Raw genomic sequence first — 237642 nt, 5'->3', positions numbered from 1 at the left:
ACTGCTTTTTGTGACCCTGGGCAAGTTACTTAATCCCCCCATTGTCCCAGGTACATTAGATAGACAGACCTGAATAAATTCATGTTAATCATTCTGAGCTCCCCTAGGATCTCAGACAAACTCATCAACTTGGCCATAACGATGAGTTCCTGACAAAAACATCCTCTATAATAAAACCCTAAGCGTGCATGCACGATATGATAGAGGTCAATAAAATTCGGAGTGGAGTGGGGTGGATTGGGTAAATGCAAATTGTTTACTCTTTCAAAACTTTACAAAGAATAAGGGACGCTCCATGAAGTTACACAGTAACACATTTAAAACAAACAGGAGGGAAAATCTTTTCACTCAAACACATAGTTAAGCTCTGCAACTCGTTGCCAGAATATGTGGTAAAAGCAGTTAGTCTTGCTGTGTATTAAAAAAAAGGGTTTGGACAAATTCCTGGAACAACAGTCAGTAAACTGCTTATCCCTGGAGTCAGTGGAATGAGCCTTGCTACACTTTGGGATCCTGCCAGGGGATTGGCCAAGGTTGGAAAGAGGGTATTGGGCTCGATGGAGCCTTGCTCTGACCCAGGATGCCAACATGTTCTTACCAGCAATTCTAATACAGTGCAAAGGTTTTAATTACACAATTAAGTGGTGGGAGGTGTGTTCTGCTATGTGACAACACGCCCTATGAATGTAGCATGAAGGGTAACCTACATAGCAGAGAACGGCAGAGGGAGGCCAGTCGGCCCCACAAAGTCTGGTTTGGTAAAGTTATACTCGTATCCCTGGTTATCCAAGATAGTGGAAGACACACTACCCAACTGAAGGGAGGGGGAGGGTGGTAGAGAGATGATCTACTACACTTCAAAAATAGCCCCAGGAAAAGGGAGAAAAACAATAACCACTCCTTTATTGACTCAAACAGAAGAGCTTCATTGCCTAATGTCATGAGCTCTTAATGCAAATAGCAGGGAAATGTCAAGTCACGCCCACATTTTGTTTTTTTATCTTCACTACTTACTACATGACCTTGAGTAAGCCATGCAACTCCCTTCTGCTCGCAGTTCCCCACGCCATACTTACGTGACGTGGGATTCAAGTCATAAAACTGTTCTGGATTAACTAGGAAAGAATCTGCAGCAGGGTCGTAAGATTACGGAATACTAAGGGGAAAAAATTGACCACTCCTTAAGACTAATGAGATCACAATGTACAGTGCAAATATTTTGCCCTACAAGAGTAATTGCAGCGCAAGGTGAATCATAGCATCTGCACCGCCATTTCAAGGTCAGTGGAGTTTACACAGCAATCCCTTGGGTTTTGCCAAACTCATCAGCTTGCTTTCACCTCTGTGTGTGTGTGTCAGAGAAAGGATGGACATGTTCCCTAATGTGTACTTGCTTATTTAGTGTTCTTTCCTTGTTTATGTGGAATAAACGAAAACCAAATAATTGATACAAGGCATTTAAGGGAGGTTTAGAATTTATATTCTAGCCTTGTATTATTCATCAGTCAAGCCTACCATTGAATTTATTAACCAAGAACATACTGGGACAGACCGTAGGTCCATGAAGCCCAGAATCCTGTTTCCAACAGTGGCCAACCTGGGTCCCAAGTACCTGCAGAAACCCAAAGAGTAGCAACATTCCAGAGCTGAGATTGTGATGTCATAATGCCTCATTTCACCAATGGCTAAGAGCTAACCTCAGCAGTGATGTCACAATGGCTTGATGGAGCTTTATTTCGCTCACAGAACAACATAAGAGCTGCCATACCAGGACAGACCGCAGGTCCATGAAGCCTAGTATCCTGTTTCCAACAGTGGCCAACCTGGGTCACAAGTACCTGACAGAATCCCCCCCCCCCAAAAACAGATTTATGCTGAATTTTCTCAAGTCCATCTTAATAATAGCTTATGGATTTTTTTTTTTTTTAAACGAAATTGTCATTTAAAAAATATGGTAAAGGTCTGGCGTCTCTATCTTGAACATGTCATAGAGACGTCAGAGCGTTACCATTTTTTCTAAATGAATCAATCAATAGTGTGCAAGATCAGGAACAGTCTTCCAACAATTATCAACACAGAACACAACTACCCCAGATTTTGAAGAAGTGGAAGACTTTCCATTTTGAGAACCTAAACTCCATTGATTCTTAACAAGTATGTTCTTCCACAGCAACCTACACAGCATTTCACCCTTCCAGAAACCACAAGAGCTCCCTCCCCCAACTCTATATAACATAATCGCATCAGTCTACTTGTATCGAACTCAACCACATTCTACTTCAAATTGCTGTACTGTAATTCTAATGAAGGCCCAATGTTCCCCTCTATTAAATGATGACTACATCTGCTATCTCTGGGAACTACCTCCTTGTATACTGCTTACTTTATATTTAATTGTTGTAACTCCTAAATTTAATATAAACTTCTCGATTTGTAAGTTGCCTGGAACCTAGATAAGCCTAGAGCGACCCAGAAATTGAAGATTAGATTATACTAGATTAGTTTTATGAGACGCTGTTACCACTCAACTCTTTGAAGCAAGACGCTGGCGTTATGTCGAAACATGGACCGTGTCGAGTCAAATTAATTACAGTAAACTCAGCCTTGTCCCTATTTTTCAGGCTCTTTGTTCAGTTTAGTTTTGCACTTTTGCAATCCCTTTTTGCGTTTGGACAGTATCCTTTCCCTATCCTCATTGTTTTCTTTCCTATCACATTATCAGTGGCTGATGAATCGCAGTGTGAGTCAAATCTCTTTCATTTGAAAGGAAGCTCTGGAATGAGAGGGCACAGGATGAAATGAAGAGGTGATAGGCTCAGGAGTAATCTAAGGAAATACTTATTTACAGAAAGAGTAGTAGATGCATGGAACAGTCTCCCGGAATAAGTGGTGGAGACAGAGACTGTGTCTGAATTCAAGAAAGCCTGGGATAGGCACATGGGATCTCTTAGAGAGAGGAAGAGATAATGGTTACTGCAGATGGTCAGACTGGATGGGCCATTTGGCCTTTATCTCCATCATGTTACTATGTTTCTATATAACCTCAATCTTCTAGGGAGATAATTAATTGTAATTTGTGATGATTTAATCAAATCGCAATCTCTATATCTCAATGAGTTTGCTGAAGAACATAAGAATAGCTTTAACAGATCAGACCAATGGTCCATCAAGCCCAGTAGCCCATTCTCATGGTGGCCAATCCAGGTCACTAATACCTGGCCAGAAACCAAGGAGTAGCTACATTCCAGAATCTCAAAGATTAGCAAGATTCCGGAACCCCAAATAGGAGCAACATTCCTTGCAGAATCCCCAAAGAGTAGCAAGATTCCGGAATCCCCAGAGTAGCAACATTCCATGCTACCGATCCAGGGCAAGCAGTGGCTTCCCCCATGTCCAAAGAGCAGATCACAGCAGGGAAACGAAAAGATTTATTTTATTAAAGTAATCCAACATGGAAAGCTGAATCAGGGGCAGTGAACTCAAGGGGAATTGCAAACCACCCTTCCCCCTTTGTAAAGCCAGAATGCTGGCAAACAGCCACAGCACTCCTTCCCAGGGAGTGCCCTGGCTGTTTTCCAGCATCCTTGCTTTTTTGCTTTGGGGAGGTGTGGTTTTCAATCCCTCCTTTTTTGTGCTAGGAGGAAATACAGGTTTCAGTCTCTCCTTTTGCTCGATGCCCCTATAGTAGTCTCCATAGGCAAAATGTAACCACATTGGACTATTTCATCAAAGCCCTCCTGTGATCTACACGTTACAGATACACAATGAAAAGTCTGGGGATAACTGTAGTGATGATGCTGAATATTCCTCTCTAAACTGGCTACTTTGTTGAACCTTAGCCAGCCTTCTGGCTAAGTAACTGCTTAAAGAAAAAACTGTGATCCTAACTTTGACCCCCTTTTCTCAAATGCTCCAATGTTGATTCCATTCCTTTGAGTGCCGAAGCATTTATCTCAATGGCAAGCGCTAAAACGCTCTATCATGGCTTGATAAAAGGGGACCTTCATATTGGAAAATTAACCAGGCACCGATTGGAATATCAGCCAGTGCACTATTAACTTCCAAGTCGGCGGTCAAACACAGATATTCAATGCCAGGAGCTGCGTATTAGAGAATGACACAGGAACTTTTCCCCATCCCCATGGGAACTTATTTTCCTGTCCCGTCCCTGCGAGTTCTTTTCCTGTCCCTCCCCCATTCCTGCAAGCTCCGTCCTCATCTGCACAAGCCTCAAACACTTTAAAATCATAAGTGTTCGAGCGGCTTGTGCGGTTATGGCAGAGCTTATAGGAATGGTGCAGGACATTGACAGGACGGGAAATTGAGTTCTTGCAGGGAAAGGAACAAATTTGTCCCCGAATCATTCTCTACACTGCACCAAAATGTAGTAAAAGCAAGCCAAGAGTAGGACAATCAAGCCACTGTGACATCACTGATGAGGTTGGTTCTTATTGGTGGAATGAGGCATTATGATGTCACAATACCAGCTCTGCTTATCAGAGGCTGAAACTTTTCACACTATTAATTTATTAAATTTTCTATACTGTTCTCCTAAGTAGAGAATGACATGGAGACATATTTTTCCCCGTTCCCATGGGAACTAATTTTCCTGTCCCATCCCCTGAGTCCTTTTCCTGTCCCTGCACCATTCCTGCAAGCTCTGTCCTCATCTGCAATAGCCTCAAACACTTTGAAATCATAAGTGTTCTAGACTTGTGTGGTTAAGGCAGATATTACAGGTCAGGGACTGCAACAAAACTCACGGGGACAAATTCTCTACTGCGTATACCCTGGGGTTAATTCCATCCATGGCTGGAAGCGACTTGCCAGCCACGCACGGCAATGGGCTGAAAATTGACAAAAAAGAAAAAGTATTTTGAGGGGAGGGCGTGGGATAGAACTATTACTCTATATTAAGGTGAAAATGATGCAATGCACATGGTTAATGTTTTAAGTACTGTATCTGTGTCTGTGAATGCTCAATACAAATATTTGATTTCACAATTGTCACCTCTTTTGTTGATCTATGACCTGCTCAAGTTTTAACTTTTAATGGCTTGAACACATCCAAAACTTTACTGTCCATTTCCTAGCTTGTAACCAAAACTGGTGATCACTTAATATGATTCACATTTCTATCTCTCCCTAGAAAAAGTCACAGATTGTTCATCTCCTTTATAATCCAATAAAAAAATAGCACAATTAGCCTTCAAAATCTTCCGGTGAAATTGAAATGACAAATGCATATTAATTGGGCCATTCTCTTTCAGTTTCATTACTTAAAACTTGTGTTTTCCAAACCTTATCAAACCAATTATACACTGCATGACACTAGGACTCTGCTCCAGAAATCATCCGTTAAAAAAAATAAATAAATAAAAAGAAGCAACAACTGCAAAAGTCCTGACCTGTAGAGGTCAGTGTGAGCCAGAAATCTTTTAACCCTGCATTGCTGTCCATAGCCAAGAAAAAAAAAAGCAAGTTGATTAGTTTGCTCAATAGTATTTTGTCCACTTAACCCTGGGAGGTGGTAGGAATTTTCCCTGGCCAAAAAAAGATGAATCAGGCTAGGGTTACCATATGACCCCAGAAAAAGGAGGATGGATTGAGACATCCGGCTCTTCAGCTTGGAAAAGAGATGGCTGAGGGGAGATATGAGTGAAGTCTACAAAATCCTGAGTAGAGTAGAATGGGTACAAGTGGATCGATTTTTAAAATGTTTATTTTATTTTTATTTTTCCTCTAACTCTATTTTTCACTTCACTATTACCCTCCAGGTACTTTAGTTAGATTGTGAGCCTTCGGGACAGTAAGGGAATTTTCCAAGTACCTTTCTTATTTCTAATCTTAATGTATATTTTCTGTAAACCGCTTAGAACCTAACGGATGTAGCAGTATATAAGAAATAAATTACATTACATTACATTACATTACATTTTCACTCCGTCAAACATTACAAAGACTAGGGGACACTCGATGAAGTTACACGGAAATACATTTAAAACCAATAGGAGGAAATTTTTTTTCACTCAGAGAATACTTAAGCTCTGGAACACGTTGCCAGAGGATGTGGTAAGAGTGGATAGCGTAGCTGGTTTTAAGAAATGTTTGGACAAGTTCATGGAGGAAAAGTCCATAGTCTGCTATTGAGAAAAACATGGGGGAAGCCACTGCTTACTCTGGATTAGTAGCATGGAATATTACTACTCCTTGGGTTTTGGCCAGGTACTAGTGACCTGGATTGGCTACTGGACTTGATGGACCATGGGTCTGACCCAGCAAGGCTATTCTTATGTTCTTAAGTAAGGAGGACAGATAGAGACATCTGGGCTTTACTTCTATTGAAAGCAATGGAAGTAAAACCCGGATGTCTCAATGTGTCCTCCTTTTTCTGGAGCCATATGGTAATCCTAAGTCAGCCACACAATGGTACTGCCATCTAAGGGAGCCATGATGAACAAATTTGCTTTTCCAGAGCTGGGGTGGGGAGGAAGAACCTTTTAAAAAGTTCTTTATTTTTAAAAATTATAGCCCCCAGGTTTATTTGTGTATTTATGTTCAAACCATTTTTATTGATGACAACCGAAAAGAGAGAGATGATGACATCAAAAGATTCAAGATAGGTTGTCACATTTTCATTGTATCCTGGAGCCATGCAAAGGCATTAGAATCGGTATCTTCTGGAGATCAAAATTACTCTGAGCCTAGTCCAGCAGATAGCTCCATCTCCCCCAGCAATGCTATCAGTGGCTGATGAATCGAGTCGAATCTCTTTCATTTGAAAGGAAGCTCTGGAATGAGAGGGCACAGGATGAAATGAAGAGGTGATAGGCTCAGGAATAATCTAAGGAAATACTTTTTTACAGAAAGGGTAGTAGATGCGTGGAACAGTCTCCCGGAAGAAGTGGTGGAGACAGAGACTGTGTCTGAATTCAAGAAAGCCTGGGTTAGGCACATGGGAATCCAGGACAAGGAAAAGGGACATAAGAGCATACAAAGAGACCCAAACCAGAATACATAGTCACCCCGAGAGTCTCTGTAGAAGTAACTATTCTACTAGTTAGCATTCATAAAAATATGATGGCAGATAAAGGCCAAATGGCCCATCCAGTCTGCCCGTCCGCAGCATCCACTATCTCCTCCTCTCCCTATTGGCTAAGGCTCTTAACATTTGCATCTCCTCTTCCTATAGGCTAAGGTTCTTTACACCTGCATTGTGAGGTCATAGAGCTTTATGGTTAGAGAAACATGATGGCAGATAAAGGCCAAATGGCCCATCCGCAGCATCCACTATCTCCTCCTCTCCCTATTGGCTAAGCGTCTTAACATTTGCATCTCCTCTTCCTATAGGCTAAGGCTCTTTACACCTGCATTGTGAGGTCATAGAGCTTTATGGCTATAGAAACATGATGGCAGATAAAGGCCAAATGGCCCATCCAGAGCATCTACTCTCTCCTCCTCTCCCTATTGGCTGAGGCTCTTAACATTTGCATCTCCTCTTCCTATAGGCTAAGGCTCTTTACACCTGCATTGTGAGGTCATAGAGCTTTATGGTTATAGAAACATGACGGCAGATAAAGGCCAAATGGCCCATCCGCAGCATCCACTATCTCCTTCTCTCCCTATTGGCTAAGGCTCTTAACATTTGCATCTCCTCTTCCTATAGGCTAAGGCTCTTTACACCTGCATTGTGAGGTCATAGAGCTTTATGGTTAGAGAAACATGATGGTAGATAAAGGCCAAATGGCCCATCCGCAGCATCCACTGTCTCCTCTCCCTATTGGCTAAGGCTCTTAACATTTGCATCTCCTCTTCCTATAGGCTAAGGCTCTTTACACCTGCATTGTGAGGTCATAGAGCTTTATGGTTATAGAAACAGAGAAATATGAAGGCAAATAAAGGCCAAATGGCCAATCCAGTCTGCCCATCCACAGCATCCACTATCTCTTTCTCTCTCTGAGATCCTGCCCCAGGCCCTCTTGAATTCAGACACAGTCTCTGTCTCCACACCTCTTCCAGGAGACTGTTCCATGCATCTACTACCCTTTCTGTAAAAATGTATTTCTTTAGATTACTCCTGAGCCTCTCACCTCTAAACTTCATCCTATGCCCTCTCATTCCAGAGCTTCCTTTCAAATGAAAGAGACTCGACTCATGCAAATTTACATTACGTAGGTATTTAAACGTCTCTATCATATCTCCCCTCTCCCGCCTTTCCTCCAAAGTGAGTATTCATCACTCACCTTTAAATGCCAAACCAGAATCTCATAAAACATCAGAAAGAAACAGACAGAATACACCTCCCCTAACGAGAAGCCTTCCCCAATCTATTCAAAACCTGACTACGAGCTCTCGGAGTAAGAATTTGCAGATAAGGCTCCCAAATAGAGAGGAATAGTTTCTTTCTCTTATAGCTTGATTTAGCATCTTGGGCCTCCCAAATTACTACGTGTGAGATGTGTGCCTTCCAAGACCAATAAGAAGGTGGTTGTGAAGTGGTCCAAACCTGCAATATTGTTTTATGCTTCCTAATCCAAAAGAGTGTCCCCCCTGTTCTAGCTTGAGCCGGTGCAGTAAATGCTCTGACCCTCAAAGAATTTCTATGAGGGTCAGAACACTTAACCTCACTGGCCCGCACTTGAACCCTCTAGTGCAGCTTGATATATTTAGAAACCATCAGGTGATTTACCCCGGCGCCCTCTCCACCACCGTATCATCTCTTCCTTCAACTACTATGTCATTCCCTCCTCCCATCTCATGTCCTGTTAAGGCAGGGATCTCAAAGTCCCTCCTCGAGGGCCGCAATCCAGTTGGGTTTTCAGGATTTCCCCAATGAATATGCATGAGATCTATTTGCACGCACTGGTTTCATTGTATGCTAATAGATCTCATGCATATTCATTGGGGAAATCCTGAAAACCCGACTGGATTGCGGCCCTCAAGGAGGGACTTTGAGATCCCTGTGTCAAGGTATGCCAAACCCCAGCCTTGTCTGACCTTTAACATCCACTACCTGCACTGCTGTGTCCAATCTGCCGAATGTCTTTGGCTTAAATCCCGCACACATGCTGACTTCATACACTTCAAAGTCCTGCTGACATCTTCCCAGTCTGCCCTCTCACTTGCCAAACAAGAATACTACGCCCATATAACTAAATCCCTCGCCATCTCTTTGCTACACTAAACTCTCTCTTCTCAAAGTGCCCTCAACTCCAGTCCACCTTTCACTTTTCCCCCAGACCAGGGATAGGCAATTCCGGTCCTTGAGAGCCACAGCAGGTCAGGTTTTCAGGATATCCACAATAAATATGTATGAGATAGATTTGCATTTCAAGGAGGCAGTACATGCAAATCCATCTCATGCATAGTCATTGTGGATATCCTGAAACCTTGACCTGCTGTGGCTCTCGAGGACTGGAATTGCCTACCCCTGCCCCAGACGATGGCAGAGTGCATTAATTAAAAAAAAAAAAAAAAAAAAAACCAACCCAACAACTGATATTTTAAAAAGTCTTGGTCAACCCAGAACCTTTTCTATAATATGAATAGCACTAGAAATGAAAACGTAAATATACCAGAAGAAACCATTTAATCAAAGCAAGTATTCAAAAACAGAGCGTCATTGTTCATGCCACTCGCATGCAAAAGTGGCAGATTAGTTGGTATTGTCAGATCACTAGGAACAGCTGGGGGTACACATAATTGCCCCTCAAGTTCTTATCCTAAACCCAGCCTGAAATGAAAAGTCAGCTGACAGGAGTACACAAATATTTTGATACAGCAGTGTCTGCAATTATAGTTCAATCACTTATACTTTCTTTGATGGATTATTGTAATATAGTACTGGGATGTGCAAAGAGGTTGTTGAAGAGACTAGACGGCAAAGAGTAGTGTTGTTAAGGTGATGTTTTCGATGTCTAAATATGACAGAATTACCTCATACAGTATATTATTAAATTACATTGGTTGCCAAGACACGCAAGGATAAATTTGAAGATTTGTGTAACAGTTTTTCATATTTTAAACGGTCAAGGACCATCGTATCTCTTTATCTGACGTTCGAATGTACTCGCTCTGCAACGCCTCAGTATCTCTCCTATTACTCCCCCGGAACTCCGTTCAGAAGACAAATCCCTCCTGTTGGTACCCTTCTCTTCTACTGCCAACTCGCGTCTCAGTTCCTTCTACCTAGCTGCGCAGCATGCCTGGAACAACCTACTACTACTAGTTATCACTTATATAGTGCTCAAAGGCGTATGCAGCGCTGTTCATTTGAACATTTATAGACAGTCCCTGCTTGGAAGAGCTTACAATGTAACTTGGACAGGCAGACATGACATAAAGGGTTGGGGATGGGTGAATTGAGAGGAGTTAGGAGTTGAAAGCACTCTTGAAGAGGTGGGCTTTTAACTGGGTCTTGAACACTGCCAGAGGTGGAGTTTGTCCCAAGCATATGGTGCAACAAGGCAGAAGAGACGGAAACGGAAGTTGGCAGTTGAAAAGAAGGGCACAGATAGGAGGAACTTAGCAGCTGAGTGTGTCATAGGGGGAAATAAGTGAAGAGAGATAGTGAGGGGCGGCTGAGTAGGTCAGTAAGAGGAGTTTGAATTGTTGTCAGGCTCCGTCTCTGGCGGTATTCAAATCCAGAATGACGCCCACTTATTTGAAGCTGCATTGAAATCCTAACCCTACCAACATATCTGTCTTTTATCTCCTCAGTGGTCCTCCTACCACCTCTCCAGCCCCTTCTAATTCCCTACAAGAACACCTATTCTGACTCTCCTTTTGTCATAATTAGATTGTAAGCTCTTCTGAGCATGGACCGTCTCTTGCGTGCACCTGGTTGTTGGACATGCTTTAAGGAAGCAGTTTTACCTTCAATTTCTGTCCCCAAAGCAAATTAGGTCACTTATGCAACGGAATGCGTCTTTTTATTATCAAGCACCTCTGATCTGGAATTATTTATTGCTTTTAATTAGATCAGAAGCTCATTATTTAAAAAAATTCAGCCTTGAAATTGATTCTGATCTATGTTCTTATGTATTTCAAGAAATTTGGTAGTATACTAGGTTGAATTCATTGGGATCCACCATGACTCATTTGGGTTGAAGCTGGGATAAATACTGACAGGGATGGACTTGTATTGCCAGTCTAAGATCGGGAACAAACACGTCCTTTGCAGGTTTGCCAAACCACACCCAGAATACACCTTTCCTCAGCACACAACACATGTTTAAGTAGCTTCTTTTCTAAAATTGTTCCACCTGATATTTCACTGCATCCATTAGGGCTCCTTTTACAAAGGCGAGCTAGCGGGGTTAACTTTTCATCACGCGCTGGCCAAAAACTACCTCCCGCTCAAGAGGAGGCGGTAGTGGCTATCACGTCCGGCGGTTTAGCGCATTAAACCGTTAGCGCGCCTTTGTAAAAGGAACCCTTAGAATAACATTGGAAGTTCAGCACCAATACTGATATTGGCCAGGACTGAATATCTGGTTTCCACTACTCCTACCATTTAGTATTTCTGCCACATCTTCACATCATTGCGTATTAAGCACACTAGAGATGGTCCCTGCTCAAAGTGCTTTCACTTAGTGGCTGCTGACCACAATAGCTAATCAGCTTATCTAACCAGATAACCTCTGGCTCCACTCAAGATCCGTCCATGGACCACCCGAGCATTTTCCGGATAATAAGAAAGCACGTCCATTGGAAATGTAGCACCTGCTTCCAGAAGCAATTCAAAATTACACTTTTTAATTCAATGGCTGCCACTAACAGGAAAACAACAGCCACCATAGTTTCAATCCCAGACATGTGTAACAGGAAGGATGATTTCATAACTGGCCACATAAATGGATACACGGTAGATAATATATATAGAAAAAAACAATCATTTTATACTTCCTCGTTAATTCAGTTTTCTCAACCGTTCTCACAAGGGAGCTCAGAATGCTTTACATGAATTTATTCAGGTACCTGTCTGTCCCGACGGGCTCACAATCTGCCTGGGGCAGTGGGGGGATTAAGTGACTTGCCCAGGGTCACAAGGAGCAGCGTGAATTTGAACCCACAACCTCAGGGTGCTTTAACCGCTGCACCACACTCTCCCCTTTCTGTTGTGTAAACTCACCACTCATATGTTTTTTGTTTCTAATGTAACCTAACTCTTTAATCACACATCAAACTACTTTAGACTAATAAATAATATAATTCCCACAGCAGAAAGTGCCATAGTGTTTAGTGATGGAACCATCATTGCACTCGCTGTCCCAACAGCCAACAAAGAATTCCTCTGTCTAACTGTTCAATGAACACAGGGAACTACAGAGTTGATGTACCTTGAAGCAGGTGCTTTCTTTAGCTGAACATGTCATGTAAAACCACATATGTAGTAGAAGACTCAAGTTCACATATGTTTAGAGTGAATCAAATCCACATTTACTTTGTCGAATAAGGGCCCAACATGGTCCATGTTTCGATTAAAAAATCTTCCTCAGGGGTTCTAAGGATTTCAGAGTACATACATATTTATTTATTTTAGAAATTTCTACACCGCATAAAACCTAAGCGGTTTACAAAGAGAACATACATAATCATGTAAACACATATAATCAAGACAACATAATACATTGACTCATTACAATTATCTGACATCCTAACTTCAGTAAAGTAGGGTATCAAAAACAGACCTCCAGTAAAATAGGCTCTTGAAGTCTAACCTAGTAAAAAGCATATGAAATGTGTGGATGAACCAGATACCCGTATTTATGGTAAACTGGTCCTCCTTCGACCATGTGGATTTGATTTGCTCTAAACTAAACTAAACTAAACCTTAGGTTTGTATACCGCATCATCTCCGCAAGCGCAGAGCTCGGCATGGTTTACAGAGGTTAGGAGGAAAGGAACTACAAAGATGGATATAGGAGAGGGAATAAGAAGATAGGGAGGGAACAGGGTACTAGAGAACGAATAAACATATGTGAACTTGAATCTTCTACTACACTGCGATTTTACGTTGAGAATTCTTTCTGCGATTAGCTTCTCCACACTGTCTAAGTTTGGTTCATCACATCTTGGATCCCTGAGGAAGGTGTGTTCAGCCAAAACATGGCCTGTGTTGGGTCCTATTTAGATATATGTAGATCAAGTTTCTACTGCTTTTATTAAGAATATTCTGAATAAACTACAACCAATGTCCGAGAACATTGTGTTTCCACAGTCTCGTTTGTTTGGAGTTGCTCTTCTTTCTCTATGGAAACTGGGGTCTTCTTGTTTTTCCTGTTCAACTAAATAAAGCACCTGCATCAAGGTACATCAACTCTGCAGTTCCCCTTGTTCCTTGACTGCTTCAATACTCAGTACAGAACTGTCGGATTCTCTTTTGCATTTTGACTTTCGTCTAACTATTCAATCACATTGGAAAATTATAACTTATCTAAGTATCCAGTGGTAGCTCTGCTTCATCGGCACACCCTTGTGAAGATTAAAGTGATTATTGTTTCTAATGAAAATATGTAAAAGTTAAACTCCATCTAGCCCCACTCCTAGAAACACCCTCTTTATTGACATACGAGGGGATGCTGAAAAGTTCTCAGAAGGGAATGACGTGGAGCCATGAAACTTACAGTACATGTTATTCCACATATTCACCTCTAAGTTCAACACACTTGGTACATCGTGTCAAAAACACTCTGATGTCTGGTCATTGAAATACTGCTACACTTCTGCAATCACCTTCGAATCACTCAAAAATTGTTGCCCTTTCAATCTCTTTTTTACGGTTTGGCAACAGATCTGGTGAATAGGATGGGAAGATTGTTGTTCCAAGTCATAAGGATAGGAAGGATTCAGTTTCTCAGCTCTCTGGGAGTCTGGATGTGAATGACATAAGAACACAAGAATTGCCGCTGCTGGGTCAGACCAGTGGTCCATCGTGCCCAGCAGTCTTCTCACGCGGCAGCCCTTAGGTCATAGACCAATGCCCTAACTGAGACTAGCCTTACCTGCGTACGTTCTGGTTCAGCAGGAACTTGTCTAACTTTGTCTTGAATCCCTGGAGAGTGTTTTCCCCTATAACAGCCTCCGGAAGAGCGTTCCAGTTTTCCACCACTCTCTGGGTGAAGAAGAACTTCCTTACATTCGTAAGGAATTGATCCCCTTTTACCTTTAGAGAGTGCCCTCTCGTTCTCTCTACCTTGGAGAGGGTGAACAACCTGTCTTTATCTACTAAGTCTGTCCCCTTCAGTACCTTGAATGTTTTGATCATGTCCCCTCTCAATCTCCTCTGTTCGAGGGAGAAGAGGCCCAGTTTCTCTAATCTCTCACCTAGCTCTGGGAAAATAAATTGGTTTTCAATTATCGAAAACTAGAAATTGTTAACACTACAGAGAGGAACTGCACAGGCCTTTATTTGCTATCATTTACTAAGGTAATTCACTGTGAATTTTATTGGTCCATATTTACCTTTACTATGACAAATTAATATTTCATACAAATTTAAAGATTTCATACAAACTTAAAGAAATAATTAGATATCAGACAACATATTATGATTTGGTCCCATCTTTTTCTGAAAATGAGTGTCCCTAGCAGAGAAAGCAGTAGTGAAGTTTTTTTAAAGAAGTTTCTATATAAGAACCTTAAAATATGGAAATATTTATAGGATAATGAGTAGACAATACATTTGTCATTAACACATGTCATGGGTTTTGGCCAGGTACTAGTGACCTGGATTGGCCACCGTGAGAACAGGCTACGGGGCTTGATGGACCATTGGTCTGACCCAGTAAGGCTATTCTTATGTTCTTATGAGTGGCCAGGTTTTGTGAAATTGGGATGGAGTGTTATTGTGCAGTTGTGAGATACACCCGATCTCTTCCAAAGTGAGAGTATGGGATGAGTTGGGCTGCATTAGTAACTGTTTAAATTAATTTAAATGAACATGGTTTGAGACAAGGGAAATGTTGCCTCACCAGTCTACTGCATTTCTTGAAGGGGTGAATGAACTTGTGGATAAAGATGAACCGGTTGATATTGTGTATTTGGATTTTCAAAAGGCATTTGACAAAGTACCTCATGAAAGACTTCTGAGGAAATTAGAAAGCCATGGGACAGTAGGTAATGTCCTTTTATGGACTGAGAACTGGTTGAAAGACAGAAAACAGAGAGTGAGTTTAAATGGTCAATATTCTCAATGGAGAAGGGTAAAGAGTGGGGTGCCCCAGGGGTCTGTGCTGGGACCGCTGCTTTTTAACATATTTATCAATGATCTTAAGATAGGAATAACTAATGAGATAATTAAATTTCCTGATGACACAAAGTTGTTAATTTGCAAGAGGATGTCTGGAAGTCAAAATGGCAGATGACGTTTAATGTGAGGAAGTGCAAAGTGATGCATATAGGAAAGAGGAACCCAAACTATACCTATGTGATGCTGTGTTAGGAATCACTGACCAGGAAAAGGATCTAGGTGTCATTGTTGAGGATACGTTGAAACCCTCAGCTCAATGTGTGGTGACGGCTAAGAAAGCAAATAGAATGTTATGAATTATCAGGAAAGGAATGGAAAACAAAGATGAAAAAATTTTATAATGCCCTTGTATCACTCTATGGTATGGCTGCAACTTGAAACTGTGCAGTTCTGGTCACCATATCTCAAAAAAGATATAGCGGAACTAGAAAAGGTACAGAGAAGGGTGACAAAAATGATAAAAGGTTTGAATGACTTCCCTATGAGGAAAGGCATAAGTGGCCAGGGATCTTCAGCTTGGAGAAGAGATGGATCAGGGGTGATATGATAGAGGTCTATAAAACACTGAGTGGAGTGGAAAGGGTAGATGTGACATGCTCGTTCACTGTTTCCAAAAATACTAGGACTAGGGGGCATGCAACGGAGCTACTAAGTAGTAGATGTAAAACAAACTAGAGAAAAGATTTCTTCACATGACGTGTAATTAAACTCTGGAATGTGGTGAAATCAATTAGCTTAGCAGGGTTTAAAAAAGGCTTGGGGAAATCCACTGCTTGTTCCTATGATAAGCAGCATAAAATCTGCTTTACTACTTGGGACCTGGGTTGGCCACTATTGGAAACAGGATACTGGGCTTGATGGACCTTCGGTCTGTCCCAGTACGTCAACTCTTATGTTCTTACATTTTGCTTTACTGATGTATTTTACCTTATATAATATGATTACAGGTAGTATTTAACCTTCCCTCCCTAAAAACAGAACAGAATAAGCACACAGTATTTTCACTCTGGGAATTGTGACAGATGAAAGCAGAAGTGGTTTCAAAGTACCGTAGTTATTTTTCCAAAGCATTTGAAGTACAGTTGACACCTTTTCATACGAGTCAAGAACACTAAAACTTTTGCTCTGCTATATAGTATAGTTAATTTCCCGTTTTAAGCAGGAAGCTGGCCACAAGGAAATTCTTCATTCCAACAGCCATCGAAGAGAATGAGTCCGCAAGTGACAATTTGACGTATGCTAAGTCTCGAGGATAAAACTGTTTTAACACCATGAAGCATTGATCCTATGAGAATTCCCGTAGCGCCAATTAGAGAAGTACATATGGAACATTAAAACCACAGCTCACGTTCAACAACATACGACATCTGATTGCTTAGCAAATACATCAGCACAGCAAGGCACATCCTGCTCCTGTCTTTTTAAAGGAACTAGAATGAGTTTGGAATGAAGAAAATTCAGAAAACGTGGAACCTTTTCAACCAACATGATCTCGGAAAAACCTACCATTCTTTCATGCAGAATCTGAATAGGATTTTCCATCTGTTTATTGACTGATTTCACAGTACAGGATATGTCCACTGCCCAAAAATAAACTCTTAAGAGCATTGCCAATTATTTTAAACAGGGAAAAGAAAAGAGAACTCATTTGTTTCTTATATATTTTTAGCCTTTCTGACTGTCCGCCTGATTCTGGAAATGGTGCCTGCAAAATGGGCCAATCTCCAGTAGGCTTCCCCTTACAGCTCTACCGAATAACGTATTTTACTGTTTACCCTAATACGAATAATGAAAAATATATTATCAGCCGAATAATATGCGCATAACAAAAAAGCATTATGAAACCAAAGATCAATTGTTTATTCAGTAGGATTTGGCACAGTACAGCCCTAATTATTATTTTGTGCGAAGTTACAAGTATGGAAGAAAGCATCAAAAGCATTTTTATACATCTATTGTTATATCACTTCTAACGTATATATACAAGGGGCTGCTGAAAAGTTCTCAGCCCACCCAAGAAGAGAATGATGTGGAGTCATGAAACTTATTCTCTTCTTGGGTGGGCTGAGAACGTTTCAGCAGCCCCTTAACTGTGTTTAGCAGCATCTGAAATGAGGAAGGCACACAAGTATGATTCCAAACTTTCATGAAAATGCACATAATCCTTCAGAATTCCTTATTTCCACGTTGAAAAAGGTGCTTTATATTTCATATGAGAGAAGCATTAAGGAATTGGACTGCTTTGGAGCATTTGATTACAGTGTAAGTGGAGAGCAATCCAAAACTGGCTATTTATAGATTACTAATCCCTCAAAATGTGGGCAGTGACAGAGTTTTATGTAATATGTGGTCAGATGATTTGGGTTCCTTTATCTCTCCCTCTTATATGGAAAAAAATCTGGATGAATATAACAACAGTATCATATGGCATGAGGATGCAAGTCATGCAATACAGAATTACACAAAATCAAACGAAGAAATTCTTTGAATTCCTGGAGAAGTGGCAGCCACAGTGGGATCTCAGATTATTTAGTTTGCGACAAATTTAAGGCTATCCCTGACCTGGGATTGCATACAACTCAATCTATTTTTTAGCACCTTTTAGATGGTTATCTCAAACCCTTAGCAAATACTGAATTGCTGGGATGTCTGTTCCCTGCATACAAATGCAGGTAAAGAACGAGTTACGTTTTGAAAGCTTGTTCTTAAGCCAGATTTGTGTGTAACTCAGACTTGTCGATTTGCTGCTTAATTCTGGCTCCCAGCTGACAAAAGGACCAAGTGTTCCCTCTAAGGTACAGCATGCACAACCACACATGTTCTTAATGTGAACCCATTGCAAGAGAAGTGAAGGAGTCTATGCCGCGGGAAATAGTGCTCAGTGAAATCAAATGAAGCCCGGCGACCGTGTTCTTAAGTACGAGTCGTACTTATGTCGGGTGGTGTTTGTAACTTGGGGGCTGCCTGTACTGAAATGTAGAATGCCATCGTCCCATCGTTCAATAACTAACTAAATGTAACTAATTACTATACTTAGGTAAAGGTTTTGATACTTTTACTTGTAAAGAAGTACATGGATAACATTTGTTATGTTTTACTTTTACTGATGTATTAATTTTTATCTACTTACATTTCATGCTTGCAGTTAAAAATAAAAATGAAACAGCAGCTGTTGGAAACTTTGTGAGGCAAACAGTAGATCATTTCACCTTTAGTGATGCTGTTCAGCCTATAAGAACAGTGGAGTTGCCCTGTGTTTTGAGTTCGCTCACGTCACCATCGCCTTACAGTTCAAGCTCCTATTGCTGACCCCTCAATCTCTCTCCATATACACCTCCCGGAGAACGCCGTTCCTCAGATAAGTCACTCTTAAAGTTATCCTTCTCCTCCACTGCCAATTCCAGACTTCGTTCCTTTCATCTAGCTGCCCCCTATGCCTGGAATAAATGACACGAGTTTGTCCGTCAAGCCCCTTCCCTTGTTTAAAAGCAGACTGAAAACCCACCTTTTTGATACAGCCTTCAATCCTTAACCCTACTCCTCTGCCCTCCAACCCAGCCAGCAGATTAACTGTATCCTGTTTGTCTTTTTAGATTGTAAGCTCTTTTGAGCAGGGACTGTTTTCTTATCCTTTGTGACTCTATCCAGTGCTGTGTGCGTCTGGTAGCGCTTTAGAAATAATTAATACTAGTAGTAGTAGTTTGAACTGGTTAGATGAGTTGGGTCACTTTAAAGTGGAGATGAATCTGAAGTTGGTAGCAATTCTTGATGGACAAGCATTGTTGTGGTACTTTTACTCTTTACTCAAAAGTATTATTTTAGGCACCTAGGGCCTGATTCTGTATATGGCCTAAGCCTAAGTTGGTTTTGAGAATCGCACACGGGCATCCTATATAGGATCACTGCTAACCCCTTAAAACCACCCCGATTCTCTAACCATTGTCCATTTCACAGGCACCGGTTAGAGAATCGTGTTGCCGCTGAGCTAATCAATCAGTTTAGTGGCTGCAGCAAGGAACCCATCCCCTCCCCCCCCCCCGTGAAGTCGACCAGCAGGAGGGAACCCCTGAAGCCCTCCCAACTGTCCTTGGCAGGAGTGCCCAATTCCTCCTGCCGCAACGGCGAACCCTCCCACCACTGTCCAAGGCAGGAGGGATGCTCGTCTCTTTCAGTTTTAGTTCAAAGCGAGTTACATTAAAAGCTTACAATCCAAGGGGTCATTCTACTAAGCTGCGATAAAAATAGACCTTAGCGTGCCCTTATCATGGCCGTCAACCCCGCACTGAGTAGGCAGTAAGGGTTCCTGTGCTATCCATGTTCTAACTGGTTAGTGTAGGAAAGCCCATGAAAAACTACTGCTTTTATTAAGGCACATTTTTCTTTGACCTAAATAAGGATGGAATCATTTTAACGTATACTTAGACATGGATTGGATTCTTTTAAATTTATACCCTCTTCCTTTTGTGATTTACCTTTCTTCTCTTTTATTTATTTAAAATTTATATACTGTATAGCAACGAGCATAAAATGTTAAACAAACATATAGACCGGTAATTCAGTTGTTAATAAAACAACACTCTTTAAAATGGTCGGTAAACATCAGAAATCTTCAAATCCAGTTTGAATAGAAAATTTCATCTCAAAAAAGCCTTCACAAACAGTTGAGTTTTTAACATTTTCTTAAAATTCATTCTACCATTGCACACAAACGCAGAATTGTATTTCTTTCCCATGCTCCATCTTGTTGTCTTTTTGGCAACCCTTTTAAAATTATATTTATTTTTTTGTAAACCGCTCAGACATTTAAATAAACTTGGTCATGCAGTAGACCTTTTGGGTCTCTAAGATTGTACCTGAGGCAGGAACTTGAACTGAAAAGAAGGACAGGTGATGGCAGACCGGTATTTATGCATCATTAAATGGTTAGGTACTATCCTGCCCTAGGTTGCTCAGTTTGCTGTATTCCTACATGGGTTTTCCCCCCATGGTACCGCTCTAAGTGGGTGCCTGCAGTAATGAGAAGTGACTTGACAAAGAGTGTTGGTGGCAAAAGCAGGATTTGATCTCAAGCCGCTGCTCTTATCACTAGGCCACTTCCTTTCTCACTGATATGTAGAACTAGCAGTTGGTGCTTCCCCAGCCCAATGAAGCAGACTGAGAATAGGAGACCACAAGGTTCATTATTTCGACAAACAGAATTAGTCCTTTTTGCTTCACAGCTGTAAAGTGTACTTTTAACCATATCTGCAAACTGAAGTAATACACAGCATTCTGCTTAACTTCTTTTGGGACAGGGATATTTTTTTCCTACCAAGAATACAGAAATAGGTTGCTTAAATGGTTTTGAACTGTGGGAAAGTGTTTTCTTTTTTTCTTCTTGTCTTTAGTTGGAAACACAGATGGTTTCACCACCCATTTCCAGGTCAGTGACTAATACATATCATTTGTTTTGTAATGAAGCAATTCAGATAAGCGGGGAGAGAGGTAGGCTGGTAGAAAACAACCAGGCGCCTTCAGTTATCCAGAAATACACATAGGAGCTCTTAACGCCATGTTAGTGCGTGGTAACAGGTAACTACACAAACACGCCAAAGTGTTTTCTGGTAATTTGGCACTTACTGCACATAATTCTTTTCACAATTTTTGTCTGAGCGGTTGGGGCTCAGGCAGTGGGAGTGTTGGCCAGCTAGCATATTTTACCTAGCATGTGTTAACGGGCCAACAAAGTTAACACAGCAAAAAAGAAGTGCATCCTAAATAGGAGCGTCACTAGCATACACCCTGCAAATCAGTAGGAAAACCCTCAAAATGGGATTTGTCAAATCTCGCATTAAACCTCGTTAACTGCAAATTCTAGCACACTTTAGCAAAAAGGGCCCCATAATCTTTTAACACAGATTTCTCAAAGTTCTGGCCCTCAAAGTGGCCCTTTTACTAAAGCTTAGTGTGTGCAAACAGAATTAACATGCACTAAATCTTATATACTTTTTTACAGAAAGAGTGGTAGATGCGTGGAACAGTTTCCCGGAAGAGGTGGTGGAGACAGAGACTATGTCTGAATTCAAGAGGGCCTGGGATAGGCACATGGGATCTCTCGGAGAGAGAGAGATAATGGTTACTGCGAATGGGCAGACTAGACGGGCCATTTAATAATAATAATAATTTATTGTTTATATACCGCCAAAGTCAAGGTAGTTCGAGGCGGTTTACAATAAAGAAGAGCTGGACATACAGCGAAAAGAAATAATGAAGTCTTTGAGTATATAGCTGTTTGTATAGACCTTTATCTGCCGTCATATTTCTATATAGTAGCCATGGCACTGAGTGCACACTGACCATTTGCACAGGCCTCTTAGTGAATAGAATTAATTCACCTACAGTATAATTCAGTTTGATAGGGCAGAATTTGCTGAATATGAACTATTAGCTCATTGCTCCAAGGCAATACATAGCTTACACATTTCAAGTTATTAAACCCACACAGTGGCCACAATAAAACCAACTCTTGTGACATGTGATTTACCTCTGAAATGTCCACCCCAGTGGCTGTGGGTTATCATTGGGACAAGCAGTACAGTGGTGTGCAAAAATATGGATAAAAGCAAATCTTAATGCCTGTCTTGAAGCTTGTGTGAATCATACATTTTCTGTTTTAGTGTTCACTCCTATTTCAAATGCTTATCTAATATATAAAATTAATTGCATTCAAATTGTCTACTGCTTAGCAAATAGTAACATTAAGCAGAATTGGATTCTGCAGTAAAAAATGGATCCACTTCAATCACATTTACATAATTTTGACTGAAAGCTCACCTCTCTTCAGCTACTCAGGCAGTGGATTGACAACTGTGGAGTGTCGAGTTTCTTCATCTATGATGGGTAGAAGATGCCTGGAAGGTGGATTGAGGGGATATAAAGTCGTTGTTGACAGAGAAAGTACAGAAGAATCAAGTGAGCAAACAGACCTCGAAATGTGGGAATATTCTTTTCAGTGACAAAAGCACTTTCTACTTCGTTGGAGACTAGGCCCTTACATATGTAAGATAATTTCCAGGTGAAGAATGCGAGAGTGATTGAATGTATTTGTCAAACATCCGTTGAAGATCATGGCTTGAAAGCAAGTAGTCTACAAATCGTCAATGACAGGGAATGCCAAGCAATACACTGAGACACTGCATAAGTACATGCACCATTCCATCAGTGAAAATTTTTTTCCAGGTGACTGTATTCCAGGATGACAATACTCTGTGTCCTTGAACACAAGCAGTTATTGACTGGAAGGAATCCAAGATCTCTACCCTTAAATTAGTTAATCCAATCACCAGACTTGAATCTGAGCAAGGACTTGTCGCATGAAATAGCACTGAAAATATCGAAGCAGCATTCTGCATCAAAGGGAGCTCAGGAAGGGGGGAAGGGTGGCGGCACTCACTGTAGTCGGGAAAGTAGTCACAAGTCACCATCTTCTAAAGCTGTTCTATTCAATGCCAGGATAAAGCAAGGTCATCTGAAAGTGTAAAGGTTGACCTAATACCCATCACTAATACATATCCAAATACCCATTTTCTTACATTAAAAAATAAGTATCTTTATTTGAATTGAATAATGTCAGGGACACAATATCCAAACAGCAGCAGAGCCACACTAAAATTGCATGTACAGATCTGTACCTGTGTTTTTCAGTTAAAAACTTAGAAACATGACCGCAGATAAAGGCCGAATGGCCCACCCACAACATTCTCTATCTCCTCCTCTCCCTAAGAGTTCCCACATGCCTGCCCCTGTGCCACCTTAACTCAGATACAATCTTCACCTCCAAAACCTCCTTTGGGAGACTATTCCACACATCTACCACCCTTTCTGGTTTGGGTATAGCTTTGGAGCTCTTGCAGACGAGCAAATGTTTATCTAGAGCCCCTCTTACTGAACCTGTACAATATCTGGGACAGATTCAAATTTTGTTCCTGTTAAAACAATTACCTTATAAGTTATTTGGCAAGCAGTGAATCAAATAGAAGTTTCAATGCAAACTAAAGTGACTGAATACGAATCTAGATTTTTAATTAAAAACAGACTTGATAAATTAGATTCTTCTGCCTCTACTTTGCATCAGCAGTTTCAGATATTAAAGATAGTAGATCACTACATGTCCAATTAGAAAAAATGAAAAATCTTTTGAGAGCTAGGAACCTTAGGTCTCTCAATTTCCATTATTTCGCTCCTTTGGAGATTTGAAAATGTGATTGAGAGACAATTCTTCAATATTCTCAGGCAGATAGTTGATCTCCTATTAATTATTTATCATGTTTCTAGGAGCTCCAAACAGAAGAGCGAAAGAGAGGGGTCTGGATCAATTAGTAACTCCTGATAGTTTCTATCTCTTTCAATGTTTTAATCCTCTATATAGCTAAGTGTGCTACTTTGTTGGCTACTTTTCAATACGAGAAGAAAACTATTTTTGAAATTGGATTTTGCCAACAAACAGGCTTTGTTCTGTGTCCAACGATTATACATCATTTCCGGATATAGTCAGACAGACACAATTTCATAGAAAGCAGATCCTGCAACTCAGGTCTAAGACTTTGGCCTTTGGGAGTTTTCCTTTTTTCGGAGATTATCCCTGTAAATGTCTGGTTTAATATAGAAATATTAAATATATCTCCTTTTTATAAAGCCATGTTAGGCTTATCGCCGGCCAAGGCAGTAAAATTCCTATAAGTGCCGGAGTTAATACTGCTGCGGCCAGCGATAAAAAAAACCTAATGTGGCTGATGAACCACATCTGTAAGAGAACTTACAGAGGAACGCAACATAACTTAGGAGTCCTTTTACTAACGCGCGCTAACCGTTTTAGCGCATGTTAAATGCTATAATGGACGCATTGCCAAAGAATTACCATGATGCAGCAGGAGAAACACTGACAGCGTGGCAGCGTTCTACAGTATAAGCGCATTCCTTTCAACAAAAAGCTTACGACAGAGAAGTAATTTAACTGTCATAAAACTTGAAAGTTGCTAGTTGATATATTTATGACCTGCTGAGATTATCAGAAATAAGTCTTTTGGAAATTGATTGCATGAATTTGAACTGATTGCAAGATGAAAAGCACTCTCTTCTGATTTTTATACATCAATGTGAATTCATAGGAAATTGGAGTACAACATAATTTAGTAAAATAAGTAATATATATATATATATATAAAAAGATAAAAATAAGAAATCTATTTATTTAATAGGAAGGGGGTTTTTGGCCTATGATCTGATTGGGAGTGAGTGAATTCTTCACATTTGAAACCCAGCTGGGTTAATTGCTCCATATTCTGAAGCTTTATAATAATGTTTAGATTTTCCAAATAAATGGTAGCAATAGAATATCTATTTATTTGATTACTAGGAAGGTTTGTTGTTTTTTGCCTATGATCTAATTAGGAGCGAGTGAATTCTTCACAATTGAAACCAGCTGGGTTAATTGCTCCATATTCTGAGGCTTTTTCACCCCATTATATTCACATTCATAATAATGTTTAGATTTTCCAAATAAATGGTAGCAATAGAATAAAAAAGTAATCTCAGCAGTACATAACTCCACGGTGGGTGTTTTTTCTATTTTCTAGTATTCATAAAAGGGGGGCCATATTTTGGGGGGGAATCTACACATTTGGAGCAATTTCTGTTCATCAGATGGCTGCAGTTGATAAAGCACAATGGTTGATGACAATGTGATATTCTTTTTGCTGATATAGTACTAATACTAGGTGGAAATTATTTCTGTATATTTTATTTCTGTAATCCCATAAGGCACGAGACAGTCTCAATAAAATGGGTAGAATTATGACTTTTTAAAATATACTTTTTTCCCCTAGATTTATAATGTTTTGTGGTTTTCTGGTTGTTATTTTAACATATAAAAAAAACCATTGGTTAAAAAATAGTTATGCACATAGGTTTTGGAGCATTTGTACATATAGCGGAAAAGGATAGGGCAGAGAAAGACAATATGCAGGAACGTATGTTCAGAGTCAGACCTCATCCTACTGGTTAAGCCGCTTGCCTTCTCTTAGGCTTGCCTCTCGTGAAAAGTAGTGATCAGAATCAGTGCAAAGGCAGTGAGGCTCTAATAGTGAGAACCTTCAAATGAGTGAAAAAGCATCTCTGGAAAAGGGCCGAGATCAGTTAATACACTGGTGTTCATTTACATATGGAACATACACAGTGGGAACTGCTGTGATTCTGTTTTATAAAGGCAACATAGGTGCTTGTATGGCAACAAATTCTCAGATCTAGACCCAATAGCAAGTACCGGTAAATGCCAATGCACAAATGTTTACCTGCTTCAAAGATACAAAGGTATGTAGGTACTGTGCACACATGCATCTATTTTATCATATTCCATTTTGACCAATGAGAACAGTTAACATACTGAAAAGCCTGCCACCTAGAGATACAATGGGAGTTAGAAGGACCCACAAAATCACATGAGCATCAATCTTTGAGCCTAGATGAGAAGATACCTCCTCAAAAAGTTAATGAGTAGCTCTCCAGTCATCTTGGCTGCAATAGCCCTGTCCAATGACATCTGGTGCAGGAAGCATAAGAGGGGGGGGGGGGGGGGGGGGCAATCGGAGAGTCCCAAAAGTTTAGGTTACAAGCATAAGGCAGCAGACAAGGCTGATGGCTTTGGGAGAAGCGATTTCCTCTTCCCCTTTGGAGGCTACTGAAGCTGGAACTTCAGGTTTGTCAATTCCCCAATTTGTGCTTACTATCTGGGAAACATTTTATGACCTAGGTCAGGAGTGTCAAAGTCCCTCCTCGAGGGCCATAATCCAGTCGGGTTTTCAGGATTTCCCCAATGAATATGCATGAGATCAATTTGCATGCACTGCTTTCATTGTATGCTAATAGATGTCATGCATATTCATTGGGGAAATCCTGAAAACCCAACTGGATTGCAGCCCTCAAGGAGGGACTTTGACACCCCTGACCTAGGTTAAGCTTTAATCTCCCAGGTTAATCTACTATCTCAGAATTTTCATGCCATGGAAACAAATTGGTAAAAATGCTTCTGACATTGCTCAAGTTTCTGTCCATATCGATGATAGAAAAAGAGTTGGAGAGGGCTCAGATGTTACAAGCTGCTTTTCTTATGTGTGCTTAAGCTGAGCAAACAAAAATCAAAATTCCTCTGAATGTTTTGCAATACAGTACTAAATTTTCCATGTGTATTCACAATCCCATCTCAAAATATGCTATAGGGTAACAAGTTAATAACACCTTGCAAGAAATGATGTTCTAGAGATGTTTCTGCATTATCAGTGTGTTTTGGCTTGGGCTTGGTACATTAATGGTCACTTTGGCATTGAATTCAGAGAGATCATTTCTCTCAACTTTTGAAAAATATCCAAAGAAGCCAATTTTATAACTTAAAATATGTAGAATATTCCTGGTGATCTCTAAAGAAACTTAAATAATGTATTCTGCTTTCCCTTAAGTTCCATTGTAAATGTATCATGTAATTTCATTCTACTAAATATGCTTATATTATTATCTGGCTTGTCTTGCATCAGCTTTTCTAGTCAATTGTTTTTCTTAATTTGATAATTATATCTAGAAATAAAAATATGTGTACTCTAACCTCTACTTTTGCCAACCTACACCTTAGAAACACATGCATATATCACATAAAAGTAGGTATTTGCTTTTATAAAAGCCTTTTTCTTCATGTAAAAAGAGGATGTACTTCCTATGCTTATCTACCCAAAATACTAAAAAAGAGAGAATCACTGCTGGACAGATGGATTGCCACTGCAATTTCTTCTCATCCCAGTGGACCTCGTAGTTACTCTCTGCCACATTTTTGATCATTTTTATTTATTTAACAAATTTCTCAATCGCCTATTACAAGGCAGCTTACAAGTAGCAACATTCATAAAATAACTAAAAACATAAAAAATTTATACAATCAATAATCACTTTGGGGGTCCTTTTACTAAAGCTTAGTGTGCGCACTCTAAGATTTAAGCCTTCTTTTACGAAACTGCGATAGCCACACTGAATGGCCCAAGCTGTTCCCGAAGCTCATTGACTTCCTATGAGCACGGGCCATTCAGAGTGGCTCCCTGCGCTAGAAACTGCTATCGGTTTCGTAAAAGAGGGGGTTAGTAAAAGAGCCCCAAAGTGACTTACGTGAGCCTTGGTATGTTACCATTCTTGTCCCTCCTTGCTGCTAATTAAGATAAGTGCTTACTGGCATAATACTAATCTTAATAAAATGCATGATTAAATCTAACCGGTGAGGAGGCTCACTACAGAATACTCAAATTGTACATGAAATAGATAATTCGAGTAGCCCTGAGGTCAATTGAAGAATAGAAAACTATGAGAAATCTTTAAGATGAGAATGAATAACGAAGTTATTTATTGAATGTTAAAAAAAAAAAAATTTTTGAAAAAAATTGAATACTACGGTTTTGATTTCTATTTTAAGAATGTTGCATTTTTGGAGAACTATATTTGTCATGGCATTCTAGGAAGGATAAGGCTAGTTTAAGGCATGTGTTAGCCGAGAAAATAGCTAAGGGCTCCAAAAGCCCATCTACCTCTTCAAGTCACAGAATTATATTCCTTTGCTCTCACAAAAGTTAGCTCATAGCATCATAATTCCTTGTACCAGTCCTGGGTAAAATATCCTATAAATTATAAAATTATTATATTGCCCAATGTGTGGCAGCAGCCAAAAAAGCAAACGATGCTAGAAATTATTAAAAAAGGGATGGTTAACAAGACTAAGAATGTTATAATGCCTCTGTATCGCTTCATGGTGCGACCTCACCTGGAGTATTGCATTCAATTCTGGTCTCCTTATTGCAAGAAAGATATAGCAGCACTAGAAAAGGTTAAAAAAAAAAAGTGACCAAGATGATAAAAGAGGAATAAGGAAAGACTCGTATAAGGAAAGACTAAAAAGGTTAGGGCTCTTCAGCTTGGAAAAGAGATTGCTGAGGGGGAGATATGATTGAAGTCTACAAAATTCTGAGTGGAGTAGAATGGGTACAAGTGGATCGATTTTTTCACTCCATCAAAAACTCACAAAGAAGTTACAGGGAAATACTTAAAACCAATAGGAGGAAATTTTTTTTCCAGAGAATAGTTAAGGTCTGAAACGCATTGCCAGAGGTTGTGGTAAGAGCGAATAGCATAGCTGGTTTTAAAAAAGGTTTGGACAATTTCCTGGAGGAAAAGTTCATAGTCTGTTATTGAGATAGACATGGGGGAAGACATTAATTGCCCTGGATCAATAGCATGGAATGTTGCTCTTTGGGTTTTGATCATGTACTAGTGACCTGGATTGGCCACCGTGAGGATAGGCTACTGGGCTAGATGGACTATTGGTCTGACTCAGTACGGTTATTCTTATGTTCATGTGGTTAAGAAGGGCCAGTATGATTAAATCTGACACTTGGAAGAGGAAGAGTAAACAGTAGAGATGTGGAGGACTAAGACTTAAGTTCTGCAACACAAGACAACCATATAGACCTTGATATAGGAGTCTGTGAGAAGTAAGGCAGGGGGAGGAGGTAGTGAAGAATATGGATGTGTGCTGCTGGAAGGAGGGATGAAGTTGAGAGCTGTGCAATAAACCTGGTAAGGGCTGCAAAGGTATAGCAGACAAGAACATAAGACCTGTCTGGCAAAGGAACTGGCTTCTAAAACAGGGAGTCTATGGCTATTGGGAGATGGACTAAGGAGAGTCCAATTAACTATATAGAAGGGGGGTAAGTGGGTGAAAAATAGGAACTCATGATTGATGCAGGTAATCTCTTAATTGTCTGTCTCTTCCTCTATGTGATAGATCCCTTCCCCTTTGTTTCATTGATGTGATTCAGTTTTCCTTCTGTTTCCTTTCTTTCCTTATATAGATTTATTCCATTCTAAATTGCTTGGGTGTATTACTATTTGAAATGTGAAATACTATTATTATCATTTGGGTAGACTCATTATTTCAGGCCAGTATGGCATGCTCGCTAACAGCCAATGGGTTAGAGGGAAAAGGAGACTATGAATAGAGTTGTTCAAAGTCCAGTGGACAAAGGGTAGCTCTGCAGGATAGAGGACATGAAAATTGCCACCAATGAGGGGGTACTGAAAAGTTCTCAACCCAACTAACTTCCTAAATTCTAAATGCTATTTTGCCACTCTAGCTGAAGAGTGTTATTTTATTTTGTAAAGTGTCAAGTTGCAGAATTGTAATGTTTCAGATCATTGATTGAACCATGTCAATGAAAAGTGTGGAACTCCGAGCCATAATGAAGTTCCTATTCATGCAGGAGAAAACTCCAAAGGAAATCCATGAATATATGATGCAAACACTAAGTGACAAATGCGCATCATACTCCACACTGAAGAGGTGGTATGCAAACTTTCAGCATGAAGATTCAGCAAGGTCTGGGAGGCCACAAGTGTTAACTCTTGACATTGTTGACCATGTCCATTACCTGATTTTGGCAGATCAGTGAATATCAGCTGAAACAATTGCTGAGACACTACAGATATCCAGGGAATGTGTTGGGTGCATAATCCACGAGCAGCTGGGTATGCAAAAGTTGTCAGCCGAGTGCCCAAATATTTGAATACTGATGAGCAATGACATCAAGTGGACACTTACTTCCAAGTTGATTTTGCAGTATTTTCAGTAATCTGGTGTCAACTTTTTGGAATAACTAGTTAATGTTGATGAAACATGGTTACACCACTATGATCCTGAGACAAAAAACAACCAATCCATGCAACGGAGGCACTCAGGGTCTCCAAGGTAAAGGAAATCCCCAAGTCAGCAAAAAAGTAACTATGGCACATTGTAACCTGTTACCCATCCTGAGCTCTTTGGGGAGGATGGAATAGAAAACAAATTAAATAAATAACAAAGATGCTCACAGTGGTTTGGGATCAGGAAGGTGTTGTAATGAAAAAGCGAGAGGAAATCTGCAGAAAGGAGCAAAAGAATGCACCTGCTCACAAGGCTGGCAAATCAGTGCAGTTGGGGTTTCAGTGCATAGACCCTCCACCCTACTCACCAGATATTGCTCCATCTATTTTCTGTTTCCAAACCTTAAAAAGAATTTGAAATTAATTTTCCTATGACTCATTTGATATCTCCTGAGATTTTATTACAAATATATTTGAAAGAGATATTAGGTTTAACAAATGCAGAAACCTTTTCTATACAAAATTGTTATTATATACCACAGAAGAAAAAAGTAACAGCTCACCAGGGAACAGATCTTTTAGTTTCTACTGAGTTTGATTTAACTCATTTCCTTGAAGATTCCTAAGAAGTTATTAAAACTAGGGCTACTCTTTTGATTACTTGTTTAAAAGTGAATTAGATAAAAATTGACTTATTAAATTATATTTTAATAACAAAACAACCAAATTCTGTGGTGAAAATGTATTGATATTGCTAGAGCTACCCAAATGCAAAGGAAGGAATTTCTTCAGTTAAAACCTAGGGTTTGAGCTTTAGCAGCTACTGTTTTTCTAAAAATTTCCCTGTAAGTGTATAATCAAAATTCAAGAGAAGGAATTTATTTTTTGGGATCCCACACAGCTTCAGCAATTTTTAAGTTTTAATGAACAGGGGAAAAATAATGTAAAATAGCTTTGAGCTGATCTTTGAAAGGAATCCAAGAATAATAAGAGAAGCACTAGAATGATGTAACTTGGGAGAAGATTTTTATTTTCAGTTTGATAATTTCTATTTTCATATATAACTGAATCTTCTATCAAGTTTAATATTTAATTTCCTTTAGTTGTATTTGAACTTATGGTGACTCCCCTAAATTAATGTGGGCTAGAAAGATTTGTATTTGATATTCTTTATATCTTTTTGTTGTTTTTCCGATGTATATCTTTATCCTTTACAGTTCTAACAATTGTATGAAAAAAATTGATAAATAAGAGTGATTCAGAGGTGACTGCAGGAACAGAACTAAATTTCAGTGACCAGAGTATTTTTTTGGAAGGGTTACAGACACTTGCCAAGTGTGTTGAACTTAGGGGTGAATATGCCAAATATGTTTCATGGCTCCACGTCATTTCCTTCTTGGTTGGGCTGAGAACTTTTCAGCACCCCCTCATAGTGCTTACTATTCAAAATGGAAGAATCATGTAGGTTTATTCAGGTGCCCTTTGTACTTCTTTTTTTTTTCATATTGACTAGCAACTACCAGGGCCTAAACAGAGTGCAAACTTATAAAGCACGAGCTGTAAATGTGTCTGTTTACTGGCAAAATGTCAGCAATATCTAATATAGGCCTTTTTTATAAAGCCGTTTAGCATGGACTGCTGCAGTAAGTGCTCCGAAGCCCACAGGATGCTAAATTGTATGAGTGTTGGAGCATTTAGAGCTCCAGGCTGCAGTAGAAACCTCTTACCATGGCTCAGTAAAGGGGAAGGGGGTAATATTAGGCACAGCAAAAATACACAAATTCCACTTTATTTTTTCATCCTTCATGATCCCTTCTGAAAAACTCTGCTCGCCGCTAAGGTGGCTTTAAAGACTAGTAATCTTTTGATAGGGTAAATAATCACCTGCTGATTTAAGATTCAGACAAAAGAAGAGCAACGCATTTCGATATAAAAACAGTTGTTTCTATTTTGATCAAAGTTAAAAGTAGTTTAGAAAGCAAGGGCAGCACGCCAGATTAAAAAAATGAAGTCTGTTTGCCATAAGCCATTGCTTTTGGCACTTGGTCATTACTAGTAACAAAAATAAATTCAACTCACATTTTGAAACCTATAGAAATAACTTTAGTCCATCAAGAACATGGGAGAAACAAAACAAAACATAAATAAGCTTTAAAAGAAAAACCACCCAATTTTTTTTTTCCTGACTAAAAAATAAATCAGCAACAAGAAACTGGTGAAATTAGTGAGGTCCTTGAGAAAGCCTGCATTTCTTAAAAGTATAGGAACAAACACAAAAGAATCATCACATAATTTATTTCCTATATTGTTTTGTGTAAATGAAATGTTGCTACTGTCTGGGTTTCTGCCAAGTCCTTGTTAGCCACCGTTGGAAGCAGGCGACTGGGCTAGATGGACCTTTGGACTGACCCAGTACGGCAGCTCTCATGTTCTTGTGCATGTCTCTATTTTCTGTTGCAGCAGCCTTGCTCATGTTTTTCTCAGCCTCTTTTCTGTACATCTGGCATAAGGCCAGCTGTGGCACAGATTCTCGTAAACAGGGCCTCGCTCACACTAGCCTTTTTTGGACATGATCTATGCAACCTTTGTTAAAAATAAATAAAGTCTATTCAGTTAAAGTGTTATCTCATTTTAGGCAAAACACACAAACCCTTAGCAACAGAGTCCTATAAATGATTTATCATTTGAAATGAATCAGTCGGACTCTTTCTTCACTGCAACAGAAAACTGAACCATTTATGGATGTTTTGAGATAAGATATAAAGCCCTGTTCCAAGAATGATTGAAATAGACATCCATTCTCTCTGTCCCTCCACTGATTAAGGCTATTGTTTAAAAACCTGGGGCCCACCTCATTTAAATTAACAGAAACCATACATTTCTGAGATCACACGTTATAAATACCAAAAAAAAACCTTCTACCTCGATGTAGTTATATTTTTTTTTTCAAAAATTCTGAAATTAAGGCGTGATGTGGTGTGGTAGCCATGTTACCTTGTTTTATTGGTCTAACAAGCTTTTCAAGGCAGCACCTTCTTCAGATCAGAAATGAGCCAACATAGATAACCATCAGCTATAGTCTAATATTGGCTCATTTGTCATCTGAAGGCGTTGCCGTCAAACCCTCATCAAAAATCATCTCATTTTTTTTTTTTTTTTTGCTTTCCTAGGTTTTTAAGCCATTATTCTGAATTCCCAAAGTTATATTATTCCTATTGTGTTCGAGAGCTTTCACCCCTCAGCTGAATTCCTGGACAATAAGCGCCCACATGCTGTAAAGTGCAAAGTTTTTGCAAGCTTTTTTTTTTTTTTAATTGCATCATCTTTGGCAATTTCAGCGTCAAGTCTGCATTCATTATCCATTGCAACCACGGTACCATCACAACCTGTTGACATTTCCACACAGCTTGTTAAAAATGGTTTTGAAGCATCTCAAATGTCGCCTATCAAGGGCGCCTTATGAACAAAGAAACCAAACGGATTTTTTCAAGGCGTTGGTTAACACAATTCCACCAACGCCATTTCACTCTAACAATAGACCGAGAGTGAAAAAAGCCATCACGTCTTTTTAATCAAGTGTGATTATCACGGCCCTTATCGCCTTTTTCTTGTTGCCACGTCTGTATTGGGTGGATTTTTTAAAAAAAATTTATTTATTTTGCGACGATCAGGGCAGCGGCTGAAGCAATCCGCGCCCATCGCCTCGCGAGCTCCTTTCCCGGGCAGCGGCGCGCATGCGGAGTCGGGGCCAAGAGCAGCACCTCGGCCGCGCGCCCCCGCAGCTCCTGCACAAAATGGCGTCGCGAAGCCCAGCGAACATTCCAGACGCCACAAAATGGCGCCCACGGGGACGATGGGGGTGGGGACCGCCGAGGAGCAGCGGCTTTCAGACCTTTTCTTCCCCTTTAACGCATCCTTCGCGGTTACCTTTTTCGCTCTCTTCCCGTCTCATTCCTTACACTACCAAAGGCCCGGTTTTACAGCGCAATCCATCGTGCTTTTATTACATTATGGGTTGTCTGGTTTTTTTTAATCCTCCAGCGCGGATTTCCATGTACGGGTGGGGGGTTAATGGAAAACGGCCAAAAAACCAAGGAAGCCACCGATTGAAAGGAAATTCCAGCCAGGACCAAAATGCCTTAAGTCAAACCAGAAGGATCCTTAAAAGCCAGGAAGAAGCTCTTAAAATTTGACTTTCCCCTTCCTCGTGAATCTGTCTAAACCCAGAGAGTCCGTGTTTATGATTAGTTTTGCGTGTTTGTCCTGAGTGAGCACCGACTCCTCTCCTAGGCTGCGGCGCGTCCAGAAGTTTCTACATCAAACAAAAGTGCAAACTCTTCCCCCCGCCGCCGCCGCCGTCATCTCGCTCCCTCCGCCTTCCACCCCGCGCATGCGCCTCGGCCAAACGCATCGACCCGCCTCCCGTCCGCGCAGCCCCGCCCGCCGGCGACCGTCCTGCGCAGGCGTGCTGAGCTCTCCTTTTACTCCTTTTAGTGGAGGATGGAATGTTAAGACTAGACACATACAACATAGGTTTGAAAGGGCTAGATGCACAAACCATGGCAGCTAAGAACCTGCAAGTCACATCAATGTTCCAAGTTTGCATGCAAATGATTTGCACAGAGGTTTGCTGAAATTCTATCCAATCGGTCGCTATAAGAGCCACTTTGATAGGGCCAGATTCACCAACCTGCCCGATCAGGCCCAATCCGGTCAGGTCCAACCAATTCAGAAAAGAAAAATAAGCAGATGGGGGCAATCGGAGGAACACCCCCCATCTGCCGGCAGGGATCGTTTTTCTGCAATCCCCACGCATGTGCAGACCATCTGTAGATGGTTTGTGCATGCCCGTTGGAGCCGCAATCTTTTTTTTCCCTTTTTTTAACTTTTACCTTGCGAGCCTGTGCTTTAAACCCGCTGGTTAAAACCATGGGCTTGCAGTGCAGGGAAGGTCAGGCAGGAGAGATGGGGAAGAGCAGGGCGGCAATCGAGGCAAAGCAGGGCGGCAGGCAGGAGACAGATCAGGGCAGAGCAGGGCTTCTATGGAGCTGGAGAGTCGGAAAGATGTTTTCGACTGGTCTCCAGCAGTCGCTTCTTGGGTTGATCAGCCAGCCCAGTCGATTTTAAAATTTTGGTTGGTGAATCATGTGGATTCGAAGCGGATCGCAGGAGAGGTAAGTGAATTAGGCCGGAGGGAAATTTGCTCGTTAAGGGGTCGCAAACCAATCGGTACACGATCAGTTTGCTTTGTAAATCTAGCCCTTTGACACGTTCTTTTGATACACACACAGAGCTGGTTTGACAAAGTCCCAAAGTAATCTAATGCCACTCAGCTGCTGGGGCTTTTTTTATCTTGTTCAACATGCAAAAGTGCGGAAGGTCTCAAAACATTTTCAAAATAAACAGTAGCTTGTATCTCACGGACCTCAGTGGTACCGTCTGCATGCCACTAAACTTTTAGAACATGCAGAATCAATGGCACCCCTAATCGTCATTGGTCCCTTATATTTTTTAACATTTTTAAAGATAATTTTGTTTTAAATTTATATTTCAAAAACTATTACTTATCTTTAGCTACGCGGGTGGAGGTACGCACTCCGACGTAGACTACGTTTCGCCCCTCAGGGCTGTATCAAGGAATCCCCCTGCAAAGTAGTAAAATATATTATATATATTGTATATAATAGTGTCAATTCACTATAATAGTTTTAACATAATTCTGAACAGTATATAGTTAATTAGGTTACCTCAAATATACCAGCTCATGCTCCCCGCGTCAGGTTTAAAGACAGGAAACATGGCCGCGGCGTTCACACATTTAAATACCCTAAATCCTTTTAAAAACGTGATGACATCAGTCTTAGCGTAAAACAACGCCCCCTTTTTTTCTTTTTGGCCTCATAGTAAAGTAGTCCATAGTAGTAGGGCTTTTTTTATGGCATATATGTGTGTTATGAACAATATCTGCCCCATTAAAAAAAAAATTTTTTTGAGCGCCCCTCCTCCCTTGATGATGGGACTGCTCCCGCTGACCCCCAGAACCAAAATAGAGGTAGAAGAGATGCCGTGGACTATTCAGGACGCGCATTATTGATAGTAGCACTATTGTTATTGTGCAGTATTTATTATATTATGTGATCTTGTATGGTTTTATTTGTATGGTTTAATAGACTTTTGGTAAGGGCATTATTGCCGAAACACTGTCAGTGTCAAGTCTATATAGTGCTGCTATCGATGGGTGCGTCCTGAGTGGTCCACGGCTGATTGATTGACATCTTTTCCTCACGACTCCTTGAGCTGGCTTGTTGTTTTCATCATAAAGGCCTTTCGGGCTCTATCTCCACTGTGATCACAATGCGCCACAATAATCTAATCTAAGCACTGATAAAAGAAAACATCGATGAACATTTTGAAAGAAACGAACTTCTGATAACCAGCCAACATGGTTTCTGCAAAGGGAGATCGTGCCTAACGAACTTATTGCATTTCTTCGAAGGAATTAACAAACGAATGGACAAAGGAGACCCCATAGACATCATATATCTAGATTTCCAAAAAGCCTTTGACAAGGTGCCCCATGAGCGCCTACTCCAGAAACTGAAGAGCCATGGGGTGGAAGGAGACGTACATAGATGGATCAGAAACTGGTTGGCAGGTAGGAAACAGAGGGTAGGAGTGAAGGGCCACTACTCGGACTGGAGGAGGGTCACGAGTGGGATCCCGCAGGGCTCGGTGCGCTGCTATTTAATATATTCACAAATGATCTAGAAACAGGGACAAAGTGTGAGATAATAAAATTTGCGGACGACACTAAACTATTTAGTGGAGCTCGGACTAAAGAGGACTGCGAAGAATTGCAAAGGGACTTGAACAAACTAGGGGAATGGGCGACGAGATGGCAGATGAAGTTCAACGTTGAGAAATGTAAAGTATTACATGTGGGAAACAGAAACCCGAGGTACTATACAATGAGAGGGATGTTATTGAATGAGAGTACCCAGGAAAGGGACTTGGGGGTAATGGTGGACATGACAATGAAGCCAACGTCACAGTGCGCAGCGGCCGCTAAGAAGGCAAATAGAATGCTAGGCATAATCAAGAAGGGTATTACAACCAGAACAAAAGAAGTTATCCTGCCGTTGTATCGGGTGATGGTGCGTCCGCATTTGGAGTACTGCGTCCAATATTGGTCGCCGTACCTTAAGAAGGATATGGCGATACTCGAGAGAGTTCAGAGGAGAGCGACACGTCTGATAAAAGGTTTGGAAAACCTTTCATACGCTGAGAGATTGGAAAAACTGTGACTCTTTTCCCTTGAGAAGAGACTTAGAGGGGATATGATAGAGAGTTACAAGATCATGAAGGGCATAGAGAGAGTAGAGAGGGACAGATTCTTCAAACTTTCAAAAAAAAAAAAAAAAAAAAGAACAAGAGGGCATTTGGAAAAGTTGAAAGGGGACAGATTCAAAACAAATGCTTGTAAGTTCTTCTTTACCCGTGTGGTGGACACCTGGAATGCGCTTCCAGAGGGCGTAATAGGGCAGAGTACAGTACTGGGGTTCAAGAAAGGATTGGACAATTTCCTGCTGGAAAAGGGGATATAGGGGTTTAGATAGAGGATACTACACAGGTCCTGGACCTGTTGGGCCGCCGCATGAGCAGACTGCTGGGCACGATGGACCCCAGGTCTGACCCAGCAGAGGCATTGCTTATGTTGTTATGTAGATCCTCTGTGCTCATCCCACGCTTCTTTGAATTCAGTCACAGTTTTCCTGTCCACCGCCTCTCTCAGGAGCGCATTCCAGGCATCCACCACCCTCTCCGTAAAGTAGATTTTCCTAACATTGCCTTTGAATCTACCACCCCTCAACCTCAAATTATGTCCTCTGGTTTTATCATTTTCCTTTCTCTGGAAAAGATTTTGTTCTATGTTAATACCCTTCAAGTATTTGAACGTCTGACTCCTATCTCCCCTGTCCCTCCTTTCCTAGGGTATACATATTCAGAGCTTCCAGTCTCTCCTCATATGTCTTCTGGCGCAAGCCTCCTATCATTTTCGTTGCCCTCCTCTGGAGCGTTTCAAGTCTTCTTACGTCCTTCCCCAGATACGGTATCCAAAACAATACTCCAAGTGGGGCCTTACCAATGACCTGTCCAGGGGCATCAACATCTTCTTCCTTCTACTGGCTACGCCTCTATACAGCCCAGCATCCCAACGAGATGGTTGGATAGGCTGGAGTTAGCGATGAGGGAAACTCCAGAAGTTGGGACCCAAGGACAGTACCAGGCGAAGAAATAAAGGGCAATTTAATTATGCATTTATAATGTGTGTCAGTGTTGGGCAGAATGGATGGGCCCTTCAGACGTTGTTAAAGATGAAGAGAGTTTGGAGGGGATGCCTCAGTCCCATGAGTGGGGAGGGAGAAGGCTACTCCTTCCCTCCTGTCCATGGCTACTAGAGAGAAAACGGGAATGGAACAACGCAAGACAGGCCAGGGACCTACGCCCAAGCACACTCACTTCTGCGCCTGCGTGCGCCCTTTTCGCCGGCCTGCCCAGGTCACGCGGAGGGGACAGGCGAGAGTGTTGGGCTAACGCACACAGTGGAGGCTCGAGAGAGCGCGAACGACGCATGCGCACCGCCCCTACCCTGCGTCTTGCCAATTTACACACACACGCTCCCCCCCCTTTTTTTTTTTTTTGTTTTTTACCACCCCTCCCCCACCCGCCCACAGCTTGGCACTGGAGTCCCTCCTGCAGGCCGAGTTTTCCGCGCGTGCGCAGAAGCTGCGGCGCGAGAGGGGTCGGTTTGTGTGTGTGTGTGTGTGACTGAGCGAGCGAGCGAGTGAGTGAGAGAGAGAGAGGGAGCGCGCGCGAGCTGAGGAGTTCCGAGTCCTGCGTACGTATGTGTGCGAGAGAGAGAAGAGAGACTGCGCAGCCGAGACAGCAGGAGCGTCCGTCCCTCCGGCAGACCACGGGCAGGAAGAAAAAGAAAGAGCGAGCAGTGCAAGCGCCGCCGCCCGAGGGATTACAGAGCGCCGCGGCCCGGGCCATGGTGGCAGCGCGTCGCCTTCGGCTCTAGCCCGCAGGATTCCGTCTCCTCAACGTCTCAGGCTTCGCACGCGCGCACGCTCTTTCGGCCGCGGTCGGTCGCCCGCGCGCGTGCGCGCCACGGGGGGAGGGGGGCGGCGGGGGGAGGAGGAGGAGGAGGAGGAGGAGGAAGAAGAAGAGGAGCCGGGACATCAGCCCAGCATGGTCCGGGAAACCAGGCACCTCTGGGTGGGCAACTTACCTGAGAACGTGCGGGAGGAAAAAATCATCGAGCATTTTAAACGGTGAGTGGCCCCCGGGGGGGGAAGGGGGGAGGGGATAACGAATCTCAGCCAAAAGTATCCGAGGGAAAAAAAGAAAGAGGCTGCCAGAAATGACAGGGAGGGGGGGGGGGCTGAGGAGTTCCCCCAGGGCAGAAAAAGGCAAAAGCCAGAGGCCCCAGTGACATTTGTCTGGACCCCCCCGGACATTTGATCTTGAGCGATGGCGATAAAGAATCCTTTCCTTTCACTGGCGTGATTTGCTCTGGCTGCTATTTCGAGAGAAAATGACGGAGCATCGTTAACAGTGAGTCACGGGCTCCTTTGCTTAAAAGAAATGCAGCAAAATAGGGTTTCAAAAATGACCGATTCCCTCCATTTCTTAAAAAAGTTCAGCTCGTGCATATGCTTTTTAATAGCTCTACCAGGGAGTCCTTTAAAAGAGTGACTCTGCACAATCGTGAACATTCCTCGCTCGTGCAAAGGGCGAGCCCGGGGAGCGCTGCAAATGTAAAATAGCAGCTCATTTCCCTGCATCTTGCCAAATGCGCGCAAAACCCCGATTTAAGCCCCTTTAAGAGAGAAGTGACAGAATAGGAGCAAATGGATTTACAGATAAAGATCGGCTGGGGGAAATTTACATGCACACACGTGGATTGCGGTGTGTGGCGTGGAGAAGAAATGCTCTGCAAAAAGCTGCCCCAGTCCTGCCTGCCAGGGCTGCAATGTGCGGCTCTGGTGCAACGGCGCTGGCTGCTATGAATGGCATTTCTAAAATGGCGGCTAGGATGGTGTGTGGGAAACACTAGGCGCTTCGGATCCTGTTCAAGCAGGTGACTTCTGAAAGGCACATTGGCTGCTCTAAGGACTTGGCTTGCTCCTTTGGGGGCTTCGTGATTAAAATCAACCTTGGGGATTTTCTTCCACCACAAATGCACTTGAAACGGGTAGACTGCAAAATAAAAGCAGAAAATAAAGGGCCTTTCCGTGCTTCAGAAAAAACTAGCTTGACAGACGAAATTGTAGGTTTGGGAGGATACTGTCAAACAAATCTTGCTTAAAACGTACATTTATTTTACAATTGCCTTAAAATGCTGCTGATCTCAAGGGTTCTTTCGTTTTAAACGAAACGATGATTTCCCCCTTTTGTACAGTTCATAAAATGTTGCATGCTAAGTTGCTATGGTAGTGTTGCTTAGAGATGCTGAAGGCAGGGTTGGAAAATGCCAAAGTCCCTATCGTTAATGACCTTTTTCAATCTGAGCATTGTTTTTAGATTGAAAGCCAACAAGTGTGAGCTAGCTAGCCTCTGATTAGCCTAACTTTATAGCTTTGAATTATTTGTAGAGTGTTGGAAGATGCCGATTTATTTCCCCAGTACTTTTGCTTACACGATGGTCTTCAGTCAGGTTTACTGCTTGTGCTGTACTTTGAATACTTGTATTAAAGGAGAACTCCTTTGGTGTTCATAGGATGTCTTGTTTATATGTATGGGAGAAGTGTGTGCACAGCTAAATCAGGTAGTTAGCAATAGATTGTTCATCTCATAATTTATTACTGGTTAGGCTACATGATTTGCTTAAGCTCATTAAATGTCTGTTCAAAGACCTGTATCAAGATGTGTAGCTTTATAGTGTTTTTTCTTTTTCCGCTATGTTGCTAAATTGGAACAATATTTATAACATAGTGCTCATTGAATAGCCTTGTGCTTGTATATGTAATTATGCAGGTTATGTGAGCTAAGCCTTAACTGAAAAGAAGATTTGAGTGCTTTTGTTTAGAGTGAAGCTGGATAAATCAAATTATCAGGTTCCCACCCATCCCCCCAGTGTGACTAGAGTAAAGGATATGCAAAGCAGCTGAGCAGGCAGAATTGCTTGTGACTTCCAGAATAGAGAGTTTGTCAAAATGTGCTCTTAAATAATAGAAGTTTGGATACTCTGGGCAGTTGATCTTATCTGAAATTCCGACATAATTTTAATATTTAATTATGCACTTTCATGGTAGGATCCATTAAGGTCTCCTGTTTAAATTTCAACACATTCTTAAGCTCATATATTTTTTTTAGCTTGCTATCCCTAAATAACTTCCAAAATAACTTTTATTTCATGTCTTCTCCATGCAAAATATTCTGAACTGGGTATTTTTGGTGTGAGTATGTGAGTACAGTTTTCAGACAGTAGGCTTCATTAGTTATTTGTGTAACAGCTGGTTACTGTTAAAAAAAATTAATTTTTTGCATTGTTTGAGGCTGAATTGAAGCGATAAACAGCCTTTGTGGACAGGAAAATACCTATTGTATTTGGATGTACTGCAACTTGTTTTTAGGTACAACTGAAAAAGCTGTGAGTTAAATCCAAAAATCTCTTCCATTGTAGTGTAGATTTCAGGTGTTTGGTTAGAGTGAAGGAGTAGCCCGGTATATCATAAATGAATACACTTGAAAACTTGGGTTAGTGCAGCAGCCTGAGAACCTGGGGAAAGTGGTTGGATTCCCACTTCAGCTCCTTGTGACTCTGGCCAAGTCACTTAACCCTCCATTGCCCCGGGTATAAAATAAGTACCTGTATATAATATGTAAACCGCTTTGATTGTAACTGCAGAAAGGAGAGTATATCAAGTCCCATTCCCTTTTAACCCTCCATTGCCCCGGGTATAAAATAAGTACCTGTATATAATATGTAAACCGCTTTGATTGTAACTGCAGAAAGGAGAGTATATCAAGTCCCATTCCCTTTCCCTATATTGGGATGTGTTGAGGTTTGCAGAGAGAGGTTCAGTATGGCAATGGAATTTGATATACTGCCTTTCTGTGGTTACAATCAGTTTACACATTATTTACAGGTACAGTAAACTCTGATAACCGGAACTCAAGCAACCAGCAAAAAAAAAAAAAAAAGAAAATATAAGAAATACTGTAATACTTTAAATAAAAATAAAATCAATTTCTGGTGAGAATTTAAGTGTAAACTTGGCATGCCACACCAGAGTATATGCACGCTTTGCCTATCACATGTCCGATAGTTTATTTGGAACAGTTTATGGTCTGTAAGTCTGTCTGTCTAACCCATTATTTAAAATTTTAAACGATATGTTTAAATACATGTTTAAAAAAAAATCTTATTAATGTTGTATCTCGCTTAGTAAAACTAAATAAGCAATTCATCAAACTAAAATAAAACTTGAAACTACGGAGTATAATATTAGTTAGGCCTGTTTTTTAACAGTTGCTCTCAAGCAACCAGAAAATACATTTTTCCAGCATCTATCAATGCCCTAGGGTGCTGATTAACTGAGTCTTCTGTACTTATTTGTCCTGAGGTAGTGGAGAGTTAAGTGACTTGGCCAGAGTCACAAGAAGCTGCAGTAGGAATCGAACCCAGTTCCTTGGAGAAGTAACATAATGGTATGATGATAGCAATTCATAACATTGTGCACAAAAATTTCAGGGGCTTTTGTTTTAAAATCACTTGTTTAGAAGAAAAATAACTGACTCTTGGCACTGGTTGGTAGGAAACAGAATAAGATTGTTCAGCTGCAACTTTAAATATGCCCCATTATATAGGTTTTTGAATAATTGTCCTCAGATCTTTGTGTTATACATGCAAATTTAGCTGAGATTTTCACAGATTCTATGCTACTGCAAGGCGATCAACCAGAAAATTAGCAGCTTAAATTGTTGTTGTTCTGTACCATAACTCTCCTATATAAATGGGAACAAATATTTGTGCTTCCTGACAGAAATACTACAGCTTCGGTAGTAGACTTCTATGGTCTGTGCTCTGATCGTGGTCAGATAGGCCAGTGCCAGCAGGTTTCTATGGTTTGTGGATGGAGAGATTTGGAGGGCTGGAGTGGGGCTTCAATGATATCTTCAGTAGCTGGAGAACAAGGCTAGAGCTGGGCAGACTTCTACAGTCTGTGCTCTGAAAATGGCAAGGACATATCAAGATCAAGTATGCACGTGTTCACATCATACCTTATGTTATGAGATTGTCTTGTTGGGCAGACTAGATGGACCGTACAGGTCTTTTATCTGCTATGTTATTATGTATGCTACTAGAAAGTTCAGATAAGAAGCCATAAATGAGTTTTTATAATGATAATATAGCTTATTGAAACCTTTGTTGACAAATCTGTTTATAATAAGAGCACTATGTGGGTATTATTTCATTTTCTTGCTTCCTGTATTCAGTTGTAGAATGTAAAATATCTGATGATGAAAATCCTGATATAGTCATGAAATTAATTATGTAAACACTTCAGGCTTGTTTGTCTTTTTGGGAAGAATATTTTTCCTCTCAAATTTTAATACAATTATTTATAAGAATAAACATGTTTTTAAAAGCATAATATTTATATTTCTTTTGTTGCCAGTGGAAGAAAATATAATAAAATTGATTAAATTTAAAGGACATGTCCTCTGCAAAACAGCAATGGAAAAACCTTTCCACTTTTTTTTTTTTTTTTTTTTAAATTTGTGGATTGGAATGATTGCCTTTCTTACAGAAAGGCTAGCTTGTGTTAAGAACATAAGAATAGCCTTATTGGTTTAGACCAATGATCCATCAGGCCCAGTAGCCCATCCTTACGGTAGCCAATCCAGGTCATTAGTACCTGGCCCAAAACCCCAAAGAGTAGCAACATTCCATGTGTTGCATAAAATGGAGAGAGTATTATCCTATAAATGAACTGATGATATTGAAATATTTTTAACTTGCCCTCTCATCAATAAAAATATTTTATAAACAAAACTGATTTTTAAAGACTAAGGAGCCCTTATACTAAAGTGCTTTAATGTGCAATTTCTGTGCTGTATGACAGCATGTGCTAATTTTAATTTGCATGTAAATGCATGCTGTGTTAGGAGGCAGGTTATGGGCAAATAATGAATGTGGACTACATGCTAAAGCTAGCATATGGTACTTAATGCAGACTGTCAATTCTGCAGTTAATGTGGGTGCACTGTGTCCTCATGAGGAAGCATTATAGTAAATTAATCTGTACTAACTGCAAATAGACTAATGCCTTAGCTGCAGAGGACATACTGGGCACACCTTAAGTCATTGCATAACCTTTGCACTTAACTGTGCTTGTTACGATTCAATAGGTGCAAGAACGTAACTGCACTTTAATGAAAGGGTCCCAAAATAATGCATTTAGACTGAGAAAGCACCTCTGAAAACTGATGATGTAAAGTTTGCTGTGAGAATTTTCACTTGCTGGCTTGTTTTAAGGATTATCATTTCCCTTATTCCTCCTAGAGTTTTTCCACCATCATACAACTATGTAGCTGACTGGTTTATTTTGCAGCTTGGATATATATAACTTAGAAGACTGCAGTTGAACAATTCAAAGTTGTTCTTTTTTTTTCTCTCCAGTACTGATAGATATCTGTACAGCTCTGCAACTAAGAGATTGGTCCCTTTATAAGTGGCAGATCTAATGTATGCTATTTATTGCTGATTCTTTGCTCAAGCACTGGGCTAGTTGCTTCCCTAATAAAAAAAAAACCAAAAAAAACCTACCCAAAACATTAAGAATGGTATAATTTGTGGCACTAAAAATCAGATGCATTGTGATATAAAGAGGTGATTCCATATGTTTCTGCATCCTAAAATATTTTGTAAGCACTGAGGGCTTGATTTATGATATCCTTTTCTCCCCTTTTGGGGTTAATTTGCTAAAGCATTTTCACATATAATCATGCTTTACATGCAAAAAAGGGTCATTATAAAATTATGTGACTGAATAAATTTTGAAGCACACCTATACAATGGAATGTACATAAATTAATGTGGATGTTTTCTGGCAGTAAACTTTGGGCAGGGTTGTAATGTGCATGCTATATTTTATAAAGTAGCTGATAATCTGAGTAGAGTATAAACACACATTTACCTTCCATGTGTCTGTGGGAGAAGGCTTTGTAAGTCAGACCCTACATAACGGAGATAAAAAAAACAAACAGTTGACTAAAATACGTCATTCTGTTAATCTCATTGGGGGGGGGGGGTAGAAAGGAATAAAATAGTCTGTGGTAAAAAAAAAAGATTTAATCCTGTCTCCATGTTTCTTAGTTGTGAACTCTTAATTCCTGAGTGATGTTTGTTTGCAAGCATGTAATGAAACACAGTGACTCTAATTAGAAAATGAATGATAACAATGGAAGAACTATGGCTGGTACTGGTCAGATTTGCACAGTCTGTGTGCCATATATAGAAATACAGTTTAGGCTGTGGAGGGCTTAGATATGAACTCCAGTAATTTGGAACAAGGGGATGCTGCTGGGCAGATTTTAGGGTATCTTATAAATGATAGGCTACAGCAATGTTCTTCAACCTTTTTACACCTATGGACCAGCGGAAATAAAATAATTATTTTGTGGACCGGCACCGGTCCTTGGACCGGCGGTTGAAGAACACTGATATAATCTCATTAGCAACACATAATTAACCACAAAATTAAACTACACAAAGCACACTGTATGCTTCTCAACTTTCATTCCTACCAGAACACAGATAATCCCTATGCAAATACAGGACCAAAAACTAAAAGTACTAATGTATACAAACGAAACCCTAAGATTCAAGACTGTATGCTGTACAACCCCAGAGAAAAGAAACAAATGCATTTCTTCCTGAACAGTGCAAAATATAGACAGTAGATGTAAATTCTCAAAGTTGACACAATTCAATCACTAAATTGAAAATAAAATCATTCCCCCTACCTATGTTGTCTCCCTACCCTCCATGCTGTGCCTTAATTAGGTGCCTCCCTTTGGCAAATGTCTTACCTTATGGCCTGCTTCTGCCTGGCCGCTTTATGCTGCCCGTGGTGTGCAGGGCCGGCACGTACCTTGGGCCTGAGGAGATCAGGGGGGGCCCGATGAGCTGGGTACCCCTGTGTCTCCCTCCTGTGCAATCAATGCAGTGTTTTCATTGCTGCCCTCGTTGTTATCTTTTGGCTGGCTTCCTCTTCCTCACTGCCACAGTGCACAAAGCTGAAGGGGGTATCCTGCGTCTGAACCGAAAGCCTTCTCTTTGATGTCGCAACATCAGAGGGAAGGGTTTTGGATGAGGCGCGGGACGTGCGAGGAGCTGCCACCTGCGGCTTTGTGCACAATGCGGCAGTGAGGAAGAGGGAGCTAGATAGAAGATAACTGGGGGCGGCAATGAAAACGCCACATTGATTGCACAGGAGGAAGACACATGGGTACCCAGTTCATCGGGCCCTCCTGATCTCCTCAGGCTTGAGGCACGGACCGGCACTGGTCTGCGGACTGGCGTTTGAAGAACACTGGGCTAGAGTGAGCTTTGACAGCAACTTCAATAGTTGAAACTTTGAAAGGACAGTCCTGTGCAAACTTCTACAGTCTATGGCAAAGAAATACAAAAGAAAAGAGACAATTCAATTTAATCATGAATTTATAATGAGTGTAACTATTGGGCAGATAGGATGGACCCTTCAGATCTTTATCTGCTGTCATTTACTACCGTGTTTCCCCAAAAATAAGACACTCATATTAATTTGGGGACCACTAGGTCTTATTTTCAGGGTAGGTCTTATTTTTCTCATGTACAATGATCATCTCTCCCTTCCTCTCCTCCACTCCCAATTCTTCCTATTTCCTTTCTCTTCCCCACATGTGCAGCATCTCTTTTCCCCTCTCACCCATCCCCTTGTGCAATATCTTTCTATTATTCCCTCCCATCCCTTGTGCAGCAGAACCCTTGCAGCTTCTGTCTCTCCCTCCCTCCCATCCCTTGTGCAGCAGAACCCTTGCAGTTTCTGTCTCTCTCACTCTCTCCCATCTCTTGTGCAGCAGAACCCTTGCAGCTTCTGTCACTCCCTCCCATCTCTTGTGCAGTAGAACCCTTGCAGCTTCTATCCCCCCGCTGCGCACCCCCCCCACTCCGCTGACCTTTCCATCTCTTCTCCGCCACTGCAAGACCGAAATACCTTGTAACAAACGGCAATGTCGGCAGCATTCTAGACAGGCTGCATCGGGCCTTCTGCCTGGGCGTTCCTCTGCCGCATCACTGTTGTCATTAGCAACGCAGCACAAGGAACCCCTGGCGAGAGAAGACCTGAAGCAGCCTGTCTAGATTGCTGCCGACGTCATTTGTTACAAGGTATTTCGGTCTCGCGATTGGTGGGGGAGAGATGAAAGGGTCAGCGGCGGGCAGGAAAAGGGGAAGCTCTGCTGCCGGTGACTAGGGCTTATTTTCGGGGAAACACGGCATGTATGCCCTGGTGTGAATGCTGGGTGGAGGAAGTGTGGAACAAGGCTCAGCAAGAGGAAAAGGGGAGACTGCTCAAAACGGGGAGAGAAACAGTGGGAGTGCAGGTGGAAGGGGTGAAGGTTGTATCTGGTGAATTTGCAAGGCTCTCGGCAAGAAAACTAGTTGTTTGCTGTCTGCTAGAGAAGGGGGAAAGGAAAGGAGATGGGATTTGATATACCACCATTTTGTGGTTACAATCAAATCAGTTTACATGGAGGACATTAGAATCAGTGTGAGCTTGGAAGATGTTCCAAAACCAGAGTCTACATGCAAGAGGAGAAAAACTAAGCAGTATTAGGAGGAAATTAAAAGAGATAACGCCACATTCCTCTATGAAATTTATGAATACATTTGGAATTTGATAAGATTCCACTTCACAGGCTAGCTTGTTTTTTTTTTTTTTTTTTTCAAAGGTATTTGGTATTACAGTTGTAAGAATCAATACATTTTAGTGTTTGCATAAGCAGTTGATTTTAATATCTTGAATTTGTCCTGCTGTTTGAACTTGAAGATTCAACTTCAAATAAAATAGCCAGAAATCTGCTGGAGTAACTTTAATAAGTAGTAACATTTATTTATTTGAGCTTTAGTAGCTCACAGCTTTTATTTTTGTATCTCTTAAGTTCTTAAAACTCCAGCGTGGAGATACTGATAAAAGGTTTATGCAGTCTTAAGACTTTTCACTATATCTTAACTGTTCCAAGTTTTACTTCTGTGTGAAATATGATTATTAGGATGAGTAGTCGAATATGGTGAAATAATCTTGATATGTTAAACTCGCACCTTTCTGGGTCATAGCAAATGGTTGTTACTGTTAAGGTTCTTTATAATTTTTTTTGTTTGTGTATTATGATCCTTATAGTCAGTTCAAAGTCTAAAGTACAGCACAATTGAAATGATTTCAGAATTTGTTGCCATCCTTTTTTTTTTCTTTTTATAATTTAGCTTGGAAATTTTCAGTACTGGAGTAGTTTAAGGTGAATTATATTGGGGTAAGGGGATTTCCTGATCGCCCTTGCCAAACTTTTCCAAATAGAAACATGATGGTAGATAAAGGGCAAACGGTCCATCCAGTCTGCCTATTTGCAGCATCCATTATCTTCTTTCCCTGAGAGATCCCACATGCCTGTCCTACGTTTTCTTGAACACACACATTCTCACACGTTGGCTGGCTGGCGAAATGTGTAAGTTTGTGTGAGCTGCCTGTTTGCAGCCTTTTAACTACTTGGATTTTTTGTGATTTCATATTGTTGGCACTTTATGATGCATGTTGGATTTCCCATGTGCAGAAACAAGCATTGCTTCAGCAACTCTATTTTTCAAAACATCATTCCAGTGTTCTTCTGCAAAGCTTCGAGACGATTACCACTTGACAATATACAGTAATCATATATACTTGTTGCAGGCTCTTTCAACCGAAACACGGACTGTATTGGTCTGTTTTAATCAATATATTTGGAAGAACTCCTTCAGCATTGAGACTTAATTCTGTGAAGTAATTCCTGGTTGATTTGTATTGTTCCATCCTCACTTTTCTGGATCTTGTCCATTTATTGTGGGTTTTGTTTCCTTGCTTTATTTGTGGCATTTACCACAGAACACCTGTGTGTGTGCCTTTTATGCTGTGTTAAGCTTTAGCTTATGTAGGCACATTACATCAAAAATCTCATGTAAGGTCTCGGGTTATGATTGAACAACTGGTCAAAGAAGAATGATGTCAGTGTAGCTATACAAATATAACCCTAACCTATCTAGGGAATTACCAGGTTATTTGAGGTAATTGAATTCTGAGGTCTTTTCTACTCTGCTGTATAAGTGTCTTGTACTCTGAATAGTATTTTCTTTGTGCTTTATACAAGGGTCATTTCATAAATAATGCATACTATTTTTAAAAATTTACATGTTTTAATTTTTTTTTTCAAGTATTTCTTTACAGTCCTTCACTATAGTCTCCCTGCTTTGCAATGACCGAGTCCCAACGTCCGGGAAGCTTCATTATTCCATCCAAGAAAAAAATCTTCCAGAGATGTAAAACGATGTCCACGCATAGGTTGTTTCAACTTTGGAAAAAGATTGAAGTCTGGTGGAATCATGTCTGGACTGTAGGGAGCATGAGGTAACACCTCCTAGACGTATTTGCATAGTTTTTCAATGATGACATTCCCTATGTGTGGGCAAGCATTGTCATGAAGAATGAGTGGCCCAGCCAAGAGCAACTGAGTTCGGGTTTTGTGCATTTTTCGCAAAATAAATTCATAATACATTGCTGTGACACTTCTTCCACATGTGACTGTCTGTAATGATGATGCCTTCATGATCATAAGCAAAAATCATCATTTGTTTGCTTTTTGATTGAACTCGTCAACATTTTTTTGGCCGTGGAGAAGATGGAGCGCTCCACTTATCATTGAAAAACTATACAAATACAGCTGGGAGGTGTTACCTCATGCTCCCTACAGTCAAGATATGAGTCCACCAGACTTCGACCTTTTTCCAAAGTTGAAACAACCTATGCGTGGACATCATTTTGCATCTCTAAAAGAGCTATTTTCCATCGATATCCGAGCCATTTGGCAACTGAGCAAAAACGATGTCTTGGATGGAATAATGAAGCTTCCTGGAGGATGGGACTCGGTCATTGCAAAGCAGGGAGACTAAAAAATGTAAACTAAAAAAAAAAATAGTATACATTATTTTTGAAATGACACTCATAGTTCACTAAACTTTAAGGGCTCCTTTTACTAAGGAATAGCGTGTGCTACATTGCCCCGCGCGCTAGATCTTAACGCCAGCATTGAGCTTGCGTTAGTTCTAGAAGCGTAGCGTGTGGTAATTTCCTGTGTGTGCTAAAAATGCTAGTGCACCTTAGAAAAAGGAGCCCTAAATCTAAAAAAGAAGTTTGTAAATAGATATGAAGATTGATTTTTAGGTGTTCCTTTCTTTAAATTTATTTACAGCTTTCTAGTGTTGATACAATAATAACCTAATTTTTAAGTATTTAATGTGTTTTTCTCCATAGTCAGTGGCTTTATTTCTGTGTATGTGACAATATACTGACAAGATTTTTCACTGCAGACATACTTTAGGTCTTTAATGTCTTACCTACAGAATTCATACATCTTGTATGGAATAGTTTAGGGGCATAAGCTATTTGTGAGTCCTCTTCCTGTACTGTTGCCAAATCTTCTACTTATTTTCCAAAAGAAAATTGTTGAAAGCTGACTTGAAGGCTACTGTTCCAGGGGGAGTTGTGTGCTTTGTCTTACTGACATGTTGGCCTGTATCAGTCAAATATCTGATGAATGGCACTCATTGTTTGTGATAAGGAAGAAAAACAGCATTGAAAAAATGCTAAAAAAATAAAAAGCAGGCTGGAAAAATCACAGCTGCCAATTTACAGGTTGAGTAAAACCAATAATGGAGAGCTTCTAATTCATCTTCACTTGGAATAAACGCAGGATTAGACTAGTTGTCAGCTAGTACAATGACTCTTGTATCAAGTAAAAAGACTCATAGATTTATGTTTATAGATTCTTCTTTGTGGGGGTGGAGGAGGGAATTGATATTTTTTTAGTGGGTTAATAGTATGCTGTCAGTACATTACATAAGATTAGTAAGATAATTACAGGCAAGAGGACTGTAGGGCTTTTTACTTTTTTCTGCGATAGTAAATTTTTTTCCATTTTTGCATATGGAATATTGTGAAGCAAATTATTGAGCAGAATTTAGCTGTGCAGCATTTTTGGTAAAATATTTTAAGGCTATTTACATATAGTTGAAAGGATGCGAGCCAAATCACAGTGATTTTAGAATTGTGCGTTTCTTTGTGAAACCTTTGATACAAACCAATCCATTTTTCAACTGTTACTGGCTAGAACATCAACCTACCAGTTTACAGTAGCTTGCTATCATTTTTGTATTGGTGTGTGTAAAAAAAAATAAAATAATAATAATATCTATCTATCTATCTATCTATAAGAACCATTGCTGCTCCTGCTCATTTTATTAATGTATTCTACTGCAGTAATCCTGTCTTGTGATGCAGCACTGCAGATACCCTTTTCTTCCTCCTCCCAGAGCTAGAAAAACATGGGAGTGAATGAAGTGCAATTCCCTGGCAGCTGCCAAGCCTGGAATGCAGAGAGTAGCCAAAGGGTGTGGCTCAGATCAATAGACAGATCTCCACTGTGTACAAGAAGCATAGTCATTGCAGAAGTTGAAACAGTTGGACAGTTATGCTATTATTGTGGAAATAAGTTATGCTTATTGAAAATGATACAGGATTAGAGTTCGGATTTTAGAAGAAAGCTGTAAATTTTTAAAAAATTATTTCCATGAGGAATTTAGAGATACAACCTTAGATTACATGGGCATTCTATTCAGGATATCTGAATAACTAATTCAAATTTAAATTCTCCTAATGGTTTGCATTTTCAAGGAAAGACTTTTTTTTTTTTAAAAAGATGGCTTTGAACTAGAAACGAGAAACAGATCTGGGACTTAGGGCTCCTTTTACAAAGCCACGCTAGCGGGGTTAACGCGCGCGACTTTTCATCACATGCTAACCCCTGCGCTGGACAAAAACTACCGCCTGCTCAAGAGGAGGCAGTAGTGGCTAGCGCATCCGATGGTTAAGCGCGCGCTATTACTTGGTATCCTATTTCAGCCTAGACCACCCATCCAAACTCACACGTAGAACCCACCTGTTTAGCTATCCTACCCTAAAGGCCTGCCATTACAAAAGATATCTAAATAGAACTCTTGCTTTCCAAGCAGGTCAGCTCAATGACTGGCTGGCCCACATCATCTCACGCACTTCATCCTACTTAAACTTCAGGAAATTACTAAAAACTAATCTTTTCACCCGAATCACACCCTAACCCCCTATGCCATTCCCTGGCCTCTTCTATCTCACCATGTCCTTTACACAGATCGTCTTGATCTTCTTCCCTGTACCATTTATTACCCTGATTGCATCTATCCTCGCTGATTGTACCATTCTTCGCCGATTGTACCACCGTTCGCTGATTGTTCTATTTTTATCTGTTTGTACCATTGTACCAATTTCGCTGATTGTCCAGCCCTTCTTCGTTGTAAACCGCCTCGAACTACTATGGCTTTGGCGGTATATAAGAAATAAAATTATTATTATTATTATTAAACTGCTAGCGCTCCTTTGTAAAAGGAGCCTTTAGATTTTCCTCTGTCAGTGACTTTTAGTTAATGTCATAATTGTGGAATCCAATTAAAACAGTTTTTTCAACTTAATTGATTTATTTAATTTCTTAATACCACCTACAACAACCCAAAAAGCTATCACTGGTGAATATTCAAGTACAGTAGGTATATTTCTCTCTCTGGAGAGCTCATAATCTGAGATTGTACCAGAAGCAGTGGAGGATTATATAAGTAACTTTTCTAAGATCACAAAGAGCAGCAGTGGGACTTTAACTGAGATTCTATTCCATTTCCTTTTCATCCTGCTAGACCAGCTCAAATGAAAGGGTTTTGTCCCCCAAACAGCAGATGGAAGTAGAAAACCTGCACTCTTCCAGTGACATCATCAATATATGCAGTTTGAAACTCTTCTCTACATCCAGCAGATGGTGTATATTGGCTTGATGCAGCAGGTTTCTTTTGCTAGGTCTGACTCCAGTCCTTGGCCTGTGTCCCTTGCAGTTGAGCCAGATTGCTCCTGAGGTTTGGGCCACAGTCCTTTAGCTTGAAGGAGTCTGATACCAGAGCCCTGAGATTTAGCTGATAGATTTGCGCTTGGAGAGGTAGATTGGCAAAGATCCTTATGAGACCTCTACCTGTGCGAGTGTTGTGTGAAGTCTCCTCCTGCCACCCAGGGTGCCCCCATAGATCATTAAAAAAAAAAAAATATCTTGATTTGGATGATGTTATTTCCCTAGCTGTTTTCTAGGGAATGAGTTACTTTAAAATAAAAAAGAGAGAAGAAACTACCTGTAGTGAGGTGAATCTTGGGGTTGGAGCCTACTAATCAGCAGTGGCAACCAGAACCTTGTGGATGACCACCATACTCCAAGGCAAGAGATGCATGGCCTGCAGGGATTGGAGTCAGAGCAGTGCCATATGTTCCTTTTGATTTTCATGTGATGGGGCAGCTGTTGTTTGATCCCTGAGGAAACCTAGGGACCTGTTAAGAGAAGTGCAATGATGCCACATCTCCTTTGAGTCCCCCAGTGCCAGACATGGGTTTCCTTTCTTTGTCAGAAATGGCAGCCATTTTAATTCTGGTCCACCAAAATGTAAGCATAAGAACATAAGAATTTGCTGCTGCTGGGTCAGACCAGTGATCCATTGAGCCCAGCAGTCCGCTTCTGCGGTGGCCCCCAGGTCAAAGACAAGTGCCCTGAGATAAGCCCTACCTGCTTACGTACTGGTTTACTGGAAAGCTGAACACCTACAGCCCTACTACATAAAACTACTCTGGCTGCCCATAGTCGCCAGAATTAAGTTTAAATTAAGCATTATGGCCTTCAAGATCTTATCTAACTAAATTGTACACCCTACTTTAGGGTGCTTCAAATAGATAGTCTACTTGAAACCTGATGCAACTCAAATTCCCATCATACAAAAGTGTCAAGTTCACAAGGAAATGTATGTTGTCCATCCAATACCAACTAACAAAGTGCTGGAACCTCCTGATCACGTTATATTCCTGAGATTCAGAAAACTTCTAAAAGCCCATTTGTATTAAGATGGAAAACCAACCACGAACACACTATAGTTATTAACAGGACTGACCCAACACTCACCAACTAATGAAATTCCCTGAGAATGATGCTGTACCTACCTTAAAGTTAATGTAATGATATCTATAGCCACTTTTGTACATTGTAACCTTGTATATTATAGCCTTCTGGGTGACTTGTAACTGTATCTATAATTATTATGCATATTGTAACCTCCTAGATATCATGACCTAGCTTTTTAATACTGTAACGAATAGGTAATGGTGGAATAGAAAACAGTTGTCGGCACGCGCCTTTGTCTTCCGCGGTTTTGACCTGACACCGAAACTGGGCCTCTTCTCCTTTGAAAAGAGAAGACTGAAAGGGGACATGATCGAAACATTCAAGATATTGAAGGGAATTGACATAGTAGAGAAAGAGAGATTGTTCACTCTCTCCAAGGTGAAGAGAACGAGAAGGCACTCGCTAAAGTTAAAAGGGAATAGATTCCGTATAAACGTAAGGAAGTTCTTCTTCACCCAGAGATTGGTAGAAATCTGGAACGCTCTTCCAGAGGCTGTTATAGGGGAAAGTTCCTGCTGGAACAAAACATATGCAGGTAAAGCCAGACTCAAATAGGGCACTGGTCTTTGACCTAAGGGCCGCTGCATGAGCAGACTGTTGGGCGCGATGGACCACAGGTCTGACCCAGCAGCGGCAAATCTTATGTTATGTCATTTGTTCACCCTCTCCAAGGTAAAGAGAAGATAGGGCACTCTCTGAAGTTAAAAGGGGATAGATTCCGTACCAACGTAAGGAAGTTCTTCATCCAGAGAGTGTTGGAGAACTGGAATGCTCTCCTGGAGTCTATTATAAGGGAAAAACATGCTCCAGGGATTCAAGACAAGGTTGGACAAGTTCCTGCTGAACATGAACGAACGCAGGTAGGGCTGGTCTCAGTTAGGGCACAGGTTTCGACCTGGAGGCTGCTGCGTGAGTGGACTGCTGGGCGCGATGGACCACTGGTCTGACCCAGCAGCAGCAAATTCTTATGTTCTTATGCTTACATTTTGGTGGACCAGAATTAAAATGGCTGCCATTTCTGACAAAGAAAGGAAACCCATGTCTGGCACTGGGGGACTCAAAGGAGATGTGGCATCATTGCACTTCTCTTAACAGGTCCCTAGGTTTCCTCAGGGATCAAACAACAGCTGCCCCATCACATGAAAATCAAAAGGAACATATGGCACTGCTCTGACTCCAATCCCAGCGGCAATTCTTATGTTCTTATGTTATCAGATTTTCTGAATCTGGGGAATTCCTCAAATCACATCTCCCAGCAATCAAAAATTTCATCGCTTCTGTTCCAGACTATACTTTCCTCATTGTCTGGAGATGGATGCTTTTTTCCTTCGTCGGGCAAACAAATTTCTCCTATGCATTCCCTCCAATTCCTCTAATAGGGAAGACTTTGTTCAAACTGCGACAAGAACCTGCCACCATGATCCTCATAGCTTCAAGGTTGCCGAGACAACTCTGGTTTTCCCTTTTCCTTTGGCTCAGTGTAATTGAACCCATTCCGCTGAAAATGTTTCCAACTTTGCTGACTCAGAACGAAGGGTCCCTTCTCCATCCCAATCTCCATTCTTTTAACATTCACAGCCTGATACTTCTCTCCCAATGGATAGATGAATTCACTCTCTGCTCCAGTATCAGCTATAATAGATGCTTCCAGGAAACAGTCCACATAGCGCTGTTACTGTTTCAAGTGGACTTGTTAAATCCTTTGGTGTAACCAGCAAGCAAGCATTTATTTATTTTTAAAATTTTTATACCGTTTTTATCCAAAATGGTTTACAAGGAGTTACATACATAAAATGTTAAGTCTATGCAAAATAAGAAGATAAAATAGACATGTTCAGTCTAGCATAAAACCAATTGCACAGAAAAATGCATCAGCAAATAGTTGAGTCTTCAACATTTTCCTAAAAGAATTCCTCTCTCTACATTTTCGAATCTGACCAACAAGGCCATTCCATAGCTTGACTCCTGCACATGTAAAAGTCATGGCATTCATATCTACATGTTTAAGGTTGGCCTTTGTTTTCAGCAATGTAGCACCTGCAGAATGCAGGGATCTATGTGGTTGATAACGAGACATCATATTCTTAAAAATTTCGGGCATCGTACCGTTCGTAATGCAACTGGCAACCAATGCAGTTGTCGAAGATATAGGGTAATATGCTCATATCTTGATGATCCAGTTATCAATCTGGATGCGGCATTCTGGACCACCTGCAATGCCCTACACCTGGTCTTAGTTATTCCCAGGTACAGGACATTGCTGTAATCTAGCCGTAACAAGACCATTGCTTGTACAACAGCACGGAAGTCAGATGATGACAACATTGGTTTCACACAGTACAGTAAATGTATCTGTGCAAAACATATTTGCACTGTTTTTACAACTTGACAATTCAAAGTAAGCCATGGGTCCAATTTTACTCCCAGGACTGTCATGGACTCTCTCACCAATAGTACCTTATCCATTACTTTTAATGTTTTTGGCCAGTTATCGTGGTCCGGTTTCCCCACAAGCATTATTACCTCAGTCTTGTCTACATTCAATCTTAAACCCTGCTTCTCTATTCATCCTGTAATTTCACTCATAATTACTCAGCAACTTTTCTAACCCATCTCCCCATACACACACTGGGAAGAAAAAAATGATATCATCCGCATATATGCAGTATTTGACTCCTAAAGATTGAAACAACTGACCAATGGTAGACATATAGATATTAAATAGCAGTGCTGAAAGTGCCAAACCTTGAACTCCACTCCTCACCTGAAAATTACTCAATCTTAGTCCCATTCCTTACTTGAAAAGTACGGTTTATCAAGTACTTCTTTAGCATTTAAAGACAGTACCACACATCCCAAGATCTTCCAATCTCTGCAATAATTTCTGAAGCTCTATAGAATCAAAGGCTCCTGATATGTCCAAGGATATCAAGCAGAAGGTTACATGTTGGTCCAACCCTATGCGCAAAATATCTAATAATGATATCAATAAGAGCTCTACACTATGGGCTTTTCTGAAATCAAATTGGTTATAGTCCAAGTAGTCAGTTTCTTTCACAAAATCATCCAACTGAGTCAAGACAGTCTTCTCCAGGACTTTACCAATAAAAGGTACTATAGAAATTGGTCTAAAATTTTTCATAACAGTATCCAGGCCTTTCCGTTTCAAAGCTGGTCTTACAGTTGATTGTTTGCAGTCCTTGGGAAAAACTCCCTCTCTCAGTGATTTATTAACTATTTTTGTTATCTCAGGAGACACCTGGATAGCACGCGTAGGTGTACAACTGCGAATTGCATTACACACCTCCTTCTCACCTACATTATCAAATTCTATCCATCTTCCTGGCTTATTATCTATTTCCTTATCCAAACTATCATCCAGTGAGTGAGGTTGATTTCCTACCATTTTACCATCTTAGAATTGTGCATATTTCTCTTCATCAAGATCATAACATGCTACAGCACCATCATACCCATCAACCAAATACTTGACTGTAGCAAATAGTTCTTGCGGTCGATTTAAAACACTTACAACTCGTTGTTTATAAGAATGATTCTTTTCATTTTCACATAGGCTTAGATATTCCGTCAAAACGTAACTTAAAATTCATGATCATCTACAGCTTTAGTCCTATGCCATAAACGTTCTGCTCTTCTCACCTCACTCCTTACCTGAAATATTGCCTAATCTGCATGGACAAGATTTATGTTTACCTCAAGACATGTCCTGTCATCCATTCTGGATTATCTTTTACATCTCTCCAACTCTGGTCTAAAGATAACTTCAGTAAGGGTGTATCTCTGTGCTATCAGTGCCTTTCATATACCTCTGAACAATAAACCTTTGGCTACACACCTGTTGGTTTCCAGATTCATGAAATGTTTTTCATTTCAAACCTCCAATCCACCAGTTTCTTGGAGCCTCAATGTTGTACTCTTCACTTTGATGAAGCCTCCATTTGAACCTCTTGTGACTTCATCTCTTAAGCACCTTACTTGGAAAACTTTTTCTTTATCTGCATCACTCCCTTATTGCAGAGTCAGTGAACTTCAAGCACTTTTCTTAGATCTACCTTATACAGCATTCTATCATGACAGTGTGGTCCTTGGCACACGCCTCAGATTCCTACCTAAGGTAGTCTCAAGACTTTCATGTCAACCAGTCTATAGATCTGCCTTTCCTCTTCCCAAGGCCGCACTCCCACCCTGGTGAAGTTACACTGCACACATTGTACTGTAAACATGCTTTGGCTTACTACCTGGATCATACCAAGCCTCATAGAACTTCCACTCAATTATTCTTGTCATTTGATCCTAACAGATTGGGAGCTCCTGTGACCTAAAGAACAATCTATACATGGTTCGTGGATTGTACCGAACGTCCCCATCTCTGTATGTGAAGTGTGATTCTGACTGCCCGTATTACAGACCTCCATCTTTGGATGTAGAGCTCAACTTCTAGATGTGGCACATGGCTCCACCTAGCAGTCCAGCTTGACCCTATCCCTGGCTGTGGCGCATGGCTGCACCCAGCAGTATAGCTTCCATCTCTGAATATAGAGTGTTGCATCACCTGTTTGGCATGACTTTCTCTAAATGTAGAAAACAGCTCTACCTTGCAGTACTGCATGTCTCTTTCTCTAGATGTGTAGAACATGGTTTTACCTGGCTGTTTAGTATAGCTCTGTCTATATATAGAACATGACCCTGCCTGGCTATTTCATATGGATTTCATATGGTTCCTCCTGACTGTTCAGTGTGAATCCTTATCTAGGGATGGAACGCAGCACTACGTAGCTGTTAAGCATGGTTCCCTCTCTGTATGTTGGACACAGCTCCTCTTGCCTGTTCAGCATGGCTCCATCTCTGGATGTAGAGCATGGCCCCCAGCTGCTTGTTTGGCATGGCTCCATTTCTGGATGTAGAGTGTGGCTCCCATCGGGCTGGTCATAGAAACATAGAAGATGACGGCAGAAAAGGGCTACAGCCCATCAAGTCTGCCCACTCTGCTTACCCACCCCCTGTCTATGCCCTAATGACCCAATTTCCTTATCTTGACCCTCGTAGGGATCCCACATGGGTATCCCATTTATTCTTAAAGTCTGGCACGCTGTCTGCCTCGATCACCTGCACTGGAAGCTTGTTCCAATGATCAACCACTCTCTCTGTGAAGAAATACTTTCTGGTGTCGCCATGAAATTTTCCGCCCCTGAGTTTAAGCGGGTGCCCTCTTGTGGCCGAGGGTCCCTTGAGAAAGAAAATATCATCTTCCACTTCGACACGTCCCGTGAGGTACTTAAATTTTTCGATCATGTCTCCCCTCTTCCTACGTTCCTCAAGAGTGTAGAGCTGCAATTTGTTTAGTCTCTCTTCGTATGAGAGATCCTTGAGCCCCGAGATCATCCGTGGTCAGCGTGGCTTCATCGGGCTGGACAGTACAGCTCCATCCCTGGATGTGGAGTGTGGCTCCCATTTCTGGATGTGGAGCGTGGATCCATTTGGCAGTGGCTCCATTGCTGCAAGCTGTGCGCTATTTCATAGCTATATGTTGCACACTGATCCATCACTTGAGACCGTGTGCGGCTCCATCATAGAGCACAACTTGGTTGCTTACTGTTGAGTGTAGACCTATTTCGGACTGCTGTGCACAGCTCCATTTCTGGTGTCTAGCGCAATTCCTTGTCTGGCTGTTGGGCACAGCAAGATACCTTCCTTGGTTGTTGAGTGTATCCTTGGCGCTGCTCCATCCTTAGAGGGGGGGGGGCGTGCACATCTTCATCCTTGATGTGTGCCTAGACTTTAGACTTTGGACACTTATTCATCCTTTGTGCCATGGAGTTTGCATCCTTCTCTCCTCTGGGTGCACTGGCAGTTCAGATTCGTTTTGTTTGACACTGAATTTTGGCAGGTTTGTCCTAGCGGTTTAGTTCTTTGCATTGAGTGGAACAGGTCTCTCTCTTTGGAGGCCTGATGTTTGTGATCATTCCTTTGGTGGAGTAGCGCTTCTTTGGTTTTGGTGGTCCTTATGTTGTTTCTTGGAGATGGTGGTTCTACTTTTGTTCATCCTTCAATTCCTAGGGGGATGGTGGACTGCTCGGCAGGGTATTTTCTCCTTTTTATGTTCTGTTCGCTGTCCCGCCCTACTGAAGCCTGCTTTGCTACATCCCAGTCTCTGGATTCATCTGCTACTCATGACAAAGAAAGAAAATTTTTGTCTTATCTGATTATTTACTTTCCTTTAAAAATCATATTATTAGCCAGGCCCACACATGAAAAATTAAAAACACTCTTCTGTAGCTCACGCCATCTTTATCTTCTTATTGATAATCTGGACAAGAAAAACAAGCTTTCTCGCTTTATTGGGTCCCAAACAATTTCTCAGTTTGGAATTAATGAGTTCAAACGAAGAGAATATTCTTTCTTTGCCAGCAGAAGAGGCTATTAGTGTTAAAAGTGAAATCATTATTTTAACAGTCTCTAAATCCAAGTGCGTAATAAGTGAACTCTTAGTTCACTTGTGTGACTTTGTTAAAACATCTTTGGCAAACATATATTTCTTGAATAGAGCTAGATACACTAAAAAGAGTCATTAAGACCGTGCGGGTTGTTGTAGGTTTTTTGTGTGTTTTTTTTTGGTCGATTTCTAAACGGCAGTTGATGTTCAAATGGCTTCCCATGCAAATGAGTTTTGCGGAGGTCTTCTGTAATCCCATCTGATTAGTCATTTAGAAATTGGCGCTCTCACATGTGCAGAGAAGGTTTGGGGAAGCCCAAATAGCTGAGCGGCAGGGGAAACCCTAAAGCAGTTTCCTGCCACTCAGCTGTTTGGGCCTTTTTTCATTTTTTTTAATGGCACAGATGTTGTGCATGTGTTACATATGTACAATATCTGCCCCATAGAAAAAAGCGAGTCGATTCCCCCCCCCAACAACCCACAGAAGAAAAATAGAGAAGCAGGAGGGATGCCACTCCATCTTGCCACCGCGACCATCCCTGCTGATCCGACTACTCCATGCCAGGACCCCCTTCCCCGTCCTTAGAAAAAAATTGGCAGGAGGGATGCCCTCTCCCTCCTGCCGCCGCTATGACCCTCCCCTCCCACTGAACTGACAACCCCTTGCCAGGAACCCCTCCCCTTCCCCACTCCCCGTCCTTAGAAAAAAATTGGCAGGAGGGATGCCCACTCTAGAGATTGACATGGGGACAAATTTGTCACCGTCCCCACAGGAACTTAATTTCCCCGTCTCAACCCCATGAGCTTTGTCCCTGCCCTATTCCTGTAAGTTCTGCCCTAACTGCACAAGCCTCGGGGACAAATTTGTCACCGTCCCTGCAGGAACTCGATTTACCCGTCCCAACCCAACGAGTTTTGTCCATGTCCCTGTCCCATTCCTGTAAGTTCTGCCCTAACTGCACAAGCCTCGAACACTTATGATTTTAAAGTGTTTGATGCTTGTGCAGATGAGGCATGGAATGGAGCAGGGACAGAAAAAGAACTTGCAGGGATGGGATGGAAAAATGAGTTCCTGTGGGCATGGGGAAAAATTTGTCCCTGTGTCATTCTCTAGCCAACTCCCTCCAGCCTCAGCCCTCCTGGCTCTTACTACACCCCCTGAATCCCACCCCCTGGTACCTCTAAAGAGGTACAAGGAGGATATGCACAACTTCACATCTTATTTAGATTAAAACTGATGCTCCTGCCTGTGGATTTTCGCTCTATCGTTCAAGCCTTATTATTATCTTGAATTGATTACTGCAATCTTTTGTATCGGATTGTCAAAGAAAACATGCAAACCTGTCCAACTTTTAATGACTTCAACAGTTAGATTGATAATGGGCATTCCTAGGGTTGCCCATATTATTCAAATCTTAAAAGCTCTCCACTGGTTACCTGTTCAGATAATTTGCTGTAAAGCTCTGTCTGTCATTCATAAAATAATGTACTCCTCCTCTTCTACTTTTTTTCAAAGCTTGTGGGAAATTTATCAACCTGCAAGATGTTTGAGATCTGAGGGAGAAATGTTGATCATCAGTTTTAAAAGAAAATGGAATTCGTTATGTTAAATCTAGAATATCGATTTTCTCACTTGCCAGTAAGAATCTTTGGAATTTAATTCCAGGTATAATAAGATTATACAAAGATCGTGTGTCTTAAGAAAATGTTATACTGTTTAAACTCGACAGTGATCTTAACCATCTGTGATAGTAAACACCTAATATCATTCAGCTTTTTGGAACCTCAGGCCACCACTCAGAGCTCAAACTCGTTCATTGCTCTAAGCTTTATGTGGAAGCTCCTCATTGGATCCTTTTATGTTTTCTAACCTCTTTTTTGCTTTTGTAATAAATTTTTTTGTTATTTCTTAAACAGTTTCATATAAACTAAGAGCTTAAAATATTAAGCACTACTTAGCTTGATCTTGTGGTCTTTGGCTACGGGGAATTTCACACCAACATGTTTCGCTGGATAGCTTTATCAAGGTTTTACCCCTTTCAAATTTTCCGCCAAAACTTGTGACCACTTCTCCACTTCTCTTTTTTGTGGAGAAGTGGTCACAAGTTTTGGCGGAAAATTTGAAAGGGGTAAAACCTTGATAAAGCTATCCAGCGAAACATGTTGGTGTGAAATTCCCCGTAGCCAAAGACCACAAGATCAAGCTAAGTAGTGCTTAATATTTTAAGCTCTTAGTTTATATGAAACTGTTTAAGAAATAACAAAAAAATTTATTACAAAAGCAAAAAAGAGGTTAGAAAACATAAAAGGATCCAATGAGGAGCTTCCACATAAAGCTTAGAGCAATGAACGAGTTTGAGCTCTGAGTGGTGGCCTGAGGTTCCAAAAAGCTGAATGATATTAGGTGTTTACTATCACAGATGGTTAAGATCACTGTCGAGTTTAAACAGTATAATTATTGAAAAAACCACCTAAATAAATCAATAATAATTGTGCATTGTAAGCTTATTTAAGAAAATGTTAAACACAATTATTTGTGACCGCCTTTCTTTAACTCTGTGGTTATTTGTTTTAGATTTAAAGAATTCTGTATTAAGGAAATTTGTGAGGAATACTTATTTGTTTACTGCATTTTACAATGTTTGTGCTTGAAATGGTTCATAGTCGCGCGCTGACAATCGAGAACTGACAATTCAGCACAAGAAAGAAACGCGCCGCGGGAAAACTTAGTTTTAAAGAGCTCAGAAGCGGGATGTGAGTGGGGAATTTGAAGCAGTAATGAACAATTTATACAAGTATACAAACTACGCACTCAGGAAACCACACTCTAGAGAGCAGTAAATGCTCAGAAATTGAACAACAAGTGCATAAAGTAAAGGCGCACTAATCATGAAGACTCCCTCGGCAGACTGGCAGGAGGTTTTTTTTTAGCCGCATCAAGAGGACTCGCACATGTTTTTGTGTGTGAATCCTCCCTTGGGAGTGGAATAAGTTTGAGTAGTTTTAAGAAAATGTTGAAGAAACATCTCTTCTGTAAGATGAAATATGGGGTTTGATCTATAGTTTTTTGATGTGAGGTGCTGGTAGCCTCTTTGTAATTTTAGGAGGCTTTATAATTATCATTATTATGTTTTATTGATGTTCTGTTTGTTGTAATGTATGTGATTCTGTTTGTGTATGTGTACTCTATTGGGACCCACCTTGGGAAAGGCGCGATATAAATAAATCCAAGTGAGTCAAATAAGTGCCAGCCATTCTATGTGAAAACCTTGAGGGCGGCAGGATAGAGCTACATAAAGCGTTTTCAGTTGTAGAGGCCCGTGCAGACTGGATTAACCCTTCCGCTATTTCAACAGTTCCACTGAATAATTTTGAATATGCGTACAGTGGCACCCTCAAAGCAGAGTGAATCTTTCTTTGCTTTATATATTTTCAATAATGCTGCTTTATAGGCATAGTTGTGAATTTTAGCAATTACAATATGCAGACGTTGCCAATTCTCTAGTTTTTTACCCAAGCGGTGCACTCTTTCGAGACTCACCGGTCCAACAGAGTCAAGGAGAGGCAGTTCCGTCCATAACCAGTGCTCTAAAGTTGGTAGTAGCTGTGCATCCAAGATGGTTTCGGGCAGGCGGATGAAGCGCAGATTGTCCTTGCAGGAGTGATCTTCCAGTTTAAGTTCCTCAACCTGTAATTGTAGCTGTTCTTACAGGGTGGATAACTCCGTCGATGTTGTGCCCGCTACTTCCTCGACCGTTGCTATGCGAAATTCCAATTCTCTGGTTTGCCATGTTTCAGCAAGACACTTATGTGGGTCTTGGCTGAATATCGGCTGGGATCTATTTTCTCTCTAAACGGAGCACCTGCGCTATCAATCATATATTCTTGGAGTGTTGCTCACAAAAATACTTGCAAATCTGGAAAATTGTTGGGTTTTAGAACTTGTTTATAAAAATTTTTTTTAGAGCTTGTCACTCACACAAAAAATTTGCACGCACCTGGCCAATCCTTAGAGGGAACATTGATTGGGACCCACATAAGATTTTCTGCCCATGTCCCAATCTTCCCCTTTCTGATCTTCTGAACCCAAGAGCAGTATATGCGTCCCTTAACAATCTCCCTCCCACCCTTTGGACTTTCTGATCCTCCCTCCTCTCCCACTCCCATATGCTCCCTCCTGGGACTACCTTTGCTGGTCCCTTGTGGTCTGGGGGAAATGGGCAGGAGTGATGTCCATTTGCTTCTGCCTGGCATTCGCTGCTCTTGAAAAATGGCTGCTATGACCTCTAGCACCAGACTTGTATTTTAAGTACTGTGGTACCTCAAAATACCATGAGGCTGCCACTAGGGGCCACAACAGCCATTTTCAAGAGCAGCCAGGACAGGAGCGGATGAATATTGCTCCTGCTCATTTTCCCCTAAATCACCGCAGCCCAAGGGGGAGTGAGGATGTTAAGAAGGGGATGTGTTTCTTCTGAGTGGGAGGTGGGTACACGCAGGAACAAATGTGCTGTTAATTGGTTGTTAACCTGCCACCAGCCAATATTTAAGACTAATACCTGGGTAACCTCACTGCATAGTTGTCCTATCTTTATTCTCTTATCTAGCTGGTTAGCAGATTGAATATTGCAGCTAACTGGCTAGATCCTCACTCCATCCTAACCAGACCCTAACCTTGCCAGTTAGGTAAAGACCATTTAGAGAGGATATTCAGTAGCAATAATATCCCCAGATAGCTCCAAACAAGTTATTTAAACGGCCAGGAGCTTTTCCTGGCTGTTTAAATTGCTTTCAATATTGGACATATTTTATTACTCTACTGAACATACTGCTTGCTGTACTATATGTTCCTTCCTCGAAAAGCTTATAATCTAAACGGGTATCTGATATAGTGGTGACTAGAAACTTGTCTAAGGCCATAAGATGTTGCAGTAGCAGAAGTGGGATATGAACGCTGGCTTTTCCGTTTTTCATCCCATTGCTCTAACCACTAGGCCACTTACTTCCTTCTTCCTCCCATCCTCAAAACTCTTCATTTCATTTTTGTTATCCTTCCCCTTTTTCTATAAACCTTTTTCCTCAACCCTCTTATGTCCTACCAATTGCTCTTTCTTTTCCCCTCTCATATGATGTTCAGCCAGTATATTAATCTTTCCTTTATAGTTTATCTCTCTTCCATCTTCTGTTACCTCTATTTCAGGATCTCTCTTTATCTTCTTATTCTCACTGTTTTGTAAGTCTATAGAAGGGAGACCTGATGTACAGCTGCTTTTTCTCCTTCCCAGCTGCAGGGAAAGAAAGTTCCTATATGCAGTGAAGCAGTATCATTGGAAAAAGGAATGGGATTTGATATACTTCCTATCTGTGGTTACAATCAAAGTGGTTTAAATATTATATAGAGATACTTATTTTGTACCTGGGGTAATGGAGTGTTAAGTGCCTTGCCCAGTCACAAGGAGCTGCAATGAGAATCGAACCCATTTCCTCAGATTCTCAGGCTGCTCCACTAACCACTGGGCTACTCCTTCGCTTCTTACTCTCACTGTTTTGTAAGCCTAGAGAAGGGAGACCTGATGTGCAGCTGCTTTTTCCCTTTCCCAGTTGCAGGGGAAGAAAATTCCCATATGCAGTGAAGTAGTCTGTCATTGGCCTTTGAAGGAAAGGCTTCATTAGTTCCACGGCTGCTATTTGGATAGACTTCTCAGGCTGTATAAACTCTAGGCACAGCATTGCCAAGTCTGTGTTCCTTCGGCTCAGTCTGCTGGCAGCAAAATTGCATTGTATTATGAGTAGATGATGATAAAACTAGGGAAAAAGTTGCCACTATTTTTGCATACATATTGGGATGAATTAGGGACTATCTTGGAAACCGCAAGCATATTGGGCGTGGCCTCTGATCGAAGATGAGACATATGCAACCACTTTTTGTTTTTTAATTCTTGTAGGTTTCAATTCAGTTTTTCCTATTTTGGGGGGGAGTGCTTTCTTTGGACTTGTACATCAGTATACAATACACTAATCTTGTTAAATTAGCACAGTAAATTAGAATGAATAAATAAAGAGAGAGATGTAGTTTAGTAGAAAATTAGATTTTTATCATTTTGTATGTCTGCATTTGTCCTTTTAAACTGTGTTGACCTTGTGCTAACCAATGTGAAATTGAAATGTTTACATTTGTAACTTGTTGGAAATTAATTTTTTGTAATTGACATTTAACAGACATTTTATCTGTAGTAATCTGCTTTTTATTAATGCTAATATTTTTCTTTTGTTCTTTGCATTCTCCCTCTTAGGTATGGACGTGTTGAAAGTGTCAAAATTCTGCCCAAACGGGGGTCAGAAGGTGGTGTGGCGGCCTTTGTGGATTTTGTGGACATCAAAAGTGCACAGAAGGCTCACAACTCTGTCAACAAAATGGGAGATAGGGACCTACGGACGGATTACAATGAACCAGGCACCATTCCGAGTGCTGCTCGGGGCTTGGATGATACAGTTTCCATAGCTTCTCGTAGTAGAGAGGTTTCTGGGTTCAGAGGAGGTGGTGGGGGGCCCACTTATGGCCCCCCACCATCACTTCATGCACGGGAAGGACGCTATGAGCGGAGACTTGATGGGTAAGTTCCAAGATTTCTTTAGGCAGGTATGTTGTATTTGATATGATGAGGAACAGAACCTCATATTTAGGGCCCCCAGATGGATGCGAAATTTTGGGAATTCTATTATTTCTTCTTTTGGGTTGGAAATGGAAGCAATTTCAGTCCCAGTGGCTGGTGTCTTGTGGAGCCATAGAAGATATTTCGTGCAGCTGATTGGATATCTTCTCTTGAAATAAGGTGATGATTTAAAGTTGGAAGCGTTTGTGGCAGTGGTAATTATGGAGTTATTCTACTTCCTTTATTTTGGATAACATTAAGGCCTTCTTGGATCTATTCCTTCTGCCTCATGGAGTTATTGTGCTGTACCATGGATTGACGTTCTCTGTGGAGTATCCAAGGAATACTAATGTTCCAGTTCTTTGGGCAAGTTTGAAGCATGGTTATCAGGTTTTTTTTGTTGTTGTTTTTTTCTAAATCTTGCAGCCTAATTGGATTGTCATCCTGAAAAACGTATTCTCAAGGATTTCTTGCTGTGCAACATCTTTGGATTCTACAGCCAACATTTAGCCATGGAATGTCATTAGATTATGAAGACTGAAGGCAGTTTACTGGATGGTTCCATAATGGTTCTACTTGGATTTCATTTTGGAATTGATTTCCTTGATGATATTGGCTCACCGTACCCTTTTGAGATGAAGAACAGTTTTGGGAATGTACAACTATTTGTTTTCAAAATGTTGGAATAAGGACCACAAGTATGAATTATTGAGTACCTCTGAAGGAAAATTGGATTATTATTGTATAAAAATTTTATGGAATTTTTCTAAGAATCATACTATTAAAGGACTTTTTGCTAATAATCTTGTGGATACATCAATCAAAAATTCACTGGATGGTTATATAACTGGACCCACAAGATTACTTGTGTTGATCAGTTGAGGAGGATGATCCTTTTAACGTTCTTGTTACCAACTGCTTGAGTCACAGTTAGGGCCAAAAACATCCCATAATGGCTGCAGTATAAAGGTGTCTCCTGGCCCAAAGAAGTCGTCTGGGGTGTGAAAATTCTTTGTCAGTCTGAAACTACTGTATCCAGTGGAATTTTTTTCGTGTTTTTTTTATGGTCTTACTGAGAATATTTTTCTTGTTGGCTCATCTAAAATACCATTTTACACCCTTGCCCATTAAGAAGGTGGATTATCCCTGTAAGAGAGGCCAAAATTGGGGAAGTTATGTTCACAATTCTCTCCCTAGATTAATTGGGATAATAGGTCGTGTTCCACACTTTGAAAAGGTTGGTATGTCCTGCCCTGTGTATATAGCTCCTCTTCTAACCCAAATCAAACTCTCTTTCCACTAACTCTAGTAGCATCTAGTATTAATAAATAATTATGTAACAGATAAGACATAGCAGCTCTGCTAGTTTGCTAGTTCTTGTTTTTCTCTTCTGCATCCTTTTTAACCTATTAGGACCTTCTTATTTTCATATCTGATTTTAGAAGTAATGTTTCCTCTGATTTAATGATTTAAGTTGGCCTGGAAATTGCTGTCACAAAATGTATGTTTTGTTTTACACTCATAAAATGACCCAAATCAAAACAGAAAGACTTAATATGGTTGCTATACTTATGTGCCTCCTTAATAGTTCACTTTTACATACTGGACATAGGGAGGAGGAGCAACAGAGAGAGGTCACTGACCTGAAACAATTCAAAATTTAAAAAATATTTTTGTCTGGTTTGGCATTTAGCTTGGAAGACCCACTGAAAACTGTTTCTTTATCCTGCTAGACTAGTCTAAACCAACAGGAAACTACATAATTTGGATATCCATAGGAATATAATTCTGCACTTGGAGGTCTCCAATCTCTCTCGAGTTTTTTTTGGTTTGGATTGGTCTAGTATGGCTCAAGGAAAAGTAACTAACAAGTATGAATAAATTCCACCATTAAACCATGCCTCTTAAGTCTTGTTTAAAATCAAATGAAGTGTTATAGCTGGAGAAGGATTATGGCATAAACTATGTTCTTAAGATCTGAACACTGATTTTCAAGGAAAAATGTGAAAGAAAGCAGAGGGTAAATTCAAATATGCTTTCTTTAAGATAAGTGGTGACCAAATTTTGAAACGTTTGGCATATTAACTGTACACTTCTCCCTCTGTATTCGCTGTGATAGGGGATTGACAGACCCGCAAATAAAGAAAACCCGCAAATAACTGTCATATCTTATTCGCTGTTTTCTATTAAAAACCATTGTGAATATGGTGAAACCGTGAATAACATGGTGGGAGACCTGGCCTGTTCCTGAAGGAGAGGCAAAGCATGGTGAAGAAAGTGCTGGGAATCAGCGATTTTCTCTGTAAATGCTTGGAATCAGCGATTTCTCTATGCAAGTTGATGTAATTTGGGGGGAGGAGCCAGCAAGCTAAAAACCGCAAATACGAAAGGAGAAGTGTATTTCTCTACAAAGACCCTTTGGAGAATATCAGAAAATCTCTTATTCTTAAAAATTTGTTTAACAGATTTGTTAGGAAAAAACAGACCTGGCCAAATTGCCCAAACTTTTTACTAACAAGATTAACCATTAAAGAGTATTATATCCCTTTGTTTCTTTTTTATTCTTAGTAGCCTGCACACTACAATATAAAATCCTGTTTATTCATTGATTCATTGGTTAAGCATAAAACAACTAAGGGTTGTTTTGGCTTTCTCAAAAAAGTTTTTGGGTAGAGCAATGTTATGTTTTGAGCTCAATAAGAATTGCTGTCTGTTGAGGATGTGGCACAATGGGCCTTGATTTGCAGCTCTGTGGCGATCCCCCCTGCTCCCCGCCCCACACTCTTTCCACTTTTCACTCTAATCCAATAGTCCTCTCTGAGAAAGGTGGACCATTGCATCCTTTGGAACTTGGAACAAGTATAGCCTGAGCCATTTCTCTAAAGGAGGGGGGTGGTATTTGTTATGGTGCATTATGGTAATTACACACTATTTACCTCTTTGTATGCATTAAACAGTAATAACTTTTGTTATAATACAGCTAGTGGTGGATAATTTGGGTTGCTGATCGTTGCAGTAGTCTACCTCTTGCTGTTTCTGAGTAAGGGGAACAGATGTTTCAGCCACCATAAGAACACAAGCATTGCCATACTGGGGCAGACCTAAGGGTAGACCTAAGCTCAGTATCCTGTTTCCAACAGTAGGCAATCCAGGTCAGAACTACCTGGCCACATCCCAAAAGAGTAAAACAGATTTTATGCTACTTACCCTAGAAATAGACTTGGGGAAATCCATTGCTTATCTTAATAATGGCTTCTGGACTTTTAGGAAATTATCCAAACCATTTTTAAACCCTACTAAGCTAAGTGCTTTTACTACATTCTCTGGCAGTGAATTCCAGAGTTTAATTACTTGTTGAGTGAAGAAGCTTTGCATTTTTGAAGGAGGTAAACAAGTGATTCATGTCTATTCATTCCACTTAAATCAGTATTTTATAGACTTCTGTCATATCTCCCCTGAGCTGCCTCTTCTCTTAAGCTTGAATATCTCTAGCCGCTTTAGCCTTTCCTCATAGGGAAGTCATCCCTTCCCTTTTATCATTTTCATCACCCTACTCTACATTTTATTTTATTTTTTAGATGCAGTGACCAGGATTGCACACAGTACTCAAGGTGTAGTTCCATTGATGGAGCAATGCAAAGTCATTATAACATTCTCATCTTTGTTTTTCATTTCTTTCCTAATAATTCCTAACATTCTGTTTGCTTTCTTAGCTACTGCTGTGCACTGATCAGAGTTTCAACGTATCTCGACAATGCCACCTAGGTCTATTTCCTAGGTGGTTGACTCCTAGTGTGGAACCTTGCATCATGTAGCAATGTTTTAGATTTCTCTTTCCTACATGCATTGCTTTGCACTTGTTCACTTTAAATGTCATCTGAAAACTGGATGCACTGTTTCTTAAGGTCCTCCTGTAGATATCATAGCATACCCTGAAGAAAACCACTTCATGATTCATGAAACACTGGTCTCACTTACTTAGATGTAGCAAGACCTGAACAGTAGCAACAGTGATCATGCCAGCTGCGGAAGCCTAAAAGAGCACCTCAAGCTGTGTTTGTTCCTAATAAAATAATGCTAGCTAGAAGATGGCATTATTTGTCTTGCCTGGGAATATTGGACTGCTACAGTAACCTGCAGCCCATTGCTCCTAGATCACTTAATAAAGGAACCAACCCCCTTCCCCTGCCGTCAAGACAGATATGGCAACCTGAATTGCACACAGTATTCAAGATGTGGCCATAGAGTGATACTAGGCATTATAACATTTTCATCTTTGTTTTCCATTACTTTCCTGATAATTCCTAACATTCTATTTGTTTTCTTAGCCACCACAGCATATCCCACGCATGTCAAACAAGGCCTTCCTGGCCGTTTTATGTGGCCTGTGGTGACTATGCTGCATCCAAGCACCTGACCGCGCAGCCCCAGTCCCAGCAGCGCTCCAAACCCCTCACCACCCATTTTCAGGCAGAAGGACCCAGTCTCAGTGTAAAAGCTAGGGTGCTCCACACAAGTACTTGACTGTGCTTGTTGTTATTTTCAGAACATGATTAATGCATGAGGATGATGTGTGATATGGTGTCTCAGGGCGAGAAAGGATCTATACTTCTATTAAGACTAAGTATCTTAATAAAAAATTTGGCCCACGACTTAGCCTGTGTTTAAGATTTTGGCCCCTTATGCGATTGAGTTTGACACCCCTGGCGCATCCTCAACAATGACACCTATATCCTTTTCCTGGGCAGTGACTCCTAACGTGGAACCCTGAACCAAGTAGCTATAGTTTGGGTTCCTCTTTGCACTTGCTCACATTAAACATATTTTGCCAGGAAGCTGATGTGGTTCAATGGTTAAAGGCATGTCTTCCACATTCCCAAGATCATGAGTTCAAATCAAAGTTTATTTAAAATTTGGTTACACGCCTATCCTAATTCTAGTTGAGAATACAATAGTAATAAAAATAGTACAAATTTAAAACAAATACAGACTGGCTACATAGACCAAAACAGACCAGAATGATTACACGAAGGAAGAGGGAGGAACTACAAATAAGTTGAGAAAAGAAAACATTGATGGAAAGTACGAATAGGAATGGGAAGACAGCTATTATGCTTCTGCATTTCATTTGAACAAAGAGAATAGAAAATAGAAGGAAACATCTGCCATTTTGATGACTAGTCTCACAAGGTCCTCTTGCGACTTAACATCTTTGAACAACTTTGTTTCGACGGCAAATTTAATTATTTCACTAGTTATTCCCATCTTTAGATCATTGATAAAAATGTTAAAAAGCAGTGGTCCCATCACAGACCCCTGGGGAACCCCACTATTTACCCTTCTCCTGACCATTTGAACCTACTGTTTTCTGTCTTTCAACCAGTTCTTAATCCATAATAGGACATTACCTTCTATTCCATGACTTTCTAATTTCCTTAGAAGTCTATCATGAGGTACTTTGTCAAATGCCTTTTGAAAATCTAAATACACAATATCAGCCTTTATCCACATGTTCATTCACCCCTTCAAAGAAATGCAGTAGATTGGTGAGGCAAGCAAATCCATGTTGACTTTCTCTTATTAATCCATGCTTATGTATATGTTCCATCATTTTGTTCTTTATAATAGTCATGTTTTGCCCAGCACCAACTTCAGACTCTCTGGTCTATAATTTCCAGGGTCACTTCTAGAACCCTTTTTAAAAATTAGCATTACATTGGCCACCTTCCAATCTTCTGGATTTTAAAGAAAAATTACAAATTACTAAGAATAGCTCTGCAAGTTCATTTTTCAATTCTATCAGCACTTTGGGATGTACACCATCTGGTCCAGGCAATTTGCTACTGTTCAGTTTGTCAAATTGACCCATTATACTGGCATTGGTAATTCCCCCACATCTTCCTTGGTGAAGACTGAAGCAAAGAATTCATTTAATCTCTCCGCTGTGGTCTTGTCTTCCCTGAGAGTCCCTTTTACTCTTTGGTTGTCTAGCAGTCCAGATGATTCTCTCCCAGCTTCTTGCTTTTAATATACTTAAAGGTTTTACTATATGTTTTGTTTCCAGTGCAGTCTTCTTTTCAAGGTCTCTCTCTGTCTTCCTTATTAGCACCTTGCATTTGACTTGCCATTCCTTGTGCTGGTTTCAGTTATTTTCAGTTGAATTCTTCATCCACTTTCTGAAGGATTCTCTTTTAGCTCTATAGCTTCCTTCATCTCACTTGTTAACCATGCTGGCTGCTGTTTGGTTTTCCTTCCTCCTTTTTTAATACATGGAATATATCTAGTCTGGGCTTCCAGGATGGTATTTTTTAATAACATCCACCACACCTGATGTAAATTTTTGACCTTTTCAGCTGCCCCTCTCTCTCTCTCTCTTTTTTTTTTTTTTTGGTATCATTCTCCTTACTCATGTTATCATAAAGTTAAATACTATTGTATTAGATTTCCAGTGTGAACTTATCCAGGAATTATATCAAATCTGATCATGTTATGATCACTGTTATCAAGCGGACCTCCCGTGCCAATTTATGCGCTCCACTAAGAGCTAGGTCTAGAATTGCTTTGCCTCTTGTCATTTCCTGAACCTGCTGCTCCATGATCCATAAAGTAGTCCTTGATTTCATCAAGGAATTTTCTCTCTCTAGAATGTCCTAGTGCCATCAGGGTCAGGAGCTACTGAGCATCATTACTATTTCAGAACCCCTAGTTACCAGGGATTCCAACAGGTAGGCCCAGAATGGTGAAGACATCTTTTGAAGAAAGGGTCTCTTTTGAGGGTGATAAGGGAGTCTTTTGGATAGGGTGTGTGATGGCAAGGGTCCTTGAGGAGGAGGGGTATGGTGTGTTTGGGTGGGGGAATCTTTGGAAGGAGAAACTGTATTCAAGCAAGGGGATTGCTTTGGGGCAGGGGAAGAGATCAATCTTTTCATGGCCAGTCCTTTAAAGATGCAGCCCAGGAGGATCATGCCATGGGTTAGTTGTCTATTGCTCCCAGGCAGTATGGATAGCACAACTTGCAAGGTTAGTCTCAAACAGCAGCATTCATTTGGTCCTGAGATAATGCAGCTTGATGGCTCCCACAGTAAACTAAGGTGCAATTAATAAAAACTTTTATGACATCTTAATAACTACCCTTCCTTATTTTGGGAATCAGTCTCAGGTTTTTCCTCAGATAATGTACAGTCAATGCTAAGCTGTTATCTTAAATTTTTCCCTTTAATACTATTAAAAACATATTTGTCCTTACTGAATTATCTTGGTCTGGAACTCTGTTCTATGGGACTTTGAACATTTCTTACTTGAAATTTTAAAATGGCTCTTAAAACTTGTATTTTTAAATAAGTTTTTAAAATCAGGTTTGAGGTAAATTTTAAAGCTGAATTGATAACAAAGTGGGAATGTCCTTTTCACTTTGTATCCTGATATTTATTTACCAGTTATGTTATTATGCAATTTCACTCCCGTGATGGTGTGTTTAATTTGTTATACATATTTATAATTCTATTTTCTACACTGTTTTCATATTGACTTTTGAAAGATGGTATAACAAATGAGCCTAAATAAATAAATCTTTTGATCTTGTCACATTTCAAATCTCTCTCTAACACTTGGGCCAAGAGACCTGAATCATTAAAGTTTTTTTGTTTCCTATATGCACATAGTAAAGCCTTCGAGTTGGAACCATGCCTATAGTAAAGGGGGGGGGGTAAAGTAAGGTTAAATATTTTTCTGGGCTTTATGTTGTTAAAATAATCCTTGCTGGAAGACATTACATGAAATAAATTCCTTATCCCTTACTGCACTTTTTACCCCTTACCAAATATATAGCCTACAAAATCTTGACTGAAGATTTTGTTAGAAACCTTATTAAACATGGAATTAAGTAGGTGTCTTATTAGGAACAGAGAAGTACAACACTGGACTGAGTTCTCAGTCCCAGTCCTGAATTTTAGAATGTTGGCAATGACTGTTCATTATACAGAATATGCTTGCTTACAGTCAATTCAAGAATCAGGCTAATTAACTTATATTGGTTACTAGGATAAGCAGACCTGTTTGTGGACTCTGAGGACAGTATTCAAGTGGTTGCTATGGACTGTATGTACTTCAGCTTCCAGTCTTGGACTGAAGAAATAGCTGATAAGACAGATATATATAAAGAGATGGCTTTTTTATTCTAGTGTTTAATTTGCTTCAAAATGTAGCAGTTTAAAGTATTGCATTGAGAGGCTTTTCATATGAGCACTCGAGACAGCTTGTAAATTATTTTCTCTAGTTGGTAGTCTGTTAGAAACATATTATCTGTATCACTATGGAGTAGATACGTAGATTAAATTGCACAGAGCACTACAAAAGATAACATCAATAAAATGACAAATTCTGAATAGAAAATTTTCACAAAATGTATTAATAACTTGAATATGATAAAAATATAAAATCAGGCTCACTTGCCCAGGTCTTGTAGCTAAGACAGGGAAAAATGCTTGAGTACCTGAATAAATTCATGTAAACCGTTCTGAGCTCCCCTGGGAGAACGATATAGAAAATTGAATGAATCAATAAATAAACCCCATTTGCAGCAACAGTTAAGCTTTTTGTTAAAAGTCTTTTATAAAAGGGAGAATTTTCTCTGGATTTTATTTGTTGGGCCATTTCAGCATTTGATGTAATTTTTTTATAGGTGCCTCCAAATTACTTGTTGGAGTAGTAATACCAGCACCATTTAAAGAGAAAGGCAAGAAAGTTGCTGGTTTTAAATAATTGTGTAGATAATATTGATGTCTACAGTTTGGTAAGGAATCCACAGATGTTTGTAACTATGCAAAGTAATGTTTTTTAACTTCTCTGGCTTTAATATAAGAAACTTTATAATGGCATGAAGAAAATGCATTTCTTTTTTTTATGGTATGTGTACATTGGCCATGAAAACCCAGTCTGTGATTATTAAAATAAAAGTTTATTTACTAATTAAGGGGTCTTTTTACTAAGGCGCGTTAGCCGTTTTAGTGTGCGCTAAAAGAGCTAGCATGCCTTAGTAAAAGGACCCGTAAGTGGTATTGTGGAATGTTATACTCCCATTATGATTCCTGAAAGAATTGGTTTGGTCTATTAGTCAGACGTAATCTGCCCTTGAACTGTTTAAGTACCGGTACTAGTTCAACATAACAAAACTTTAGGGTGCAGTAAATTTTCATTGCCAATGTGTTTCTGAAGCTTTGCTGATTGTTGAGGTTATAGGCTTAAACAACGCATAGAGAAAATTTGCGCAAATTAAATGTACATTTGCTTTGTTTGCTACTAGTTCTCATGCAAATATTTTTTTCTTTCTAATATACAGGGCTTCAGATAACAGGGAGCGTACTTATGAACATAGTGCCTATGGACACCATGAACGGGGGACTGGAGCATTTGATCGGACAAGACATTATGATCAGGATTACTATAGAGACCCCCGAGAGCGGAATTTACAGCACGGGCTGTATTATACTTCTCGGAGTCGAAGTCCAAACCGCTTTGAAGCTCATGACCCTCGTTATGAACCTAGGGCTCGAGAGCAGTTTACGTTATCCAGTGTGGTACACAGGGATATCTACAGGGATGATATTACACGGGAGGTACGAGGCAGAAGGCCAGATCGGAATTACCAGCACAGCAGGAGTCGTTCACCACATTCATCCCAGTCCAGAACCCAGTCTCCTCAGAGACTGGCTAGCCAAGCATCTAGACCCACACGGTCTCCTAGTGGCAGTGACTCTAGGAGTAGATCCTCAAGTAGTGATTCAATCAGCAGCAGCAGTAGTACCAGTAGTGACAGGTAGGTTTCAACAGTTGTACAGTATGGAAGCAGAACTGTTAGAATGAAATCCAAGTACACCAAACCCTCTCTTTAAGATTTCCCTAAAGCAGTCATATGTATTATTATATTATGTTGCTGAAGTGATTGCAAGTTGCATATATAAGTATGTTGGTAGTGATGATGCATTAATACAATTCTGCTCAAATTGGTTATTGGGCTTCTCATTGCCAGTCCAGTTTTAAGGAAATCTCTAATGAATGCGTATGTGAAAGATTTTTACATGTACTGTCTTCAGTGTATATGGATACATTTCATGCATATATCCTGAAAACTGATTCAAAAACTGGTATGAGCACTAGTGCATTAATATATTGGGGTTCAGTATTTCCTTTTTCATTTCTAATTGATCTGGAAAAATCTACTACTACTACTACAGACAAAGAGGACAAATAAGGTATTAAGGAACTGCTTATGGTGGGAATGATTAAACAAAAAATAATAATGAAAAATAATAATTTTGTTTCTAGTGTGACAGGACACTCCATTCCTGAACGTGTGGGTAGTCGATCCTGTCTCATGAGAATTCTTGTAGTGCGCTTCATTGTTCCGCCTCCCATCCTTCTGGGCTGTCCTCCAATTCCTCAGTTATCTCTCTACTAACGAGATGGTAGGAGCTTGTCTTTTCTACTCGTGTTTCTTTTCATTTAAATTCAGTCTTCTTTAGCAACTCTCCAGACCGGCCCAGTTCACTGATGGGTAATAGCTCACCTGGACCAGTAGGTGGAGACTGAAACAAAACCTTTTGGCTGTAATACAAGTAGCTGTGCTTTCCCCTAATATATTCAGTCTGTTCTCAGTCTACAAGCAGGTGTGGTAAGCTGTTGTCAGTCTTCCTTGGGTTAGTGTAGGCCTATTGGAAGTTGTTTAGTGGCCTTCTTGTACCTATCTGGTGCTGGACTGAGCTTGGGAGGACCCTATTGGGGGGTCTGTCCAACCTTGGGGGGTGTCACATCAATGGGTCATGAGTTGAGTCCCCCCATTTCTTCCACCTCCCCAAAATTTTGTAGAGGTGCCTCAGCTGTAAGCCTTGCCACCGAAACCGGCAAGGCATATCACTTAGAGAGCTAGTGGAGTCTGTTCGGACAAAAAAAAAATCCTGAGGCAGTGCCGGTCTGAAGGAAAACCTTCAGTTGACTGTATAATGGAACATTGGTTTGCGAGCATAATTCGTTCCAGAAGCATGCTCGTAAAGTAAAGTGCTCGTATCAAAGCAACTTTCCCCATTGTACCAAACTACAAAATTTCAGACTCCTAGGTAGTTTCCTTCTGCCGCAGTGCTTAAGCAAAGTTGGCATTTTAGGTCACACGAGGCATGGGAATGGATCGATTGCTTTTGTTCAACCACCCCTAGCTCCTGACCAAATTGAGATAGATCCAAAAATTTTTGCAGTTTCATTTGAGACCCTAGACAACACCCCTGTGAGATTTGGTTGGATTTCAAGGGGGGGGTCGAGTGTGGGCTCCTGGTCCACTTGACATGGAATAACCACTACGTCAATTGTCAGTGGGGAACCAGGAGTCGTCTGGTGGAGCAGGAGGCTGCTCTGCTCATGGTTTGGGCAAAGACTCATTTTCTGGACATCTCGACTTTCCACATAGCTGGAGTGGAGAATGTCCAAGCAGACTATCGCTTCCACATATCTTCTTCAAAAGAAACCTGTTCTGGAATTTCTCAAGGCTCTTTCCACTCAGGGTCAGGCAGCTTCTTGGGCCAAGTCTTCGCTTGTACCTCCAGTGGATATCTGTACAGCTGCAGTTTGGTCTTCTCTGCGATCCTTTTTCGACAGTACTGTGTGGACATTCAGGTGCATCGGGACGCGGTGTTCGGTGAGCATGTTCTGGTGGCGTCCCTCCGGGGTTCCCACCCACGATGGGTACTGCTTTGGTACATCCTATCAGTGAACTGGGCCAGTCTGGAGAATTGCTAAAGAAGGAGAAATTAGGTTCTTATCTGCTAATTTTCTTTTTTTTTTTTTTTTATGACTCTCCAGACCGGCCCAGTCCCCATCCTGTCTTTCTGTCTGTCGTTCTTTCGGGATTCACGTGAAGTGTGTGTTTTTTTTCTGCGGGTTCTAGTAATTTTCTAGGATCAGGGAAATTAAAAAGAACAGCACTTTGGCTCAGCTGGTGTAGCTGGTGAGCTGTGGGGACATTTGATGAAGGGGCTTTTTCTATGCAATTTCCAACAGTATTGTTCTATATTAGTTGTTACTCTTGTTCGGAGTGTTGTTACTGTTATACTTAGTATTTCTTAGTTCTGTTTGGCTATTCAGCAGACTGAATATATTAGGGGGAAGTACATCTACTTGTATTACAGCCAAAAGGTTTTGTCTCAGTCTCCACCTGCTGGTCATGGTGAGCTATTACCCATCAGTGAACTGGTCCGGTCTGGAGTTTAAAACAAAGAAAATTAGCAGGTAAGAACCTAATTTCTCCTTCGCTAACCATTTGCGTGGCTTTTCAGTGCTGCAGAGGACCCCTCTTGTGCGACAGCTCTGGCTGCAAGAGAGCGCAGACTCTGAGAACATAAGAATAGTCTTACTGGGTCAGACCAATGGTCTATCAAGCCCAGTAGTCCATTCTCACAGTGGCCAATCCAGGTACCTTGCCAAAACCCAAAGAGTAGCAACATTCCATGCTACCGATCCAGGCCAAGCAGAGGCTTCCCCCATGTCTTAAAAACAGACTATGGACTTTACCTCCAGGAATTTGTCCAAACCTTTCTTAAAACCAGCTATGCTATCTGCTTCCAGAGCTTAACAATTCTCTGAGCAAAAAAATATTTCCTTCTATTGGGTTTAAAAGTATTTCCCTGCAGTTTCATCGAGTGTCATCTAGTCTTTGTAATTTTTGACGGAGTGAAAAATCGATCCACGTGTACCTGTTCTATTCCACTCAGGATTTTGTAGACATCAATCATATCTCCCCTCAGCCTTCTCTTTTCCAAGCTGAAGCGCCCTAACTTTTTTAGTCTTTCCTCATACAAGAGGTCAAGAGTCTGCTTCCAAGGGGCAGACTGCTTTGCAGTGCACCCATTTGGACAGCCTGCACTAACAGTTTGGGAGCTCAGAGACTGTTCCCTTGGGAGCAAGGCATGCCCCAGATTTGTCCGCAGTGGCCTTGAGTGCAGGCTGAGTGGCTTCATGGTGGTTTTTCCAGTATCGGGGCTGACTGCTTTCCTCCCTGTTTGTGTGTGCATGATCCGGTATGGATTGGGATCTTCAGCTGGTTTGTATGAGCACTAGTGCATTAACATATCAGAGATCAGTATTTCATTTTTCATTTATAATTAACTTGGAAAAATGTACTACTACTACTACAGACAAACAGGACAAATAAGGTTCTAGGGAATTGCTTATGGTGGGAATGATTAAACAAAATAATCATATGAAAAATAATTTTGTTTCTGCTACTGATGTACCGTATTTTTTTGCTCCATAAGACGCACCTGACCATAAGACACACCCTAAATTTAGAGAAGGAAAACAAAAAAAATTCTGAACCAAATTCTCCCTGCCAGGCTCTGCACCCAACCCTACATTCCTTGCCAGGTTCTGTACCCTGTCCCGCTGTACTGCCCTGTCCTGTAACCTGCCGCTCAGTACCTTTTTTTAATCCCCCCTCCCTTTTTTATGGTACAACATTTTTTATTGGTTTCCAAAATAAATTACAAATGGGGCATAGCCCAAAACAGAAACAAGTCCCAAACAAAACTGGAACAATAATCAAGAATATCAGCATGAACCCCCACCCCCTCCTAGAGCAGGGAGCAACCTCCAGTATGCAGAACACTGAAACAAAAATTAAAAACAACCTTTTTTAACCCCTGTCCCTTTTTAAAACACCCCTGTCCAATCCTGGAGCGAAGATATACATTTTTAATATCCTTCCCATTGAATTTTCTGATTATTTTCTTCATTCTTTTATTTAATTGTTTTTCTTTCAAATTATTTAAATATTCTCTTTTCCGTTTTTGCGGCCTTCGGACCTCTTTTGGCCTCTTCACAGGCTGGCTGCATCAACTGGTTTTCAGACTCCGAATTACTTGACCTCCAGTAAAATTGAGTCCTTCGACCTCACTGTGGCTAATTTTACCATCAATGTCCAAGCCTTCTAGCAGGTTTAAAAAGTGTACTATGTGCAACAGGGCCTTTCCATCACTGACTCACACAGCTGGTGCTTTCAATGTCTTGGTCCTGAGCACCGGGTCGATTCTTGTCTGCGCTCTCTGAAGGCTGAGCTTCTGCAGCAGGAGAAGCTTTTCACATCCCCTTCAACATCGACCATGTCTTAGCCACCGAAGCCTAAAAATCATTCCACAGAGGCATCGACACTAGCACCATGCTCAGTGTTTACTCTTGACGGTACCATTGACTTCTTTAAAAATGCTAAGAAGCATTCTTATACTTCACCTTCCACTCATACATCGGCGTCTTCTCAAGCATCGTATAAGTCGATGCATGCCAAATGCTGATGCAAGATGTCGAGGTCTCCTTTTCTGCAGTTAGTGTCTTGGAGGCATGCATTGTCATCGAGGTCACCAATGCCTTGATGAACTGCAGCACCGGTGGCATCGATTGAACTGACAACATCTGCGGTACTGGTGCATTCTTTACAGGAGCAAATCAGAGAGCTACTTCAGAGGGAGTTGGCACTTATATTGCAAGCACAACCAGCCCCTGTACCTCCCTAGGCTCCATCGGTACTGTCCCAGCCCAAGCATCTCTCCACCAGGGACTCCGGTACCAAATCTTTTAATACCTCACATTTTCTTAGTTGAGTCCACCCTAAAAAAAAAAATCATCCAGTATTAGGACATATGGCAGTGCTCCATGTGGGAGAGAGGGCCAAATCCTGGACAAATTCACCAACTCTACCAAATACCATGTTAACAAGTCGTATCCTTAGCTACAATTTTTATATGATTTTTTACTTAAAAACGATTAGAGCAATAGTGCTTAGTTATGAACAATACATTCCTGGTGATTTACTAGAGCAATTTCAAGATATTACACATAATTTGCTTGAAACTAGAAAATTCATGACCAGATCAGTGTTTGATGCATTTGATGTCATCTCTAGGGCTTCAGCACTGTCATATCACCATGCATCACAAAGCCTGGTTGCAAATTTCTGATCTTGACCCTAATGTACAAAACCGGCGATGAGCTATTTGGAGACAAAATCGAAGAAGCCATGCAAAAAATGGCAACTCTCTCCACTGCAAAATCTTTGAAATTTCAAGCTTCTAAGAAATGCAGCAACCTTAGATATCAGCCATCATTTTACAAGCAGCATTATACTCAACCAACTTTTACTTCCAGGGCTCCTACACAAAAGCGCCCCAGGCAACAACAATCTCGAAAACCTTAGTCTCGGAATCATCAAAAATCCACTCAGTCTTTTTGACATTCTCATCTAGAGCCTAGCCACTGTTCTGCTGTCTCAACCTCCTCCTCATCCTATTGGAGGTCATTTAACCCATTGCCACCATCATTAGATTCATCACAACAGACAACTGGGTATTACAAGTGATAAAGGAGGGATACGCTCTGCATCTTTGTGAAGAGCCTCCAAACAAACCTCCAAGAGAGTACTCTTTCAACTCACAGCATACCTACTTTCTTCAACAAGAATTCTTGGCCCTCCTGCAGCTGAATTCCATCAAACCAGTTCTTCCTTCAGCAGAGGGGCCTGGGGGTTCTACTCAAAATATTTCCTCATACTAAAGAAGACAACGGGCCTGTGCCTGATTCTCGATATTCAAGCCCTCAACAATTATTTAGTCAAAGAAAAGTTTTGCATGCTATCCCTAGGCACTCTATCCCCTCTTAGAGAAGGATAACTGGCTTTGCTCTCTGGATCTCAAAGAAGCATACAAGAATATCCCCATTCTTCCAGCCTACAGAAAATACCTTCACTTTCAAATAGAACCTCATCATCTCCAGTACAGGGTGCTACCCTTTGGCTTAGCATCAGCACCCAGAATATTCATAAAGTGTTTGGTTGTAGTAGCTGCATCACTTTGCTCTTATGACTTTCATGTATTTCCTTATCTAGATAACTGGTTGATAAAGGCATCCTCACCTCAAGCTGCTCAGATAGCAATGAACTTAACCATCCATCTCTTGGAGCTTTTGGGATTTGCGGTCAACTACCTGAAAACCGAACCTCCAACCAACACAGACCCTGGAATTCGTAGGAGTGTTCAAGTTTCAAGTTTTATTTAAAATTCGATTAAATCGCTTATTCGATTTCTAATCAATATACAATAATTAAAATAGGTACAGAGAATAATACTTACAGACATATTAAAAAAATACAATATATGAATACGAACAAACAGACTGAGAATTACAGTAGTGATAGGGAAAGGTGAAAAAGGAGAAATACAGTGGTGATAGGAAAGCACACATTAGGGTAAAAATATCAGGGTAGAGGAAGATAAAGATGTAGATGTCCAAAGTAGTAAAGGCAAAAAAGATGGATATGGCAGGTAAGAACCTAATTACCAGATGTTATACATTAAATGCATCTTTAAATAAAAAGCTTTTCAAGTTTCTTCTGAACACGACTCACTTGTACCTACCTCCTTCAGCAGAAACTTGACACTTTATTTCTCCTTTACAACCAAGTCTCTACTTACTAAACCATCATAGCAAGCCAAATTACGAATCTGTTGGGTCGCTGGATCATCTGTTGTTCTATTGTCCTTTGATACTTAACTTTTGGAGGTCAATATGGGGTAGAATTAATAACATTTTGGAATCATCAATTCCACTAATGTATGAAGTGGTCATTTGTGGAACATTATTACATGTTAAGTCCCCTATGGATCAATATAAAGGCTGTCTTTTCCTTATAATGACTGGGATAGCCATCCAGATGATAACCCGAAACTGGAAGAATTATGATCGTTTAAATTTTTCTTTCTGGTGGGCAAATCTTTGCTCCAGTTTGTCATAATTTGATTTTTAAATATTTACACTTGGGATGGGTGGGAGGATGGAAGGATATGGCTAATATGTTAAGGTTATTGGGGAAATCTATGTTTTTGTGTTTTATTAAATTATTATTAGGTGGGAGGGTAGGGGGAGAAATTGGGTTATGTTTATTTGAAAGATAAATGTGCTTATATTGACTATTAAGATTGTAAAATCAATAAAGATTAAAAAAAAAAAAAAAAAGCAGCATCTGTTGGGTCACATGGCATCCACAATACATTTTACCCAATTTACCCATCTACATCTCAGGGATCCTCAGTGGACACTTGCCTCGTAATGGTCTCAGGCCACAGATTCCATCTCCCATTAACTTGAAGTCACCTCACTTCTCTGTCAATCCCTGCAGTAGTGGCTCATCTCATCCAATTTCTCCCTATGTGGGGAACTACAATTTAAAAGTAAAGAAAACATAATGAGGAAGCAGGAGAATGAAGATTACTTGGCTATTTCTAAGTCTATTCAGCAGTTGTAAGCATCTCGGAAGAGGTAGCTCTTTAGATTTCCCTTAAATTTGTCTAAATTTTTTACCGCCCTAATATGAAGTGGCAAGGAATTCCATATTGTAGAAGCCGTACTTGACCTTCCCAAAGAGCCAGCTTCCATTTTATTTCTCAATGTAAAAATATTTGTACAAGATCCCTGAAAGGAAATATTAAGTTCATTAAGAAGGTTAAAGATGTCTGCCATATATGTAAGCTTAGCCATCCATTCCTCATTAAACAAAGGTTCTGTTAAATTAGATTTTTCCTCTCGTAGAAACTTCTTTACCTCCTCCTCTCTTAATTCGAAAAGGCATGCAAGAACTCTTCCTCTTCCTGCTCTTCCCCTCCAGCAGGAAGTAGGGAATTACAGACCGGTAAGTCTGACTTCTGTGGTAAGCAAATTAATGGAAATGCTTTTAAAACAGAGAATAGTCAAGTTTCTGGAATCCTGTGGATTACAGGACTGGAGGCAACATGGATTCACTAGAAGTAGGTATTGTCAGACAAATCTGATCAATTTCTTTGACTGGGTGACCAGAGAATTGGATAGAGGATGTGTGCTAGATGTGGTGTATTTAGATTTTAACAAAACCTTTGACAGTGTTCCACACAGACGTCTAATAAATAAACTGAGTGCCCTCGGGATGGGTCCCAAAGTGACGGGCTGGGTCAGGAACTGGTTGAGTGGAAGGCGACAGAGAGTAGTGATCAATGGAGATCGCTCTGAGGAAAGGGATGTTACCAGTGGTGTGCCTCAAGGTTCTGTTCTTGGGCCTGTTCTTTTTAACATCTTTATAAATGATATTGCTGAAGGGTTATCGGGTAAGATTTGCCTCTTTGCAGATGATAACCAAAATCTGAAATAGAGTAGACAAGCTAAATGGTGTGAATAACATGAAGAAAGACCTGGCGAAGCTTGAAGAATGGTCTGAAATTGTGGCAGCTAAAATTTAATGCTAAGAAATGCAAGGTCATGCATTTGGGCTGCAAAAACCCAAGGGAACGGTACAATTAGGGGATGAAGAACTTATGTGCACGACAGAAGAGCAGGACTTGGGTGTGATTGTATGTGATGATCTTAAGGTGGCCAAACAGGTTGAATAGGTTACGGCGAAAGCTAGAAGGATGCTAGGTTGCATAGGGAAAGGTATGGCTAGTAGGAAAAAGGAGGTATTGATGCCCCTGTATAAGACTTTGGTGAGACCTCATTTAGAATATTGTGTACAATTCTGGAGTCGCACCTTCAAAAAGATATAAAAAGGATGGAGTCAGTCCAGAGGAAGGCTACTAAAATGGTATGTGGTTTTCATCATAAGACATATGGGGACAGACTTAAAGATCTCAATCTGTATACTTTGGAGGAAAGGTGGGAGAGGGGAGATATAATAGAGACATTTAAATACCTATGTAATGTAAATACACGTGAGTTGAGTTCTCTTTCATTTGAAAGGAAACTCTGCAATGAGAGGGCATAGGATGAAGTTAAGAGGTGATAGGCTCCGGAGTAATCTAAGGAAATACTTTTTTTTACAGAAATGGTGGTAGATGCATGGAACAGTCTCCCAGAAGAGGTGGTGGAGACAGAGATTGTGTCTGAATTCATAGACAGAGATAGGGATAGAGAGAGAAAGAGATAATGGTTACTGTGGATGGGCAGACTAGATGGGCCATTTGACCTTTATCTGCCATCATGTTTCTATGTTCCAGGGTGTCTCTCCATGTGCTGATAGGAAGGGATAACACCTAACCTTGTAGAACAATGTGACTGACTAAAGAAAAGAAAATTATCAGGTAGAACATAATTTCCCCTTCTCTGTTATTGATGCTGGTTTTTATCATTTAGATGGGTTCAAGTTTATTTGTAATTTGATATACCGACCATCACAAGTATCTGGTCGGTTTACAATAATAAAAATGTAAAAAAATATTTAAGATATTTAAAATTGCATAAAAAGATAAGAAAAAAAGAGAATGGGGAAAGTTGATGACATGACAAGGATATAATTGAGACGGGTGGGTGACGAGAGGAGGGAAGGGGAAAGGAAGGTTTTTAATTACATTATGTAAATAAATAAAAAGTTAGGAAAAAAAGGGAAGGATAAAACGGAAGAGAAAGGGGAGTGTCGCTTCTTAAAAGCATTTCTCTGTTTATCAGTTTTTGCTTCCCCTTTTTTTTCGGTTTCTCAATTGAAGTTTAGATAGGCGTCTTTGAAAAGAAATTTTTTTAAAAACTAATTCTTTTATACATTTGTTACAATTTAAATAACAAACATAAAGGTACATCCATTTCATATCAGCATAAAATGCTTATAAAATAAAGTGCAAAGAAAATTATAACAATGATCTAGTTCACATCATTTAGCCCGCTAGTGCTGCCGCTAGGAAACAAATTAATTAAACCAAATATATAACATATGGCACACAAATAAACATGTGGCATATTTTACTTGTCAACTAAACATTCTCCCAGACTTGTAAGAGTAAATTATCTCGGTTTTTTGAGTCATCTAAAGATACAATAAGAAAACATGCTACTTTGTTGGTAGTGTTCAAATCAGAACTAGAGAATCAGGTGATTTTATGAGGAAACAAATTCTGTTTTGTGTCCAAGTTTCTATTTTTCTGATGTATCTAAACAGACTCAGTTAAAGAGGCAGCAATTCCTACTGCTTAAACCTAGGGTTTTAGTGTTGGGTGCAACCTTTTTTTTTTTTTTTTTCAAATTTCCATATATCATAAGCAAGTGATAGATATGTGTTTCTAGACCCAGTCTAGTTGGAAGATTTTCTTAAGGATAAACCGATGCAGCCAATTTAGAAAATTTTCAGAATGGAGGTGAGGTGGCATTGTATTCCAGAGCGAGGGCACAACAGTGGAAAATATAGTGTTTCTAGTATAGTATAAGTCCTTGATTGAGGGGACTGTAAGTAAGTTCTGATTAATAAATCTAAGGGCCCTAGCAGGAGTATGTAGAGGATCACACTAATTCCTTGTTCTACTTAAAATTTCAAGTCATGAGCACAACTCCAAATTTGTAATGATTTATTAGATAATCGGATGTATTTGTGTGTGTGAAACGCATGGACAGATTTCAACCAAACTTGGTAAACATATCAAGTTTCCAAGTTTATTATATAGTTTGATTAATCGCCTATTCAACATTCTAGGCGATGTACAAATAGTTAAAAATATAAAAAAATGGGTAACATAATACACAGACATACAATTTTTTATATTAAGTTTTTAATACATAGCTTAAAACATTTAAATTAAATAATTTATAAATACAGTATCGAAACACCAGGGAAATTATTTAAAGGTTACAATCAATATAAATTTCATATCACTTACTATCTGGGGAAAAATACTGTGGGGGTGGGAAGGGGTGACATAAAAATTATCGAAAATGACAGATAATTGGGATAAATAAATATCCGGGCAATGCCGGGTAATTATCTAGTTCTAAATAAATATGGGAAAAGAATAAGAGCAGCAGTACTGTAAAGTATAGTTGTGTAGTAATGTCTGAGTAAGCAGAATAAGTTCCCAGAGTTGAAACGATTTCAACTGCAACCTAATTTGTGTTTCCTGAGCCTTGTAAAACTGAGCACTCCAGTATGTATGCTTTAATTAATAAGTATTAAATCAGATTAACAAGTAAATAAAAACTTTGAAGCTAATTGAATCTGATAGGATTTTAAAACTGGTATTTTCTTAAATAATTTCACACATTGTTTGATCTAATCAGCTTTACTGTATATCTCCAGAACCATAAAGAGATTGTCAGTATGAAAAATTCTATGTCCTGTAGCCTTGGGCTAGTTATTGTATTTGCTAGACATATTAAAAATCATCAGCTACTTTTATGTGGAGAAAGGGAATAGTTGTTTTTGTAGTAATAAAAGAGCAGATACTAAGCAATGTGGGACATTGGATTGGATTTATTATTCTTGATTAACCTCTGTTGACATTGGTATTAAGCGGTGTAAATTAAAAAATATCCATATACAAAGTACTGTACATCCTTATACAGCATATTACAATTATATCTACATACAATATTACTGCAGTAGCAATCTTCAGAATAAATCATCAAATCAAAGCTCCTTTTAGTGGTCTATGTCATAATTCCTTCTTCAACATCTGTAGTACCATAATATTGCTGAAACAAAACTCTTCAATAACTTCCTAAAAGCTAGATAGGAAATACCATAAAAAACTTGCCAAACAAGGAATTCCACAAGGCAGGGCCAACAGGAAAAAAACTCAACTTCTCGTTGAAGCAAGTTTGACCTGACAAAGACTTTCCTTTTGAGAGGAACATAGAGATCTCTGTGGACAATATCTACATTACTTATTTGACAAATACACTGGAAACTTTACATGCCATGCTTTAAATAATAATAATAATTTATTTTTATATACCGCATACCTGAAAATTCTAGGCGGTTTACAACAGTCAAACACAGTACATACAAATCAATTATTAATTCCTTATTCTCTAAATAGAACATTGAGATCCAATGAACAGAATTTACTAACAATTCCATCTCTTAAGGTTATTAACACAAGACGGCAATTTATTTTCTCTGTTACCGCACCTCAAACTTGGAACGCCCTTCCCACTTACTTAAGGGAAGAGCGTAATCTGGAGAAATTCAAAAGTAATTTAAAAACATTTCTCTTTAGAGATGCCTTTGGTAATTAACCAAACAGTTCGTAGGTCAAATTATTTTTATTGTATCATATTATAGCTTTTATTTGTTTCCCTTTTTGTACTTTTCCCTTTTTGTTCTACTTTTCTATACTGATTTTGTATTTCACCTCCCTTCTTTCCTTGTGTTTATGAGTCTGTTAAGTTAAACTTTTAATCCCTTATGTCGTTATACATAGTTTTGTATTGTATTGTCTCCCAGTTATTGTAATTTTAAATTGTTCATCGCTTAGAAATACGATTAAGCGATTAATCAAAAAAACCATTAAACTTGAAACTTGAATATAAGCAATACAAATGCATACATCGGATTAAAAACTTCTAAAAGTTCTTCATAATAAAGTATTAATTATATTGAGAAGTACAAACAGTTTATTTTTTTTTTTTTAAATTCTTTATTCATTTTATAAATCTTACAACAAGTGAATTATACATAAGAAAACAATTTTCTTCAAACACTTGTAAATAAATACCTTCAAACATATCTAAAAATGAATTAAATACCCCCTTATTCATCAAGAAACCTAATTCATATAATACTTATTCCCTCCCTCACTCCCCCCTACCCATTCCATCTATATATTACCGATGTGCTAAGATCTCTGATCATTAGAAAAACTAGTCAATGGCTCCCAAATTTTTTTAAAATTATGTATATTCCCTTGTTGTAACGATATCATCTTTTCCATCTTATATATGTGGCATACTGAATTCCACCAAAATGTATAATTTAATTTAGTATAATCTTTCCAATTTTGAGTAATTTGTTGCATGGCGACCCCTGTCAATATTAATAATAATTTATTATTATTTGCCGAAATCTGACTCTTCGTTTTCATTGCAGTACCAAATAATATAGTATCATATGAGAGTCCTACATGATTTTCTAATAGCTTATTAATTTGGGGCCAAATTAGTTTCCAAAAAGCATTTATACAGGGACAAAAAAAAATCAAATGATCTAACGTCCCCACTTCTAATCTACAATGCCAGCATCTATTGGATCTAGTGCTATCTAATTTTTGTAAACGTGTAGGGGGTCCATAAAACTCTATGCAACAAAAACATCCACGTTTGACTCATAGATGCTGATTTTGTAGATCTTAACCTCCAGGACCAAAATCTTTGCCATTGAGATGCAGACATCTCCTGTCCAATCTCAATACTCCAAATATCCTTAAGTCCAGTTTTCTTTTTTTTATTTAAAATTCCAAATAAAATTTTATACCATTTTGCAGCTTGGTGTCCCAAAAAATCCGCCTGAAAGCAGAGGACCTACAGACTATATTGAGAATTAAGACCCTTCCATTCAGGGAACCCTACCTGAATAGCCTGCTTCAATTGCATCCATTTAAAATATTGTGATTTATTTAATCCAAATTTATGTTGCAATTGTGAAAAACTAAGCAGCGATCCATCTGAAATAACATCATTCAATGTCCGTATGCCTGCTATTATCCACTGCTTCCAAACTATTTTGAATCCACCAATTTTGATCCTGGGGTTAACCCAAATAGATTGACTTCATGATTTTACAATTGGATCTGGTGACAAGTTACTAACAAATCTTAAAGTCTTCCAGGTATCAAGTAATATCCTATTATCTTTGTATTTCCTAGGTAATTTTATGCTCACTACATGTTCTAAATGTAATGGGAACAGGAGTCGCCATTCCAAGTATAACCAATCAGGTACATTCTCCATGAGATCTGGGAGGATCCAATACATACCCTGTCTTAGAATATAGGCTTGATGGTACCTATAAAAATTTGGAAAATTTACCCCACCCTCCATAATCATTCTTTGTAATGATGCTAAAGCAATTCTGGGTCTTTTCCCAAACCAAACAAATTTTGTAAGAATCTTGTTTAACTTTTTATAAAATGACCCCTGAAAAAATATTGGTATCATACTCATTTGATAACAAACCACAGGCAATATCATCATTTTAATTGTTTGAACTCTTCCCCACCCAGAGAGATGTAAAGGATTCCATTGCTCACACATTTCTGTAATCTTTCTTAATAAAAGTTTTTCATTTTCTTTCACTGTGTCATCAATTGTATTTTTTATAATAATACCTAAGTATTTTAAACCTTCCTCTTTCTATATGAATGAATATGAATCAAATAATCCTTTGGTACAATGAACATTAATTGGAAGAACTTCAGATTTACTCCAATTAATTTTATATCCAGAAAATTTCCCAAACTTTTCTAGAAGATTAAGTAAACATGGAATGGTAGTCCCCGGTTCTCTTAAATACAATAATATATCATCTGCATATGCAGAAAATTTAAATTCCCAGTTAGAGTATGGGACTCCCTTTATCCCCTTAGTTTGATTAATTGCAATTAATAAGGGTTCAAGAACAACATCAAAAAGTAAAGGGGACAAAGGACAACCTTGTCTAACTCCCCTTAGCAAGTTAAATCTATCTGATAAATTATTATTTATATACTTGCCCCAGGAGAGCTATACAATGTCTGAACCATTTTAATAAAACCGGGGCCTATACCAAACCATTCCAAAGCTTGGTACATGAAACACCATTCCACTCTATCAAATGCTTTTTCTGCATCCAAAGACACTAGAAAAGCTGGATCTTTAATATCTTTTGCTAAATTTAAAGAATGAAATGCTAACCTAATATTATTTGATGAATGCCATTTAGCAATGAATCCTGTTTGGTGAACATCAATAATAAAAGGAAGAGCTTTTGCCAATCTTAATGCTAAAACTTTAGCAACCAATTTGCCATCTACATTTATCAAAGAAATAGGCCTGTAGTTTGAAATCAAAAGTAGGATCCCTGTTTGGTTTTGGCAAGACTATAACCACAGAATCAGCCATAGTACCAGATATCTTTCCATTATTCATTTGATACTGATATAAATTTAATAAATATGGTATAATAATACTTTGAAATGATTTATAAAATTCAACAGTATATCCATCACTACCTGGAGCAGATCCAACTCTAAGAGATTTCAATGCTGATTCTAGTTCTTGATATAGGTTCTTCTAAACTTCTTTTTATATGATCCGGAACATTTGGCCCATTAAATGACTTTAAAAAAATCGAACCCATCCTTTTCTTTGTTATCATAAGAATCAGAAGAATAAAGATCCCTATAAAAATCAAGAAACTGCTTCAAAATATCCTTAGTGCTAGTGTGTGTATTGCCATGCACATCCTTAATAGCAATAATTTTAGATTTCCTTTTTTTTGCCTTCAAAAAATTTGCTAATAAACTTCCAGCCTTATTTGAATTACCATAATACTGAACTTGCCGAGAGAACATATCTGTCATCACAAATTGAGAAGAAATCTCATTATACTTAGCTTTTACTTTTAATAATTTTTGTAATATCTCATATTCCCATTTCTCAATTAATTTATTTTCTAAAACTTTTATTTCTTTTTCCAAATCAATAAATTGTTTTTTAGTTTGTTTTTTAATAAATGCTGAATATGAAATAATATTTCCTCTCATTGTTGCTTTAAAAGCATCCCATAATATCTCAATATTTATATTATCCGAATTGTTAATTTGAAAAAATTCATTCATCTTTGCTTTAAGATCTTCTAGAAAGTTCGAGTCCGCAAGTAAGGCATTATCAAATCTCCAAATTGATTTTGAATATTCTAAATCATTATACTGAAAGTCAATCCACACACCAGCATGATCTGACATTACTATAGGATCAATAACAGCTTTCATCACCCTCTGTGCTATCTTATTAGAAACAAAAATATAATCAATACGTGAAAAAGACTTATGGACCTGAGAACAAAAAGAAAATTCCTGATCATTAAATGAAGAATACGCCATATATCTACTAAATCACAAGATTGTACCAAATTATCTAAACCTAACGATTTCATTATTCTACTTGGTCTCTTATCCAAAATCGGATCCATTACCGCATTGAAATCTCCTGCTACCACTAAATTAGAGGCAGCCAGTGGTAACAATATTTTTTGAATTTGTTTAAAAAACTCCATTTGATTCGAATTAGGAGCATACAAATTAAATAAATCCAGAGTTGTATTCCCCAGAACCATTATGACATGTACCCATCTTCCTAAAGGATCAAAATTTACTAATTTGAAATCAGCAGAACATTTTCTATTTATAAGAATAGCTACCCCAGCTTTTTTCCCTATAGCAGGTGCAAATAAACATTTAGATACCCAACCTCCTGATAGCTTCTTAGATTCCAAACCTGAGAGATGCGTCTCTTGAATGAAATATACATCTGCATTCTGTTTATGAAGAAAAGCTAACATTTTTTTTCCTTTTAATTGGGTGATTTAGACCATTAACATTAATAGAAAAGATTTTAATACCCATCTAATTCCTTAATTAATTTTTGACATATATCCTTATAATAAATTTTTTGATCAGACATCAGCACATCTTTGACAAATAACCATTTTCCCCCTAGTATTTTACCATTCAAATCCTTAAAATCCCCTTCCCCTCCCCCACTCCCCCACCCACCCCCTTTATATATTAATTGTGTAAACTTGGCAACACACATATTAGATCAAGCCATAAAGCGCTCCAGAAAGATCATTGAAACATCAATCTAATTATGAGTCACACAAATAATTATAATACCCTCTTATCTCATTTATATTAAAGAAGTATATTTAATCCTAATTCCCTTTAATCACCTTTCCCTTTGACATCCTCTTCCCATATTATGCTAGAATATATAACAAATGTTTCATCTGCAATCTTAGTTTTAATATAACATGAATTAAAATCAAACCCATATATATGATTTTTATTCCTATCCATATCTCTTCCTAAGAATCAATTAATTCTCAAACTCCAATGAATTTTTTTTTTTTAAATCATCAATCTTTTATAATATTGCCCTATAAAATCTCCTTACAATAACATTTATTGTATAACTAGATATCCAAAGCATATAAAATTGTCTTATCCTGAAAAATGGAATATTTTCCCTTCTGAATTACAATGTACTCTATTTTCAAACCAACTTCCATTTAAATGTTCAATATAACAATTGTTCACCTTTATAAGCCAATTCCCTTTACTCATAGTCCATATAATCAAATGATCCTTCCTACATTCCAAACCTCTTCTCCCGATGGTATTTGAACACACATTCATTTTCATAGACCAGTCCTCTTCACCCGATGGCATTCGACCAAATGTTTAATTTCACAGTCTAATCCTCTTCACCTGATGGCCATATATTCAGCACTTCACTTTTATATCCTTTTCTCTTCACCCGATGGCCTTATGAACCAATATTCATTTTTACAGTCCATTCCTCTTCACCCGATGGCCCTATATTCAGCAGTTCACTTTTATTTCCCACTCCTCTTCACCTGATGGCCATATGAACCAATGCTCAAATTTATAATCCATTCCTCTTCACCCGATGGCAAATGTATCCAATTTCACATTTATAAGTCAAATCTTTTCATCAAATGCCAATTGATCAAACCTTCAGCGCTGTTCAGCAAACAAAATCTTATCCTTCAGATCCATAATCCCGCACTCCTCTTCATTCTATTGCATGTTTGAACTAAATACACGCCATTTCCTTACCATGGCAACCAGCTCGTTTCTCGGAACTACGTAGTGTTCAGTTTTGTCAGTTCTTGTTCAAGATACTTCTGTGAAAACGAGTCTCCACTCCTTCACTGTCCTTTATTGCCACAGTTCTTACTTTTAATATTTCCAAACTTCACATCGATCTTATCATCAGTGCAATTCTCTTCTTTTTTTTTAACCAAATCAACCCAACTTACTGAAGATCCAAACTCCATCTCATATCGTGAACATCAGTGGCTTCTACTTTGGAATGTTTACTCTCATTTTCTCATCTGATTATCAGGACCGTTGAAAATGAATATTTTGAATAACTTTCAAAAATGTTCCATCTCGCTATCATGCAAGTCCATAAACATACTTCCTTTGCATTCATACCTATATTGCTTCAGCTATCAAAAATAACAAATTACTTCTTTTCACCATACCTCACTCTTACATACTCCAACCAAAATTATGATGACATTGGCTGTTCTTGATCATTTATGAATTTTTTAAATTCATCTGGCTCATTAAAATTGAAAGATTTGTTAACCATAGTAACTTTCATTATCGAAGGGTAAACCAACCCATATTTAGCGCCCATTTCTCTCAATTGGGGCCTTAGTTCCAGAAACCTTTTCCTTTTTAGTGCAGTGTTTCTTGCAAAATCTGGGACCAGATGTATATACACATCTTGATATTTTAAGCTTTTATTTTGTTTCGCCAAATTCAATACTTCAATAACCTTTTGATGCCTTAACAATTTAAAAATTAAAGGTCTAGGACCCCTCTGTTTTTCTAATCTTCTCGTTGGGACTCTATGTGCTCTTTCTACTTCAACCGGAAACTTTGATTTCAACGGAAGTAGTTTAGGCAATAAATTTTCTATAAAGGATACCGCATCTCCTTTTTCCACCCCTTCCGGTAGCCCTAGCAAACGTAAATTACTCCTTCTCTGGCGATTAGCACAATCTTCCAGTTCTTTTGTAAGTAAATCAATTTTCTTCCTATCCGATTTTCCAAGACTAACTTCAGCTTCAACCTCAATCATTCTCTCTTCTATGTTATTTGTCTTTATTTCCAGCATTTCCATTTTTTTATTTAATGTCGAAACCTCCTCAGTCAATTTGTTAACCACTTTTTCCGTATTCAAAACAATCTCCTTTATCTCCTTCAATTCCCTCATTACCTCGCTATCGCCATTCTTAGCAATCGCCTCTTGATCCGTCTTCCCGGTAATTGATTACTACTTCCCGGTAATGTAAAATCATTTTTATTTTGTTTTCCGGTTGCCATCTCTTCTTCTTAATACTTTTCCGCAAATAATTTTCAAATTTAGCAATTTTGTGTGACTTTTAAATCTTTCAATAATCTTTCACCACGGAGCTCCTCTACTACCCGACCTTCCTCATGCGTGTCCAAGCCACGCCCCAGTACAAACAGTTTAAAAGATAAAAGATGGATTAAAAAACAAGATTAAGATTCTAAATTTACAGCAATTTGAATGTATGAATATGTTGATCCACAGACAACCAGTGCAGTTTGTACAGCACTGGGGTAATATGGTCTGTCCATCAAGAGTCTGTCAGCAGTACCGTATTTGCCGGCGTATAAGACGACTGGGCGTATAAGACGACCCCCCAACTTTTACAGTTAAAATATAGAGTTTGTTATATACTCGCCGTATAAGACTACCCCTTCTTCCGCACACCTTCTGCACAACCTTCTGCCTGCCTGTCCCCCCCTTGAAGGCCTGCACCCCCCGAAGGCCTGCACCCCCCCGAAGGCCTGTCCCCCCCTTGTAGGCCTGTCCCCCCCTTATAGGCCTGTCTCCCCCTTGAAGGCCTGCCTGCCTGCCTTTCCCCCCTTGAAGGCCTGCCTGCCTGTCACCCCCTCCCCCTTGAAAGCCTGCCTGCCTGCCCGCCCGCCCCACCCTGAAGGCCTGATGCCCCGACCCACCCCGAAGGACCGCTCGCCCCCCTGGCCTCCCCGCACCACCTATGAAGCAGCCGCAGCAGGATCGCGAAGTCAGCGTCAGCGATCCCTGCGCTGCTTCCCGCGCCATGGTCCCTTCCCTCCTCTGATGTCAGAGGAGGGGCGGGATCGCGGCGCAGGAAGCAGCGCAGGGATCGCTGACGCTGACTTCGCGATCCTGCTGCGGGCTGCTTCACAGGTGGTGCAGGAAGGTCAGTGGGGCGAGCGGTCCTTCGGGGGTGGGGGGGGGACTGAACGGCAAGGCCGGGAGCACCCCCTTAGGGCTGGCACCCGGGGCGCACCTCCCCCTCCGCCCCCCCCCTTGGTACGCCACTGCCTGTAAACAGTACCCGGCGTATAAGACAACCCCCGACTTTGGGGAGGATTTTAAGGTACTGAAAAGTCGTCTTATACGCCGGCAAATACGGTAGTTTGAATTAACTGCAGACATTGTACAATTGGCTTTACTTATGACAAGATGACTGAGAGTATCATTTAAGAACAGTGGATCTGAACAGTGGTCCATACTATTTCCAGCAGTGGCCAATTCAGTTCACAAGTCCCTGGCAGAAACCCAGATAGTAGTAACATTCCATGCTACCAATCCCAGTGCAAGCAGTGGCTTCCCCCATGCCTGTCTCAATAGCAGACTGGATGTTTCCTGCAGCACAGGCAGCATATTCTCACATATGGGTGATGTCATCCACAGAGCCCTGGTATGGACAGCTGCAAAAGTGCATCGGCACTTTAAGAACTTTAGAAAGTTCATGACTGACCACACCGCGTGAGTTTCTTCCCGCCTGACGTAGGGTGACGCGTCTCCTCAATTCTAAGTTTTCTGTGGTGCTAAGAAGTCATGTTTTCAAACATTCCTTCGTTTTTGTCTTTTGCCTCCCCGTTCACGTATATTTTATTTTAATTTAATTTTTTTAATCTACTTTTGTTTTTCCTTTTGTTTGTTAAAAAAAGAAAAAAAAAGTTTTTCTTTTATTGCCTCACTTTTTTCCCTTGCAGGCGTTTGGTTGGCAGGGCCTCTTTGCTTGCCTCAGCCTTGGATTTAATTTTGTTTGAGATGGTCTCCCCATCGATATCATGCCCGGTCACAGGATTTTTGATAAGTGCAACAGGTGCCTTGGCCAGTTTTTCAATCAGTCGTCGATAAGACATTGACTTCATCGACATCAAAGATGTCTACATTGGCAATGGTCTCGCAGGTCATTATGTCATCAAGTCCATTCATGTCAACCTTACAATGACCATTCTTGTGGCTCATCTGGAGTTCAATGGTGTCGCAGGTCATTAAGGCATCGAGTCCATTTATGCCGACCTTACACCGATCTTTCATTGAGTGTCGCATCTTAACACCCTCTTCAAGGTGAGCCATGACACCGAAGGTACCGACAGAGTACTACCGGTGTCTGTTTTTTTTGGGGTTTTTTTAACAAGCCACCAGCTTTTCACTAGCGTCTCCTGCCTTCTTCACTAAGAGTTGCATCAATCACTCTCTTTGGAATGGGCTGCGATGGTACCGACGAAATAGCTAATAGTACTGGTGTTTTTTCTATTCAGGAACACCTTGAGCTTTTTTTTCCTGACACCAACTACTTAGGTACTGAGCCAGTCTGAACACCATGTGGCTTTCTGGTACCATCAATGCTTCATTGATGCACCATCATGGTTCCCGTACTGGTCATCTTTACTATTCAGTCGTGCATCGAAGCACCATTCCTTCTGAAGCTGTTCCAGTTCTTCGAAGCAGTACTCTTCTTCTTCAGTATACTCTAGCATCTCAAAGCATGTTTCTTCTTCATGTCCTGAGAAAAGCAAGAACACTACAGTAGTTTGGCCTTTGTCATCGGGCCGACACCATTCCAAAATGGGTTCTTCATCAATCCTTGACTTTTACCCTTTGATTGGATTCAAATGTGGACATGTCTCATTCTATTTGAGGCTTCTGGCTCCTGAGGCGCAATCTGCTTAGAAGACTCCTCATAGAGAGACCTGTTCTACAGAAAGTTTTTCTTTTGGCTATATGGACACAGCCTCTTCTGTCAACCTTGCAGTTTTGTTCCTGCTGTTTATGCACTGATTTTTTTTACAGTCTTTAGCTTCAGCTCAGCCTTCTCTGCAGCTCTTCAGACTTCACCTAACTGGTCTCCTTCAAGAGATTCTTTACTTGGGAGACTCTCTTCTTATCCTTCTGGACAATTAGACCTTATAGTTTCTATCCAAGGTCTATACTTCAGTTCTGACAGAGGAGAGGGGCATACTATGAACAGATTTGACCACTGCCTCTATCACTATCTACTATTGGCAAATAGGGTCATCAGTTGCTCCTCTTTTTACTCCAGTTTATCCTGTACCTTGCTGCTATCATGTTGTAAATGCAGCACTATAACCATTGGGACTGGTCTTTACCAAAATTCCATCTTGGCAAGTGGAGTACTGTCTTCCCAGTTATCTATTTTTTTGCTGTGAAGCCTCTTGTCTGGAGGGGACTCTAACATTGGTGTAGAGCCTGTAAAGTTAGATTTCTCCATATATTTTTCACGACAGATTTTCAGTACACAGCTTTCACAGTATTATAGTGTTTTTGTGTGAACATTCAGAACTTGTTCTATGTCTGTGACCATGAGGTGACTAGCTATAACCTCCCCCCCAAAAAAAAACCCAACAACCCAGAAAGAGAAAATAACCCAATCCATTCATCCCATGATTGGTGTTTTTGGTGTCTTGGTCCGGATTCTTGCGTCAAGTCCTGACAATGCAAGTTTCCTTCCACAGGACAACTTCAGCGCATTTACTATTCATCACTCTTTGTGATAACATAAGAATTGCCGCTGCTGGGTCAGACCAGCGGTCCATCGTGCCCAGCAATCCGCTCACGTGGTGGCCCCTAGGTCAAAGACCAGTGCCCTAACTGAGACTAGCCCTGGGGTATCAAGCCTGTAAGGTGGCTGTTTTTCCTGTTGCTTTGCTACCATTCTGTCATGCTATGTATGGCAGGAACTAAGAGGGGTGTAGAGCCTGTAAGTTAGTTTTCCCGCCGCTGCAGACCCTTCCTCTGCTTTTTCTACAATGCAGGATCAACTGGGTGGTTTTTCTTCAAATATACCTTCCACTGTACCATCAATGTTAGATAGTACCTTGCAGACAAAAACAGATCTTCCCTGCCCCAGAAGTAGAAAGGGTGGGGGGAAGAGAGCTCCAACAACTCTGTCTAACAATAATAATAATAATAATGATGGTTAAGGGAAGCCCTCAGTCACACAGCTTGCTATGGGGAAACACCCCAAGAGCACCAGCTGTCACAAGTATAACCCATTCACGGGTAATAACTGTGAAACATCCCCGGGCTAACCCTGTGTGCAATAAATATGTGAACTAGTGCACAAACCAGTGTGCTAAAGGGGCAGGGGAGATCTCTTTTTGCCTGCAATATTTTTTCTCCCTTTGTTGCGGGTTCTTTCTGAATCGTTTCTAGATAGTACCTTGCAACAGGCATCATTGCCCTGAAGTGTTTTCTCCTACACCCCTTCTGTTTTCACATGCCAGAGGTTTGGGAGTGGCTGTAGGGGAGGAGGAAGTCACTGCATCCTTTTTAGGATGTGTTTTTCCCCTGTTCTTTCAATTGGACATTAAGGGCTCACACCCCCCCTTTTTTTTTTGTCCACTGATAGCTTATATGTTACCCTACGTAACTGTTTTCTTTCCTTTTTGATCGCAACATCTGCTTATGCGATTTAATGAAAGTTTTTTCTCTTTGACTTCTGGTGCATAGAACATTATTCAGATTTCTATTTACGTGGCATCATCACGTCTTTTGTTCAACTTTGTCTTCCCTTTTCAGGGTATCAAGGGCCTGCTTGTCATACCTCTCTAACCAATTGGCTATTTAACGCTTCTTCCTCGCAAGAGGTGAGCACTAGCGGTTTCAGTAAATGCTCGGGCCGATGCTATTTAATATATTCATAAATGATCTAGAAACGGGGACGAAGTGTGAGATAATAAAATTTGCAGATGACACTAAACTATTTAATGGAGCTCGGACAAAGGAGGACTGCGAGTTATTGCAAAGGGACTTGGATAAACTAGAGGAATGGGCGACGAGATGGCAGATGAAGTTCAACGTTGAGAAGTGTAAAGTATTGCATGTAGGAAACAGAAACCCGAGGTTCAATTACACGATGGGAGGGATGTTATTGAATGAGAGTACCCAAGAAAGGGACTTGGGGGTAATGGTGGACATGACAATGAAGCCGACGGCACAGTGCGCAGCGGCTGCTAAGAGAGCGAATAGAATGCTAGGTATAATCAAGAAGGGTATTACAACCAGGACGAAAGAAGTCATCCTGCCATTCCTGTAACTATACCTTGGATCCATTCCCCGCCTACCTATACAAGAACACTCCCCCTCAGGCCATCTCATCTCTTACCATTCTCATAAATTCCGCCCTTCATTCGGGTCTATTCTCCCCAGAAATGGGCCATATCTCCTTAACCCCACTACTGAAAAAACCTGATCTAGACCCCTCCACACCATCCAGCTACCATCCAATAGCAAACATTCCTCTCCTTACCAAGATGCTAGAATCCATCATATCCACTCAACTATCTTCCTACCTTGAAAAATTCACCATTCTTCTACCCTACCAATACGGCTTCCGTCCCAACTTCAGCACCGAATCCCTTCTGACCTCCTTAATCTCAAAAGTTCAACATCTCCATTCTCGCAACAAGTTCGCCGTCCTTCTTCAATTCGACCTCTCTGCAGCTTTTGATGTCGTCCATCATGATATCCTAATTTACCAACTCACCAAGATAGGTATTAACTCCACAGTCCTTGACTGGTTCTCGAAGTTCTTACGCTCCCGCTCCTACACAGTCAACATGAAGGGCACTTCTTCCTCCCCCTGGAACCCGATATGTGGAGTCCCACAAGGCTCACCTCTCTCTCCTATCCTCTTCAACATTTACATGTCCTCCCTTAAACTCCTCCATCTCTTCCCACTTGAAACACTTTACACTTACGCAGATGACATCTTTGTTTCCTCGAGACTGACCGGAACCTCACCAACCTCTCTGCGAACATATCCTCATGTATATTGAACCTTCAATCCTGGTCCCACACTGTGCAGATGAAACTGAACGAATCCAAAACAAAACTTCTCTGGCTCGGCCCAAAATTGGACCAACTGCCCACCTCCATCCCACTGTCCTCTGGCCCCACCCTGCATCTTGAATACTCAAGTAAAATTCTGGGAGTCATCATTGACTCTACACTTTCCTTCAACGTTCACCTCAACTCCCTAATAAAAAAATGTTTCTTCAGCCTTCACATGCTAAGGAAAGTGAGAACCTGTTTCCATCAAAAACACTTTGCCGTCCTTGTCCAATCCACCATCTTTTCCAGACTGGACTATTGCAACTCTATCTACCTAAGCCTAACAAAGAAAAACCTTCAAAGACTCCAGCGGATTCAAAATGCCGCTGCTAAGCTTATCTTTGCAAAAAGCAAATTCGACCACGTCTCACCACTTTTGTCCAAGCTCCACTGGCTCCCGATAATCTCCAGAGTCCACTTCAAATGTGCCTGCCTTACTTTCAAGATCCTACACGGCATTCTCCCCCCTTTATTCCTCTTTCTTGGAATTCCTCTAACCCCAGTTCCACCAGATGTGATGTAATGTAATGTAATTTATTTCTTATATACCGCTACATCCGTTAGGTTCTAAGCGGTTTGAAGAAAATATACATTAAGATTATAAATGAGAAGTAAGAAGGTACTTAAAAAATTCCCTTACAGATCTACCCAAAAACTGAAACTTTCCTTTCCCTCTCGAAAAGGCATTTCCCTTATAGGAAAAGTAGGTTCCTCCCTCCCTTTCAGAATCACTGAGCTCTGGAACATCTTACCTCCCCTCTTAGGAATCTGAGCTCCCTCCAAATCTTCCGAAAACATCTGAAAACCTGGTTATTTTCAAAAATGTAACTCTTCCTCTCTCTGGTTACTCTGTCCTAAATTTTCTCTTCATTTTGTCTTTTCCTTTCACTGGAGTTCCTTTCTACCCTAACCCTTGTTAACCGTGTCGAGCTTTGCGAATGTAGAGATGATGCGATATACAAACCCAAGATTTAGTTTAGTTTAGTTAGTTTAGATCCTCAGAGGCCTGGAAAAAAGAAAAGAAAAGGAAGGAAGAAGAAGAAAAAGATAGGAATAAGCAACAAGTAAGTAAGAAAGAAAGAAGGAGATAAGAGATGCAGTGAGAGTGATAAATTACAGAGAGTTCAAGTACAAACACTGCCCATTTGGTAAGAATTTTGGTAGATAGAGTAGAAATCAACATTTCATGTTTGTGCTGGAGGAGTACTGATTGAAACCAAAAATGAACTGAGAGAGTGTCAAATGATTTCCAGTTAGAAAGTATAAGTTGTAAAGCTATGATAAAAAGTGTATCAAATAGCGAATGTTGAAGAAGAGGGATATTAACTGTCGGTGCTTCTGATTTGAGTAAGATAATCGAAGGAGAAAGATCCAAGTTAAGATGAAAAATCGAACCAAAAATAGACCAGACGCCTAACCAAAAGTGCTGCAGCGACGGACATTCGAAAATCATATGAAGGAAGGTGCCAGGGAGGATCTTACAATTTCAACATTTATTAGTGGGGAGTAGACCAGCTGTATGAAGCTTTTGGGGTGTCCAAGTCGTCCTATGATGGAAGAGGAACATTGATTGTATCGAATTTGCAGAGGAAATGGTTCTAATACTTTTAGACCAGAAAGTTGACCATTGTCTGTCACGGATAGGGTGTCCCACATCAAGTTCCCAGGGAAGGTTCTAATAAATACCCTGTTTTGGAACAATGTATGCTTTTTCAGCAGTTTTGTTGAGGTCAGAGGGCTCACCAGCTGCTTGTGCAAGTAAAGCTCATGCACTTGATAGAATCTGAGAATATTTACATTTTTTGTATAATACAACTTCTGATCTTTTTGTTCATCTTAACACTATGTAAGTTTCCTACCTTCCTTTTTTATGCAGCAGTGATTCAAGCAGTAGTTCAAGTGATGAATCTCCAGCCCGGTCTGTACCATCCACAGCAGTCCCAGCACCGCCTTCCCAACCACCTCCTTCTCTGGAGACAGATGAGCCCCGCAAAAGTTTTGGCATCAAGGTTCAGAATCTTCCAGTACGCTCTACAGGTAAAATTTGGGTATTAAAAGTTCTTTCAGCATTTATTTATTTAAAAATGTATATACCGTATATTAACTATACGGTTTACAAAGATGGTGGTTAAGCACCACATATGAACACAATTGCAGAACAACACTTTGTTTTGTTGGGGCGAGGGGAAAGGTTCACTCCAGTTATATCTTATTGGTCCTAAACAAATTAATGAGTCATCATTTAGATTGTGAGCTGACCAGGGATAGAAAAAGTACCTGCATATAGTATATGTAAACTGCTTTCATTGTACCTACAGAAATCCTGACCCTTTATCCTTCTGCAGTCTCAAGTTCAAGTTTTATTTATTCTTGATATACTGCGTTTCAAGGGAAATATCAGTGTGTTTTACAATGGTAATAAACATAATAAAATAGAGGAGATAATATAAGAGAAGAAGATAAAATGTAAAAATAGTGAAACTACAAAATATTGTAGGAAAACAACAACAACAAAAATATAGAAGTTATATTTGTGTCCTATATCCAAAGTCTCTGTCATTAAGAAATATAAAGAATAAAATTCAAGTGTCAGAGAAGGCGTTTTGAATTTGTAATAAAACTGTTGGATGTAAGACTCTCTAAGGACAAGCAGGTCATCAGTTGCAAAACTGGGTGGGTGTCATCTTCACGGTGCTGATCATGGCCTTAACTTCCAGAGCTTTCTTGCTCCCATTCAGCTACATGCCTGATTTAGCCTACTGAGCTTTTCTTTGTGTTTCCACTTTTTCAAGTGTGCCTTTGTTTTTTCTTTATCATTCTAGTTTCTCTCATGTTTTCATTTCTTAGACATGACGTAGCACCCCCCCCTCCCCCAAAGCCTTCTTGTGGACCTTTGAGACTAAGCCACCTCCCTTTTTATTCTCTTGGCTGTTTTTCTTATCTTGATTTTGTGTTGATGCTTTTCTTTCATCATAGCTGAGAGGATGACCAGTGGATTCAAAAAGAGGCCAGGTTGTGGTCACGTACCTTCATATTGCCACCATGCGCTACATCTGTGCAAGGATGTCACCAAAAACACAAGAACATAAAAATAGCCTTACTGGGTCAGACCAATGGTCCATCAAGCCAAGTATCCCATTCTCACGCTGGCCAATGCAGGTCACAAGTACCTGGCCAAAACCCAAGGAGTAGCAATATTCCATGCTACTGATCCAGGGCAAGCAGTGGCTTTCCCCCATGTCTTTCTCAGTAAAAGACTATGGACTTTTCCTCAAGGAACTTGTCCAAACCTTTCTTAAAACCAATTATGCTATCCACTCTTAGCATCAAATCCTGCAGAGAGAGGTTTGAAACTTATCTTACACAAAAGAATAAATCCAGCTTTACTAAAATGGTATTCAGGCTGCACCTTAGTGTGAAACTGACCAGTGGAAGTAAGAAGCAGCCAAAAAATGCCTAATTTCCTATGGTGCCAAAGCCTATTGCTAGGTCATAAGAATGAGTTTAGTAATTTTTCAACTCATTCTGTCCTGAAGGTTTTTCAGAAGCTTATGTAGTACGGAGCTCAGGTGATCCAACATTGTAGAGCCATCAAAGACTAGGACTGTGTTTTAATTATGTATGTTGTACTATAATCCACTTTGAATGAAAGCAGAATATAAATAATAAACTAAGCTTCAGGCCTTCTTCACTCCAGTTTTCAAAACAACCTCTTCTTTTAGGAGGTAACAGAGTCATTAACACAGGAAGCATTTCTACTAGAAGAGAAAATAATCCCAGTATTTGACTTGCTTCCATTGGAAGTATAACGTTTGACTTGCCAACATGGAGTTCTAAAGTAAACCTCAGACTGCTAACCAGCCAAAAACCAAAATGGATTTTTCAATTTTGATTTACTCCAGAAAGTGTAACTGTAGTGTCAATGCAGAATGCCAAGTCTCAATGCTGAATCAGCCTAGGAAGGAGATGGCTTATATGGGAATTAATTATTTGACTCATCAGTAACCTAGGGAGGAGCCTCATATTGGTCCAGGTGTCTACTGAGAGAGAATCGGAGTCAGAGGTAGAAGTAATATCATAGTGTGACCAGAATTCCACTGGATTTATCAAGCCTCTGGTGGCTATCATTTTCCTATTGCTTTTTGCCTCCTTGGGCTTGGTTGGGGAATGACTGGCTTGCCAGCTTAGTTGGAAGTTGCATAATCGGTGGTCCGATCATAAAAATCAGTCCAGGTGGGTTGGTGCCAGAGTATTTTAGGATGGGCTAGTTCTTTGGAAGAAAAGGTTACTAGGTCTAGTTGGTGTCCTTTTTTGGTGGGTCCTTTCTGGGGGTGGCATAAGGAAGTCTAGGGAAGTAATGAAGGTTAGTAGTTTTTTGGTCGCTCTGCTCTGCCTGTTCAAGGTGGATGTTCAGATCACCTGTCAGTAGGTTGTAGGGACCTGCAATTGAGTTAGTAAGGAGGAATTCAAAGAAGGTGTCCTTAGCAGTGGACCATTTCCTGGGGGGAATGTAGAAAGCGTGATAATTAAGCCATCTTCTAATTAGTCTGACCAGAGTTTACAGGAGAGGATTTCGAGATCCGTTGAGGAGTTTGAAGCTAAGGTGGTGGGTTCAAATGAGTCTCTAACAGTGAGGGCTAATCCTTCCCCTCTTCCCTTGCTTCTGGGCTGAGAGATGATTTTGAACCCAGGTGGAAGGCACTTACGTATAATGATGTTATTATCGGGGATCAACCATGTTTCATTTAAGAAAACAAAATCTGGGTTGGTCTCCTCAAGCCAGTCTTTAACCAACTGCGATTTATTCCTGATAGATCTAATATTTAGGTAGTAGCCTTGAACCTTTTGGTAGTGGGGGGAGTCAGTTGTTAATGCACAGGTAATTTTCCTTAACCTCCGTTGGCTTTTACAGAAAGGTTTGTTAGGTTTGCGTGAGGTGGGTAGGACCGGGATTTGAAAAGGGCCCCCTTCGGAGCAGTCTTTTATAAAACGGTGGGCAGGACTGTGGGGTTCCGGGTTGGCAGGACGGGGTCTTATGAGGATTGGGATTGATGTAGAATAAAGAGCATTGGCTAACCAGCTTTTGTAACAGGACCAGTAAAATATGAGGAACAGTATTAAATAATGATTTACAGAAGCCATCTTGTTAGAGAATTTGCAACAGAAAGTAAGGTAGCTTTAACTGGAAAAGGTAATTGGCTAAACATGCAATACTTATCAGTTTATCCAGTCAGAGGGTCTGTGGGGAGATCTTCCAAGCCAAGAGATGAGATCCCTTGGGGTTGGCACCAGATGTAGAAGAGAGAGTGTGAAGGTACAGGAGAAAATTCTTCCCGTTGGCTATCCCAGTGCTGATAGGAAGGTGGAGGCGATGGGAGTGGAGCAGTTATGCGGCTGTAGAGTAGGAGTGGAGCGGTTATGGTGCTGTAATGTAGGGAAGGTGTTTCAGTTCTGCTCGGTCGCTTCGCAAAGGCGCGCGGTTTTGCCATGCGCCTTAGCTGGCGTGCTGAAAGGCAGTGTGCCGTTCCCTCGGTTGCTTTTAAAGTTCCTGCAGGTCGAGAGGGGCGGAGCAGGATCACACACCCGGCTGGAGGCGGCCTGGGAACGAGGCTCCGTGCAGGAGCAGGCCTGGTGGACGGTGGACGCTGCCGATTGCAGGGTTGGTGAGGGAAAGCTCCTTCGATTGCTTTTAAAGTTCCCGCAGGTCGGGAGAGGTGGAGCAGGCTCGCACACGTGGCTGGAGGCAGATGAAGTTTAATGTAGAGAAATGTAAAGTCTTTCATGTAGGAAACAGAAACCCGAAGTACAGCTATACGATGGGAGGGCTGGTAATGGGAGAAAGTACCCAAGAAAAGGACTTGGGGGGTAATAGTGGACAACACAATGAAGCCGTTGGCACAGTGTGCAGCGGCCTCTGAGAAAGCGAATAGAATGCTGGGTACTATCAAGAAAGGTATTACAACCAGAACGAAAGAAGTTATCCTGCCGTTGTATCGGGCGATGGTGCGCCCGCATCTGGCGTACTGCGTCCAATACTGGTTGCTGTACCTTAAGAAGGATATGGCAATACTCGAGAGGGTTCAGAAAGAGCGACACGATTGATAAAAGGTATGGAAAACCTTTCATATGCTGAAAGATTGGAGAAACTGGGGCTCTTTTTCCTAGAAAAGCGGAGACTTAGAGGGGACATGATAGAGACTGATCATGAAGGGCATGGAGAAAGTGGAGAGGGACAGATTCTTCAAACGTTCGAAAACTTCAAGAACGAGAGGACATTTGGAAAAAATTAAGAGGGTACAGATTCAGAACCAGGAAGTTCTTCACCCAAAGGGTGGTGGACACCTGGAATGCGCTTCTAGAGGGTGTGATAGGACAGAGTACGGTTTTGGGGTTCAAGAAGGGATTGGATGATTTTCTGAAGGAAAAGGGGATAGAAGGGTATAGATAGAGGATTACTGCACAGGTCCTGGACCTGATGGGCCGCTCTGTGAGTGGACTGCTGGGCATGATGGACCCTTGGTCTGACCCAGCAGAGGCACTGCTTATGTTCTTGGTGGCAGTTGTTTTGGACAGAAAAGCATCAGAATATCAGGCTCTGTCTTGTAGGGATCTTTGTCTTTTCAGAGTTCTCTGTGTTGCTCCAAACTGTTCCCTTATCTCTTCTAAAGATGCCTCCTTTCCTTGTGGATCAGAGGGCTGACTTGAGGGATAAGTCTTCACAGCTAGATGTGCACAGAATTGGTCTGACCCAGTAAGGCTATTCTTATAAATTCTACTTTATTTGCTGAAAATGAATGCCGTTTTTGATCATTTGTTTGTTCTGTTCCATAGCTCTTTTAAGGCACAATGGAGTAAGGCAGCCATAGATGCCACCTATCCTTACAGGAACAAACAAATGCCATCCGTCCATTGAGCACACTCAGCTTGGGCTCCGGCAGTGTCTCGGGCAGATGTCCCAGCAGTTTCATCTGAGGATGTCTGCAGAACAGTGACCTGATTGTTGCTCCATTCTTTTGTGAAGCATTATAGACTGGATATGTTGGCCAGAGTCCGATTGGACTTTGGCAGAGTCAGTGGATCTTGTCTTCCCCTGCCTAGTAAATTTCTGCTTAGGTATATCCCAATCATATAGGATAGATGAAACTTAGTCATAGCTGTTAATTTCCTTTCCTTAGCAACAGCAGCAAATGAATCCAGAGACTAGAGGGATAGCACACATCTACCAGCAGGTGGAGATAGAGAAACTGATTAACAGGTGGTCCCATTGGCTGGCACTCCTCCTTTATCTTCAGTATGCTCTATCTCCCAGCAGGTTATAGTCGCTATTCAACTAGCTCCTGAATTCTGGCTGTGACTGGGCAATTATTTTCTCCTGTTGAGGTTTTCTCTTCAGTGAGACAGGGGTGTCTGGCTGAACAGTGCCAGCTTTAGGGGTTACACCTGGGCCCCCCCAGGTCCCTGCCTCGCCCTTCCTTCAGTGATAGAGGGTCTGCCTTGGTCTCTAATTTTCTTCTTTCCCTTAATTGTTTTTTAAAAAATAAAAGAGACCACAGTTATTAAATAACATTTCTGCCCTGCTAGTGCTGAGCAACCGGCATTTACTGGCATCTACTGGCCCTGACAACGAAGTTGTGAGTATCTGATTTCTAATGTTGTTGGAATTGTACAATTCCGGGTTTTGTCTTTTAGTGGTGTTGAACGGCGAGTTTTATAGTTTATTTTATAAAACGCTGAACTTGGTAACGCGATAGCAATGTTTTATTAAAATTTATTAAGGAATGTGCGAGAAATATTTCATGGAAGGGCTCCAGGTATATAATTGAAATACCATTTAAGGATCTGATACCTTCCCGCACGCGAGAGGCATGCACTAATTTTCCTGCTAATACTATATCTCCACGAGGTTGCTTTTACTGAATGTATGTAGTGGCTGTGTCAAACTACTTGGTGGTTGGTTCTGGGCATGTTTTTCCAACACAGTTAAATGGGGCCAGCACATTTATCTGCGAAACAGGCACGCGCTTGTTATCATGCGCTGCCGGGATCACCACAGCGTTCTCAACAAAGCCGACTTTGGTCAGCGTTTGCCGCAGCTGTGTTTAAATTATCCAGTGGGTATGTTATTTTAACAGTATGCTAGGAGCCGGTGTCTTACAGCAAGCAAAAGGCCTGCGCTGGTAGGAGTGCTCAGCGTTCAGTGAGTTTCTTTTCCAGCTGAATTTTATTAGCAACTGCAACGGCTTCTATGCCTTCGGGGTTAGACGCGTCGGAAGTTTATAGTAGTTTTATGCTTTGATGAGATGTTAGAGCTCGGTGTGTGCAGGTCTCCCAAGTTGATTAATTTGCTGCGATAGCATTATCTCATTTGGGAGTCTCTACAGGCACTTGGGAGAGAGAATCTATTCTATGCTTGACCGCCCAGTCTCGGCTTACCTCCTTACTGGGTTGGCAAAAGGCAAATCGCTGTACAAGTTATGTCAGCGACATGAGAGCATGCCTTGTATCTCTCGAGGTCCCCAAAGGTGAGACTATGTAGGTTTGGATGTTCCCTTAATATTGATGCCTTTGTTCAGCGCTGTGTGTCTGGTAGCGCTATAGAAATAATTACTGAACGAATGGAGCAGTCTCCAGGGACATAATGGCTATTTGCAATTTCCTGCAAACAAGACTGTCTTTCTCTATTTCTAGTGTAGCAGGGCCTACAGGTTTTAGAGCCTATTGCGCAGGATTTTCAAGTTGCCATTTTCTAGTGGTATGTGCTAGGCACCCCCTAATTTGCTAAGAAGAGCTATACTGATACTTCTATCCATGGGTAAGTTTCATATTCCTCCAAGCCCACAGTGTGGCATCTGCTAGGTGGTTGTTGGACTCGTCTCTGAAGTTCTCTTTTGGGATGGAAGCCTTGTCTTATAGCCATCAAGGTGCGGATTGTTTCCCATGGGGGCGATGATTGCAGCCATGGAATCAAGGGTGAAATACTCACGTGGATTAAAAACTGGCTGGAGCATAGGAATTTCCTATCCCAGTGCATAGATCCAGTGGTCTCTTCCTCCTCATTCATAGTCCTGATGCAGCTCTGAAGTCTTTGAACTTATATGTATATGACAGTGGCACTCAGAGATTTGAAAACATGTTTGAGGTTCTGAGGTGCACTTTCATGGGCTTTCCTAATCTTAGAATGGCAATACACACATATTCTGAAAAACTTCCCTAGTTGGGAATTACATCTGTTTCAAGTTGCTCTTAACTGTTTGGGCTTGAGAAGAGAGCTTCTGAGTAGGGATCTATATATACTCCTCAGATGTTCAAAACCTCAACATGTAAAAAGTTTATATTTCATATCTTAGTTCTTTAATCCGTTCCCTGTAGACATAGTTTTATAAAATCCTCCACTTAAGCATATAGAATTTAATTTTTATAAATGTATTTTCACACACATGTTAGTATATGAGCATAAAATGCTACTTATAAAATTATCCCACATGTACAAATACATGCAATAAAAAGAATGCATGTATTTATGTATGAGACTTTAGCAGTTGTGTTCAGGACTGAATTATGGGTTGAACCGGAAGCCTTTCCTCTGTTGTTAGAGGGAAGGCTTCCAGGTCAGCAAGTGTGGCTGCCTGGATTATGACGAAGGAAGGAGGAGGCAGTACTTAGACATCTTGGAGCAGGCCTGGAGGCAGGTACACAAGAGGTACTTTCATCTCCTCAGGATCCCTGTGTCCCCGGGGGAATCCCCATGGGTTTCCTGCATATATAGGGGGGAACCCCGCAGATTCCACAGGATTCCTGTTGGCTCTGTTCTCATGCAGCTCTCTAGTTGGGAGGACTTAGGAGTTGTGGAGAATCTGTGATTCAAACTGAAGAGCACAGTATAAAATCAGCAACAGATGTTTATATAAGGCAGATTAACAAGAATAAGAAAAAAAGGAAACCAATATGGTTCACCCAAAAAGTTACTGACTAAATGAAAAGCAAAGGATGTGGCATTCATGAAATATAAAGTAATGCAAGATGAGGAACATAGAAGAGATTACCAGATAAAACTGAAAGAAGCATGGAGAAAAATAAGGCTGGCGAAGGCTCAGGTCAAAGAACAAATGGCCAGAAACATTAAAAAGGATGACAAGACTTTTTTCAGGTATATTAGTGAAAGGAGAAAGGCTAGAAATGGAATTGTGAGACTGAAACATATTATGAACTGCTATGTGAACAGCAATGATGAAAAATCAAATACTTCAGTTCTGTCTTCACAAAGGAAAATCTGGGAGTAGAACTTTTGTCAGCTGTGAAAGTTGCAACTGAAATTGAAGTTGATACTACACCAAAACTGAAAATGGACAAAGCCATTGTGCTGGGGCCGGATGGGATCCATCCCAGAATCTTGAGAGAGCTCAGAGAAGTTATGGCGGGTCCTCTTAAAGATTTGTATAATAAATTCTTAGAAATGAGGGAAGTTTTGCGGGATTGGAGATTAGCGGATGTGTGTTCCTCTTCACAAACACCCCTTTATATGTTGTTGGTGAGGTCCCATTTGGAGGTACTGTGTCTAGTTTTGGAGGCTATATTTCTACAAGAATGTTAAGACTTGAGGCTGTTCAGAGGAAGGTGACGAAAATGGCACAGGGCTTGTGCCATAAGAAGTATGAGAAGAGACTGTAGGACTTGAATATGTATATACTGGAAAAAAAGAAGAGAGATGATATGATGCAGACCTTTAAGCACTTGAAAGGTATTAATATTTAAACAAACCTCTTTCAGATACATAGAGGCTATAGGACTAGAGGACATGAATGATGGTTGTAGGTCGGTAGAGTCAAGCGTAATGTCAGGAAATACTTTGTTTAATTCTTTAAAATGTTTCTTTTCTATGTTACTTGTTCAAGAGTAATCTTGTAGAATTGTATAAGAACATAAGTAAGCCTCTGCTGGGTCAGACCAGAGGTCCATCTTGCCCAGCAGTCTGCTCACGCGGCGGCCCATCAGGTCCAGGACCTGTATAGTAATCCTTTATCTATACCCTTTTATCTCCTTTTCCTTCAGGAAATCATCCAATCCCTTCTTGAACCCCAAAACCGTACTCTGTCCTATCACGCCTTCTGGAAGTAAATAAAAAGTAAAAAAAACTAACTTCAAGTCTCTGCCTCCACTTGCTGATAGAAGTTCATAATCTATAGTTATGGACTAATCTAGCAGTCCTCAAGGCAAATAAATTAACAAAAACACATTTCACCATATTTGGTTTTTGGGTGTTATTGCAGTGAGAAATAACACAGAAATAAAATTTTAACTTTTTTGTCTACCTTTGCTTGTTTGTTTGTTTTTTTAATGGGAATCTAGATACAAGCCTTAAAGATGGTCTATTCCATGAGTTTAAGAAATATGGGAAAGTAACATCTGTGCAGATTCATGGAGCTTCTGAAGAACGATATGGCCTGGTATTCTTTCGACAGCAGGAAGACCAAGAAAAAGCCCTTAATGCCTCCAAGGGGAAACTCTTCTTTGGCATGCAGATTGAGGTGACTGCATGGATAGGCCCAGGTAAGAATGGCTTAAGCCCAGATCATTTTGCTTCCTTTCTCACTGATGCCTTGTACAATTTACTTTGTACCTTGGTGAAGTCTGGGGGGGGGGGGGGGGGGAGTGGCTTCCAGGAGAGCCTTATGAATTTGGGACTGGATAGCAGATGCAGCCTGCAAATTGAAGCTCAGCAGATTTCCTTTTAATGGTAAGATCTCTTTTGGCGAGGAATTGGACAACTTGGTGAAGAGTCTAGGAGAATCACAATGCAGCTTAGGGAAAGGAATTTCTGCAAGTTTGGTAAACGATTTGTGTGCTTACTTTGGTCACAATTACTTACACTACACCATACAATGTGGAATTGCTTATAATGTGTTCAAGGTTGTTCATGGAGGTTATGCACAATTGCATACTCTCTATAGACTAAAATTGATGCTTCTACCATATGATTTTCAATCTGTGGTTCAAACATTGATATTAACAAGACTGGATTATTGTAACATGCTTTATCTTGGTTTGCCTAAGATTAAATGTAAACCCTGCAACAATTGATGAATTCTGCTGTGAGGTTGATTGTTGGTATACTTAGAACAGCTGTTTTGAAACAACTGCACTGGCTCCCTTTGCAACAGGGAATCTATTATAAAGTGCTCTCGATTGTCCACCAAGTTTTGTACTCATCTGTCCCTTTGTGTTTCCAAAATCTCTGGGAATTATTTCAACCCAATAGAAGACTGAGGTCGGAGGGAGCCATAAAATTAATTTTTGACAAGGAAGAACAAGTTCATTATGTTAGTTTTCCATAGCTGATGTAAAATTATGGAATTCCCTTCTAAGGAACATTGAGATTATGCACAGATGTTTGAAAACTCAAGTTATTTTGGATGCCTTCTTGTGATATATGAAGAGGAATATTGTTATCGATAAGGCAATTTTGTAACAAAAAGTCCACAAGATCTGTTAAGAATGGGAGAACTTGTTTTTTTAATACAAACCTGACATTATTGAGTTTGAGAACTACTGAGATTTCATGTTGCTTTTTTGAGTTATGTTGCTTGTTTTAATATTATGCATGTTTTAGTGTAAACGGCTTAGATCAGTGTCCCACAAACTTTTGGCACTGGGGCACACTAAATCTAGTGCCGTGGCTGGAAGGCACCCGGATATGCACGGACGTTGACGTCTGCACACGCGCGGAGGCCCTCCGGCTGGACCCTAAACTTGTCCCTTTACCAGTGGGGGAGAAGGAGAAGCGAGTCATCGGTGCCAACTGACAGCTTATAGAACGTGCCTCTCGCCATGAGAGGCACGTCCTGTAAGCAGTGAGTCAATGCCTCTCTTCCTTGCCAACATCTTGTGGCACATTTGGAATCTGCTGTGGCACACAGTTTTGCCATACACTGGCTTAGATTTAAGCGGTCTAAATTTTAGAAATGAAATAAATAAAAACTCTTTTTTGTTTTGTTAGTACATAGTAGACTGTAGACCTTGTAATAGAGAATGACAGGGTGGCAGGTAGCTTTGGGTAACCTGCCAAAATGGTGGGGGGGGGAGTGCTCACTGCGGGCACGGGGTCAAGGCCATTCACCGCCTCATGGAGCGGTGAATGGCCTTGTCCCTGCAGTTAAGGGAGGGAAGGCGTGCAGTCACCGATTTCGCGCGGCCCCCTTCCCTCCCTACCTACCTACAGCCAAATCTATCTCTCCCCCTCTTACCTTCGCGGCGTTTCAGTAAAGAAACTTACTGAAGCCGGCGAAGCCTGCCTGCCTGCAGTCGCATGTGTGTGGGAGGAAGCTTCTTCTCTGACGCAACTTCCGGTTGTGTCAGAGGAGAAGCTTCTGCCCACACACATGTGACTGCAGGCCCAGGCATGCTCTCTCCGCCGGCTTCAGTAAGTTTCTTTACTAATGCGCCGTGAAGGTAAGGGGGGAGGGAGGGAGATTCTTTGGCCGCTGAAGGGTGATGAGGTGGAGAGAGGGAAGGGTGGGTGCTGTGGGGACGGGGCGGTGAAAGGGACGGGGACGGGGCAGTGAAGGGGATGGTGGTCCAGTGACGGGGACAGATTTTTTTCTCTGTGTCATTCTCTACCTTGTAACACAGATTCACTTATAATGTGGTCAATTATCTTGAACCTCAAATACTAATATTACATGGGGTCTAGGTTGTACTTCTCTCTAACATTGAGAATAGGTCAATATTTTATTCAAGATATATCAAGGATAAGTCTTTAAATCACGCCATAGGAAAACCAGCTCAGAGCTGACTTTTCTCCCCAGATAGCAAGTAGTGCTGCTTTCTGTACTTCATTATTTCTCTGGCTATGCAGGTGGTGTAGACCAGTGTTCTTCAACCTTTTTACACCTATGGACTGGTGGAAATAAAAGAATTATTTTGTGGACCAGCAAACTACTAAGACTGAAATAAAAACCCCCGTCTCTTCCCCATCCCTGCAGCTTGGTCCCCGTCCCCGTGAACTCAGTCCCTGTCTCCATCCCATGTACAGGGAGTGGGGAAAAAGAGAGAGAGAGATACATGGTGTAGCTCTCCCACTCCCTCTACTGCCATATCCAACATTTTCCTCTCTCTCATTCCCCGGATCATGTGCAGCATTTTTCACTATTACTCACCAGCTCCATGCCCAACATTTCTCTTATCACCCCTCTCCAGCAACATGCCACACCTCTCCCCCTATCACTATGTCCAACATTCCTCCCCCTTGCATCCCTTTCAATCTGTCCCTCTGTTCCCTCTCCACCACCATATCCAACATTTCTCCCTCTCATCCTTCTCTTCTCCATATATCTTTACCTCACTCCTCTCTCTCTATGCCCCCAAATTTTCCTCTCACTCACACTCATCCCCAACAATTCTCCCTTTCTATCCCCTTCTTTGTGTCCCAAGTTCATGCCTCCTCCCTGCCTTCTGTGTTCGAAGTTCGTGTTTCCTTCCTTGCCTTCCGAACTTTGTCCCAAAGTCATGCCCCTCCCATGTCCCAACGCGCTCCCTCCCTCCTTCTCCCTTTCTCCCACATTATCCCTTCTCTCCCTTACTTGTTCAGGGCCGTCCAACTGGGCATGCCCCATCTGCCGAAGCCGCATCAGTGTCCCCTGCAAACACGTGTCCATCTTCCTTCTGGCTTGGCTGCTCCTTATCTTCAACGCCAGCTGCACTTATTTGCCAGGACAGCGTGCCGTGGCTCTGCAGCGGCACACTGCATGTGGCTGACCCGGTTCCAGGTCAGACATGTGCAGCATGCAAGAGCCACTGTGCGCTGTCCCGGCAAACAACTTAGATGGAGTCGGTCCAGAGGAAGGCTACTAAAATGGTATGTGGTCTTCATCATAAGGTGTATGGGGACAGACTTAAAGATCTCAATCTGTATACTTTGGAGGAAAGGTGGGTGAGGGGAGATATGATAGAGACGTTTAAATACCTACGTGTATGAGTCGAGTCTTTCATTTGAAAGGAAGTTCTGCAATGAGAGGGCATAGAATGAAGTTAAGAGGTGATATAAGGAAATACATTTTTACGGAAAGGATGGCAGATGCAAGGAACAGTCTCCTGGAAGAGGTGGTGGAGACAGAGACTGTGTCTGAATTCAAGAGGGCCTGGGACAGGCACGTGGGATATCTCAGAGAGAGAAAGAGATAATGGTTACTGTGGATGAGCAGACTAGATGGGCCATTTGGCCTTTATCCGCTGTCATGTTTCTATGTTTAAATGATTATTTGTAGTAGTAACTTTGTGTCACCAAGTCTTTGTAATTTGAGCAGCAATCCTTTCCGGAACACGCTAACCATTCTACTATACTTGTTTTGCCAAAATCCAGCTTTACTGGAACCATATAGGCCAATTTCCTTGATAAATTTCTTCTTTGGATTCTCTCTGCATAATATCTCAGAGTAGGGTGTTGAAAGAATAGTGCCAGTGACTGAATTAACAAACAACAACAGATGTATTTCAAAATCACAAAATGAAACCCAGAAGTTGTAGGAGCCATCAGATATTATAAATTCATACCAGATTTACAAACTGTGGTAGTACTTCAAATAGTCCATCAAATTTTACCTAGAAATTAAGGTATATGTTCAAATATCTTTTCTATAGAAACAGAAAGCGAAAATGAATTTCGGCCTTTGGATGAAAGGATAGATGAATTTCACCCTAAAGCAACAAGGACTCTCTTCATTGGTAACCTGGAAAAAACAACCACCTACCATGACCTACGCAACATCTTTCAGCGCTTTGGAGAGATAGTGGTATGTGGTGGTTCTTGGAATGTGAGTTACTTTAGACCCATGATTTAGGATAGATTAATGGCAGGGGTTCACATTCCAGTCCTTGGGGCACACTTAGCTAGTCAGGTTTTCCAGATATCCACACTAAATATACTTGAGACAAATTTGCGTGCAATGCAGGTAGCACATGCAAATCTATTTCATGCATATTCATTGCAGATATTCTCAAAACTGGACTGGCTAGGTGCATCCCAATGACTGAGTTGACCCCTGGGTAAATGTACTGATAAGTTTTAATCTGAACTGTCCTGTCTTTAATGTGTATCATGGTTATGCTAATATAACATAGTAAATGATGGCAGAAAAAAAACTGAATGGTCCATCCAGTCTGCCCATTAGTTGTTCTCATTAAAAATACGTGATTAAATTAACTTGTCTCTTCTTTGATTTTTCTGGGCCATAGACTAAAGTCCACCTGATATTGTTCTAGATTCCAACTATTGAAGTTGCCATCTAAGCTCACTCCAGCCTATCCAACCATCCCGTTATTTTCAGGATATTTGATGTAAAGTCTGGCCAGTAACGTCCTCATGTTCCAAGTTAGTGGAGCTCCCATGGTTGCCCTTCCCAGCCCATCCTACACCAAATCACCATGTGTGGGACATAAACTACAAGTTTGTCCAGTACCAACCTTAGTTCTCAAGGAGGCAGTACATGGAAATCTATCTCATACATATTCATTGTGGATTCCCTGAAAACCTGACCTGGCTTCGGCTCTCGAGGACCGGAATTGCCTACTCCTGCTCTTTAGTATACATGTTTAGGTCTTTCAGTCTCTTCTCGTACTTCTTTTGGTTCAAACCCCTTACCATTTTTGTCACCTTCCTTTTGACCTCTTCAAGTCTTTTTATATCCTTCACCAGATATGGCCTCCAAAACTGAAAACAATACTCCAAGTGTGGCCTCACCAATGACCTATATAGGGGCATCAACACCTCATTTCTTCTGCTGGTTATTCCTCTTTCTATACAGCCTAGCATCCTTCTGGCTACAGCCACCACCTTATCACACTGTTTAGATGCCTTTAGGTCCTCAGACACAATCACCACAAGGTCCCTCTCTCCGTCTGTGCTTATCAGCTTCTCAGTTTCCATGGATTTCTACCTCCCAAATACATCATTCTGCACTTCGCATTGAATTTTAGCTGCCAGACGTTAGACCAACTTCTAACTTTTGCAGATCCTTCTTCATGTTTTCCATTCTCTCCGGAGCATCCATTCTGTTACAAATCTTGGTATCATCTGCAAAAAGGCTAACCTTACCTTCTAACCCTTCAGCAATGTCACTCACAAACATATTGAACAGAATAGGTCCCAGCACCGATCCTTGAGGCACTCCACTACTCGCCTTTCCCTCCTCTGAGCGAATTCCATTAACTACCACCCTCTGGCGTCTGTCCATCAACTAATTTCTAATCCAGTTCACACTTTGGGCCCTATCTTCAGCCCATGGAGTTCATTCAAGAGCCTCCTATGAGGAACCATGTCAAAGGCTTTGCTGACATCTAAGTAAATTATATCTATCGAACGTCCTTGATCCAATCCTCCCAGTCAAAGAATTCTATCAGATTCGTTTTTCTCGGATCTTGTAATCCATTACTTTCTAAGAATCTCACTATCCTTTCCTTCAGCAACCTTTCCATTATTTTTCCAATAACCGAAGTGAGGCTTATCGGCTTGTAGTTTCCCACTTCATCTCTGCGACCACTTTTGTAAAAAGGAACCACATCCGCTCTTCTCCAGTCCCATAGAATCTCTCCCATCTCTAAAGATTTATTGAACAACTCTTTAAGAGGACCCACTAGAACCTCTCAGAGCTTCCTCAATATCCTGGGATGGATCCCCTCTGGACCCATAGCTTTGTCCACCTTCAATTTTTCAAGTTGTTTATAAATACTTTCTTCTGTGAATGGTGCGATATCCGTTCCATTTTCAGGTATAACTTTTCTAACCAATCGCAACTGGCTTCACTAAGCTTGTTTTTAGTAGTTCTGCAGAATAGGAAAGGATTTTGGAAGCCTGCTTCAGTGTTTGCTTTCACATTGATTGTCAGGAGACTGTTTTGTTCCCTCTTCCTATATTTAGGAATCATTTAAGAAAACATGACATTTGACACTGATCAATTCATGAAACAAGTTGAAACTTCAGTGTGAACCATTTCTAAAGTATAGCTATAATTGTTATGGTGCAAAATTCTCAAAATATTTTTATGGTGGCACAAACAGGTAGGTACAATATCTTTTTTGTTTAAAACAATTTTTTGTTTTTTAAAAAAAATTATTTATTTACCTGTATTTAACATCAAATGAAAATTCTTTGATAAAGAAACATAACAAAATCCAATAGGAAATAAAACATTAATTGCATATACAATACCATGATAGTAGCCCACAACTAAGGAGAGAGAATCAAGCACAAATCAAGGGTAGTTGATTTTCAAGGAAATATATCACAAGTACAGAGCACATCGGGTGTATCTTTACTATACAGTCTGGACGGTGACTTCAGTGGGCATCTGAGAGGTTACAGAAGCTGCTTTGCTCTCCAGAAAAAATTGTAATTGATCGGGTTCATAAAAGACATATCTATTTGTTTGATAATTGATATAACATTTACATGGAAAGCGCAGCTGAACGGTAGCTGCTAAACTCAATACAGATTGACGTAACATTAGAAATTTTTTACGACGCAATTGCGTCCATTTAGAAACATCAGGAAATATTACTATTTTTGGACCATAAAATTCAACATTCTCAGTACTAAAGAATAGACGAAGAACTGCCTCTTTGTCTTGTAAAAAAACAAAGGTCACTAGCAAAGTAGCCCTTACAGAAGTTTCAGGTTGTGAGGACTCAAGAATATCTGTTATATCTAATTCAGTCAATTGATTTTCCAAGTCCTGATTCGTCGCCTTGGGAATGTTTAAATAATTTAATTTCTGTAAAGGAGGTATTGATGTCTCTGGATACTTTAAGATCGTAGTTAGAAACTGATGAAAAAGTTCCTTGGGTGATTGTAATCTGATGACTGGAAAATTAATTAATCTTAAATTTAAGTTCCTATTTGCATTCTCCAGATTTTCAATCTTCCTAGACAACATTGCTTTATCTTTAGCTTGAAGATTAGAAGAATTCTGTAAATCAGAGACCTGTTTTTCAATTTTGTCTAATCTCTGGTCTTGATATTGAATTTTCCCTTCAATATTTTTCAACTGTAATGAGGAAGTTTGCGAAGCTGAAATAGAATAGGAGCATATTTTATGAAGGCTTTCAATAGCCTTCCAAGTCTATCACCGGTGGTTTCTTCAGCGGGCTCAGGAGGGAAGCAGGAAACATCGAAGAAGGTAGAGTCATTAAGTCAGGGTTTAAAGTTCCACTTTCCGAGCCACCCTGATCTCCAAGCCCCCCAGTTGCTGGCGATTGATGTAAAGAATCCAGCAAGACTGGAACTGCCTCCGGGGTCAAGGGTAGGCTGAACAGCGCAGGCGGGATTGTTGACATCCCCGCCACTTCCTGCAACGCTGTTGGCGTCCCTGACAGTCTCCCTGGGCGTGGGGGCACTCCTAGACCAGCTGGGCTAAGCGAGACTTTGCTTTCCGAAGTCGAGATCGACCCCTCTTGACGAGCCAGAGCGCCCTGAACAACCGGGACAGCAAACAATGTTATTGCTGTCTGACGCGTTAGCGAGGTGGCAGAGGAGGCAGGAAGATCACCCCTCTGTTTCCCTGAGCAAAAAGAAAGGTAATATAAACGGATTAAATTTGCCAGTGCAGAGAGAGCCTCCAGCTAAGCGACTATCTCTGTCGCCATCTTGAAAACCTTAAAACAGTTTTTTATTGATGAAACAGCAAATAACAAATGGTATACACCATCAAGAAATGCAGATACTAAAGGAATCACAGGAAAAAGCAACAAACAATGTCATCAATCTTTTTGCAGTAGAACCGTATTTATCTCCCCATCCCTCACTAAGCCCATCCTTTCTCCCCCCCCCTTCCATTTCACCCCCCTACACCTCAAGAATAATCCATAAGAGTGCGGGTGGGCACCATGAAACAAAGGTGCCAAAAATGGAGCTAGAGGGTCTATACTCTTATGGCCCTGCCAAGCAGAACAAACTTTCCACCCACCTATCCCCTAGAGATACATGCACATCCACTGAGATAACACTCAGTCCAAACAACATTATCACTCTAATGCATTTAATAGTAAGCTACGTCCCCTTGGAGGCAAGGCCTACAGATAAACATTCCAGATAAGCAAAAATTTTTTCCAGTGCCCTGGATGTCCTTCCACCCACTGTGTCTCCCAGGCCACCAAGGCATGCTATTGATTTCGCCATTTCCAAAAGGAAGGAGGCTCAGAAGAAGTCCATGATTGCAAAATACATTTCCGTGCAAGGAGACACACTTTACGACATAAGAGGTAGGCCCTCTTAAGCAAACCCGCAAATGCTTTCAGCAAATCCAAGACTATCTGTTCCACTGTTCCCTGAATAGGTTTCCTCAACAGGGATTGTAAATATTTTTGAATTGCTGCCCAAAATCTCCAGACACACCAACAATCCCCAAAAGGAGTGAAAGAAGGTATTAGGTTCCCTATGACATTTGATACATAAAGGGGACTCAATGCCAACTATTTTGTGTAACTGCAGCTGGGTAAAGTAGGCTCTATAAAGCACCCATATATAACACATTCAATATTGCCCCTGTAATCAAACGTGGTAGGCCTCTGACAGTATTTAAAAGTTCTCAATGATCCAAAGATATCCCAAGTTCCCCTTCCCATGCAGACTTAATAAACCGAACATCCCTCTGAGTCTTAAGGGGAACCAGTGCTCTATGCAGAGGACACAGATGTATTGTTAAGTGCCATACCCAGAAAACAGTGTCAAAGATTTTGCCCCACAGCTTGACCCAACTTCTCTGCTGAGAGAGACATATAATGTTTAATTTGGCAATAAGCATAGGTGTATCCCCAACCATCGCCTAACCGAGGTGTGAGGGCCTCCAAGGTGCACAATTTACTGCTATCATTCAATAAGTGTGCTATTAAAGTTATGCCCTATCGGTCCCATATGGAAAAAATAAAGTTATCCATTCCAGGTTCAAAGGAAGGGTTGCCGCGCAGATTTGTGGCGGTCTGATGACCCAGGCTTGTTTCCGGTGGTATTAGCGAGTTCTTGACCATGAGTCCACTGACTGGTCCTTAGTAGTTTAGGAAGTGGCTAAGATTGAACTAGTCGCTTCTTATTTCTCTGATGCCATGTATGATCTTTTGCGTGATTCGACTAAGTCCATGGCTCTTGGAGTAGCTACTTGATGTACTCTGTGGCTTCAGAGTTGGTCAGCGTATGCAGCATCTAAAGCTAAGCTCAGTAAGTTCCCCTTTCAGAGTTCCTTTCTTTCTGAGGAGGAGTTAGATAAGCTGGTTCAGGCTTTGAGTGACACTAAAGCAGGGGTGTCCAACCTTTTGGCTTCCCTGGGCCGTATTGGCCCAAAAACAAATTTTCTGGGGCTGCACAAACACGCAAATGCTGCAGCAAAACAGAAGAGGGAGCTGGCAAGACGGTAAACACCCGGGGGCAACAGAGGAAAACACTGCATCGCCCTCGATCGGAGCCACACAAAATACTTCACAGGGCTGCAGGTTGGACACCCCTGCTCTAAAGTGTCTCGGTTACCGGAGGACCGACCTCGTCAGCCTTCACGAGGTGGTTCTACCTGGGGGCGTTGCATGACTTTTGGAGGTACTGCCCTGGTCAGGTTTCAACCTCTTTTCTTTACAGAGGATGTTTCTTTCAATGCATGCAGTCCTTTCGGGGGACCCGCTGGGGGGGGGGGTCGCGACTCTTCCGGGGGCTCCTTGTCCAGCCCACTGACTCATTTGTAGGTACTTCCCCCGGTTCCAGTCGGAGCCCGGCTTTGGGAGGTTTACCGGGGGTCGGCTGAGATCACCACAGATCAGTGGGTCCTAGAAGTGATTCGGGATGGTTATGCTTTGGAGTTTTCACAACCTTTACCAGAGCGTTTCCTCTCCTTGTGAGGCAACTTGGAAGAAGAGGAATTTTCGCCAGACACTGCTCAGGTTGTTGGACCTCAAAGCGATAGTCCCAGTGCCTTCTCAGGAGATGTGCGCTGGCAGGTACTCCTTTTACTTCATGGTGGCCAAGAAAGAGGGGCCTTTTTGACCCATTTTGGATATCAAATGTGTCAACAGGGTTCCCCAGGTTCCCTCTTTTCATATGGAAATCCTAAAATCTGTAATTCTGGCGGTCCAGCCTGGGGAATTTCTGACTTCTTTCGACCTGACGGAGGCATATACATGTTCCGATTCGGGCCTCCCAGCATTATCAGTTTTGTGTGCTTCCCTTTGGTCTGGCCACGGTCCTTCACCGAGATTATTGTTGTGGCAGCAGTGGCCTTGCGCAAGGAGGGCATTCTGGTACACCCCTATCTGGATGACTAGTTGATTCGTACAAAGTCGTTTCAGGAGAGCTCTTGGGTTATGACTCAGACTGGGTGGTCAATCTGTCCAAGAGACGTTTGACTCAGTGCTTGGAGTATCTCGGCGTTCTGTTTGACACCAGTTTAGGGAGAGTGAGCAAATTACAGTCACAGGTTTGCTCCTTGATGGTTTGTCGCTGCCCTCAGATGCTGGACTTTTTGCAGGTCTTGGGGTCAGTGGCGGCCTCCCTGAAAGTGGTCAGATGGGCTTGGGCTCACATGTGCCCTCTTCAGTATTCGCTTCTTCAGTGGTGGTTGCCACAGATTCACAATCTGGATTCTCCTATTCCTCTTTGGGGGTTAGTTCATCGCAACCTGCGCTGGTGGCTGCAGTCTTCCAATCTGATTTAGGGATTGATATACCACATTTCTTAACAATTGTAGTCAAAGCAAGGCGGTTAACAAACAATGGGTACAAAGCAATTAAAAACAATAGGTTCAAGATTAGAGAAAATAAAAAACCAGATGGTAAAAACCGATACTGTAAACAAATTGGAACAAAAGGATATTTAGAGAAGAAATGAGTTACAATATTTATAAGGGAAAGGAAAAACACAAGAGGTTAAGGAGATAAAGTTGGTTTGGTTTTGTTTATTCCAGGATAGGAAGCATCTGTAGGGATTTACATTCAAAAGCCTTTTTGAAATAATAAGCCTTCAGCTGTGACAATGACTTTTTTTCCAATCTCAGATAAAGACTTTTTTCCGATCTCAGATAAAGTGGTAACGAGTTCCAAAGGCTCGGGGCCATCATTGAGAAACTTGACTCGCGGTTAGCATCCAGGACTATTTGTCGAAATGATGGTACAGTTAACAAATGCTGAGGAGAGGAACGAAGCGGACAGTGCTTCTTATAGACGCCAGTCTCCTCAGTTGGGGGCTCAATGTCTTAGTCGCTCGGTTCAGGGCAGCTGGTCGCCAGTGGAGGTATCCCGGTCGATCAATGTTCTGGAGGCCAGAGCTATTCGGCTAGCATTGGTGGAATTCCAGTCCTTGCTGGAGGGCAAATTAATTTAAGTTCTCTCAGACAATGCCACAGTGGTGGCCTATGTCAATCGTAAGGGGGGCACCAAGAGTCATCTAATGGTGCTGGAGACCTTCCTCCTCATGGAATGGGCGGAGGCTCATCTTCTGGACCTCTCGGCCTCCCACACTGTCAGAGTGGACAATGTCCAGACGGATTTTTTCAGTAGTCATGCTCTGGATCCCAGCGAGTGGTGTCTTGGCTGGGGACCAACCACTTTTTACGCCGTCGGTTCCTGCCTGGGACCTAAATCTGGTTCTCTCTGTGCTCGTTCATCCTCCATTTGAGCCTCTCAGTTCCTGTACATTGAAGGACTTTACTTTAAGGGGGTCTTCCTGTGGTGGCCATTGCTTCCACAAGATGTGTGTCTGAACTACAGGCTTTCTCTTGTAGGCTGCCTTTTCTGGAGTTTCCTTGGGAGCGGATTGTACTGCGACCGGTTCCGTCCTTTCTGACGAAGGTGGTTTCGCCTTTTCATGTCAGTCTGTGGTCCTCCCGGTCTTGGGTAGTCAGGAGAGTTCTTTGGAGCAGAGACAGTTGCACAAGCTGGATGTCCATAGGGTCCTTTGCTCTTATGTTCAGAGGACCCAGGAGTTCCAGAAATCGGATCATCTTTTTGTCCTCTTAGCGGGTCCTTGTAAGGGGGACGGTGCTTCCAAGGCTACCATTGCATGATGGATCAAGGAGACTTTCGCTTCAGCATACCTTCTTAAAAGAAATCGGTTCTGAAATTTCTCAAAGCTCATTCCACTCGGAGTCAGGCAGCTTCTTGGGGCAGAGTCTTCTCTTGTACCTCCAGTGGAGATCTGTAAAGCTGTAGTTTGGTCCACTCTCCATTCATTTGTGCGGTACTACCATATGGATGTTCAGGCGTGTCGAGACGCGGTGTTCGGTGAGCGCATTCTAGTGGCAGCCCTTTGGGGGTCCCAATCACGATGGGTACTGCTTTGGTACGTCCCATCCGTTTGTGTGCCGGTCTGGAGGGACAATAAAGAAGGAGAAATTAGGTCCTTGCTGCTAAGCTAATTTTCTTTCTTTTAGTCCCTCCAGACTGGCACAGAACCCCTCCCTGTCATGTTATTCTGTGTTTTCACGAAGAGTACATTTTTTTCTGCGAGTGTTGGTTGTTGTTGGGGGAGTTACAAAAGAAGCGGTATATGGTTTGGCTGGTTTAGTTGGCGAACTGTGGGACGTTTGGAGAAGGTTCTTGTTCTAATCAGTATCCAACAGTGTTTTCCTGGGCTGCTTGGGCTAGACTTAGGTTTTATCTCCATTTGAGTGTGAAGTCGTATGTTCTGAATCAGCCTAGTTGATTTCTGCTTGGCTATTCATAAAGACTGATGTAAGATGGACTGCACAGCTCACTTGTACTGATGCCAAAAGTCAGTGTCTCAGTCTCCACCTGCTGGCAAAGGAGTGTAAACCCATCTGTTTCTGTGCCTGCCTGGAGGGACTAAAAGAAAGAAAATTAGCAGGTAAGGACCTAATTTCTCCATAACCACTTCTATGAGTTACATAAAACTGTGATTTATTACTAATACTGCTACTGTATTTGTTATTTATAAAGCGCTACCAGAATCTGGCAGCCTCTTTATCAGTTGGAAATTTTCCCAAGATGCAAAGTACACTGTTAGATAACTATATATAATTCCTAATGTGTAATAAAAGCTGACCGTTCTGTTATAATAGCTTCTATTAACTGTGAGGGATGTGTGTGAAGTAGAACATGAAATATATTTTCTGACTGTGGAAGCTGAAAAGACACAATAGAAGAACAAAATCCATCACAACCAAACAGTGATGGATATGGACAAACTGGATAGCAAAAATCAAATTCAACTGTTTATTTTAATTTGTTTTGTTCATTGTTTTTATAATTTTCCATTTTTATAGACTCCTGATACAGGCCTAGGGGCCGAAACACGAATCGTGTCATCCATTGATTTCCACAATAAAGGCAGTTGAATTTGATTCTTGCCATCCAGTTTGTCTGTCTCCATCGCTGTTTCCTTGTTTAGAAGCTGAAAAACATATTCTAAATGTAAAGCTGTATGTATTGCAGACAAGGTAAACCTATCTTTAGACTGCCTCAGTCTTAACATTTATTCACCTGGCAAAAATACTATTTAGGTTAATATTCAAATAGATGCTTTTTAAACAGTCAGTTCATATCTTTACACAGTGCTGCCTAGGTCTTTAGAAATGATAATAGTTAATATTAAATATAGTCTTCTGTAAATTCTGATACAAAAGGAGGCTTAACAATCTCATTAGTAGATAAAATAGGGTAATCCTAACAGAAGAGGTTCAAATTTTGAGAGCTGTGCCTCCTGGATAGACATTAACCTTTCCATTCTTAGTGATGGTATAAAAGTAATTATCCAGTAGATCAATCTCAAACTGTATAAAAATGGAGTCTTTGCTCCCTAGAAAATTGTAACAAAAGGAAAATTGACCTTCCAAAAATTGACCAAAATCTGGAGCATATTTTGAAGTGATTTCTTTTTTTAGATAGGGCTTTCAATATCCTTAAACATCTTAAGGAGTCCTGTCCAAAGTCTGGTAGTCACTAAGAAATTGAGAGTATTTTATTCCAGCCATGCTTTTGTCTGCACTTGCATCATTGGCCATCTTGGACTATTGAGTCACCTCACGGCCTACGAATACTTGCAGTTTCTCAGTGACTGAAAAGATTAAGCATTGCTTCCTGTGTTGAATGCTTATAGGAGTTTTTTAAAGATCCATTTAGCACTGGTTCACACAACTAAAGCTAACAATGTGTTGAGCACTACTGATTGCTTTCATTTCAGGATATTGACATTAAGAAAGTGAATGGAGTTCCTCAGTATGCATTCCTACAGTACTGTGATATTGCTAGTGTCTGCAAAGCTATTAAGAAGATGGATGGAGAATACCTTGGAAATAACCGACTGAAGGTAAAGCTTTGATTGGTTATGTTGTAAGTTAACTAATCATTTGATATGTAATAGAGAATGACACGTGGACAAATTTGTCCCCATCCCCATGGGATCTATCTCCATTCCTGTCCTGTCCCATCCCTGCAAGCTCTGTCCTCATCTGTACAGACCTCGAATACTTATGGTTTTAAAGTGTCCTACACTTGTACAGATGAGTACAGAGCTTGCAGGGATGGGACAGAACTTGTGGGGGATGGGATGGGATGGGAATGGAGATAGATCCCGTGGGGACAGGGACAAATTTGTCCCCATGTCATTCTCTAAGTAACATTTGTGCCATAAAACAATGTACATTTTATTTCAAGAGTAAAGAATAATGGTATAGAACCAAACTAGTATGATTTTAAGGCTGTAAAATGTGTATTGAAAGATGAACTAATATTTATGAAATTCACATTATTATACTCCATAACTGCTCCCAAAACACATAACCTGATATTCAGTGCTATTTAGATGGCTAGGAACAGCTTCTGGCTGTCTAAACAGCACATAGCTGGCTATCCACCAATATTCAGCAGGGGATAGCTGGCTATCTGATGCCGAAAATCCTGATGTTCGGGTTGGCTGGTGACTGGCTATGTTGCACAATCGGCTGTGTTTGGCCATTGAAATAGAGCTAGATATCTGTTGAATATTGGCATTTATCCCAGGACAAGCAGGCAGCATATTCTTGACTGATGGGTGACGGCACCGACGGAGCCCCGGTACGGACAATTTTAGAGTGATTGCACTCTAAGAACTTGGAAAGTTCTAGTAGGTCGCACCGCGCACGCGCGAGTGCCTTCCCGCCCGACAGAGGCGCGCGGTCCCCAGTTTCTTAGTTTCCGCGGAGCTAAGAAGACGCGTTTTCTTCAACGGCTGTTGAAGACTTTTTTCATATCGCCTTCCCGCTCGCGTAAACCCTTAAGGAAATATTATTTCCTTCATTTTCTTTTATTTTCTTTTCTTTAAAAAAAAAAAAACTTTTTTTTTTTTTTCACTTCTTCAATTTCGCCCCGGCGGGGCCTGTTGCCACCATCGAGGCTTCGGCCTTCGATTTGGCAGAAGCCGTTTTTACCTTCATGCCCCCTCAACCCGGGTTTAAGAAGTGCCAGCGGTGTGCACGACCAATTTCACTCACTGACCCACACAACTGGTGTCTACAGTGTCTTGGTCCTGACCATCGAGCGTCTACCTGCACCCGCTGTGCGACTTTAAAAAAGAGAACTCTGAAAAATCGGCAGATCCAGCAGCAATTATTGTTTGGTGCCGAGATGTCTGACTCTGCGGCACCGGCACCGGCCCCGTCTCAGTCGGCACCCACCTCGTCGACACCGCACGATACCGCGTCGGCGTCGCATCCCTCAGGTAAGCCGGCTAAGAAACCTTCCCCGTTGGAGCGTCCTCTGGTCTCAGTAGCAGCGAGCCCAGTCCTGCCGACCTCGAGGCGTCCACGGAAGCGCTCCGCCCCAATAGAGGTGAGCCCCTCGACCTCGGGTTCCTCATCCTCGGGGCGTAGAGCGGCACCGCAGGTACCGCAGAAGAAAAAGGCGGTACCGATGCCTTCGCTGGACGAGCGGATCGCCGCTGTCCTGCAGGTGCAGCTTAAGGAACAGTTGCAACAACTCCTTCCTGCACTTTTGGCACCGAGCCTTCCGGTCCCGGTCCGGTCTGAGCCACCGGTACCGACAGTGGTGCAGCCCCTTCTTTCGGCATCCACTTTGTCGGTACCGCTACATTCTGCTTCCTCGGTCTCCATGCCAGTCCTCGCACCGGAACCGAGAGCTCAACACCAGGCTGTTCAGACTTCGGCACCGATGCAGCCCTTAATGTCTCCCGGTACCGTGTCTATGAGGTCAGGTAAGTCGGCACGCAAATCCCGACACCTGGAACCCTCCACACCGGAATCTCGAGACCGCAGTTTTCAGGTTCGGGATCCTGATCTGTGGGGTGACTCAGAGGACCCTCTTCTCTCTGAAGGGGAATGTTCATCTGGTGATGAGGATCCTTTTGCTTTAAACCCATCCTCTAGACCAGATGTAACCTCTTTCTCATCTTTTTTAAAAGAGATGTGTGACTCTCTCTCTATTCCCTTGGAGGCTGAGTCAAAGAAATCCAAAGCTTTTCTTGATGCACTGGATTTTGACCAACCTCCAAGGGAATATCTCAAATTACCTCTCCATGACATCTTGAGAGAGACTTTTTACAAGAATTTAGAGACACCTTTGACCATACCTGGAGCCCCTCGCAAGTTAGACTCCTTATATAAAGTCATCCCGATTCCTGGGTTTGACAAACCACAGCTCCCACATGAGTCTCTATTAGTGGAATCCACTCTAAAGAAATCCACGGGAGCTAGTGTATACGCCTCAGTCCCTCCTGGCAGAAAAGGTAAAGCCATGGACAAATTTGGCAAGAGGTTGTACCAGAATGCGATGTTAGCCAACAGGTCAGGGAATTACGCTTTTCACTTCTCATTCTATCTCAAGCATCTCATACAAAATCTGACTGCTTTTGAGAAGTACCTCCCTGACCGTAAAAAATCTGCCTTTCGCCAAACTTCTTCATCGCTCTTACAACTTTGAAAGTTCATGGTCAGGTCGATCTATGACACCTTTGAGCTGACCTCTCGGGCCACAGCTATGTCGGTGGCCATGCGCCGACTGGCATGGCTCAGAGTGTCAGAACTTGATGTCAATCATCAGGATCGACTGGCTAATGCACCTTGCCTGGGGGATGAGCTGTTTGGAGAATCCATGGACTCCACTACTCAAAAGCTTTCGGCTCATGAAACTAGGTGGGATACTCTCCTCAAAACAAAAAAGAAGACCTCACCTACCAGGCCTTTTCGTCAGCAATCGGCCTACCAGCGTCGATTTGTGGCTTGTCCTTTGCCACCGGCAGCTCAACAACCCAGGCGTCAGAGGCAACAACAAAGACAAAACACTAGACCTGCACAGCAGCAACAACAGGTGAAGCCTCCTCCTCCACAAAAACCTTCACAACCCTTTTGACTTGGTTCTCCAGGGCATAGCCAGTATCCCTCCATCTGCCCATCTTCCGCTACCTATAGGAGGACGCCTTACTCATTTCATAAGCCGTTGGGAAACCATCACCTCGGACCAGTGGGTCCTCAACATCATCCACCACGGCTACACTCTCAACTTTCAGACTCTTCCTGCCCAAGGTCTACCAAAAGAGTCTGCTTTGAACACTCCTCAGTCTTCCCTCCTTCTTCAAGAGGTTCAATCCCTCCTCCTTCTGAACGCCATAGAGGAAGTTCCTCTAGATCAAAAGGGACAAGGATTCTACTCCCGTTATTTTCTAGTTCCCAAAAAGACAGGAGATCTCAGACCCATCCTAGATCTTCGCGATCTAAACAAATGCTTGGTCAAAGAGAAATTCAGAATGCTTTCTCTGGCCACTCTTTACCCTCTTCTCAATCAAGACGACTGGCTATGTTCCCTCGATCTCAAAGAAGCATACACTCATATACCGGTCAATCTGGCCTCCAGACAGTACCTACGCTTCATGATCAATCGTTGTCATTACCAATACAAGGTGCTGCCCTTCGGTCTTGCCTCCTCTCCAAGAGTGTTCACCAAATGTCTGATTGTGGTGGCTGCCTTTCTACGCTCTCACCACCTTCAGGCCTTTCCTTACCTGGACGACTGGTTAATCAAGGCCAATTCATCTCAGACTGTTCTCCTGGCCACCAACCAAACCATCCTGTTTCTTCAACTTCTGGGGTTCGAGATCAATCTACCCAAATCTCATCTCATCCCCACTCAGAGACTTCAATTCATCGGAGCTGTCTTGGACACAGTCCTCATGAGAGCGTTCCTGCCATCCAACCGTCTTCAAACGCTTCAATCTCTATGTCAGCAGGTGCTTCCACAACATTCCATCTCTGCCAAGCAAATGATGATACTCTTGGGTCACATGGCCTCCACAGTTCATGTCACACCCTTCGCATGTCTTCACCTGTGCACTCCTCAATGGACCCTAGCTACCCAGTGGTCCCAAGAGATGGATCCTTGCTCACGTCACATATCTGTGACATCATTTCTTCGTCAGTCTCTACAATGGTGGTTGATATCCTCAAATCTCTCCAGAGGTCTTCTCTTCCATCTACCTCCTCATCAACTTATCATCACCACCGATGCCTCCCCTTACGCCTGGGGAGCTCATTTGAACGAGTTCTAAACAGCTCAGGAAATGAAGCATCACATCAATTTTCTGGAACTCAGAGCGATGTTTTATGCCCTCAAGGCCTTCCAACATCTTCTCTTTCCTCAAGTCCTCCTGCTGTGCACAGACAATCAAGTTGCGATGTACTACATCAACAAACAGGGTGGGGACAGGCTCTCGCCTCTTGTGCCAGGAAGCCCAGAAGATCTGGACTTGGGCCATAAATCACCATCTATTCCTGAAAGCTATCTACATTCAGGGAGAAAAGAATTCCTTAGCGGACAAGCTCAGCAGAATTCTCCAGCCTCACGAGTGGACACTCGATCCTTTCACTCTACAGTCCATCTTCGCTCAATGGGGCACTCCTCAGATAGACCTCTTTGCAGCTCCTCACAATCACCAGCTGCCCCTATTCTGCTCCAGACTCTACTCTCCTCACCGTCTGGCAGCGGATGCATTTCTCCTCGTCTGGTCCAATCTGTTCCTGTATGCTTTCCCTCCTCTGCCTCTCATGTTGAGAACCTTGTTCAAGCTCAAGAGGGAACGAGCCACCATGATTCTGATTGCTCCGAGGTGGCCAAGGCAACATTGGTTCTCCCTTCTACTTCAACTCAGTTCCAGGGAACCTTTTCTTCTTCCACTGTTTCCTTCTCTGCTTACACAGCATCAGGAGACCCTTCTACATCCCAACCTCCAGTCTCTGCACCTGACAGCTTGGTATCTCTCGGGCTGACTTCTCATGATACTCTTTTATCTCAGCCCGTTCGTTCCATTCTAGATGCCTCCAGGAAACCAGCTACTCTGCAATGTTACCATCAGAAGTGGACACGATTTTCTTCCTGGTGTCTTCTTCATCATCTTGATCCCACTTCCCTGGCAGTGGAGACATTGTTGGATTATCTGCTTTCTTTGTCTGACTCTGGCCTTAAGTCTACTTCCATCAGAGTCCACCTCAGTGCCATTGCTGCTTTTCATGAGCCGGTTCATGGAAAACTTCTCTCAGCTCATCCCCTGGTGTCCAGGTTCATGCGGGGTCTTTTCAATGTGAAACCACCTCTTAAAGCCCCTCCTGTTATCTGGGATCTCAATGTGGTTCTTTCCGCCTTAATGAAGCCTCCATTTGAACCTTTGGCTACCACTCCTTTCAAGTTTCTCACTTGGAAAGTACTTTTCCTTATTGCTCTTACCTCTGCCAGGAGGGTCAGTGAGCTACATGCACTAGTTGCAGATCTACCTTTTACGGTCTTTCATCATGACAAGGTGGTTCTGCGTACACTTCCAAAGTTTCTCCCTAAGGTTGTCTCTGAATTCCATCTCAACCAATCCATTGTTCTGCCTGTCTTCTTTCCGAAACCTCACTCTCATTCTGGGGAACAGGCTCTGCATACTTTGGATTGTAAGAGGGCTCTAGCTTACTATCTAGAGCGTACGAAACCCCACAGATCAGTTCCCCAACTCTTTCTGTCCTTTGATCCGAATAAATTGGGATGTCCTGTTTCTAAACGTACGTTGTCTAATTGGCTGGCAGCGTGCATTTCATTCTGTTATGCTCAGACTGGACTGACACTGGAAGGTTCTGTCAAGGCCCATAGAATCCGAGCGATGGCAGCATCTGTAGCTTTCCTCCGTTCCACTCCTATTGAGGAAATTTGCAAGGCTGCTACTTGGTCCTCAGTTCATACTTTTACATCTCATTATTGTCTGGATGCATTCTCCAGATGGGATGGACACTTCGGCCAATCTGTTTTGCAAAATTTGTTTTCCTAATGGCCAACCTTCCCTCCATCCCTCTTTTTGTTAGCTTGGAGGTCACCCATCAGTCAAGAATATGCTGCCTGCTTGTCCTGGGATAAAGCACAGTTACTTACCGTAACAGGTGTTATCCAGGGACAGCAGGCAGATATTCTTGCGTCCCACCCACCTCCCCGGGTTGGCTTCTTAGCTGGCTTATCCTAACTGGGGACCGCACGCCTCTGTCGGGCGGGAAGGCACTCGCGCGTGCGCGGTGCGGCCTACTAGAACTTTCCAAGTTCTTAGAGTGCAATCACTCTAAAATTGTCCGTACCGGGGCTCCGTCGGTGCCGTCACCCATCAGTCAAGAATATCTGCCTGCTGTCCCTGGATAACACCTGTTACGGTAAGTAACTGTGCTATCCGGTTGTGTCTTAGCTGGCCAAGAATAGACTGGAAATTTAATGTAGGTGACTGAGAATGATGACGGCATTGAATTTTTGATATCGCCGCAGACCAAAGGAGATTGCTGGTGATTTCCCACATTCTAAATATGACAGAATCTAAACTGCAGCATAAGAAACTTTTCAGTATAAGTTGCCTGTGTGCCACTGATAAATTTACATATGATGTCAGGGAGATGTTTGATGAGAATGATGGGATGGGTAGTGATAGACAAGGTTGAATATGTCACAGACTGCAAAATATTAAAGACTTCAAGATGTATGCAAGAAGGAAGGAGAAGAAAAGAACAAAAACAATAGATATTGAAGAACTAAAATTGAAAAATTTATACAGTTGTGCTCATAGGTTTATATAGCCCTGGTGGAATTCATCTCAGATGTATAAGCTAACACAATAACCATCCCACAAGGGGTGAAAACACCACTAAGAATGAAAGAAAAAGCTCCAGGACAGTGATGAGCAATTTATACCCTACCAACCTCCAACCACATCATCAGCATAAAAACTTTCATCAATGGTGTATCAAACATACCATTTGCAAAAATCAAAACACGATATTACCCACTGTAAAAGATACTAATGTTCTTGTAGTTAAGTGGGTCATAAGATCATCTTAAGTAAGTCAGCCAAACTAATAACGGTAAGTCTAGGTTGATTGGTTTTACTTCTATTAGTCATTTTTTTCCTCTGCTACTAGTTTTGTGAGTGACGTGTGCTTGAACATTGCTGCGGCTTGCCTGATGAGTTGTGAGTGTAAGCATGCTACTGCCTAAGTCTGTGTTGAAGAGGCAGGGGATTGGCTATAGTCATGTATAAATTACGTTGAAGCTGCCATACGTCACAGACCTGGATAAACAGATGGAAGTCATGCTGCAGTGAGTGCTTGAGTTTTTTAAAACTTAAATTTAAGGCGTTTTACACTAGTCGGAAAATTTGAACAGCACATGTTGTTTTGTAGAACTATACTACTATCGGTGAAGTCTTCTTTGCCCTGAGGAAGTGGTGGAAGAACTAGCTGTGAAACGTTGACTAGACTTACCATTATTTGTTTGGCTGACTTACTTAGATAATCTTCTGACCCACTTAACTACAAGAGCATTAGAATTTATGTACAATAGGCAATTGTGTTTTGATTTTTAAATTTTGGCAAATGGTATGTTTGATACACCATTGAATGAAAATTTTTTATGCCAATGATGTGGTTGGAGGTTGGTAGGGCATAAATTGCTCACCAGTGTCCTGAGGTTATTTCAGTCTTAGTGGTGTTTTCAGCCCTTGTGGTCTCATTGTGGGTTGGTTATTGTGTTAGTATAATATCCCCTACTTCATTTGTTTTTTGGTACCATTTGTGGAAAACATGAATGATCAGACAAACACATTTCTTTTATTTTCAGTGTTTCAAATTAAGCTATTATGCATCACAGAATAGCACAATCATTAAACAAACCATAGAAATAAAAGAAGTATTAAAATGGTTCTATTCAGAAGCTTGCATACCCTTAGTTTTTAATATCATGTATTGCCCCCTTTTTGCATTAATGATAGCTTGCAGTCTTTTGTGATAGTTGTGAATAAGGCTCTTTATTTTCTCATGTAGAAAAGCTGCCCGTTCTTAAAAAGCCTCCAGATCCTGTAAATTCTTTGGTTGTCTAGTGTAAGGTTCTGGCCCTACAATGCACCAGAGGTCCTGGGTTCAATACCCTCAGAATATCAGTGGGGAGTGAAATCAATGGCAATGATAGCCAAGTGGTTGCATAAAAAGGTGTGTGTAGGGTATGTATGTGTGTGTGTATATATATAGTGGAACCTTGGTGTACGAGCATAATTCATTCCAGAAGCATGCTCGTAAATCAAGTTACTCGTATATCAAAGCGAGTTTCCCCATTGGAATGAATGGAAACTCGCTTTGATTCGTTCCACCAACCCCCCCCCACCCGAGGCTACTGGCGCTGCTCCATCACCCCCTCCCACCCGCTCTAACCGGCATCGCACCCCCCTAACCGACATCGCAACCCCCCACGAGAACCGCATTGCACCCCGTGCTGAAAGCGGCATCCGCCCGCCCTTCCTCTCAAACACGCTCCTTACCCCGTCTGCTGGTTGTGAGAGTGAAAGCAAGCTCCCGCCTCTTGCCTGGGCCATGCCTTGAGCATCTGCGCATACTCAAGACCTTCTGGCTCTCGAGAGAACGAATTAATGGGTCTAAAAACAGAAGAGAGGGACAGAGATGGTGGACAATGGGATTTAGGCGAGTTTTCGATTCTTGGTGTGCGGCTCAGGGTCTGTCGCCCTTTCAGGCTTCTCTCTCTACCATTCTTTCTTTTCTTCAAGAAGGGGTAACCAAGGGATTGGCCTGTAATTCTCTCAAGGTTCAAGTGGCCGCTATTGCTTGCTATAGGGGCCGGATGTCTAGTTCTTCCCTAGCATCCCAACCGGATATCGTTCGCTTTCTCAAAGGGGTGCAGCATATTCGGCCTCCTGTTACGAAGATCTGTCTGGAGTGGAGTCTGAAGGTGGTCCTTGGGGAGTTGCAAAAGTCGCCGTTTGAGCCTTTGGCAAGTGCTACTCTAAAAGATGTCACGTTGAAAGCGGTTTTTCTGGTTGCTCTGGCTTCAGCCAGGCTGGTGTCTGAGTTGCAGGCGTTATCTTGCAGTGATCCTTTTATGAGAATTTCGAGTTCCGGTGTGTCGGTCAAAACTGTTCCTTCGTTTCTTCCTAAGGTTGTCCCCCCCTTTCATGTGAACCAGTCTCTCTTCCTTCCAGCTTTCCGGAAGGAGGACTGAGTAGAGCGTTTCTCTTCTCTGCATTTGCTGGATGTATATAGGATTCTCTTGCATTATCTCCAGATTACTAATGATTTTTGTCATTCCGATCACCTCTTTGTGTTGTTCACAGGCCGCAACAAGGGTATGGCGGCATCCAAGGCTTTTATTGCTCGTTGGGTCCGGGAAGCCATTGCGTCTGCTTACTTGACATCAAGTAAACAGTTGCCAGACAAACTTCATGCTCATTCCACTAGGGCGATATCTACTTCTTGGGCAGAGTCCAGGAGTTTTTCTTTGGAGGAGATTTGTCGTGCGGCTACTTGGTCTTCTCGGAGTATGTTTTCGAAACATTACCGGTTGGATGTGGCGGTTCGTGCGGAATCTGCTTTTGGGGCTTCGGTTATTGCGGAGGCGGCGTTCGCTTCCCACCCAGATTGAGGATTGCTTTGCTACGTCCCACTAGTCTCTGGATTCATCTGCTGCTGTTGAAAAGGAAGGAAAAATTATGTTCTTACCTGTTAATTTTCTTTCCTTTAGTCGCAGCAGATGAATCCAGAGCCCCACCCTTGCTGGTTCTTTGCTCACTGTGTGTTCGTTGCGGGTTTCCGCAGTTTGTTTGAGTTGGTAGTTGTGTTCTCTATTCCTGTTTGTGCTCTTTGTTGTGGGAAAGAAGTTTTTTACATATGGACCATGTTTATGGTTCCGGATGCTTAGACAAGGAGCAATACTGGAGGTACGGAGAGTGTGCCAACCAATGGGACTGCCTGTTATTCAGTTCTCTATCTCCACCTGCTGGTAGATGTGTATTATCCCACTAGTCTCTGGATTCATCTGCTGCGTCTAAAGGAAAGAAAATTAACAGGTAAGAACATAATTTTTCCTTCCTCCATGTATTTCTACACTAGGGCCCTCCTCCGAAGGCCTGCACCCCCCCCCCCCCCCAAGGCTTGACCTCCTGAAGACCTGCATGTTCCCACCTGGCCTCCTGTTCTTACTGCCACTGAAATACAGCACTGGAGCAGCCTCACAGAGGATCGCCAGTGCTTTAGCGATCCTTGCAGGTTGCTGTCATCTTTAGGAGCACGTTCACTCTGCTGCAATGCTGCCCATGATGTCAGAAGAGGGGTGGGATTGCGGCAGAGTGAACATGCTCCTAAAGATGACGGCAGCCTGCAAGGATCTCTAAAGCACTGGCGATCCTCTGTGCATGCTGTTCCGGTGCTGTAATTCAGTGAAGGTAAGAGCGGGAGGCTGGGGGGGGGGGAAGCCGGAGGACGCCAGCAGTTCCTGACTGACCCTCCCCCTCGCCCCTTAAAGCAGGAGTGGCAGTGGAAGTGGACAGCCAGCAAGAGGCAGCGCTGATGCTCCTGCTGTAGGAGACTGAAGTCACGAGAAGGAGGGTTGGGGGCACGGGGAGGAGGGTTGGGTCCTGAATCAACGAGGCTGATTTTTTTTCTAAATACAAATCACTAATTGGTTTAACGCCCTCTACAGTCTTTCCTTCTGTATGCATATCTGCAGCTATGTGTTTTCTACTTTCCCCATTTTATTGTTTTAAATTTCGTCTCCTTTGCGAGTATTTTCACATTTGAAGCAAATTTGGAGTTCTGCCTGCTTGAAAATTCACAGGCTGATTTCTTGGGTACCTGTTAGCCTGTCTACATAGTTTTCCTTGGAGCTCAGAGCCATCCCTGAAGTAGTCTCACCTTCTGTTAAGCAGGGGTCAAGTGCAGTCTGGTATGCATAGGGGGCTTAGCAGTGTTCTGCAGCGTGCCGGCTTTATTTTCGCGCCTCCGCCCGTCCTGGTGCGCATCTGGTGGTCCGCTGGGGTGGAGGCATAAGTCAATGGAGTCTGACCGGCAACCCAAAGATCAGCTTTGTGAGAGCATTCCCAGTATTGTAGCAGTGAATTCTTATACAGTTACTGAGTAAGAGCTCTTATCAAGTGAATTACAGTGTATCAGGTCAAAGTGAGTGCAAAGAGCAGATAGCTTGTAAACGATGTCGGGGAAAGTTTAAAAAGTGGGGTTTTCTGAGTTTCTGCATGTTCCCATGTGTTCCCCCTCCTGAAAAATCATAAAATTGCTGTTTTTGGACTTTGGGAAGTGTGAGAAATATTGTATTTTTGGCACAGATTTGATGCCGGTGGCCATCTTTGATTTTTAGCGATCTTTTATTCTCCCTGCTTCTTCAAAACTGTGATTTTTTTTTGCTTGGAAAACTGCTGGGATGGGGTCCTTGTGGTCTCCTCATGTGAATTCATGCCTGGATTGCGCATTTTTAGCATCTTTAGAGTGTCCTTGCGCCACGCGCTGTGTGGCTCAGCTTGGTTGGGGGGGGGGGGGGGTTGCTGTAATGAATGGCTTAGTTTTCCCCCCACAGAAGCAGGTGATCAGACAGCCAGCCCAGTGGGGTGGCCTCCATTACTTTCAGGGCTCGGCATAGCTGATTCTTCGGTTAACCTGACTGCGGACACTCCGCAGTCTAAGACATGCAAATTTAAGCCATCTAAGGTTGATTCCATGCCCCAGGAGCCGAATACCTTCTCTAAAAATCATAAGGATTTGCACTCAGAGTTAAAAAAAACCCCAAGAAAAACATGTTCTTCTCCTGAGCAGTCTCCTTTCCCTCCCAGGGCATTTTTGGGTGCTGTGGTGCCTTCGAGTGTGTCCTCGCCTCAAGTTTATTGAGGCTTGATATACCACTTTAATTATCAAAGCAGTTAACATTATACAAAATTTAAGTAAAAACGGGGAAATGAAAATACAAACTACAAGATACTACTGACGAGACTGGTACAAAAGGGAAATGGGTGGGATTACATTACTTGAAAATAAAAAGAAAGGGGAATGGCTCGAAAGGGAGAAGGGGAATGTCTGGAATATGTCCTTTGTCTGAGTCTCATATGCATTGAACCCTAAGTCTAAATCTCGTGGGCATCTTTAAAGAGAGGCTTTGAGGCTGGACTTCAAGTTATTGGAGTTAGTTTCCTGTCTCAGGGCTATGGGGCGAACGTTCCATAATGCGGGTGCAACTACTGAATAGATAGTCTTGCATGTTGTATCGTACAATAGTTATCGAACAGAGAGGACTGTTAGAAGATGTTGTGGAGAACAAACTGATCGTGAAGTTTTGTACGAGATCAAAAGCCTATCAGTAAACAAAGGGGTGTGATTAGGTTGATCTTTGAATGTAAGAAGAAGAATTTTAAATGTGTAACTATGGGTGACAGGTAACCAGTGGTCCTTTTTCAAGAGTGGAGTAACATGGTCAAACTTCTTTGCAAGGGTCCCACGGCAACCAGGGGGCACCCGTGGAAAATCAGGGGAGGGAAACTGCACGGTGACACCAGGAAATTCTTTTTCACTGAAAGAGTGGTTGACCGCTGGAATAGTCTTCCACTTCAGGTCACTGAGGCCATCAGCGTGCCTGATTTTAAGGCCAAATGGGATAGACACGTGGGATCTATTCACTGAGTTAGATGGGGGAGGGTCATTGCGGTGGGCAGACTAGATGGGCCATTTATTTCTATGTTTCTATGTAAAGATCATTTTTATGGCTTTGTTTTGGATAAGTTGTAATCTTCTGATCTCCTTTTGAGTAATACCCTGATAGAGAGAATTACAATAGCCTAATTTGGAAATTACCAATGAATGAATAAGAATGTTAAGAGATTTTGAGTCTATAAGTGAGGAAAGAAACCTTGTCTTGAGTTTGAAAAAACACTAGCTTATTTGTGCATTAGAGGAGAGTGTGTTGTAAAGAATCACTCCTAGGAGTTTGATAGTCTATACTAGTTGAATTGGGGTTGTAGAAATGCATAATGGAGATGTGAGAGTTTCATTTCCTTTCGGAGAAAGCATGGCTTTTGACTTGTTATGTTGAGAGAGAAGATTTTGGCAAAGCCAATTGCTTACAAAGTTTAATTTTTGGTTAATTTCCTGAATTTCAGATGGATTGTGTGCTTGAACAGAATGAATAAGTTGGATATCATCCGCATACGCAAAGACTATAAATCCAATAGATTGTGCAGTGGTCAGCAAAGGAGCAAGAAAAAGGTTAAATAGCATGGGCGATAAAATGGAACCTTGCGAATATGGTTCTGAAGAAGAAGTTTGAGGGCAGACCTGGTATTGCCTATCGAAGAAATATGAACTAAACCATTCTAGAGCAACCCCCGAAATACCCAAAGATTCGAGATGCTTTAGGACAGAGGTGTCTAACCTTTTGGCTTCCCTGGACCGCATTGGCTGAAAAAAATGTTTCTGGGGCTGCACAAATGCGCAAACGCTGCAGCAAGCAAGAGGAGGGAGCTGGCAAGATGGTAAACACCCGGGGGCAGCAGAGGAAAACACTGCATCGCCCTCAACCGGGGCCGCACAAAATACTTCACAGGGCCGCAGGTTGGACACCCCTGCTTTAGGAGAATCGAATGGTCAATTGTGTCTTAGGCTGCTGTTAAATCTAGTGAAATCAATCTTTTGACACCTATGGAACAACGGAAATAAAATAATGATTTTGTGGACCGGCTGTTGAAAAACACTGGGCTAAGTCGTAGGCCAGATCCCGCCCATCTCCACCCAATCTCCGCCCCGGACCCTGCCCCCATAATAGTACTAATGGTAACACCATTTTTTCCATTCATTTTTCATATATACATACAATATAATTGTATTAACAACACATAATGGTTAACCACAAAATTAAACTACACAAAGCACACTGTATGCTTCTCAATATTCATTCCTACCAGAGCACAGATAACCTCATGCAAATATGGAACCAAAAAGTAAAAGTACTAATATATACAAACAAACCCTAAGGTGCAAGACACTGCATGCAGTACAACCCCAGAGGAAAAGAAACAAATGCATTTCTTGAACAGACAGCAGATGTAAATCAATCACTAAATTAAAAAATAAAATCATTCCCTCTACCGTTGTTGTCTCCCTCTCTGCATGCTGTGCCTTGCCTTCTGGCCTGCCCCCCACCCGGTGTTATCTTTAGGCCAGCTCCCTTTTCCTTAGTGCTGCAGTGCATAAAGCTGTGGGCAGTGGATCCTTGCGCATCTCGCGCCTCATCTGGAAGCCTTCCCTCTGATGTTTTTAAGGTTTGACATTTAGGCAGTGTTCCAGTAGCATTTAAGCCACCCTTGAAAAAAAGTAATACAGGTCCTCTTATTCCGAATAACTACTGGCCAGTATCAAACCTTCCATTTCTTTCAAAACTACTGTACTTGAGAGAATGGTATTCAACCAACTTCAAACTCATGTTGAATTAGTTAATGCTTTGCATCCCCGGCAGTCTGTTTTTTGTTTAAGACATAGCATAGAGACAGTAGTTCCTGCCTTAGGGCTCCTTATACAAAGCTGCGATAGCAATTCTGCCACAGCAAATGCACTGAAGCCCATAGGAATTGAATGGACTTTGGTGCATTTGCCATGGGAAAATTGCTACTATGGCTTTGTAAAAGGGACCCTTAATGAGTGAACTCCATAGTCAATTTCTTCAAGCCAAGTACCCCCTAAGTCTAACAAATACCTACCAAGTACCACAGCCCAAGCTCCGCCCCTGACCCTATCCCCGTTATAATAGTACTAATTGTAATGCAATTTCTTCCATTCAATTTTCAAGTACACACAATATAATCTTATTAATTCATAATGGTAACCACAAAATATTAAAAAATTGTAATGCAATTTCTTCCATTCAATTTTCAAGTACACACAATATAATCTTATTAATTCATAATGGTAACCACAAAATATTAAAAAAAAAACAAATGATAATTATCATTTATATTTGTTTTATTTTTCAAAGAGGTCAAGGCAGATGACTTAAAATATGCAATGTCACCTCAGTAACAACTATAGAAAAATAGACAAATATAGTGCAAAATATAACAGATATAAATTCTCAAAACTGACACATTTCGATCACTAAATTAAAAATAAAATCATTTTCCCTACCTTTGTTGTCTTGTGCTTTAATTCATTTCTGGTTGGACTTCCTTTTGACTGTGCATCCAACATTTCTTTTTTTCTGCCTCCTACATGTTTCCGCTCCTCCGGACCTCATTCCCTTCCCCAACCAACATCTCTTTCTCTCCTTCCATGAGTCCAACTTTTCTTCCTCTCTCTTTCACCCCTATTAACAACATGTCTCCCTATCTCTCTCTCCTCTGTTATGATCTTGCATATTTCTGTTCTTCCTCAGGGTCTCCCCCCCCCCCCCCCCTGTCTCTTCTGTCTGCACCTCCCATAGTCCAGCATCTGCCTCATGTCATAGAAATATGATGGCAGGTAAAGACCAAATCCTGACTGCTCCTTTGGTCCAGGCCTCTGTCTCTCTGTCTTTCTTCTACTTACAACCCCCCACACCCATGTCCAGCATTTGTTCTCCTTTCTTCCAGGTCTTTCTCTGCCTCTCTTTCTCTCCTTCCTTCCTTCCTCCCTCCCTCCTTGGTCCAGAATCTTTCCACCTCTCTGCAGTCTCTTTCTTTCTCTTCCCTCTATACACCACTAAGTTCAACATTTGCCCCCCTCTCTTCTGCCTCCCCTTGTTTCAGGTTTCTCCCTTTATCTTCCTTCTGCTAACATTTTGAGTCCTCCTACCTTTGTTCCAGGTCTTTCTGTCTCTCTCACTTTCTTTGTCTTCCACCTCCCCAGGGCCTGGCATATCTCTCTCCTCAGTTCAAGGTGTTTCCCCTCTCTGCAGTCTCTTTCTCTCCCTCTATACCCCTCTCATCTGGAATCTCAATTTCCGGCCTGCCTTTCCAGTACATGCAGCTTAAAACCTGGTCTTTTGCGGCACACGCTATTCACAACTGCACTGCACTTGTGTCTCACTTAGCTTGTTAGAAATTGTAGTCTGTTAACCTGTAACTGTAAGAGTCTTCTCTGCTGTTAATGTTTTGTTCCTGCTTGCTACCCTGTTTCTAGGCCTCCCCCTCCGAGTTACCTTTGATTTTGGACCCTCTCGTTTGGAATCTCAACTTCCGGTACATGCAACTTAAAACCTAGTCTTTTGTGGCGCATGCCAAAGGAGCACGTAATGCTCCTTTGTGCGCGAATGAAATGCGGGAATAATTTGCTTCAGCCCCAATATCTAATATCTAGTTTGTCTCACTTTTCTTCTGTTAACTCCTCAACTAACTTTAGAAAATATGACTACCCCCATCTCAAATTCCAGTTAACACAAACAAACCTACAATGGTCCTATATATAATATAACAATCCCTATTACCAATATGAAATCTGGCTACTCTAAATCTCTTTACATAGGGCTAATTAATTTTAGTTCAATTAAAAGTAAATACAATTTTATTGCAGATATCATTTGCAAACACTCATTGGATATTCTCTGTATAGTTGAAACCTAGTTATCGGATGGGGAAGAGGCTTACTTGTTATTTGCTTGTTCCTCGGGTTACTCATTTATTTACAATCACCGTTCAGGGGAAAAGGGTGGAGGACTAGCAATAATCCACAAAAATGATCTTATCACCTCTAATGAAAGCTCACCCCTTAGAGCAGGGATAGGCAATTCCGGTCCTCGAGAGCCGGAGCCAGGTCGGTTTTCAGGATATCCACAATAAATATGCATGAGATAGATTTGCATCTCAAGAAGGCAGTGCATGCAAATCCATCTCATACATATTCATTGTGGATATCCTGAAAACCTGACCTGGCTCCGGCTCTCGAGGACCAGAATTGCCTACCCCTGCCCTAGAGCAACAGTAGAATTTTTACAATTGAAAATCAACACTTCTCCGCAAACTGATCTCTTGCTTTTTTGTTCCGTCACCTATTACCGTACTCATAATAATTCTACCATTTTGCAATCTCTTGCCTTTGACTTCTGTACCCAAAGCACGTATCCTATAATCTTAGGAGATTTTAACAGATTCACGTCAGAATTTTGCCGTTTTCTTGAAGATCTTGATTTGACTACATAGTTAAGAAGCCCACACATATAGGTGGCCACATTTTAGATACAATCATTATTTCTAATTCACATAGCTTTTGTTTTTCTCCTCTATCATTTACATCAGTCCCTTGGTCAGACCATTCATTCATAACCACACAATATACCCCCAAGAGATACAATAATACTTACCTACCAGAAACAATTGAATTTAGGGACTATAGAAAACTGGATTCATCACAACTTTGTAATAAATTTTCTTTGAAAGAGGAAACTTAGATAACATGTCCGTTGATAATCAGCTTGAACTTTGGAATTCTACTATACAAAAACCACTTGATCAGTTAGTACCAATCAAATCGCAAACTATTAGTCCCAAGACATTTAAAAACCCTTGGTATACAGCAGAACTTTCTCTCATTAAAAAACAACTAAGGTCTTTGGAGAGCAAATGGCGTTCCAATAAATCATTAAGCAAACTACATAAATTTAATGAGCAGGGAAATTACTATAAACACAAAATAGCTGAAGCACAAAAGAAATACTACTACACCCGTATTAAGAAGGCCAAAAACTCTTCTGCTCTATTTTTCATCCTTAAGTCACTGACAGGTCCAAAGCATAACCAAAATAACGATAAAAAAAGTCAGCCAACAGCACAATCTCTAGCATTCTTTTTTATTAATAAGGTTGAAAAAATTAGAGCCAACATTCAGTCACAGGGATCGCCAAAAATCACAATGACAACAGAACTAAATTTTCTATCAGTCTCAAAATGTTCTAAATTTGACAATTTCACACCCAACTCTCAAGTTATCTGGAGAAATGTTCTATTCTTTTGCCTTTTCAGCATGGGTTCCGCCCAAATTTCAGTACAGAAACTCTTCTGATTTCACTTCTTTCTAAGATTCAAAGGCTATCTTACTTCAGTTCGATCTCTCTGCAGCTTTTGATGTAGTTAATCACAATATTCTGCATTACCTGCTTTCAGAAATCGGCCTTGATCAAATTGTTCTAGACAGGTTTGACAAATTTCTATCTTCTCGCTCTTATTCAGTCAATATGAAAGGCTCCAATTCAAAATTGTGGAGAACCCCCTGTGGTGTCCCCCAAGGCTCTCCATTGTCTCCAATCTTTTTTAACATCTACACGAGTTCATTGAAACATTACAATTTGAATACCAGAGAAACATTAATAACATATGCTGATGATATCTTCAATTACTTGAGGTTGATTCACATCTTGATAATTTTATACCCAATATTAACCATTATATTAATAATAATAATAATAATAATAACTTTATTTTTCTATACCGCCATAGTCAGTCCTGGGCGACAATGGTCCAGATGAAATTAAATGCTGCAAAGACTAAGCTTTTATGGCTTGGCCCAAAGTTAGATTCTCTCCCTTCTGCTGTGATCTTAGACTCAGGAGAATCTTTGAAAATTGAGTTTTCCTCATTAATACTAGGTATTGTTGTCGATTCTTTACTTACATTTAAGGACCAACTATACTTGCTTATTAAAAAGTGTTTTTTCAGCCTCTGTGCTCTGAGAAGAGTGAGAGCATTTTTTCACCAACAACACTTCTCTGTATTGGTTCAATCAATCATTTTGGCAAGGCTGGATTACTGCAATTCAGTGTATTTGGGTCTTTCAAAGGTCAGTCTGCAGAGACTTCAATTAATACAGAACACTGCAGCTAAACTTATCTTCGGTAAGAGTAAATTGATCACGTAACCCCTCTGCTCAAGGAATTACATTGGCTTCCAGTGTATCTCATAATTCAATTTAAGTGCATTTGTATTGCGTTTAAGATCCTATTTGGCATTTTTACCACTTTGATTCCTTTAGACTGGAATGTTCATAGATCTCATCTTGCCAGAAGTTCTCAAAAATTAAAACTTACATTTCCCTCTCTCAGTGGTAAAAACAGAACCTTTAAGAGATTTAGGTATTCTTTTGCTTTTAAATTAACCGAATTCTGGAATGCTTTACCGCTTACATTAAGAAGTTTAGGTTCGTTTGCTTTATTCTGGAAAGTTCTGAAAACTTTTTTGTTTGCTAACCATTTTGGAAATTAACTATTTCAGTCTACTTTTTCTTGTCAAATTTATGTATTATGTTTTACATTATTGTAAACCGAGTCGAGCTCCTCTTGGTTGATGACTCGGTCTATAAAACTAACAGTTTAAATAGAGGCACTGTTCCAAAACAGTGGAAAAAAAATCGATCATCCAGCCTATCATTAAAGATCACTTATCATCTTTTAACGATGAAACAAACTTTCGTCCTTTGCTAATCTACCATTTCTGGCAAAGTTAGCTGAAAAGGCTGTCTTTTACCAAATCACAGATTTCATTGAAAAAAACACAGGTTTTACATCCTAATCAGACAGGTTTCGGAACAAATCATTCTACAGAACATTCAATGATAGGCTTAACAACAAGTATACTCTCATTTGTACTTACTTTCCTTAATCTTTCAGTGGCATTTGATACGGTTGACCACTCTCTGCAGAACAAAATCTTTTAACAATTCCATCTTTCAAAATCATAAATACAAGAAGAGCAGAGATTTTCTCTATAACAGCCCCACAAATTTGGAATCGTGTTCCGTCTTTTTTAAGAGAAGAAAAACAGTTAAGATAAATTTAAAATTATTCTTAAAACTTTTCTGTTTAATGATGCTTTTCAGAATTAGGTTCTGAAATGGTTGAAATCCTAAATTGATATTATCCATTAACAGTGATGGATACCAGAAAGTAGCCTTATAAGGCTAAAACCCTTCCCTCCCTTAATGTGTTTACCTTGAATGTTTCTTTGCTTTTAAAAATTGTAGTTCACTCCCTTTTTCCTTGTGTTTCTTGTAAGTTAGTGTAAGTTAGTATTAACATAAGTATTGTCTATATGTCTTCTTTATATATATCATTTATTTTAATGTAAATTGCTTAAAACTTATGTAAGCATTTTATCAAATTTTTAATAAAACTTGGAAACTCTAGTCCAGCATCTGTCCTGTCTTCCCCATCCCTTTTGGTTCAAGTCTGCTTTCTCACCCCTCCTGAAGGTCCTTTTCTGTCTCTCTCCCCCATCCCCCCACCCTCCATGTCCAGACCCAGCGTCTCTGAAAAGATTTTTTAAAAAGTTACCAACAAATTCAACCATAGCCCCCCCCAACTCACTCACATTCTTCTTTTTGAAACTCTCTCCAAACATGGAAACATAACCAATTGTACCACAAAACCACTCTATACTGAGCAACAGACGCTCCTCTGAGCTCTTAACTCCTGTGCAAAAAGACTCCCGCACCGTAGTGTCCAACTTCTTTTCGATTTGAGTGGCTTTTCACCGCACATGCCTGACAAGTGCTTTCCGATTTGGTTGGCGGAGAGAAGTGGAAAGGAGGCTTTACCGGAAATACAAAGGACTGTTCGAGTGAAGCGGACAGATTTGTGAGCTCCTGTAATGAGAACCGCTGTAGCCCTTTGTTTATACACATCCAGGATGGATGGGTGGGAGGAGGGATATGCCTTTAATTTATTATTTGATTGCAATTTTGTTTGTCTTGACCATTTGTATTACTCTTGATTGTCTTTATACTGTATGAAAGGGTGGGTGGGGGGAAGGGATATGTATTTATTATATCATTTGATGGAATTAAGTGCTGTTTATTTTGTACATTATTTGATAATATGTTGCACTTGATGTTGGTTTTTAAAATGAATAAAGATATGAAAAAAAAAAAGAACCGCTATAGCCAGTACTGTCCCATCAACTAGATTTTGAGGGTAGTTGTGGTTTCACTATTTCACAAGTGTCGTTCCAGACTGTCTGAAATTCACAGCCGGGCGTTCACTTAAATTAGCCGGGCAGAGCGTGTGGCTAAAAGTTGCTAGGGAGAACTCTGCTCCTTCAGAACCTTCTCCTCAGAAATCTCCACCAAAGGCAAGATCTCCTACTGAAAGACTGTCATTCACTAAATTTATTAGGCAGCTAGGCAAAGACCTCCCTGTTAAACTGGAAGCTGACTCTGCCTTCAGTGCTGAATATCTAGAGGCTTTGGACTATGATGAGCCTCCCAAGGAGCTTCTCAAATTAACGTTGCATGGTATTCTCAAAGAGACCACACACAAAGGAGTGGAAATGTCCAAAGAAGACTGGTGAACTCAGATGTATTTAATAAACATCCTTTATTTTTTCAAAAAAGTAATTTAATGACTCAACAAGTACATGTTTTGGCCAGAATGACCTGCCTCAGGAGTCTTGTAAATCACACAGTGAAATGAAAAACAGGTTCACATAAAGGTGTTTACTCGATCATCCATAGACAACTAAAGAAATAAAAAGTGACGGCATTGCAGTTTCCAGTACGGAGCTTTTTATTTCTTTAGTTGTCTATAGATGATCAAGTAAACGCCTTTATGTGAACCTGTTTTTCATTTCATTGCGTGATTTGCAAGACTCCTGTGGCATGCCATTCTGGTCGAAACATATACATGTTGAGTCATTAAATTACTTTTTTGAAGAAATAAAGGATGTTTATGAAATACATCTGAGTTCACCAGTCTTCTTTGGACATTTCCACTCCTTTGTGTGTGCTTTTGTGATTGTGGATTTGACTCTCCTGTGTTACACCATTCTCAAAGAGATTCCACAAGAATTGGGAGATGCACTTGACTATTACAGTGGCTCTCAGTAAGCTGGATTCTATTTATAGAATCATTTCTTCTCTGGAGTTTGATAAACCACAGCTTCAGTATCAATGGTTGTAGAGTCAACTTTTAAAAAGTTATTTACTTCAAAGGTCTATGCTTCAACACCACCAGGGCATGTAGGCCGAACTATGGACAAATTTGGACATTGTCTCTATCAAAATTCCATGTTGGTGAACAGGGTCCTTAATTACAATTTCTATATATGCTGCTCCATGAAACACCTCATACAAAAGTTACCTTCTTTTGATAAATATATTCCTGCACAACATCTTTTGCACTCATTCCCAATCTAGAAAGTATTTGGTGAAATCTGCTTATGATGCTTTTGAGTTATCATCTAGAGCTTTGGCTATGTCAGTAGCGATGAGATGTCTGGCATGGTTGAGAGTCTCGGATATGGACATCAACCTTCAAGACAGATTAGCTAATATTCCCTGTTTGGGAGAAGAATGTTTTGGTGATTCCATTGAGGTGGCCACATAAAAACTCACTCATAACAGAGGCGTTTTTCTGCCAAACCTACTGTCTCTCGTCCGCCTCAGTAGAAGAAGCAAAAGCAACAGCGTCCTCAGAAGTCACAACCAGCAGCTCCTCAGAAACCTTTTCAGTCTTTTTGATGGGCTCATGGAGAGCATAGCCTCTGTTTATCCCAGAACAAGCAGAGGCAGCATATTCTCACATATGGGTGACATCATCCAAGGAGCCCTGATGCGGGCAGCTTCACAAGCAATATTGCTTGAAGAACTTCAGAAAGTTTGTGACTGCTGCACCGTGCATGCACAAGTGCCTTCCCTTCTGACGTAGGGCGCATGTCTCCTTAGCGTCTCCTCAATTCGAGTTTTTCCATGGAGCTGAGAAGTCACTACTTCAAGGCTCTCTGAGTTTAAATTAGTGCCTTCCAGCCTCGGCTCATATTTTTTTTTGTTGTGTGTGTGCTTCGTGTCATTCTTTTTCTATAAAACTAAATTATATATATATATATAAAACAAATATATATATATATAAAAAAAAAACTAAAATATATCTATATCTATATATATATATATCTATATATATCTAATATAATAAAATGATAGGCCGCGCATGCGCACTAAAAAAAACGTGTTCCCTGATCCGTTGCGAAAACACAAGTGCGCATGCGCGGGTTTTACGTCACAGCCACCTCACAATACGGAAGTTTCTTCACACGTTGACGATCGCCTCCACAAGCCTTCTCCAAGCCACCCGACGATCGCCTCCACAAGCCAGGACTGGGGTACAAAGACCGCCTCCTCCCCCCCCACCCCCCCCCGGGATGAACCGAAAAACTGACCCCGCCGCCCAGGACCCAAGTCCTTTGCCACCCCACCCTTCCCTTCCCGCGGACCCCAGGAGGAGTCGGTTTCTGTGTGTCGTTGCCACCATCCCCCCCCCCCCCCCGCGCACACGAATCCCTTCACGCGGTCTGACCGCTATCCTTACTCCCTTGCCGCCCCCCCTTCACGCGGTCCCCACAAACCTCTCGCCTCTAGCAGCGGCCGCAGCACTCTACACACGCTGCTTCGCTGCCTTCAACTGCCCTGATTGCTCCACCGCGTCCCTGATGACATCATCAGAGATGCGGCAAATCAAATCAGGGCAGTTGAAGACTGTGAAGCAGCGTGTGTAGAGTGCTGCGGCCGCTGCTACAGGTGAGAGAGTTGTGAAGAGTTGCTGCTGACCAGGGGAGCAGGGAAGAGAGACCGGGGGAGCAGGGAAGATGTGCTGCTGAGCGGGGGATCAGGGAAGAGGGACCAGGGGAGCAGGGAAGAGGTGCTGCTGACCAGCGGAGCAGGGAAGAGGTGCTGCTGACTGGGGGAGCAGGGAAGAGGGACCGGGGGAGCAGGGAAGATGTGCTGCTGACCGGGGGATCAGGGAAAAGGGACCGGGGAAGCAGGGAAGAGGTCCTGCTGACCAGGGGAGCATGGAAGAGGTACTGCTGACCGGGGGAGAGGGGAAGAGGGACCGGGGGAGCAGGGAAGATGTGCTGCTGACTGGGGAAGCAGGGAAGAGGGACCGGGGGAGCAGGGAAGAGGAACCGTGGGAGCAGGGAAGAGGTGCTGCTGACCAGGGAAGCAGGGAAGAGGTGCTGCTGACTGGGGGAGCAGGGAAGAGGTGCTGTTGGACCATGGTGGGAGGGAGGGGCGTAAAAATGGGTTTGGAGCTGGGGCAGAAAATAGGGCACATGTGAGGGAAGGAGGCTCTACTAGCACCCGTTAATGTAACGGGCTTAATACTAGTATATATATATATATTGTCATCAGCACTCACTGGGCAAAGGGTCTAGGACTACTGAGACAAGATTTGTAAACTTGCGAGCCGCGAGAGGCTGCACAAGCAAAAGAAGCACTGGCTTAGAATGAGGATTTTGCCACAAGTTAGGTAAGTTTTATGGAAAATCCGGACTGGATTTTATTAGTTGCATGGTATTAAACACAAAAACAAAAATAACCTTCTTGTCAGGATACCAATTTCAAATGCAATCTTCAAATCAAACTTAGTTTCAGTAACATATACTTTAAAGTCCAAAAGTCTCTCAGAAAAATAAAGGAGGGCTCTGTAATGCTGAGCCACAGTAATAAGTTCCTTTCAGGAGAAATGCCAACTAGCAGGCAAACAGTGTCTTTTCCTCCTTATAGGAGCCTATCCCAAAAGTCAATAGCACTACACTGTTCTTCTTCAGCAGGATGAAAAACTGCTGACCAGGTGGTGTGCTCCACGTGCTGTAATGAGCCCACAATCTCACCTCAAAAACGTGGGGCTAAATCCCCCCACCACTCTGGCAAAAGACAAAAAAAACCAAAACAGTTCAGTGTTCCCAAAGACAAAACAAATTGAAGTACCTTTTTCTTAGGCAGCCTTGGTCTTTGCTTGGGAGACACATACCTCCATCGGTTGAACTTCAGAGCCAGGTTCACTTTCATATTCCATGGCTTGTGGAATTTCAATCAGTGCAGGAGATAAACCTGAATCAGCTTCCTCAATTTCCATTCCTTCAGGGCTTGGAAGTTCCTGCAGAGCTCCTAGTCCTGAGCTAGACTGCAAGAGCTGTTCTGATGACCGGTCTCCTGCTCTCCAGTTTTCCCTCTGACTTCCCAACTGTTCAGTCCTACAGTTTAAGAGCCTCCAGCCCCGCCCAACCTTCCCAGGTGTAGAACATTTCAGAAGACCAGCCTTGGGAAGGTGTGGGTGAGGGGAACCCTGTAACACTGCTCCTAAGCTCCCTCTGCTGGATTTAGAAGGAAAGTCGGGTAAGCAGGGAAAATGTTCTTTACTTTGCACAGAATGAGAGTTACTTGCTCTAGGCATGGGCATAGTAGTAGGGCCAAACCTAGCAGGCTTCTCTCGCATACCACAATATATATATATATAAAAAAAAAAAAAATATATATATATATATATATTTTTATATATTTATCCCAGGACAAGCAGGCAGTATTTTCTCACTGATGGGTGATGTCACCAACAGAGCTCCAGTATGGACCACTTTAAGAACTTGGAAAGTTCCCGGCTGCCCGCACCGCTCATGCGCCAGTGCCTTCCCACCCGACTTAGGCGCACGTTCCCTCAGTTTCTTAGTTTCCGCGGAGCTAAGAAGTCACTTTCATCAGTTCAGTTGAATTTTTTTCGCTGCCTTCCCACTCATGCGGCTTTCTTTTGTATTTTTTCTTCATATTTTGTTTACTTTTTCTTTTATCTTTTATTTATTTATTTTTTTTAATTTTATTTTTTTGCTTTCGCATTTTTGGCCCGGCGGGGCCTGTTCAACGCCTCAAGCCTTGACCTTCGATTTCGCTGATGCCATTTTCCCCTCCATGTCCCATCCGCCAACGGGTTTTAAGAAGTGCGAAAGGTGGGCTCGCCCTATTTCTATCACGGAACCGCATCGCTGGTGTCTCCAGTGTCTAGGGCCAGACCACAGGGCTGAGACGTGCACCCATTGTTCTGTTTAGAAGAGGACCCTCAGAAACCGCCAGAATCAGCAACGTTTGCTGTTCAGGTTCGCTCTTGAAGGTGATTTGGCATCGGTCCCGGCATCAGAATCCATGCCGAAGTCGACATTGCATCATTCGACATCGCAGGATTCTCCCTCTGTGTCGCAGTCCGTAAGTAAGCCTACCCTTTCAGCCCCTCAGGTCACTGCTGCAGTGAGCCAAGTCCTGCCGACCTCGAGGCACCCTAAAAATCACTCGGCTCTGATCGAGGTGAGTGTCTTGTCATCGGCCTCCTCATATCCGGAGTGCAGAGTGGCACCGAAAGTACCAGCAAAAAAGCAAGCGGTACCGGTGCCATCTCTCGACACAATTGCTGCAGTATTGAAAGTCCATTTACGAGAGCAGTTACAAATTTTGCTTCCAGTGCTGGTGACACCGGCTCGTCTGGTGCCGGTTCGCTCTCAGCATATGGTTTCGGCATCAACCTTTGCAGCACCAACCAGGTCTGAGCTGTCCATCCCGGCAACGACCTTTGTTGAGACAGTCTCCACTACTCCGACACCAACTAGGAAAATGTCTTCGATGCCGGCAGGCTTATCTTTCGGTGCGATGTCGGATTCAGCTCGACACCGTTCCTCCTATACGTCTCCTGAGACGATGTCAGTCAAATCGGGCAAATCATTGAAGAAACTCAAGCATGTCAAGCCCTTGACACCCACCTCTTGACCTCCGCCGACGAAGGATTTGGATCTCTGGGAGGAACCTATCCTGACAGATGATGAGGCTTCTTCTGATGGTGATATTTCTTCTCGAGAGCCTGTTTCAAAGCCTGAACAGACCTCTTTCTCCAAATTTTTGAGGGAAATGTCAGAGGCACTTTCCATTCCTCTGGAGGCTGATTCTAAAAAATCTAAGGCATTTTTGGATGCATTAGATTTTGAGCAGCCTCCTAAGGAGTTTCTTAAGCTCCCGCTTCATGATATTCTCAGGGAGACTTATTATAAAAATCTAGAAACTCATTTAACTGTTCCTCGGGCTCCTCGCAAATTGGATTCCCTCTACAGAATGGTGGCTCTTCTGGTTTTGATAAACCTCAACTCCCCCATGGGTCACTTCTGGTGGAGAAAATCTTTAAAAATCTGCTGGTGCCAGTGTTTATGCTTCTGTCCCTCCTGGCAGGGAGGGCAAAACAATGGACCGCTTTGGTAAGCGTTTATTCCAGAATTCTATGCTTGCCAATAGGTCTGGATATTATGCTTCCATTTTTCCTTTTATCTTAAACACCTAGTCCAACAAGTGTCTGCCCTCCAAAAATACTTGCCTGAGTGCAAAGTTCCTCTTTTGCAGCAGTACGTTTCTAGTTTGTTGCAACTGAGAAAGTTTTTGGTTCACTCTATTTATGATACCTTTGAGCTTACATCACGTGCTACTGCCATGTCTGTAGCTATATGACGCTTGGCTTGGCTTGGCTTGGCTTAGAGTATCTGAGCTGGATGTTAACCATCAAGATCATCTGGCCAATGCTCCTTGTTTGGGTGATGAACTTTTGGGAGAGTCTTTAGATACCAATACCCAGAAGTTGTCGTCTCATGAAACCAGGTGGGATACCTTGGTTAAAAACAAGAAAAAACCTCCACCTTCTCGCCCTTACAGGCCACAGTCTACGTACCAGCGTCGGTTTGCTGCTAGACCCTTGCAACCGACTCAGTCTCAGCCTCACAGACAACGACAGCCTCAACAACAGCAGCCTCGCCAACAACAGCAGAAGCAACCAGCTGCACAGCCTAATCCTCAACAGCCTTTTTGATCTGTTTCTTCGGAGCATAGTCAGTCTCAGCATTTCTCACCCATTACCCCAGCCCATCAGGGGTCGTCTTCAGTTCTTCATTAATCGTTAGGAACTCATCACCACGGATCTTTGAGTCCTCAACATCGTTCGTCAGGGTTACAGTCTTCATTTCCAGACAGTCCTCCAAAAGAGACAGTTTTGGACCCTGCACAGTCCTCCCTTCTTCTGCAGAAGGTGCAATCCCTTCTTCTGCTAAATGCCATCAAAGCAGTTCCTCTCGATCATCAACAGGGCAAAGGATTCTACTCCCGTTACTTCTTAGTCCCCAAGAAGACAGGGGGACGACAGCCCATCTTGGATCTCAGAGCTCTCAACAAATTTTTAGTCAAAGAAAAATTCAGGATGTTGTCACTGGCTCTCCTATATCCTCATCTCAAACACAATGACTGGCTATGCTCCCTAGACTTCAAAGAAGCCTACACGCATGTCCCCATTCATCCAGCCTCTCGGAAGTACCTTTGGTTACAGATAAATCAATATCATTACCAGTACAAGGTTCTTCCTTTTGGTCTGGCATCTTCTCCCAGAGTATTCATGAAATGCCTGATTGTGGTGGCCACCTCTCTCCGTTTGTACGGCCTTCAGGTCTTTCATTACCTGGACGACTGGTTAATCAAGGATGTTTCCTCTCAGAGAGTGGCTCAAGCAATATCTCAAACCATCTCTTTTCTTCAGCTTCTGGGATTCGAAGTCAACTTCCCCAAATCACATCTCATTCCGACTCAGTATCTTCAATTTATTGGGGCGATCCTGGACACCACTCTTAAGAGGGCGTTTCTTCCACCAGATCGACATCAGACTCTCACTCGTTTCTGACCATCTCTGCCAGGCACATGATGGTTCTTCTAGGCCACATGGCCTCCACTGTCCATGTCACACCCCTGGCAAGACTTCATATACGAACTCCTCATTGGACTCTAGTGTCCCAGTGGTCTCAAGTGACGGATTGTCTCTCACAGCACATATCCGTACCATCGTCTCTTCTGCAGTCTCTTCATTGGTGGATGACCTCATCCAATCTTTCCAGAGGTCTCCTTTTTCACTTGCCTCCTCATCAAAAGATCATTACCACAGACGTGTCTCCTTATGCATGGGGAGCGCATATGGATAATCTGCAGATTCAGGGTCTTTGAACTACCAGAGAAAGGAAATTCCACATCATTTTCCTGGAACTCAGTTCTTAAAGTGGTCCGTACCAGGGCTCCGTTGGTGACATCAGTGAGAATATCTGCCTGCTGTCCCTGGATAACACCTGTTACGGTATATATTTATTTATTTATTTATTTTTCTTTTCGTTTCCGTTTTTGATGGCGGGGCCTACTTTGTTTTGGCTGAGGCTATTTTTCCTTCCATATTTTCCGGATTCAAGAAGTGTAGCCACTGACCCGCATAACTGGTGCATACAGTTTGGGCCCAGACCACTGTCCTGGATCTTGTGTGTGCTGCACCATGCTACAGAAACGATCCCTGAAGAACTGTCGAGTTCAGCAGAAAAAAATCTTTGTGAGCATGGATCATACTCCTGATAAACCATCGACATTGGCCTCGACTTCGAAATCGATGAAGCCTGTCTCGACCAAGTCATTGTCCTCGGGGAAGGCTGCACCATCGAAGTCATCCTTGTCACCTGATGTATCGATGTCTACATTGATGTCACCGACTCAGGATAAGCTAGCTAAGACGCCACCAGCTTTCCAGTTGGAGTCTCAGGCCATTCAGGCAGCGAGTCTAGTTGTGCTGGCCATTCAGAGACTACTTAGGCGGCTTGCCTCCAAATCCCGAGGTACATCATCATCGATGTCACCCTCGCTGGAGTGCACCGCTGCACCGGGGATACTATCTACACCGTCGGTATTAGTGCCTGCTTTGAAAGATATACTTGAGAATATCTTTTACAGGGAGTTTGGTAACATGATGGCCAAATTTACTTCCACATCGACACCTCTGTCTGCAGACCAGTCTGAGCATCGCTCTGCTTCATTGGAAGGTGCAAATCCTCAAGGCTGTCTCGACATCGTTCCTTCTTCTTCTCAAGTCATGCTTTGCATCATCGATCCAAGTCACCAGCGCTTAAACATCAATCTTCAATGGGACATTCTATACCTCCATCGAAGCAACATCGAGGTTTAGAGCAGACATCGATATCGCCTCAACATGAATTATTGAGGCAAGATTTGAAATCCTCTAATTATCGTTCTTCGAGGCAAAGCTCTCCTTCGCCTAAGTGGCGAACATCGAGACACAGATCTTCATCTCAGGTTTGATTGTCGGGGCTGAGGTCATCATCTCCCAGGAAACAATCTTCGAGGCAATGGTCCTCTTCTTCTTAACGCTTATCGAGGCAGCAGACTCCAGTGTCGAGGCATCATTCTTCAGAGAGTCCTCAGCAATCAAGGCATGAGTCCAATCTCTCATCTTCAACGCCTCGATCTGGGAAGCATGGTCCCAAATCAAAACATTCTTCACCAACATGCTCTGTCAAGAGGAACCGTTCTGCATCCCTGTTCCAGGGGTTGCTGTTCTTCTTTGCCTGAAGACTCAGATATTAATTTTCAGTATGATCCTGCGCTTTCCCATCTTACTCGGTGCCAGTAGGTTCTCCACAGGCAGGTTCTCATTATTCTCAGAGAGAAGCTTCACCATCTGAACTGACGTCTTTCACCAGATTTCTTCAAATGAGTAAAGATCTTAAAATTGTGCACCTCTTCCCTATTCCCCCTGTCCAGCAGTAGGCCTTCTCCCTTCCTTTTACCTCCCCCCTGTCCCAGTAGCACCTTTTGCCTGATCCCCCTGTCCAGCAGCAGGCCTTCTCCGTTCCCTACTCCCCATGTCCAACATCCGCTAGCCCGGGCAGCCTCGGGACTTTTGCTAGGCCGGCCCACCTCGCATTATCAAAGTGGGCCGGCCTAGCAAATGCTCCGCGGCTGCTGCGTTTGCTGGTCCGGGGTGAGAAGAGGTGTCCCGGCAGCGGCAGTGCAGGAGTCAAACTGCCACCGCCACTCAAATCACTGCACGCGCTGCAAGCCGCCCCATGCGCCTGAAATCGAATTCGGCACGGAGGCACACATCACGCTATCGGGGAACACGGCGTTATAAGTGCGCATGCTCGCTTAGGGTTTTATTATAGAGGATTTGAGGGGCACTAGTGAGCACTGACATGAATGGAAGCTTAGTGTACTCCAGCGAAAATATCGAGAAAAGCTCATGAAATCATCTGGTTTTTTTACTCACTAATTATATTACCTGCTTAACATGATTTACAGGCAAATCTAATAAAAGGAAGAGTGTGGATCCTCCGCCACTAAAAAATAGCTCAAATAAAAATAACAAGGAGTCCTTGTCTTCCATTTTGGATGAACTATGTAATATAGGTGATCTTGTAGACACTAAACAAGATATTTCTGGAATGAAGAATGACTTGGTGAACCTGAAAGAAGGACTTGCTACTGTTAAGAACCGGATGGATATATTAGGAAACAAATCCAAGACTGAGGAAGATTCTATTGAACAACTGTTTCAACAGACCTCGTGTACTTCCCAGTTAAAATATGTATTGGAAGAATCTAACAACAGAGCATGTCGCAACAGCTTTCGCAAGTTGGGCCTGCTGGAGGGCCGTGAAGAATGTAACTTGATTGATTTTCTAGTGGCTTTACTACCCCAGGTTTTCAAACTAAAAGAAGATAAGCTGCTTGATTTTGACAGCGCTTAGTTTTGCACTAAACTCACAACAAAACAGGTACCCAGGGCCGATCGTGGTCTCGATGTTGTGCCACCATCAAGTTCTAACGATCATTCATGCTAAGTTTCACTCACCGATTCTATTTGAAGGTAACAAATTGCTCTTTGTGCCTGATGTTGCTAAAGAATTGGCCAAGAAAAGGAAGCAACTAGTATCATATCAATCTAAGTTGGTAACTAAAGGCGCAAAATTTGGCATGTTATATCCTGCTTGCATGTAGGTCACTTATAAAATTTCTACTAAGGAATTTACATGATTGTAGAGTCCAATGGTGATATTAGAAAGCATAAACTATAATCATTGTGGTTGAGCAACATGAGACTGTGATAACAATTTGCAATACAGCAAGAGAATGTGTGATAATTTTAAAAATGGGACAATGTGTTGAAGGGAACTGAAATTGAATAGGTTTTGCTCCAGTCCAGGTTTTCTGGCTCAATGGGGTATTCCTGATGAGCTATTTTATAAAGAAAAAAGTTGTGAACAAAAACATCCTTCTCACTTTTAAAGCAAGATCCAAACATACTCCGTTATTCTTCGACCGATTGCTATTTCCATACTGCCCATCTAGATCACTTCGTTCGACCCAACAAAATCTCCTTTCAATCCCCTTTATTTGCCATATTGTATATGATATCACCCGGAAAACTATCTTCTCGGTCACTTCACCAATACTATAGAATTTCCTAACTAATCACCTAAGACAAGAAGACTGCTTAGCAAAATTCAAAACCAATCTTAAAACGTTTCTGTTTAAAGATGCTTTCGCCGCATAATTCCAATCATCAAGACTTACTCCTCCCTACTGTGTTGCCCTCTCTTTTTTTTATAAAAATATAATGTAATTATTTTCTGTTCTTCCCTTTTGTATTGCGTACTGGTTTAAATGTTTGTTTGTACCTGCTTTGTTAACAATTTTTTTTTTAACTTAATATTTTTTTTAATCTCTGTATGTACATTGCTTAGACTATTAGATAGGTGATACAGTATATCAAATTAAAATTAAACTTAGTTGCCATAGTCTTGGCAAGAAGGATCTCAGACTTGCAGGCCCTTTCTTGCAGGGTGCCGTTTCTCTGTTTCATGGAAACAAGTGTTTCTCTGTGCACAGGTCCTTCCTTTCTTCCGAAGGAGGTTTCCACCTTCTGTGTCAATCAGGAATTCCGCTTGCCTGATTTTCAGCCTATGGATTCTGTCAAATGGGACAAACTTTTGATTAAGCTGGATGTTTGCAGGGCCTTGTTTATCTACCTGGAGAGGACTAATTACTCCAGTCGCTTGAGATGGGGAAAGCCAACTTCCAAAGTGTCCATTGCAAGATAGATCTGCATGGTGATTTCATCTTCCTACATTTTCTACCACCATTTTCTCTTGCAACTCATTCCACAAGCACTGTAGCGTCCTGGGCAGAGTCTTGGGCTATTTTGTCTGATGAAATCTGTAAAGCAACTACTTGGGCTTCTTTTCACACTTTTACGAAGTTCTATAGAGTGGATGTGGTGGTTCGAGAGGATGCTGCCTTTGGGTCCTCAGTTGTGCGGGCAGGCTCATCTGCTCCCCCCCCCCCCACAAGAAGTATTCCACTGCTTTGGTACATCAGCTCAAGTATGTACTCTGTTGTATCCACAACAGAACAACAGATTAGGTTTTTAACTCAATAATCTGGGTTCTCTTAGGATGCACAGGAATCCATACTACCCTCCCTGTGCAAAATTTTGTGATTCACCTGATTTCTGCCTTGTACATTGCTGGTGTCCATCTCGGGACCTCTTCTATTGTATCCCTCCAGCAGAGATGTGTTACAGGAACAGGGGGTTTCCCTTTCTCTTTCCTCTTGGGAGGGTTCTATAGCCCCTGATTATTGCCCCTGATATTTGTCTCTTACTCAGGTGCATGCTTTATTGTTCACTGTTTGCTCATTATTTGTTTGTTAATCATTGTTCTGTTTCCTAAGTTTCAGAGTAGAGCAGAATGTTTGTTACCGGGGAAGTTCCCTGTACCTCTCCTCCTTCTTTATGTTTCAGTGGAATTTGAAATGCTTTGGTACCAACTGAAGAAGGTACTGTTCTTCACTGCAGAAGGGAGGAGTTTCAAGTTCTTAAAGTGATACCCTTCTACAGTTTTGCAGGAAATGGGAATCAACAGTTCAAGTGCGAACTCCTGTGTATCCTAACAGAACCCAGATTATTGAGGTAAGGATTTAATCTGTCGTTAGAAAAATAAAAATCACCAGACAACAAAGGTAGGAAAAATTATTTTATTTTATTTTTTTAATTCTTTATTCATTTTATAATATACATCAAGTGTACAGAAAATATCCATAATTAAAATAATACATCACTTGAAATACCACAGTTTCTCCATAAATAAAGTTTATCCCCCCCACCAAATTGATATTATATTAAAATATACAACCTAAAATAATACATATATTCTTCCCTTCATATATAATATTGAAATTAAAACCCCCCCACCCCATTATCAATACATATATTAAATAGGGAAAAATGATAATTAGTCATTACAATAGTTTATTAATGGCCTCCACACATCCTTGAATTTATTAAAATATCCTTTTTGAAATGCTAACGCTCCTTCCATTTTATATAAGTGGCATACTGAATTCCACCAAAAACAGTAATTTAATTTTGTCCAATCCTTCCAATTATATGTTATTTGTTGGATGGCAACTCCTATCAGAACCATTAGAAGTTTGTTATTATTGGAAGATATTTGGCTCTTAGCTCTCATAGACATGCCAAATAAAACTGTGTCATAGGACAACGCCACATGATTTTCTAACAAACAGTTTACTTGGGCCCAAATCGATTGCCAAAAAGCCATAATAAATGGACAGTAAAATAATAGATTTTATTTTCAATTCAGTGATTGAAATGTCAGTTTTGAGAATTTGCATCTGCTGTCCATATTTTACACTGTTCAGGAAGAAATGTATTTCTCTCTCTTTCTCTGATGGTGTACTGCATGCAGAGTCTGGCATCATAGGTTTCAGTTGTGTATATTAGAACTTTTAATTTGTGCTCCTGTATTTGTATGGGGTTCATTGTGTGACTAAGGCCAGGTGTTCTGGTAGGAATGAATGTCGAGAAGCGCTATTGGCATCATGACTCCAAGTAGAAAGATATTTATCAGCTCTCCTTCAGCCCTTTTGGACCCAAAAATGGCCCTTGCATAAAAATTAGCGAAGATCATTGGTCTAGCTAGTCGTAGCCTAATCTGTTTTATGGGGTGCGCACCCTGCAGGTAGGCCTGCTGACTAAATAAGACTGGGTCCCAGTTTGCCTGGTTATCTCTTGTGAGGAAAAAAATAGGATTTTCTTCTGGCCTCCAATGGGCCACAGCCTCCTGATACCCTGCATGCACATCAGGAACTTTGTTTTCTGATCCAGTTATAACCTGAAGTTCACGTCAGGAGCGATGAGGGGTCTAGTATGCCTCATTTTTTTTGTGATAACATTTTTTGCCCCTGGTGGGTTGGCTCATAACAGTGCTACCTTGCTAGTATAAGCTCTGGATGCTGTTCTAGGGTCTTGTCCTAAGAGCCACACTTTTCCTTGTATACTTCTTCCAATCACTATAGAAAGCTCAGGACTGGATGGGAATTACGGGATCGGGGATCCAGTCCTGCAGAGAGATAGGCACTTTAGGTTTCCAATCCTGGATAATTGTCTTCCCTTGGTTATCATGGGGCTTAATGTGATCCTTTCATGCCCTTTATTGGGGTGGATGGTGGGCCCCTATCAAGGCTCCCTCTCTTTGCTGCCAATTTAACAGTTTAGTGCGCCATAGCCTATTTTCTGAGTACCAACCACAGTATCTCTTAGCTGGCTCTGACTAACTCGGGAATGGCCTCTTTGGTTCTTCGTGGTTCAGCTTGGCTCCTTTTCAGCTGGCTGAATATGCTTTATTTAGCACTTTGGCTTGACTTTTAGGTCTGCAGCTCGGGCTTGGCTTCTGCTGCCTACAAAGTGCGCATTCACCTAGATTGGCTGCTTGGTACTATTTTGAAAGGGCCTTTCTCACCCTGGTTGTTTTCACTGCTCCATCTTGGGAAATTGGGTGCGGTTTCTCCTGGCCCTCCAATATATCTTCGCCCACAGATTATTCACTGCATTGCCAGCATTACGTAAGACTGCCAGGTAGCTACTGCCTGTTGGTAGCCTGTTGGTTGCAGAAAGTCCTTAGCACTTGGCCTCTAAGATCCAGCTCCTTCTTGGACGAGAGTTCATAATACCTCTGGTTGGTTTAGCATGGAACAGTTTCTGCTTGTGGTGTATGGGACCTAATGCCTGTTCAGCTCCCTTTCTGAAGTTAGCATGTCACCTACTGCCTGTTTAGGCTCGGCTTTTTCTATAACTCACCTTGTTGAGATCCTGTTTCTTTCATATATATCTTCATCTGCGGTTAAGAGACATCATTACAGGTTCAACAAAGCACCTCCTATCCGTTCGGCATGTGACAATCTGTGGAACCTTTCTACCTTGGTGCGTGCGGGGAAGCGCCTTTTCAGCTCAGCTTCTCCATGGAACAGTTCCATTTCTGGAGGTAGCGCGGGGCACCTACTGACTATTTGGTGTGGCTAGATCACTGGGTGTAGAGTGGGGCACCTTTTGCCTTTTCAGCATAGATCCATAACTGGATGGATGGCAATGGACTGTTTGGCATGATTCCTTCATTGGAGGTAGAGCCACAGCGCCAGCAGTACAATCGCCTTGGCTCCATCTATGGATCTTGAATACCGGTTGGCATGGCTCCCATCTCTAGATATTGCGTGCGGCTTCATCTCCCTATTGACGCGGCTTCAGCTGCCTGTTAGCATGGTTCCATCGCTGGATGTAAAGCATGACTCCAGTTCCCTGTTAGCACTGTTCCATCTCTAGATATTGAAGTTGCACATGGCTGCCGGAAAGGTCGTCTCTGATGCAACTTCCAGTTGTGTTAAAGATGACCTTTACAGCAGCCACACGCAGCTTCAACGCTCCGGCTGCTGTAAGAAGGCAGTTTAGAAATTGCGGCCATGAAGGTAAGGTGCAAGGAGGGAGTAGGGAGATGTTTAGACTCGGCAGCGGCAGTAAGGAGGGAGGGAGCGCGATAGGTGACCGCGCGCGTTCCCTCCCTTAACTGTGGGGACAAGGCCATTTACCGCTCCACCCTTAGCCACGATGAACAGTTTCTTCCCCACCGTGTCATTCTCTACTTTGTAGCTGCTGTGCTTAGTTTCTTTTATACCATTCTCTTCATGTGATTAGTCTCCTTTTTATAAAGTTAAAAGCTATTGTATTGTATTTCCTGTGTGAACTTACTTTGGGTTATATCAAATCTGATTATGTTATGATCACTGTTATCAAGCAGCCCCAGCACCATTATCTCCCGCACCAATTCATATGCTTCACTAAGGACTAGGTCTAGAATTCCTTCGCCTGTTGTTGATTCCTGAACCAGCTGCTCCACAAAGCAATCCTTGATTTTATTGATGAATTTTACCTCCATAGCAAGCCCTGAAGTTATATTTAACCAGTCACTATCACTGTACTTGAAATCACCCATTAATCATTATTACTGTATTACCCATTAATTATTACTGTTAATATCCCTAATATCTGATAACATTTCAGCATCTGGCCTGGCCAGATGGATGATAGTACACTCCTATCACTATCCTTTTCCCCTTTACACATAGAGTTTCTACCCTTAGGGATTCCAAGGTATGTTTTGGTTCCTGTAGAACTTTTAGTCTATTTGATTCAAGGCCCATTTTAACATATAATGCAATACCTCCACCTATTCGATCCACCCTATCATTGTGATATAATTTGTAACTCAGTATGACAGTGTCCCATTGGTTATATTCCTTCCACTAAAGGCTCCTTTTATCAAGGTGCGCTATGGGGGTTAGTGCGTCGGACATTTCATCACGCGCTAACCCCCGTGGCAGCCTAAAATCCTAACTCCTCGTCAATGGAGGTGTAAGGTACTAGTGCAGCAGGCGGTTTATCATGCGTTAAACTGCTACCGTGCCTTTGTAAAAGGACCCCTAAGTCTCAACCTGTATGTGTCAATTTGAGTGTAAATTTTTGATCAGGGCAATCTGTGTGAATTCAGTTATTATGATTGCTAAAGGGAACACACAATTCTGTGATGATAAATAGTTTCACCTGACCAACATTCCTAAATTAAAGAATGGTATTTGTAGGATCACTCATATTTTCCACAAATGGTACACATGTTACAAATTCTGCCAGGGGTATGTAAACTTATGAACACAATTGTATATAATGAAATAAAGGGAAGGAGAATGAAAACAATATCATCCAGATGAATAGAACAAAGATTTGGAATGGAAAACATCTTACAATGCATAGAGCCGCCATGGTCCAAAGCTAACAAGAACACACAGCAAATGATAAAATTGTATTGTGAGCTTTTATGTATGTGGTAGCCTTTTTAAAGAATTTCCATGGATATTGGCCTGGATGCTGCTTGATTGCTTTTACTTTTAAATTTTCTCAAGCAGCAGCAGCCATTACCATGCTACCATAAGAAACCATTATTTTACAGGCAGAGAAAGAAATCACGGAGCTGCAAATTGTCCAGGGTATGAAACACTCTGGAAGATAACTGTTCAAATGTAATATTCATTGGGCTTGATTACACTCTGCTAGAAGGACCCGGTCAGTTACCTCTAGTTTATAAAAAGAAGAATATACATAAAAGTAGAAACTTCTGAAACAGCAGTAACCTCATTGAGCAGGGAAAGCAGTTATTTACAATGTCCAGTGGGACACGGACAAGAGGACATAGCCTGAAGCTGAGGGGGGACATCAGGAATTTCTGTTTCACGCAGCGAGTGGTGGACACCTGGAATGCTCTCCCAGAGGAAGTAATTGCAGAATCCACCCTTCTAGGATTTAAGGGTAAACTAGATGTACATCTCCTTAAGAGTGGCATAGAGTGATACGGGTAAGGGTAAATTAGATGCACATCTCCCTTGAGAAGCATACAGTGATATGGGGACTAAAACTATGCCAGGGTACACCTGGCGGGGCCTCCGCGTGTGTGGATCACCGGACTCGATGGACCCAAGGTCTGATCCGGAGATGGCAATTCTTATGTTCTTATGTATCAAGATTCCGTGCAGAATCTCAAAGTGTAGCAAGATTCCAAAACCCCAAATAATAGCAGCATTCCGGAACCTCCAAAGAGTATCAAGATTCCGTGCAGAATCTCAAAGTGTAGCAAGATTCCAAATCCCAGATAGTAGCAGCATTTCGGAACCCCAAAGAGTGGGGGGACAGGTCCAGGACAAATATCAGGAAGTTCTGTTTCACGCAGCGAGTGGTGGATACCTGGAATGCTCTCCCAGAGGAAGTAATTGCAGAATCCACCCTTCTAGGATTTAAGGGTAAACTAGATGTACATCTCCTTAAGAGTGGCATAGAGTGATACGGGTAAGGGTAAATTAGAAGCACATCTCCCTTGAGAAGCATACAGTGATATGGGGACTAAAACTATGCCAGGGTACACCTGGTGGGGCCTCCGCGTGTGTGGATCACCGGACTCGATGGACCCAAGGTCTGATCCGGAGATGGCAATTCTTATGTTCTTATGAAGCAGTATTGAGCAGAAAAATCAGTGGCAGAACCAGACATGGATCGTCTCCTTTTAATCATATTAAATGTGATCCTGTAGAAATATAGGGGTCCTACTACAAAGCCGTGGTAATGATTCCTGGTGCGGCAAATGCCCATTCAATTCCTATGGGCTTCATTGCGTCATCACATTTGCTGCATGTGAATCGCTACTGCAGCTTTGTAAAAGGAGCTCATACTGTTAATATTTTGTCACCTCTCATTTATTATTTATTTTACTGTAAATAGGTTTCATAGTCTGGTGCTGTGGTCATGATATCCACTGGAACTTTATTTGATTGTAATTTTTTGGGAAATTATTGAGTTTACATAGATTTGCTCTGTGAACACACAAAATGGATATTGACAAGATATATTGTGATGAGCATTTTAAAGTAAAAGAAAAACTAGACTTAAAATGTGAACTAACACAACCAAAGATGTCTGATAATGCATAAAAAAGCTCTGTAGCCTTCTAATAAATTTTGTGTTTATTTCTAATTTCTACTCTGAAATTCATTGTACACCACATGAAGAATTGTGGTGCATACTGATAAAATTTCTGTTGCTTGTTTTTAGCTTGGGTTTGGAAAGAGTATGCCCACCAACTGTGTGTGGTTAGATGGACTGTCTTCTAATATCACAGACCAGTATTTAACACGTCATTTCTGCCGCTATGGACCTGTGGTAAAGGTAGGTGAGAAGTTGCTTTTCTCTCTCTCTCTCTCCAAAATTTATTTAATGTAAATTGTTGCTGTATTTCTTTTCCTGGATCCTGTCCTTTTCAAATATTATACCTATGGTCAGACCTGGTTCATTTTATATATTTTTATGAATTGGGGGAGTACACCTTTAGTTTCTAAATTTGTATCATGCATAGAATTTGTGAGCGATATATACTGCTAAATATAAACATATGGATAAATTAAAAGTATCCAGGTCTGGCTGTATCTGTATATATGCACAGTAAAGACATACACAGCAGACATATACACTGCATCCTCTTTGTAACACTTCCCTGACTAACTCGGCACTTTGAATGTTATCACTGTGGTGTGTATTACAAGTTTAGAATGGTTCTTAATGGGAATTTGAAATGTCTCCTACATAGTTCTCACAGGCTTCAAAGTAGCTGAAATTGTTGGATCTTAATGTTAGTGTTTTAGTTTGTTCTTTAATCTAAAGTGCAATTGTTTAAAAATCAAACAACAACAAAAAAAACACAACAACAACTATTTGCAGTTGTACTTGCTGTCATGTCCAGGACTCCATTCTTCTCATTTGATTGGGAGCTTGCCTGGTAGTGACTTTAATGATGAGGAAGCAATTGCTATTTTAGTAAGTGGAGCCTTTTCCTAAAAGAAAAAAAATATATATATATATTTTTTTTATTTTTTATTTTTTTTTTCTTCATTTTACAATGGCTGTAGTTACCAAAATTATAACTGCCTCACTGCTATATAGGTTTCTACCCAGGCATAGTCCCATGGCTGCAAGGTGCACTGAATTGCACAAAAATATTAGAAAAATGATACAGAACTTGAACCAGACATAAGAAGTACTTAACTACACTGAAATCCATTGCATTCTGTATTATTGAACAAAAGAAAAAAAATGCAGCAAAACACAACAATTGCAACTATGTTGGAACTGTAAAGATTGCATGGGAAAGGCCTTAGTTTATGTAATTTCCATTCAATAGAAGGGGAAGTGCTAAGGGAAGCTATATTTGGGGAAAGTTGACTGCAACAGTTCAGTAAAGAGTGTGCAACATGCATTATATAAACTTTTCTGCTGCTCAGGGTGGTACTACAATTTGTACCTAAAATTCAGCTGTCTTACCAGTAACAATAATACCAACTCCCCCCTCCAAAAAAACCCCCAAAACACCCCAACCTTCTCTAAAGTTTGTACTTTGTCTCATTAGACAAACCTTTCCACTACAACACGTTTTAAAAGAAGAGCCTAAAATAAACCTAGTTCTAAAAACAAAAACTGTTTTTGCATAGAAGATTGATGACATATTTGTTGGGATGAATTTTTAAATCTTAGCGCTTTATTGATAACCCGTGCCTGAATCTGTCTCACTACATGGGATAAGAGGCAGCCAGTAATAATTCAGGCATCGTTAGAGCAAACCAAAATCCAGGCTAGGATCTCCTTAACCCACTCCCGAGTGGATAAGGCTCTTATTTGTTCCTTTTTTTTTTTTTTTTTGACAGGTGGTGTTTGATCGCTTAAAAGGCATGGCCCTGGTTCTCTACAATGAAATTGAATATGCACAAGCAGCTGTAAAAGAGACCAAGGGGAGGAAGATTGGTGGGAATAAAATTAAGGTGTGCAGAACCACCTTAAGAAACAAATTAAAAAGATAATCAGCTAATTTTTACTCCTAGCCTTTTACGATCTGATAACATTAAAAAAAAAAATCCAAATGTTTTTAGTCTTAGAGCCTTCTCCTCCCCTCAACTCCCAGTATTATATGAGATCTACTTTTTGTTGTTTGTTCTTAATCAGACCTAAGTCTCTAAGTTTTTTGATGTGGCGATCTTCATATTAAGTTCTGTTGTTACTGGTAAGCAGTTATACAACTCATATCAAGGTAATGCAGGAGCTGAAATTCTGAATTACCTGATTCTTTATTAAAAGGGGATAAGAACCACTTCAACTTTATATGAAACATGACCTGTTCTTCCAGTAACTTATAGCTTCAGACAAATAGGAGGAGTAGGCATACAAGATTCTCACACAAAGTGGTGATTCATTTTCCAAAGAAAATGGTTTCTGAACTGAAGTTGAACATTTCAAGATTTTTATACTGACTGATGGGCTGGGAGAGGGGAAGATTGGTATAGCAAGGAATACTGAGGATTCTGAGTAAATTGAGCCACCTGCATTTTTAAATTCTGATCTTTTTGACTATAGATTTTACATTCTGTTCTATTGTACACTGATTTTGTGACACAAAAGTGAACTTCATGCTTCAATAGACTGACTGTGTGTGTGTGTGCTTGCACGCATGTATGCCGTGAGACAAACTTTAAGAAAAGGCTTATATCGCAGGGGACATGCTGAGCAAGTAGATGGGGTTGGGGTAATAAGATCTTGAAGATATGGGGAAAAACATTCCTTATTTAAAAAAGTTTCAAAGCTTTATATTGATGGTGGTAGATATCCACAAGCAAGATAAATCAACCACAGAAGCAGGTGAAATCATCTGATGAAGTTAACACAGAACCTAATCTCTGAGCTTAGACAAACCAATGGTCTTTTCAGACATGTACATGTGTTCCTAGCAGTTGTCCTTGCTTTGTTTTGACATAGATTGTGTGTGCTTGAGATTGGATGCCATTTGGAGTATCTGTAGGACCTAGGGAAGAAAAAAAGTAGTTATCCCCTTCAGGTTTCTTCGTTTACAAAATATGGTTCTTTTAGAATTTTAACATGAAGCTATTCTATCAAGAAGGGAAAGCTATTAGGTAGGTAATTTTACAATGGGATTTTATTTTTTTTAAAAGTTTCCACATTTGAGGTGACAGATGTGTAACAAATAGCTGGGGTTACATGTTGTTTTTTTTTATCAAACTAAATATAACAGGAGATTCAATTAAATAAATCAGAATGTATACCAAGTAAATTGAATGAAGATTTTAGTAGCTGGACAACGTTCACACCTCATATATCAAAAACCTTCAGGCTACACACTTTCAATAACACAACATATGAAAAATAATATAGACAAAGAACAACGGAGAAAAATGAACCTCAATTGTGAGGGGCCAGGACTACACAAGTACCTGGACCCATTCACATCATCACGGGTTCATAAAAAAACTCCGTGTACATTTAAATAATTCTCATTCATACGTTTTATCAAAAACTCTTTTCTCTTTTTTTCAAACTTTTTTGTGTGTGAACCTAGTCAGTAGTATTACTTATCTATTTTTCAGTGTGAACCAGAACCAAGCTAACTAAAGAATTATTTATGAGGGCAACAGCTCAACTTCACAGGTGTAAATAATTGTAGAAGCCTGAAAATACTGCCAACAATGAGAGCAAAAAACGTTCACTCATCTGGAAAAAAGATGGTTCTGACGATTCTTCAAGTCATGTCCCAACAGAAAAGTCCTTCTGTTTCTCCTACAAGGCTACTTCATGGGAGTATTCCATTATCCAGAATTTTCACCTCTACCAATATAGTCCATATAAAGCTGGCTCCTCTCCAAAATGGTTCTGGGACTGTGAGACGCGCCCGGCTCGAACAAAAAGCCGAACGAACCGGGCGTCATGACGTCATCACGAAAAACGTGATGCGTGATAAGCTAAACACCAGCCAATCCAAAATCTCAAATTCTGATCTCCCAGCTTCAAAATGTATCACGAAAACAGAAACAAAACAAAAACAGACCCGGGGATGAAACTCTTCATAAAAATGGTTGCCATTCGTGTACAGTATTCAGGCCTTCAGGTTCTAATGTTTGCAACCGATTGATCCACTGCTGTTCTTTCTGCCACAGTACTCTTCTAGTATCGCCTCTCCTCAAAGATGTAATTACCGTATTTTCGCGGATATAACGCGCACCATTGTAAAACGCGCACAGGGGTATAGCGCGCAGAAATCACGATGATATGTACAAAAACTTTTCTATACCGCGCTCAGGCATATAACGCGCGAGGGGTATGCGCGGTACGTAAAATCACGTATAACGCGCGCGTTATATCCGCGAAAATACGGTAATTTTTCTATCACATAGCACTTCAGATTTTCAAACTTATGATTTTGTTGAACACAGTGAGTGACTATAGGGGCCGTTAATTTGCTAGTCTTCAGGCAACTTTTATGTTCTGTCATTCTTACTGTCAACGTTCGTGATGTTTGGCCCACGTATAACAAGTCACATGGGCACTGAAGAACATATATAATGTTTGTAGATTGACACGTGGAGGTGTGACGTAAATTATAGCTCTTACCATTTTTCGGATTAATAAACATAGAAGTTGTAACCATAATATTACAATTGGAACAGTGGCCACAAGGACCATGTCCAAGTGCCATATCCATATTCTGTGGATCAAAATGTTCTTTAGATGTGTGACATAACCAGTCACTTAAATTTCTGTTTCTTGATTGAGAGAAAATAAATTTCTTTTCAGCAAAACATGAAAGAGTTTTCAATAATGGTAAATGTTTTTTGTATTTACTAATAATTTGCTGAGACATGCGAGTTTGTTTTATAACACATGGAATTAATTTTTCTTCTACTTGAGGTCTACTGTATTCCAATAATGCTTCTCTCGGATTGTGCAAAGCTCTTTTTTTTGCTTTTTTGACCACATTATAAGGATAGTCCCTGGTGATTAACCTTTGTTCCAAAATTTTAGCTTCTTGTATAAATATCTCTTTGGTATTACATATCCGACGATATCTTAGAAACTGCGCAAAAGGAATACTAGTTTTTAAATGAGCAGGATGCATACTGTCAAATTTTAATAAAGTGTTTTTATCAGTGTCTTTACGATAAATAGATGTTTCAAATCCATGATCTCTCTTCTGTATTAAAACATCCAAGAAGCTGATCTTATCCATGCTTGAAGACATAGTAAATTTAATAGATCGGTGACATTGATTGATTAACCTTTCAAAATCTTGTAGTTGTTGCAAAGTTTTCATATGTTGTGTTATTGAAAGTGTGTAGCCTGAAGGTTTTTGATATATGAGGTGTGAACGTTGTCCAGCTACTAAAATCTTCATTCAATTTACTTGGTATACATTCTGTTTTTTTTTATCAGACAGAGAACAAAAAGTGTTAACATTTGTTTTGTCTTAAAAAGTTTGTTCTTGTTTCTATGTAACTTGCCTGAAGCATTGGTATGTATAGGCATTAAAAAAATACTTTTACTAGATAAATTCATACTGTAGTGAATAAAGTTCTAGAAACATACCATATGTAATGGATATAAAAGGCACATTTTTAATTGCTACTGATTTCCTAGACAACTCTCCACTGGAAAGATTTCAGTAATAAGACACTCAAGTTCACTGTGCATGATTATTGAAACTGGGATTTCATTCTGCCTACATTCTCATCTATATAGCATGCCATGAATGGAGCCTTTTAAAAATCATTTTATGAAAGAAAGTTTTTAACAAGGATTTTTCTGTTTTGATAACTTTTCATTCTTATCAATGTAATTTGTTTACTTAATGCAGTTTTGGTATCTCTTTCTTTTTAGGTGGATTTTGCAAACAGAGAGAGTCAGTTGGCTTTTTATCGTTCCATGGAGTCGTCTGGTCAAGATATACGAGATTTCTATGAAATGTTAGCAGAAAGAAGGTATGGGCATATATTGTAAAATGATTCCCGTTAGGATCTTTTTACTTTTGTTGGTGCTAAAGCTTGAAGTGTGTCTCTGTGAATAATGATGCAGTTCATCATAGAGCACTTAATGGATTACTCTATCCTCTAGAGAATAATCTGCCACATAGAATTGCTATTTTATAATCCAGAAATATAAAGTATGTTTTTTTTTACATTTAACATTTTGTATAGTGAAACCCTTATAAATATCTCCTGTTCCAGGTTTATTCTTTATGCCCCATAGGGTTCTGATAATCTAAACAGTTTATACCTTAATTTCTTTTGATTTGTAATGGTGAGAGGCTTAAGTAGGAGGAGCTTCTGAGAAAGCACTGACATCTCTTATAGATTTTATTTTATTTAATCCCCAATTGAATTGTTAAAAACAATTTGGTGAATAAATCAATTCACAATAATAGAAGAACAGGGTAGATGTGAATCGCTTGTTTACTCTTTCCAACAATTCTAGGACTAGCGGGCATACGATGAAGCTACTAAGTAGTAGGCTTAAAACAAACTGGCAAAAGTATTCACATCATGTGTAATTAAACTCTGGAATTCATTGCCAGAGAATGTGATGAAATCAGTTAACTTAGGGTTTAAGAAAGATTTGGATAATTTCCTAAAAGAGAAGTCCATAGGCCATTATTGGGATGGCTTGGGGAAATCCACTGTTTATTCATAGGATAAGCAGCATAAAATCTGTTTTACTCCTTGGGATCTAGATAACTGTTGTGAGAGAGGTATGTTTAGAAAATTACTTAAAAAACAGTTATTTGTTGATGCTTTCTTTTAGACATATCTTTTTTGATAAACCTAATGAACTGCTTATGATCCACAGTTAAGCTATTAATCTGTGTCTATGACATGCTATTAATCTGTTTCAATGCAAAGCTATGTTAATATTTTTTTTGTTATGAATTTTAAGACTTGTTTGTATGTTTATTTTATTATGTTTTAAAACTATGTATGTATATCTTGTTAACCGTTTAGCTGTAAACGGTATAGAAATTTTTAAAATAAATAAAATACTTGGGACCTGGGTTGGCCACTGTTGAAAACAGGATACTGGGCTCGATGGACCTTCGATCTGTCCCAGTATGGCAGTTCTTTTTTTAAAAAAAATTTATAAAGTTATTCTTTTATTACAACAAACAAAATCAGGAAAATTCAAATGTCAAAGAAAATATTACATCACAAGAAAAATTAAACAATATCTAGTCCACATTATTGGGGCTGCTGTGTACCCGACAAAAATACTCACATATGTAAAGGAATAAACTACATCTTATCCGCAAGCAAGCAAGTATCTAATCTTATTCTTCATTTCACTTACTTATCAACCACTGCATTATTTTCAGGTAAAATATCTAACTTAGGTTTATCTTGAAGAAATATCTCCAGCTGAGATGGATCAACAAAAACATACTTGTTGTTCTCATATGTCATCAAACACTTGCAAGGAAATTTAAGAAAGAATAGAGCCCCCACAGCTAAGACCCGAGTCTTAAGCTGCAGGAACTGTCTTTTCCTATATTGTGTTTGTTTGGAGACATCTGAAAAAATGTTTACATTTTGTCCACAAAACAGAGCCTGTCATAATAAGAACGAGTTCTTTGTTGCATCTCCACATAAGATTGTACATGAACCATCAATTACTATAGACTCAATACCGTATACAATTAATCCGATGATTAAAATACTGGGAGTTGTTATTGATCAACATCTGACCATGAAAAAGCAAATAGATTCTGTAGTACAAAAGGGTTATTATACATTATGGAAGTTGCGTACCATAAAACCATATTTTGAGTTTTCTGCTTTCAAACTTCTAGTTCAGTCATTGTAGTTGAGTCTTCTTGATTATTGTAATATAGTCTATTTAACATGCACCAATAAAGAAATGGCTAGACTTAGATTAATTCAGAATACAGCAGTGAAATTGATTTATGATTTGAAGAAATATGACAAATAAAAATGGGGAGACCCAATGATCCACAGTGAAAACAATCCACCGATGAAAACAAAAACTGTGGATACAGATGTTCTGGAGATAATTTATTAAACACTGACATAAAAAACCATGAAAATTCAATTTAAAAAGTATAATGATAAAAAATACTGAAGAAATATGACCATGTGATGCCCTTCTATCACGAGTTGCACTGGTTTCCGGTGGAGGCTCGTGTTTTGTTTAAGTTGGGTTGTCTTTGTTATAAAGTCATGTATGGTATTGCTTCTATTTATATAACTGACAGATTCCTTATAGCATCTTATAAACATAGAAGAGGATCACATGCTTTGTTTCTTTTTCATCTGTTCAGGATTGTGAAAGCAAGAAATCTTTGGATCACACATTAGCATTCCAGGCTGCTTCCTACGATAAGAAATTTCAACCTTTGTTGAATAGCACTTGTTCTTACAAACATTTTAGAACTCAATTGAAAACTTACCTTTTTTCAAAGTACCTGGTGAATTAATTTATATGTTTCTTATGTCATTTTATTATTAATCTTTTGTTAACTGCGTTGAACTTACGGTTACGCAGTTTATAAGTACGATGTTATGTTATTTAAGAAATACAATTTAAAGATGGCTTGCTTCTCTAACTCAGATTTAAAGGTAACCAGCAATGTCGCCCTTTTGGCTATTTAATCTTTAGATGACTCCAGAAATTGGGATATGTTCAAACTGTCAGGGGACACAAGCTGGTCTACTCCTCTTTCCTCAGATACAACCTTGGAGCTTCTGGGTATGTAGTATAGATCAGTGTTCTTCAACCTTTTTACACCTATGAACCGGCGAAAATAAAATAATTATTTTGGGGACCGACAAACTACTAAGACTGAAATAAAAACCCCTGTCTCTGCCCAGTACCTGCGAGCTCGGTCCTTGTAAACCATCTGATCCCATCCGTACAAGCCTCAAATAGTTATTAATTTAATTAAAGTATAAAAATAAACAATATTCTGTACAATTGTCATTTTATAAATACAAATAATGCAGAGCAAGGATCAACAAAACCTCTGTCTCCCCTTCTCTTCACATATATCCCCTCTAAAGAAAACTGCCCCCTCTAAAGAAAACTACAGAATGCTACATAGAAAAATCAAGCTAACAGAATACTTCAGTCACTCATGGCAGGAATAGTGTTAGGGGAGTGCAACAAGGGCAATTGCCCCCTGGTCAGAGAGAGCCCTAAGCCAGCTAGAAGCTAAAAAAGCACTGCCTGGGCTTTGCAGTCTCAGTTACGTCTAACACCAGCTCCAGCAGAATACATAGTTCAAATCTGATATTTTCTCGTTTCTGCTTTCATCTTTTCACTCTCTTCCTTCCAGTGTTTGCCCTCTCTATCTCTTCAATCCAGCCCCTTCTATCCACTGTCTGCCCTCGCCCACTTCCATATGGTATCTGCCTTCTTTCTATGCCCCTCTCCATCCAGCCTGTGCCCCCTCTCTCCAGCTTCACTGCTCTCTTCATTTTTATCTCTCCTACACCAGATCTAGCATCTTAAACCTTCTCTCCTTATTTCTCTGCTGACCCCCTTCCCAGCATCAATCTCTCTCTACTTTCTCATTCCTCTGTCTCTCCCCTTTCCCTCATCTGATCTCTCCATTCCACCCTGACTCCTTCCCCTCCTCTAATTTCCCTGCCAACTGTCTCCTTCCTTTTTTCCTCCTCCCCTGTCCAGCAGTAACCCTCTCCCTTCCCAGCAGCATCTCTCATTCTCCCTCCCTCTAGGTCCAGTAACAGCTTTCCCTTTATCCAGCAGCTTCCGAGCCTCTCAACAATGGCTTCCTCCCCTTCCCTCCGCTCCCCTCAGTACTTGCCTGCAACAGTGCCAATAGTGTCAGTGCAGCGATTCACTTTGGCAGCCTTGGGGCTTTTGCTGAGTCATGGCCTTGCCTCTGATGATACATCTTCCTCTTTCCTCAGAGGTGGCGTGACCCATCAAAAGACCCAAGGCTGCCTAAGTGAATCACTGCTACTGGTGCTGTTGCAGGCAAGTATTGAGAGCTGGGAAGCAAAACATCGGACTCCCCTGATCTCGCCGGCCCTGTGCGGACTGGCAGAAAATTTCTGCAGATCGGTGGTTGAACAACACTGGTATAGATTATCTGGCTGAAATCCTTCAGCCTGAGTATAATGAAGAATATCCCTTACGTACATCCCCAGAAGTTCCAATAGAGACAAATAATGAGATATAGGAAAGTTTAAAAATCGAAGATTCCTAGATCTTAAAGCATTTTCCGTTTTTTCCAGCTGTAAATGCATTAGGGAGTTATCTTTCATTTTAGATGTTACACATGATTGTATCACAGAAACACGTTTCTACCTTATCTACTCTTTTTTTCCATTAATTCCAACTGAGTTTCTTGCTCAGTTACCTTTTTTGTAATTTCAGTAGAAAATTGGCAAAGCTTTACAGCTGTGCTCTGTAATGAGCTTTCAATTCTATTTACCACTATCCAAACATCTTTCAAGTAATAACCTTATCACCTTCTAAGGAAATAACAGGTTCTGAAGGCATTTGGACAGGTGTTAACTTTGTAACAGATTTTCCTGGTGATGTTAGAGCTGAATCCAAATCAGACAAATTAAGGGAAGCTAGTTCCACTTCAATTACGGAGGTAGAACCAGTTTTCTCTTGCAAATTTAAGGCTGGTTGACATGGAGGTGAAGGTTTGCCAGAGGAGATTGAGGCCCGAAAATATTGCCGAAATGGGTTGTAAATGACAATCCATTGGTCCCACACATGAGGCTATTGGGATGACTCTCGCCTTCCTCTTACCCATTTTTCCACTCTCGTTCCGACTTAATTCTCCTAATGGCTCCAAAGTGGCTCAGAAGGAGCATAACCTGCCACTTTGGCCACGCGGCTGTGGGCACACGTCCGCAAGCTGCGTTCTGCGGCACTCAGCACCCCTCCTGATGCCGACTGAAGTCATGTGATGACCGCAGGGGTGCCTGCTTGCAGGTTGAAAATCCTTGTCAGTTCGCTCAGCAGCCCTCTATCTCCGTGGCACTCAGCTGTTTTAAACTTAGGAAATAGGACCTAACCTCCCGATGCTGAGGTGGTGCCTGCTTGCAGGTTGAAAATCCTTGTCAGGTCGCTCAGCAGCCCTCTATCTCTGCGGCACTCAGCTGTTTTAAAAGTTGGGAGAGACTACTGACACGAACGGGGTCCGTTTCTTGGTCCCGAAACCACCTTGCACACACTCTGTCGCCTTTCAGATATCTGGAGGCAGTCCCCTTAGGAAGGAAGGATACTCAGACTTGTCCTAAAGAGATTGCCTGTTTATTATTAGTCTTACATCCAGTTTTATACCTTTTTACATGGGTCAGTGGTATCAGCAGATGAGGTGAGTACAAACCATATTTGGAAAAGGGTACATAAACTACAAAAAAGTAACCAACACAAGGGGGAGGGGGTGAGCAGCATATGTGCTTCATTGTCTAAAATCTAAAGGTACTGTCTTAGCAACAGTGTCTTATCTAAAGCTTCCCTTATCTCTCTCAACCAGAACACAGCTGTGGGGGTCGAACCTCCATTGTCCCAAGCAGCTAACTTCATAACAAGATAAAATGATCTTATCTCAGAACATATCAGCAAAATCAAAACAAACTGTGTCTGTGTTTGTGTTTCCCAGCACAAACAGAGTTAGAAAACTTTACAAGATATAAGTGTATCCCTTCAAGTACCAACCCTCCCAATGCCGACTGACGGGTGGTAACTGCAGGGGTGCCTGCTTGCAGGTTGAAAATCCTTGTCAGGTTGCTCAGCAGCCCCAGTATGGCAATTCTTATGTTCTTAATTTGGTGGCACTGCTTCTTTACAAATGCACTTGGTATTCGACTTGATGATTTTCAGGAATTCTGTAGTTAGATAGTTCTTTATAAATTTTTTTGGGAGTTGGGTTAAAATTGGATTTGTAAGACTTTTAGGGGCAAGATGGCGTCGGATGGGCGCACGGGAGGAGCTGTCTCCTTGAGGCGAGTTATCAGAACGCCATTGCTTACCTGAGCCATTTTCGGAATGGGGAAGTGCAAAGGCATGCTGTGAACTGGCCCTCCCACAGCCATGACTTTGAGGCGGCTTTTACAAACTACTCTTCAAGAATTAAATCCCTGCATTGCTCAGGAGGCATATCTGGCTTCAAGAGAGACGCTGGTCCAGGCAGATAATCTTAGCATTGACAGGACTTCGTTGAGCCAGATCGGAGTTGAGTCCCACAGGGAAGGCGGCAAATATGCCTTCTGAAGAGCAGGCGGAAATGCTGAGCCCTGGAGGAGCGGCTGGGGGACCCAGTTCAATGTATAACCTAATAAAGACCAACAATTTCCCACTCTTATGAAAAAGTGCATATACAATACACTATCCAACTTAACTATCTATTACTGGAAAAAGCCTCAGTCACGGAGCCTATGCAAGTCAAAAAGAGGCTGTCGCCATTTTGTCTGTTGTATAGAGACTGTTGCTGGATTCACACAGCCTATGGCTTGTTTCACAATTTGGCCCTGAAGCAGTGGTTACGATCAATACTCCACGAAACGCTGGCCACGTTGGCATGATTTGAAACACAGCGCTGAGTGCACATAATACGAGTGCTAATACAAAGCTAAGTAATTTTACTGAAATATACAAATGAAATTACTATAAATGCTATAAATGTTTAAACAAAGTCTCATTATGCTGAACTAGTGCATTAAATGAACAATATTGCAAGAGATAAGAAGTTTTAGATAGTTACCATTTTAGAATAAGCTATTGTTATAGTTAAAAATATAAAAAGAAAAAAAAGGAAATAAAGAGACTAAATATAAGGGATTGAAATAAATAATTTAGAATAAGGAAAGACTGGAATAAGGCCAATGATTGGAGCAAAGAAGCTGGACAACTACGCGGACTTTTCTAGTCAGTGAATACGACTTGCGTAGGCTCCGTGACTGAGGCTTTTTCCAGTAATAGATAGTTAAGTTGGATAGTGTATTGTATATGCACTTTTTCACAAGAGTGGGAAATTGTTGGTCTTTATTATTTTGTGTACTTTTCCACTAAGGGATTTCAGTGTAGTGTGTTCAATGTATAACCTAACCAAGACCCTAACAACGGTATCCTGTTTGGAGAGTAAAGAAAGAAGAGAACTCGGGGAAGAGACTTTGCAATACGGAGAGATAGTAAAACCTGCCATAATTAACATGGAGGCTCTGTGGAAGTTTATAGAAACTATGGACTCCAACCTAAAAAAAGCTGTTTTGGTTGTGAGGAATGATTGTGGGAAGTCTTGACAGAGCATGGTGAGAGCATTAAAAAACATTAAACAGCAAATTAATCAAGTTAAAGAGCTACAATTGGACATTGTTAAGGAAAGGTCTGTTATTCAAAAAAGGTTAGAGCCTATGGAGAACTATCAAAGGAAAAAATAACTTGATAATTTTGAATTTTCCTAGATCCCCAGTAATTTCAGCCATTGAGATGGTGCATAGATATTTTCTTGAGGTGTTAATTGATTTCAACTGAAAGTTTACCCCCAATTTTAAGAGCACGGTATTTTACCATTAAAACTAAACCAGGAAGCTCCACCCCAACTGGAAATGCTGGGGGTGAGATGGATTTAACACATTTTTTTTGGAAAATTATTTTAGAAGTGATTGTTGAAAGGACAACACATGTGGTGACTTTTGCTCTGGAGTTTGATAAGAGATTTAATTCTTAGAACTTATTTCAGACATATAAATGAGCAATTTGGGGGTTCATCATTACAAATTTTTCCTGATATATTGCAAGTGTCACAAAGAAGAAGAAGGACTTCTTTGCTTACAGGCTTAGAATCCTTACTCTAGTGCCCCTTTTATTTTGAAATTTCCTGCAAAATACTGTTACTTTTGGTGGTTAAAATTTTGTTTTGTTTTTTTAACCCAAACAATTGCTGGACTTTATTGTGGGTAAAGAAGGTGGTGGAGTTATAATTGGATCTATAGCCTCTCCAACTGAGTAATGCGAACTGGCTGCTGAATTTTGCTTCTCTGCCATCCCCATTAGGATCACCGGACTTGATGGACTCAGGGTCTGATGGAGATGGCAATTCTTATGTTCTTATGTTCTTTGGCCTCTAATTGATAACGGACTAAATAATTAGTAGTTTGCTTTCTAGTGGTGGGGGGATTCTTATTTTCTCACCATGAATGGGGCTACCTATTTTCTATGAATCTGTTTTCAAGTATTTGTATATGCTTGTTTTTCAATGTAAATATTCATTAAAAAAAATTGGAGTTGTAAGAAAGTGAATCATAGGCAATAGATTTCTCTCCCCCTCTCTTTTTTTTTAAGGTAATACTCTATTCTGTATCTTAAATAATATAGTTGCTGTTGAAGCAAGACTAGTAGATTCCAAGAAGCTACATGAAGTGAAATAGTTAAGGCTGTTTTCACAAGTAGAGGACAGCATTATCCATTGGAGGCCATATTTAAAGCCCATAGCACCATATTTTTTTAACTGAAATCCTATAATAGTTGATCTGGGTATCAGGGCTGAGGAGTTGGTACACCAAACCATTGACTCAGACTCCTACTATGTATAATAAATCTAAGTGCAATTTGATTTACTTTTGCTCGGTCTTCACCTGCGAAGCACCGGGGCACAGTCCGCAGTTGCAGGCAAGGCCCAGCATGGAAGACCCGTTTCAGAATTTTGAGTTCACACCTGGCGACGTCTACTACGAACTGGCAAGACTCAAGGTGAACAAAGCCATGGGACCGGACAATCTACACCCCAGGGTGCTCAGTGAGCTGCGTGATGTCCTGGCAGAACCGCTATCAGGACTCTTCAATCTCTCCCTAAGTTCGGGGAGAGTCCCCATAGACTGGAAAACAGCTAACGTCGTTCCACTGCACAAAAAGGGTTGCAGGGCAGAGGCTGCAAACTACAGATCGGTGAGTCTCACATTAATAGTATGCAAACTCATGGAAACACTAATCAAACGTAAATTAGACGCAATCTTGGATGAGGAGCATCTATGGGATCCCAGTCAACACAGATTCACCAAGGGTAGGTCCTGCCAATCCAATCTCATCAGCTTCTTTGAATGGGTAACAAAACAGTTAGACTTGGGAGAATCCGTGGACGTCGTATACCTAGACTTCAGCAAAGCTTTCGATAGTGTCCCGCATCGCAGGCTGTTGAGCAAGATGAAATCAATGGGGCTGGGAGAAACACTAACTACATGGGCCAATGACTGGCTGAGTGGCACACTTCAGAGGGTGGTAGTTAACGGTACCCTCTCTAAAACATCGGAGGTGACCAGTGGAGTACCGTAGGGCTCAGTCTTGGGCCCGCTCCTTTTCAACATATTCATAGGTGACCTAACTCAGGGGCTTCAAGGTAAGGTAACATTATTCGCTGACGACGCCAAACTATGCAATATAGTGAGAGATGGCAATTCACCCGATAGTATGACACAGGACCTACATTTGTTGGAGCTTTGGTCCTCGACCTGGCAGCTGGGCTTCAACGCTAAGAAATGCAAGATCATGCACCTCGGCAGCAGAAATCCGTGCAGAACTTACACTTTGAATGGTGAGACCTTAGCTAGAACTTCAACAGAACGAGACTTGGGAGTGATTATCAGCGCAGACATGAAAACTGCTGATCATGTGGAGAAGGCTTCATCTAAGGCAAGACAGTTGTTAGGTTGCATCCGCAGGAGTTTCGTCAGCCGGAAGCCTGAAGTCATAATGCCATTATACAGAACCATGGTGAGGCCTCATTTGGAATACTGTGTGCAATTCTGGAGACCACACTACCAAAAAGATGTGCAACGGATGGCCACCAGGATGGTCTCGGGGCTCAAGGATCTATCGTATGAGGAAAGGCTGAAAAATTTGCGGCTGTATTCACTCGAGGAACGTAGGGAGAGAGTAGACATGATCGAGACATTTAAGTATATTACCGGCCGTATCGAGATGGAAGAAGAGATTCTCTTTCTCAAAGGACCCTCAGCCACAAGAGGGAATCCGCTCAAACTCAGGGGCGAGAAATTTCATGGCGACACCAGGAAATATTTCTTCACCAAGAGAGTGGTTGATCCTTGGAACAAGCTCCCGGTGCAGGTGATCAAGGCAAACAGCGTGCAAGAATTTAAGAGCAAATGGGATGCCCATGTGGGATCCCTTAGAGGATTAAGCTAAGGGAACCTGTCACTAGGAGTGGGATCCCTAGGATAGTAGACTTGGGGGTGGGTCAGTAGAGTAGTCAGACCTGATGGGCTATGGCCCTTATCTGCCGTCATCTTCTATGTTTCTAAATGTGAAATTTCTTTGTTACAAAATTAGGACTAATTGATCACAGAATATTTATTTGAACAAAGAACCTGAACACAAAATATGAACGTTTCAAAAAGTAACAGCAAATTGACAGTATTTCATGAAACAAACACCCTTGGCATTTCAAACTCCCACGCAGGGAAGATACATTCTTAGAGGAAATGTTGACACTACCCAATAGATGGCATGGTGTGCTTAATCAGTAGAGCAGCATATATAAAATGGCGGCACCCTTAGTTGTTTTCACAGTAGAGGAGCAATGAGCAGTCATCAGATTTTTGTGGTCGAAATGTGTGAAACCTCATGAAATTCATAGAGGAATGCTGCAAGAGTATGGAGATGCCTGCATTGGCGAGAGAAGAGTGTACAAGTGGATAGATATGTTTAAAAATGGGTGACCATTAATCATTGATGAGGAACGCTCTGGTCGTTCTAACACGGCCGTCACTGATGAGAAGGTGGAGCATGCTGATACCATTATTTGTGAAAACAGGTGCATTTCTTTAGAAGTTCTGGTCAGTATTGGATCCGCACATACCATTGACACGGAGGTTCTCAAGTATCGCAAGTTGTATGTATGTTGGGTGCCTAGGATGCTGACTGATGAGCACAAGATTATTCATGTGTAGACTTTCACAGCCTTTTTGGCACAATATAACGATGAAGAAGAAGGCTTCCTGGCACATATCGTTACAGGGGATGAAATCTGGGTGCATTACTATGAGTCTGAAAGGAAGAGGCAGCAGTCTTCTCAATAGCGTCAAAACATCATCTCCAGTAAAGAAGTTCAAGTCTCATTCCTCCACTGGAAGGGTCCTGTTCATGAATGAACCAATTTTGGAGCACTATCAGGAAAAGGGTGAAACAGTGAATAGTGCCTGATACAGTGAAATGTTTAAGGAAAAGCTGAAGCCAAAAATACGGAGCTTTCACAGAGGACTTTTGTCTAAAGACGTTCTTCTCCTTCATGATAATGCACACCCTCACATGGCCACAGCAACTCTTGACACCATTCGGAGATTGAGATTTCAGATCTTACAGCATTCTCCATATAGCCCTGATCTTGCTTCCTCTGATTATCATGTGTTTGGATCCGTGAAGAATGCTTTGAAAAGATGAAGATCTGGAAGTGATGAGGTCAAAGAAGTGGTGCATTCCTGGCTGAAGGCACAACCAAAAGTTTTATTTCAATGGAATAAAGAAATTGGTACATTGGTGTGAGAAGTATGTTGAAAAAGGAGGGTGATTATGTAGAAAAATGACATTTGTATATCTAATTGAATTATATATCTCAAAATATTCAATTTGCTGTTACTTTTTTTTAAATACCCTCGTATATATATAAGAATTAAATGATAAATTTTCTATATATTCTAATGTAAGTTTTTATGTTTATGCTGGAGTCTCTACAATTTTAATGACTTCGTCTCCATAGCCCTGCTGGGTATCATTTGTGAAAAATATGCATCGTTGTGCTCAGGTGGGAGAATTACAGAGGGATGATAAGACAGATATTAGGGCTTAGAATATAGGTTGGAGTTTAGATTTGAAGCAGCTTCAAAGAAGTGGTTATGGTTTATTAATTTTACTGGTCCAAGCAGTTTACAAAATATAATAAAAATAAAACAAATATAAAAAGGAAATCCATTATTAGATAGTATAGACTTAATCCATATAAACAGCAGGCATACTAAGGAACATTCACTCTTACAAAGAACATTCATTCCTAAATAAAATCACATAATTATCATTGAGCTTTATATTTTCCCAAGACCATTAGCTGAAGATCTAGAACAAGGGTGTCCAATCTGCAGTCCCATGAAGTATTTTGTGCGGCCCCGGTCGATGGCAATGCAGTGTTTTCCTCTGCTGCCCCCGGGTGTTTACTGTCTTGCCGGCTCCCTCCTCTGTCTTGCTGCAGCGTTTGTGCGGCCCCAGAAAATTTTTTTTTTACCAATGCGGCCCAGGGAAGCCAAAAGGTTGGACACCCCTGATCTAGAACATTCAGAATATATGATTAATATCAGATTGATTTAAAACTCGTCCGAATACTTCTTTAAAAAATACTGTTTTTAACATAGTTTTGAAGGATTTCAAATTTGCCTCTAGTCTCAGCTCTCTTGGCATATGATTCCATAAATTTGAAGCTGCAAAATAGAATGCTTTATTTCGAGTAGACTCCCATCTAGCTCTATGAACAGAGGGTATTACCATTCTATTATCCTGAATAGATCTCAAAGTTCTTAATGGTGAATAGGGAATCAAATATGAATATATATATAAGTAGGCTGTAGCGAGTAAAAAACTCTATGCGCAAGAAATAAAGCTTTAAATTGGATTCTATAACGAATGGGTAGCCAATGATATTGCAGAAAAAGGGGCGTTATCCTATCAAATTTTTTCTTAAAGCCAAAAACTTTTATTGCAGTATTCTGTAGGGTTTGCAATCTTTTCAGATTCCTATTTGAGGTCCCCATATATATTTAATATTGCAATAATCCAGTTTTGAAATTATTAAAGCATGGAAAAGAGTGTGTAGATATTTCTCCTGGAATAATCCTCTTATGGTCCTCAAGGCTTTGAGACTGGATTTGAAAACTGCCAGTGCTACTTAGTAAATGACTGTAAATTGTGCACACTTTTAAAAAGTTATACAGTTAGATACCTCACTGTAAGAGTATTAAATTTGTGTTAAAATTCAAACAATATAATTTTTTCTATAAATTTTATTTTATTGTTTTTGCTACATAACAATAATGGTCAAAACACCAGAAGGAAAAATACATGCAATCCAACCAAATGACAAGAGAGACCACCCATGTGGTTTCTTCACAGGGGTTCAGAGATACATAGCAAACAATAACAATTCACACCCTCCCCCCCCCCCCCCCCCGTGAGGAGCTGCATTTAAGAAATTCAAAATAATACTACATGTCTGAGGTGACATTCTATTCCACAAAGATGACCAAGTATCTTGATATTTTATTTTATTTGTTCAATTTTCTATAATTTCTCCTCAGGTAACTCAGAACGGTTTACATGAATTTATTCAGGTATTCAAGCATTTTCCCTTGTCTGTCCTGGTGGGCTCACCAGGTACATTGCTTGTTTTGAAAGTGACACACATGTGCAGAGCCAGCAGGGAATCTCGACCAGCTGAGTAGCAGGGAAAGCCCCAAAGCTGCCTCCTGCCACTTAGCTGTAAGGGTTTTTCATTTCTTTCTTTATAATGACACAGATAGACATATAGAAACATGATGGCACATAAAGGCCAAATGACCCATCTAGTCTGTCCATCCGCAGTAACCATGATCTCTTTCTCTCTCTTGAGAGATCCCATGTGCCTATCCCAGGCCCTTTTGAATTCAGACACAGTCTGTCTCCACCACCTCTTCTGGGAGACTGTTCCATGCATCTACAACCCTTTCTGTAAAATGTGTTTCCTTAGATTATTCCGGAGCCTATCACCTCTTAACTTCATCCTATGCCCTCTCATTGCAGTTTCCTTTCAAATGAAAGAGACTTGACTAATGCACATTTACATTATGTAGGTATTTAAGCGTCTATCATATTTCACCTCTTCCGCCTTTCCTCCAAAGTATACAAATTGAGATCTTCAAGTCTGTCCCCATGTGCCTTTATAATGAAGACCTCATACCCTATTCAACCCACACTAAAACTTCTGGGAGTACTAATTGACAGAGGCTGTACCATGTAACCACAGATCAACAAGGTAATAAAAGCATCATTCGTGACCATGAGAAATCTAAGACAAATCCGAAAATTCTTCGACAGGAAACAATTCCTACTGTTGGTACAATCCTTTATCATTGGACTAATAGACTACTGCAACATACTTTACCTCCCATGTACAGCGACCATGATAAAACAATTACAAACTATACAAAATACAGCCCTAAGACTCATCTACTCATTGAAAAAATATGACCACATCACAGAAGCATACCATGACTCTCACTGGCTCCCAATACAGGCAAGAGCACACTTCAAATTCTACTGCCTACTATTCAAAGCCATTAACGGAGAAAGCCCAACCTACAGGAATAACTGACTAACTCAATCCTCTTCATCCAGGCACAGAAGAACCCACTCACTTTTCACATACCCACCATCCAAAAATGTCAAACGAAAAAAAACATATGACAACCTAATAGCCACCAAAGCAGCTAAACTGGACAGATAAATCACCATTCTGTTGTCATCGACCACAGACTACAAAACCTTCAAGAAAGATGCTAAAACCCAACTCTTCAAAAAATACATAAAACCTATCTAACACGACCAGTTCCTACCTAAACCCCACTTCTAATTACCCAACTAATGCTAAAATGCCTCTATTTACCCATCACTACTACCTTAAGATCTCGACAACTCTTTGGTAATTCTTATTACCCAATATTTATCACCTTAAGATAACGACAACTCTCGTAATTCTTATGTAACTCTTATGACATCTCTTATGCTATTCCTGTAAATTTTTATGTAAACTTTTTTATGTAATCTCTGAAAACTTTTAGTAATCCGCCTTGAACCGCAAGGTATTGGCAGAATAGAAATGTAATGTAATGTAATTTTAGTAGCCTTCCTCTGAACCGACTCCATCCTTTTTATATCCTTTTGAAGGTGTGGCCTCCAGAATTGTACACAATATTCTAAATGAGGTCTCACCAGAGTCTTATACAGGAGCATCAGTTTATTTATTAGATGTTAGAGAATGACATGGGAAAAAAATTTGTCCCTGCCCCGTCCCCACGACCACTGTCCCCGCCCCATCCCCGCGACCACTGTCCCCGCAGCATCCATACAAGCCTTAGTACTGCAATATTTAGCTTATTCCTTCCTTATAAATCAAAGTTCTGGCTGCAGAACTAGAGAAAGAGATGTTCAGCTGGCAGGGCTTTGTTTATAAATTTTTATCAATACAACTAATATGCTACTTTATCCTAAAGCAAAAAAACCAGATAAATAAAATAAATTTTTTTTCTACCTTTGTTGTCTGGCTTCTGCTTTCCTCATCTTCTCCTCATTCATTTCCTTCCATCCACTGTCTGCCTTCTTTGTCTCTTCCATATGCTCTGTTATTGTGCCTCTCCCTTCCATCTCTCCCTCCACCCCCACCCCCAGTTGGTCTGGCACCATATTCTTCTCTCCGCTCCCCCCATAGTCTAGAATCTCTCTCTTCCCCAGTTCCCTTCAGTGTCTGTTCCTCTCCACCCCACCTTCCCTTCAGCGTCTGTCCATCTTCACCCCACCTCCCCCAATTCCCTGCAGTGTCTGTTCATTTCCACCCCACTTCCCCCAGTTCCCTGCAGCATCTGTTCCTCTCCACCCCACCTTCCCCAGTTCCCTTCAGCGTCTGTTCCTCTCCACCCCACCTTCCCCAGTTCCCTTCAGCGTTTGTTCCTCTACCCCATCTTCCCCAGTTCCCTTCAGCGTCTGTTCCTCTCCACCCCACCTTCCCCAGTTCCCTTCAGCATCTGTTCCTCTCCACCACCCCTTCCCCAGTTCCTTTCAGCTTCTGTTCCTCTGCACCCCACCTTTCTCTACTTCCCTTGAACGTCTGTTCCTCTCCACCCCACCTTCCCAGTTCCCTTTAGTGTATGTTCCTCTCCACCCCACCTTCCCCAGTTCCCTTCAGCGTCTGTTCCTCTCCACTCCACCTTCCCCAGTTCCCTTCAGCGTCTGTTCTTCTCCACCCCACCTTTACTCCTTTTCTCCCTCCCTGCCCCTTACCTTCACGGCAGTCAATTTCTAAATGTGCTTCTTACAAGCAGCCGGAGCGTTGAAATAATGTGTGGCTGCAGGAAAGTTCCGGTTGCATCTTCCGGTTGCGTCAGAGATGACCTTTCCTGCAGCCACACACGATTTCAACGTTCTGGCTGCTCATAGGAAGCACATTTAGAGAAATTGCCTGCCGTGAAGGTAAGGGGCAGGGAGAAAGATGCTCAGGTGGCGATCCATAAGGAGGAAGGGAGATGCTTGAGCGGCAGCGATCGGGCAGTAGCTATCAGTAAGGAGGAGAGATTGCGATCGGTGACCATGTGCGTTCCCTCCCTTAACTGCGGAGACAAAGCCATTCACCGCTCCACGGGGCAGTGAATGGCCTTGTCCCCGTAGCTGCGGTGAACACTGTTTACCCCTCCAACGTTTCGGTGGGTTGCCCACGGCTTACCGCGGGTAACAGCCACCGTGTCATTCTCTATTAGATGTCTGTTTGGAACACTTTCAAAGGCTTTGTGTTACACATGCACAATACCTGTCCCCATTAAAAGAAAGAACAAAAATGTGCCAGCTCCCCCTGAAAATTGCAAACCCTCCCCCCCCCCACACACACATAAGGATCCTTGTTAGGAGGGATTTATTTTTTATTTATTTAGTAAAAAATTAATATACCGCATACAACTATCGGTTTACATATCACATACATAAAATCTTATTTCCCTGCGGTTTCTAAATATAACATAGACATAACTAGACAACATCATTAATATCCCCCAATATAAAATGTCAATATATCAAAACAAATCAAATTTCAACAATTAAGGAAGTTAAAAGGCATTAGATCAATCGATCCATTTCAAGATAGGTATGTTTTAGTGAACCGGGCTGCCCCACCACCCCACAAAAGTCCCCAAAGAAGGGGCTGGGGGGGTTCAGGTCAGACCCCCCAGCTCAAGGATACCCCTCACATCTGCACACTCCCCTCCAACACAAAGGTCTCCCCTTTTGACCCTCCCACCATCCCATTAAAGTCACCAAAAGAAAGCCCTTGTGGACTGCTGGGGGGTTGTTGAAATCTGGCAGGAGGGATGCGCACTCCCTCCTGCCTGCAGGCCCCAACTGCAAAATGGTGGACCTTCCCTTTTCTGGTGCATCCTGGAATGCAGTGGGAGTGGGGCCTAAGACTCTGATTGGCCAGGATAACTAAGGCCCATGTATTCAGACCAATCAGGGCCTTAGGCCCCTCCCAGCCCTGGATGTCAATTTATTGATTTCCATGAAATGTATTTTTATTGGTTTATGAAAAGAGCCTTTGACTTTCCATAGGGAAACTACCAACAAGCTAAAATTTTCAAAGATTATGTAAATGAAATTTCAAGTTTGGAAAATGAGATAAAGGCAACAGTTTGTATTATTAAATTAGAACTTCGTAAAGGAAGTATTTTTTATTATAGTTGTGTAACTCATCTTGAGACTGTGTTTGGGATGAGGTGTGTCATCAAGTTCAATTCAAAAAAGTAATGCTTATTCTCAGTGCCTTTGACGATACTCTCATACATCCAAGAGGCTAATTTTGTCTTGTATTTATATGGAACATAAGAATTTGCCGCTGCTGGGTCAGACCAGTGGTCCATTGTGCCCAGCAGTCCGCTTCTGCGGTGGCCCCCAGGTCAAAGACCTGTGTCCTGAGACCAGTCGTACCTGCTTACGTTCCGGTTCAACAGGAACCCGTCCAACTATGTCTTAAATCCTTGGAGGGTGTTTTCCCTTTTAACAGCCTCCGGAAGAGCGTTCCAGTTTTCCACCACTCTCTGGGTGAAGAAGAACTTTCTTACGTTTATACAGAATCTATCCCCTTTTAACTTTAGAGTTCCCTCTCGTTCTCCCTACCTTGGAGAGGGTGAACAACCTATCTTTATCTACTAAGTCTATTCCCTTCAGTATCTTGAATGTTTCTAGCATGTCCCCTCTCAGTGGTTGAATTTGTTGTAAAGCTCCTTGGCTTGTTACTGTTTTAATGCCAGAATAAAAATATGAAATTGGTGGATTGTTACTGTTTTAATGCCTGTGGAGTATAATTTTTATTTTTATTTCCTTGATTTAATATACTGCCAAATTGTAATAATTGGCACATATAATAGACATTGAAAATAGAGATATCTGACCACTATGTCTTTTTGTTGTTGACAGAGGAGAAGAGACCCGAAGAGGATCATATCATGAATATACCGCAGATCGTACATATTATGACACTGTTCGAGCACCAGGCACATTCCCAGAAGACCCTAGGAGAGAATACCCAGCACGAAGCAGAGAATTTTATGCAGACTGGGATCCTTACCAGGGAGAGTATTATGATCCTCGATATTTTGAGGACCCAAGGGAATATAGAGATTACAGAGATCCTTATGAACAAGACATAAGGGAGTACAGTTACAGACAGAGGGAACGTGAAAGAGAGAGAGAACGATTTGAATCTGACCGAGATAGGGATCATGAAAGGAGGCCAGCTGAACGCAGTCAAAGTCCAGTTCATTCAAGGCGGCCTCAGAGCCCTGGAGCATCTCCTTCACAGTCTGAAAGACTGCAGAGTGACTCCGAGCGTAGAATATACAGCCGCTCCTCAGATCACAGTGGAAGCTGTAGTTCACTTTCTCCTCCAAGATTTGATAAACTTGACAAAACCCGCGTAGAACGGTATGTCAAGAATGAAAAAATAGATAAAGAACGCCCTTTTGACCAAGAAAGGAGTGACAAGGAAAAACGTATAGTGAGAAAGGAGAAGCCTGAGAAAACAGAAAAGGATAAAAGTGATAAATTAAAACGAAAAGCAAAAGTTCATTCACCAAGCTCTCAGTCATCTGAAACTGATCAGGAAAATGAAAGAGAGCCTACACCTGAAAAAATAAAAGGCAGTAGTAAACAACCAATTAAGGAGAAAGTTGACAAAGAAGGCACATCATCTAAAAATCGCTTAGAATTAATGCCATGTGTAGTTTTGACACGAGTGAAAGAAAAGGAAGGGAAAGTAGTGGATCCACTTGCCCTGGATAAATTGCGAGGAAAACTTGATAATGAGACAGTCAAGTCCCCATCTCTTGAACAGAAAGTCCAGATACCTCGAGTTGATCAGCCAAAAGTTGACCAAGGTAAACCAGAAGCTATCAGGAGTAAAATGGTAAAAGAAAAAGTGCTTGCCAGCCACGTGGAGGTAGTAGACAAAGAAGGAAAACTAAAAGCAAAGAAGCATATTAAAGGAGAGCAAACAATGGAAGGATCTAATGCAATAGATCTGGACAAACTTGAAGCTCGTAAAAGACGGTTTGCTGATGTAAGCCTAAAACCTGATAGGCAAAAACTAGAAATAAAGAGAGGCAGCCAAGATGAAGATGATGCACGTCTGGGCTTAAAAAAGCAACCTGATATGATAAATTCCTTCAAAGAATCCATCACATTAAGAGATGTTGAACTCGAAAGAAAACCCTTGAGGAAAGAACTGCTTAAAAGAGAATTAAGAAAAATCAAACCCGAAAGGTATATGGCCAGTTCCAGCCCCAAAGATGGTCAGGAATCCACTAATATTATAGTAGGGATGGGTTTGCGTACCAGTTTAGATCTGCAGTCCAGATTGGGAGAGCCAGCTGATGAGCTTTTAGAACCTCAAGAAATTCCAATCAGGAAACTCATAAAACCACAGCATAGGCTAACAGATGATCAAGAAACAGAAAAAGAACTAATGAAAGAAAGTGGGAGGAAAAATTACTGTGGACTTCCTGAAGAGTTGCATGATCATAAACTTGGCCAAGAGAAATCTCTGTCAAAAGATCTAGAAGAAAAGATAGGTATAGACATTGATCACACACAAAGCTACCGGAAGCAAATGGAACAAAGCCGACGACTCAAACAGCAGATGGAAATAGAGATAGCAAAATCTGAGAAGTTTGGCAGTCCTAAGAAAGAAATAGATGAGTATGAGAAACGTAGTCTTGTGCATGAGGTGGGCAAACCCCCTCAAGATGTTACAGATGATTCTCCTCCTAGTAAAAGGAAAAAGACAGATCATTATGAGTTTGAAATTAACACTAAAAGAGAGAGAAATTATAGAAGCTCTCGCCAGACTGAGGATTCTGAAAAGACTGCATGTTCTCCAAGCCTTAGGCTTTTTCCATATCATGATGAAGACACACTAGATTCCCTTAAGCTGTTACCAGTGAAAGAAATCAAAGAGTCACCAAAAACAGATGAAAAGGGCCTGTCTTGTATTAATATGATGGTTAGGGAGGATTCACTGAAATTTAACCCATATGATTCTAGCAAGAGAGAACAGATAATAGATAAAGTCAAAGTGACCATTCTCAGTTCTGAAGAAGAATCAAATAAATGGGACTGTCAAGTGAAACAGGAACCTAGTAGGGATGTCAGCTTCCCAAGCAGTGTGGTGAAAAGAGAGAGCATACGAAAACGATCCTTACAGGATCTGGAACCTGGAGAGGTACCTTCAGACTCTGAGGAGGAAAATGATAGCAAATCACATTCTCCTAAAGTGTCATCTTTATTGGAAAGCTCCAGATTTTCTTTTTTGCTACGAGATGGAGATGAGAAGCCACGTGAAAGAGATGAAAGGCTTTCCAGCTCTTCAGAGAGAAACAAATTCTACTCTTTTGCATTGGATAAAACAATCACACCAGATACCAAGGCCCTGCTTGAAAGAGCAAAATCTCTCTCTTCATCCAGAGAAGAAAATTGGTCTTTTTTAGACTGGGACTCCAGATTTGCTAGTTTCAGAAACAACAAAGACAAAGAGAAGGTTGATTCTGCTCCAAGACCTATCCCATCATGGTATATGAAAAAGAAAAAAATTAGAACAGATTCCGAAGGAAAGCTGGATGATAAGAAGGAGGACCACAAAGAGGAAGAGCAAGAAAGGCAAGAATTATTTGCATCTCGATTTTTACATAGCTCCATCTTTGAACAAGACTCCAAGCGCTTACAGCATCTAGAAAGAAAAGATGATGAAGTTGACTTCATGTCCAGTAGGCTTTGTGGGAGGCAAATGTCTTCTGATGGAGCAAATAATGTAACTGATTTTGTGCAGGAACCAGTTGTTTTATTTCATAGCAGGTTTATTGAACTAACACGAATGCAACAAAAAGAAAAGGACAAGGACAAAAAACCCAAAGAAGCTGAAAAACAAGAAGAGAGCCAACCTAAGACACCAGATTCAATGTCTGATACTAAAGAATCAGAACTTAAATCTTCCTCATTAACAGCACCCTGTCTAGCCACAGTTCCACTCCCACATCCAGTTATAGCTCCATTGTTACCTTCAATTACAGCTCCAGCACAAGAGTCTACACCATTGGTTTCTGAGAATATTGTAAGTGAAAAAGCATCAAGTGATGTACTTTCAACAAGAGAAGAATTAGCAGTGGTACATAAACCAGAAGAATCAAAACCTGTACCTGAGCCTGCTACTTCTATTACAATTGATCTTCCAGAGTTATTAAAACCTGCTGCAGTTGTGGAAGAAAAAAAAGAAATTGTTTTAGCACCTCTGCCACCTGAAGACTCCATACCAATAGAGCATGCTATATATTTAGATACCAAGCCACCTACCCCAGGCACATCATTTTCTGAGGCAGACATCAGTGTGGATGCAGAACCTGCAGAGCCCAGCATAAAACTTTCCAAACTAATTCAAAAAGAGGAGCCTAGTGAGACTAAGGAAGACAAATCTTTGACTACTGGTAATAGTGATCCTAGTGCAAGTCAGAAATTAGAGGGTATAACAGAGATGCCACCTCATGTTTCTGATAATGACATGGAAATTGAACCCCCTGTAATTGTAAAAGATAAAAAATCATACAAAAGCAAACGTTCAAAGACTCCTGTACAGACATCAACTGCCAAAATAACTGAAAAACCTGCCACAAGGAAGAGCGAAAGAATTGACCGTGAAAAGCGTAATCGATCAACTTCTCCACGTGGTGAAGCTCAGAAACTTTTAGAAATGAAAATGGAGACAGAAAAAGGTTCAAGAAATGCTGGTAAACAACCCAGCTCTGCAGTGGAGCCTGAAATCACAGAGCTGAGTTTACCAGTTGGTCGAACTAGGCGTCGAAATGTAAGATCAGTGTATGCTAGCACAGGAGACTGTGATGGACCTACTTTGCAAAGAGAGCCAGTAGAGCCACTGAGGACTACGAGAAAGAGAGTAGAAAAAGAACCACAAGAAACTGTTGTAACTGTACCTAACCCACCAAGAAGAGGAAGACCTCCAAAATCACGCCGCAAACCTGCAGAAGAAATATTGCCCATTAAAGTGGAAAAAGCAAAGCAAGAGGTGGAAGAGGTTGAAACTAAAGAGATAGTTGATATACCAAAACCTGTAGAAGGATGGAGGTCCCCAAGGTCTCAGAAACAGACACACAGTCATCCTTCATTTACTAGTAGTCAATCAGGGAAAAAAGGAAAAAGTGAAACAAAAATACAAGATATTTCAGCAGAATCAAGTGAAGATGCTACCCAAAAATCCTTTCTTGAGGGTAATGATAACAATAAAGTGAAATCTCTGAAAGACGAACAAACATCAGAGCAGAAACGTGATAAAAAGGACATGGAGACAGGTAAAAGTATTCCCGATGTTTCGTCAATTGAATCTATTGAGAAAAAAGCACCTGAGAAGGTTATCAAATCCAAAATTGGGAGACCTAGAAGTGCTAAAACAACTTTAGAGCAAGAACTGCGTTTAAAAAATGTAGAAATACGTCTCAATGTAGATGAAGTCAAAGGTGCTTTGAGGCCAAGTGAAGAGGATGCTGAACCTATGACAGAGTCTCCAGGGAAAATAAAAAGCCCCATAAAAGAAGATAATGTGTCGCCCCCTTTCATAAAAATTGAACCACAGATGTCATTCCCAGATACACCTGAAATAGATGTAATACATGAACCCAATCTCTCTCCTGAAGCTGCCCAGTTAGCAAGGCAAATTGAACTTGAACAGGCTGTTCAGAACATTGCAAAGCTTACTGAAACCCCAACTCTTCCTGCTTATAAGGATCAGGCAACTGATGTGTCTGAGGTTCGCCAGGAGGAAGAAGGAGACAAGCCTGCACATCAGGCTAATGAAACTGAACTTGCAGCAGCAATTGGTTCCATTATCTCTGATATTTCTACTGATACCGAAAGCTTTCCAGCTGCACCAACATATCCTACTGAAGCTGACTCAGATGTTCCAGCAGGCCCTGTGGTGGTGCCATCACAGCAAGAAGAAATGGAGCCTGAAACTGATCAGGCAGTAAGCAATATCTTAGAATCAGAAGCTAACAGCACAGAGAGTTCAGTAACTGCTTCTGCTTCTATGGCAGTGCGAGAAACCACAGATGTTAAAGAGAGATATACAAGTTTTAGTGAATCTTCAAATTCTGCACAAGAAGCAGAACCCCTGCAAGAGGCTGATGCTCCTCAAAAAGAAAAGGGCCGTTTGAAGACAACTCGCCAGAGGCGTAGAAGGAATGCAAATAAGAAAGTAGAAACTCTGGATACCAACACTTTTGATCTTGGAAGCACGCATGGCAGGTCTCCATTCAGGAAGGAAGTCAAATCAGTATCAGAAGAAGTTTTGAAAGATGAAAAGAATAACAAAAGCATACTTCCAGCACTTTCTGAACAAAGCATGAAAATAATCACTGAGACCATTTCTCTTGATCCTGATCCTGAAGAAAAAGTTTCTGCTAAAGGATCAGCTCCTGTGGACCTGCCACCTCTCTCTCTTTCAGTGGATGATGCAAGCCAAACAAGTTTCAACTTACAGTCAGGTATTGAAAATGCATCCAGAACATCTGCAAAATCATCAAGTATAACTGTTCCTATAGGCCCTTCTGCCTCAGCAGCAAAACTACCAACTCCTGTCCCTGCTGGATTAGTTCCACATCATTCCACTACTGGAATTATTTCAGAATGGATATCAAGGCATGAGGAATCTCTTGCTCGCTCTACACCACCACCAGCTATGCCTCCTGACACCAAGGCTTCTGATATTGATACAAATTCAAGCACCTTGAGGAAGATTCTTATGGAACCAAAATATGTTTCACCATCAGGTATTACAGCTACAATTGTTACTACTTCTATAGCTGAGCCAGTTAGTGCACCTCATGTGGAGGAGCCATCTCATCCACCAGTAGAGGCCATAAAACCAGTATCGGAGGAAAAAACAGCTGTTCCTGCTACCAATGCTGTGGTTCCTCCTGCTGCTGAGGCACCTGTTTTCATTGAAAAGGAAAAAATAACCACAGTCATTGCTCCAAAAGCCACTTCAGTTATCAGTCGGATGTCCCATAGCTTTGACTTTGATGATAATCCAAGGATAACATTGATAAAGCAACCGCCTCAGTCAGCTCCTCCCACCATTCCTTCACCAAAATACAAGCAGAGAGCAAGTACAAATGACAATAGGTCCTGCATGAAATCAGCTATGTCCATTATTGAAGATAGGCCTGTGGAAGCTGGTTCTAGTCCAGGCTTGCGAGTAAAGACTTCAGAGGGTATTGTGGTATTGAGTCATTCAGGGCAGAAGCCAGAAGGGCCTCAACGAATTAGTGCCAAGATCAGTCAGATTCCCCCAGCCAGTGCTGTAGATATAGAGTTTCAGCAGTCTGTATCTAAATCTCAGATTAAACAGGAACCTATTGTACCGTCTCAGCCAACATCAAAAGCTGCTCCATCTTCAGGTTATGTTGCTACCCATTCTTCATTGGTCTTAGGATCTCAACCATACAGTGCATCGCCTGTAATATCTGTGAAGCAGGATCATTCCTCTGAAAAGACAGAATCATGCCATGTTTCTGGCCTAAACTCTGTTTCACAACCTTGCGCTGTTAAAGTTCTTTCCCAGTCTGTGAACACACCACCAGTTCTAGTACATAACCAGATAATACACTCTCAAAGTGTATCTTCTACAAGTAAAAAGATAGTAGATCCTACTACACTGAAAGTGGAGTCTAAAGTGCTACAACCAACAAACTTAAGCCCAGGCCTCAGTCCACATCACCCTTCCATATCTGGTAAAATCCATTCAGAAGTTAATCATGGTCGTTCAGGGCCCAGCACCCCAGCAGAACGTGCCCTTCCTCATATGGGGATAGTGAAACAAGAACCACACTCTCCTCGTACTAGTGGACATTCTCAGTCTCCTTTTCCCAGGGCTTGTCATCCTAGTGTTACCTCTTCTGCTGCCTTAACTAGCAATACTGTTACATTGGGTCCAGGAATCTCTGTGCCTCAGTACATATCCAACATGCATCCAGAGCAGACAGTTATCATGCCCCCTCATAGTGTGACCCAGCCAGTGTCCCTCAGCCATTTGTCCCAAGGTGATGTAAGAATGAATACACCTCCTCTGCCTGGAATGCCATATGGCATCAGACCAGAAGCACTACATTCTCCTAGAGCAGCTCTACAGCCCCAGATTGACATTAGACCCCAGAGGTCAAGCACCCCTCAGCCAGCTCCCATCAGAGACATGGTCATGCCTCCACTATCTTCGCAGCATCCCCCAGATGATGACATGCACTACCACCATTCTGTCTGTAGAGGATCAGCACCTGTACAATCTGATGTACTAGTGATGCAGCCAGACTACCATCTCCCTTCTTCAGGAATGAGACTTGATCCATACAGTGTTCCCCGAGATGTAAGGATGATGATGCACTCTCATTTGGCAGCTGTAGGTGATCACCACCCTGAAACAAGGCAATCCAGGACTCCAGAAGGGTCTGTGAAAACACCACCTGCCAGTAAAACACCACAGCCTGGGAAAGACAAAGTACCTGAAGTCAAACTGGCCCATTCTCCACACAGCGAGTCCCGGCTTCTCAGTGTCCCTTCAAGCTCTCAACTGACTGGCATTTCTTTAACTCAACCTGTCGTCGTACCCCATGGTGTACCTCTTATTCATCCTTCTGGGAGCTCGTTTCATGATTATCGATCTGTGTACAGTGACATAAGATCCTACCATACAGCAACTCAACTAGCGCATACTCCTTTTCCTGGTGCATCGTCCATTGGCCTCTCTTCCCGCAGCATAACACCATCCCAGGTGAGAGATTTATGGTTGAATTCTCAGTAATTTTTCTTATGTACTTATATGTGCTGGACATCTCTGAGCTTTCATAGCAGGACAACTAAGAAGCATGGTTTGTTTGTTTGTTTTAAACTACTATTTCAACCCTTTATAGAAATGTGGTTAGTGGTTGAGTGTTTGTCTATCTGTTCATCTCTCTGTCTGGCAGCAAAATAACTGAAAATTTGAGTGAATGGGGTGACATGGTATGAGGAAAGAAACCAGTAAAAGGAGACAGTGATTTTGAAAATGTATAATGTAATGTATATGATTTAATTGATATAATATGATATCCTTTTTTTTTTTTTTTTTTTTTTTTTTTTTTTTTTTTTTTATTTATTTATAAAATTTTACAATATTTCAAGCATATACATCTTGTACAGTAAAGTGAGATCAAACAACATATTAAACTAAAATTGCAAAATTAATATTACTACAAGAAAATACTAACCTAGCTAATCTCACACTAGTCCTCAATTTTATTGGATCCATAATTAAGAGTAGAACATATATAATTCAAATTAATTAATTAGGAAAAATCCTTATCTGACTAAAGTGCAGGAAACTAACTTTCCATGGACGTTGTTTAATGTCAACGAAGAGGTTACACTGCCAGCATTTTATACCACAAGGGCCAAAAAGAAAGACAAGGCCTTAAAGATTTTGGACATCCAGAGAGTTCTATTGCATTACTTGGAGGTGACTGAGTTTTAACTTTCAGATCATATAACATAAGAACATAAGAAGCGCCATCTCCGGATCAGTCCTTCGGTCCATCAGGTCCGGCGATCCGCACACGCGGAAGCCCTGCCAGGTATACATCTGGCGTAATTTTTAGTCAAAACTTCTACTAGAAAAAGAATTGTTTATCTTAAATATCTTTTAATTCTAAAAATTTTTACATATAAATACACATTACAATATATCAACCACATTGTTATGGAGTGACTGTTTTTTAAAGGAGTAATTTGCTGATTTGTTGTGCAATTTTGATATCCTGTGCCTGTGTGGTTGATATATTGTAATGTGTATTTATATGTAAAAATTTTTAGAATTAAAAGATATTTAAGATAATTCTTTTTCTAGTAGAAGTTTTAGGTAACGTTCAAAATAATTGAATATAATTGAGTGGTATTCCCACTATAGAGTGTGTAATTTTTAGTCACCCATATCTTTCTATGCCTCTCGTAAGGAGCTGTGCATCTAGTTTGCTTTTGAATCCTAGGACGGTCGATTCCGCAATAACCTCCTCTGGGAGAGCATTCCAGGAGTCAACCACTCTGCGTGAAGCAGAACTTCCTGATATTTATCCTGAACTTGTCCCCCCTTAGCTTCATTCCGTGTCCTCTTGTCCGTGTCAAATTGGACAATGTAAATAATTTTTTTTGCTCTATTTTGTCGATTCCTTTCAGTATTTTGAAGGTCTTGATCATATCCCCTCGCAGTCTCCTTTTCTCAAGGGAGAACAATCCCAGTCTCTTAAGTCGATCCTCGTATTCCAGTCTCTCCATCCCTTTTACTAGTTTCGTTGCTCGTCTCTGCACTCTCTCCAGCAGTTTTATATCCTTCTTTAGTTTGGGAGATCAATGTTGGACGCAGTATTCCAAGTGGGGTCTGACCATTGCTCTACAAAGCGGCATTATGACCCTCTCCGATCTACTCGTGATTCCCTTCTTTATCATGGCCAACATTCTATTTGCTTTCTTTGCTGCCGCCGCACATTGTGCTGATGGTTTCAGGGTCCTATCTATCAGTACATCCAGGTCCTTTTCTTGTTCGCTCTTATCCAGAGTTGCACCTGGCATTCTATACTCGTGTTCCTTATTCTTACTGCCTAAATGCATTACTTTGCATTTCTCCACATTAAACTTCATCTGCCATTTCTCCGCCCATTTCTCTAACTGACACAAGTCGCTCTGGAGTTCCTCACTATCCTTCTGCGATCTGACTGCCTGGCATAGCTTTGTGTCGTCTGCAAACTTGATGGTCTCACTGGATGTTCCTTCTTCTAGGTCATTGATATAAATATTAAATAAGATCGGCCCAAGTACCGAGCCCTGGGGTACACCACTAGTCACTTTCTCCCAGTTGGAGAACTTCCCATTTATGCCCACTCTCTGTTTTCTGTTCTCCAGCCATTTGCCTATCCATCTTTGTATATTTTTATGTTAACCAGTTAGGTGAGATGAGAGAGACCATCTCTCTATCTCTATCTCTAGATGGATTTGTAGAGCGATATCTTCTGCATATATCAATTTTGGCAAACAATCGCCTGTCACGGTGATGGGGCATTCAATAAGAGGAGTGGCCTCCTTTTGGGCGGAAACTTGGGCAATTCCACCAAGAAGATTTGTAGATCAGTATCCTGGTCCTCCCTTCATATCTTCACCAAAATTCTACAGGTGGACATAGCACAGGAAGATGCCGCTTTAAGGAAGCTCATCTATCCTATTCTAGAGTTGGAGACTGCTTAGGTACATCCCTACATTTCAACAGATAAAGACCATATTTACTGGAAAAGGAGATTAGGTTCTTGCCTTGATAATATCTTTTCCAATAGATAGGGATGGTATGCTAATCCCCCCCTTCCCATCCCAGTCCTGGAGTACCCCCTTGCCAGTCAGGTTTTCAGGATAGCCCTAATAAATATGCATGGAGCAGATTTGCATGCCTGTCACCTCCATTATATGCAAATCTCTCTTATGCATATTCATTAGGGTTATCCTAAAAGCCTAACTGGCTGGTGGTCCTCCAGGACAGGGTTGGGAACCAGTGTTCTAGAGCATTTATGGTGCTGGTACCTGAAACATAGAACAAGCTCCTGGATGATTATGGGGAGATGTTCAACTTTGAAGTAATTTAGGAAACAGTTGTATACTTGGTGAGAGGAGGTTAATTATTGTATGTACTTTTTAAAATTGTAAGCTAATTTGAATGACTATTTTATAAGATGATAGAGGTGGTGGAGATGAAACGGTATTTAAATTCAAGAAAGCTTGGGACAAGTACATCAGATCTCTAAGGAAGAGGAAGGAATAGTAGATGGTGTGGATAGGCAGTCTAGATAGGCCATATGGTCTTTAACTGCCTTAATTTTTCTATATTTCTGTAGTATATATGTTTTATAACTAGATTAATATCCAGTACTACCTACTGAAGCTAGACACCCACTGACTGTTAAAAGTTTCTTGTGTACTAATGGATGATATCTCGGTGCCAATTGTATTTGTGTCATCATATGGGGGAAGGGGGGGTCACTGTTGGTTCTTCATCATCTTCAAAGCCTCAAGTAAGCAATGTGGTACAAAAGACCTTTATAAGGTTAAATTTAATTTGTAGATTAAAGAAGCCTGTTAAATCTGCTGATAACTTTTGATCTGTTTTACAGGCATTGGTTTTTCCAATATTTGATTATTGTAATGCTGTATTAATAGGCCTGAAGACACAGAAAGTGGAACAAATGTTCTGGATGGTCAGGAAACGTCTAGTGCAAAATTTTATTAATCTCAGAAAGTCATATGATAACAGTGAAAAGCTTTTGGATGCCAAAAGTCTGTGTCAGAGTTATACAATAATTTCACCATATGATTAATGCTCACAGGGTTTATCATAAAAACTGGACCCTACAAGGGTCATGTTTCAGCAGTATTTTGCCTTCCTCAGGGGTCCTGATGATGCATAACCTGAGATTATGCAAAATTACTGTAGGTGAGTGACACAATTCCAAGGAACTATAACTTTCTTTATGGAAAATGCAGCTACTGACAACGACCGCTCACAGCGAGAGGAGCTGACGTTTGCCATAAAGAAAGTTATAGTTCAAAGTTTTGCACCAGAAGTTTCCTGACCATCCAGAACATTTGTTCCATTTTCTGTGTCTTCGGATCCATTGTTTTTGTTGTGAAATATCAGTCCTTTCTTCCAAGTTTTGTATTATTAGGCCTGCCAAAGCATCCATTACAAGCTCTACAGGTTGCACAAAATGCAGCTGGGTACCCCCATTCATGTCATGTTGCCTCAATTTTGAAGGAGCTCCATTGACTCCCAATACACTTTTTCAGTTTAAAGTAATACAGTACTTGTAATTCATAAAGCATTGAACAATGACGCACAATTAGCTATGACACTGAGAGCATATTATCCGAGTCATAATTGAGGTCTGTGGAGAAGATGCTTTTGGATGCCCATAGTTTTAAGCATTTCACACTAGACACCATTCTAGTATGTTTTAATCCTTTAATTGGTCAGATGAAAAAAAGTCAAGGGAGGTGTCTTTTCAACCAAAGATAAAGTCTTTATTTGATACAGTGTGTATCAAATAAAGACTTTATCTTTGGTTGAAAAGACACCTCCCTTGCCTTTTTTTTTTGTCTGTTTGTATCCCAAAGCGAGGTGTTCTTCTGTCTGCCTGTCTGTCTTGTTAACCCTTTAATTGGCAGAACTGGGATAGGTTCAAAGAATCGCTCGTCACTACACCAGTTTTATAACAAATCAGATATAGTAGACCCAATACCAGTCGATATTTGTTAAAAGATGCTATTATAGAATAAAATTCCTAATGAGATAAAATATTAAAACTTCCAATTTAACTTCATAATCTGCCAAAAAATATACTTATCGATCTTCCTCAGTTCTTCAGTTCAAGACTAACACTAAGGGGTCCTTTTATCAAGCTGCGGTAGGGGTTTAATGTGCGCAGTAACACACGTTAAACCGCCTGCTACGCTAGCCGCTAACGTCTACATTGAGCAGGTGTTAGTTTTTTTGCCGGCTGCGGGGGTTTGTGCGTGATGAAATGTCCGACGCGCTAACCCTGCTAGCGCGGCTTGATAAAAGGACCCCTAAGACTACCATACACATGTAAATGAACATTCTGTCTATGCATTATGTATGTTAACTTTGCAACCTGTTTTGAGCTCATTGGGGAGGATGGGATATAAAATGAACCAAATAAATATTGTTGTCTGTTGATGTTTGTTTTATGTATGTATTCATGTATACTGCCTAGAATTGTTAGATAGTGTTTATAATTTATTTTTAAATAATTTTAGCATTTGAGGTTTTTTTGACAGCTTTATTTCGTGTTTTGTCTTTCCAAATGACTTTTCTTTCTGTGTCAAGAGATTTTGAAATTCAGTCCATTGGTTCATTTTACAATGCTATGTTAGAAAAATTTCTCGAGAGATAACACAAAAGAGGTGGAAGGCCGAACATGTCATCTTACATGAGAACATTGGTAAAAAGGTGTCTTTATCCATTCTTTCTAAGTTTTTAATTTTATTTTTGTTTAATCCACATTTTAGGGTTTATCAGAGGGTGAACATTCACACCCTAGTCAGCCTGTACGAAGCAAAACACCTCAAGTTTCTCAGGACTGTAAGGGTCCGCAGTCAGGAGGAAGTGAACAGTTTCACCACACCTCTGGAAACAGACATCCAGGACAAATGGAACCTCTTATCCAACATGTTCGGGGATCCCAAGTGGACGCTGCTCAAACCGCCTACCCGTCACCTGTGTCCATTTCTATGAAGCAGGAACTCCCATCCCCACATCAGACTCAGACTGTTCAGAAGCAACCTTTATTTATATCAAACTCTTTGGGTCCTGGAACGACTCCTGCACTATCCCTCCCTCGCTCAGAACCGCAATCTGTTTTGAAGCAAGAACAGTCTTCTCATTCAGTTTCACAGAGGCCTGTGGATATGGTACAGTTGTTAACGGTAGGTAATTGTCTTTTTGAACTGCTTGAGCTGTCTGAGTGCTCCTTGTTTTAATAATGGTTATGTTGGGAAAACATAATACAATTGTCCAAATCTCATTTTTATACACTAGGTTATTGCACATATACAACATTAATTCTATTACGTCCCTTCCAGATTCAATACACTAGGGTCTCCTTTTACAAAGGTACACTAGCGTTTTTAGCGCATGCACCGTGCACGCTAGCCAAAAAATTACCACCTGCTTAAAAAGAGGCAGTAGCGGCTAAGCGCGCACTAAAACCACTAGCACACCTTTGTAAAAGGAGCCCTAGGTGTTCAATCCCAACCCATAGTCCGGTGTTGCAGAAATCTACATCTTTTCTGAACACATGTTCCACCCCCTTAGCCTATGAGTCAGCAAGCATTACTTTCAATTTCTGCAAGTAGTCCAAGCAGAAGTCTTTTGCTGTTGCTCTGCTTCTGTTTCTTAATTTTTTACTTAAAGTTCATTTTTTGGTGGCTTCAGTGCCTTGAGACCCTTCCCCAGTGGTCCCCTGTCAGAGAAAAGGATGCAGTCTTGCGGAACTGGACTGCAGCTTCACAGAAAAACTCTGGTGGATCTGTGGAGCCAGCCTGCTATGTGCCACTCTCTTCAAGTGCCCGGGGGTCCTTTCCCATAGAAGTCTGCTGACCAGTGACTCTGTCACAGGATTCTAGCACAGGCTGTGTGTGTCTGAATAGAAACCCACTCGGGTTTCAAGGTGCAGGCTGATTTTCAGCCCCCAATTGTATGGTAGAGGATCCATGGGGCGGAGGTTGAAGTTGGTGCATTTGGAGCTGTTTCTGAGGCAAAAAAGTCCTTTTTCTCCACTCAGCTGCTTTGATGTTGACAGACAAAGACATTACAGAGACTGTGAGTACCTCCATTATTTCCTATAGGAACTTTGGAGGTGGCTTGTGGATCGATTTAAACTTCTTTTTTCAATTTCTGTGGGTAGGGTTCAGGTCCCCCACCTCCCCAGACCCCAAATCGCAATTTTTTATTTTTGGTTTTGTTTATTTTTGCCATTTTTGGTGCAAATTGGTGACAGTGGCGCTTTTTTTCTAACTTTGATTTCTTCCTCAAAAAACCATCAATTTGACTCAAAATCGATTTGGATGGACTCCCCAGCCCCATATCTATTTAATGTGGACATTGCGCGCCACGTGCCTTAGCACGCTGGGGGAGGGGGTGGGAACTTTGGACCACCTCCTCCATCTCCTCTTGGGCTGGGGAGCCGGCCTGGGTATGTGCCTTCCGAAGAAAATCTCACCCAGCGGCCATTCTGGTGTCTGGCACAGTACACTTGCGTTCCTAGTCTGGGGACTCTTTTGACGTGACCCTTACCTATTGTATTTTCCTTTTTTGTTTCGCTTTCTCTTTTACAATTGTAGTTCTTCCCTTTTTTTTCCTATTGTTTTACTTCTCTCTACGCGGTATTCTCTATGCAGGTAAACTGGGAAAATCTCTTCTCTTCAAAATCACAGGTCTCTGGAATGACCTTACTATCCCGTTGCGGAACCTGGGCTCTCTCCAACTATTCCGCAAGCAACTGAAAACTTGGCTCTTCTCTAACATGTAATTCTATTTTCCCCCTTACTCTTCCATTCTATATATAAGTTCTTGTAAACCGTGCCGAGCTCCACTTCCATGGAGAGGATGCGGTATATAAATTTAAGGTTTAGTTTAGTTTAGTAAGTCCATCTGTCATATTATGTGTTTTATTAAGTTGTTTTGGTTTTATCTAGTATCCCTGACTTTTAATCTGTTTTTATGTAAATTTTATATTGTATATCGCTTAGAAATTTGATTAAGCGGTTTAAAAGGTTTTTTTTTTTTTTTAATAAACTTGAAACTACCTCAACAGAGCCCTGGCATGGTTGCGGAGTGGGCCTTTTCACTGGATTTTATTTGGCTCCTCTGAGCAGTGTATCGTCAGACCCTGTTCGTTTAATGAGGTGGCAGGCGTGTCAAGGCTTTTTCGGTCTGTGGTAAAGACAGAAGGGAGTGAGTGCAGCTTGAAGAAGGTTTCTTGTGTCGGCTTCGGGGGCAGGGCGGAGATCGTTGGAAGTGGTATCAGCATTGGGGGGGGAGGGGAGATGTTGGAAATGGCTTCAGCCTGGTGGGGTGGGGGCAAGGGCAGGCAGGAACATGAGATCCCCGGTGGTAGTGGCCGATTCCTCCTCTACGGATGGGCAGGAATTGACGGCCAGGCCACATACTCCCTAGGGTACGCATATCGCATGTTGAGAAACACTGGGCTAGATGAACCATTGGTCTGCCCTGCCTCTTGATTTTAATTGTGAGTACAGTCCATTCTTATTATTTGCATATCCGTGGTTGCATCCATTCTGACCAATATTCCCCGTTTGCACTGCTGTGCTCACGCATTTGCGGACCTGCTCTTAAAAAAATTAAACAGCTTTGTTTTTGTTTTCACTTCACGGTCTGGCATTTGCTTCCAGATATGGCTCCCAAGTGTCCAGAGAGTGAATTGCAAGCATCTACAGATTCGCCAAGTGCCGTCCCATACAAGGGACCCAAGCATTGTTCCCTTTTTAAGAACCGAGTTCATGTACACAAAATTTTATTTTTCATGAGCAAAGGACTGAGTTGATGTTAGCAAAAATTTTCTTATATTACCCTGATGGTATTATATACACTATACTTTACAAATTAAGAATTACAAATATAAATTTTAGTAAATGGAAAATACAGTAGAGTCTTGGTTAACCGGGTCTCTCACACAAGCGACAAAAATATCGCAGGTGTTAAAAAAAAAAAAAAGTCCCCTGAAACATTAGCGGCAGTGTCCTGGGCTGCAAATCCTCCCTCAAGCCCCAAGCAGCTATGACCCTCCCCCCTCCCTCCTGCCCCGAAGCACCAGCGTAGCAGCAGAGCTGCAGAGCCGTCCTCCCTCCCATCCTAAAGTAGCAGAAGCAGATGGCAGTCATGAGCTGCAAACTCCCTTTCTCTCTTTTCCTTACCCAAATGCAGCCGTCAGCAGGAGGTACAGGCTGTTTGTGGCCATTCCCGGCAGGGCTTTTCCTCAGATGCATCACTTCCAACACATCAGAGGAAAGGCCCTGCCAGGGCAGGCCACAAGCAGCCTGTTTTGAGGCTGTCTCCTGCTGACTGCTGTGCTTCGGGTAAGGAAGAGAGAGAGGGAGCGAAAGGGATTCGTGGCTCAAGACCGCTGCCATGGTTGTGCTTTGGGGAAGGAGAGGGGAATTGAGAGTGTGTTAGACAAGGTTTCTAACACATTCTCAACCAGAAAAACAGTTATCTGGTATCCACCAATTCCCGTGGGTGCTGGATAACTGATATTCTACTGTAAGATGATTTTTTATTGAAAGGACTTAAAACATTTTTCAGTTAGCTCTCAGAGGCCATCACTTCTTTCCCCAGATCAAGATAGTATGCTGACCTGGTTTTGTTTTGATATTTCATAGAGGTATCTCTTCTGTTCCTTGATTTTCCTTTGTTTGCTTTGCTACATACTGAGGTCTTAGAGGACAGCCCAGATGTAAGAGAAGAGCAGCAAAACTATGCAAATGAAGCTTCGTACAAGATTTCTCATGAGAAGGGATTGACTACCTGAAGGTTCAGGAATAGAGGATGGGTTTACACTTCTCCCTCCGTATTCGCTGTGATAGGGATTAACAGACCCACAAATACAGAAAAACCACGAATAACTTTTTTATATGTTATTTGCTGTTTTCTATTAAAAACCATCGTGAATATGGTAAAACCACAAATAACATGGTGGGAGACCTGGCCTGTTCCTGAAGAAGAGGCAAAATACGGTGAAGAAAATGCTGGGAATCAGCGATTTCAAACATGTACACTGATGAAATTTGGGAGAGGAGCCAGCAAGCTAAAACCCACTAATAATCGAAACCGTGATTGCGGAAACTGAGAATATGGAGGGAGAAGTGTACAAGAAAAAAGATTAACAAGGTAATCCCTCTTTTCCCATAAACTCGGCATTTCATTATTCACGATTTTGTGGTTCGTGAACATTTTTGGGAACCGTACTACTGCGAATAATGAGAACAGACTATCTTTTTTCTGTTTTTTCCACTTTTTGTTCTCTCCCCCATTTTTCTTAGCTTTTTCTTCACTTTTTGTTCTCGCTTCTGTTTTTTCTTAGTTTGTCGGCACTTTTTTATTTTTATTTTTGGCTCACAGCCGCTTTAGGCCCAACCTTCCAGCCGGTTCTGTCTTAAACAAATATAAATAAATGAAAAGTTTCAACATGGAGGAAAAGTCCATAGTCAGTTACTAAGAAAGACATGGGGGAAGCCACTCTTGCCCTGGATTGGTAGAATGGAATATTGTTACTCCTTGGGTTAGTGGCCTGGATTGGCCATCGTGAGAACGGGCTACTGGGCTTGATGGACTATTGGTCTGACCGAATAAGATTCTTATATTCTTAATAAATGTTTAACCAACTTTATTTCAAATGCACTTTCTTATCAAACATTTAGGAAGTCAATCAAAACTTATCTCTTTGATAAATTTCTCTGACTCCATTTCTGCCTTGATGTACTTCTAAAACACTTTCAGGAAAAATTTGATTACCGTATTTTCGCGGATATAACGCGCGCGTTATACGTGATTTTACGTACCGCGCATACCCCTCGCGCGTTATATGCCTGAGCGTGGTATAGAAAAGTTTTTAAACATAGTTCCCACCCCGCCCGACGCCCGATTCACCCCCCCCAGCAGGACCGCTCGCACCCCCACCCCGAACGACCGCTCGCACGCGCTCCCACCCGCACCCGCATCCACGATCGGAGCAAGAGGGAGCCCAAGCCCTCTTGCCCGGCCGACTCCCCGACGTCCGATACATCCCCCCCCCGGCAGGACCACTCGCACCCTCACCCCGAAGGACCGCCGACTCCCCAACAATATCGGGCCAGGAGGGAGCCCAAACCCTCCTGGCCACGGCGACCCCCTAACCCCACCCCGCACTACATTACGGGCAGGAGGGATCCCAGGCCCTCCTGCCCTCGACGCAAACCCCCTCCCCCCAACGACCGCCCCCCCCCAAGAACCTCCGCCCGTCCCCCAGCCGACCCGCGACCCCCCTGGCCGACCCCCACCCGCCTTCCCCGTACCTTTGTGTAGTTGGGCCAGAAGGGAGCCCAAACCCTCCTGGCCACGGCGACCCCCTAACCCCACCCCGCACTACATTACGGGCAGGAGGGATCCCAGGCCCTCCTGCCCTCGACGCAAACCCCCCTCCCCCCCAGCCGACCCGCGACCCCCCTGGCCGACCCCCACGACCCCCCCACCCCCCTTCCCCGTACCTTTGGAAGTTGGCCGGACAGACGGGAGCCAAACCCGCCTGTCCGGCAGGCAGCCAACGAAGGAATGAGGCCGGATTGGCCCATCCGTCCTAAAGCTCCGCCTACTGGTGGGGCCTAAGGCGCGTGGGCCAATCAGAATAGGCCCTGGAGCCTTAGGTCCCACCTGGGGGCGCGGCCTGAGGCACATGGGCCAAACCCGACCATGTGTCTCAGGCCGCGCCCCCAGGTGGGACCTAAGGCTCCAGGGCCTATTCTGATTGGCCCACGCGCCTTAGGCCCCACCAGTAGGCGGAGCTTTAGGACGGATGGGCCAATCCGGCCTCATTCCTTCGTTGGCTGCCTGCCGGACAGGCGGGTTTGGCTCCCGTCTGTCCGGCCAACTTCCAAAGGTACGGGGAAGGGGGGTGGGGGGGTCGTGGGGGTCGGCCAGGGGGGTCGCGGGTCGGCTGGGGGGGAGGGGGGTTTGCGTCGAGGGCAGGAGGGCCTGGGATCCCTCCTGCCCGTAATGTAGTGCGGGGTGGGGTTAGGGGGTCGCCGTGGCCAGGAGGGTTTGGGCTCCCTTCTGGCCCAACTACACAAAGGTACGGGGAAGGCGGGTGGGGGTCGGCCAGGGGGGTCGCGGGTCGGCTGGGGGACGGGCGGAGGTTCTTGGGGGGGGCGGTCGTTGGGGGGAGGGGGTTTGCGTCGAGGGCAGGAGGGCCTGGGATCCCTCCTGCCCGTAATGTAGTGCGGGGTGGGGTTAGGGGGTCGCCGTGGCCAGGAGGGTTTGGGCTCCCTCCTGGCCCGATATTGTTGGGGAGTCGGCGGTCCTTCGGGGTGAGGGTGCGAGTGGTCCTGCCGGGGGGGGGGATGTATCGGACGTCGGGGGGGGGCATCAGGCTTTCAGGATGGGGACAGACCTTCAAGGGGGGACAGGACTTCAAGGGAGGACAGTGCACGGAAAGTCAGGGGGGGTGAACGGAGAGTCGGGACAGCGCACGGAAAGTCAGGGCAGTGCACGGAAGTCAGGGGGGGGTGAACAGAGAGTCGGGACAGCGCACGGAAAGTCAGGGCGGGCGAAAGGAGAGTCGGGCAGCATGCGCGTTATATGCCTGAGCGCGGTATAGAAAAGTTTTTGTACATATCATCGTGATTTCTGCGCGCTATACCCCTGTGCGCGTTTTACAATGGTGCGCGTTATATCCGCGAAAATACGGTAATCTTACCATGTAATTTTGAAAGTTGTTTGTAATATCGCTGTCTGTATTACAGTCTCTTCAAGTTTCAAGTTTTTTCAAGTTTATTAATTCTTTTGATTAATTGCTTAATCATAGTTCTAAGTGATGAACAATTTAAATACATTCAAAGGGAAACAATACAATACAATACAATACAAACTGCTTTGATCTGTTTATGGTATTGTGGTGTATAAAAATAAAGTAGCTATTATTATTATTCTACTTCATCCCTATCTGGACAACTGGTTGATTTGAGCAAAGTCTTTTCAGGATAGTTCCCGGGTCACGACTTGGATTGTGGTGTTTTTGCAGTCATTGAGCTGGGTGGTCAACCTGTCCAAAAGCCAGTTGACTCAGTCTCATCTCTTGGAGTATCTCAGAGTTCTCTTCGACACCAGTTTGCGGAGAGTTTTCCTTCCTGAGGCCTGGGTATTGAAATTGCAGTTGCAGATTCACTCCCTGATGGATTGTTGTTGCCCTCAGGCGCAGGATTTTCTGAGGTTTTGGGGTCATTGGGCTCCCTGGAAGTAGTCAGGTGGGCTCAGGCTCACATGTATTCTTTTCAGTAAGCTCTTCCTCGGCGGTGGTCACCACAGATTCACAATCTGGACTCTCCTGTCCCTGAGCTGGTGGCTACAGTCTTCCAGTCTGGTTCAGGGACAGTGCTTCTTAAGGATGCCAATCTCCTCGGTTGAGGAGCTCAATGTCTTGGTTGTTCGGCTCAGGGCAGCTGGTTGTCGGTGGAAACATTATGGTCAATCAATATTCTGAAGGCTAGAGCCATTCGGTTGGCGTTGGTAGCTTTAGATTCATTGCTGGAGGGGAAGTCAGTTTGGGTTCTCTCAGACAATGCTTATGTCAGTCATCAGGGGGTGATCCAAGAGTCATCTAGTGGCGCAGGAGGCAACTCTTCTTATGGAATGGGAAGAGACTCATCTTCTGGATATTTTGGTTTCTCACATAGCAGGAGTAGACAATGTCCAGGCAGACTTCCTCAGTCGTCATGTGCTGGATCCTAGTGTCTCGGGCTGGAACCTTCGAGTTGATTGTTCAGTCATGGGCCTCATGGCTATGAGCGTCAACACCAAAGCACCTAGGTTCTTCAGTTGGTGCAGGGAATACCAAGCCAAGGGGTTGGTTGCTCTGGTGCAGGCTTGGCTGACAGACGGCCTGCTGTAGGTCTTTACTCTGTGACCTCTGGTGGGCAGAGTTCTTTGCATTGCCCAGCATGCAGGCTTTGTATCCTGGTGGCTCTAGATTGGCCCAGGCACCCGTGTTACACAGATCTGGTTTGTCTTCTCATGGCAAATCCTCTTTTTCTGCCCCTCTCGCCCGACCTTCTGACTCAGGGCAGGGGCCCATTCCCATGTTCAATCCAAGTCCCTTTTGTCTTACAGCTTGACTCTTGAAAGGGAACGCTTAAGTAAGAAAGGATATTTGGATAAGATGATCTTCACCTTCTTGGGTTCTTAGAGATTTTCCACCTTTCGGGCTTATGTGCGCATTTGACATCTTTTTGAGGAGTGGTGGTCCACTCGTGGCTTGATTCCCCTTTGCCTGTTATAAGAACATAAGAATTGCCGCTGCTGGGTCAGACCAGTGGTCCATCGTGCTCAGCAGTCGGCACACATAGCGGCGCTTGGTTTAAAGACCAGTGCCCTGACCAAGCCTAGCTTTACCTGCGTACTTTCTGGATGGCCTGGAGCGAAGTTTTGCCCGGTCCTCCCTCAGATTCAGATTGCAGCTTTTTCTTCTTTTTGCAGTCTGTTGCATGGTTGGCGTTTGGCCTGTTCTCCTGATGCGATTTGATTCTTGAGAGCGACAAAATTGCTCTGGCCTCCAGTTCTTCCTTTAGTTCCAGCCTGGGATCTCAGTCTGGTTCTTTCTGTGCTCGTTTGTCCTCCTTTTGAGCCTCTTGGCATGTTGAAGGACCTTACTCTGGTGGCCATTACTTACTCTGGTGGCCATTACTTTTACGAGATGTGTTTCTGAACTGCAAGCCTTTTTATATAGGCCTCCCTTCCTGGAGTTCTCTAGGGAGCAGGTCATGTTGCAGCTGGTTCCCTCCTTTCTTCTGAAGGTGGTTTTGCCTTTTCATGTCAAGTTTCAAGTTTATTAGGTGTTTATATATCGCCTATCAAGATTATCTAAGCGGTTTTACAATCAGGTACTCAGGCATTTTCCCTATCTATCCCGATGGGCTATGGAGGACTGAGTGACTTGCCCAGGGTCACAAGTAGCAATGTGGGGTTTGAACCCACAACCCCAGAGTGCTGAGGCTGTAGTTCCAACCACCGTGCCACACGCTCCTCCATTATCCTTCTGGTCTTGTGTAGTCAGGATGGCTCTTTGGAGCAGAGACAGTTGCGGAAATTGGATGTCCATAGGGTCCTTCGCTCTTACGTTCAGCGGACCTAGGAGTTTGGACAGTTGGATCGTCTTTTTGTCCTTTTAGCGGGCCCTCATAAGGGGGACTGTGCTTACAAGGCTATGATTGCGCGCTGGATCAAGGATTCTATCGCTTCGGCGTTCCTTCTTCAAAAGAAATCTGTTCCAGATTTTCTCAATGTTCATTACACTCGGCCTCTTGGGCTGAGAGTTCTCTTGTGCCTCTGGTTGATAACTGTAAAGCTGCAGTTTGGTCTTCTTGCCATTCCTTTGTTCGTCACTACCATGTAGATGTTCAGGTGCGTCGAGACGCAGCGTTCAGTGAGCATGTTATTGTGGTGGCCCTTTGTGTATTGCTTTGGTAGGTCCCATCTGTTCTCTGCTGGTCTGAAGAGGCAATAAAGAAAGAGAAATTAGGTTCTTCTCTGCTAATTTTCTTTCTTTTAATCCCTCCAGACCGGCACAGACCCTACCCTGTTGTTTTTCGTGAAAAGTACAGGTTTGTTTGTTTTTTTTGCTGTATCTTGTTGTTGGTTTTTTTAGGAGTACAGTAAGAGCAGCGGCGTTTGGTTCATCTGGCTTAGCTAGCGAACTGTGGGGACGCCTTGAAGGTTCTTGTTCTAATCGGTATCCAGCAGTATTTCCCTGTCCAATCCGGACAACTACATAAGAACATAAGAATAGCCTTACTCTGTCAGACTAATGGTCCATCAAGCCCAGTAGCCCGTTCTCACAGTGGCCAATCCAGATCACTAGTACCTGTCCAAAACCCAAGGAGTAGCAATATTCCATGCTACCGATACAGGGCAAGTAGTGGCTTCTTCCATGTCTTTCTCATTAACAGACTATGGATTTAGTGGAGTTGGTGTGTTTAATAGTTTTTAGTTAGTTCCTGCTTGACTATTCGTCTAACTGATTATAGATGGGACTGCAGAGTCCACTTGTACCACTGCCAAAGTCAATGTGTTCTCAGTCAGAACCTAATTTCTCCTTAGTCCCCAAATCATGTACAATTTTGTAAAACTGGTTTTCCAATCCTTATTAAAAACCAAAGTCCTTTTCCTAGAATAATCTCACAGAATGATCTTGGCAATCTATTTTCTCCTTTTAAAAATTTTCCTTGTTTTTTTTGCAGAAATACCCTATTGTATGGCAGGGCCTCCTGGCACTAAAGAATGACACTGCTGCAGTTCAACTTCATTTTGTTTCTGGTAACAATGTTCTTGCACATCGGTCTTTGCCAGCACCAGAGGGAGGGCCTCCACTGAGAATTGCCCAACGCATGAGGCTAGAGGCTTCACAGCTGGAGGGTGTAGCACGCAGGATGCTGGTAAGAAACTGTTTACAGCACCATGATTAACCTGGAGGAGCTGATGCGTTTGTTTTATTCGCCTAGCATCTTCTTTTTCAAAGCTGTTGAGATTGGGGCCGAGTCTGGAATGCATGGATGCGATTTAGTGACATCATCACGTTGCATCTGTGCATGTGCAAATACACTCCAGACTAGTCCTGAAGAGATGCTGTTTGCATGAGGTGGAAAGTGGCAGGGCCACGCATCCTCTTTTTTCCATATGCAAAATCTGATAATCCTATCTATAAGGAGATTTTTTTCTGTAAAAGTAAAATCCAATCTATGCCCATACTTTTCCTCTCTTGATCTAAATATGACCCTTGGAATTACTTTAACCTCTCCTCCATGAAAGGCATGTGGTAATCCTTCCTTATTTTTCTCAAAAGCATGATCTGAAATCCCTAGAAAAAGTGCCTATAAAGACTACTGCTCACAGTTCTCTCACTGCAGTGCTCCCATTGTGTCTACTACACTTTGTTTACATTTAGAAAAGATATTGCTAGATGCCCCTGAGGGTACCCTCTTAATAAACATTGTATCTTAAATAACAGAATCAAGAAGAGCACTTGTTTTCTATAGCTATCAAGAAACTGATGTCAGCAGATTATTTAGTATCATTACAAGAAAATGATTGTGAATCCTGGCTTTCAGGCGTGAGTTTTGGGGTAAGAAATCTGCTTTGGAGAACAGATTGGGATTCTGTCCTTTCCAATTGAGAGTTTAGTCTGTGGTTAAAGACTAAAGCCTAGTGTTATCCCAGGACAAGCAGGCAGCATATTCTCACACAAGTGGGTGACGTCATCCATGGAGCCCCAGTACCGACAGCTTTAAAAGTGCATCACCACTTTAAAAACTTGAGAGAGTTCCCAAACTGCGCATGCACGAGTGCCTTCCCACCTGATGTCGCTCGCACCTCCTCAGTTCTTAGTTTTCCGTGGAGTTAAGAAGTCATAGTGGAGTTAAGAAGTCGTGTTTTTGAACGCTGTTCAAATTTTTTTACATTTTTCCTTCCCGCTCACACATTATTTCTTTTTCTTTTACTTCTTTTAAGTTTACTTAATTTTCTTAAAAAGAAAAAGTGGGGAAAATTTTTCCTCACTTTTCTCCTCGTGGGCTTCGCCTGACGAGGCCTTTCTCTTTTTCCACAGCCATTGAGTTCAATTTGGCTGAATCTGACTTTCCATTGATGTCCCGGTCGTTAACGGGTTTTAATAAGTACTGCAGGTGCCAAAGGCAAATTTCCATCACTGACCTCCACAGTTGGTGCTTGCAGTGCCTTGGCCTGGAACACCGTGTAGAATCTCCAAGTGAGTGATATTATATTATTGATATGCACCAAACAGGATTTGTTGTTAAAAGACATTCCTCTAATAATTCTAGATTAGCGTTTCATATGTTGAATTTAATCAAAAATATGAATGATCCGGCCTTTTCTGTATCTTTGGATGCAGAGAAATCTTTTGATAGGGTTGAATGGAATTTTATGTATCAAGCATTGGATTGGTTTGGTATAGGTCCTGGATTTATACAAATGATCAGAACATTGTATAGCTCCCCTTCTGCAAGATTGAATATTAATAATAATTTATCTGAGCGGTTTAAATTGCAAAGGGGAGTTAGACAAGGCTGTCCTTTATCTCCTTTGCTGTTTGATGTTGTATTAGAACCCTTATTATTAGCCATTCAATAAGCAAAGGGGATACAGGGTATTCCGCATTCAGATATGGAATATAAAGTTTCAGTATATGCAGATGATATTCTGCTTTATTTGAGAAATCCAGAAAATACCATTCCATGTTTATTGGAATTGATTGATACATTTGGAAAATTTTCAGGATACAAAATAAATTGGGAGTAAGTCAGAAATTTTTCCTTTAAATGTGTATTGTTCTAAAGAACTATTTGATTTTTTTCCATTCATATGGAAAGAAGATGGATTAAAATATTTAGGTATTAAGATTAAAAATAATCTGGATGACACAGTAAAAGAGAATGAAAAACTTTTATTAAAAAGAGTTACGGAGTTATGTGAGCAATGGAATCCTTTACATCTCTCTTGGTGGGGGAGAGTTCAAACTATTAAAATGATGATATTGCCTGTGGTTTGCTATCAAATGAGTATGATACCAATTTTTTTTCATGGGTTCTTTTATAAAAAGCTTAATGGTATCCTCACGAAATTTCTTTGGCTGGGTAAAATGCCTAGAATTGCTTTAGTATCTCTTCAAAGACCAATTGAGGAGGGTGGGGTAAATTTTCCTAATTTTTATAGGTATCATCAAGCCTATATTTTACGTCAGGGTATGTATTGGATCCTCCCAGAACTCATGGATAACGCCCCGGATTGGCTGTGTTTGGAGTGGCGTCTCTTGTTTCCTTTAAATTTAGTTCATGTTCCTAGTATTAAATTGCCTAGGAAATATAAGGAGAACATAATTTTATCTGACATATGGAGAACTTTGAGATACATTAGTAACTTAACATCTATTCCAATAAGTAAATCAATGAATCAATCCTTATGGATAAACTCCAAGATTCAAATTGGCGGATCTAAAGTCTTATGGAAAAACTGGATCATTGCAGGTATTCGAACTCTGAATGATGTTATTTCAGATGGTAAATTGCTTGAATTTTCACAATTGCAGCATAGATTTGGTCTTAATAAATCACAAAGTTTTAAATGGTTGCAGCTGAAGCAGGCTATTCAGGTGGGGTTCCCTGAATGGAAAAATCTGAATAATCAATATAGTCTGGAGTTCCTTTGCTTCCAAGCAGATTTTCTGGGACATCAAGCCGAATTGTGGTATAAATTATTATCTGGATATATGAATAAAAAACCAAAAAATGGTCTTAGAGACATTTGGAGCATTGAGATCAAGCAGCAAATTTCTGCATCTCAATGGCCACGAATTTGGTCTTGGAGAATGAGATGTACAGTGTCTGCATCTATGAGGCAAACTTGGTTCTTTTTATTACATAGATCTTTTTGGACCCCAGTTCGTTTACAAAAGTTAGATAGCTCTAAGTCTAATAGATGCTGGCATTGTAATCTAAAAGCGGGGACTTTGGATCATTTACTTTACTATTGTCCCTGTATTAAGATTTTTTTCTGAATTCAATTTGGACCCAAGTAAATTGTCTATTAGAAAACAATGTTGCATTATCGTATGATACTATTCTGTTCGGCATGTCTATGAGGAAAAAAAGTCAAATATCATCACATAATAACAAACTATTAATAATGACAGGGGTTGCCATTCAGCATATTACTAATAATTGGAAAAATTATACTAATCTTAATTATACTTTTTGGTGGAATTCACTATGTCATATTTTTAAGATGGAAAGAGCAATTGCTTTGCAGAAAGGGAATTATAATAATTTAATAAAGATCTGGGGGCCATTGGAAAGATATTGTAATGTGTAAACATCATTTTCCTTTGATAGATATATTTACATATAGGGGGTAAGGGGGTAGTTATGGGAACTTTACTAAATAATGTGTTTCGTTTATTTTTATGATATGTTTGTATTTATTGGGGTGGGTGGGATGGGTTATAATTTTTATGTTGTTATGATTACAATAGAAAGAATTTCAAGTGTTATATTGTTGTTATTAATGATATATTCCTGTACACTTGCTGGAAGATTTTAAAATGAATAAAGAATTTAAATAAATAAATAAACTCCTTACTCAGACATTGACTCTATCAATGCCAACCCAGCCTGAGCATAAGGCCACTAGGTCCTGTGGTACTGACACTGGCTGTCCAGAGCGGCATCCACCTTCTACATCCAAGTATAAACTATTTCATCGCAGGTCCAGTTCTCCATCGAGGCCCCGCTCCAGTTCACCAAGGCATTGTCATTCTTCCTCTTCATCTCAATGCTCCAAGTCCAGTAAGCATCATTCTTCAGGAGCTTTAAAAATAAAACATCGCTTTCCCTCACGATCTTCAAAGTGTAAAAGAGTGTCACGTCATGCATCATCATTGTCATCAGATCGACATGGGCTTGACGTCAGCATCATTCTTCCCGACGTACTCCCTCACCAAAGTCCTTTTATGACTCTGACTTAGTCTGATTCAGCTGAGGACTTACCTGAGTCTACAGCGGAGGCTTATGACACTACCTTGGAAAAGTCTCCACAAAAGTCTCCACTAAGGGCTAAATCTTCTACTGAAAGACTTTATTTTGCCAAATTTATTAGGCAGTTAGGCAAAGAGCTACCAGTCAAGCTAGAAGCTGATTCTGCATACAGTGTGGAATACTTGGAGGCCTTAGATTATGATGAACTTCCTAAAGAACTTCTCAGACTACCTTTGCATGGTATTCTCAAAGAGACTCTTCACAAGAACTGGGAAACACCCCAAACCATTACAGTGGCTCTCAGAAAATTGCACTCTCTATATAAAATAATTTCTTCTCCAGGTTTTGACAAACTACAGCTTCAGCACCAGTCCCTGATGGTAGAGTTGACTTTGAAAAAATGTACTCCATCAAGAGTCTATGCCTCAGTTCCACCAGGGCATGAAGGGGTGCACTATGGACAAATTTGGATGTCGCCGGTACCAAAATTCCATGTTAGCAAATAGAGTACTAAATTACAATTTCTATATTTCCTGCTATATAAAGCACCTTGTTAAGAAATTGTCTTCTGGAAGCAGGGACTTTAGATCATTTATTATTCTTTTGTCCCTGTATCATGGCCTTCTGGAAATCAATTTGGTCACAAATTAATTCTTTATTAGAAAACCATGTAGTTTTATCATATGATACAATCCTATTTGGAATGTCAATGAGAAAAAAGAGTCAAATTTCATCAAATAATAATAAACTTTTATTAATAATGACAGGAATCGCCATTCAACATATCACCAGAAATTGGAATAATTACACAAGACTTAATTACACCTTCTGGTGGAAGCCATTATGCCATATATATAAGATGTAAAGAATAATTGCTATACAAAAAGGGAATTAATAATTTTAAGAAGATTTGGGGGCCATTGACAACTTATTGTAATGATTAGACACCTTTTTACATTGAAAGTAGAGAATGACACGGTGGTGGTTTAGCCGCGGGTAACCCGCCGAAACGGGGAACAAAAACTAGCAGTCGCTGCAGGGACGGGGACAAGGCCATTCACCGCCCCGTGGAGCGGTGAATGGTCTTGTCCCCGCAGTGAGGCATGAAGGATCGCGCGGTCCCCGCAGCCCACACCCGCCTGCCCAATCGATCCTAGTGATTAGCCAGCTCTCTCCCTTCTCCTCACCTTAGTTTGTAGGTTTTCTTTTTCAGCGACGCACACGCTATCAAAGAGCCGCGCACCCGCTGCTGCTCAGTTTCGATCTTCTGCTCTGACGCAACCGGAAACAGGAAGTTGCAACAGAGCAGAAGATTGAAAACTGAGCAGCCGCGCGTGTAGGTCGCCGAAAAAGAAAGCCTGCAAACTAAGGTGAGGAGAAGGGAGAGAGCTGGCTAAACACTAGGATCGATTAGGCAGGCGGATGGGGGCTGCGGGACCGTGCAATCGCCCGTGTTCCCGGCTCAAACTGGAAGGAGGGAGTGAAAGGGAAAAGGATTCTGGGCCAAGGAGATGAAGACGGAAAGAAAAACCCACAGCAGGAAAGAAAGGGAAGGACAAGCAGGTGTGCCAGATGCTAGAAGCAGGGGGGGGAAGAAAGAGGGAAAAAAGCTAGATGGGGTTGAAAAGAAGAGACACACTGGTATGGAAGAGGAAGATAGGGGACATCTGGACACAGGAAGGTAACAGAAAGAGGGGAAATTATGTGCATGGGGCATAGGGACAGAGACATAAAGGGGATATGCCATGGGGATGGTATATGGACACAGGGGGGGCAATGGCAGATACATAGGGGAGATATTAGAAATGGGGAAAATAGGAGCACAGAAGCGAGATGGTTTGTGGGGATGGGACAGGGACCGAGCTCGCAGGCTCCCAGTAGCTTGCACAAATTACATTGTAACGTGCCATGAAAATAAGAGGGAGGAAGGTAGATAGGCCACGCGAGAGGAGCTGAAGGGTGGTAGAAAGGAACAGATGGTAAAGGAGGGAGGGAAGGGTGGTGATGGAAAGGAATAGGACAGACATTGAAGGAGGGTGGAGAGGAACAGACCCTGAAGGGAAATGTGGAAGACAGAGTGGGAAGAAGACAGATGCCAGACTCTGGGGGAGCGGAGGGAAGAAGATGGGTGCTAGACCAATTGGGGGGGGGGTGAAGGGAGAGGCACAGTAACAGCAAATGGAAGACGCAGAGAGAAGACACACAGTGGATGGAAGGAATTGAATGAGAAGATGTGGAAAGCAGAAACCAGACAACAAAGGTAGAAAAAAAATTCTATTTATTTATTTATTTTTTGCTTTAGGATAAAGTAGTATATTAGTTGTGTTGATAAAAATTTATAAACAAAGCCTTGCCAGCTGAACATCTCTTTCTCTAGTTCAGCAGCAGGAACTTTGATTTATAAGAAAGGAATAAGCTAAATATTACAGTACTAAGGCTTATATGGATGCAGCGGGAACGGTGACGGGGCGGTGAATGGGATGGCAGTGACGGTGACGGGGCGGTGAAGGGATTGGCGGTGATGGGGCGGTGCAGAGGATGGTGGGCCGGGAACGGGGCGGTGACGGGGACAGATTTTTTTCTCCGTGTCATTCTCTAATTGAAAGTATAATTATAATTATGGGATGGGGTAAATAGTTATAATATAGGTTTAATCAATATTTGTGAATGTAGCATATGTATATTTAATTTAGATTATAATATCTGTGAAAAGGGAGAGTGGGGGAGAGGGTAAATTTATGTATTTAGATGATATTAGAAAGAATTTCAAGTGATATGTATGATTCAATTTATGTAATATTGTATACTTGGTGGAAGATGGAAAAATGAATAAAGAATTGGGAAAAAAAAAAGAAATTGTCTTCTTTTGATAGATAACATTCCTCCACAACATTTACAGGAATTTCATCTCTCTTGCACTCTTGCCCTAGCTAGAAGATATATAGCAAGATCTGCTTATGATGTGTTTCAATTATCTTCCAGAGCCTCAGCTATGTCAGTGGCAATAAGACATCTTGCATGGCTAAGAGTCTCAGATATGGACATCAATCTTCAGGACAGATTAGTGAACATTCCCTGCTTGGGAGATGAGCTCTTTGGTGACTATTGAAAATGCCACACAAAAGTTCACTGATCATGAGAAACATTGGGATGCTTTGGTTAAATCCAAGCCTAAGTCTTCAACTTCTAAATCTTTTAAGCCTTCTTCATATCAAAGGCATTTTTCTTCAAAACCAGCTGCTCCTCCTAGACCACAGCAGAAAAAGCAAAAACAACAGCGCTTTCAGAAACCTCAAGCAGCAACTCATAAAAGCCTGCTCTGTCTTTTTGACGGGCTTCTAGAGAGCATAGCCACTGTTCCCCTTTCACAGCTTCTTCCTCAACCGATCGGGGGTCAACTCCAACTGTATTATCCCCATTGGGAATATGCTTCCAGATCATCCTCCAAGAGAGTCTTCTTTCAACCCTCAGCAGAAGTCCCTGCTTCAAGAGATAGAATCCCTTCTTCTCAATGCTATAGAACAAGTTCACCTGTGCAGAGAAACCGTGGGTTTTACTCCCGGTATTTTCTCATACCGAAAATGACGGAAGGTCTGTATCCCATTTTAGAGCTCAGGGGCCTAAATAAGTTTCTAGTGAAGGAAAAGTTTTGCATGTTGTACCTGGCAACTTTATATCCCCTCTTAGATCACAACAACTATGCTCTCTGGATCTCAAAGAGGCTTATACTCACATAACAGTGAATACAACCTCCAGGAAATTCTTCAGATTTCAGGTATCACAACACCATTATCAATACAAGGTCCTGCCCTTTGGCTTTGCATCCTCTCCCAGAGTGTTCACCAAGTGCCTGGTTGTATTCCCCTATCTGGATAATTGGCTGATCAAAGATCCACCTCACAAGGGGTGATTGCAACAACTTGCTTAACAATTCTCTTCCTTCAGCAGTTGGATTTCGAAATCAACTTTCCCAAATCCCTCTTAAACTCTGTAATTTATCAGGACTCTGGGAGAGTGTGGCGCAGTGGTTAAAGCTACAGCCTCAGCACCCTGGGATTGTGGGCTCAAACCCACGCTGCTCCTTGTGACCCTGGGCAAGTCACTTAATCCTCCCATTGCCCCAGGTACATTAGACAGATTGTGAGCCCGCTAGGACAAACAGGGAAAAATGCTTTGTACTTGAATAAACTCAGAACGGTTTATATAAGTTTATTCAGGTACAGAAAATTGAATAAATTCAGGTTTATTCAGGTTCAGAAAATTGAATAAATAAATAAATGCTAGACACCATTCCTTTCAGAGCGTTTCTCCCTCAGCAAAGGCTAGAAAATTTGATTCAGGTTTACACGCAGACTTCTCACCTTCCATCACTTTTGGCCAAGCAAATGATACTGCTGGGTCACATGGCTTCCATGGTGCATGTACTCCATTTGTAAAGCTTCATCTCTGGATGCCTCAATGGACTGCCGCATCTCAATGGTCTCAAGCTCTCGACCCACTGTCTCAACACATTATGGTCACTTCTTCATTTCGACAATCTCTGCAGTGGTGGATGAACTCTTCCAATCTTTCCAGAGGGTTGTTGTTCCACACACCTCCACATCAAAAGGTTCTGACCACGGACTCATCCACAGTCTGTGCATTCAAGGTTGGCCCAGGACCAGCTTTGCCATATCAATCTGTTGTAACTCATAAAAACATAAGAATAGCCTTATTGAGTTAGACCAGGGATATCAAAGTCCCTCATTGAGGGCCGCAATCCAGTCGGGTTTTCAGGATTTCCCCAATGAATATGCATTGAAAGCAGTGCATGCACATAGATCTCATGCATATTCATTGGGGAAATCCTGAAAACCCGACTGGATTGCGGCCCTCAAGGAGGGACTTTGAGACCCCTGGGTTAGACCAATGGTCCATCAAGCCCAGAAGCCCGTTCTCACGGTAGACAATCCAGGTCACTAGTACCTGGCCAAAACCCAAGGTGTAGCAATATTCCATGCTACTGATACAGAGCAAGCAGTGGCTTCCCCCATGTCTTTCTCAATAACAGACTATGGACTTTTCCTCCAGGAACTTGTCCAAATCTTTCTTAAAACCAGTTAGGCTATCTGGTCTTATCAAATCCTCTGGCAATGCGTTCCAGAGCTTAACTATTCTCTGAGTGAAAAAAATTTCCTCCAATTGGTTTTAAAAGTATTTCCCTGTAATTTCATCGAGTGTCCCCTAGTCTTTGTCATTTTTGACGGAGTGAAAAATCGATCTACTTGTACCCGTTCTACTCCACTCAGGTTTTTGTAGACTTCAATCATATCTCCCCTCAGCCGTCTCTTTTCCAAGCTGAAGTGCCCTAACCGTTTTAGTCTTTCCTCATACGAGAGGAGTTCCATCCCCTTTACCATCTTGGTCGCTCTTCTTTGAACCTTTTCTAGCGCCACTATATCTTTCTTGAGATAAGGAGACCAGAATTGAACGCAATACTCCAGGTGAGGTCGCACAATGCTCTCATAGCTTTTCAGCACATTGTCACCAAACACTTCCTTTTTATCCACACAGACAGTCAGGTTGCAATGTACTACATAAAAAAGCAAGGTGGCAAGGGCTTTCTCCATGTTTGTCAGGAGGCCCAAAAGATTTGGACCTGGGCAATTGCTCACAACATATTTCTGAAAGCAATATATATTCAAGGAGAACAATTCTCTTGCAGATAAACTCAGCAGGTTTCTTCAGCCACATGAGTGGACACTCAACTCTGCAGTTTTGCATCACATCTTCTCTCAGTGGGGGATTCCTCAGATAGACTTGTTTGCGTCTCCTCCCTCCCAACCACAAGCTGATCCAGTTTTGCTGTAGGCAGTAATCTCCTCAGTGTAACATAGTAATATAGTAGATGACAGCAGATAAAGACCCAAATGATCCATCCAGTGATCCAATTTAAATTTTTTTAAATTTTTTCTTCTTAGCTCTACCCGGTACTGTGCTTGGGTTCCAACTGCCGAAATCTCTGTCAAAACCTACTCCAGCCCATCTACACCCTCCCAGTGTCTGGAAGCAGTTGCTTTTCTACTGGATTGGACACACAAGTTTCTCTATGCGTTTCCTCCAACTCCTTCATCCTCAAGCCGTTTGTCAAGTTCAAACGGGAGGAGGCCACCATGATTCTCTTAGTGACCCAGACAACCCTGGTTTTCCCTTCTACTTCAACGTAGTATCAAGGAACCAATCCCTCTTCAGATTGTCCCATCTCTTTTCACACACAGTCACGGATCTCTTCTGCATTCCAATCTTCAGTCATTGCACTTGACAGCTTGGTTCCTCTTGGGCTGACATCAGCTGACCTTCATCTTTCCTAGCCTGTCAGACTTATCTTAGAAGCATCACGAAAACCATCTACACAACAGTGTTATCAGCAGAAATAGAAGCAGTTTTCCACGTGGTGTACTTTTCATCATCATGATACTAAATCCACCTCTGTATCTTCAGTATTAGATTACCTTCTATATTTATCCAATTCAGGCCTCAAGACCACTTCGATTAGAGTTCATCTCAGTGCTCTCAACTCTTTTCATAGACCAGTTGATGGAAAACCTCTCACTGCTCATCTTCTTGTATCCAGATTTATTGAAAGGAATTTTCAGTGTCAAACCATCTCCAGTGTTTGGGATCTTAATGTACTTCTTGCTAGATTAATGAAGCCTCCTTTCAAAAGCAGTTTTTCATGTCTCCTTTTCCTTTGGCTCGAAGAGTAAATGAACTTCAAATGCTTAGTGACAGACCCATCCTTCACAGTGTTCCACCATGACAAAGTTGTGCTTCGCACCTATCCAAGATTCCTTCCTAAAGTCATCACTGAATTTCATCTCTATCAATCTTTTGTACTTCCAGTGTTTTTCCCTAAGCTTCATTCTCATCCTGGAGAGACGCCTCTTCACACTCTAGACTGCAAAAGAGTGTTGGCTTACTATTTCCAGAGAACTTCTCCTTAACTTTTCGTCTCCTTTGAGTCTAACAAGTTGGGACATCATGTATCCAAGAGAACGATTTCTACGTGGTTGGTGATTGTTATGCTCAGGCTGGGCTCCAACTGGAGAGTCAAGTCACAGCCAACTAAGTCTGAGCTATGGCAGCTTCAGTTGCTTTTCTAGGCTCCACTCCTATTGGTGAAATCTGTAAAGCAGTTCATATATTCACATCACACTACTGTCTGGATGATCAAATCGGCCAAGCAATATTACAAAATTTATTTTCCTAATGGCCAACACTCCCTCCATCCCATTCTAGTAAGCTAGGGAGTCCCACATGTCAGAATATTTTGTCTGCTTGTCCTGGGATAAAACACAGTTACTTATCGTAACAGGTTTTATCCAGGGATATTCGCACAACCCACTCATCTCTCCTGGTTGGCTTCTTAGCTTGCTTATGGAACCGAGGAGCCGCGAGTGACGTTGGGTAGGAAGGCACTCGCGCATGCGCAGTGCAGGCAGTTCACAAACTCTCTCAAGTTCTTAAAGTTGCAATGCACTTTTAAAGCTGTCTGTACCGGGGCTCCATGGATGATGTCGCACACGTGTGAGAATATCTGCCTGCTGTCCCTGGATAGCACCTGTTACAGTAAGTAACTGTGCTTTTTGTTAAAAAAAAAAAAAAAAAAAGTAATTGGAGAAAAGATTTGCTTGCACAGTAGAAGTTGACAGATATCTATAACTGTCTCTTCAACTATTATTTCATTGATTGCAAAGTGTGCACTGGTCAGTAATTATATAACTGTTTCTGTGTGTCGGTGTTTAAAACTACCACTCACAAAGTTGCAAATTCTTTCCTAGGTGGAGAGTGACTACTGCCTTTTATTGGCTTTGCCTTGTGGGCGTGATCAGGAAGATGTGGTGAATCAAACAGAGTCATTGAAGGCTGCATTCATCAGTTACCTGCAGGCTAAACAAGCAGCAGGAATTATCAATGTTCCTAACCCAGGCTCTAATCAGGTATTTAAGCAGATGAAAGGAGGTGAGGGTACAGGAGCAGGCATAGTAGAGAAGACGTACTAATAATATATATACAGTCAAACTTCAGTTTGCGAGTGTTTTGCAAGACGAGCAAAACATTCCCGCAAATCGTGCCTCGCAAACCGAGCATTGACTCGATTTGCGAGTGCCCGCCCCACGATCCGGCATCTCCCGCCGAGCACCCAAACAGCATCCCTTACCCCAATTTGGCACCGACACCAGCACCAACGCACAGGACATGCCAGTGCCAGTGCCCAAAGATCCTCCCTCTGGGCTTGGCTGGGCTGGGCCGGGCCTTGAGCATCTGCGCATGCTCAAGGCCTTCTGGTCTCACTCTGTCCGAGATATTTAATTTATTTATTTTAAAATTTTATATTCCGCATATCCTGTAATTCTATGCACTAGCTGCATTGCTAAATGTGTGAATGAGTTGACAAGTAGGGGTGTGATGTGCAGTGATCATCTTTATTTTGGTGGTGGTGGTGGTGGAGTTACCTTTACATTTTGTAATTTCCATGGTGCGTTTACAGCAGTTTAAAATAATTACAGGCAGTCCCTGGGTTAAGAATGAGTTCCATTTTTTAAACCGTTCTTAAGTTGAATTTGTATGCAACTCAGATCATGTACAGTACAGTCTATAAAAGCATTAAAGAACATTAAACATTCAAAAAACAGTCCTCAAAATAAAGTACTGTAGTTTAAATAGATAGAAAAGATAGGTTTACACTTACTTTTGCTCTTCATCCATCCCACTGTTCCTCTTCACCACCACATCCAACATTTCTCCCTCTTCCCCAAACATCTGTTCCTCATGCCTCTCCCACCACCATGTCCAATATTTCTCTCTCCTTCGCTATGCCCAACAATTCACTGCACTCTTCATTTCCCCATGTGCACCATCTCTTTCTCTCTCACTCAGACACCCTTGCCCAACAATTCTCCCTTTCTATTCCCCCATCTCAGCATCTCTTTCCCTCACTCCCTCCATTCTTCCATCCTATGTCCCATGTTCAAGCTCCCCTCTCTTCCTCCATTCTGGGGCCAAAGTTTGTGCTCCCTCCCTCCTTTGTCTGAAGTTTGTGTTCCCTCCCTTCCTTCTGTGTCCCAACACAACCCTGCCTCTCCCTTTATGTGCCAACGTGCCTCTTCTTCCTCCCTTTGATCAAAACACAACCCTCCTCCTCCCTTCAGTGTCCCAACATGCCCCTCATCGCCTTTCCCTCTGTTCAGCATACCAAATTCGTGCCTCTCGTGGGTGTTTACCTCTTCTAGCTGGCTGACTCCTCCCAGTCACACTTCACAAAGCCGGAGCTACTGGTTTCTGCACGCGGCTTGCGGTTGACCCAGAAGCCTTTCTTCACTTCTGGGTCAGCCATGAGCCACGTGCAGGAACCAGCAGCCATGGCTTTGCGAAGTGCGACTGGGAGGAGAGAGCCAGTCAGAGGATGTAAACCCTCATGAGAGGCACGAATTTGGTATGCTGAACGGAGGGAAAGATGATGAGGGGCGCTTTGGAACACTGAAGGAAGAAGGAGGGTCATGTTTTGACAGAAAGGGTGCATTGGCACAAGAAGGGAGAGGCAGGACCCCAATTTGTAAGTACAAGTTTGACATAAGTTGGGCATACTTAAACTGGGGACTGCCTGTAATATAAATCATGAAATACTGTAGTTTTGTTGAGAATCTTGTTTGGTTTGCTCCTCCTTGATGTATATTTTTTTTGTTTTCTAGCCTGCCTATGTTCTGCAGATTTTCCCACCCTGTGAATTTTCTGAGAGTCACCTTTCTCGTCTGGCCCCAGACTTACTCGCCAGCATCTCCAACATCTCACCTCACCTTATGATTGTCATTGCATCAGTATGAGCCACATACTGCATTATTGACCACCTCGTGGCCCTATGGCAAAAACAAAGCGGGACAAGACAATGCTGCCAGACCATTTGCCGCCTGCCCTCATGAACCTCATTTGAACTTTTAAGTGGGTAGTGCTTGTGGCGCTGCTACCCTGGATGTTTACATGTTTCTTTTTTATACATAACAGCTGATATGCTCAGCGGGCAGAGTGGGACCGGGTCTCCAGGGCCCCTTTTTGCATAATTACAAGATGGCTACACGTGTGTGTTTGGTTTTTTTTTTTTTTTGTTTATTTTATTTTTTTTAAGAAAAAAAAAAAAAGAACCTGAATTGCCTTTGCACTAAATTAGTGACTTGGACCTTTGTACAGTTTTATTTTTTCTTCCTTTTTTTTGACGACCTGCTGTGATGTCTGGCTGTCTTGACACACATCAAACAAGTTGCAAACTGAAACAGGAATCTGGGAACTACTTCTGTTAAATTAAAGAAAAGATAATTGCCTGGTCAAGAATCATTTCACAGGACTCCTCTGTTTGCTTGTGGATGTGATCTTTCTCCATTGCCCCAGCAATCCTCACACACCACAAATGTCTTCACCTCATTGAGGATTGACAGTTTACATAGAAGAAAAAATACAAAAGGGAGCTTGATTTTGTTTTCCTTCCTGATAAACATTATGCAGAACTCTGTGCGTGTGTCTGTGTATATATAAATATATATAATATATATATATATAAATATATATATAATACTGACTTTAAGGAAGTCAAACCCCCACAACATACATTTTTTTTAATCTGTGCCAAAAATGTGTTTTCAAAAAAGAATCTTATTTTCATACTTGGACTTTGTATCGTCGCTCATTTGTAAATGCGTTTCATTGAAACATTTACTTTCTTGTTCCCTGCCCATTTCTTGTCTAGCTCATAATGCGTGGAAGTGTTATACACTTGTACTAAAGACTTTTTAACTCCTCCTTGGGCATCCTTCTCCCTTCAACACTTTTATTAATTTATGGAATTCTGTTTTTGTTCCTCCATCCTGCCTTTACCTTGTGATGTTTTTTCCTCCTTGTTTTGTGTGTCCATTGGATTAAAAAAAAAAAATTATTAAAAAAAACCCAACAAATTCAGAACACTTTGAAAAGGCTGAATGCAAATCCCTTAGCAGTACACATAGACTGCGGGGGAAAAAGAAGACAAAGAATTTTCCAAGCATGTTTAAGTCTACAGGTGCAGTGCCACTTTCTGGAAGTAACTGTGGTGTTTATGCATAGTGCTGCTTTTTCTAAATTCTGAAAGGGATGGGGAGTGAAGGATATCATGGATCTTGTTCAAAAAGCATTAGTTTCTGAGTTTGAACTTAACAGCCAGGTATCCAGGTTTCTGACTTATGATGTAAATATTTGTACATCTCTGAATTAACAGTTCTTTCATGGGAAATGTCAAAGGCACTTATAATTTTGATACACAGAATAAATAACAACAATAGAAAAAAAAAAACCAACCTAATAACTTGTAAGAAAAGTTTGGATCATTGCTTGGAATGACCGCAGCGGTTGATGAGAGGAATACTTCATAATTAAGATATGCAAATTGTTAAGTCACAAAAGTATTTATCACATTTGTTTATACAGCCTGCATAACTGTAGCAATGCAAAACAAATTTGTCAAACAATTAAGCATATGAATTTTCTGCATGAATCCAAAGTGATGATTTTTCTCTGCTGGCAGTTTCTTTTTTATTGGTGTCCTGTTTAATCTTAGCTAGTCTTTGCAAGTGCCATAGCATTATGTCCTTTTATTCACACTTACCCAGTATTGTTTTTGTGTCCTCTCTTACCCCCTTTTTAAAATCATCTGTTGTAGTGCAATAGGTGTGTCATTCTGGAAGGATGGGTAGTATCCTGTGCTCACAAGCCTTGCAGAAGGAGTACACTCCAGCATTTGAATCCTTGCCACTTTGTTTTTCCTTCTTAATGTGAGCTAGAAGGAGTCTTTCTGATATCTACTCTAGTTCTTTATTTTTTGGCATTTTCATGGAATTTTGTCAGATTTCAATACTCAGAGCTCCCCTAGTTGAGGGTTCAGCTCTACCTACGTGGAGGAGAAGCAGACTGAGGTCTGCAGCTGACAGGCCAATACCTCTGTGGTACCTGTGGGCCAAACTGCAGAAACTTTTTGGAGCTCAGGGTCTGTTCTCCATGTCACAGGGGCTTGAGCTCAGGCTGTCGGGCATACATAAGGGGCTCAGCAGGGTCCTGCAGAGTGCCTGCTGTGTTTTGTCTTCACTCTTCTGGGTGCGTGGTGGTTCCAGGCTCAGTCAAACACCAGTCAGACTGGCAGTCTGCAGATTCAATGTTGGAGGAGCTGTCCATTTGAAGCTATGATTTCTTCTCCTAGATCCAGCTACTTTTGGAGTTGAGGTAGGCTGCAGCACGTTTCCAGCACTGGTTACAGTGAATATGAGGCAAATCAGGGGTGGGGTTTTTTTTTTTTTTTGCCTCTTCCCAAGCCCTAAAATCGCTAGGGAGGGGGGGGGGGGGGTTCCTGTTAGTATTGGATTCCCTTTTTTTTTTCTAGTTCTCTGATAGCTTCAGATCACCTTGTTTTGCCTAAAAATTGATGGGGATAGAGTTCTCAGTTTCCTTTATGCCAGATTTGTGCTGGATGGGCGCCTGAAGAACGCCATATGCCACACAGGTGGCAAGAGCAGTCAGCTTAGCCTCCTCTTTGCTCTCTAGAGCTGAGGAACAGTCGCATTCGTTGGGAGAAAATCCCTTCCAAAGTCCCAGAATAGTGGTTATCCTAAATGCAGGGGTGCAGAGGCCATGGAGCCCAAGAGACACAAGCTAGAGTCATCTAAAGGAGACTGTGTTGTCTAATACAGCATTTTCTCCAGAATTTGTCAATCTAATGTGGAGAGCTTATCTGGATGGCCAAAGCCCCAAAGGGACATCTGGCAGCGCACTAGAAGGTGAACTGGGACTGGGGCTCCTAGGGTATATCTGCCTCTATTTCAGAGATTGTCCAGTTTCTGGTTAGCCTTTCCAAGGGAGACTCAAAGGTGGAGGGGGGTCTATTTCTATGCCCTTACTGTCACAGAGTGAGCCCTCCCTATTGGGAGATGCTGGATCGCAGGCAGATGTGTTTGTGCTAGATAAAATGGTGGCCCTTGATCAAGGGGATGTCCCTAAGGTCCGCCAGCAGTTCAGAACCTTGTTTCTGTTAGAGCTTATTGCTGATTCTCTGCAGGAGTTAAACTTGTACTCGCAGCAGGTCCCCTCTGCTCCATGCTGTATGAGTGGAGTGAGAGCCCAGTCTTCATTTCCCTGGCATCCTGATATCATGGCTCAGCTGTATCTGATGGCAAAGGAGTGTCAGCAGCTGTTCACTCTGCCCAAGATAGATTCCTTGGTTGAAACATAGAAACATGATGGCAGATAAAGGCCAAATGACCCATCCAGTCTGCCCATCCGCAGTAACTGTCATCTCTTCTCTCTCTGAGATCCCCCATGTGCTTATCTTAGGTTTCCTTAAATTCAGACACAGTCTGTGTCTCCATCACCTCTTCCGGGAGACTGTTCCACGCACCTACCACCCTTTCTGTAAAAAGGTATTTCCTTTGACCACTCCTGAGCCTCTTAACCTCTTAACTTCATCCTATGCCCTCTCATTACAGAGCTTCCTTTCAAATGAAAGAGACTTGACTCATGCACATTTATATCACGTAGGTATTTAAACCTCTCCCACCTTTGCTCCGAAGTAGGTAACGAAGTGCACATCCCTACCAAGTGAGGGAGGTATGGTATTAAAAAATATGCAGGATCACAGAGTGGATCTGATTCTCAAAAGACAATTTGAAGTGCTAGCCATGGGAATCAAAATGCTAGGCTCCATTGCAGCCACGATAGGGTAAAGGCTCACATGCATCCTCTCCAGAACACGTTGCTTTTGCAGTGGTCACCTCAATCAGACTCCCTGTAGTTGTTGTTGCCATGGATACTGGAAGCCTGGGCCAGTATAGACTAGTGGCTCCGCCCACAGGCATTATCAAAGAGCATGTCCCTCAGAATAGCCTCATGGGTAACTGACAATGGATAACAGTCTATTTGATTGGGGGACTCACTGCAATGGACAACCGATCCAGGGGTATTGGCCTCTCAAAGGAAGTGGTTGATCAACAGATTGGAACTTTGAGCCATCTGATAGACATTGCTGAGGCTGCAGAAGAGTCTGGAGGAACAAGCAGTTTGAGTTTTCTTAGACAATGCTACAGTGATGGCATATGTCAATCATCAGGGAGGCACCAAGAATGTGTAGAGGCTCACTTACTGTTCAGGTAGACAAGAGCTTCATCTTCAGGCTCTCTCAGCAGCGTATGTAGCAGGTGTGAACAATGTCCAAACTGATTTTCCTCAGCAGACATTGGATCCAGGTGAATGGATGCTGTTTACAGCAGCCTTCCAAGCCATTGTTTGTCACTGGGGTCACCCAACATTCAGTCTGATGGTGACAGAAAGAAACAAGAAGGCAGACAGATTCTTCAGTGAAACATCTAACCCCTCCAGGAAAAAGAGTTGGGAGTACTAGTAGACAAGTCAATGAAGCCATCCACACAATGTGTGGCGGCAGCAGCAAAAGGGCAAAAGAATGCTAGGAATGATTAAGAAGGGGATCACAAATAGTTCGGAGAAGGTTATCATGCCGCTGTACTGGGCCATGGTAAGCCCCCACCTGGAATACTACAACCAGCACTGGTCGCCGTACATGAAGAAGGACATAGTACTATACAAAAAGGTCCAGAGAAGAGTGACTAAAATGGTAAAGGGGCTGGAGGAGTTGCTGTACAGTGAGAGAGAAGACTGAGAGGGGACATGATCGAAACATTCAAGATAATGTAGGGAATAGACTTAGTAGATAAAGACAGGTTGTTTACCCTCTCCAAAGTAGAGAGAACGAGAGGGCACTCTCTAAAGTTAAAAGGGAATAGATTCCGTACAAACGTAAGGAAGTTCTTCACCCAGAGAGTGGTAGAAATCTGGAACGCTCTGCTGGAGGCTGTTATAGGGGAAAACACCCTACAGGGATTCAAGACAAGGTTAGACAAGTTCCTGCTGAACCAGAACGTACGCAGGTAAGGCTAGACTCAATTAGAGCACTGGTCTTTGACCCAAGGGCCGCCGCGGGAGGTAACTGCTGAGCACGATGGACCACTGGTCTGACCCAGCAATGGCAATTCTTATGTTCTTAGGTCTGGATGCTTTGGACGAAAAGCAAGCTCTTGTACGTGTTTCCTCTGTTGCCCATGATAGGCTGGATAATCTATAGCAGGCATGTCCAACTGGTAGATCACAATCTACCTGTAGATCGCGGAGGGGTCAGAGGTCAATCGCCAGCCCCACTTGGCTCCATCTCTCCAGCAGCTCGTCCCATCACTAGGAGAGAGCTCGTGCTGGCTGGTTGTCTGCCGAGAGCTTGCTGCTGCTGCTGATCCTTTTCATGTCTTTTTTCCCTGCCTGTGGGAATTTTGCCTGCAGGTGTATTGGAGCGCACTTGTTTTTGTGCAAATAGTTTTTGGATGCCCCAGGGGACCACTGCCCGCACCTGGTGTCATACCTTGTCTCCTGCATCTCAGAATTACCCATTCCTGCCCCCGCCCCAACACCCCTTAGAAGTATGTTATATAATGGGCGATATCCATTCGCCTGGGCTTTACCTGAATACACTTACCGTATGAGTTGTGTCATGTGCTGGTTGCTTTATAGTTCGCTTTCAGTAAACTTTTTCAGGTAGACACAACAAAGTGTCAAGAATTTTGGTAATTTTGGCAGGCTTTTCCAATTTTGTTCTAACTTGCCTTCAAATTTGTTCAAACCACTGTGACTTTTGCTTGCCTCTGCAATTTTATTTTGCCTAGCCTTTGTGTTGATTCTACACTGTGTGCAGAATTTATTAAATCGCGTGTGATGGTATTTGAACTTGTTTGGCGGTATTTGATTTTTATCTGATTTGCTGGACAGGTGTTTGAGGGTATTTTTTGATGATTGTTTAGTGGTATTTGATTATTGGTGCCAGTATGATGAATTTTTATTTTTAGAACTGCATGTGTGGTTTTGGCATCTCCAGTCCTTGTATTGCACATCATCCAGAGATCTTCAGTGCCTATTGATCTTTAATACTTTGGGACAGTGACAGTTTTGGACCAGATTCAGCCAGTGTTTATACTAACTTAGCAGATTTGGCCTTCTTACATCCAGCCACCCCAGTATAACGAAAATGAGTCTTCCAAAGAAGAGCAAAACCTACCACTTTGAACGGGAAATGGACTACTTCATCATTGTGAAAGACAAGCATTATTGTCTAATTTGTAACATCCCATTATCCTTACCCAAAAAGGGTAATCTGGAACATCATTATAAGGTTCTGCATAGTGAAATTCATAAACTGAAGCTCAAAGAACTTAAATCAAAATTGGCTACTCAACTACAGTTGATGGTGAAGCCACAGTCACATTTGGTCAGTGCAACCATAGCATCCTTCAAGGTTAGCAGCCTGATCGCAAATAAATTCAAACCTTTCACTGAAGGGGAATTTGTAAAAGATTGTTTTCTTGAAGCAACTGACAATCTTTTTGAAGGATTTAAAAATAAGAAAGAGATCATAGCTGCTATTCAAGATGTACAATTGTCAAGAAACACCGTCGTGCAGCAAATAGAAAAGATGTGTGGAGACGCAACTGAACAATAGTTGGAGGATGTTTCAAATTGTGTTGTTTTCTCACTCCAACTGGATGAATCTACAGACATAAGAGACATAGCCTAGTTACTAATCTTTATCTGGATGATTTTTGAAGACTTCAGGGTTAAAGAAGAACTACTTGGAATGATTTCTTTAAAAGGGAGAACTACCAGTCAGGAAATATTTAGTTCTTTCCATTCTTTTGTGACAAAATGTAATCTTCCATTGCATAGACTTGTTTCCATCACTACTGCTGGAGCAAGAGCAATGACAGGTGAGGTTAAGGGTTGCATAGCCCTCTGTAGAAAGCATGATGACTTCCCAGATTTCCTTTCTTACCACTGCATTGTTCACCAGCAAGTTTTGGCAAGAGATTCGATACAAGGCTGTCCTGGACATCACTTTCAAAATTGTAAATTCAGTTTGTGGAAGATCACTTCAAAGATAGCTTTTCAATCTTACTCTTGATGAAGGGGCAGCGGAAATTATTTTGCACACAGATGTAAGGTGGAAGGCACAAATTTCTGTAAAGATTTCATGATTTTCTGAATGAAATAAGTTTTTTTGAAGGAGAGGGGAGATGATGAAGCAGAGTTGGAAGATGAGTGGTTCTGTGATCTGGCATTTCTCGCTGATTTTGCAGGTGAACTAAGTGATATGAACCTTGAACTACAAGGTAAGAACAAATGCATTGGCGAGATGAGTACAGATTCATCCTACAAGACCAAATTTGAGCTAATGATGACTGATCTTGCAAATAACACTTTTGATCATTTTCCTAATACACTGGACCATCTGGGACAATATCCAAGTAAATGACAGTTTAATTAAAAAGGGGGGAGAGGAATCCTCCAACTTTATTGGGTTAAAATTTAATTTGAAACTTAAT

At 41.5% G+C, this 237642-nt stretch overlaps 1 protein-coding gene across 7 annotated transcripts; it reads left to right on the top strand.

The window, feature by feature from the left end:
* Nucleotides 1-38719: 38719 nt before the first annotated feature.
* Nucleotides 38720-231708, top strand: SPEN (spen family transcriptional repressor). 7 transcript variants are annotated; one of them, XM_033921336.1, is made up of 15 exons: nt 38720-39291; nt 67079-67399; nt 76776-77252; nt 104091-104248; nt 113558-113758; nt 117845-118017; nt 128373-128498; nt 168089-168202; nt 169732-169845; nt 173744-173844; nt 192125-200033; nt 205361-205777; nt 215855-216049; nt 227980-228138; nt 229891-231708. In XM_033921336.1, exons 1-15 carry the CDS (start codon nt 39209-39211, stop codon nt 230020-230022), a joined length of 10680 nt encoding a protein of 3559 aa, XP_033777227.1. In that variant the 5' UTR covers nt 38720-39208; the 3' UTR covers nt 230023-231708. The 7 variants fall into 7 exon arrangements, with proteins under 7 accessions (XP_033777227.1, XP_033777229.1, XP_033777226.1 ...); XM_033921338.1 differs by having other exon boundaries at nt 104088-104248; nt 117845-117996; XM_033921335.1 differs by having other exon boundaries at nt 104088-104248.
* Nucleotides 231709-237642: the final 5934 nt, after the last annotated feature.

The sequence above is a fragment of the Geotrypetes seraphini genome, chromosome 15 (assembly GCF_902459505.1).
Source record: "Geotrypetes seraphini chromosome 15, aGeoSer1.1, whole genome shotgun sequence".
Taxonomy (NCBI): domain Eukaryota; kingdom Metazoa; phylum Chordata; class Amphibia; order Gymnophiona; family Dermophiidae; genus Geotrypetes; species Geotrypetes seraphini.
The sequence above is the reverse complement of the archived record's forward strand: the minus strand, read 5'-3'. Positions and strand labels throughout refer to the sequence as shown.

Excerpts from the sequence above, each read along its gene's own strand:
- SPEN (XM_033921335.1), top strand. The coding sequence starts at position 39,209 with ATGGTCCGGGAAACCAGGCACCTCTGGGTGGGCAACTTACCTGAGAAC. Across the intron at positions 39,292-67,078 it reads ATCATCGAGCATTTTAAACG|GTATGGACGTGTTGAAAGTG; the intron begins GTGAGTGGCCCC and ends TCTCCCTCTTAG. Across the intron at positions 205,778-215,854 it reads ATATGGTACAGTTGTTAACG|AAATACCCTATTGTATGGCA; the intron begins GTAGGTAATTGT and ends TTTTTTTTGCAG.